This window comes from Chrysoperla carnea, chromosome 1 (assembly GCF_905475395.1).
Source record: "Chrysoperla carnea chromosome 1, inChrCarn1.1, whole genome shotgun sequence".
NCBI classification, from domain to species: Eukaryota; Metazoa; Arthropoda; class Insecta; order Neuroptera; family Chrysopidae; genus Chrysoperla; species Chrysoperla carnea.
This window is the reverse complement of record NC_058337.1, coordinates 10,302,983-10,554,440: the sequence shown is the minus strand read 5'-3', so window position 1 is coordinate 10,554,440 and position 251,458 is coordinate 10,302,983. Positions and strand designations below refer to the sequence as shown.

The 251,458-nt window shown below is 30.2% G+C and overlaps 9 protein-coding genes across 11 annotated transcripts; 6 read left to right on the top strand and 3 right to left on the bottom strand.

The window, feature by feature from the left end:
• Window positions 1-7,087: 7,087 nt before the first annotated feature.
• LOC123290852 (proton-associated sugar transporter A) lies at window positions 7,088-22,842 on the top strand. Its single transcript, XM_044871198.1, has 9 exons — window positions 7,088-7,337; window positions 9,784-10,046; window positions 11,413-11,718; window positions 13,047-13,148; window positions 14,309-14,538; window positions 16,293-16,529; window positions 18,978-19,108; window positions 20,624-20,798; window positions 22,539-22,842. The coding sequence occupies exons 1-9, from the start codon at window positions 7,114-7,116 to the stop codon at window positions 22,767-22,769; spliced, it is 1,899 nt and encodes a 632-aa protein (XP_044727133.1). The 5' UTR covers window positions 7,088-7,113; the 3' UTR covers window positions 22,770-22,842.
• A 10,951-nt stretch (window positions 22,843-33,793) lies between these two features.
• Window positions 33,794-47,482, bottom strand: LOC123290853 (CTP synthase 2). The gene is made up of 8 exons (XM_044871199.1): window positions 47,189-47,482; window positions 44,108-44,278; window positions 42,010-42,769; window positions 40,459-40,760; window positions 39,105-39,212; window positions 38,180-38,392; window positions 37,780-37,913; window positions 33,794-33,966 (listed from the first exon to the last, which is right to left on the bottom strand). Exons 1-7 carry the CDS (start codon window positions 47,361-47,363, stop codon window positions 37,813-37,815), a joined length of 1,830 nt encoding a protein of 609 aa, XP_044727134.1. The 5' UTR covers window positions 47,364-47,482; the 3' UTR covers window positions 33,794-33,966; window positions 37,780-37,812.
• Window positions 47,483-49,239: 1,757 nt separating this feature from the next.
• LOC123290858 (ribulose-phosphate 3-epimerase) lies at window positions 49,240-55,658 on the top strand. Its single transcript, XM_044871207.1, has 4 exons — window positions 49,240-49,779; window positions 49,857-49,964; window positions 51,765-51,986; window positions 54,027-55,658. The coding sequence occupies exons 1-4, from the start codon at window positions 49,468-49,470 to the stop codon at window positions 54,141-54,143; spliced, it is 759 nt and encodes a 252-aa protein (XP_044727142.1). The 5' UTR covers window positions 49,240-49,467; the 3' UTR covers window positions 54,144-55,658.
• A 9,621-nt stretch (window positions 55,659-65,279) lies between these two features.
• LOC123290856 (putative methyltransferase C9orf114) lies at window positions 65,280-69,383 on the bottom strand. The gene is made up of 3 exons (XM_044871204.1): window positions 68,637-69,383; window positions 68,064-68,339; window positions 65,280-65,800 (listed from the first exon to the last, which is right to left on the bottom strand). The coding sequence occupies exons 1-3, from the start codon at window positions 69,185-69,187 to the stop codon at window positions 65,428-65,430; spliced, it is 1,200 nt and encodes a 399-aa protein (XP_044727139.1). The 5' UTR covers window positions 69,188-69,383; the 3' UTR covers window positions 65,280-65,427.
• A 1,492-nt stretch (window positions 69,384-70,875) lies between these two features.
• Window positions 70,876-72,461, top strand: LOC123290716 (zinc finger protein 271-like). Its single transcript, XM_044870994.1, has 2 exons — window positions 70,876-71,257; window positions 71,693-72,461. Exons 1-2 carry the CDS (start codon window positions 70,892-70,894, stop codon window positions 72,317-72,319), a joined length of 993 nt encoding a protein of 330 aa, XP_044726929.1. The 5' UTR covers window positions 70,876-70,891; the 3' UTR covers window positions 72,320-72,461.
• A 1,921-nt stretch (window positions 72,462-74,382) lies between these two features.
• On the top strand, window positions 74,383-78,248 carry LOC123290859 (RWD domain-containing protein 1). The gene is made up of 5 exons (XM_044871208.1): window positions 74,383-74,552; window positions 74,609-74,814; window positions 74,892-75,035; window positions 76,403-76,589; window positions 78,087-78,248. The coding sequence occupies exons 1-5, from the start codon at window positions 74,483-74,485 to the stop codon at window positions 78,212-78,214; spliced, it is 735 nt and encodes a 244-aa protein (XP_044727143.1). The 5' UTR covers window positions 74,383-74,482; the 3' UTR covers window positions 78,215-78,248.
• Window positions 78,249-85,336: 7,088 nt separating this feature from the next.
• Window positions 85,337-146,757, top strand: LOC123290715 (tubby-related protein 4). The gene is given in 8 exon segments (XM_044870993.1): window positions 85,337-85,432; window positions 133,189-133,353; window positions 135,339-135,798; window positions 136,721-137,235; window positions 139,384-139,953; window positions 142,425-144,632; window positions 145,683-145,874; window positions 146,641-146,757. Coding segments are annotated over 8 exon segments (4,323 nt in total).
• An 18,823-nt stretch (window positions 146,758-165,580) lies between these two features.
• On the top strand, window positions 165,581-191,624 carry LOC123290857 (pollen-specific leucine-rich repeat extensin-like protein 2). 2 transcript variants are annotated; one of them, XM_044871205.1, is made up of 6 exons: window positions 165,581-165,675; window positions 170,545-170,709; window positions 178,060-178,151; window positions 188,478-188,560; window positions 188,972-189,305; window positions 190,989-191,624. In XM_044871205.1, the coding sequence occupies exons 2-6, from the start codon at window positions 170,600-170,602 to the stop codon at window positions 191,234-191,236; spliced, it is 867 nt and encodes a 288-aa protein (XP_044727140.1). In that variant the 5' UTR covers window positions 165,581-165,675; window positions 170,545-170,599; the 3' UTR covers window positions 191,237-191,624. The 2 variants fall into 2 exon arrangements, with proteins under 2 accessions (XP_044727140.1, XP_044727141.1); XM_044871206.1 differs by lacking the exons at window positions 165,581-165,675; window positions 170,545-170,709 and adding an exon at window positions 177,846-177,978.
• A 7,306-nt stretch (window positions 191,625-198,930) lies between these two features.
• On the bottom strand, window positions 198,931-211,508 carry LOC123290850 (probable E3 ubiquitin-protein ligase HERC4). 2 transcript variants are annotated; one of them, XM_044871196.1, is made up of 10 exons: window positions 211,030-211,508; window positions 210,726-210,962; window positions 206,918-207,891; window positions 205,436-205,732; window positions 204,204-204,377; window positions 202,854-202,940; window positions 202,602-202,781; window positions 201,416-201,876; window positions 199,680-200,019; window positions 198,931-199,101 (listed from the first exon to the last, which is right to left on the bottom strand). In XM_044871196.1, exons 1-10 carry the CDS (start codon window positions 211,334-211,336, stop codon window positions 198,949-198,951), a joined length of 3,210 nt encoding a protein of 1,069 aa, XP_044727131.1. In that variant the 5' UTR covers window positions 211,337-211,508; the 3' UTR covers window positions 198,931-198,948. The 2 variants fall into 2 exon arrangements, with proteins under 2 accessions (XP_044727131.1, XP_044727132.1); XM_044871197.1 differs by having other exon boundaries at window positions 211,045-211,508.
• Window positions 211,509-251,458: the final 39,950 nt, after the last annotated feature.

Below are 251,458 nucleotides of genomic sequence, written 5' to 3'. Positions count from 1 at the left end.
CCGAAATAGTTAAACGTTAATAAAAGAAATTAACCAAACTTATCGAGTAGGGTATCAAAATAAAGAGGTTCATAGGGGATTACAAAAATATATAAAGTTAAGTTGTTAAAATTTAATTTGGTATAATAAATTGGTTTAAAAACTTCTAATATACTTTAATAAGAGGGATTTTTTTAGTGCCGAGACACTGAATAGTCTAAAATAAAATAACTAATAAAAATATAAAAAATCCGACTGTGTTAAATTAAAATCTAAAAAGAAAGAAGCAAGTCCAATTGTTTACATAACGTCACAGCAGAGGTCCATTAATATCTAGACTGGCTCAAATCTTCGCATTAATGGGCCCCGACTATTAAAGTCGCTATGTAAAAAACTGGACTTTTTTCTTTATTTTCAGATATTATTTAATGAAGTCGGGTTTTCAATTTTTTTTTAATCATTTATTTTTTAGACTTTTGCACTAGGCCAACTAATCGGAAGCTTTTTTTGCGTCGAAAAAAAAATTCCAATAGGTTTTCAAAAAACCCAATTACTTTAAAATTCCAATTCTAAAATAAATTAGATAAGCGCTTTTCAATTTGAAAACATATTTACCTAAAAAAAAAAACATAGAAAGCATATATATATATATATATATATATATATATATATATATATATATATAAAGTTCAAATCGGCAGAAATATTGTAGAGCAAATTGTTGCCCCTTATTATGACCCTGGACCCAAAAAAATACCTACATTTTGTTACTTAGTAAAGAAAAACTATGGCTCCCTTATCTGTATTAAGTAAAAAAATGTAAGCATTTTCTTTCGTCAGGATTAGTACACTTAGTGAAAAAAAATTTGCCACAAGTTTATGGAAACGACATTTGACCCAGTTTTATTCAAAGCACTAAACTAATTATTAAAGTTTGTTCCAATCTCACGCAAAACATCAAAAAGTTGGAAAATCTTGCACACAATTGTTTATTAAATTTTCAGTTCAATTACTCCTTGACGTAAAAAAACACTGAGTGCTTCTATTTCCAATTTTAGGAGTATGCCAAAAATTTATCTAAGTATCAAAAACTGTTAGAAAAAAACTTTAAATACGAAAAATATACAAATATACGAGTATATAAAAATGCGTGTCACCCCCATAGTAATAAGTTAAGCCTTACTTTCGGTTGGATTCCTTCCAGATTTCAAGTCAAACCTAGATTGACTGTCTTTTTTAAATGGACCAATTGAATTGCATTTTGTAAAGGAAAAAATTAGTTGCAAGACCGAACCTGTTTTTAGTGTAATATAATTAAAACAACTCATGTAAAATAATTAAAACAACTGAATTAAGTCGGAAGAGAGATTTTTAGAGATTTGTGGCTAAAGTATAGACTTTAGAGCAAAAAGTTAAATAGCAAACAAAGTTCTTGGTAATAGTCTGTTAATAAACAAATTTATCAATTTTTGATATACCTGTAGAGCCCAAATTAGGACTCAGATCCAAAAGTTGGTAAATAACTTTTTCCTTCGTCTTTATGAGCTTAGTTTATAAGCATTGTTTCAAATTTTTCGTACGAAGATGAAATTTACTTTCAGATTTTTGATTTATAAAGAAACATTCCTAACTACTGTTTGTGAGAAGAATGAATATAATTCTCCTTTTTAAATAGTATGAACCACAAGTTAATAAAATCTTAATGACATGACATTATAGCAAACATTGATCTATTTTTGTCTTTTCATGTGTTTTCCATAGACAACATAGCATCCCCTTTTTAACCCCGTAGAGCATGAATTTCCAAAAATCTCTTCTGAATGCACATTTACGTTATTTATGGAACGTGCGCACAAAATTTCATGCTTCTAGATCCAATGACTTCAGCTGTGCGTTGATCGATCAGCCCAGTTTCTTCTTTTATATACATATATATATAGATTAAATCAATGGAGAAAGCTTTGTCGTCGAAGTTATAGTATGTGTAGTTCGAGGTAAAGTGATAGTTATATATTTTTATAATTATGGTAACTTGGAGGTTGAGGTGATAAGCTTGATCCAATTAAATATTAAATATATTACGTCAAATAAATTTAAAAACAATCGCGAATATTACCTTTCAAGCCCAAATCAATAACTTTTTACCACTCTTTCATTATTCCGTGTATATGAAATATATCAAGGTATCCTTAGTTTAGTCCCGAGCTTGAAACGCTTTAAAATACTGACGCTGTGAACAAAATTTTGGCATAGGTGGTCATTAAATCATCTAATTAGTCCATTTTCGGCTGTCTATCCGTCTGTCTGTCTATCAACACGATAGGTCAAAAACGAAAAAAGATATCAAGCTGAAATTTTTATGACATGCTCAGGACAAAAAAAGTGACGTCGAATTCGTAAATGAGCAGCATAGGTCAATTGGGTCTTGAATCCGTAGCACCCATCTTGTAAACCGTTAGAGATAGAACAAAAGTTTCAATGTAAAAAATGTTGCTTATAAAAGTATAAAGAACTTTTGTTTGAAACATTTTTTGATAAACATCACTGTTTATTCGTGAGAGCGCAAATTATATAGTATGTATTTTATGTTATATTTAATCGCAAATGTCTCAAATGTTATATTTAAGAACTTTAAAATTGCGAAAATCTGTGTAAACATTAACAAGAGAGAAAAAATATTGAAACTATAAATCATAATTAAATTATGTTTTTACTAGCTTGACCCGTGTGTGAGCGGAATTTCGCTCCCGTGCTACCGGTACCCAACAACTTATTGTTTAAATTAGTATTAGGAGAACAGTTGGTGTGAAATATCTGTTAATCCGCCCTAACGATGTCATCTGTATTTGGAAAACATCTTTAAAATCTAACATGTGTGCCTTATAAACTTATTATTTAAATTTATGAGATTAGAACACTAAAATCTAAAATAACCATTGCATATATTAAAAACTTCCAGAAAACTTCACCGGATAATAAATTTTAGAAAAATTAATGAGATTCTTAGTGCAACAAAACAGCAACTAATTCTTATACATTTACTTTTTGGGTTTCTACCGTTTTAACTGGACTCAACACTTTCAATTATGGCGGTTTTCTTCTAAACGGTTTGAACAACAAAATCGGGAATAGAGTCACTAATCAGTACATAGCAAAAAAGCAATGTTTTGCACAATTTGGGTGGATTTATTTTTAGGTATGTATAAGTATTCATGGGTAACCAAATAGCAACTACTTCACTCATATATTCACTTTTTGGACTTGTCCAGTTTTTACAATGGTGGGAAGCTACCTTAACGTTAACCTAGCTCCATCACCTTTAACCTTTGATTCCTACTAAAAAGTTTGAGCAACAAAATTGGGAATAGAAAATTTATTAGCACATATATGTTAAAGAGAGGCTGGCTCAAGTAAGTACATCCCCTCATGGCAAGAGCTGGACACTGACAGAGAAGATGATACATTGTCTCCTCCTCCTCACCACTGTGACAGCTCCTGCAGTAGTCGTGATACACTGCCAGGCCCAGGCGTTCAGCATGCCTGTCGCCCAACCAGTGTCCTGTAATACCTGCAAAAACTTTGCTAACAGAGGCCTTTGGAAGTGATATCTGATCTTCGGAACGCCTACAATTGTACTCAGACCATAGCTGTCTTGTAGTACCACAAGTACGTTCCTCCCTCCATCTAAGATTGACCTCTTTTAAGATATCCTCTTTGAGGAGTAAATTGCAGTTCGCAAATGTAACTCCCGGATATTTATTGATGCTTGTATCCGGCAGCATTGTGTCCTTTCTAGTGCCTTCCATTTACTGGAATGTCTCTGTGTCCCGGTACCCATACCAGGTTTACATTCATTTTCCGCCAGCTCTTTAAAGGACGTACGGCAGTCCTGTGCTATCTTTGAGGTTAGATAGACTGAGCTGAAGGATTTGAATTAAGTATAAAATAGTTAAAGATCTACTCGTTTTGGTTACAGGTAAAAGATAGAAAATTTGAAAGAAAAAATTTACTAAAACTATTAAATTACGGCCACAAATTTAAAATTTGACTCCAAATTATCATTTTGAAACTTTTTTGAAGCACCTATTTATACATTTTCGTAAATTGTGCGGAAACTAGATTATTTTATCACAAAAAGATACTATTAAAAGCTACAATTTGAATTTTTTTTTTTTAATTTGAATTTTGAGACTCGAACGAATTTCCTGAAAAGGCATTTTAGAGCTAGTTATTAATTTTTTTTCGTTTTTTTATAACCCTTTTTTGTAATAAAAGTTGTTTTCTCGTAAAATTTCCATCAGATTTGCCTTGATAGTTTCATTTTTTTTTTCGGTTTTTCAGCCTACAATCGTTGTTTTTTTGTTTTTTTTAATAAGGTTTGTTCGTACTCTTTCTTTTAACTAACTTCCTCCGATTTTTCCAAAGTATATTTTCTTAAAAACCATTATTTTTCAAAACCCTGTTGAGACTAAGATATATTGGAAAAGAGAATACAGATTTTAGTGAAATTATTTGCATGGTTTTTGAATGTAAGAATAATAAACGCAGATTCATTACTTTTGAATAATTCTGTACCTACATAAACAAACATACATAATAGATAAATAACGCTGTAGGTATTACAATATGTAAGAATTATAAACACAGGTTCATTACTTTTGAATAATTTTGTACTTATAATAACAAAGCTAGTGATGGGACGAATATTCGCATTCGCAAAAAACGACTCGAATGTTTTTGACAAAAAATCATCATCATTCTGTATCATAAATTGTAAAATATCACCAAACTTCACTAATATGTACTTTACTCATATTTTAAGATTACTTTATAATCACTGTTAAATTTGAATGTTGGGCAAATGCAATTATAATCAGGTTAGGTTAGGTTAGGTTAGGATATATTGGTTGCCCACGAAGGACACGCTTAGGCTATAGAGCCAATTGTGATACCATATATGTTACCACCTTTTCCGCTAATTTCATTTATCAGCTCCTCAATTTCAGAGGCTAAGTGCACCTCCTTCATGCATATACCATGCACTACACCAGCCCATCGCAACTATTATTTAAATTAATTTTTGTTGCGATGGCGGGAATCGAACCAGGCTTCCCTGGGCATACCGCGGACGGAATTGGTTACGCCTTAACCAGCTGAGCTACCAGGGCGACAATTATAAGACTCTTCTCAAATAAAAAAAATAATAAATTTGGCTTTGAATGGACTTAAGTCCATATAATTATATGGCTTGTTTTTAATGGACTTAAATGACGGACTCTTTTAATGAAGAATTATATGTATTAACTCGCCCCATGAGGAATTCTGTTCCCGTGGCTACCGTAAACCAATGGCTGGCTAATCTATACTCCTGGCTAAAAAACAACAACAAATTTCGTAGAAAATTGCTGGAAAAAATCAAAAGTTATTAAATTAATATTAAGAGAACAGAGAACATGTTTTAAAAATAGTTTCATTTGAAAAGTCTTTACAGTTGCTGATTCAATTCTTAATGATATCTTCAGTATTAGGAAAATATCTATAAAAACTGTTACATTCGTATCATGTTTGCCTGATACACTTATTATCATTTTATTAGATATTTTTCGTGAAAATTATTTATTTATTTATTATTTTATTAGCCTGTTTTTTCCTAAGCGGTACAATTTTAGTTCGTGAGTATATTTTTCATCAGAAGCCAACATGATAAGCTTGAAAATCAGAGGTGAATCATGAAATTTAATACAAAAACAAGTGAAAACAAACAATTGACTGAGTTAATTGTTGAAATACCATGCATAGTCAGTGTTGATTTCTTTATCACATTACACATACAAACATGTGACACATACATAACTAATAAAGTATAGTACATATGTAAATGACTTTATAGGTTTCTGCATTACCGACCGACATTTAGTGTATAGTTTGTACACATATTATAAAATTTCCGCCTAATTGGCGCCCTCACGGGTAAACAGTGATGTTTACGAAAAAATGTTTCAAACAAAAGTTGTTTAATTTTTGATAAGGAACATTTTTTATATTTAAACTTTTGTTCTATCTCTAACGGTTTATAAGATGGGTCCTACGGACCCAAGACCCAATTGACCTATGATGCTCATTTACGAGCTTGACCTCACTTTTTACGTCCTGAGTACGCTGTAAAAATTTCAGCTCGATATCATTTTTCGTTTTTGAGTTATCGTGTCCACAGACGGACGGACGGACGGACAACCGGAAATGGACTAATTAGGTGATTCTATGAACACCTATGACAAAATTTTTTTCCTAGCATCATTATTTTTAAGCGTTACAAACTTGGGACTAAACTTAATATACTATGTATATTTCATATATGCATGGTATAATAAGGAAGATAAGATAAAAGGATTAATTAAGTTAATACATTAGAATTTGTGAGCGCTTCAATTGAAAGTTAACATTCGCATTCGCGAATATAGAAAATTCTACATTCGCCCCATCACTAGTACATACAATAACAAACATACATAATAAACAAATAACATTGTAGGTATTACAATTAGCGTAATCACTTTTATACATTTCGACGCATCTTCTTATCTATATATTACTATGTATCTCTGTATTTTCTATATAAATATCAGATACGATGCTTGGTGACGTTTACAGACGCCCAAACCGATACCGATGCCATGACGTGCTTTATATAACTTCTTGCAGAATACTTACATATATCAACGTAAAAAAATAGTGAAATACTTCGAAACATATTGTTGTCTATGTTATCATTTTTTTTTTAAATAATTCAGTGATAATTAAAATGAAGTGACTAAAAGAAACTAAACTTTAAAAAAAAACTACTTTTTTTTCAAGATATTAAATATTTTTTTATTTGAATGTGTTAAATTTTATTTGAATTTGAACATTAAACAATGCACGATCATCAAAAACTTTTAAGTCATCTTTTTATAACTGAACTGAAGCCGATCAAATGATGATAAAAAAAATTTCTTCACTATCAATGATTCTAACTGCGTCTATTGAATTTTTTTTTTTTAAATAATAAAATAGTTTAATTAAGTAAATCCTAGAAAAATAATTAAAATATGTTTTGTTAATTGTGTTTGTTTGAGAAAATTTTCTATTTTCAATATGGTGGATAAATTACATGAATATCAAGGATGTATTGGACAATTTCATACAATACGAGATCGTATACGTAACCGTTGGTGTGAATGGAAAGAAGCACATCCTCAAGGAGTTGCAGCAACAATACGTGGTTATTTAGATCCATCCAGACCTGGATCAACGCCACCACCGTCGAATCAAGATGATACAAATGCAATAGAATCTGAGGATTATTCACATGTTTATAGGTATGTAAATATAATTTACTAGATTTTAAGGTAGTTTTGGCGCCAAGGCAATTTTTAAATTTAGGCTTGAAATTATTTGTACCATATTTTCAACTCTTATTATGAATTTTATTATAAGTTCATGAATGTAGACGAAAAACAAGAATACATATAATACGATATCTTCCTTGGCTTTCGAAATATCGAAATCTAAACAATAAAACAGAAATTCCAATTTTCAATATTTTGAAAATTACTACGGATATCGAAAAATTTTATTCTTACTTTTCAAAATTGAAAATATATTTTTTTTTTAATCTGTGTCCCCACTACCATGCTCATACATCCTTAATTAGTCGGGCATAACGTGTTTTTTTTTGTTTTCAATAATTTATTAAGGTTTTAACTTTAATTTAAATAGTTTTTTTTTTTTAATTTCCACCAACTAGTTTTAGAGAAATCTATGAAAACTTATCATCCATCTACCGTTTTACCATAAAAACAATGTTAAATATGACTACTTTTGAAGTCATTTATTTATTTAAATAATCGGACAACCTCCCTATAATTTTCAGAAATGATTTGGAATAATTCCAACTTCATATTACAAAAAATCAAGTTTTTTATTTAAAATTGCCTTGGTTAACGCACACATCCTTAATCGGGGCTTTTTGGATTGATGTGATTTTGTGGCAGGTGATAAATCCTCCTTAATTACACAATCGTCAGCCCATTATGAAGTATTATGTCTATGATTCTAAGAAAATGGATGTTTAAGCCTGCCTCGTCTGTCGAATTTATAAAAAAAATTTTTAATATTTTCTTGTTTCGGTTTTCTGTCAGAGAAACTGTTCTGTCAGAGTTGTTTCCTTGACTGACACCGACTATAAAAATAACAATAATTGTAACTACATTTTATCATTGTTATTTTTTTAATTTTTAGGGCATATTAATTTATTGACTATTTAACCGATATATCTTCTAATATTTATTTTTTTAAAAATGGTAGGTAATAACTTAACTTTTAAAACAAATGTTTATGTTGCACTATTGCAACCACCGGGTGCCAGGTTTATAAAAAGAGGTATGCAAAAACGGCGTCTATCCGTTTAAATTTTCTTTACGATAAAAAAAAAAAAAAAACAATTTAACAAGGAAGATAGGAAGTTTAATTATCTACAGTAAAGTTTATTACCATTTTTGGTATAAAGTGCACGGTTATGGAGATATTCGTCGAAACGGTTTTTCTCAAAATGGTAGCACTTCCGCCCTCTATTTTTGCAAGTATTTTTTGCATTTACATTCAGTATGTGATATTGAACCTATTTAAATAAAAAAATAACTCCTGTAATTTAATGCAAGAAAAATTTCTCAATTTTCTGTAGTTAAAATAACAACATTGAACGCGCGCGCAATAACTTCAAAAATATTAATTTTAGAAATAAAAGTTTCTCGTAAAAGTTTTTGGAAATTTGTTGATTTAAAAGTATTATAAACTAAAAAAAATGTTTAAATAATTGGCGTATATTAATATTTTATGAAATATTAGCGGAATTTATTTAATTGTCTATAAATATTGCAATTTTTTAAATGCTAAAAATGCTTCTGGCAAGTTTTTCTGTATTTTTACGACCCTTATCTCTATATTTCAATAATTTGACCTTGTTGACTAGATTATACTTAGTTAATTGTTGAAATACCATGCATAATCAGCGTTGATTTCTTTATCACATAACACATACATGCATGTGACACATAGATACATAACTGATATTCATGTATAGTACATACCATAAAACTTCTACCAAATTGGCGCCCCCACGGGTAAACAATGATGTTTACGAAAAAATGTTTCAAACAAAAGTTGTTTAATTTTTGATAAGGAACATTTTTTACATTTAAACTTTTGTTCTATCTCTAACGGTTTACAAGATGGATCCTACGGACCCAAGACCCAATTGACCTATGATGCTCATTTACGAACTCGACCTCACTTACGTCCTGAGTACGCTGTAAAAATTTCAGCTCGATATCTTTTTTCGTTTTTGTGTTATCGTGTCCACAGACGGACGGACGGACGGACGGACGGACAACCGAAAATGGACTAATTAGGTGATTCTATGAACACCTATAGCAAAATTTTGTGCGTAGCATCAATATTTTTAAGCGTTACAAACTTGGGACGAAACTTAATATACTATGTATATTTCATATATACATGGTATAACTACAGGCATAAACGGAAATTCATCACTGTCCTAGTTTAACCCACACAACAGTTTGAAAATGGGATATGTTATTTTAATTTTTTCTTTAACTTAAAAAAAGTCTTAACAAAAATTTGGGATTATATAAGTTCAAATATTGAAATAAGAACTGCTCTTATTTATTCGGATTTAAGAGCATAATAGTCCGTTTTTCAAAACAAAAATAATGAAGGAAGTTTTTAAATGTTACATTAAATCAGACGTAAAACAAGAAAGGAGCTAATACGAGTATCGGCTGCCGTAATGGGTATAGAATTTTCATATGCAGCAGAAACTGCATTCGTTTCGCCTACGTTATTAAAAATTGGAGTTTCACATCAGCATATGACGCTTGTATGGGCTTTATCACCATTGGTTGGATTTTTTTGTACACCTATACTTGGATCGTTAAGTGATCGATGTCGCCTATTATTGGGACGAAGGCGTCCATTTATTATACTACTATCAATTGGAGTATTTTTAGGTAAGAAAGGTTTTGTATTTTAAAGTATTGTAAATATTCACAGTTAGTCTCAGAAACAAAACACTAAAAACGGCTAAAGTTCGAAAAAATTGAACAGTAAGTCAGATTTGAATGCGCTTTTTGGCATTCGATTCGTTAGAGTGTCCGAAAATTTTGTGACCCAAATTGATTTATTAGAAATTAAAAATCTGAAATTTGCATAAATAATATTTTCAAAAAGTTAGAATTCCGCACCAAAAGTAAAAATCTATTAAAAAGTGAAACAGTCATTTTTGAGTTCCTGTAGCAGTCTATAGGTGAAGACATTTTTTAAATTGGTTAAGTAGTGAACTAAAAAATGACGGTTTGTATATATTTTCATACAAACTTTCATCTCTTTTTTCAACCCTTTTAGGGAATGAATTTCTTAAAATCTTTTCTTAAATATCACCTACAGTATTAAATCAATATTCTCTCGAAATTTTAAACTTCTATCATTAGCGATTTAGGATGCATGTCGATATATCCGCCGGGAGACGGGACACTGCCTTTTCCCCCTTCAGATCATTTTCCCCTCTGATAGGTCTCATTTTCAATAAAATACAGTTAAAAACTATTAGTTGAGCAAACTATAAATTAAACAAGTGAAAACAAACAATTGACTGAGTTAATTGTTGAAATACCATGTATAGGCAGTGTTGATAACTCTATCACATTTCACATACATACATATCTGACATATTTAACTGATATTCTCATATAATGCGCAAGTGTTGAGGCGCAATCGTTTGTTTTTTTGACGTCACGTAAATAACAAAAGATATTCATTTTGATATTCCTATATTAATACATACTATAAAATTTGCACCTAATTAACGCCCTCGTGGGTAAACAGTGATGTTTACAAAAAAATGTTTCAAACAAAAGTTTTTTATTTTTTTATAAGCAACATTTTTTACATTTAAACTTTTGTTCTATCTCTAACGGTTTACAAGATGGGTCCTACGGACCCAAGACCCAATTGACCTATGATGCTCAATTACGAACTTGACCTGACTTTTTACGTCCTGAGTACGCTGTAAAAATTTCAGATCGATATCTTTTTTCGTTTTTGAGTTATCTTGTCCACAGACGGACGGACGGACGGACGGACAACCGAAAATGGATTAATTAGGTGATTCTATGAACACCTATACCAAAATTTTGTTCGTAGCATCAATATTTTTAAGCGTTACAAACTTGAGACGAAACTTAATATACTATGTATATTTCATATATACATGGTATAAAAAGTAATAATATTTGTAAAACAATGTTAAAAATTCGTTTATAAAATGAAAAATAATATTTCGTACTGTATTTAAAGTATATACTTAAAAATTTCTAGGATTAATATTAGTACCAAATGGAGAAGATTTGGGTTATGCAATGGGTGATTCTTATCCAAAATATTTTAATTTTACTCAACCAAAAAAAGTATTACCGCATCGAACCTCAGCATATAGCAGTGAATCTATAAGTGAAACTGTATTGTCCGAGAACACAACGGATATTGTGCCTCATAATCCACACTATGAAAATTCACATCCTTGGGGTGTGTTTTTTACAATTTTGGGTACTGTGTTACTCGATTTTGATGCAGATGCATGCCAAAGTCCTTCAAGAGCATATTTATTGGATGTTTGTATTCCAGGTAAGAATTATTAACACAGGCAATCGAAATAAATTTTGAGTTAAAAAATTACGTAGATGAGAGACCCCACAAGATTAGATAGGAAAATGGCTTCTTGTAAAACTTTTTCTAACCCACCTTAATATGTTCTTTGGATCATTCTGATCAAAAGTTCTCACGGCCACAAATTTTTTTGTGATTTTTCGAACTTAGGGGTATATGGTAGGGGAGCTGGTAACAGTTTTTATGTCATCATTTGAGGAAGGTTGAGAACACATTTTATCGATAGTACTGATCCAATTCATGAATAAGTTATTAGTCTAGGCACACCAAACGCATTGCAGGGCCCTGCCGCAGGGCTTATCGCAAAAAAAATTTTAAGTGTACAATTTGACCAAAGGTAAAATTTATTTTTAACGATTAATTAAAGTCAAAGAAAAGAGAAAATTCAAGTCTCCCATTCGAAATATAATGTAAAATGCGCCTTCCTAGGTGTTAGATATTGCAAAAGAAATTTTAAAATGTACAAATTGACCAAAGTTCAGCTTTTTTCAGTAGATAGTTGGTGTAATAAGTACATGTAAAAGAATCGTCTTGCATTAAATTACAGTTGCAAATATCGTCTTCCCATTTGTTAGACATTGCAAAAATAATTTTAATATGTACAAATTGACCAATGTTGAGCTTTTGTTAGCAGATAGTTGATGTAGTAAGTAAACGGAAAATCATCGTTTTCCATTAAATTACAGTTACAAGCATCGGCTTCCCAGAAAAGACTTCAAGCTCATGGAAGACAATGTTTGAAACTGTAATTCACAATAAATTTCCGTTTATTTATTACGTAAACTATCTACTCAGAAAAGCTCAACCTTGGTCAAATTTTACATTTTAAAATTACTTTTGCAATATCTAACACGTGGGAAGACGATGATCGCAACTTTCATTTAATGGAAGACGATAATATATTCGTAACTTTAACACACACAGAAAGCCATTTTCTTATCTAATAGTGTGGGGTCCTTTGGTTATATTTAGTTTAAAGGATGTAAGATAATAATTTCAATGACTTTGTAAACTCTTAAAATTATTCGAAAACTGATTTTTTTGTGTTAATTTTCAATTTTAGAATTTTTCTGGCACTTTATGATACAGGGCCAATAAATTTTTATATTACATCATATCCTCCTCCTAATTTAATTATAATTTACAAACTATAACCAGACTTTCATCTTATTCAAGTATTTTTGAGTTCAAGCTGAATGTTTGACTCGATTGTCTGCACTATATGAATAATTTTTTGTATATAAGTTACAAAGACATTTTTTTTTAAATTTATAATAAATTTTTAGAGGATCATGCAAAAGGCTTGAGCACATTTACAATAATGGCCGGTTTAGGTGGATTTATGGGCTATGCGCTAGGTGGAATCAATTGGGACGTAACTTTTATAGGTAAAAATACATCAGAATATTATTCTTTTTTGGATTCGTAGATGCTTTACTGACAAATTATTTCAAATTTTGTATGCATACTTGTTAGAAAGATCTCTATGCAACAGTGATCAATAAGAAGGCAGGATTTTCTCCAACAAACTACGCTCAATTTTTTTTAAAAACTAAAAAACACGCATTTGTAACTAGCTTAACTTAAAGGTAAAAAATAATTTATTTAAATTCAAAAAAATCATTTTATCGTAAAAAAGCGTGGGGTGCTAAATTTCAAATACTGAATTGTAAAAATTTTATAGACTGATATTGGTAAAATTAAAGTCATTATAACATATCTTAAAAAGCACCCCACGCTTTTTAACGATTAAATAATTTTTTTGAATTTAAAGAAATTATTTTTTTACGTTTTAGCTCAGCTAGTTACAAAAACGTGTTTTTTAGTTTTTTTAAACTATTATTTATTTTGTGTTTTTTACTTTTTTAAACTATTATTTGTTTATCAAATATTCAGTATAAATATGGTGGGAGCGCAAATAAATGTATATATTTTCAGATATGGAAATCATTAATCCTGTAAATCCTGAGCAGGATAATCAAATAAACTTATAAAATTGTTGTATTGGCATCCGTCATTGATAAGTATGCCAATTTTCCAGTTAATCCGTAGTTTTGAAGGAGGTCAAAATCATGTTCAATGTTTCCGGTACATACTAACATACTAACATACTAACATACTAACATACTAACATACTAACATACTAACATACTAACATACTAACATACTAACATACTAACATACTAACATACTAACATACTAACATACTAACATACTAACATACTAACATACTAACATACTAACATACTAACATACTAACATACTAACATACGTAGAAAGCTTATAAAATTGTGTTAAAATAAATAATATCTAATAATATGTTCAAAATTTTTTAGTAAATATTTTATCATTAAGTATACATCGATGAAGTATACTGCCCCGAAAAATTTTAAATATCGGAATTTTAGGAAATGCAGAGAAATTTTATTTATTTTATTGATATGATCTTTAAAAGCGTACACGGGATGCAAAAATATTTTTACAAGAAATTGAGCATGTTCCATTAACGATATGAATAAATTTTTATTAAAATATTGTTTTTGTTTAGGTGCACTTTTTGGCGGACACGTTCGAGCTGTTTTTACATTAATTACAATTATTTTCGTTGGTTGTGTTTCATACACAGTAACCAGTTTTAATGAAATTCCCTTACCACTATTAGAAAAAGAACAACGAATTCATTTAAAATTAACACGAAAAAAATCATCTTTGTCATCCATTGAAACGGACCGAATAATTGCAAGTACATCAGATTTAAAATATGGAACCAACGAGGAGGTAAAACTATTATTTTAAACTCAGTAACGGAACAACCACAACACTAGTAATGGGATGGGATCAGAAGTTGATGGAATCAGAAGTAAATGTTTATCTAAAAATATTCTCTATTAAAAAAAAAATTTTGAGATTCCCTTAACAAAACATTTTTTAAAAATTGAAGCTATCTTTTAGTAATATTAAAATTCGATAAAAAAATTCCCAGATTTTATTTTATTATTTTCAGTTTGTTTTCTATTTGTTATATTGTTATAACTTTGATGTCAATGGGGAAGTCGATGCCTAGAAAAAACCGTTATCCGCGGAGGGCCCCATTTATTAGAATCAAAGTTTAGATTATTACAGAGACGGAATAATGAATGGCGATAAGCAGCTCACCCGGAAAACGGGTTTTACTGACGACGATTTCACCGACCACGCAGAAAATACCTTTGTTCGAATTTTTATATCGACCTTTCCCGTGGTAAATAATGTTTTTTTTTCTCAACCAGAGCTACTATCAAACATTTGGTAGCAAATCTGAAACGAAAGTATGATAATGTTAGCTTATTAGACTTATATGCAATACTTTGTCCAATAACCTGGATGTTTTCAGCCCCTTGGATAAGAACTGCCCCAACATCTTACATCTTTGACCTTCCCACCTTCCCATATCAGCTTGTTGTATAACTTGATGAGCATAATACTAAAGCCGTTTTTCGCCTACAATGTTACTTTTTTATATCGCAAAAAAATTCGAACGTTCTTTGAACGAAATTTTTCTGATTATTTCATACAAAACTCACAGCATTAGTGCAATAAGTATTGCGTGTATGATACTGTTATAAAATTGAATGACTCAACTCATACACTCGTTTGATATTGAAAACTGAAAAGGATCTTCCGTTTAAATGACTTGACTGAAACACCGCATTTTTTCTCCATAAAAAGTTTTGAAGAGTTACCAGTCCTTCGTTTATAATTTTCAACCGAAATAATAATACACGCAACCCCAATTTTTCACATTAAGCCATCAAATTCTGCATTTCAACAAAAGTGTTTCAAACAAAAGTTGTCCTTTTTTACATTTAAATTCTTGTTCGATCTCTAACGGTTTAACATAAAACTAACTAAAAATTTTAATATTTCTGAAAACCAAGTAAATTTTTCAAGCATCATCTCAAAAACTATTAGACATGTTGAGGAGATGAGTGTTGGTTTAAATTGTTTCAAATTTAATATAATTTCAAAATGATGACTAATGTCAAAAGCTCATAGTTTTTGAATTAAACTACAAAAACTTAAAAGTCCGAAAATTTTTCAGTTTTTAACGGATTACGCAGGCAGTATAACTTTATTTGATGCGCGTTTTCAGTTGTTTATTTTGTAATATTTGACTGGCGTGCATATCCAATATCCTTTAAATTTATGTTTTCAATATCATATATGCAATATTAATTACATCAACGTTGTAAATTTTGTATGAAATGATTAGAAGAAAACCTTTCGTTCAAAAACTGTTCAAAACTTCCAATGCTTACCTTCTTCGTTCGATTTGTAATTGGACGATTTGCAATATTTATAAAAATAGTTATTATCTTTTGAAATCGGGAATAACCCACCTTGTATCTTTACCTCGAACTGCAAGTTTTTTATACATTTGTCCAATTGCTCAAAATTTTATTTTAGGAAGATTATTAAACAATTTACTTGGTTGTTCCGCAACTGATTCTTCATATTCTACTGAAATAAGTAACTAAAATGAATTTCTTAAGGTAAAAACGCCTGGTGAAAATGAAAATGACGTTGAAATCAATGTAGATAATCCATCAATATTACCCCAAAGTGAGGAAGTGGCAAGTTTACGAGAATATTTACAGAGTATTGTCTATATGCCATGGTCATTACGTATGCTATGTTTGACAAACTTATTCTGTTGGATGGCTCATGTCTGTTATTCCTTATATTTTACTGATTTTGTAGGAGAAGCTGTTTTTGGTGGTGATCCAAAAGTATTTATCATTTTGTTTGCATCGATTAAGTTGGTAGTCTCTTGCGATAAATAAAAAAAAATGATAATGGTCTAAGATCCGGCATTCGAAAATTTTCGATGGAAATAACATTAAATAGATTTATATTTCTTAACACAAACTATTTAGGAATGCCATTGCGAGTCCTACTGCTTTTAATATTAATTAATTGATTAATTATCAATTATTTTATAATTTATCTTTTGCATTTTAATAGAATTTCACAAGTATCATACCACAGAATATTGCACTCGAAACCTTATTATAACAGGCAGCGCTCTTTATTACTGCTACGGTTATCTGTAGCCAGGTGTATGCAGGTAACCGCAGTAGCCTCTAATTGAAACTTGACACAATTTAAAATTATGACATCAGCATCCCCATATGCAAATTTTTATAAAATAAAAACGCCGTTCGTTTGATAACGATTTGCCAACGTTTGCACTTGTCCACCCAAACACACAAAATTTCAATACTAAATTTTGAGCAAATTAAAATATAATTCATCATCCCCTAACTCAATAATACAACCTAATATAAATGCTTGGATTAAATAATGTATCCATTTTTGGCAAACGTAAAAAAATGTTAGTACAATATTCTGAAAATAAATTTTTCATCGTGTACTTTTTCATCTATAAAATAAAACGCTAAAAACACACATTCGAGAATATCAAATAAAATAGAAATCAAAAAATAAAATATTGAAGAAGAAAAAAAAATTCAAAAGCTATATACCCGAATAAAAATGGATATAAATATGTAGTGGAAATATTCTCTCACGTTAGTCTTTTTCTACAGTTAAATCATTATTTTGAACTAACTTCGTGGTCACTTCAGATTAATATTTATTTATACCAAATATCTTGTTTCATTTTTAATTAAAATGTCGAAAAGAAAGTGTGAACAGAGTTCTGGTCGTTTTTCCTACATTTGTGGACAGTTTATATTTTCAAAACTAGAGAAGGAAAATTTTAGATTCGTGACAAAGTGCGTATCTTCATTATTTTGGATTTCCTGTTGCCTGCCAAGAATAAAAATGGATGCCTCATGTAATGTGTGAAAATTGGTGAATGGATTATTCTAGTGATTATCAGGAAATTATTACTAGAGTAAATAAATAATTATTTTGTCTATATAAACAATAACACAACTTTCAACTTTTTTAAACAACTAACAAAATTTTTCTTGTTTTGAATTACAATTGCCTAACATGTCTAGAAACTGAATTTATTGAAGCAGGTCTAAATTAACAGATACAGCGATCCTTAAAAAAAATTGAAAAAAGTACAAAAAATATCGTTATAAATTAAAAGATTAATAAATTTTAACATAATGGCATTAATTTTAAAGTGTCCATTATTATAAAATATTTGAGCTAAAAAAAATAGGTCTAATTTGATTAGTGACTTTTCTTTGTCTTTTGTGCGACGTTGAGTCTTCGTTTTTTAGGAACCCACAAAAGTCGGCCATCATAGCAGGACCCCATCGTCCTTGGTATCTTATTCCTATTGTTCGCACATCGTTGTGGAACCTCTCTCCTTACCCATCACTAACCGCACCAAGATTATCAGAAAAAAGTCTAAATGAGAGTGTAGAAAAATAATTATGAGCGACATTATATGGGTCACGATGCTGATGGCAAAACTGGATATTTTATTTTATTTTTATTCTTCTACGGAGTATACGGAGACACTGCTCGTTCAAAATTAGCAATCATTTATGTGCTTGGAAGGCTCTCGCCACAACATAGGAACTGCACAAGGCATTTTCTCTTGTTTACTTTTCATCATGTAACAAGAAATACAACACATTTGAGGTGTCCACGACAATTCAAGATCTCCAATCCTAAATCCAAAATAAGCTGATTTTATCACTTTCGTAATTTTTATTAGATTAGTCACTACTTAATATCCGCATACGTAAACATTTATTTGGTGGATTTTTACAACGTCTTCCTTGATCACTATCTCTATTTTTATGCATAAAACATCTGTATAATTTAATTTGATATAATTCCACAAAAAAACTTTTTGATTCGTAATATTTTGAATAATCTATTGTGAGGACTTGTGCAAAGTAGCCTAATTCTTGCGTACTTGTGAAGCATGAAATAAAACTGATATTAGACCTTTGCTTTCCCAACACTTTGATGACTTGATGTGAAGGTGAGGGTAGTGCAACAAATATATATTATTACTGTTCTGGTTGTCAAACCTCTGTTTCCTAATTAACAACTTTCAACTCGGGTATAAAAAGCCTTGTAAACTAGTGTAAGTAGAAATTACTATAATGAAATGTAACATCTCTTATATCGAATAAATTCGATTAATTTTTCTTCCTAAAATTTCATTTCGTGGAAGAGACCACCAGCTTAATCGATGTTAATTTATTAATAGTTACAATTATAATTGTTCATTATTCGTACAGGCTATGGAAGGTACAGTATCACATGAGTTATATGAGCAAGGTGTACGATTTGGTTGCTGGGGGATGTCCATGTATTCGTTATCGTGTGCATGTTATTCATTCGTAATCGAAAAATTGATAAAACGATTCAGGTAATTTTAAATATATTTTTCTAATTCTATTAGTTTTCTTCCATGTTCTGTCACTCTAGGCATTCAGCTTAAGAACATATTCTTTTTAAGAACAATTTAAGGTGGAAAATGCATTTATCTAAAACTCAATAATAAAGGTTTGGGTAATATTAAATTTAATAGTTTACTAACTGTAATGACAGCTAACCCTAGTGACGCAGTTGGTTAAAGCATAACCAATTCTGAACGCGGTATACCTAAGTTACTTAACATAAAAATTAATTTCGTTAATTGGTGTGATGGACTTGTGTAGTGCATAGTATACGCATAAAGAAGGTAAAATGAAATCATCAGCGAAGAAGGTGGTAAAACATATACATGGTATCACAATAGGCTCTATGCCCTACGTGTATCCCTATAATAACCAGTCAATTCAATCAAACCTAACTATTATAACCGATGTTGCCCAAGTAAATTCCTCAATCTTATTTAACATATTATCCATTACTCATTCGGTGGACTTCTCCAACTTTATAAACATCATCACAAAATATTCCCTCTTGCCTTTATGATCCCCATAAGACCTTCTTGGCCCCCTTACCTTAGACAATAAATACGCACTCAAGCTGATTTCGCTTTTCCGTATGAATGATCATTGCTCTAAGTATGAAAAAGTATATACTTTAGGCTTTCACCCTTAAAATGAGACCAAAGACGCGTAAGTGAAGTCACGAGTTCGCTTTGGATTTCGGTCTCACAGCTCGCAACGCTCACAACATGAGATTTACATCCCTTAAAGAATAATATACATATGCTAGCATACCATGTAGAAAATAACACGTTATTTAAATTTATTTAATAAAAAAGTTCTCTTGCTAAACATTGACTTTAGCTAACCTAGGTGAGCAGTAATTATGGTTAAATTGTAAAAATATTTCACAGATTTGTTGAAAACAAATTGGTTTGAAACCTTTCCCCAAATTTTGAATATTTAAAAAATATTGTTTCGAAAATGACAGCCTGAGGATTGTGGTTTTACGGTTAGAATTTTTAGTAAATATTTTTTCCCGTACGATTTACAATTAAAATTCGAATTATCCCCTAATCCGAAAATTGTTTATACCGTTCAAGTTGTCATCTCTGAAACTATGTAACTTTTAAATAAAATAAAATAAATTTGAGGAAAAATATCCTTTTGGGCAAACTTTTGCTCACTTTAGTGTTGGACAAAATACTACAATGTCGGAGAGTCGAGTAGTAACGCAGCTCTTTGAATCCGTCCGTGCTTAGCGTTGTTAAACTACTTGATTACTTTGCCTGGACAGCTATTGTGCTATAAAAAACCATTCTCGGAAAATGTAAGCTGGTTCTTTTACTATTAACCATATCCGATTGGTATACCTGTACCCCTCGTTATATTTAAAGTGTTTGATTTCTATACAGTCTTCCACAACTCCACTACACCCGGTTTTTAATAATTTCTGTTGCAGTCTCTGATACTACTTAGGATATTTTAATAATCTGTCTTATTTTTAGAGCAAAACCTGTATACATCGGTGGTCTTCTGGTGTATAGTAGTGGAATGTGTTTGATGGCGCTTACAAAACATAAAATTGGAGTGATTTTATTTAGTTGGTCAGCGGGTGTTATGTACTCAACGTTATTTACAATGCCTTATTTATTAATTGCGCATTATCACGCTTATGGCACGGTAAGTGATTTGGTTATTCAATATGAAATTAAAATTGGCTTTAGACCATTTCCTGTTTTCATGAAATTGGTCTAGATACTAATCTGGGCTTAAAACGTTTTTCTTTATCTCTTTCGATAGCTCGTTTTGTAGGTAACCAATCAAAAAATAGCTAAAGCAAATGTGGTAGAGTTTGAAGGGGGGCATCATGTTCTGGCAACAGATTAGACCTAGTTCTTCGGGTTTATACTTAAAACGACTTAAAAATATATCGTTATTGCATTTAATCGAAAGAAAACACGCTTACTAAGAAAAAATACTTTAGCCAAAAGTTGTCAAGGGCAATAGAAGACATTCGCCTGTGTCCATGACTTTGACCTACAATTATCGATATACTATGACCTAACCTGTGTCCATGACTTTAACCTACAATTAGTGTATTTTCTTTCGATTAAATGCAATAATATCTTATTTTTAAGTTGCATAACATCCATAACTAACATTTTTCAAAAAAATGTTTTAAACAAAAATGGTTAGTTTTTTTACGAGGACAAACTTTCTAATTTAAGAGCTAAATTGGCTGTTAAGGAAACCCGAAGAACTAGGTCCAACCTGATGTAAGAACATGGTGTCCGTCATCATACTTTGCAACTTTTCTTTAAGTTATTTTTTGATTGGGTAACTACAAAACGTCATTATAGAATAAAATGGCCCGCCCTGCATAATTGAAACAGACTATGAGACCACATAGCAGAAATAGTGATCTCTAGATCGAGTACTTAGAGAACCCGGGCTCGAGACTTGGCCTCTGTGTAATTTTTTATTTATTCTACTAATAATAAAAATAATAATGGAGTTTAACCTCCGTTTCTCAGATCACATCTATAACAGAGGCCACCCACATTATCATTTTTAATATTTATTTATTTGTTAAACTACTCCGAATATACTATTAATATTATGATGTAGATGGAGTCGGTTACTTCGTTCTTATCCAAGCGACGATAGTGTGATCAATTTACCGCCCCGTTAACTTTTTTGTTCACACTGCTGCTGTCTGCAAGTTAAGATGCCTTAACAGGCTCGGTTACTAGCCAGTTAATTTGTTCAAATGAAAAACGTTATGTGCGTTTCCCATTGAAATGTACAGTCTCACCCTTATATGTTAATTGGTATAATTTGTTGCAATAGCAAAAGCTATTACAAGTGACATGTATGAGGGCATTTGAGTTATAAAAATATTCAATAACAACAAAATTTTAAATAAATATAAAAATTACTTCTATGTAATTTTTTCGTTTCTTTCGTAATGTGGGTTTTTTATCGAAGTGTACAGCCTCAACCTCCTAGGTTCAGTTGAATAATGTGTTGAGATAGAAAAAGCTAAAGTCCCTCAAAGTATCATGCATGAGGGACTTTAACGTGTATAAAGTGCACAAAAATTTGAAACAAATGTAAAAATTCGTAATAAAAATAAGCAATTAGTACAAAAGCTTTTTCTCCACGGCCCTGTTTGTATCGATTTGCCATCAAGTCAAACACCATACATCAAGTCAAACAGTGCCGCAGTTACACCTGTGGTGCAACTTAAGCAAACTTAGCCCGGTTGACACTGTCGGTTTTTTCTTTGTCTTCGTAAATATCCTGGGAGCCTTTTGACAATCAAATTTTATTAATGCCAAAATAAAAAAACTAGCTTTTTTTGGTGAAGACTCCTGCAATGCATTAATTAATAAAAGTGTTTTTTTTTTAATAATATAGTTCGAAATTGATGAAAATGGGCAAGCTAGTATGGGAAGTCAAGTACGTGGTCTTGGTACTGATATTGCAGTTGTAAGTAGTATGGTATTTTTAGCCCAATTTATATTGTCTATGTGTATGGGCACAATTGTTGCATTATCCGGAACAACAACAGCGGTGGTTGTGGTCGCGTGTACATTGAGTTTATTTGGAGCGTTAGCAGCTACTCAAGTTATGTACTTAGACTTGTAATAATTCATTTGTAAATGTTACTTAAATGTATTCTATTTAAGATTGTTAAATAAATAAATGTTTCTTGTTTTTATTTTTTGGCATTATCCTTTGACATATATACACAACTCAATTCATTAACATTTATGAACCAAGCTACCTTAATACAAACTGATAAGTCATGATAAACTTAAATAGTCTAATCAACAAGTTCAAATTGGTGAACTATAAAAATACTGGTGGTAAAAATATGTGTAATAGGTTGTTGGATTCGAAATGATGTCTAGAAAAATGTGCCTGAAGCATTTTTAGCATATAAAAAATTGCAAAATTTATACACAATTAAATATGAAAAAAAGGTATTCGTTTTTCGCCATTTTTTCCTAAAATATTAATATTTAAGAAATTTAAAAAAAAAGATTCTTAAAATTTCCAATAAACAACTCCAACTCCCGGAAGTCTATCTCCATTATTTATAATTTTAATTTAACGCTAATAATAGATCTTTTTACGGAAACCTGATTGGCTCACTGTCAACTTATGAAAAAGTGGCACTACACTAGCTAATTTTTTTAATGTGTACTCACAAGTATAAAACCAACTTTTTAAAAGTCACTAATTCACTTTCAACAAGTGCACTTGTGACTTGTGGTATTATGGAAACGAACCTTTTTGAAGATGTCAGTCGGCGATAAATTTTCAACGATAATAAATTCTTTAGAGTGTCTAGAATACAGCATAATAAAAAAAAGACCCATTTTTAGCTTTCAATTTAAATTTTGGATCGGAACCACCAAATAATCCCAGTTTTCGTGAAAATTTCGGGATTTCTTTTTACTCGTAATGTAATTTCAATTAAATTGATACATTTTTTCGTAATCATATATTGACATCTAACCTCATCATTATCTAACCTCAAAAGTAGCGTTGTAACAAACGAATGTAAACCTGGTGTGGGTACCGGGACACAGGAAATTGAGAAGCCGACGAGCCTACTAATGCTGCCGAACATAAGTATCAATAGGCATCCATGAGTGCCGGTCGCGAACTGCAAACTGCTCCTTAAAGAGAATATATTTAAAGGCGTCAACTTTAGATGGAGGGAGGAACGTACTTGTGACACTACAAGGCAGATATAGCACTACAAGACAGATCTAATATCGCTTCCAAGGGCCTCTATCATTGAAGTTGTTGCGGCTATTACAGGACACTGGCTGGGCGGTAGGCATGCTGTTCTCCTAGACCTAACAGTGTATCTCATCTTCTCTGTCACTGCCTAGCTCTTGCCATGAGGAGATGAACTTAGTTGAGCCGGCCTCTCTTGGACGACCTTTTTTATTCTATATGGTGGTAAAAAATAAATGATCTCAGCTAACAGGACTGAATATATTTTTTTTATTTCCTTTTTCGATGTTAATACAATAAAGTTCGACAATGAATGCTTTACTGACGTACCGCCCTTGTATCAGTTGGTTTTCAGTTGGAATTCAGTGCATGAAGGAGATGTAAACCACCTCTGAAAATAATTGACGAGCTGAAACAATTAGTGGAAGAGATGGGAAAACACATATTTGGTATCACAATGGGACTATGGCCTAAGTGTGTACCTCGTGGGTTGCCAATTCAACCTAACCTAACTAAACCTAAATGAATCACGATGGAAATAGTTTGTTTAAACACTGGTTTAGCAGACATAATGGGAAAAAGTTCTTTGAGTTATCCCCCCTCTTATTTACAAGCAGAAAATTGGCGCAAGCCTCAAAAAACTCTTTTTAGATGCAAATATGAAGAGATTAAAACCTTCTACATCTTGCCCAAATTTACCAGGAAGTTATAAGTCTGGCATCTACAAGTAATATCCACACGGCTTGTTAAATCAAAAGCTTAAGTAGAAAATACCGCATAAAAATCAATTAATTATCAAAACATTATGAATCGATTGTCAATTAAAAATAGATTCAATTGCATTTACACGTGCCAAATTTTAGTACAGATTACAATGTTTGCCTATACGTAATATATTTTATTAATTACTTTTAATTAAGATCTACATACGTATTTAAATTATATACAACAACAGACTGAAACAATTTATTTTTAAAATTAATTTTATTAGTTATAAAGAATCCTGTAGTAGTCCATATAGGTCTAAAAAATATTGCAAGATATTCCATTACTATCCCCATTTTGCATTTTCTTTTTCAAAGAAAATTTTTCTGAGATTTTATTTCATAGTCCAGTCTTAATTTCCTTAGTCCAGGAAACAACCTCCCGCGTACCGGCACGGTGGCTGCGTGGTGGCACGCGACACATTATTTTTGGCCTGACACTGATCAAAAAGTTCACTATAAAGTATTATATTACGAACGAACGCAAATGATCATACGAACGCTCGCTCGTATGTTATTGTAGTCACATCGTGAACTACAATTGCTAATGAGACATAGTTCTTCCGCATAGCATATGGTTCAGAATATGTTCCCTCAAAAATCCATTACCCCTAACTTTCTGCCGCATGGTAACTAAGAGTCGATGTGGAGCATTTTCTCTCATAAGATATGTATACGGCAGAGGGGCTCTTTCTTTTATAGTTTCGGAAGCTTTAGAAACCCTTGGATTTTAAATTTTAAACTTTTTTTTACGTACGGCCCATTGTGATACCATATATGTGTTTTACCACCTTTTCCCGTGATAATTTCAGCTTCTCAATTATTTTGAGAGGCTGAGTGCACCTCCTTCATGCATATACCATGCACTACACCAACCCATCATGACTATTAATTAAATTAATTTTTGTTGTGACGGCGGGAATCGAAAATCTTATGAATATCTCGTACGGAATTAGTGACGCTTTAACCAACTGAGTGTTGAAGAACTCGTGGAAAATACATAAAATTTTCAAAATAAATTTTTAAAATGGTCAATTTGCAGTGAATAATTAAAAAACATCTTAAAATTATAGTACCTACCTAGCCTAAGCTTTACCTACATTACTTCGTCTTATAAATAAAATACATTTAAATATGATAAAAATTGAAATACATCGCTAAAACGAATGAAAAAAATCTTAAAATCTCTATCTCTATAAAAAAAAAAAAAAAAAAAAAAAAAAAAAAAAAAAAAAAAAAAAAAAAAAAAAACACTCAAATCACACAATTAAAGTTGTTTGATAGTTTGCTTAGCTTAAAAAAAAGAAATGTACAGTACAGTCTCACTAATCCGGAACTATTAAAAACCAGAGGGTGCCGGATAATTGGAAGTTCGGAATACTAGATTGTATATTTCACTACTAGGCATTAAATAAAAATCAAGCCTTAATCCTTATGAATCGATAATATTCACGCAGCCTTAAAAACAACTATCAATGCAAAAATTGTTACTAGCATTTAGTCAAGTCCCTTTGTTCAAAAAGAGTTGAGATTAAAATCCGCAAGGGTCATTAAATTCGAAATGATACGAAACACGAAATTAATATATTTACAAGATCACTATTACTAAGACATTAAAATTTATGGCAAATTTTGGTCTCTACTAGAAATTTTACAATAAAATACCCAGCCTATTGAAACTTCAACTCAATTATTTATTGGTGCTCTAAATTTAATGTTGAATAATTAAATAATCTAAATTATTTATAATTTACATGATTACATTAATTCACTTTAAGAGAAATGTTTCTGTTGAGCAACTATCCCGTCATTAAATCAGTCTAATGGTTGTTAAATAATTTGTTGACATTTTTCTATTTTAAAAATCATGATAAAATTATTTAGTTTCGGAAACACTTCGATACTTATATTTTTATTTAATAAGATTAACATTTGAATATTTTTAATCTTTATAACGAATTAATAACTAAAAATTAAATTTAACAAAATTTAGAAATATTACAAAATTTCTATTTTTCAATTATTAAAACGTTTTACTTTTTAATATTATCGAAAATAATTAAAAATAATAATTTTATCGATGGATAAGTAATAAATAGCATTCGTACTATACCAATTAAAATATATCCATTTTTTATTTTTGTTAAAAGCCTTTGTTTCAACTGCTTTTTCAAAGGCTTTGTTAAAGACTTTCGTAAGACAAAAAAAAACAAGATATCTAAAATTTGTTTATTATTGTTTCTTCAATTGTTTCTTAACGCAATTATTTTAGGTATTTAATTAATTAAAATTTATTTAATTTTTAATTTTCAATTGAATTTGGCTAATAGATTATTTTATTGCAAATTTTTTCTTTTCCAAGAATCATTTTTTAAATTTTTCGAACACTTACTTAACACATCAATAACTTGGAAAGTAAGTAAACAAATAAAGCCAAAGTATAGCGAAATAAAAAAAAATTGGAGTTAAATATTAAAGATTTTTACAAATGTTATTTGAAAAAATAAATAATCTACTTTTTGTTTGGAGTTTTTTTCCAAAAACTCGATGTCGAATCCACCGTTTTTATATTTAAATGTAACTACGGCCAAATACGAAACATACAACAGTGAAAGTAGGCAAACATCAAACAGTAGCTAACATTGTAAAGTGACATTCATTGATAGGTAATCGAAAAAAATACAACTGGAAAAAAATAGCCCGAAAAATTTATAAACCCGAAGTATTGTTGTAATTATGAGTTGGTTGGGTTGAGTTTGTCGACTATAGAGAAGTATTTTGAGTTCTGAAGTTTTTAACCATTGCGTTTAAAAATAGGAAACTAGGTATTACGGAAATTTTTTTGGTATATTTTTTCTTGTCTATTCAAATACTCAAATACTGATACTTGCCTATTTTGCCCGTCCGCAGCATTATGCATGCCAAATTTCATTTTACATTGATATTTATTTTTTCAGTTATTCATGTACAAAAATTGCCAAAATTGCCAAGTTCTTTGGGTTTTTAACAAATTTATAGTAATACATATCTCTAAAATTATCGGGTTGGAGGAGAAGCTTAATAACATTTTGTACTATATTTGTTTCGATAGTTTGCATTCTCAGTAATTAACACACTCTGAAAACGGAGTCTAGACTAAATACTAGCAAATAAATATCACGCATTTAACTCACCGCATAATGACGATTGATCCAAACAACACACTAAACTTGAGGCAATATCGGAAACACAAAAACATTTTACTTCTTCACTCACTTCTTGTTTCAAATATACCTTTTCTGTTATTTTTCTGTTATTTTTTTCAGAGGACATTGCTTTAATATTTGCTGCATCGTTGTTCACTAAGTGTAAATAAATGTATTAATAATAACAAAACATGTATTCGATAGGAAAAGCCCAGCAAGGTTATATTAGCTTTGTGCCAAAATATGTTGTCTAATTTTCACTCTTTCAATTTACAAATTCTTTTCTAACTATTCATACGAATGATTCAAAAGTTTATTGAAAGATTGTTATCGATCTAGTGCTAGAAATTTTTATATGATTAAAAAATCAACATTCCTAAAAATTTTATCAAATACGATGCTTTAATTGTCATTGTTTTATATCTTTGAATCGAAGAGTTTTCTATGTAATTTGATTAAAATTAATTTGAATTTCTTCAAATTTTCGAGTTGAAATTCGATATTGCGCTTAAATCATTTAAATTATTTAAAATATAATAATAATGGGGTTTAACCTCCGTTTCTCTGACGTCCTACGCCTATAACAATTACATTTTTGATGTGGACGACGACAATGTGATCAATTTTACCGCCCCCATTAATTATATATTGTTCACACTGCCGCTGCCTGGATTCGAACCCGAAACCTAAGTCTAAGTAGACAAACGATCGGAAGACTAGGGCCTTAGACCGCTCGCCCACTTAGGCTCTTTAAAAAATAAAATTATTTAAAAAATCAACACATCCAGCCGAACTAAATATAAAGTGAAAAGAAAAAATCAAGTTCAGCAGTTTACATAGCGACTTTAACAGTCAGGATCCATTAAAATCTACACCATCTCAAAGCTTTCCAATAATGGTTCCCGACTGTTAAAGTCGCTAAGTAAACTGCTGAACTTGCTTTTTTTCTTTTCAATTTATATTTAACTCAGTCGAGTTTTTGGGTTTTATAAATAATTTTACCCTTTTTAGTTAGGATTTTCAAATAAATATTCAACGATACCCCACTTAATAGTTTGTCGATTTTCATTTTCAGTTTATGTATGTATGTTTGGTCCTTTGAGGTGTATGTTTAGCCTTTGACACCACACGCGTGACCTGATTTTAATGATTATTACGTTAATCGACTTGTCTAGGTATTTAATAGCTAATCAATGATACCCTACGTAACATAGTTGGCCAAAACTTTTTGGTTTTTTACAATATGGCGTCTGGTTGTATATTAAATTTTCATTACTGCCATATCTTCAGTAGCACTCGAAAGGCTCAGACAAATCGATTGACGTCTGAATTATCAAAATCGGTCGAAGCGTTTGGTCTCTAGTGTGCCCTATAGGAACACACACATATAGACTGATAAACACATTACCACTCCTTTGCGTTGCCCAATCGGGTAAAAAAATCCTTTGTTTTCATTATTTATATACGTTAAAATTTATTCGAGTTTCGACCAAAATAGGGATATCAATAACAATCAAGCAATAACGAAATAATGAATTTACTATTTTGCGTTTTTGCACACAATAATTTCAGATTTTTGGGTCCGATTTCTATTTTTGACCAATATAGGTATACGCCAAAATTCGTTTCTTGAATACATACTCCAAAGAGGATGTCGAAATATTTACTTTCTGGCGTTTTTTCGCTATTAGTTTTTTTTTTTTTCATTTTCGAAGTTTACATAGATATTCTTAAATGTAAAACCCCAAAAAATTTTAGTAGCAAATACAACGGACTATGAGTGGCAAATACAACGGTATTAGTAGTCGTTGATGAACGATTCCGTTTCTTTTGGCTAAAAGCTGAAAACAATGAAACCTTCTCAATTGAAATTAAAGGCCAAAAATCTTGTACATCATTACCCTATGTTTTATTTTGATTTAAATGAGTTTTGATGCTAATGAATCGATTCATCGAATCAAATTTTTCTCTACCGGATAATTTTGCAAAATAATGTGCAATCTACTTTTTGTAATGTAGAAGTGGCACTTCGTATTTTATTTATCGATGATATAGTAACTAATTCCAGTTATGAAAGATCATTTTCAAAACTAAAGATTTCAAAGTCGAATCTCATGCTTCTCAGTTTGGAAAGCGACATTCTCCGCGATATGTACTTTGATGATTAAAGTTAATAAAAGATTGCCAGTGTGCAAATATAATACAAGAAAACTTTTTTATATGCTTTACGTAATCAAATTATTTTACTTGAATATACTCCACCATATACGAAAACATTTTAGGGGCCTCCACCAAATTTTGGCCCCAAGGCTCCGAATTCTAAATACGCACTGGCTTCTGCTATCGTTTTCACCAAACACCTGGGTCTAAGTGTGCAAAACACCTAAAGAACGGATTTTTTTTGCAAACTTGAAATTTATTTAGTATAAAGATTCATTCCATATTGCCCTCAATGATTTTTAAACCATATACAAGATCAACCCCCTCAAGTCACATCACAAGAACCATCAACGACCGAATCACATCATCACTGTAATTACAAAATGTCCTATATATCAAGATTTGAAATTTAAAGCTTTTTTCGTTCCTCGAATTATTTATTTTTATTTAATAATCGATAACGAAAACTCACGGGTAACAAAAACTGGAACTTTTGGAATTACAATGACGATATGAGATATGAGCCGTTTCAAAACGTGGTTGCCAAATCATTTCCTTCAATAGTTTTTTTAAACCGATTTCAAGGAAAAGCAAAAGTAAAAAATAATTTTTCAATTAATAACTTTCATCTGTTTGAAGATATACTCTAAGAGACGGTATAAGGTGGACCTTCACCCATCTGATACTCAGATGAGACATATTTTTTACGAAATTTTATTGATTAATAATAATTATATAATTATATATATATGCGCCCTCACGAGTAAACAGTGATGTTTACGAAAAAATGATTCTGACAAAAGTTGTTCATTTTTTTATAAGGGAAATTATTTACATTTAAATCTCCAACGATTTACAAGATGGCTCCTACGAACCCAATACCTTGATCTATGTTGGTCATTTACGAACTCGACCTCACATTTTACGAACCCAAGGCCTTGATCTATGTTGCTCATTTGAGAACTCGACCTCACATTTTACTTCCTAATTACCCTATAAAAATCTCAGTTTGATATATTTTTTCGTTTTTGAGTTATCGTGTTGACAAAAGGACGGGCGGACAGACGGACTGACATCGGAAAAATGACTAATTAAGTGATTTTATAAACACCTATACCAAAATTTATTTAGAGTTCATAATATCACCTAATTAGTTCATTTCCGTTTGTCTGTCTCTGGGCCGAGCTACATATAGGTCAATTGGGCCTTGGGTGTGTAGGACCTATCTAGTAAACCGTTAGGAATAGAACGAAAGTTTAAATGTAAAAAATGTTCCTTAAAAAAAATAAACTACTTTTGTTTGAAACATTTTTTCGGAAGCATCCCTATTTATCCGTGAGTAAACTATAAAAGCTAGGTAGATGAAAATTTGTAGGTAGGCTTCAACTAGTGGTCTTGTGAAGGATTCTTGAAAATTCTTACTGGGAAATACTTTCGAAAATTTTGAGTAATTATACTTTGTATATGTACCAAATTGACCTTTTCCATTGATTCCCGCTATTTCATCGAATGCTGGTACCCTAAAAAGTGAATACATGAAAAAAGTATTTAAAAACACCCTTGTTACTTAAAATACATGTACCTACATCTTTTTTACTTAGCATGCGTCTCTTAAAATTAAATTGATCTGTTTTCGATCATCGATAATGTTTGTTTCGCTATCAATCGGCATTAGGTCATTGCCAATTTTGAATAAATTTTCATTGCTATGCACCTGACATTTAAAAAATATCATCTGCAGTTTTTACTCGTAGCCGCCGCCGGGAATCTACTTACCCAAAATTTTGATTTGGGTAGCATGTGGAAATTTGAATTAAAACAATTATTAATTTTACTTTCTGTCTTTAAAAATATATTTTCAAAATTACTAAAAATGGTTGAATGAGTGATAATGCAATTACTATAATATTTTCCCTCTAAATACATCTGCGATACAAGAGATTATTTCAAATAAGTAAATAATTTAATTTTTGAACTTTGCTTACAATTATTCAACATGCCCCCTCAAAGGTGTAAATTCATTAACAACAAATGAAAACAAACCATTGAATGAGTTAATTGTTGAAATATCATGTATAGACAGTGTTGATTACTCTATCGTTTGTTTTTTTGCGTTATATAAGTAACGAAAGATAGCCAATCTTACGTACAAAGTAATAAGAGCATCTTTATTCTCACTATTCCCATTGGATATAGTATATGATATACTATAAAAAAGCAAACACATACATAATATATGTAACGTATAAATTTAAAATATATACAATACGTGTATATAAATACATACTATATAATGTTTCAAACTTAATTTGCGCCCTCGCGGGTAAACAGTGAAGTTGTTTCCTGTAACATTTCCATTCCAACAAACATATTCAGAAATAAACTTATTTCTCATTTTTTTCAAATAAAAAAATTTTTTTAAAATGGCATGAAAGAAAAAAAATTAGTCGGAAAAAATCAAATTGAAATACTTACAATATTTTTCGATGAATTTTCTCCGAAACATAAGGGCTTAAGGGATAGAAAATTAGAGAAGTCCTTTGGAATGATACCAAGAAACCAAAAAAACACTTACCTCACTTCTTAAGTTTATCGGATGGAGTTTTCATAAATTTAGGCAATACGTCAAACTTATATGAAGCTGAAAAAAAATTACGATCCAAATTGTTGTATTTTGTAAAGAAAAACGAGCACGGCGTACGGCAGAGATAATTTTTTTTGCATTTTTGAAAACAATGTACTCTGAAAGGTAAAATACCAAAAGGAGGGGTATCGATAAAACCTCATTTCCGCCCCAGAATAACGAAAAAAAACAAAGTCATACGATTTGATGTTTTCTTTATATATTATAAAAAGAGACTGTGTGCCCCAATGAAAGAATATTTTTAGAAAAAAAAAATTGTTGCAAGAAGCACGTTCTTTTTTATTTTATTTTAGTTTTCTAATGTTACGTAACTCAACATTTCAACTACTAAGTGAAAATGTAACATTTAGACCTAAAAATACAGTTTAGCAAAGTTTGGCGCTTTAAAATGAATAATTGTAGTTTTTTTTCTAAAAATATATTCTTTCATTAGGTACCCCTTCCTCTTATGAATAGGTGTTAAAAATGTTTTGTCCTGATTCTATTGCATTAATTAGTTTCTTTAGTTTCTACGCTGCTACAAAGTATTAAAGGAGCAAAATTTTTACACAAAATTTTACCTGAATTTCAAATAGCTCTATCCCTGTGAAAACATTCTTTTAAGCTTTCAAATTCGATGATTTTTTTTCAAGAAATCTGAAACATTTTTTTAAAATAAATAATTACAATGAATTTTTAATAAAAAGTCATTATTTTTTAATAAATAATTCTATACTAATACATATTTGATACACAAATAATACCAAAACATTATTAATAATAATCAACTAGTTGAACTGCTGAATCGCAGGACTTACCTACTCATCAATATAATTTTATAGTAAACAGTAAACAGTTTGTACAAAAATTAAAAGATAATCTTTCAACATAAAATAAAATCATAAAAATGCTTTTTAATTCTTTTGTTGTTTCATTTTATAAAATATTTAAATATAAAAAAATAGTAACATTGTTTTATTTTAAATGCCCTGATGGAAATATTTTCTGTCAATGGTCTAAAATGACTAAGTAAGTCTAAAAAATTCTGAAACACTCTGAAAAAGTCTAAAAAGATCTATGGAAAACTTATTAATAAGCAGTTTGAAGACTACATTTTTATAAGTTTTTGGATTCTACTAGATGACTTTTTCAGAATTAATCAGACATTTTATTAAAATAAAGCTAACATAATAGTAAGACTTTTTCAGAATTAATCAGAGTAAAATTTAAAATATTACAGATTTTTGAAAAATTAATTACTTGTAATCTTAAGTTATATATTCTTTCAGGCGCCTTTTTCAATATATCTTGATCAGTATGTAAACCACAAATGATCAAGCTGCCGTGTATATTAAAAAAATCTGTAAATAAAATATAAAAATGTATAAAATATAAATATAAATACTAAATCCATAAACCTCCTCCTGATAAGTTTTTATATGGTATATAATTTTTCGAAAATCTGAAATGTTTTAAATTTTACTTTGATTAATTCTGAAAAGTTTTTCAGAATTGTTATTGATAGAAAATATTCCACCAGGGTGTATATAATTTATAGACTATTCTATAACTAATGTAAATAGGTGCCCTGTATCTACCACATTCGGGGATCATATTATAGAGAATACAATTCGAAGACAGAAGCTAATTTCACAGTTTTTTTCATTTGATGTACCACTAAAGAGGTAAGCATTAGTAAATTATCGTTTTTAAATCAAAAAAAATTTTAATCAGTTTTTTACAAATTACAAAAGAATTCTTAATCAAATTAACTCACTCAATCAAATAAACCGTTAAAGATAGAACAAAAGCTTAAATGTAAAATTTATTTCTTATAAAGAAATTAACAACTTTTGTTTAAATCATTCTTTCGTGAACATCACTGTTTACGCGTGTGGGCACAACTAAAGAAAAACTTTGGTATTCATTTTCTCCAAAACTACAAAAGGTAAGAGAGTTGAAAATTTGCAGGTTACTTCAACTAGCGGTCTTGTGAAACATACTCGAAAAACGAAAAAAAATTCTATTCATATATAAAAAAGGAATTAATAGACAGACTGAGAAGAAGAAAAGAAGAAAACACATAAGAAGAAAAAACACGAGGTCTTTTTGAGCACGAAGTCATGGGCGATCGTAAACCATGCTTGCGCCATTTAAGAAATTTAGCAATACCTATTACATTAATTCGTTCGTTATGGCTAAGTAGATAACCACCAATCATCAGAGCCATTTTAGCTACGCAGAGATTCTGGCGCGGACATCATCGCCAAAATGGCAGACGCAGTACACGACGGCACGTTAATCCCTCAAGTTTCTACGATTACAAACGAAAATCAAATAGAATAAATAGTTAATAAAGTCACAAAAGAACTTAAGCAAGAAATAGTCGCGATAGCTCGATTTGGTAATGCAAGCAATTATTACCGAAACAAGGGGAATTCACAACGAGTCAGATTCAAAAGTAGCGACCGACAAATAGATAAAGCGAAACCAAGAATATGTTTCTACCATTTCCGTTTTGGTAACGCAGCAAAAAAATTGACCAAGCCATGTACTTACCAGGAAAACTCTCGAGGGAGCTTACCAGCTGAAACATTCGCCGCATTTTTTATAGTCGATCGCCTTTCAAAAATATAATTTCTCGTTGACACAGGCGCCGACTTGTGTTTTCCACGAACATTAATTAAAGAAAAAAAGCGCTAAAACGGATTATAATCTTTTCGCCGCTAACGGTTCAAAAATAACCACTTACGGTTTCAAAACTTTGTCAATAGATTTAGGTTTTAAGCGCGTACACACTTGGAACTTCGTAATTGCGGATGTACAAAAACTCATAATAGGTTTAGATTTCCTGTCACATTTCGTGTTGTTGGTGGATGTTCGCAATAAATGTTTAATTGACACCAATCCTATACAAGATTATTATAGACACGATTATAGATCAAGTAGTTGGGCATCACCTCTACACATGGTACCTAAAAAAGGCGAAGATTTTCGCCCGTGTTGAGATTACCGTCGTCTAAACGACCGGACAATCCCTGACCGATACCCAGTTCGTCTCATCGAAGATTTCATTCAGACTCTAAGCAACAACAAAATTTACCTTAGATCGACAATGTCTGCAGATCGGCTAAACCGTTTAGCCTGGCTCAATATACATCGCGATGTAGAAGGCGATGCGCACATAGTTTTGGAAAAGTTTTTTTCTGTACCTCGCAGAATTAACCTAGGGTAGTTTGATAACCCCATTCAATGATTCCTGCGCAAGGGCCTGCCACTGAATGTAAATTTTAAAAACTAAGGAGAATAAATAGTAAGCAAATGAACTATAATATATATATATATAAATAAACTATATTAAGTTTTATTTTCGACAATTTCTTTTCTTAATACTAAAAGCGATAATAATCGCAGCCCTAACTCAATAATCATACATGGAATCGAAAAACTTCTAAAGATTTTTCTGATCAGAATCAGATGTACATACTATATCAGTATATGGTCCTAACGTGATAGTTACGGGGACAACCCGTATTTTATATTAAAGCTGAGTATAAAACATTATATATTTTATTTTTTATACAATGAGTTTGCTCATTTAATTTTTTTAAGAGATAATTAATAATTAAAAATCGAAATATAAATGACGTAAACATGACGTAAAATTGACATCTATATGACCTAATTGACATTAAAATGATCTAACAATGATAGTGACGTCACGTTTATGTCAAATATCTCACTTAAATATGAATTATCCTTACGAAAGGTTTACATAATTCTTACGTTATTATATGTCACGATATTGTAATTAAAATGACCTGAAAATGATGTCATAATTTCATAAGATATAAGTCGCAGATGAGTCAGTTTTAACTCGTTATTTCCCACTTCCTGACGTAAGATTTTTACATAACATATATGACGTAAACATGTCGTAAAATTGACATATATATGACTTAATTATATATGTCACGAGTTTGTAATTCAAATGATGTCATGGTGATGTCAAATACCTTCCTTAGATATAACTTTTCTTTACGTAAGGTTTATCTAATTTTTACGTTGCTCGATGTCACGAGATGAAAATGTCGGCGATATGTAATGAATTGATCTATTCAATTCCTGTTAGACAATAATAAAGTTATTACGTAAATAATACGTAAATTTATTACTTTTATATGACGTCACAATGTGATTAAAATGTGACATCATTTTTACGTAACAGTATGACATGTTTCTGAGGCAAGAATACGATTCACATATTACGTAAATAATACGTAAACTTAGGACTTTGATATGACGTCACAATGTGATTAAAATATTACATCAGTTTTACGTAACATTAAAATCATAATAATGACATCATATCAAAATCAAAATCAAATCATATCAAAATCGAATAATGTCAGCATGATATAATAGTGAGGTAAATCAATATGACATCATATTAACATCATAAATTGAGTCACCATTATGTCATGTTTACGTAAAATATGTCATGTTTTCACTGAGCAGCACCCTATTTCTAGGGCATGTTACAATGGTAAAATTTAATTTATAATTTACAATTATTAGTAATAACACTGGTTCACAACATTTAACTTTATCTTTCGTTAACAGTTATGCAAAATAACATTTCTAATGGATTTTGAGTGGATGAATCCAAATTCAATTTCAAAATTTATCCATCGCGTCAGATTTTCGAAGTATTACACCATAAAAAGGGGAAAATTTGTTTTTTCCGCTAAATATTAATTTGTGTTACATTTTGAGGCAGTGTTTTTCCACAAAGCAAAAAAAAATTTTACGGAACTTGCAAGTAATACTACTTGCTTTCAAAGTATAGTTAAAATTTCCCGACCTTTTTTTTGTTTCCTCATAACAAATTTATTGTTAAGCTATTAAACAAATTGAAAATTATTAAAAAAGACAGCGTGGTATTTTCACGTTAAATATCTTACGAAAAGTATAATCATATTTCTGGTATAAAATTTTATAAACCAACCAGTGAATTGTCAAAGAATTGACATTTGAATTTTGTTTTTATTGTTTCCTGTAAGTGAATTATTTTTATACTCAGCATTAAGTTAAAATAATATATAATTATTATTAAATTGTATTTCCTTTTGTTTAACAAAAATAAAATATAGATAATTATTAAATTTATTTACAATAATAGATCTTCTTTATCTTTGTATGTGATTTCACATACTCGCATTACTGCCGCTGCTTAAACCACCATTATCAGATAAAGATATTCCATGTGTCGATACTGATAATTGATTGATTAAAATATCGTCATCATCTGAAATAAACCGACCTAGTGAAAATTATTTCAATTTAAAATATTATCTTAAAGTAGACTAACTAAAATCATTGAATACATAATAGAATAATTATATTTTATATTCAATTCATTGCGAAAACTTGAAGTTTTCTTTTGGTGTCCTTATGAAACTGAATAGTAAGAGAGTACTTTGATAAGTCTAATCGATTGTCCAATGAAAAACTTAATAAAAATTTATGATTGAATATATATAAAATTTTTGAAGGAAATGACCAAACACGTACCTGTTTCGTAATCGGATAATTCACGTGGTGATAAACGACATCCACGATTCAAATAACTAGCTAATTTCCCAACTGATGCTAAAATTAAACCTAAGAATGGCGGTGATGGAGATAACGGACGTGATAAGTATTCTGGATGGTATTGTGTACCAACATAATAAGGATGATCCGCCAGTTCAATAATTTCCATACGTTCTTTATCAACATCTTGACCTAAAAGTTACAAAATAAAAATTTATTTTAGTATAATTTTATATTTATTCAGATAATACACTAACTTAGAGCTAAATAGAAAAATTGAGACTTCGTTAATTATAAAATAAAATTGAGAATAAAAATTTTAAACTAAAATTCCAAAAATTGACTGTATTAGTCTTGTAACGTGACCAATTACGTTTAATTTACTTCTAAGTATGCTAGAAAGATAGTTTTTAATATTTGACGTATAATAACTTGAAACTTACGGCAAAAATCGAATAACTATAATTTTCCTAACAAATGCTTTTTCGATTGGTTATTGGTATAAATAAGTAGGTCTCGTGGATGAGTTTACACATGTAAGGATTCAAAATATGGTCAAGTATTTATATAGTCAAGTCTGTATACTAGTACGTCTCTAAGCCACGTCTAAAAACTCTGTATACTAGCTTTTAACTGAAATCCAATTGACCTCAATGAATTGAGTTTTTGTCGTGGCTGACTGACTCACTCACTCACTCGCTTTCTGATAAAAATTCTAAGGCACTTGTAGACGTGCTAGAAAGATGCAGATTTCGGCATTCGACGCGTATTTGCTTGACAATAAGCATTTTTATGAAGACTTTTTGACGTAAAATTTAAAAGAAAAAAATTTTTTTATCATCTTGATAACTCAATCAAAGTTATTGCATAAAAGCGATCATTACGAATCACCATATATACTAACCAACAAAATGTAATCCAGCTGCTTCAAATTCTTGTATATATTCAGGATTTACTTCGTACCTATGACGATGCCTTTCTTCGATATAGTCCACGTTATTATATAATTTTTCTAAAATAAAAAAAAAAAAGATATTGTAAGCACTACAAATTGAAATAACTTTTTTTTAAGCATTCGCTTGGAGCATACGCCATTGATATGGTGCCAGAAAAAAGTATTTTTCTAATCCATTTTATAATTACCAACGCAAAAAATATTAGTATACAAGGTGGACTATTTTAATCTATTGTGGCTAATAGCTTATTTTGTAATAAAAAAATAACTTTAACCAAAGTTGCAGAGTTTGATGGGGAACATCATGTTCTGACATCAGATTGGAACTAGTTCTCCGGATTGCATTAATAATCGATTTACATCCTAAAAGGTAGCAGATAGAATAATACTCTTTAAATAAGAAAGTGGATTCTCATATGAAAACTAACATTTTTTATTTGAAACAATTTTTTCGCGACTTAAAAATATGTCCTTATTGCATTTAATCGAACGAAAATACGCAAGCTTAAAAAATTTTTTGTAAGTCACCAAGGACGATAAAGTGCATTCGCCTATGTTAATAATTTTTTAACCCGAGACAAATTTTCAAGATTATTTAAAGATCAAGGTCAAATGACCTTGAAACTAGATTTTCAGGTCAAAGTCAAAGACACAGGCGAATGTCCTCTACTGTTCTTGATAACTTTTGGCTAAAGATTTTTCTTTTTCCGGATACATCCGGGACATAGTACAATAAAATTAAATATCTATAAGAAAAAAAGTGTTACAGCTTTGAAATTTAGCACAGTATAAACTGATGTTTATTAGATTGTAACAGCTTCGTATCAAAAAATCGACTACTTAGGACGGATGGGTGGTTTTTAAAAAATTTGGATTATTTGAAAGGTTTTAAAAAGTTTTTTATAAATTTCAAAAGATCTATGCATCAAATAAAGTTTTTTTTTTTTTTCAATAAAAATTCTAAAATGTAACTGAAATAATTGTGCACATTTTCGTTTTTTATTCGATTTTCTAAATTCAAAATTGACCGAAAAATCCAATTTTAAGATCGTGATCGTTTTTTTGTTCATTTAAGTACGCGCTTTATATTAAAAATAGTATTCGTCATTTTTTTACCGACCAAAAAAAAAAAAATCAAATAAATTTTAAAGGGTGGCGTTTAAACTTTTTAATTAAAAATTTTTAGAGATTGTATTTTAAATTCTGAATCGATCTTTAAATTGAGATAGATTCCGTTTTCGCTTAGCAATAAGAGAGGAAAATGGCCGTAAAACTTATATAGATGCAATTTCGGTTGACTTACTTAGAATAGAGTTTTTATTTGACTTGAATACTGTTCGCCGTTTACCCACACGCATTGTACCGCCCATACCACCTTTATGATGTTCTGGCATATCAATTATGACTGGATGTGGTGTCATTGGATCGATTTCTTTAGAATGTGCTCCTTCTTTTTTCAATACATTTCGTGCATATTCAATAACAGCGGTTTGTAAACCCAGACATATTCCTAAGAATGGTTTCTTTGTTTCGCGACACCAGGTTGAAGCTTCTATTTTACCTTCTATACCACGTTTTCCAAAACCTCCTGGTACAATTACACCACTATAAAAATAAAAAGATAATAGCGATTAAAATTTTAAATTCCTTTTAAATTAAAGTTGATTGACATTATATAAAGAGTGTCCCAGAAATAACGGATCTCCTTGTTGCATCAGATAGAAAATAAAATTCTAAGACGAAAAGTCTTCTTCCATTTTTTTGATCGGATGCACTTACACCCACTCCTTCCTAAACATTAACACACTTGAATACGTATACGCCAGCGTAGCGTTGAAGTTCTCGCGGTCTCATTATCGCAGTTTTTTACTATTCCCCACCCCCACTTGTGTTGTCGCTGTAGCGCGCTTCTGATTGGCTGCCTATTATAATTAATACCTAATTATCCGTGCATCGGATCAAAAAATGCAAAAGGACTTTTCTTCTTACAATTTTATTTTCTACCTGATGCAACAAAGGCGTCCGTAACTCCTGGAATACCCTGTATAATATTTTTGTTCCGTTTACATAAAATATTGTTGCTTAAAAAGATGTAAGGAAAGGAGGGCATTGCAGTGAAACTATAAGTTCTTGTACCTTTAAAAACAAATTATTTATTCAATTTATATAATCTTGATATGATATTAATACTGTAGGAAACGAAACATTTGACAAGGAAAAAACTCCGCGTCAATAGATTTTTATGGGAGATAGTGGAAAATTTTTGTTTGAGTGTCCTCAACAAAATCATGTTCATGCGAATTTGTGCATTTTCGATTTACGCCCTTACGATAGGGCAGAAATTTCCTATTTCGGGACCCTACATTCTCTTTATTTAAAATCTAAAATATTATTGGATTTTATATTTTGACCGACTCTAAGCATTTTTTGACTCCTGACATGTTTTAATTAACCTTAGCGTTTTCAAGATATAAGAATTTGAAAGAATAATATTTGGGATTTTCAACGAAAACTAGTTATTGACGAAAGGAAAGGTTATCTTGTGGTTATGGTCAAAAAATTGATTTTAAAATCATTTGATATTATATTTTGGACAATTCTAAAGAGTTTTTGACCTTTGAGATTTTTTACCTGACTATTTTATCAAATTTAACATTGGGCCTCCATAGATTAATTGGATTATAACTTTTGATATATTTTTTCTGATGTTCAGAAAAGTATTCTCAAAAGTTGCCTATTGATTAACACTAGTTAACATAAAACATTATTGATTCCATTAATTAACATTTTATGTATATGAAACTGAACGTATAAAGTGAATTTACCCTCGGTAAATTGATAAAACGATACTTACTGACTCTTACAAAGTTGTTGCCAAGCTTCGTGATATGCAATAGGATCTTCTAATTTGGTAGCCTTTTCCAAATTAGCTGCCTCAATATATTTTAAATTCAGCTTATATCCAACCGCGATTGCAGCATGTTGCAAAGCTTTCGTGACAGACGTATATGAATCTTCTAGTTTAGTATATTTTCCAACTAAAGAGATATTTACCTCTTTGCGTAAAGTGTCAACACGTTCGGCTAGATCACGCCACTTTTGCATGAACTTTCGTGGTTGTGGTTTAACAATATTTAGTTTTAAACGGTCAATTAAATATTCTAATATTCCTTGTGATTCCATTAAAATCGGTACACGATATATAGACGATAAGTCAGGTATAAAAATTACTTGTTCGGGTTCCACATGACAGAAATTGGAAATTTTCTTTTTAATTTCTATGTCAATGGGTGATTCAGATCGGCATATAATCAGATCTGGTGATAAACCAAGGCCTCTTAGTTCACGTACAGACGATTGTGTTGGTTTAGTTTTTGCTTCACCCGTTGATCTAGGTTGTGGAACTAACGATACATGGGCACAACAAAAATTGTCCCTTTTCACGCGAAATTGAAACTGTCGAAATGCTTCAACAAAAGGCATTCCCTCGATATCACCAATCGTTCCACCAAGTTCAACAATACATACTTGTGGTTCTTCACCACCTGGACTAACTGATTTTTTAGCTACTCGTTCAACCCATTCTTGAATTTGGTCTGTTATATGTGGAATTACTAAAAAAAATTAAAATTTGTTAATGCAAAGCGTATAAATTTTTTGAGTTCTCTAGAATTATGAATCTCCCAATCATTGACAGTTCTAAACTTTTTCGTACAAATCTAATTTATATGAAATATGGAAATCAGGTAAAAAATAGCTCAAGGAACAATTATTCATATAGAATCGATGTGGGAGTGGTGGGGAGAGGGGATGAATGCTATCCCGTCTCGGAAGGTGCAATTAATTTATGAATAATATAATAATTTTTGATAAATAATTTTAAAATGTTACTGTTTAATCCCGTATATACGAGGATAAACCAGCAAAATTAGAACTTGTACATGAAAATTTAAATAATTAATTATGATTTATACACTCACCGACACAGAATTTTGTCAAATAGAATTATCAAAAACATTTATGTAATTTCAGATACCTGTATCTCCGACAAAAATGGTTGGATCTTGAGTGGAAAAGTTAAGATGAGTTATGTTAATGTCTTCAATATAAAAATTAAAAGAATTATAATGAAAAACAAATTGAGTACTGGCTTTTTCCGTGAAAAAATCACAAGGTTCAAGATAACAAGTTCATAAATAACAAGATAATAAGTTCATAATTATATTTTTAACATTACTAATTGTAGTCCTAAGTTTATAAGGCTTAGAAATATTGATGATACGAACAAAATTTTGGTATAGGCCTTCATAAAATCACCTAATTAGTCTATTTCTGGTTGTCTGTCTGTCTGTAATCACGATAACTCAAAATGGATATTTGTATAATATACTCAGGACATTTAAAAGATAAAGAATGTACTATTGTAAAAAAATAAAGAATTTTTGTTTGAAATATTTTTTGTAAACATCACTGTTTACCTGTGAGGGCGCAAATAAAGACAAAAATTTTTTGTCCATTTTCTACGAAACTATAAAAAATAGGGAGTCGAATTTTTGTAGGTAGCTTGAACTAGTGGTCTTGTGAAACATTATAGAAAAACGAAAACAAATTCTTGAAAATACTATAAAAATTCTAGAAAATAGCGGCCAGAATTGGGTTGGTTTTTTAAGCTCTTCTAATTTATAAAAAAAAAAAAAAAAAAAAAATACAAGCACTGACATTCAACACTTCCTATACAGGGTATTTCATTGATTAATTCCATCAATTGTTTGTTTTCATTTTTATGTTTTTCGATCCGTTTTAACTTTTTGAATGAATTTTTTTTCACCCATTAGGCTATTATGGGTGTTTTTAATTTTACTTGGCTATGAATTACCTAACTTTGCATATTAGATTGTGAATGCGTTCGATCCGTAGTATCTACTAAAGATATATAATAATTATATAATTACCTTGTACAGTTTTTCCTAAGTAGTCACCTTGCCTTTCTTTATTAATAACGGTTTGATATATTTTCCCTGTAGTAATATTATTATCCTTGTGTAAGGTTATGTCCAAAAAACGTTCATAATTTCCCAAATCCAAATCAACTTCACCACCGTCATCCAATACGTATACCTCTCCTGAAAACAATATTGAACACATAAATATAGTATTAATCAAAATTGCAATGATATTGGTAAAATGAATATTTTGAAAAAAAAAAAAAAAGTTTGAAAACTTCTTTGAAATGAATATTCAAGGTCATGAGAGTTTCAAAAATAATAATTTAAGTTTCAGCTTCAGCATTTTTTCGAAATTCGTTAGCTTTCGTAAAAAATGCGACTTGAAAATATGTCGTTATTGCATTGAATGGAAAGAAAACACGCTAGCTACATAAAAATGCTTTAGCCAAAAGTTGGCACGGGCAATGGAGAACATTCACCTATGCCCATGACTTTGACCTGAATTTTTTGTCATTTGACAAAAATGTTCTTGTTCTTCAAATAATCTTGAAAATTTATTGTCCTTGACAACTTTTGCCTAAAAGTATTTTCTAAAGCTAGCGGCATATTTTCTTTCGATTTAATGCAATAATCATATTTTTAAGTCACATTTCCTCCGAAAGATAATGATTTTCGAAAAAAATGTTTTAAATAAAAAATGTTAGTTTTCTTATGAGAATCAACTTTTTGTATTTTTCTATTTGTTGCGTTTTAAGTTCTAAATTAACTATTAAATCAACCCGGAGAACTACGTTCAATTTGATGTCAGAACATGGTGCCCCCCCCCTCTCAAACTCGGCAACTTTTTTAAGCTATTTTTTAATTGATTAACGTCAAAACGAACTATAAACCATAATAGATTAAAATAGTCCACCCTGTATATTATTTATTTTGCGAAAATTTTGACAATATAAAAGGGGAAAAATACGATATTTTCGTTAATTAAAGAAAAATTGTTTTTTTTTTCACCATCTCCATCAACGGATTCGTAATATACGTAAAATAAACGCTTTAATTTCGTTTTTTCCTGGCCGACTAGGACCATTTTTTAGAAAAGTCGCTAAAATGCAAATTTACGGATTTCATAATTTGCTACTTTTAATATAATATCTGGATGACCGAGCTTCGCTCGGTTATTCGCCAATAGATGTCAGCAAGAGTCATATTTTTCACTTTAGACTACTCAAACGCCTCCTTTTTGTTATGTAATAATTTGCATTGTATTTCATTAACTACGTTATACACCAATAGATATCTGATGAATTTTTCATGAAAAGACGGATAAAACGACATTTCTGATAAATGAAACCTAGCTAGATCGACTTATCGCCCCAAAAAACCCCTACATAGTCATTTTCATGAAAATCGTTGGAGCCATTTCCAAGATCGTTGATATATATATATATATATATATACTGGGTGTTCCAAACCACCCGTCCAGGCTGATTATTCTGAATAGTTTAAAAAAAAAATTGAAACGAAAAAACACGTATCAAATATTTTTTGAAACTCTATCTAACCATATCAAAAACACCCTCCACCCTCAACCCCTGTTAGGGGTAGGGGGTGTAACTTGAAAAAATCAAATGGAAACCCCTATTTTTTTCTGCAGATTTGGATTCTTCAGAAGAAAAGACAAACATTTTGTCTAAGAAATTTTTCCCGATTTTCGGTAGATCGCGCTACAATCGACAAAAATCGTTCTTTTAGATTTGGCATAAGAATTGCGCCGTTCAATGACAAAAATCAAAACGAAAAAGTAAAAATAAAAATAAAAACACAAACACACAGAACCAAAACAAAAACAAAACAAAAGCAACACAAAAGTTAGAAATTCAACGAAAATAAAAGAGAAGCGAAAATGTCGAATTGCGGTAATTGAGGTAAACCACTAGACAATTGGGAGGATGCTAAATAAAGCTCTTAGAAAGAATTAGATATGAATCATTTTAGATTTAATTTTTTTTCAGACTTTCCAAAATAAAAAAAAAACATTTTTACAAAAATAATTTTTCTAAATCATAATAAAATATGAAAAACAAAAACAGAATAGTCTTTTCTTCAAAAAAACAAAAACAAAATTGAAAATAACTATTCTCGACTCAAAAAACTTTTCTCGCCTTCACTTGAACTGCAATTCTAATGCCAAATCTAAAAGAACGATTTTTGTCGATTGTAGCGTGATCTACCGAAAATCGGGAAAAATTTCTTAGACAAAATGTTTGTCTTTTCTTCTGAAGAATCCAAATCTGCAGAAAAAAATAGGGGTTTCCATTTGATTTTTTCAAGTTACACCCCCTACCCCTAACAGGGGTTGAGGGTGGAGGGTGTTTTTGGTATGGTTAGATAGAGTTAGATAAAGTTAGATACGTGTTTTTTCGTTTCAATTTTTTTTGAAAACTATTCAGAATAATCAGCCTGGACGGGTGGTTTGGAACACCCCGTATATACAAGAATTGCTCGTTTAAATATATAAGATTTTTCATGAAAAGACGGATAAAACGACATTTCTGATAAATGAAACCTAGCTAGATCGACTTATCGCCCCAAAAAACCCCTACATAGTCATTTTCATGAAAATCGTTGGAGCCATTTCCAAGATCGTTGATATATATACAAGAATTGCTCGTTTAAATATATAAGATTTCGTTCAGTTTGTTGATAAAACTATTTACAATGATTGAAGTATGTGCGTATAAATTTAATTACTAATCTCTAATACATCCATTCATTTTAAATTTGAATATGGAAGTACTTACTAAAAGTGGCGCCAATCATTTAGTTTTGACAGTTGTTAGCATTAATAAAAAATTGAAGATCGTCTTAAAAACAATAAATTACTGAACTAAAATTTGATCAAATAAAAAATATAACACAAAATTTATTATTTATTAACAAAATATTTGCAAATCAATGCCTAAATTTCCCTTGATTTGTTGGATGGTTGCCACATGGCACGTTGTGTTTATATATTTTAAAAAGTTGTTCATGTCAGTTGAAGTAATTATCGATTAATAAAAGAAAAATTTCTGTACAAAATTAACATACCATGTTCGTAGGGCGAAAACGTTCCAGCATCGATATTTATGTATGGATCAATTTTAATTGAAGTTACATGTATTCCGCATGATTTTAAAATTGTTCCAAACGAACTCGCAATGACACCTTTGCCAACACCACTTATAACACCACCCGTAACCAAAATATATTTCATGGACGACATTCTGATTCAAAAAAAACTTGTACTTGATATTATTTCGGTGGTGTTTTGTTTAAAAATTATGATTTTGTTTTTGCTTCGTATTATTTTAATACATCTGTATTCACTATACAGTTGCCGGAGACGCAAGCGCAATCTGCATTCGTATGCTCTGCCTGGACTTTAGGATGTAGAAATAGCTGATACTTGTCTCTCTCTCTATACAGCAGTAAAAAAACTTTTTTATAATTTGATACTATTTTAATAGGCTTTTTTCCAATAAGAATCGGTTGAATAAAAGTTTCTAATGATTCATCATGATTTTATTATTTAAAAAAATAAATTCTTAAAATTATCATCAGGTCACGTGACAGCAAACACCAATCAGATGTACTTTGCAGTACTACGTCACCCCATATGAAAAGCATATAAACTTGCAAATACTTGTAAACTTCCATATACACAAATAATTGTATGTCACGGTTTGATGTCATTTAAGACGCCATATGATACTCTACACTGTTTTAGAAGTAAATTTGAATTGGTTTATTAAAATGCAAAATTTTTTAAATAATTCTTTGTTGTTGTAAATCAGATACTTATGTAACGTATAAACCAACAACAGTTCGCACAATTGCATACAGTTGCCGCTTGTCGCTTTCGCTTTGTGTGTGAATTCAGCATTTCAGTGTAATAAGATGGTAATACGACTATCCCTCTCTACTTACAATAGATGGTTTACCTGGTTTACACATCAGGTAACAAAAGAAACATACCTTATAATAATGAAGTAAAGAGGTAAGGCGGGTCTTAAATGGTGATCAAAACGAAAAAGCATTAAATAACAGTTCAAAAAGTACCCAGAATGGCGCTAGTGTTGAAGCCGGGTATGGTGTGAACTTATAGGTGTTGTTTTGTGTAGAATATGATGTTGTGTCAATTAGTGTAGGAATGTGTAATAAATAGTAAGATATAATAGGCCTCTTCATTTCAATTACGATTCATTATTATTTCGAACAGACAGTAATAAGTTGAACAATGGTACAAGATATTTGTTAATCATTTTATCACATTAATTTTTAACAAACTGTCCGAAACAAAAGGTAATCACTTTTTAAAATGGAAAGGAAATTTGAAATTTACTCGTTGCTGCAGTATGCTTTTTTGCAGACATTTGATCAAACATAGACGGTTCTCCTTACCTCTACACTCCATACTTAAATGTACATGTTCCTTATCTACTCCCCTTGTGCTACTGAACTGTGTTCGATGTATTGCGACCACATTGCGACTAATTCTCGAATTGTAAGCTTGTTGGGTCAGGTTGACCTTGACGCCAATTTGACGATACACCTCGAACACTACTTTGGAAATATCGTTACTAAAAGTGAGTCATACATTGAGCTTGATTGGGCTTGTCCAGAATAACAATGTGCATTCGCTTTTGTGCGGTAAAATTGTACCTTTTGTCTTTAAGGAATTTTTTACTTCTCTTCGTTTGGATTTTGCATATAAAAATTAATATACGTTTGACAATGGACTTCTATAAAATAAATAAAAACGTTTACATATTATAAAATAGCGTCCGCATTTTCTCTGAATTTTGTATTTGAATCCTCATGCATTTATTCATTAAATAAGTTATTTTGATAACTACGATAATTCTGCTTTATGTACAATGATTTTAAGCTACTGGTACAAATGTACGATAAGTTCCTCACTTCATGTTGTTAACACTGACTCGCACAAAAGAAGACACGCATTGTTATTTTAAACAAGCCCACAATGTAGGAAAAAATTTGTTTAAGTACCTCTGAGTTTTGAAAACTCAAGGGCGTATATAAAATTTTTAACGATTTCTGATACAAATAAATGCTGGATTAGACTAATAAACTATGTCCTTTATATTAAAAATTAAAATCTGAAGAAGTTGAATGAAACTAGAAGACTTGAGACTAAATGAATGATAAAGTTTAAAATGAAAATATTAGAATTAATTAAATTATTAGCTAAAAATGGTATGAAAACACACGAACTGAATCAGCTGTTTAGAGCTGCTTAAGAGCACGTGGGTCAAACTGATTATGATTGAAAATTGAATTTCAAACATACAAAAAAGTGGCAATACATGCAGCGGCCAAGGTTTTATAATACGTCTTGTTGTTCCGTTTTAAACAGTTTAACTGATTCGTTTAGCATAATGTCGCTTCCAACATTAAAGTGCAAAATAGGTCCATCTATTCTGAATTCAGATCTATCAGAATTATTTAATGAATCAAAAAAATTATTAGACAATGGTGCTGACTATTTGCACTTGGACGTTATGGATGGACATTTTGTTCCAAATCTTACATTCGGTCATCCTGTTGTCAAGTGTTTGCGGTCAAAATTAAAGGATGCGTTTTTTGAAACTCATATGATGGTATCAAATCCAGAGCAGGTAAGTTTATGTACAAATCTATATTTAAGAAAATAAAATTTATAAAATATCTTTGGTAAATAAGTTTTTTAAATTAGTGGATAGAACCTATGGCTGATGCTGGAGTTGATCAATATACATTCCATGTAGAACCAGTTAAAGATATTGTTCCAGTTTGTCGAAAAATCAAAGAAGCAGGTATGAAAGTAAGTACTTTTGCATTTGTTCAGTATTAATTTCCATTTTTTTGCTTAATCATTTCATGTCATACTTTCAATAATATTTAACTGTTTCTATAGTAACTTTCCTACGGGTGCTTGACTTCATCCTTTCAAGATCGATTGATCCACATCGATCTCACGATTTCACTTGTGCTAAACATTTTATTCAAGGTCAAAAAAGGTCATTTATTTTTTTGCACTAGGGAAATCCGTAAGAGTGGTTTTAGTGGGAAAGTTGAAAGTCTATCTTGAAATTTACTACCAAATTAAGTACATACTCTTAACATTTCCATTTTTACGTGAAATATACGGGGTGACCTATAACTATCGCATTTCGAGAACATATTGATATGGAAGATAAATCTCTAAAAGGAAAATACTCGACTATACTTTATTTCGATCCGATGTACCATTACCGAGATAGAGAACTTTTTATAAGAAACAAAGAAAGTTGTAGAAAATAAAATTTTCTTTGGTAATAATGCAGAAGTGGGGCTCCATCAATTTTTTGTTTTAAAATCATCAAAAATTAAAATTTTTTATTTTAAAAAAATTTTCTATTTCTCGGTGGCGGATTCACGAAAAAATTCATTTCGACCTGGAAAAATTATTAATTTTCCGAGTTTTTCCACTTAAAAAAAATTTTTTCTTGGAAACTAGTTTTTACAGTTTAAATTTTATATTCTTTTAAAAATTCATGAAAATTGGAAGACGAAAAACAAACTTTGACATGGGAAAATTATAAAAGTTCTGAGTTTTCCAATTTTCCAAAATTATTTTAATATTCTTTATAGGGTACTGATAAGTTTCGACCTTGAAAACAATCATGTTTTCCAATTTAATCGGGTCAATTTAGTACGGGTGGGCAAATTTTTGGCTTTTTCGCGTTAACCCTAAGAGGCCATGCTTGTAATGAATCTGCGAATCATTAACGTGAACCCTGTGCTTCGCCCAATCAATTAATTTATTCCTACTCATATTTCGAAAAAACGTTTTGAGTTTTTATAAACATCTTTCTAATTTAAAAGGATCTTCTATCTCTTATCAGTAACGAAAACGAATTGATTTTTAATTGACCTTAAAGGTCAAAACCCAAGTCAAGGTGCCTAAAAAAATATCGGCTTGGTGTGTAAATACAGGATTCCTTGAAATTACCAAACGAAACAGAAACTATGAAGTCCTTTTTCGATAAGTCGCAGCGTTAAAGAATAAAGCTTCGTTAATTATCTTTTTTATACCATGTATATATTAAATATATCAAGCAAGTTTAGTCCCAAATTTGTAACATTGATATTGATACTGCGAACAAAATTTTGGTATTGGTGTTTATAAAATCTAGTTACTAAACTAGTTTTTATTTTTTATCAAAGTGTCCTTTCTGTTTTTTTTCGCAACTTTTCGATTTTTCTCTCCTCATGATCCCATAATTCTTTTGCTTGTAGTAAAACTTAATGTATCAGTGAAACTATATACAAAAAATATAAAATTTAAGAGTTGTTTGATTCAAAAGAAGAAATCTGATGGTAATGGAGCTTAAAACTCAATTTACCTAACAGAAAATTTCAAAAATTAAAAAAAATTTAGTTGGAATTTGCCTGGTTTTTATGTCTGTATGCCCAATTACATTATTGCAAATCTTGTAGTCGAATTTTGGCCATCCCTATTTTATACCAAAATCTTTATAGTAATAATTTAGCTGATATTGTTTGGTATTTTTTTAACATCCCCGGGAATTTTTGACAATTTAAAATTTATCATTTTAAAAGATTTATTATTTTTACTTAGGTTGGATTGGCTATAAAACCTGGTACAGGAATTGAAGCAATCAGACAATTTATTGATATGGCTGATTTAATATTAGTAATGACCGTTGAGCCTGGATTTGGTGGACAAAAATTTATGACAGATATGATGCCAAAAGTACAATGGTTGCGCCACAATTATCCATTATTGGACATTGAAGTTGATGGAGGTGTTGGTCCATCAACAATTAGTGCGTGTGCAGAGGTTTGTTAAATTCATTTAAGTATCATCACTACATAGTAGCGAGAGTGTGCATGGTAGTCGAAAATCTAATTTTTGTAATTTTGGCCAAGTAAATATCAGTTTTATCGAATTAATTTGATTTATAATAAAACAGGTGTTTTTATCCTTGGTCTTGTCACATTTTTTACCCTCGGTCTTGTTGGGTTCTACCAGGACTGATTTTAAGGATAAAAAAGTGAACTTGAAGATATGCTATTCTCTAATAAATTCTTCAGACTTGAAGTGTTGTCATGGTAATCGGAAATTCAAGATCAATGTAAAATACTTCTTTTCGATGGTAAAAAGTCACTGACAATTTATCAGATAACTGGGAGTTACAACCACGCCATCTGGCGATAATAATTCGTACTAATTAAAACAGTAACCCAGCCAGCAAAATGAGTTATTCAGTCAGTTCGTATGAGCTCAGATTTCTGATTTGGACGTCAGATCCTACGTTTGAGAAGAAGACGTTTTGAAGACCTCAAAATGTTGATTGAAGGCGCCACGTAGACATTAGGACCGCATCAAAGAGCTCATTTTTTTTAAATTCGCAAAAATGAATACTTAAGAGCTCTCTAATTTGAATCACAAAAAGACTTCATAATGAATTGTTTTTTTTGAGCTCTTAAAAAATAAGTTAAAAGGAATTCATACTTAAGAAATCTTAAATATGATTTCTTTTAGAATTATTTATTCGGATATTAATTAATAGGATAAATATATCGATTATTGACATTTTATTTAAGACTAAACTAGATGATAAATAAATTGGTTCCCAGCTCCAAGTTGGTATCATCGATCTGATACCTGGAAAAAAATTTGCTCGAGGTCAGAGGTCACAAAAGCGGATTTTTCGTGAATGACCATATATTTAATATAACAAGTGAAAACAAACAATTGACTGAGTTAATTGTTGAAATACCATGCATAAATAGTGTTGATTACTCTATCACATTGCACATACATATACAATTTTTATAATACATACTATACAATTTACGCCGCTCTTACGGGTAAACAGTGATCTTTACGAAAAAATGTTTCAAACAAAAGTTGTTTATTTTTTTATAAGGAACATTTTTTACATTTAAACTTTTGTTCTATCTCTAACGGTTTACAAGATGGGTCCTACGGACCCATAGGTCAAGACCCAATGACCTATGTTGCTCATTTACGAACTCGACCTCACTTTTTACGTCCTGATTACGCTGTAAAAATTTCAGCTTGATATCTTTTTTCGTTTTTGAGTTATCGTGCCCACAGACGGACAACCGGAAATGGACTAAATAGGTGATTTTATGGACACCTATACCAAAATTTTGTTGGTAGCATCATATTACATATATGCATGGTATAAAAATGAATTATTCAGTATATTAAGGACCATGTAATGTACTGAATAATTCATTAAGGACCATGTAATGTACTGAATAATTCATTTTTATATTAAATATATGGTTATTCACATAAGAGAAGTGTCGACAACATGTGTGTATTTATATATTGAATATACAATCACTCTGGCTACTCTTCAGAGCTAATAAATAAGTCAGAAAAACTCTAAATAATTTCCTGGACAATTTTTATTTTTCTTAAGAGAAGTATTCAATATGAGAAAAGTAAAACCTACAGTAATTAATTTTTCGAAAATGTGAAATGTTTTAAATTTTACTGATTATTTCTGAAAAACTCTTAGTCTTACTCTTACTTTATTTTGCTAACTAAATTTTCATAAAATCTCTGATTAATTCTGAAAAAGTCTTCTAGGAGAACTCAGAATATTTCTTTCGAAAGAAATATTTCTTCTGAAAGAGTCTCAATCTATTAACATTTTCCGTCATTAAATGATTCATTAATAATTTATTTGATATTATCAGACTTTTTCTGACTTTTTCAGAGGTAGTTTTACTTCACATATTCTTCTGAATTTCAAACTAAATACTCTGAATTCCAGAACAAATTTATTTCCACAAGGGTATAAGTAATTTATATAGTTCCAATTAAATTTATTTCTTCTAGGCTGGAGCAAATGTGATAGTATCAGGAACTGCCATCATTGGAGCTGTCGACCAACGTGCAGTGATTGCACAACTTAGAGAAACTGTGGAGAGTTCTATTCATAAATGTAATGTTTAAAATGCAATAATAAAAGGTGTATTTTGGTTCGCATATGAACTGATATGATCAGTGTAAGTTCAAATTGTTAAAGTTTTCTATGCCACTATATTTATATTGAATAGTTTTGTTAAAAATATTAAGTGATTATAGAAATGAAATATCAGTTCATGTGTGTGTTCAGGTAGCTACACCTATAAAACGAATACCATTGAGCCTGTCCATCAAATTTTACTCATTAGAAATAAGGAAATAAAAGGGGTTAAAATAATTTTTTTAAAACTTATTATTTTACAAAATAATTAAAAAATAAAAGGCAATTTTTTTGCACTATGGTTTTCCACAAGTATACAGAGTGTCTGTGACTCGACGGGCGTAGCTTAACTTATTCTTTGTACAATTTTAAGTCGAAAGTGCCTTTTATACTTGTGTCCAAAACTCAATAGTTAAGGAGTTATGGGTACTATTGAATTTAATCAATAAAGTAAGTACATTGTTGAGTAAAGTAGTTAAATGTTTTATTAATTAAAAACTTTTCTTCGTTCACTATTAGAGCGACTATTTTCGACCATGTTAAGAATGGTTCTTCGTCGGAAAGTTCTTGCTGTACAAGACGTTCTGCATTAGCTTTAAAAAAATTAGCCTTTTCTACCAAATGACGATGAATATTTAAGAATACTTGTTTATTAGAAAATATTAGATCAGGAAACCGCCGCTAATATTCCCGCACTGACGCTCTTGCATTTCCGCCACAATATCCGTAAATGAAGTGAATATTGACATATTTTTAATTTTTAAACCATTAAATTGATATTAAAATTACAATTTAAAAAATAAAAAACACAAACAAACAATCAAATGTTTAAGTTTACTTCTCTTGACTATTAGCTTTGCCGGGACATAATAGTGCACATAACTCCTTAACTATTGGTTTTTGGACAAAAGTATATAAGGCATTGTCGAGTTAAAATTGTCCAAAGAATACGCTCTTAAGCTAAGTCCATCGAGTCACGGGACACTCTGTATATTATGTTTAACTCGTAAAAGAAATTATTTTTGGAAATCAATTTTGACATTTTTTTATAGAAATTATTTGTAACATTCATTCCAATTCATGCAATATATTCATGATTTAATTATTCATGATAAACATCTAGGATACGTTCCTAAATACAACAAAAGGTCAGGCCAATTGGTACGATCAATTTACATTGTATAAATCTAAATTGATGACATCTTAGCGTGCCAGATGGCATGACGGCTTTTATTTAGGAACGTACGTTTTTAATTTAAATGAATTATTGTACTCGTGAAAATACAACCAAAAATAACTATAACACTGCAAATAACGAAAATCGACGAATGTGATATGAAGTGATTAGAGTCGATAAGAAAATAAAAAGCACATTAAATTTTTTTTTTTTTAAAGGCACCAAAAAATTATTGATAATATTTTATATTTGTTTAATATAAATCTTCAATTTTACTACAGATACGTTTATAAATCATAATTATAGAATAAAAATTGTAACAGAAGCTTTTAGTATTATTTTTCAATCATTAATCATTTTTTAATGCATATTCAAAAGGAGACAAAATACCCGATTCAAAAGTACAAATGGATTCATATTTGCATGGCATTTGTTTTTTTAGTTTAGATTTCTTAAGTAATCTTTTTCCAGAAATTCTTCCTCTGGACCACCCGTATAAATTGTCATTTTTCCTTTTTTCCTACCTTTGCCAACTCTAGACTTACCTTTAAATTGTGCTTTGGATAGAGGACGTATATATTTCAAGAACATCTTTACTTGTTACTTGGGTTAAATTTAATAGTGCACATAATTACTTTACTATTGGGTTTTGGACAAAAGTATATAAGGCACTTTCGACTTAAAACTGTCAAAATAATACGTTCTTAAACTATGGCCACTGAGTCTCGGAACACCCTATATATGTCACAGCCAGCTAGCTTAATTAACCGTTCAATTAAGAGCCTAGCCTTTTACTAAACGGCGCGGTTCAACTAGTGTCCTGAATGATATTCAGCTCTAGCGTCTAATACAACATTCAATGAACTGGCTGGCTGATGCTTAGATTATTCATACAAATATCTGACATTAGAAAATGTTTATATAAGTTATATAAAATATAACATATTGTTATTTGGTAATCATGAGATTAAATAGCGTAACTCAATAATAAAGTACACATGTAAGTAATTAAAATATTATTTTTTAACGCAAGTTAAACTTCCGTTGCACTTGGATTTGCAAGGAACTTAGTTTTTAAAACAAGCACATCTGTTCTTGCGACACTGATTCGCAACAGGTTTACAACTACGTTTTTGGAGACGCTGAACACCAAAAGTGCCATACTGGTCCCAAATTTTTGTCACTTTAGTCTTCCATTGTAATATTTTTTTGCGTAAACGCAATCAAGCTGTGAAAAACACCAACAATATTGTTTTTTGCCGACAATATATCTACAATGCGTAGATTTCAGCGCCAGGTGGAAGAAAGTGGAACTAAATTTAAATCACTAGGCTAGGCAAGTAGTTAAACGTTATCGACCCAAGCCATTTATTTGATTGAACAGTTTTTGTCAGTGGAGAAGACCTTTACTTACTGACAAAAACTGTTTAATTCTACTTTAGTCTATTGGCCATATTTTTTTCGACCTCTGTTATTTCGTGGTTCCAAGAATATTTGATGTGTGGTATTTGTGTGCCTAGCTTGGTGTAATGTTCAAAATAAATATTTGCCAACATTTTTCTTGTGTAAAAATTAGTCACATTCGATTATAGGTATCTTAGTGAATACTTAGACATAAAAAAATTGTGATTAAAGTGTTTTTACTGGTTAAATATGTTGAAAATAGAGTGAAAATTATATCTACACAGAAAAGTAAAAATAAAACTACTTCCCCAATTAAAAAGCTTCTGTTTCAAAATTGCACACGTTCACTCATATCCATTGCCCGGATTGTTATTAAAGTTAAAAAAAATAAAATTTTGTAGGCAGGCTCTTTATTGGTTGATTGTCGAGACGTACCTTAAAAAGTTATAAAAAATTGATTGTTGTTTCATAAATAAAATCATTAAAATTGTTTTCATCTCATGCTCATCTCTATTTAGGTGTCTATTGTGGAATTTTAAAATCACAGTGATAGGAAAATAGTAAATTAAGAATATAAATAAATCATATCTTATTATATAATAATATAAATAATATAAGCAATTATACTTAATATATAAACAAATGTTTTATTGAAAACAATTATTATATATTGACTTTGAGTCAAGTAGAATAATAGCAATTTATAGAGCCTTTTATGGTAAGTTCAGTTGTCTTGGAATATGGCATGCGCTAAGACACAGTGCAATTTGAAGCCTTGTTCAAACCGTTTTCCAAATAGAAAAAAGTGGTGTGTGTTTATCAAAATATGTAAATAAATAATATGTGTTCTACCTAGCAAGAGTGATTCACTTACGCGTGGAATTTACTTATATAGTAAGTCATTTTCGTAGGCGTAAGCGAATATCTTCTACCCCATAAATCATTCCTTTGAGCTTAAAGTAATCCAAAAGGGTTGGAGTGATCCGCTTACACCTGCGTAAAATGAATTTATTACCGTAGTGCCATTTACGTAATCGTAAACAGATTCCTTCAATCCCATTTGGCCCACTTCCCAGTGTATCAGAGGCGGATTAAAAAATTTTGCCCCCACAGGCAATTAAAAAAAATTAGTGCTGCTAGTTATAAAAATCTATAAAAATAAACCGTTTTTTTAGTTCTTTAATTTCAAATTCTGTATTTCTTAAAACCTATTGGATATATTCATCAAAAAAGCACTTTTCTAAATTACCAGAATGCATCGTTACTAATATACTTGCTCTATTTTGAACTTTTTCAGTGTTTAAATTGATCAAAACGAAAATTTACTGTAAAAATTGCCGCTTAATTCTCTCCTTTTTGAAGTTTAACCACAAGTCTGTAAGTACTGAACATGCTGCCACTCTGAATGGTTCCCGGCCAGATAATGAAGAAGTAAAATCTTCGGCAAATTCAACTGCTGTGAGCTATTTATTATATAAAAAAATTATATAAATTAGACTGTTATACATTTGAATAACTGTGTAAATCAACGCGCTGTAATTTTTTGCATACTTGCTTACACAATTAATTTTATGTTTGTTTAAAAAAACTTTCCATCGCACATCCTTTTTTAACCTCGCGCCTGAAGCAACATGACAACTTTGCCATATGTATAATCCGCCTCTGATTCTTGATGATCTCCTAAATTTATTAACTGTAATTCCTCTACTATTGTTGTTTTCGATTTAAAAATATTAATAATGAAATTTCGACAAAAATCACTAACACATTTTACTTATTTACTAAGCTCATTAGCATAATATGTAATTTTTTTAATTTACTTAACTACTCAGGTCTGTTCAAGGTTCCGTTCATTTAAAATTTGAAACAGGGTAAAAAACTTCAAATTATACTGAGCAAAATCAACTGAGTCAACTGGCAATTACCAACAAAATGTCTTGTAAAGTACCTTACTAACATCAACAAAGAAACAGCATCTGTATATAGTTAAATGAAATTAGCAAGACAAGGAAATAGCTGGTTAATGTCAATATTGTATAGCGTCTCCCAAATTTATTAGAGCCTGGCACCCATAAGATACGTTTTCGCATTTCATTTTTACATTTTACGCACTTTTAAGGTCTATGTAAAAAAAAAAACTCTTAATCATATTGAATTCTGCGCAAAAAAGATATTCAGGGTGTTTACTTAAGTTGGCTACATATGGAAAACTTTTTTATTTTACGGTTTACGAAAAAAAGTTATTCTCTACAAAAATCTTCCATTTCTGCTAAACTTTTTCAATTTGTGAACACCCTATACATTCGATGTCAACAGCGAATAACTGAATGTTAATATTTTCGAAAGCAGAGATTTTTATAAAGAATAACTTTTTTTGAAATCTTAATAAACAAGTTTTCCATATGTAGCCAAATTAAGTAGAAACCCTATATGTACATTACTTTTTGGGGTTCTATTTCGTTGAAAAATGCCGCAGTTGCACATTTGGATGGTTTTAAGATAATGTCAGATTATAAAAGTGGGAGATGATTTTATTAAATAATATTTTTATCTAATTTCAATGAATTATAATGTTTTGATACACTTGAAAATCTAAATTGATCTAATTTTGAAACATGATTACTTCTTGATGTTAGAATGTTCACGTTTTTATAGATTCTGTACATAGGTGATTTGAGGCGCGTTCTCACGATTCAACTTTAATTGAACGATCGATATAGATAATAAAAAAAATGAAAACCGCTAGCTTGATTCAGTTTTGGTTCACGCATATCAATAGAAACCAATTAAAATTTCAGATCCCCAATCATTTTTTATTTGCAAACCAAAGTAAATTTTCTCATGTGTCAAGTTTCCGGCGCAGGGGAACGTTCAACAAAAATTGTGTCGTGCGAAAACATTTTTAAAAGGAATGATAAATATTTAAAAGGTACAATTGACAAAATTGTCAATTATACCCATTGCGGTAGCGATCGATACAATTGACAATTTTGAGTAAAAGAGGCTCATATCTTAGATCGCTATTCTGCCATAAAGGCCATTTAATATTTCAAGTGATTAATTATATTTATATCATAAATTGTGAATCGTAACTTCTCAAAATATCCTTTTTGGATCATTTTACTGTGCTTAATAAAATATGTAAATAGATTATTTTCTTAACGAACTGTTAATTAACGCACATTTCATACGCCTTTATATTGTAAGGAAAAAGTTTCTAACACAGAATTTTGAGTATTTATGTAAGCTACGAAATTGCGTTCAAATATAATTTTTTTTAGTTAAATCCCTTTTAAACTAGAGTGATAACCAATGTAAATCAGTTCAAATCCTGCTGATGAATCGGATAAAATAAACCTATTTTTTGGTTTCGACTCTTAGGAACTGGAATCTGCCAGCAATGTTGTCCCACATCCACGGCAAATGTCGAAAAAAACATGAAAATAAGTTTATCTCCCAATTATCTTGAAAGTGATTAAATTGTGAAATAGTTCTAAGACTACTAAGCAATATACAGCCTGTGTTAAATATCGTACTCAATACGAATTCAACGTTAAGTGTTATTTCGTGTAAGATTCCGCTATATTCTTAAAAAATAAGTTTTGTGCTATGCGACTAGTTTTAGTAGGAATTTTGCCAAGCATGTAGCATGCACAAACACAAGAAGTTTTATAGATCTTAATACTTAACGTTGAGTTTGTATTGGCCATGATATTTAACACAGGCTGTACATGTATAAAGCTATAACCACAGAAGATGACGAACATAGGCAAGGACCGAATATTATATGGAATTTTAATGCTAAGAAAGGCTATCTAGTGAAAGAAAAAAGTCTTTATTTATTATTATTACTTTTTATTTTTGTTGTTTACTTTTAATCATGCATATGATATTTACTTACATCATGGTCTCTTCGATTATGATTGATGTTTTTAATATGATGCATACAGTGTAAACTAAATACTGACAAATATCTTGTCTAGTAATCTTAATTAACCACGTTCTAATTTTAAGCGTTCATCTAATGTTTTTCTATTATGAATCAGAGTGAGGTTTTAATTGAACCTGAAAAACGTTTTAAAATAAAAACGTCTATGTAACGTTGGTCTAGCAAAAAATTTAATTGATTTTGAATTTCAAGAGATTGAGCTTTGTTATTTGAACACAATTTCGGTGTATTCTCTGATTGGATGTTAATATTGACAGATTATATTTACAATTATATTATTTAATGGTTTTTAAAGTTTGTGATTTTAAAAATTTAGACATTTTTATTTGAGGAGTTAAAATTTTTGATTCAAGTAAAAGCAAAAAAAAAAAAACTAGTATAAAAGACTATATATTTTGTTGATTGAAATACTTGTTAAAATATTATTATATGAAATGTACTGAAATCCAAAAATGGGAAAAAAAATCAATTACTTAAAATAAGAAAATCATCGAAGTTATAAGCAAAGAAAAAGAATTCAACTGCTCCTTCACTGCCAAAATATTGAGTCTGATTGTTTTTTCAACTTCGAAGTTTGTTGACTAAATAAATTAATACTTTTCCTGTTTTTATTATATAAGATTGTTGAAAATATTTCGAGTTCTTTGAAACCAGTTTATAAAAACCCAGTGAAGAGCTTATTTAAAATAAGAGAAATTTAAAAAAATTTAATTTTTATACGATAACATTCCACTATCTTTTACAAAAATGCTAAATTAATTGTACTCATAAAAAAAAATCTAGGTGCTTTTTATGTACTTTAATTGGAATAAAAAATATACTCCTCCTATTTTTGTATTTCGTTTTATAATACATATTATGCTGTATTTAAATAGCTCTTTATTGAATTCTAAAAGTTAATGAAGGTGATAATATTAAAGGTGTTCATTATTTGATCTGGATTTTGTACTATTCTTCCAACGCTTTGAATACCATTAATAATAATAGCCATTTTTATATATCTACGAAAATACATTGCCTTTAAAAAAAATTAACGCAATTAGCAAAATTCAAATTTATGTTACTTTATATAATTTTTGCAGGTTTCAACTACTTTTTTAATTCATTTTCTGAATGATATAAGTTAGGTTAGCTTAGGTTATATGACTCCACGAAGCACACACTTAGGCTATAGATCCCATTTAGTACAATAAATAAGCCGGAAAAGTGGTAGAACAGAGCATTTAAGAAATAGCAGCGGGACAAAAAATAATATCGACCAAAATCATCTTACAAATTATTTTATAAATGTAAGCAGCATCGATCGTCATCAGTTATTAAAAAGTAATTAAGGGCATGTTTCCATATAAATTCTTTGTATTTCTAATTGCTTTTTAACAGATAGCGTTTACGGATTTGATACACGGAGTATAGCTATATAGGGTGTTTCATTTTAAATGAACCAGCTAGGAATTTTTCTACTTTTGTTTAATACATTACGCTTATCAATTTATTCTTTAGTGAAGGTTCCTTTTATTTAAATGGGAATAATTTTATACATTTTCTTAAGCAAAAAATTTGAAAGTTTTATTTGAAGGATTTTTTTCTTAGACTCCTAATAAAATAATTTTTAAATAATTATTTTAACTAATTTTTTCAAAACATAATGGAAAAGCTGATTCGCACGTAATATGGGAGCATTTATACTCACAGAAGATTGGAGAAATGTATTATGCAAATCAATACAAATACCCAGAGGCGGATTAAATGTAAAGCGCCCTCTTAGGTAAACGTTTCATTGATGTCGTTCTAGCGGCATATAAATGCGGCGTTTATAAATTTTAACTAATACTTATATAGTAACTAGCTTCTTTGTTTAAAACTTTCACGCGCACGCCTCTTTGTAACCTTGCACCCTTAGCTACGTGCCTAGTTTGCCTAACGGATATTCCTTCTCTGCAAAAACCGGTCTAATAAACTATTTTCTGTAATTAAAAAACAGTAATAAGAAAAATCATCACTGCCCGTTACATATATGTCCACTGATCGAATTTCTAAAAGGACAAGCGAAAGTTTTTAAAATTTTACGAAAAAAAATTAGTCCATTGAAAAGTTACATTTGGGGTTGCATTTTTCAGAGGACGCAATTTTATTTTTCTAGATATCATGGAGGGGTTAGTGTAATGCTAAATCCAAGTTTGTGGGGTTGCAACCCTTGTCCCAAGGCCGGCATCTTGGAAAAAGGGGTACAAGTGGTTTTTATGTTTTATCTGACAAACTATAGTTCTGAAAAAATTATTCGAACATTTTTTGTTGCAAACAAATTTCTCTATAACTTTGGTCGAGAAATTTTTAGTCGTAGAACCAAAAATAAATAAGTTTTCTTATGATGATTTTCAAGGTTTGTGAAATTTTAATTCGAATTATTATTACCACTTTTTACTTTCTCACTATTCTTAATATGATTTACGCACACGCAGCACAAAAAATATTCCATTTATAGGAAGTTAAGACGTACGAAAACAATGTTGTCTTGAATTATTTAGTCATTGAATGTTGTACACAGTGTTCCTCCTATCTATAAAAAAATATGTACCTACATAAAAAGAACAAACTTATATTTTTTCAAATAAAAAAAAAGAAAATAGACAAAACAGATCAGATGTTAGGTGTTATAAAAGTAAACAAAAAAGGAAATTGTTCTTCCAATGAGTTTCTATTCTCTGTTGTTATTTATCAGAGTAATAAAAAAATTCATTTCTTGTAAATTATTATAAAAAGCAATTACTGTAGCAATAAAAATATATTCATTCATAACATTCATCATCTGTTTTAATATTTGTTCAAACCGAATATAATAGGGCAGTCCAAGAGGGGATTTGGGGAATAACTTGAGCGCGTCAGATTTACATATGGTAGGTTTCTTGGCAAGGGCGTCGCCAGCCGATAGCAAAGCGAGAGGCAAGTTGCTTTATGGAGAATGGGAAAAGTTTGAATTGTATGTACGAGTAAAAATATAGTAGATAAAACGCAAAAATTTATTTTTATTTTAAATTACGACGTATTTTACCAAAAATTTACTTGAAAACTGGCGTGGATCTAGAGTTTAATTTTGGTAAGAACCGTGGACTATTTTTGTACTTTAGGGCCTTACATAAAAATTTCTTTTTTTACTATTCCTTTTTTCCTCTTTCATCGTATGGGCTAGCTTTTTCTAAAAACTTGTTTTCAAAAAGGTTTTATTTAGTTTTTGTACCCTATATACGAAATATATCAGAGTATATTAAGTTTATTCCCAATTTTTAACGCTTAGAAATATTGATGCTACAAACAAAATTTTGATATAGCGACAGATTAACCTAGAATTAGCACATTTCCGCTTGTCTGTCCGTTAACACGATAAATCAAAAACTAAAAGAGATATCAAGCTGAATTTTTTTATATCTTTTTCATGAGCTTGCGTCACCTTCAAATCGTTTTGTTATCTTATTTATTAAAAGAAATTCATTGACAACACCTTTGCGTAGAAATGATTGACATCAAAAATTTGCAATTATCAAAAGAGTTGAAAAATCGTTTCGAAAAATACGAACGTCTATTTTTCAACCTTCACGAAAACTAGGGTTGCCAAATCAAATTTTCAGAAATATCGGAGATCATTCCAATAAATCCGGAGATTATCCAGTCTTCGTAAATCTATTAAGTTTTATCACTGTGTGCGCCTGCCTGTGAGATCGTAGCTCACAGTCCATCGTATTATCCTTCTCAATCATCTTGGAGAAGTGGTTCTCACTCTGTTGCGAATTCCAGTTAGTATATTTTCCAAGGTTATCAAGTTCTATATGTATGTATTTTTGTCCTTTGTGGCACCACACGAGAGACCAAACGTGTGAGCCGATCTTAATGATTCTTACGTGAATCGATTTGCCTTAATCTTGCGAGTGTACTGGATGCTTAGAAATGAAAATTGAATTTGGCGACAACTAGACGCCATATTGTAAAAAATAAAAAATTAAGTGGGGTCTCATTGAATACGTATTAAATAGACAAATTGTTTAACGATTAATTAAAATCAGTCCACAGGTTTGATCTGTAGAACGCCACAAAGGACCAAACATATATCTATAGGCTGAAAATGAAAGTCGACAAACCATGTTAAGTGGGGCATTATTAAATAGGTATTTGAAAATCGCAACTAAAAAGTATAAAATAAAAAAACCCGGCTTTGTTAAATTTAAACTGCAATGAAAAAAACAATTCTAGTAGATTACAGAGCGATCTTAACAGTCGAGATCCAATACAACTTAGATCGGCTCATTTATTCCCAATAATGGGTTCCGACTGTTAAAATCGCCATGTAAACTACTGTACTTGTTTTTTTCGTTGCAGTTTAAATTTAACGCAATCGGGTTTTCTTATTTTTTAAATTTATTTTTTTATTTACCTACACAGACAGTTAAGTTAACACAGGCTAAATGAAATAAAAAACAATAATTGAAGTTTGTGAAAAATAAATATTTATATTTAAATTGCTGCTATAAAACAAACAAAAATTATAAAAATTAACAAAAAATGTTAACTGATTCTTGCCATTAAGACAAATTTTGAGGTGGAGGTTAAAATTTTTATCCTCTATCGTGTTTGCATGATCACTTTTTCAAAAAATGAGAATTTCAGACTAAAACATAATTTAGAAAGTTATCATCGATTTATTCAAAGTAATCGAAGTCACATTTTTTTTCATTTTTCATACGCTTAACATTTAATCAAATCTGCTTAAATCTCCATTTTGTGTTGTTTTGTTATTAGAAGATTCATCACTGTTAACTGCATATTCACTGTAGTTGTTGAAAATTTTCGGTGCGTTTTTAGGGCATAATTTGGTTCGTAACGCGGCTAAACTAACTAAAATAGCTTCTTCAGTTCGTATTGTTCGCGAACCTTGTTGTGGCAACGTATTTAAATAGTAATTGAACAGTAGACTTGGATTATCAGCATTGAGACTGTTATCACTTTCAAGAGCAGCCTCTAGACCTTGCAATCCACCAAAAACTATCAAAAGATGTTTATATTCAAATTTTTCTACTTCATCTACAGATGATCCTTTGTCTGAAGTTCCAATTGTTAAATCATATCTATAAAAAAAACATTTATTAATTTTGTAATACAGGCTATAATAAAAAGATAAAATGGCAAATATTAAAATGGGTCAACCCTAGTAACTCAGTTAGTTGGTTAAGGCGTAACCAATTCCGTACGCGATAAGTCTAGGGTAGCAGGTTCGATTACAAGCCGCCACAACAAAAAATTAATTTAATTAATGGTTATGGCCTCTCAAAATAAATGAAGAACTCATAAATGAAATTATCAGTGGAAAAGGTGGTAGAACACATATATGATATCACAATGGGATCTATGGATTAAATGTGCATCTCGTGGGCAGCCAATACAACCTAACATAACCTATCTTAAAGGGGATGTTTGATATCGCTGAATCCAAACCCGAATACAGAAAAATAACTTGAAATTTTTGCTTCAAAAAGTAAATTTGCTTTTGTCATTTGGATTTCACCTTTTAAACTCAGAAATAGATTCAAGGGTATTGAACACCTTTCTAGTTTCAAACAGTCAACCTAGGTAATCTTTGTGGTTGGATCCTGAATAAGGTTAGGTTAGAGTGGCTTTCCTGAGATGGGACACACTTAAACGAAAAGTTCCATTGTGATAACGAAAAAGGGTTGGTCTATACAAGACCAATACTTTATGAACCATTTACAGTTATTTAAAAACATCAAAGGTGCTGTACTTTGATGTCAACCGACTTAAGGTAAGAGAGGTCGTCAAAGAAAGGCTGGTATAAGTGAGTCCATCTTCTCATGGCAAGAGTTGGACTGGGATACATTATGATAGCTCCGGCAATAATCATGATATACTGCCAGGCAAAATATTAGGAACCAGATGTGTGGACTAATTCATATTCCCGCTCCTTCTCAGGAATCCAAAACACATGTTGCTAGATTGCAAATTTCCGAAATAACCTCCACCAGTGTCAGAACGTGTCACCACCGACTCTCCTTAGCTTCTGAACGAAGTCATCTAAAGTAGTGATGAACACTCAGATGGCCCAAACTTGGCCGGACCATCGACTAAACGTTCCAAACGAACATAATTTGGAATTTTGAAGGCTTTTGAAAAAAGTACTAGTGAAAAAAAATAAAGTTGCATTTTTTCATTGTAAAAGTTATTTCATTTACGTTCGTATAACTTTGTGAGTTTCTGGATCGCTTTCGCCAATTTTAATTTTATCGAGATATTTACTTTCATTTAAAAAAAAAATTGTGAAAAAGGTCTATTGATTGCAAATTCATAAATTTCTCTTTTTCCCAAAAAATTTCGCTTATGTATCAATACTGCTTAGCCATAGGTATAATATGGGCTAGGTGTGCCAGGGTTTAACCTGGTAGAAATATATTTTATAAATTTTAATAACATCCGATTATTTAACTTAAGGGTGGGTACTTTTGAAATGAGCACACTGTATATATTTTTAACTTATATTTTGGATTATAATTAGTGGTTGTTGGTTGCTATATAAAGAATTTGAAAAATGTTTATATAGCAACAAAATAGACACTTGTTGTTAGTTTATAAAATAATTTTTTTTTTCAATGTATGTTGTCTCGAATTAAAAATTTTATTTTTTTCATATTTTTTAATGGTAAGAGTTTCAATAATTTTGTAAAATAACAATTTGTATATGTATAGTCTTTTTGTAGAACCTGAAGAAGGATTAAAAATAATCCGAAACTAGTCGTAAATAAAAGTTTTTTTCTAATTTCAAGAAAATTTGGTGTGACAGCTCTTATCGTGGCAGAAAAGTCTGTTACACCATTTTTTATAGTTCAATTTGGAAACTAATTTTTACAAAACCACTTACAAACTTCTTGGCCATGGGAAAAGGGTTCATCATGTTATCGAAAGTAAAAATCCAAAAAAGTTGCATAAAAATTTGTCCCGAAACGATCTTTTTTAACGATTTTTTTGAAAATATGAAAATTCATAAAAAAATATTTCTGCCAGGTTAAGCAAAAATTATTATATTTTAATCATGATTTTCACTGAAAATTATCAGTAAAAATACGCACTTCTATAAAACACTTGCAATTCAGAACTAGCTGATTGCAAAAGGCACAGATTCCGCTATTTCGAGTTATTATCACATTGTTTTTTGTCGAATGCCCAATATTTACATTTGTTTACATATTTCTTAGCTAGGACACAAAATGGCGGATGATGATACCCATGTTTTTAGCGCTCTAATATAATATTTCAACTAGTATCAGATACATTATTTGATGAAATAGTAACCTTGTGATCTTAATTTTATATTTTACTTACCCTTTTTCATAAGGTGAATCCGTAAAAACTTCACTAAGTGAATTAGCTATTCGCACAGTATAGCCCCAGTAAACGCCTGTTTCAATTCGAGGTATTCTTGGACTTATCACCCGACCATATTGTTTCTTACCATGTGTGGCATTTCTTGGTTCTAATTTTACTGTAACACGTACTCCTGGTGTTAAAACTTTATCAATGATTACATCTTGGTATAAACCTACGTTTACTGCCGATCCACGTCCAGCTTTTACCGGTTTATTTGTAACAACACCTTCTCTAAATTCATAATTGAAATAAAATTAATACTACTCAACCTTCGAAAAAATTACAAACAAGTTGAAAATTATGGGAACATATTTAATGAGTTACAAGAATCCATAAAAAAATTTGCAACTTCTAAACATAGCGTTTTCATAAAAATATTGTAATTTATACACAGAAAAACTTTCAATATCAGAACCCATCACCAAATTTGATGAATTTCTAACTCAGTAGCCGCAATAAAGTCCATTTTTGTTCATCCTAAGTGTAAAAACTACTATTTTGAATACTTATTCAGTCTGTTTTGCTTACCTGAACATAAAGTCGTCGTTTTGTCGTAAATGGCTTGGTGCGTCTAGTGGATTCATTAAACCAGCGAATTGTAAGTCCGAATGTATTGGAAATAAATATTTTCGTAAATATTGTGGACATTCTAAGTATTGTAATAGATTCGCTAACTGTACACAACACTTTCTTGCAATTTTCAAGCCTGACTCATCCTCAATTTTTGACTTTTTACCTACAGCAATATCACACATATCATCAAATATAACAATCTCATCGACTTGAAAAATACATGCAGCTCGTGCAATTTGGCCCGCTAAATACGCGCGCAGCTGTGGAGATTGAGCATTTTCTAAGATCGAACCAGGTAAAGCAATGCTTACGGATGACAAATCCGATAATTTTGTTATATTTTTTTCATCATTCTTTTGATCATTATCCTTTTGTTCTTCAACTTTTTTAAATTGTTTCATTAATTTTTCTTCTTTCCATTTTTTTTTCTGTTCCTTTTTTATCTTATTTATTTCTTTCCAACTTTTATTTACATCTTTTGTTTTGTCTTGAACTATTGGAGCCATGGTTTTCTTAGGTTAAAACTTCCGTCACATATCATTTCTATGAACAACAGAAAACCTTATCTATGGTCATGTCAAAATCCGTTATCCACAGACTTAAATATGTTAAATTCGCTTACAGTAGGTGTGTGGCTGCGGCGATGGTGTCGTCAAATTATCGAATTGGTTTCTACCTTAGACCATTAAGTACATGGTTTTAGCGTCAAACGATTTCAAGCATGCCAACATCTGAGGTAATAGGCACTAAGAATAAATCGGTTGGATAAAAGTTTCTATAAATGATTAATTATAATAAGCAGATAACAAAACACCAATCAGATGGTATGATATGAATGCTTCTTTATAAATCGAAAATCTGAAACTAAATTTTATCAAATTTTTATACGGACGTGACATCATTGTACGGGCTTGTCAAATTTGTTGACATACATACTGTATGATATTAATTACTTACATTTTATATGGTATTTCATTAAATTATACTATTCTACGGCTTTTTATTAAAAAACTTAATAATAACGAGTGTAAATCCTGTGTTGTAAATTCATTTTTTTAAAGTGTAAATTATACATTGAACTGTCACCAATTGACAGATCACGTACTTTTACGCCATCAACAGAGAGCGCCAAAAAACTGCGTTTAAATATCTCAAAATTATAATGTATTTTAAATATTTTTTTACACTTAAATACAGCATTTTTAAGCAGTATTTATATTTTTTTACTCTATTATAACGGTGTAAACAATGAATTAAAAATATAAAAAAAATACATGAATATTCCCTGCTACTCGCCAACTGGCGATAATAATTTATACTAATTAAAACAAGAACTGGACCGCTTTTTCAGTAGTTCCAATTTAGATCACCAGGTTACTTACCATTAGCAAAATTTTGTTTGTAGGATCAATATTTTTAAGCCTATTTTAAGACTAACATTGAGACTTACAAAAAGAATAAAAACTGTAGTGAAAAACTAAACCAATATTGTTAATCAAATAATATGTTATTGCTGTTGAATTTTATTATGTTGGTTTTATGAAGTGTTTGTTATAAAATTAGATTACTTTTGGAGCGTGTGTTTTGTCAAAAAAATGTCATTTGTATCTAATTGATAGATAAGAGCTTTTTCAATAAAATATAGTTTTAAAAAACAAAGTAAACATTCTTACATCCATTTTTTTTCAAAATACACTTAAAAACTTTTAGTTTAGTTTTTGTGAACGCAACCCTCAGATGATTGGAAATAAAATGACAAATAATGAAATAATGCCTTTCAATTACTTGAAGTAAAATAATTATTTTTCAAGGAAGAAAATCATCTATACATTTGAAACAGAATTAATAGACATTAATTAATTGAAGAAATTGGAAAGATGGACTTCTTAAAAATTGAAGCCAAAATATCTGAAGGAACTAGTAATGAAATAGAACATATATCAATTAAAGAAGAAATATTAGAAGAACCTGCTGAAATTAAGCAGGAAGAAATGCATTTCAATGACTCGATCACAGAATATGAAAATATTAAACTTGAACAACATTTAAATACAGAACATATAATTAAAAACGAAATTATTAATGAAAATGTTTTAGAACATCTACTTACTGATACCGAAGAAAAACATTTTTCATGTAAAATTTGTGATGAAACGTTTACTCTAAAACAAAATTTAATTAAGCATGAATTCATTCACACAGGGAAAAAAATGTATTCATGTGAAATTTGTGATAAAACTTTAAGTGATAGAAGTAATTTAATTAGACATAAGCGAATTCATACTGGAGAAAAACCATTTACATGTGAAGTTTGTGAAAAGAAATTCACTCAGAAGAGCGATTTGATTAAACATAAACGAACACATACTGGAGAAAAACCATTTAATTGTGAAGTTTGTAGTAAAAAATTTACTTGGAAAACAGATTTAATAACACATAAGCGAACGCATACTGGAGAAAAACCTTTTAAATGTGAAGTTTGTGATCAAAAATTTTCCCAGACACAATATTTAAACAGACATCTAAGAACACACACTGGGGAAAAACCATTTGTATGTGAAGTTTGTGATAAAAAATTTGCTTGCAAAACAGATTTAATTATACATAAACGAACGCATACTGGAGAAAAACCATTTACATGTAAAGTTTGTCACAAAAAATTTTCCCAGATACAACATTTAAATACACATCTAAGAATACATACTGGAGAAAAACCATTTACATGTGAAGTTTGTGATAAAAAATTTACTGATCATAGCAATTTAGTTGTGCATGAACGAATTCATAAAGGAGAAAAACCTTATTCATGTGAATTTTGTGATAAAAAATTTAGTCAAAAAATTAATTTAACTGAACATAAACGAAGTCATTTTCGAGAACAACATTTGAATTTAAAGTCTGAAACTGTTACATTGGAACATGGAAGAATTAAAGAAGAAATATCAGAGGATATTGTTAAAATTGAACATGTTTTAATTAAAGAAGAAATATCGGAAATAAATAAATTAACTCACGACGGTTTATTTCCTTGTGATATTTGTAATAAGACATTTAATCAGCATTATAGTTTAACTAGACATAAAAAAATTCACACTATAGAAAAACCATTTACATGTGAAGTTTGTGACAAAAAATTTTCCCAGTTACAACATTTGGATACACATAAGCGATTTCATACTGGAGAAAAACCATTTACATGTGAAGTTTGTAATAAAAAATTTATTCAGAAATGTGATTTAAATAGACATAAACGAACGCATACTGGAGAAAAACCATTTACATGTGAAGTTTGTGGTAAGAAATTTACTCAAACAAGCAGTTTAATTAATCATAAACGAATGCACACTGGAGAAAAACCCTTTACATGTGAAGTTTGTGATAAGAAATTTTCTCACAAATGCTATTTAACTACACATAAGCGAACACATACTGGAGAGAAACCATTTATATGTGAAGTTTGTGACAAAACATTTTTCCAGAAACAACATTTAAACTCACATCTAAAAACACATACTGGAGAAAAACCATTTACATGTGAAGTTTGTGATAAGAAATTTACTCATAAAAATAATTTAATTCGACATAAACGCATTCATACTGAAGAAAAAACTGTCTCATCTGAAGTGATCAAATTTTAACATCATTTTGCCGCCAACTTACTCACGGTGCTGAGTTTACTTTGGGCTACGTTAAACAGGAAGGAACGCCTGTTAGGAACGAAATTCCTTACGAAACCTGTACAAAAACAAATGTAAACGTTAAATAAATTTTTATATACAATTTTATTAACTTACTTTTCTAAATCTGTATTATACATATAGTCTGTTTTGGTTGCTCATCTAAATAAAAATATAAACTAATCAGTTATAATTTGTTAAATAACTAGATTACTCGCTCAGCCTGGTTATCCCACAACATTACTCTTATCTATTAACACAACCATTACTCCTATCTCTTGAATAATTAGACCCATCTTCTCTTGAAGCTCGCTGCGCTCGCTTGCAGCGACAATTCATTAATGGCTATACTATCTCTTGGACAATTTAGAAACCTATAATATGCTTTGGTCCCGCTAAACACAAAATTTATCTATATTTAGTGGTCAATTAGGTGAGCTCCCAATTAAGTTTTGCAGTCACCCATACCTAAACAACGTAAGCAAATTATCAATCTAACTAAGAGTATAATTCCAAAATTTTCGATATATCTTGGGAATGGTTGATTTTATCAAAAAACAAGCCGTGGGTAGGGTATGGCGCGATCCTCGAGGTCCACACGAATAACTTCCCAACGTAATAAATAGTTTAAAAAAATAAAAACTACCGAATATTATGAAATTCTTTTGGATCATATTTCTGTTAATACACTTCGATCGACACCTCAACGAAAGTCTTACGTACGTACACAACACATATACACTTCTTCTGAAAATTGGTGTTAAAGATTTGTCCTAATCATTAAAACGCAAAGATATGTTGAAAATTTCGATTTCCAAAATCGGGTCCATTATAATAACTTCATATACTGGGAAGTTAATAAATAAAAATTCATAAATGAATATTTAATGCATAAACCTCAACAAATCACTATAATGAGAGATTTTATTTATTTCCAAGCTGTTCTGTTGAGTTTTCTCTAATATTATGGTTTCTAAACCTTCCTGGTATTATTACAAACATAAATAAAGGAAAGGTGTCACGGGACATCCGGTTGGAACTATGTTACTATCGTATCTTCGTATACTATATCATTTAGTGCTTTTTTCTTCGGTCTATTTTTTAAAATATTCAGTGTGACGTGTACCTGATTTGCTATAAAAAAACACGATTCCAAAAAAAATGCAAAATATACAACAAGATTGAAATTATTTGAAAATACAAATAACTGTATGAGCAATTAATTATTATAAATATTAGTTTTGTGGGACGCTACCTTGCAGGTTTAGTGTAATTAGTTTCCTGTAAATGTTTTTTTTCCCCCTCTCATGATACTGTTTGCGTTTCTTTGCATTGGTAATTTTAGGTTTATTTTTTTTTTAAATTTTTGCTCTCATGATACTTTCTGGATATCTGTGCATTGGTAATTCTGAAAATCTAGAGTATTAATTTTAGAAGTCAAATACTTGTTTTATTGCTTAAAGAATTAAATATTATAGCTACTTTAACTCTATAGTTTATGAATTAATTGTAATATTGGTTTGAAAAAGACATACTTCTGATTTAGTAGTCAACCCAATATATGCGTACATTACCTTCAATTGGCTTGATCAAGATATTATTTATTATGACATAACATCAAATTTCCTTGTTCTTATTCTGATTACTCACAACTCATTTTTTTTTAATGAAAAACATAAACTTTGGACAAAAAATATAAATTGACCGATTGCAAATTATTTTCAAAATTCATGGCAAGCTGAGTCGATTAAAAAAGTTTTAGTTTCTTAGGTAACACATCGTCGTATTTTTGGGTCGTTTAAAATTGTTTCACATTTTTTGGTTTTACCTCCCAACCAGCAAACAAATTATAACGTGCGATAAGGAACGTAGTTCCAACAAATTATTCGAATCGGTCAAACCGTTTTTCAGCCAATAACAAATCTTCCCAAACGATTAAAAAAATTTTGTTTGAAAAATATCTCTTGGCTGCCATGTATATGGAGGACGGAGGTCTTATATTCGCAGATCATGAACATAACCATGCTTATTTTTGGAATTTAAAAATCAGTTGTCAGAATTTTCAAAACACGACTATTAACCTATTACGCTCCATGCTACCGAGTAAAGTTTTTTCAAATAGAAATGGATTATAAAGAGGAGCAAAACGGTGAAATCGAAGCTTTGGAATCGATTTACTATGGAGATGTAGAAAGTAAGTATTTCTTAAAAAATAAATTTCTTTTTCTCAAATAAACTTAATTACTGTAGTAATCGAGACGGAGCCATTCCATAAGTTTAATATTCCGATTAAAACTGAGGAATTTGAAAGTGGAGAGGATAGTGGTATGATGTGTGTTTTACAATTTACATACACAGCAAAATATCCCGAAGAAGCTCCGATAATCGAAATTGATGATGCTGAAAATTTCGAAGAAGATGATCAATTAAAACTTATTGAATATTTAAAAGAGCAGGTAAAAATTGTTATAATTTTTATAATTAAATTTTCATAAGAAATATTCTGTTTAAAAATCTGTATTTTCTATGAAAGGTTGACGAAAATTTGGGTATGGTAATGGTTTTTACTTTAGTATCAGCCGGTCAAGAATGGTTGAATGTAAAATGGGACGGTATTAAAAAAGAACGGGAAGAAAATGCGCTTAAAAAAATTAAAGAAGAGGAAGAAGCTGAAAGGGTAAGCTATTTATTTGAAAATAGTATTATGTAAAATGACTGCTTTGGCACTTATAGTACATGGTTTTTTTAACGTACATTTCTAGTATAATTTCATATTTTTTTGCTCACTGATCAGAACGTTGTGAGTAAAGTTGTGTTCAAAGGTTTGTACTTCCAAAGACAATTTTTTGGAAGTAAAAATTAAAATTTGTACTCCCTTTCTTTTAACCCGTAAGCTCTGCTTGTCTGGATCGATTTTTAATACTTTGCTCGTGATCCAATCGAGCTGAAACTTTACAGGCAGGCTCGTGGCGACGATAAAAATGATCTAACAAGTTTTTGTTTAAAAAATTTTATAGTAACTACGGGAAATGAAATGAGTTTAATGAAAATTTGGTTTTTATGGGTTAGTTTTTTTCGGTTAGTTGTTATTAGAAAGAAACCATGACTTGTGACAACAAACCTTTCTTACAAAAGCTATATTCTCTGTGGAGTATGGATATTCACAATTGAAAAATTATTTTCTAATATAGTTCCGGGCTGGTCAGTCGTGGGCGTAGCTAAAATAATTGGATAAAATTTTGTGTTAACCTTATGTATGATGCCATGGAAAAGTTATCTGATATTTTTTTAAAAATTTAGCTTTTCTGAAATTTTATTTTACAGACAAAATATATTTTCGTAATTTTTAAGTTAAGCCAAGCAAAAAAAGTTCTCAAAGTTAGAAAAAATAATATTTACGATTTTCAAAGTATATTTAGGAATTTGTTCACATGAAAAACGTCATAATTTCACAGTTTTCAAATTTTGAAAATCGTAAATATTGAATTTTTTCAAAGTTTGAGAAATGATTTCTCGAAAATGCTTAGTTTTTGAAAAAATCACAGAAGTATTTTTTCGAGAAAAAAAAATTGCATTTCTGGAATTAAGAGAAAAAAATATTATAAATTATTTCACATAGAGCGTTACATGAAAAACACGATAGGTTAAGTTAGGTTAGAGTGGCTGTCCTGGGGCAGGATATTCTTAGACCAAAGGATCTGTTGTGATACCAAAAGAGCGTTGGCCCATCCGTTTCCACTACTTCATGAACCATTTGAAGCTGTTTAGGAATGGAAGTCGGAGAATTATTTGATTGAACGAGCAAAAAAAATTTAGAAAAAACTTCTTCTTACACTTAAATTTTCGAACTTTTCAAAAGTATTTTCTTGAATTTATTGTAATTTAAATTAAAAAAAATTAAAATTACAATTGTCATCATTGTGATCAGTGTATCTATCCAAAATTATAAAAAAAAAATCATTGGGAACACCGGAAACCAAACCTGTTTTGACTATCATGATTAAGGGCTTAATACTGATATTAAAATAATCTTTTTATTTATAGAAACGTTTTGATGGTACACGTGTTACAGTGGAAACTTTCATGAAATGGAAAACACAATTTGAAATTGATATGGGAATTGCTAAGAAACGTGAAGCAGAGGCTAAAGATGGTAAAAAATTGACGGGGCGAGAATTATTTATGACTGATAAAACACTTAATGAATCTGATTTGAAATTCCTTGATGATGGTAAGTACATAATAATAGCTCAGTTCCGTGAGAACTTAAGATTTTTGTTCAATGAACTTTAATCTGACCTCTAAACATTGAACGCCTTAGTGATTTTGTTACTATTCTCTGTGAAACGGGGTCATTAGACGGCTTTATGCAAATTCCATGCAAGAATAACTTTAGCACTGGTTGTGAAAATCTTATAACCCGATCATCTTAGTTAAAAAAGTGGGAAACCTCGGAATTTGACAGAATATGCTGAATTTTTGTACAAACGTTTATTTTGATAATACAAATGTTGTCTTCACATATACGTGTCAGTTTTTTGAGAATATCTCGTTTCATTTGACTTTAATTAATCGTATTAATATATATTATAAAAGTTGTGCAAGATAAAATTTCCTACAAATTTTGTCTGAAACATTTTTATAAGTTGGATCATTTTTGAAATAGAGGGCGCAGAAGATGGAGGGCTCAGCTATAGGTACCTTAGTGCAGGGTCAATATTTATAAATATAAGGTATTAAATAATTATTTAAATAATATTTAACGAACAATTAAGTAAAACAACCGCATTGTAGTCTGAGATTCCCGATAGATTCTGTCTATTATACGATTCTTTTACTTAATTTTAAATACTACTTAAATAATTATTGAATATCTTATATTTATAAATATTGACCCAGAACTACGTTAAGAGAGCGCTCCATCGTCTGCTCCCCCTATTTCAAAAACGATTCGACGTACGTTGCAAGATAAAGTAACGAAAATAACTATTTTGACTTCCTATTCTAAACACTTTTTGTGTTTTAACAGTTTTTACTAAACCTCACTGTTTTCGAGACGTTTAAAAAAAAGCTCGTAAAAAATCGTTTTTCTATTCTATCTTTGATGATTCTTACGTCAATCGATTTGTCTTAATCTTGCGAGTGTCACTGGTAATCGTACTGATATGGTAGTAATGAAAATATTAATATGGTAGTAATAAAAAAATCAATCACCCAGACGCCATATTGTGAAAAAAAAAACAATGAAGTCGGCGAACTATGTCAAGTGTGGTATTATTGAATAGGTATTAAATAGACAAATCGATTGACGATTCATTTACATGGATCCTCGAGTTTGGTGGACCGAACATCCATCTATATCCTGAAAATGAAAGTCGACAAACTTTGCAGGTCTATGAATTTGTGCTTGTTAATGACTTTTTTGACAAATTATTTTTATACCCTGTATATATGTAATATATATCAAGGAATACTAAGTTTAGTTCCAAGTTTGTAACGCTTAAAAATATTGATGCTACCAACAAAATTTTGGTATAGGTGTTCATAAAATCACCTAAAGAGTCCATTTCTGGATAATTTTGAAAGAAAGAACTTTATTTTAAACTATTTTTTTCTTGAAAATTTTTATCCAATGTAAGTTCTCAGGGACCCGTAAATTTTTTGGCATGTAGGAATTTTTATTAAAGTTGAAGTCAATATTATTTTTCAGTAATATCATTTGTTGCAGGAGCTAATGTCAAAGTTGATGAATCATTATTCCAAGATTTAGATGATTTGGACTTAGATGAAGAAGACGATGAAGATTTTGATCCATACGATGAAGATGGCAGTGAATGCAGTGATGATAGTTCATGAAAATTTATTTTTAAGTTGTATAAAGATTTTTTAATACGCGTTATTTTAAAAATAATAAAACATATTTAAGTCAAAATTGTTGATTATTTATTTTAAATATTCTCACCTATTATTGCAAATTGAAAGTCAGCTTGGTGAGGTGCCGTGCGTTGTGTGGACATGGAGTTCAGTGGTTCTGCAGTGACGTAGATAAGGTGATATGAGTTTCTTTATTAACATCTAAATATTCGATGGACCTATTAGAGAAAACGTATGCAGCTCGATGACGGAATTATTGTCTAGCAAAAACATTTAGATTAAAAACGACGCATAAATAATCATCGTTTCGCAAATGGACTTAAAATAGAATATACTATTTTTCGTTTTTGAAATTATGAGCACAAAAAATTGAATGACACATTTTCCAGTTACAGCCCTTTCAAATTCGGAAATTGTGAAAAAGTTCTATGTACCAACGGCTTTTATTATTTACTTTTATTTTTTTGTACATAAAACAAACTTGTAAATTTAATTCACTCATCTGATCACTACATGGGGTTTCAGTTAATTCTTCAGGATTTTTAAAATTTTTAGTTGAAAATATAAGAACCCCGCACAAATTAAATGTAAATTGGGTCCCGCTAGATTAATGTAAACTGGTTTCGACATAACTTAATGTAAATTGGGTTCGGCTCGATTTGGCTGAAATTGTGAAATGCTATAGCTCTCGACATTCTGATCAAAAGTTGTCATTGTCCCAAAGTGATCCTATGGGTAGTTTGAGGGATATACAGGAGGGAAGTATGTGATATTGGCTTTGGGCTGGAGTTACCGTTTCTGAGTCTCTGGTATTCGTACTCAAAAGGTGAAGAGTTGAATGGGTTTCAATCAAAGGATATATGGGTTTTTGGAGTTGGCTAATCTGGAAGATCACTTATGCTCTGAAGGTATTTAAGGTCAAGTCAAGGTCGTATCAAGGTCAACCTCAAAAGCTTTTAATGATTTCGGAATGAGGTTTTCAAAATACAACACCACCATGTTGAGGTTGCTTGTTTCTACTCGTTCATTTGTTCAATGTCATTTTAAGGTCAAACTAAAGAGAAAGTATGTAACGCCAATTGAGGTTAATTCAAGGTCAAACTGAAGAGAGTGCTTGTAATGCCTTAAAAGACATGGGTTTATAGACTTTTGAAGTCGCTCATTCAGAAACTAAAAAAAATGTTGTGAATGACTGAACCTACTAATGACGGTCTTCAGACTTTGATAAAATTAGATCGAGGAAAAAGAATCGAAGTGCCTAACGTCTACAATGAGTGTCATATAAATGTTTTTCAGGTCATTATCCTAAGAAGGTCAAATAAAGGCTAAGTCGAGTCATTTCATCAAAGTCTAAAAATAATCAAGATTAAACCAGTGGATAGAGTTGATTTTAAGGCCCACCGAAAATGCAATTTTTATCTTTTCAAGATCATCTAAAAAGTGAGTCAAGGTTATCATGGTCAAACTAATGTCGAAACTTCTGATATCTTCAGACCAGTAGGTGAATGAGTTTTCAAGGTCGCTGAATGCTAACTTGGAAAATTTTTTTTAAAAGGAAACGTTTAGAGCTCATTCCAAAGACAATTAAACTGAAAAAATTTTGTAATAGTTCCAACCTGAAAAAATATTGATTTCGATTTGATGATATTTAATTCTTTTTTTAGATTGACCTTGATACGACCTTAATTCCATCAAGACATATGTAATCTTTCAGACTTGGCAACTCCGAAAACTCATATATCCATTGATTGGAACCCATTTAACTCTTTACCTTTTGAGTACGAATACCAGAGACTCAGAAACGGTAACTCATGCCCGTAGCCAATATCATTTACTTCCCCTCTGTATATTTCTGAAATTAACCATAGGATCATTTTGGGCCAATGACAACTTTTGATCAGAATGCCGATGACTGTAATATTTCACAATTTCAGTCAAATCGAGCGGGATTCAATTTACATTAACTCAAGCCCATAGTCAATATCACACACTACCTCCTGCATATCTCTGAAGTTAATAGGATCATTTTGGGCCAATGATAACTTTTGATCAGAATGATGAGAACTGTAATATTTTTCACAATTTTAGTCAAATCGAGCGGGATCCAATTTACATTAACTTAAGCCCATAGCCAATATCACACACTACCCCTGTATATCTATGAAATTAATTGGATCATTTTGGGCCAATGATAACTTTTGAACAGAATGCCGAGAACGTGAATTTGTGCGGGATCCTCTAATAAAGTTTTTTATATTCATAATTTTACTGTCTTAGCATATTATTGCTATACCATGTATATATGAAATATACATAGTATATAGAATACGATAACTCATAAACGAAAAAAGATATCAAGCTGAAATTTGGGTCTTGGACCCGTAGGACCCATCTTGTAAACCGTTAGAGATAGAAGTTTAAATGTAAAAAATGTTTCTTGTAAAAAAATAAACAACTTTTGTTTGAAACATTTTTTATAAACATCACTGTTTACTAACGAGGGCACACATTAAATGAAAATTTTATAGTATGATTAATATGGGATTATCACACACTTATGTATGTATGATATGTGTAATGTGATAGAGTAATCAACACTGTCTATACATGCGGCTAAATCGAGTGCTAAAACACTAAACCTAAATCGCATTTGAAAAAATAATGAAAACAAACAATTGACTGAGTTAATTGTTGAAATACCATGTATAGGCAGTGTTGATAACTCTGTCACATTTCACATACATACATATCTGACATATTTAACTGATATTCTCATATAATGCGCAAGTGTTGATGCGCAATCGTTTGTTTTTTTTGACGTCACGTAAATAACAAAAGATATTCACTTTGATATTCCTATATTAATACATACTATAAAATTTGCACCTAATTAACGCCCTCGTGGGTAAACAGTGATGTTTACAAAAAAATGTTTCAAACAAAAGTTTTTTATTTTTTTATAAGCAACATTTTTTACATTTAAACTTTTGTTCTATCTCTAACGGTTTATAAGATGGGTCCTACGGACCCAAGACCCAATTGCCCTATGATGCTCATTTATGAACTTGAGCTGACTTTTTACGTCCTGAGTACGCTGTAAAAATTTCAGATCGATATGTTTTTTCGTTTTTGAGTTATCGTGTCCACAGACGGACGGACGGACGGACGGACAACCGGAAATGGATTAATTAGGTGATTCTATGAACACCTATACCAAAATTTTGTTCGTAGCATCAATATTTTTAAGCGTTACAAACTTGGGGCGAAACTTAATATACTATGTATATTTCATATATACATGGTATAAAAAAAAAATTTATCGTAAAAAAGCGTTGGGTGCTTTTAAAGATATTTTATAATGACTTTACTTTTACCAATACCTGTCTATAAAATATTTACAATAATTCAAATTTAGCACCCCACGCGTTTTTTTAAGATGTAATTATTTTTTTTGAATTTAAATTATTTTCTACCTTTAAGTGTAACTATTTACAAAAGCGTGTTTCTTAGTTTTTTTAAACTATTATTTATTTTAAAAGTAAATAAACTGTTTTTGACCAACATGGCCGCCATTTTCTATGTGGACCCGAAAAATGTAAGTTAGTCTATTATACAAAATTATTCAACATAATTAAATTACTAATAATTTTTTTAATTTTGAGTAACATATCAATTAATACTTAAAAATAAGAACACAATATAACTAATACCGAAATTCTTACTTGATAACAAAAAATTATTTCATAATTAATTAAGGTAAAGAAAGGTTTTTTCTCTTATGAAGAAATCGCAAAAAACGACATATTTTGAAAGTATTTGATAATTTTTTAATAGAAAGTAAACATATGAGCAATTATATGGAAAAGAAAAAAAAAACCAAGTGTCTCCATTCATATACCTAAGGGATGTGTGAACAGGCTAGATTTAGGGTTGAAATTATTTTTATCTTATTTTCAACTTTGATGATTAATTTTATTATTAACTTCATGAAAGTAGGCGAAAAATATGTATAAAATATTTCGATCCCGGGTAAAAAAAATTATATATAATTATATATAATATCATATATAATTATATATAGAAAATGGCCCTATATAATTATATATAACTTTATATGATTCATATATAATTATATAAGGCCATTTTCTATATAAATTATATATGATATTATATATAATTTTTTTTACCCGGGTTTTTATCTGCTGAGATTTTATATGGAACGGAAATTCGACTTCCATATAATTTCTTTACAAAAGGATTGAAAAACAGTATGTATAATTTTAAAAAAATAAATAAAATTAAAAAAAATTTCTCCCCGGCGGGGAATCGAACCCCGGTCTCCCGCGTGACAAATTAAAAAAAACTTCTCCCCGGCGGGGAATCGAACCCTGGTCTCCGGGGTGACAGGCGCGGATACTAACCACTTTACTACAGAAGACTTGATTATGATACAAAAATTATAAAATAAGTATTAATGTGTTATCAATACTTTACAAATACCTATTTGAAATTTTTTAATCGATTTGAATAACAAAATAAGTTGTTTAATATTTATCAACATTTTGATTAGGAATTTAATTTTGTTTATAAATAAATGCAAATTATGAAGTATTTTTTAGAAATTAAATATAAAACAATTATAGATTTTTGAAGTGCAACAACTATTTAAATCTTAAAACTATTTCAAATTATCAGAGTCTTATTCTTAAAGTACTAATTTTGAATTTTAGATAAATGGAATGTGTACTACATCTGTACATTCCTAGATAAGATTTCTTCAAGATTCAAATTATTATTTTATTATTTTATTAAAAATATCTTCTTCTTAGTATATAAAAGAAAGTCGAGTCAGTTACACACCGTTTAAAACTCAAGAACGGCTGGACCGATTTTAATGATTTCTGAACTATTAAAATAACAAATTCCCCGGGTAAAAAAAATTATATATAAAATCATATATAATTATATAAAATTATATATAGTTTACATATAATTATATATAAATTACATATATGTAATAAGATATACTCATATATAATTATATATAGACGCTCGAGAAATTAATGTATCGTTATATCTAATTATATATAACTATATATAGTTATATATAATTATATATAGACGCTCGAAAAATTTATGTATCGTTATATCTTAATATATAATTATATATATTTCTTGTGTGCGTGTGTACGTGACTGAACTCCTCCTAGACGGCTGGACCGATTTCGATGAATTTTTTTGTGTGAGTTCAAGGGGATTCGAGAATGGTTTAGATTCACAATTTGGTCCAGTACAACTGTTTTTGAGGGCTCCGTACCAAAAAAATGAAATTTCATTAAATGGTGGGAGCGCATATAAATCATATCACATTATGTATACTATGTGTACTATGTATTTTTAATAGTATTCAGGTATTGTCAATAGGCATTTATTAGAGCCATATGCGAGCGCAGCGAGCTCTACTATCAAAGACCAGGAAAAAGGTCGAAGGTCAGGCCACTCCAATAAATAGGAGTTAAATTGGGGTTTAGCGGGATGGGTTTAGCGGACAGGCTAAACGTAGTATAGGTATTCATGAATTGGAGTTACGTTTTTACGGGACAACGTCCGTCGGGGCCGCTAGTCTAATTATATATTACTATATATAGTTATATATACTCATATATAATTATATATAATTAGATATAACGATACATTATTTTCTCGAGCGTCTATATATAATTATATATGAGTATATATAACTATATATAGTTATATATAATTAGATATAACGATACATTAATTTCTCGAGCGTCTATATATAATTATATATGAGTATATATAACTATGTATAATTATATATAACTATATATAGTTATATATAATTAGATATAACGATACATTAATTTCTCGAGCGTCTATATATAATTATATATGAGTATATATAACTATATATAGTTATATATAACTATATATAGTTATATATATGAGTATATCTAATTATATGTAATTTATATATAATTATATATAAACTATATATAATTTTATATAATTATATATGATTATATATAATTTTGTTTACCTCGTCAGATTATTGGAATGTACATTTTTCAGCATGTAACTAACCCACCATAAATTAATCTGACGCTGACGAGTTAATTCACCTATCGCAATTTTGTTTTTACTAATCTGACCGTCTGCCCTACGCGGATCCCCCCATATTTAGGGCTAATATTTGGTGGAGGGGGGTCCAAGGAACCCCCCATATCTTAATCTGACGCGCTCAAGTTACTACTCAAATCCCCTCGTGGGCTCCCCTACTAATAATTTTAGAATTATATTTAGAGCCGCATTTTACTTGATGGATCATGGTAGAAGATCTTTTAAAGATACCCTGTAAAGGCATAAAATATAGGTAGAAACATTAATGACATACATTTTTAATATCCAATTAAATATTGAGTAGTTTTTTTACAATGTTATAATGTACTAAAAATCATAGAAAATACACAAATGCTAAAAATTATATGGATTGAAAAAAAAAAAAACTTTTGTTGATAATAATGTAAGATTGAAGACTATGTACGTTTACGATATGTGATTTATTATAAATAAAAACGCATGCGTAACATACAATACGAGAGAAAACGGCATTATAATGTTATATGTTTCGTATGAAGCGTCGACGTCCGTCGCCGGAAAATGGCAAAAAGAATCAATAATACTATATTATGTTAGTAACAAAACTCGTATATATTTAGATGAAAATAGTGTTAAACGAACACGACTAGTCTTGTATAGCTGTTCAAGTGAAATATAAATTATACATACCCCATCTTAATGTTGTGAACACGCGTTTTTTACTTATATTCACAAACATATTAATAAAATCATGTGAACAGAAAAAAACAGTGTGAGAAAACGAAAATTATGAAAATTTTTATAATATTGACTTGAAATAAACATTTATAAAAACAAAAAATGGATTATTTTTAAAATAAAATTGTTTGTGTAACAAGTGTTATTACAAATTTAAGATCCTTTAAAATGGAATTTTTTACTTTTTGAAAAGATTTTATTTTTTTAAATTTTTAATAATTTCTTCAATTTAAAATTTTGTAAACAATGCATTTACATTTCGAACGAAGTGTTAATGCAAAATGTGATTGTTCAATATTATCGTTGACATGGATGGGTAAAGTGCCTGATGAATTACCAGAGGTAAGTTTTCAAAATAATCTTCATGGATTCAAGTAATATATAGGCTAAGAAAAAGTATTATAGTCTGTTTAAGGATGTATGAGCATGACAACAATATTTGATTTAAAAGCTCAAAATTTTTTTATAGGCAGTCTTTTACTCAAAGAATATGTGGTTAAAATTTTAGCATAGATATTCATGCAAATTTTTAAGAAAAAAATAATAGAAAATCGATATAAAATACAGAGGCTCTTATGGACGAATTTCTAAAAACGACATATTTTGAAAGTTTTTGATAATTTTCACATTTTGAAAAAACTTTTTAATAGAAAGTAAACATATAAGCAATAGTGTAGAAAAAAAAACCAAGTGCCTCCGTCCATATAAGGGATGTAAGAGCAGGGTAGATTTAGGGTTAAAATTATTTTTATCTTATTTTCAACTTTGATGATGAATTTTGTTATAACTTCATGAATGTAGACGAAAAATAAGAATAAAATTTGTCGAAATGTGATATTTGTTTTCGAAATATCGAAAGCTGAATAATTAAAAAAAAATTTCAATTTTCATGTCATCATGCAGAAAAATAAGAAAAACCTCGAAAATTTTGACCCTATTTCAGTTTTGGCCAATTTTGACGCGGAAAGAAATGGTTTTTCATAAAAGCCAGAATTTTATAGGCCCGAAAGTTTCGGAGATAAACCTTTTCAAAATATGTCTTTTTTGTCAAGTTACACGATTTTACGCAAAACATCTTGTAAACCGTTAGAGATGGGACAAAAGTTTAAATGTAAAAAATGTTTCTTATAAAAACAACTTTGGCTTGGAACATTTTAAACATCACTGGTTTTCGAAAAGTCTTTTCCAACTTTTTTTCTTTTATAGTTTTGGAGAAAATGGACACCAATATTTTGTCCTAATTGGCGCCTTCGCGGGTAAACAGTGATGTTTATGAAAAAATGTTTCAAACAAAAGTTGTTTATTTTTTTATAAAGTTTACAAAATGAAATTTTGCAAAAAATCGTATAGCTTGAAAAATAGACAAACTTTGAAAAGCTGTATCTCCAAAACTATCTATCTATTTTTATAATAACCGGTGTGATCTAAAATTTTTTAAAAACTGAACCTTCTTTAAAAATAAATACTACAGATTTTGATGAAAAACTTCCTGGTCAAAATCGGCAAAAACTGAATTAAGTTGATCCGGGAAACGACATGATTCGGTCGTTTCCCATAGTCGAAAACTTGGATTGCCTTTAAATTGCAAACAACATCAAAAAAACCTGAAAAATACCTTATTTGATACTAGCTGTGAACTACCCGCTTTGCTGGGCAACATCCCCACTTTCACCCCTCCCTCCACATTTCCTTGCGTGGGATAACAGTTTTGTAATGTACACGTCATGCTCTTTTATTTGATACCCCACTTAGGTATATTTGTAAATATTCGATAATTCCTTCCCACTTTCTCGCTACACCTTTCTACCCTCCGAAGGTTAAAAGTAGATAAAAACAATAGATCTTTGAAGCTGGTTGAATATCGTGTCAATATTTGAGCTTAATCGATGCACAACTTTTTTAGTTTTTGAAGCATATCCCTTTCAACCCCTATTTCAACCCCTTACTCTACTATAATATGGATGTATTATACATAAAAACCTTCCTCTTGAATCACTTTATCTATTAAAAAAAACCGCATCAAAATCCGTTGCGTAGTTTCAAAGATTTAAGCATACAAAGGGACATAGGGACATAGGGACAGAGAAAGCGACTTTGTTTTATACTATGTATATTGATGATAACTGACATATCAACGCACAGCCGAAACTTCTGGGCTAGGACGATATAAATTTGCATGTGGGTTTTTCTCAAACTGTTGATGAGCGGTGATTCTTAAGGTGATGTAAAAACGGGCGGAGACATGAAACGCTACATGCATTATCAGCGAGTAACATGGACTATATTTTATTCTCAAAAAGGACTCCGCACCAAAAAATTTAAAACCAACGAAATATATTTCATATTTCCAGAATAGATGACCCACCTCTATATAAATACATATATACAAATGTATGTCTATAATATGTATAAACCAATTGCCCTATTTCATATAAATGTATACATACATTTACAATAGGTTACATAAACCGTGTTGTATATGGCCTTTAGGATCCAAATCTGTGACTTTCTTAAATTCAGTAAATTATTTAGACCATGGGACATCACGGCACAGATTTCCGGACAAAAGTCAGAAAACTCAACTCATTTGTTTCGCATTGAAAGTTGTTTTTTGGTGTAGTTAGATAACCACTCCATCACAAATAGGTCAATTGAGTTACCTAACCTCGCCCCCCCCCCTGTTTTGTAAATCGCAATCTACCTGCTCTTACGGATGTATGTTATTATTGTTGTTGATCTGGATTTACCGTGTCATTCAATTCACGTTTACTGTGTTTCTTAGTGCAATTAAGTAAGGTTTTTTTTTATGATATTGAAGACGAAGGTTTATGCTTTATTTATTAGTATTTAATGTTAATATTTCTATTAATATAATTAAATATTTCTGATTCATATTTGCTGTTAAAAAAATCAACTTTTTCATTAAAATCAACTGAAAGCTTTTTGTTTATGTGCTCCTTTTGGCCGGTAAAATTTTTTGTAACAGGGCAAAATTTAAGTATTCTATAACATGTTTATGAAAAAAATCTTGCGCGCACTTGCGTCTTTTCTTTTAAGACTAAGATAAGGATAGAGATTAAGCAGGCTAAAGTCAAAAGGCAAAAAAGTGGAGCAAGCAGTTTTCTAGTGAAAATTTGTAAGTTATAATTCCAAAAACACCCTACGTGGAAACAATAGCAAACAATTATAAGAAAGTGGCTTAGAAAGCAAAAATAATTAAAAAAATTAAAGAAGAAAATCAAATAATTGGATTTGGCGACAAATATGATGAAGACGAATATGGCTAAACAAATTTTTTTTATTATTGCCAAATAAAAAGTACTTTTGCTAACTAAATAGTTTTTTGAATAAATGAGTATAAAAATCCCTTCATTGTATTTTTTCTGGAAATTTGGTATGAATACTTTACTTTGCACGGGTTTTTTAAATGATAAATACATACTTGAAACTTTGTGAATGGCTTCCTTTTGACGAATTAACTAAACTTTCCTATACGATTTTTTCCCAAAAGGCTGCATTTTCAAATGAGCATGATGATGTCATATTTGAGGTATTGTTCTGAAGAAACGCAGCAGAGAATTTGTCGGACACTATGACCACTCGAAACATTAATAATTATTAAACAATAAAACTTGCCTAACACCTCAAACATGCAGAGCTCAAGTATTTTTTGAATACGTATATGATTCACTTTTGATGAATTGTTTAATAATTATTAATTTTATCAAGTGGTAAGAGTTAACCCTAGTAGCTCAGTTGGTTAAGGCGTAACCAATTCCGTTCGCGGTGTGCATAGGGTAGCGGGCTCGATTCCTACCGTCACAACAAAAATTAATTTAATTAATAGTTGTGATAGGCTGGTGTAGTGCATGGTATATGCATGAAGGAGGTGCACTCAGACTCTGAAAATAATTGAGGAGCTGATAAATGAAATCAGCGGAAAAGGTGGTAAAACACATATATCGTACATAATGGGCTCTATAGCCTAAGTGTGCCCTTCGTGGACAGCCAATATAACCAAACCTAACCTAACCTAACCTAAGTGGTCAGAGTGTCCGACAAATATGGCGTCATCATAATCATTTGTCAACGCAGTCTTTTGGAAAAAATCGTAGAGTTTGGTCAAAAGGAAGCCCCTCACGAAGTTTCAAATATGTATTCATCATTAAAAAAAACCGTGTTGTCCCACTTCATTAAATAAAATTTCAAATTGGTCGGGTAATTTGTTTAGGAGTTATCCAAATACAATTGTTTCCCCTTTTTCGAAGTGAAAACAATAACTTTCCGTCAGAAAGTTAATAAATGCTGATATAAAACTTGGCATGTTTTTCATACAATATGACGCCATAATATGAAAATTTTCTCAAAAAAAAAGAGCAATATAAAGAAGAATAAGAAAAAGTAAATAGATATTTTTTAACTGAGAAAAGACCGTGAGTGTATGTATGTACAAACTATAGTTTATTCCAATAAATTACATAAATTCTATGGTTTAAAGAAGTACTAATATAGCGTTTGAGTTATTGGTTATTGGCCAGTGACTTTGATTACTTTTTAATCTTGGGAAAATACCTCATTTCTTCGAGAATTTAAATACAAGGTGTTTTCTAAGTAATTACATAAAATTAAAGAGCATATTCTAGAGCTAATTCTATAAAAACAAGTTCATTGAATATATGTCCGCAATTGCATTCATTCTAGCATACTAGGTGGACATATGTATGCTAACGCCCCTGGTAAAAAGAAAAAATTTTAATAAAAATATGCCTTCAGATGTTAAGCATACCGCTCAAACACCCAACCATCGCCATAGTATAATCGAGGTAAAACTATGTTGCCATGTAAATGCAACAGACACAGCCTTCGCTAATAATGTCATACCATGAAATCAAAATTGTATAGCTTTAAATTGATCACCTATACGTATAAAGTTGTCATTAAACATTTGTTTTTGCCGTTATAGTTCAATGTGTGAACAACTTTACGTTGGCTTAAGTGTTTGAGCTACACCGATTATTTCCCAATTCGTTTTAAATATATATAATATATAGGGTGTCGCGTTACTCGGTGGCTATTCTTTTGACAACTTTAAATCGAAAGTACCTTATATAATTTTGTCCTAAACCCAATAGTTAAGGAATTATGTCCACTATTCTGTTTAACCAATAAAGTAATGATATTGTTGAGTAAAGTAGTTTTATGTTTAATCAATTAAAAATTTTTGTATTGCTAACACAAATGTAATTAAAATTTTGGTTCAAAATGCCCTTCTGCTGCCTCACAACATATTATTGCTCTTCTAGTAATAGAAGTTCTCTGCAGAGTATATGAATTATCTCGCATGAATACAGCTGCAGCCATAATGCACCAGAAATGAGCTAATTCAAAATATAATGGCAGCATTCATACGAGACGATGCAGATACTCTTCAGAGAGCTACGTCTTTAAATACTAGAAGGGCAATAATATGTTGTGAGGGAGCGGAGGTACTTGAAAAATTTTTTAATAAAATATAAAACTATTTTGCACAACAATGTCTTTACTTTACTGACTAAATTTAATAGTGTACATACCTCCTTAACTATTGGGTTTTGGACTAAAGTATACATATGTATATTGGCGCTTTCGAAATTGTTAAAAAAATACTCTCTTAAACAATGACATTCGAGTCAAGGACACCCTGTATATCGTTTATACATAACATATTATCAAATTAAAATTCTATAAACGTTATTCTGCTGATACATATGTTATACAGAAACGTAATGTAGGTAAATATTAAGTACTATATTAGAACGAATTTAGACTAAAACCAGTCAACAGAACAAGTGGGATTTATCTTCCTCATACGACCACCTTCACACTTTGAATAGTCGCAGAAACGAAACACTAAAAACGATCAAAGTACGAAAAATTTGAACAGTAAATTGGACTTGAATTCGGTTTTCGCAATTTGATTCGTTAGAGCAACAGGTCAGGTTTTTGTGACCTAAATAACACATTAAAAATATACAATTTCTATAAATTAAACGTAAATATACAATATTCATTATTCGGTTAATACTGATGAAAATGTTTCCAAACTTGTAACTCGGGAGTTTTAGGGGTTGCTCAACATGAATACCGCCATAATTGGTCTCCGAGGCCCGCTCCTGGAGTTTCGGGAAATTTCTATATAATCGGTTCAAACTCGTTACTCGGGGGTTTTTAGGTCGCTGAACACGAACATCGTGACAGAATCGGGAACCCTTGGGTACCCCCGAGCACCAGGTACCTCGAAGACTAATTCTGCTAGCCGATCTCAAAAACCCCCGAATAATGACTTTGAACCGACTATATAACGAATTTCCCGAAAACTTCAGTAGACAACGGGGATACCGTTCACTCTGGGCATCAGGTACCTCGGAGATCAATTATTTTCTGCGATATTCGTGTTCAGCGACCCCAAAAACCTTCGAGTAACAAATTTGGAATCATATTCATAACTATTAACCGAATTGTGAATTTAGTATATTTACAGTCAATTTAAAATGCAATTATAAATTGTATATTATTTATACAAATTTCCATATTTTTAATTTCTTATAAATCAATTTAGGTCACAAAATTTCTTCTCTCTTAAGAATCGAATGCCAAAACTGTTCAAATTTTTCGAATTTCATTGTTTCGTTTACGCGTCTAGAATCAAGTTATGAAGAAATGCACTGCATAAAATAAAAAAAATTACATTTTGTTTATCGACTTTTACAAAATCGTTGATACTGTGAATCATCTTCTGTTTGGCAGTCCTTAATTTAAAAAATTTCGATCAAAGTTCCACTCAGATAAAGTTGGAAAAATTAGGTCCAGCTTCCCAATATGTAGAGGTTCAAAACAAGGAGATCTGTTGTCCCTTAAATTTTATAACGATGTAATCGAAAACTTTTTTAACATTAGAATCGTTTTGGAATATCGATTAACAGAGTCAAGTATCACATCTACGCTTTGAAGACGATATTGTTTTGTTATCCTCCAACATTAAAGATCTACAGCTCATGTTAAACCAGCTTAGTTTATATGCCAAACAAATTGAGCTGAATAAATTCAGACAAAACGAAACTATTGTCAAATGCGGTCGCAGAAAGTAATGTCACAGTTACTTTGAATGAGAACATCATTGAAAGGATAAAGCCATACAAATACTTGGGACAAATAGTTAGTTTTGACGGAAATTCCAACATTGAAAGGGCATAACGAATATCTAATGCATTGAGGAGATTTTGGTCTGCACTTAAGAACATATTGAAAAGCAAAATTCCAATTTCTCTGAAAAGTTTAGAAAAGTCCATTATGACTGCTGTTGAATTTTACCTAAATAATCACTAAAATAACAAAAAAAACAAACTTATGCCTGAACCCAGCTTAGCGATGCTCAAAGAAATGACCATAGTATAACATAAAAATAAATGTAAAACTGGGCTACGACCAGAAGTAAATGTTAAAACTCCCCCTTTTGTCAATTCTGTACGTGGATTCTCTATATAAACACAAATAAAACAAGTGAAAACAAACAATTGACTGACTTAATTGTTGAAATACCATGTATAGACAGTGTTGATGCGCAATCGTTTGTTTTTTTGACGTCACGTAAATAACAAAAGATATTCACTTTTAAATAGACACACACACAACTGATATTCCTATATTAATACATACTATAAAATTTGCACCTAATTGACGCCCTCGTGGGTAAACAGTGATGTATGAAAATGTTTCATACAAAAGTTGTTTAATTTTTGATAAGGAACATTTTTTACATTTAAACTTTTGTTCTATCTCTAATGGTTTACAAGATGGGTCCTACGGACCCAAGACCCAATTGACCTATGATGCTCATTTACGAACTTGACCTCACTTTTTACGTCCTGAGTACGCTGTGAAAATTTCAGCTCGATATCTTTTTTCGTTTTTGAGTTATCGTGTCCACAGACGGACGGACAACCGGAAATGGATTAATTAGGTGATTCTATGAACACCTTTACCAAAATTTTTTTCGTAGCATCAATATTTTTAAGCGTTACAAACTTGGGACGAAACTTAATATACTATGTATATTTCATATATACATGGTATAAAAGTTTATAAAACCTATGGTATTGAAATGTGGGCAAATTTTTAAAACCATAGAGTTATTAATTTAAAATAGCAGCACGTAATGTAGCGTATTAATTTCTTATAATTAAATTAGTTACTCATAAATTACCAACGTATACTCATAAATTAATAACGTATACCTACTGTAGTCAAAACACGAAGTTTAAATTAATCTTGTGATACATAAAATATTTACTCATTTTGTTTAATTACTAAAATACAACTAAATTTTAATAATTCAAGGTACATGTTTAATTCTACCATGGGTGATATCAATTAACAAGCCAATAAAAATTAACAAGCCAATTAGTAAAAAACTTTCAGGTATTCACGACCAGAGGATTCTCTTGATAAACACTGATAAGAATTCTCCGATAAAAGTTCGATTCTTAACCGGATATTTAAAATTCAATCAATAGAATTCAATTGGACAAAATTTTCGATTCATTCGAATTGAAACCAATTAAAATTTTGAATCGAAATTTAATTGAAAGGAATCGGATTTAATTGGAAAAAAATTTCCAGATCATTCCGCTTGAATTACGATTAAATCCAATTCATGAAAGGAATCGAATTGGAAATTTCATATTGAATTGGACTGTTTTATCAGACGCCTTTGGTTAGAAACGGTTTGTCTTCAATTTAAAATTTTGAGGAATTTAAAATTTACTTCAGCGCCTCAATGGCTTGTCCTCAGTTTGTCTACTCTTCAATTTTAAATTTTGAGGAAATTAAAACTGGCTTCCAAATGCAAATTTTCACAAAATTCAGATGCCATTTGTTTGATAACGGTTTATCTACATTTGTCAAGTCAAAACTTTTGTTTACCCATTCGCGCAAATAAAGTTAATACAAAAATAAAATTTGACTCCAGAATTCCTAAATGTAAATTTTCCTTCACAAGATATGTGATGCATTCAAGCTAAGGTTTTACAGTTAACTCAAAAACCGGACAATTGCGAGCCGGATTCGCCTACGGAGAGTACCATACCATCATACACGATATAACATTATGTATTTTTTAATAAATAATTTTTAATAAAGAAAACAAATGTATGGAACCATTCGTTGGTAAATACCCAGTCTGTGAAAATTCCATCTTTCTAACTATTGCGGTCCGTAAATATATTGTCCATTTTAATGTCTGTTCGTCCGTCTGTCTGTCTGTCTGACTGTGAACACCTCAAAAAAGAAAAGAGATATCCAGCTGAAATTTTTATAGCTTGCTCAGGGCGTAAATGGTTAGGTTAAGTTCGTAAATGACCAACATAGATCAATTGGATCTTGTTATCTTTTAAGACTTATAAATCCATCTTCTAAACCGTTAGAGATAGAACACAAGTTTAAATGTAAAAAAATTTCCTTTAAAAAAAACAACTTTTGTTTAAGGAACAAATTATATAGTATATATTATATGGGAATATCAGCTATGTGTGTGTGTGTGTGACATGTATGTATGTGGCTATCTAAGAATGACTATTATATTCTATACAAACATGACGTAAAAAAACAAACGATAGCGTAACCAACATTGTCTATACATGATATTTCAATAACTAACTCAGTCAATTGTTAGTTTTCACTTGTTTTATATGGAGTTATTTTGTTTTCACAGACAGGCAGTCGGAAATTAAATTTTTTAACCTTCAGTTTGAATACATTTTTAATAAATATCTATTAAGTAAAAAAAATGCAAAGCGACTGCCAAAATTATTGTTTTTTATATTTTTGGCACCAATTATTTTTTTTTAATAAATTCACAATTGAATGAATTTTAGTAAGAAATTTATTTTATTATAAAAATACAAATGAGAAAAATTGTGAAAATTAGAATGAGGGAAGAAAACTAATTTACGAGCGATTAATTGTTTTAAAAAAACAAAAGAGAATACAAAAAAGGAAATAACCTAATATAACAATTGAGCTATTGTTATTACAAAATACGTTTTGGGTACATATAGTTTTACTCAAAGAGTTTAAGATAGAGGAAAAGGTCGCGTATAGAGGCACGAATGCCATCTGGTATTTATGTCTAAAGTATATATACATAAAATTTTATATTTTCCTTTGGATATTGCATAGAATAAACTTTATAAATTTCAAATTTAAATTCAATTTAATGGTTATACCGCACATTTTACATTTTTTAACCGACTTCGAAAAAGGATAAGGTTCTCAATTGGACTGTATTTTTTTTGTAAGTTTGTTACCTCAGAACTTTTGACTGGGTAAACCGATTTTGATGATTCTTTTTAATTTGAAAGCTGGTGCTTCCTGTGTAGTCCCATTTCAATTTGGTCCAGTTCACAATGGCATCCATGAGAAAACCATATAAGTCTTAAATTTGCATTAAGTATATGCGAATATCACGCCAACCGATTTCTATTATTCTTTGTTAGTGACAAATTAGTTAGTGTACTTCAGATTCACTAAAAATCATAAAATAAAAAAAAAAACCGTCTTAAAAATGTAGTTACAACTATTGTTATTTTTTTGGAGTCGATGTCAGCCAAGTTAATGTAGCAAATTGTTCTGTCACAGTTGTTTCTCTTCTATCTTATTCTCTTTGGTTTTACTGGTATTAGTCTGCTGTGAGATTAAAAAATACACCGATCTGATTTGTATATGCAACCGTATTAAAACGATGCTTGACAGAGAGGAAAAATATTTATCATAATCAGGGGGTTTTTCTTTAAATTGAGAAGATTGGTACCGCGTGATTTTGGTTCATGAAAAGTTTTATATACAATTTTTCGTAAACCAAAATAGCAAGAGCAGTTTTTATTTTACCAAGGAATGTGTCCAATTGACCAAGGAATGTGTCCAATAAATTTTATGCTTCTATGTATGCTTTTTAATTCCAATAAAGTCGGCTTAAACCTCTAAATTCTTTCCTATAGTTCCGATTGACTTGAAAATTTGAGATTAAGCTTTGTCCACCCTCTAGATCAAAATTTCTATGATGGGTGAAAAATATCTGCTGAAAATGGCAACGGGAATCTAAAGAGGATGAAATCTAATCAAAAAGTGTCATTTATTGGCAATTGCAATTCGAAGTATTTAACGTTAAATAACTGAAAAATTTAACCTTTTTTGGAAAAAGAATGTCACACAATTTTTAAAGTACTAAGTAAACCTTGACAATGAAAAAAATTTCATTTGTACGAAAATTAACGGTAATTTTTATGTGCAGTTATAGCTTTCAATCTACTTGTTCAAGATATAATAGGTTGCTAGGTCAAATTTGTGGAAAAAGTATGGCAACCTTTGAAAAAACGTTACTTTATCCACAAAGTTAACCGGGCAACCTATTATTTCTTGAAAAGGTACATTGAAAGATTGAAAGCTATAACTTCACGTGAAAATTATCCAGTAACCTTATGGATAAAGTTGGTATTTCAATATGGCGTTACAAATTCCCCCCCCCCCCACTCTTCCCCTGGTCTGGTAAGGTTGTCATTGCCCAGGTTTTTTAGGGGTTTGATGGCCGCTTTATTACAAAGTTTGAGTCATACTTACAAAGTTACAAATTGATTTTGTAGTCCGCTCCCGGACCATATAGTATCTGTCTCTATACCATACCAGCGTTGTAGTAAACGCCACGCATATCTTACCAAATACTATTAATTTTCATTTGTAATTTTTTATTAGTTTGATTTGTCTGATAATATATTAGATATGATCTTGAATCATTAGCGACTGTACTAGCCGAAATCCGAGATAAGCTCTGTGAAGAGGCAATAGAAAAAGTTAAGCCTCTTTGTGAAAAATGTGATATTGATACAACAATACGTGTAAGAAGACGCCGCAAAATGACAGGAGAATTGGCTAGAGATAAATAATTTTGAACTAATTTTAAATTATCATATACATTTCAAAATCTAGTCTTGTTTTCTCAACTACATTTTTTGTCTCAAATTTAAAGCATTGAGCCTATGACTTTATATATTTATTAATTTGCGAGTATATTTTACATATAATATATGGTTTTCGAATGGGGGAAGGGGGGTAAAAAAAGATATCGTACTTCGGGCGCGAGTTAAGCTCGGTACTCCATTTTTTAGAGGTGTAGATAAAGTTTTGATGCGATATATATGATAACGCATTATAAACGTACTTCTGTGATGGCCCAACTCATGCTACGCACTCGTGTAAATTTCGTATGCGTACGTTAATAATAATACTCTTATCACACTAGTATCGTAAATAGTTAATCTTATTCAATTATTTTTAAATAATTTAATGTAATAATTTTATATTTTTAAATGATTTGATTTTTTATCAAATAATTTAATAATTTTATATAAAAGTGGCCAAAAAAGGACCACTGGTAAACTTTTATAATCAGATTGTGGTTGGCTTGATGTAACATAAATAGTAGGTTATAGCAGAAATATCGAATTCATATAAATATATTGTATAACAGCTTTATTTTATTGGGTTATTAGGTTAGAAGTGTATCAAATAACACAATATACCATATTAGAATATAAATAATGTCCTTCTATATTCACATGTATTCTATTTATACAAACAGACTGTTTTAAAAACTATTATCAATTATAGTACATTTAATAAGCCGAAAAATACCATCAAATGTGAAGAAGTGGTGAAACAGCTCCGATTTAAAAAATCATTTGTGTACGTGTTCCTTAGATCTTCAGGAACATTCAGCCGTTTCTCCCCTAAACTCCCCTAATTTTCTCGGTTTATTTGTAATGCCAAGGTTAGTGCGGCTGAATGTTTCTGAAGGTCTAATGAACACGTACACGAAAATTTTTGAAATCGAAGCTATTCCAATACTTTTCCACATTTTCCGGCTTATTGAATGTACTATTAGGGTGTTTAGGTGGGAGATTGACTCTGCATGTTGGATTCAAAAACCTTCAATACAGTGTGTCGTATTTAAGATGAAGACAATCTCATATTTTCATTATTTATTGGAATATCGATTTGAAATTTTGCACAGTCATACAAGGAGATGGGTCACATTTTTCAAGATACTTCTGACCGAATCTGAACTTCAAACTCAGCCAATTACAAGTTGAAACATACACCCAATTCTTAATATTTTGCCTAGCGGTAGAGATGGTTAGAGATATCGAAAAAAATTATTAGAAAAGTTACTTGGAATATTTTTTTTTACTCATATACCGATTTTCATGACAAAAGTCGCATTTTTAATTTTTTCATTATTTTCATCTACACTCTTAATTCTCTTAATTATTACTTGTTTATTGAAATACATATTTGAATACATAGCACTATTAAATGATCAATTTGTCCAGTTTTTACATTCCATAGCACACTAATAAAAAAATATTTTAAGCAACTTTTTCTTATAATTTTTGTCGATATCTTTAACCATCTCTGACGCTAGACAGAAGATATCGGCCCTATTTGTCAATTTGTAGTAGGCTAAATAACGAAAATATGAAATCTTCATCTTAACTTGCAAAAAGAAAACATTTTTGAGGAAGTGTTTTTACAAATGCGTTAGAGGGTAAAGCTTTTATATGCGAAATTTGAGGTGATTATTTTTCGCCATTTAGGAACATATTTCATGTTTTTCAGAAAATGCATCTAATAATAAGAAGCATTTAAGGATGTACAAGCACCAAAGCAATTTTAAATAAAAAGCTTGATTTTTTTATATGAAGTTGAACTAAGTCTAATTCAATTATTATTATCAAATATTTGGGGAAGGGGGGTGGTTATTTAAATAAATATGTGACTTCAAAAGTAGGTATATTTACCATTGGTTTTGTAGTAAAGCGGTAGATGGATGATATATTTTCTCCAAAACTATTCAGTGGAAAATAATAAAAAACTATTAAAATTAATATGTGCCCGGCTAATTAAGGATGTTAGTGAGCACGGTAGTGGGGATCCAAATTTAAAAAATACATATTTACAATTTTGATGGTGAATTATGTTATACCTTGATAATATAAGACGTAAACCATGAATAAAATTTTTCGATGTCTGGATAATTTTCAAAATATCGAAAATTGAAAATTTTATTTAGTTATTTAGCTTTCAATATTTCGAAAACCATGGCATGTATAGAAAAATTGTATTGTTAATTTTCGTCTACATTCATGAAGTTATAACAAAATTCATCATCAAAGTTGAAAATCAGAAACAAATAGTTTCAACCCTAAATCTAAAATTAATTTGGTGCTCGTATTAGCTTAATGAGGAGCAAATATGACCTTAGTGATGGTGCTCTACTGCTTATAGAGATTAAGATTCGTACCCGTAAATTAAAAGTATACGTAGAAAGTTATTTGAGGAATTATTATTTAGTTGAAGTAGTCCGGCCGTCGCGTGATTAGACAACTAGTCAACTAAAAAATTTGTATGACGTAAATATAATTAAATGGTTTAAAAATCAAAGTTTTTTTATGTTTTCTTTTTGGAAAGTGCCGTTAGGTAAAGTTTTTTTTTGCATAAACAGAGTCTGTGATAAATTTTCTTCATGATGAAAACTTTTTTGAAGCTCAATCACCGATTAATTTTATATAGTGAGTTCTTCCATAAGGTACTGTGTTAAAAATCACAACTTTAAAGTGAAATAATTTCAAATTTTGCCCCAAAACTGTGTTTCTTGTAATCAAGGGACTTTGAACTATCATCTAACGCAAAAAGAAGATTCAAGCTTAAACAGTCGAACTACCTTAAACTTTATGATTAAATAAAAAATTTTAGAACTTTTTGGAATCAACCTGTATAAGATATGTATACTGAATATGTTGAAAAGTATCTGTATCCATGAAAAGCACAGATGAACTTTTTGTCTCTACTGGGAATTTTTTTGTGTTCCGTTCATTCTAAACCCATCAAAAGTTTAAACTTTTTATCACACATTTTCAGAAAAACATTAATAAATTTTTTAAATACATAATTTAAATGTATTTCTTTTAGCCAGAATTCTTTTAACAAGGAAAAAATAAAAACATTGTTTAGTAATTAACTCAAAATTTAATGAATGTTAAAATATTTTGTACAATTTTAATTATTACAAAAATAGATGAAAAGAAAGAAGATAGAAATTTTGCGCAGACTTGGTACGTGGTCTAAGTATATAAAACTGAATTTTTTTTAAATGTTCAAAGTAGACTAAGCGTGTTTTGCCCTCTCAATCGCATTTTGCCTATATAGATATTTCTTAAGGACATCGTAAAGAATTATTTTTTATGGGAATGAGTGGACGAACGGAAAAAAATCCGGCCCTTTAGATACACTGTGTAACGCTTTAGAAACCTTAGTTAAAACTACTAGTGGTATCTTCTTAGTTTATTTTTTGTGTAATATCTCTATGACTTTCCATATACGGGGTTGGCCATTTTAATCTTCACACCTAAATATCTCGTTTTGTTGTTAAAAAATCAAAAAATAACTTAAACAAAAGTTGTAGAGTTTGATGGGAGACATTATGTTCTGACACCAGATTGGACCTAATTCTTCGAATTTCTTTAATAGTCAATATAGATCCTAAACAATAAAAGATAGAGTAACACTTTAAATTAGAAAGTTGATTCTCGTAAAAAACTAAACAATTTTTGTATCAAACATTTTTTCGAAAAACGTTAGCTTTTGAGATAATGTGACTTAAAAACATATCATTATTGCATTTAATCGAAAGAAAACACGCTAATTACGGAAAAAATGATAGCCAATAGTTGTCAAGGGCAATAGACGGAAATCAGCTGTGTCCATGACTTGGACCTGCAGTTATCGATAAACTGTAAGCATATTTACTTTCAATTAAATGCAATAATGATGATTTTTCGGAAAAAAGTGTTAGTTTTTTATAAGGATCAATTTTCTAATTTAAAGTGTTAGTCTATCTCTTTCCGTTTAGGATCTAAATTGGCTAATAAAGAGACCCGAAGAACTAAATCCAATCTGATTCTCTTCTCTTTTGACTTTCTGACTCTTCAACTTTTGTTTATATTGTTATTTGATTGGTGAGCTACAAAACTAGGTATTTAGGTGTATAGATTAAAATGACCCACTCTGTATATGATGCTTGTATTGGTGCATATTCAATTTACGTGCTACATTTGTATGCATACGTCATAAAACTTGGCGGAGATTCACATATCTAGACCAAATACTTAGTTCTTAACTAAAATAAACATGTGGTTAAAACTTTTGTGGTTTAGAAGTGCAGAGAGCTGGGTGTTGGTAATGTCTGTAAAGATAACAACGGTAGTTGACAGAGATATTACAAGGACTGTTAACAGTGACATAGCGTAAAGTGGGAAATTCATAGACTTAATATAAGATTTTCTGAATAAATATTTTTTGGTAGGATTAAATAAAACCACCAGCTATTTCAGCATGAAATGAGGTCAGTTAATTTAAAATACTCATTGTCAGATATAATCAAAAAGTTTTAGTGAAAGGCTTAAGAAACTAGAGCTTGTGGCGCAACTGTAAAAGGTGAAAGAGTTGGGATCTCTCATACCGTTGTTTGACATTCTCTAGGGGCTTTTGCTGTTTATGAAGGACTGTCTCAAGATGTGAGAACGGATTACATGTTTGGTTACAAGTTGAGACAAGCTTTGGGCGAGCCGTTATTGAGGCGAAAGAAAAAAGAATACAATTCGGGTTGCAAATCACAATGGGCCTTGTGAGATCAGAGCAACGTTAACGATGACCCCGTAAATTGGTCACCACGTTCCCCTGATTTAAATCTATTGAATTATTCTTATGGGAAATCGGTGGTTTACCGGAGGCCACTAGAAAATGTGGGGAAATTATGGGAACGAATGGAAGACGCTACAAATACTCTAAGAGGCGACGAAGAAATTATGCAGAGATTTCATTATAATTTTATTCGTCATGTAAATCTTTGTATGCGTGTGAATGGTGGGAACCTTGAGCAATTATTATGATAATTTTATTTATAATAAGGGAGCTGGGGTTTTTTCTTGAGAATTTTCCCGATTTTTTTCAGTCGGGAAAAAAAACTCAATGCCTCGAGAACTCGAGAAATAAATTCCGTGCGCTAGACTAAAAAAAAAGGTAACTAAAAAAAACCCACAACACACACAACACGTTACAAGTCTACTATATACACACGACTGTGGTCTGGAGTATTGGGACTATGGGATGTGTCTGCGTTCCGTTTCTTACTGTTAGTTGTCATTAATATACCGATTAAATCCGAAGAATTATATAATAGATGAAATCCGAACTCCAATTCTTGTTTCACCGAAGTTTCCTTCGCAAATGAAGATAAAGAAGAAAATCTGAAACTTGACAATGAAGTATTTGAACTTATTAAAATCCATTGAGATAGCTTAAACTACTGCAAAAACCAATCAATGTCTGCTCTAGTTTAACGCTAGAAAAAATATACAAAGCTGTAGTGACCATTGAGATAACATCGACGGAAAATGGACGTGTTTTCTCGTTATCGGGAACCATTGCCACTAAAATAAGAAACCGCCTATCAGATGATGCTGTTAATGCTCTTGCCTACTTTATCAGAAAAAAGCTATGAATTAACATTGGATATCGTTGTTGTTTATTGAATTAGTTAATTCCTTAATTATGATTTGTTTAATCGAAATACTGCGATTTTATCCAAATAGTTATCCTGAATATTTACTGGTATTTTGTTGATTAAATTTTACCAATTATTTTTTATTTATGATTTGTTTCATGGAAAGACTGTGATGTTTTTAAATACTAACTCGTGCCTCGGGAAATGAGAAACCCTAAGGGGAGCCCAAGAGGAAATTTGTGTAGTAACTCGAGCGTCCTTGGACCTTCCTTAGTATCTCCTCCAAATATTAGCCATAAATATAGGGGGACGCGTGCAGGGCAGATGATCAGATTAGTAATAAAAAATTGCCATAGGTGAATTATCTCGAGCGTGCCAGATTAAGATATGGTGGGTTAATTACATGCAAAAAATGTACATTTAAATAATCTGATGATTTAAATGATACGCAAGGGAATGGGAGGCTTGCAAAGTTGCGTTGCCTGTAGTAACTCGAGCGCGATTAAAATTTTTTCAGATTATTGAAATGTACATTTCTTAGCATGTAACTAACCCACCATATCTTAATCTGACGCGTTCGTGATAATTGATCTAACATGCGTGTTTTGCAGCACCTAAAATCATCTAGCTTCGGTGGAGTATAAGCCAACTGTTTGGAGACGTTCAGTCTTATTAAGGCTTTAGCGTCCCTCGATTTTATACCCTACAGTCCTACGCAAACATATTTCTAGATTAAAGACCGCCGATTTATTATTAACGGGACAAAAAAAATAACACCTTTTTGGTGTTAATCAGATATTAAGATAAAGTATAAATCAATTTTTCAAATTTAGGACAAAAACCTATTATCTGTAATCAACCGATCATCTAATCTGATAGTAAAAATGTCGTGTCATGTGTGCGTGTCCTTAGATATTCAAGTTCAAAGGTCGCAAAAATGGGAATATTTTAATAATTGGGATAAATTTTGAGAATCGTTTCCTTTGTATTCAATCGCATTAACATTTATTATAAAAGTTGTAGAGAATTTTCTACAAATTTGGACTGAAACATTTTTTATACTTTTGATACGTTGAACCATTTTTAAAATAGATAGCGCAGAAGATGGAGCACTCAGCTATACGTACTTTAATGCAGGGTCTATATTTATAATTATAAGATATTCAATTATTTAAGCAATATTTAATGAATAATTAAGTAAAATTAATTATGAGTTCATCGAAGATCCATCATTTGATGAACAGAAACGACTATATTTAGAGTATCGATGAATGAAGAGAGATATCGATATTATCAAATTTATAAGCAGAACTTGCACACAATATATTATATATTTTTTAGGTCGCGTGATATTTTAAAACTAAAAATAACGCATTATTTGACTACAAATTATGTATTTGGTTTATATGTATGTACCGTGCAATAAACCAAAACTTTTTTACAATACTGTAGGGACACAAACATCTTAACATCTAGTATTTATAAATATTGATCGTGCGCCCATTTCAGTCAAAATTTGTAGATAATTTTATCCTCTACAGCTTTATATATTTATTATAAATATAAATACGATTGAAGGAAAAGGAAACGAGATAAAAAACTGACTCTTAAAAAACTGATTTATGTGACATGTGACCTTGAATATCTAAGGACGCGCACACGTATTGATATGTGACTTTTAAAGCTACATTTGTAATATCAAAATAAAGGTTCGTACAAGAATTAAGCTTATTATGTTAGATTACGAGCAGAAACCCTAAGATGATTGGTGTATATAGTTTTGTGCGACATCTCACTGTACAGAAAACTTCACAAAACCCATCAAAAATAAACCAGTATTATCTGCTGACCTAAATCTACATAAAAATCACCTCACCAACTTGCGTCTCAATTTGCATTGTGCTTAAAGTTTGTAAACAAATGAAGGATTAGTTTGTTATTTTGTGTATCATATAACAATGAATAAAAATAATACGTATACTGTCTTATTTTACGTCATTTCAAACGAACGTGAGCGTCATTCTATATGTAGATTAATATCGTTATTTTTATGGTAGGTGTGGTTTTTACACCATATTTCGAAAGATTAATTATAACTGAACGCATAATAGCTAATAGAAACTATAAAAAATTGTACCATAAATCAACTAAACATTATCATTTAATACTGTCTAGTTCATGAAGGTTATAAAGAAGGAGAACGATCGCAATAGAAAATATTGTCCCCAATATTTTGAAAAAATAAGTGAAGCGCTGGGATCGCTAAGTTGTATCATTAAATGCGGGCTGTTGTGCGCTAATATACTACTTACCGACGACAGCGCGGCTGGTGGTTGAAAATGAACTATAAATTCTACAAATTTTCAGGGCCAGGTGCGCTAATGCTTTAGTACATAGCGATCGTTCTCCTTCTTTATAACCTTCATTCAGTTATTTGTGTTTTTTATAAGAAAAACTAGCTGTTATCCTCTTGATTCAGTAACCTTGTCGTCTGAAAGTACGAGGTAGTTTGCTTAAAATAGTTCCGATAAGTCTAAGTTTTTGCAGACTTGTTTTTGATGTTGGCTTAATGAATAATCCAAGTTTGTGACCTCGGGTGCCGAACGCAACTTGGTCAATAATCGAAAAAAACCTTAAAAATTTCGGCTTTTTTCAAATAATTATAACCCTAATGGGCTAGTTTTGGCTTTATCTCAGAAACTATTGGGTCAACAGAGACGGTACTGCAGTTTACGAGCAGTTCAAAAGCTGTTCAGTAACAGACATGTTGAGAAACAGACCGGTTCCATACCTCTTATATGGCAGTGTGAAATTGATAAATTGTATCATGCTCCTGAACTTCTCCGGAATCTGGAAGCTTCGGTATAGCTTTCCCCTTTGCCTACCCGCATCACCAAGTTAATTAGGTTTCCATTTTTTTACGTTTGCTCTTTTTGTGTACCATTATTCCTTTGCGCCAGGTATCCTCCCATACACAGAAACAGTAAAATGTAAATTTTTTTATCCAAGTAAAGCTACCCTAGGTATTGATATTGTGGGTCATTTTACGCGTAAAAAGCTTCTTGAGATTTTTTCGAAATATTAACAGTTTAATGTTTGGAAAAACTCCAAAAGGACATTTTCAAAGCTGAAAAATGATGAACATAAATTTTCGAGCGTTGTCGGTTTAGGCGGTAAAACGTAAGAGATAGACAGACAGACAAAGAAAGTTACTTTCGTATTTATAATATTAGTTAGAACTTGTTAAAACTTACGGTTTTTGTTTAATTAATTACTTCACAAACTTTTTGCAAAAATTTCCATATAATAAAAGGTTTTTTACATTAGATATATTAACATATTATGGGAATTAAATTTGTACATGGTGATTTTTAAAAAAGTTCCCACCCTTATATATAGAAAATAGAATGGAAAATCATAAATTGGCTCCTTCTTACGGAAAATGATACAGTACCTTTTTTTTTTTTTCCCGGGACGCCTTCATGGGCAAACAATCGTCAACTATGCTTTTATAAATAGAAATACATGCTATTCGAATTTGATTCTTGTTCATTGTTGCAATGATTGCTATGATTGCTTATCTGATTGCCAAAATTTGCCAAAAAAATATGAGGAAGCCCTACTAAAAAATAGTAGTTTAGTATCTATTGACGATAAAAAATCTACAAGAGAAGTTGTTGAAGAACTAGGCTTAAGCTACTCAACAGTGGGAAAATTTTGAAACGGAACGAGCTCAAAAGTTTTCAATATGAGAAACATCAAGAGATTTTGGCTGAGGACTTTTATCGCAAAATTGCGAATTTAGATAACTTTATCATAAAAATTTTATTTTTCATCCGTCTTGCGATATTGATCTCAGACATATCAATATCTATATATTACAATTTCACAATCCCAACTCAGTTTCCACAGAAACTGAATGGCTGAACTGGAATATTGGGTGACCATACTATAGTACCATTTTTCATTGACGGATCTTTAGATTCTCAAAATTATTTGAGTTTTTTACAAGTTAATATGTTGCCAGCTGTCAGAGCTCTTTCTAATTTAGACCTGAAATCTGTATGGTTCCAACAAGATGGTTGCCTTGCACGCGGAAGAAACGTAAGCAGTTCTAGGAAGAAACTTTTCAGGAACGTCTTGTGAATGGTTTGGGAACCATAAGTGGTGACCCAGATCTCCAGATTTATCTCCTAACGAGTTTTTTTTTAAACACAGATCTATTCGCGAAATAGGCCTGAAAATTTGCGACAATTAAGGCAAAGAATTGTTAACACAAGTGCGAATATTTCTCCTCAAGTGCTAGAAAATACCCGTACAGATTTTTACAATCGACTCGGATATTGTTTAGCTAGTGATGGAGTAGGTAGATGCAATTTTCTTTTTTTATCATTCAAAACATTATTTCTTTAATTTTAAAATTTTTGACAAACATTTTCTGTAGTTAGAAATATATGGAATAGACTTTTGAATAATAAATTCTTATATACCAATTTCGACAATAAATGGGCTCTATAGCCTAAGTGTGCCCTTCGTGGACAGCCAATATAACCTAACCTAACCTAAACTAAATTCGAGAATAAGTACACCCTAAGATTTAATTCTGCATAAATGAAGTCTTTAGAACTACTTATTCCAATATGACTGATTTATGCAATAATTTCTTAAGTTCATCCTTAAGAATAAAATGTGCTATCATTGTGTGTGTGCCTAATTATGTGCACAGTGCCTGATTAGTCCAATAAGTATTGTTTATTGGACTATTTGGTGTAACGAAAAAGGAGATTATGTTTTCAAGTCATTATATTATGTAAATTATGATATTTTTTCTTTTAAAGTAATTAAATGTTAAAAATCGAGAATAAATAACGTCAACCGATTCTTAGATATTATACTAAAGTTTTTAATTGTTGAAATACGATATTATTTGAAGAATTTTATTCATGCTTACTTTAAGTTATAACAATTTAAATTTTTTTTTCAATTTGTTGATCCTTTACTAGTGCAGTATATACGTAGGAAAATACCTCAGATTTTAAAATAATTCTTCCGTCCGGTTTTTTTAACGGGATTATTAGGGTTAAAATAGTAGTTTTAAGAGACCATACTTTACAAAAATCGGAGTGTAGGAAGTTGCTTAAAAAACATCGAAAAGGTACGAAAAATAGGTTTTTTGCAAAAAAGAAAAAACTGGAAAAAAGATTTTGATAAAAAACCAAAAATAGACCGTTCTAGAACTTAAAAATACGAAAAAAATGAGATTAGCTAAAGTTAAATCTGATCGAAACTTATCTGATAAAACACGGTTTTATCGCGAAATTATCGCGTTTTTTTCCATTTATTTGCTCGGTTTATATGAATCACAGGAAATCCACGCTGGTCCCAAATTCTTGCTTTTAATGGTATATTTTTGTAAAATAATTAAAAGGTTTCCACACAATTAGCGAAAATGCAAAAATATGAGTTTGCCCGAAGACTTCTGCATACTTATTAATCTTGCAGATGCATGATCGAATCGTGAAAACGCAAAGAAAACTCGAGTAATAATTCATTTTTAATAAATTAAAACGTAAATATTATATTCAAATATTTGCAATATATTGTTCCATAATTTTTTTGTCCGCAATACCTTCATCTGATGTATATTATAATCGTGAAAGTTTGGATAGATGGATAAATAGGTGGATGGACGGATGTATTACATTTCAAGCAAAACTACAGAACGGATTTGGATGAAATTTGGAATGCAGGCATTTTATAACCTGGATTAACACTAACACATTAATGCGAAAAAAGGACTATAAAGGATTGAAATAGGTTTTGAAAGGTGCGTGATTCAAAAACTTAAAAAGTTGTGCATTGATTAAGCTCAAGTTTGGACAGAATATACAACCAGCTTAGAAGTAATGTCTTCTGTGAAATTCATCTGCTGTGAGTTTTCTCTTCCATATCCTCTTTGTGTCTTTTTCAAAGTCTTCGACTATTGAGAGTTCCAAGGCTTGCTATATATTTTTATTAAATTTTCTCTTTCTGCAGAAATTATATGAATTAGACTGGCATTTGAATAACATTGTACAAATGTCAATATCAACGGACTGTAATTTTTTGCACACTAATACAATTAATTGTATGTTTGTTTAAAACTATCCTTTATAACCTCGCGCCTGTAGACACGTGCCTACTTTGCCTAATGAATAAATAATCCGCTTCTGGTGTAGTTGATGAAATTTATAACAATAGGCTTAGATCCTATTCTACATAATATATCTCTAACGATGAAAATGATTTGTGGATATTGCCGAGTATAATTACAAAAATATCAGTGTCAGTCGCTTTAATCATAGGTTAGGTAAGGTTATATTGGCTGTCCACGAAGAACACACTTAAGTTATAGAACGCTTTAATCATAATTTTACTATTATTTTCCAATTAGTCATATGGCATATTATTCGAGTATCGGCCTCTTCATGATTACGTGCAAAATCTTGTTCGATAATTTGTATGATAGAATTATTTAACATTTGGTAAGAAAAACATTTATATTTGTATTATAAACCTTTTTATTATGTTGAAATGATAGAAATGATGCCATACTAATGTTACACAAATATTTAATTAGTTAAAAACAAATAAAGCTTCTTTAAAATTCATATTTTTTTTAATGCTTTTTAAAAATCGATGTACCTTTTTTGTGACAATTAGTTATTATATTATTTCTGAGAGTAATATAATAATAAAAAAGTGAGATAATTTTATATTTAAATAAAGATAACAAGTTAAAACAATTAAATCACTTTAGAGTTTTGTGAAAGCCCCTTCCATATCATTAAATGACCCCTACTAGTAAATAATTTTTCCTTAATTTTTATAAGCTAATTCAGGAAGTCAATCGTTCTGCAGTCAATTATAACCGTTCTGCAGCCAATTATTCCATTTTATTGTCAGTCTGTACTTTTTAAAATGTTAAAATAGATGAAAAATTTTGTCGTTGTATAAACGCTTATTGAATAATTATTTATTTTCCCCTGTGTTTCATTTTTAATATTTTACATTAGTAAAAGCATAATCTTGATAAATAGAAAGCTATGTTGTCAGGGTTTGTGTTCAGGCTTAGACTTGGCACCTATTTCTTTTCTAATTGATAACGCTTTATTATTTCATTTGTTAGTGTTACTTGAAAGGGATACACAAGTCTTATTATGTTCAAGTTTACGTTTAAGATGATTGTATGTTAACAAACCAGGGTTGCCAGAAAGTTTTCATTCAAGTCGCCCCATCTGTGATCGAAAGTCGCAAAATATTCTGAACAGTCGCCCAATAAAAGTTTGAAAATACCTTAGACATAACAGACTTGAATTAACCAGGTAATTTGAAATTAATTTTTTCTAAATAAAAATGCTGAGAAGAACTAAAATAAATTTTTGTATACTCTTTTATAATATAATAATTTCAGAGTCAATGGAAAACTCAAGAATATGAATTTGATATATATCTTTATTTAAATAAGTGAAATTTATTACTTTTCACACTAAAAAATACAGAGTACAGCAGATTTTCATGCAGAGGAATTTGAGGAATGAAAAGCGCCTAATTTGCGACTTGTCGCCCAAACTCATAAAAAGGAGCGTATCCATGAAAAAAATCGCCCAATTCGCGATAAATCGCCCCATCTGGCAACCCTGTAACAAACAACTAACAAATTTTGTACAAGTCATATTTTTATTCCTGTTCTGAGTGAATCGGTCGATGCGATATTTTTTGGAGTCTATGCTACTTACATAGATTAATCATACATACCCAATTCTAATAAGAACTATGAATAGATTGATCACTAGATAGAAATCGTAATTTGTGTCTACCCAATGGAAGACACAAAAATAAAGAATTATATACTGAAATTATTTCAGTACAATTATCACTTGAATGTCAAATAAATCTATATTTATGTTCTAAAATATTAAGTTTATTTAGTCTGTTTAAGGTTTCACTATTGTCCAGAAGGTTAAGCACAAATACGTTTGGATGCATTTCTAAACAATACACATTAGTTTTCACTAAGTCGCACTATTTCTTCACGCACTGTAGACACATTTAAACTACGATGTAGGTCATTATTTCGTACGTACCATGGTGAATCACTTATCGTACGCAGCATTTTGGACTGAAAACACTGTAAAATTTCAATGCTACTAACTACTGTATGTCCATATAGGTTTCAAAATGCTTTAATAAACTAATAACATGTTTTCGAGCAATAATTTAGAGTTACGAGCAACCAGAAGTTGAATATTTAATTGTTTTCTTTTGGCCTATATATGTTTTCGCTAAGGTAAACGTTTATCCTGATGCACTTCCAGATATTTGACATCTTCGTTTTGTGGAAGTATCACGCCATTTAAAGTAGCTGGTGGACAGATTTCCTTACGTAAGGTGAAGGTGACTTGGACCAATTTATTTGTATTAGCATGTATCCGCCACTTATTTAGCCATTGCTCAATTTGGTTTAGACTTGATTGAAGTTTTTCCGATGCTACATTTGGATCCGATTCTGATGCTAGAATTACCGTGTCATCTACAAAAGTAGCAGTAATGTTTTCACCTTTCACTGGCAGATGGAGTGCATAGATAAGATATAAAGTTAAAGCAAGAGTAGGATATATATCCGATAGTTGATTTTGAAATCTAGTTGATTTTAAGATGAGATAATATGAATCTGGAATTTTTTTTTTCAATTTATATAATAATGCAGTATACCATACTTCGTCGAAAGCTTGGCTGATATCAAGAAACGCTGCCGTACAATATCGAATGTGCATTAAAATCTCATTTTCTCTAACAAAGTCTATTCCCTGCAGCATACATTTATTTACAATTAGTTAGAAAACTCATTTTCATGAGTTAGATTGTTGCATAGTTAATTTACCCAACACAAAGAGTTAAATTCGTAGATAATAATGCTACAAACATTATGACATTTTAATGACCTTGAGAGGAAAAAATATAATAATAATGATTATAATTACTTTATTATATTATAAATATAATAAAGTATTGTGATCGAAAGAAAATCGATATCGGGGTTTCAACGAAAATACACGTTTTGAGCGTCCCTGATTCCAAAAAAGTGGTTTTTATGTCTGTTACCATAAGATGGAGCCTTCAATTTTCAACCGATTTTTCTCAAACTCGGTACATAGGCTCAACTTGGTCATAATTCCAGATGATTTTTTCATTTTTTCCCTAGGCCTTTTTTTAAGGGTACTTCCCTCTAGGCCAAAACAGGATTTTTGGGCTTTTCTTAAAAACGGCTCTAACGATTTCGATTAAACGTAACACAAGACTAGACCTTAAGGTGTTCCTAGGATTGGTATAAGCCAAATATTCGGGAAAATTCGAGAAGGCACACACCATAGAGAAAACCTTTCCAAATACAGGAAAATGGGATTTTCTAGGGAGAGGCTGAGGGGACAGCAGTGAAACTTCGTATCAGGGTTTATATCAACAAGGTCCTAGGTTTGATATAACTCCCCTCTGAAACCCCTCCCCCTGGAGCCGTGGAGCTGGCGTCAAAAGTGGTCAAATCATCCCTACCCAAAATTGATCAAACATTATTTAAAATAGTTATTGAAATAAATATTAAATTAACGATTTATTTCAATAACTATGTCTCAGCTCGAAGTCAACAAGAATTCATCCTTATTATTTAAAATGTCTTTTTAAGTAACTTTTGTAACTTGGTAATCTTTGCTTAACCTCACCTTTACCAAACTACATCCTTCTAAATATTATATTAAATCCAATAAATACCTAAGCCTTTCCTTGATTTTAAGTAATTCTTAAAATTGGCTGCTTTCAATAAAAATATTACAAGAATAATATATCAATTTTATAAAATAATAAAGTCTTGTCCTATGTTTCGGGCCGTTTATTATTCAGTATATTCCGTTAAGAGAGTAAGAATGGCGTTGGCAAAGCACTCTCATCAACAAATAAAAAAATAAATTTAAAAAATCAAAAAACCCGACTGAGTAAAAAGTAAACCAAACTTCAAAAAAAAAGGTGAACATTGGAGATATTGGAGGAAGAAACAGGTGGATCAGCATTTGCGAGCCACCTTATACAAGAAGGACACATTCCTAACCAAGAAATGGAAATTTTGGATGTTACCCTAAAGGTATAATGGTATTTTTAAAACTGTAAGAAAAGATATCTAACTGCAAGGAAAGGTATAATAAGATTCTATATGAAATTATTATTTTGAGAATAATTTTTCACTTTGTAGTATGACTCAAATAAGGTGCCAAAAATTGAGTACTAAGAACAAAAACTTTCCAGCGCAAGTTCTTTTTTTCTGGTAAAGAACCAGAATCTGTTATAAAAAATATAGTTCCATTTAAAAAAAGACTTCTACCTGATAATAAAGACAACTTTAATTTTAGATAAAAAAACTAAAATTAGAACTGTATTATTTTGATTTCTCTTAAAAGAGATAATACTTGTTTACCATCCCATTTTTAAAATATTAAAGTGGAGGCTTTTTAAAAAATTACCTTGAACGAATAAGTAATAGTAACTTTGTTTACACATGTGTAGCTCTGGATACATAAAATAGCTCTGGGTTAGTTTTTATAGCACATTAGTTTAATATTTAATTTAATAATTACAAAAATATTAATTAAAATAGTATATTATTAGTTGATTATTAATTTATGAAAACGTATAGTACATATGTAACTGGGTGGAAACATATACACAACCCCTTTTACGATAATAAATTGTTTTTACATGCAATCTATTCCCCTTATTTGATTTAGATAATATAGTTTCATCAAATACCTTCTATTACATTTCTGAGTATATTATTCTATATAACAGACGAAGATACTTATATAAGCTGTAGTAAGACAGGAAGTAGGAAAATTGCTCTCTGGATTTCCATACATCTTTTGTTAGAAGTATAAACACACTGTCATGTGCGAGTGCCTTCGACCCTCATTTAGAATCTTGAGTGGGTTCAAATTTCACGGAAATTTGAACTAACAATACAGTCTTGTAAATTCAGCCATTTATAAAAGGCATTTCCAGTGACTAGTTAACTGTTTCAGCTGTTTCGCCATTTGTTGATTTGTGATCTTAAGACTGTTGACCACACATGATATTATTGAAAACGAAAATGTAAGGATGCTGTTAAAGTTAATATTACAAGAATATCATTCATTGAATTTTTGATTTAATATTATTTCGTTTATTGAATTTACGCCCTACCAAAATTTTGTCCATATCCCTTGGGGCATGGGCCTGGCGAGTGCTTACAACCTATTCAATTTTTTTATAACGGGGGTGACATTGATTCTAGTTTTTTCATTCAATTAAAAGATTCAAACGTAATTTGTTAGCAGGTTGTAAGAAATGTGTAAATGTGTAAATTTGAAGCAAATTAGCAAATGTTTTTCTTACAGACAATATTGTGAAGTTCATTAGATACTTTATTATTTATCAGAATTCTGTTACAATATTATCAGCGTATAATATTTAAACGTTTCTTACCCTATAAGAGAATTATGGTCGATCGAAAAAGCATGATATGATGAGTTTTGTGAATGACTATTCGAAATGATTATTAAAAAAAAAATTGTGCCTTGCGTGCTGTGTCTGTCAGGTTATTGCCAATTTCAAACAATAGATGCTTTATATGTTAATTTATATATGTGGTAACCCGAAAAAGTCGAGGTCGTGTGATGCACATTGGCTGAGTAGACATTAGTTATTTTGTATCGGTGGGTAACAATTATAGTGTGTGCTGTGTCCGACAGGTTATTGTCAGTTTCAAACAATAGATGGTTTGCCGACCGCACACAAGTATAAAAGTTATACACACGCATTACTACTATAGAAAAAGTAGATTTAAATATTCATACGCCTTTTATGAAAATTGATTCTTAAGGAGTAAACACCAAAAAAAAAGCATTGTGACGAAAACATCTAGCTTGTTGGACAAACTGACCTTGAAATAGTGTATTTTTCCATATTGGACGTTAGGAAATCTCCTGAGTTTAATATCGGAAACAAAATAAAAAAAAATCTATTATATTTTGGCTCACTCTGTAGCTTCAAAACTTCTGAACCGATTATTCTGACATTTTCATAACTTTTTACTCTTTGATTTTGTTGCAAAACATTTCAAACGCTTATATATTAGTAAAGTTTTTGATTTACAATAAATCAAAAACAAATTTTTGAACTTTGGTTACTAAGTAAAAATAAACAAAAGATTTGGCGGCTGCTTGATATCTTATATTAAAATAATTATTTAGTAACAAAAAGGTACCCTAGTTTTTTCCTGCGTGTTATCAAGTCCCTAATCGGGTTGTTTTTAAAAGATAAATTATCAATATGAAAATCAGTGTTAATGAATTTTTATTATGGATATGTTTTTCCACAGGCTGAATTAATTATAGTAAAAAATTGTTTACCTTCAGAAATATCACGAAATGAGTATCTATACTTTATCATTAAATGGCATGCATACATATTTGATCAAACATTTCACCAAACTCTTGTTATCTTAATGGCATTTGTGATACAGCAGTGTAGCTACTACAACCAACACCCCTTCAAGCCTCAACTAAAGCAACAGATAATAATGAAATATATTCACAATATTGTTAAATAATAATAGTTGATGACGTTGGTATATTATAATGAGTGTATCGGTTTGCAGATAATGTTAAATATAGGGCGTCATAGACCACCTATACTACCCACATGACTTTACAGATTGGGGAAGTGATTATCTCAAACAAATAAAATTTACAAAAAATCATAAATATATATTATAAAGGACTATTAATTGAAAAGTTAGAAATTGGTCCTATCGATGTTTATTTCATGTTAATATAAAGTTTTTGTAGTTAAACAGAAATAAGTAACGATTTTTTATTTTATCTGCGTTATTGTAAGCTTAAACTTAAGATTTTGTTTTACACAAAATTACACATTTGATGAAAAGCAGGGAGAAATCTACAACCAACCGATTTGTTTAAAAGAATCTTTTTTTCTCGTTTACTATTCAGTTAGTTTTCACCACATTTATAAAATTAGGGGAACTAAAACAAAATGGAAAACAGGAAAAAAATTAAAAAAGTTCGTAAGTTTCAAGTAAACCTTTTAGGTCGATGGAATAATTAGAATTTTGATTTTGCTTTTTACCAACTGTTCAAAAAAGAACGGGTTTAGTGAAACGAATAATTTTTATAACTTTATAAATGTTTATGCAAAATAAACGGGCATGTAAGGGTAATAACATCATAATTTTATCATTTGATTGGAAATCAATACTGACATTAGCATATTTTGACCATCAAAATTGATGAAATGGCTCTTAGGCTCAGTTAAAAAGATATAATAATACCCAATAAACTTTTAAGAAATTTTTTGTATAAAATCTCTAGAATCATGATAACAAAGCTGTTTTGAGGTATAAACATAACATATAAAAAAAGAAAAGGCTATAAGGGTATACTAAAGTATGAACACTCGAATGTTGATAACGCCAACACGTACAGTTCTTCTAGACTTTATATATTATATATTGGTATACTATCTTCGGTTTGTATTATATGTAGGTATATTTATTATAACTTTATATTATTCATTGTTAATAATTATCCTGTATTTATTTATAGATTATATTTGCATTATAGAATTACTTTCATTGTACTTAACTTTTACAAAATGGGTAGACTTTTTTTGTAGGGTTCTTCTTTAATATACCAGCTGTTACTCACGATGTTGGCCCAATGATTAATCCAATTTTTGGACCTCAAGCGATGTAAAACTAGACTTGATACCATGACCAAATTTGAAAGTGAAATTAAAATTGGTTAAAAACCGAAGAAGTTATAAGAATTCAAAGATTGTTCCCCATCTCCTTTTAGTAAATCAAGATTTTATATGTATTTTATTTGTATCTCTATGGTGATATCGGACAATGACGTCACTAATCTATATCTCCTCTTTGTTTAATTAAAATTTTTAAACGTGCAGTGGCATTCTTTTCAATCGAATTTAGAGTGGCATATAAAAAATTTATTAAAGCTTTTGTATCCTTTGCAGACGGAAAATTTTTCCCACTTGACGTTTTTTACTTTTACAATTCAAATCACAAATTTTTCACACGCAAATAAAAAGAAATTTTTCGCTCTACTTCAAAAAATATTTTTATCTTGATATTTTATGCAGTGAAATGCTTTAATGTGCAGCCTGTCAAGAACAAGACTTAGTATAAAAGTAAGCAGGAGATCATCCAATTATCGTCTTGTTCATCAGTAGTGCGTTGTTTTTTATCATAATAGTAGCAATTTTTGTTCAAAACATATTTTCAAAAGCCGAATAAAGGACCCCGCACACACTACATTGATTTGTGGTTTTGGTAAAATTTTATTGAAAACTTTGGATTAAGGTAGTTTTGATAATGCTGATCAAAAGTTCTTATAGAACCAGCACTCAAAAACCCTTCCCTTCCGAGCTGCGGCTCTTCAAAGGCTATGCCTACAAGAGATATTAATTTTTGGTTTTGGTTAAAATTTTTAAAAAACTATGGATTTAAATTTTTAAAAACTATGGAAACTACCAAGGGAAGGGTTTCTGAGGGGTGAGTCCATAAGAGCTTTTAACTACCTTAATCTTTTTTTATTAAAATATTTTAACCGAATCCAAAAATCAAATGTCTTGTGAGCATAATCTTTGAAGGATCGTAGTTTGGAAAAGAAGAGTTTTTGAGTGTTGAGTCCAAAAGAACTTTTGATCACCATGATCAGAACTACCTTAATACGTAGTTTTTAAAAAATTTTAACCGAAACCAATAATCAATATATTATATGCGAGATCCTTTGGTAAAAGATTCTTGCAGGTGTAACGAAATACATTATTTCATTCTTTATAATGCTTGAATATTAAATAATCCCTTATATACAAATACTATCAAATACATATAAAACATTTGCATCATTCACCCTTTTCAGACACAATACAACTGTCGCGTCACCACGATATTATTTCTATGTTTACACTCTGGGTTTTATACCAAACCATTAGATTCATTTTTAATAATAATTGCACACAGGTCGCGTAAGTTTCATCCCTAATATTTACCCTCGTTGCACAATACAAAAATCTATATTCTAAACAAACTTACCACTGAATTCACAGGTATATACTGAACTGTGTTTTCTTTGCTTATAACTACTTTATCAGGTTTTTTGCAGGTTTTTAAATCTTGAAGCAAGGTAGTAGGTATCCATGGATTTAGGAAAAAATAGACCAAAAAACTTATACCCGGACAAAATAGACCCAAAAATTTCTGTAATAGTGTAATAGTTTTGAATGCAAGGGCTAAAACTTCAGATTTCAACTAACTCCTCTATAGTCGACAAACTCAAACCAACATCTTCGAAAACGTTACAATAGGTGAAAACTAATTAGGAGGAGACATATCAACAAAATTGTAGGAAAAATTACTGTGATGTCATCTGTTTAAAAGTGTTAATTTTACTTTTTAATCGACTTCAAAAAAAGAGAAGATTCTCAATTTGACTATATTATTTTTTTACTTTATTATATTATAAATATAATAATTTTACTTTATTATATTATAAATATAATAAAGTATTGTGATCGAAAAAAAAAATTCGATATCGGGGTTTCAACGGAAATACACGTTTTGAGGGTCCCTGAATCCAAAAAAGTGGTTTTTAAAAAATGTTGCGTCCGTCGTTATGTCGGTATGTCTGTTCCCAAGCTGGAGCCTTCAATTTTCAAACGATTTTTCTCAAAATCGGTACATAGGTTCAGTTTGGTCATAATTCCAGACGATTTTTTCATTTCTTCCCTTGGCCTTTTTTTAAGGGTACTTCCCTCTAGGCCAACAGGATTTTTGGGGTTTTCTCAAAAACGGCTCTAACGATTTCGATTAAACTGGGCACAAGGCTAGACCTTTAGGTGTTCCTCGGATTGGTATAAACACAGGATTGGCATAACCCACATATCCGGGAAAATTCGAGAAGGCCCACATCCTTGGGAAAACCTTTTTTTTGGGGTTTTCTTAAAAATGGCTCTAACGATTTCGATTAAACTTGACACAAGGCTAAACCATAAGGTGTTCCTAGGATTGGTATAGGCCACATATCCGGGAAAATTCGAGAAGGCCACACCCTAGGGAATACATTTCAAAATACAGGAAAATGGGATTTTCTAGGGAGAGGCTGAGGGGACAGCAGTGAAACTTCGTATCAGGATAATTTCAAATTTGGTCAAATCAACTCTACCCAAAATTGATAAAATATTATTTAAAATGTCTTTTCAAGTAACTTTTGTAACTTGGTAATCTTTGCTTAACCTCATTCTTACCAAACTACATCTTTCTAAATATTATATTCAATCCAAAAAATACCTAAGCCTGTTCCTCATTACCATATGATGCTTTCAATCAAAATATTACAAGAATAATATATCAATTTTATAATATAATCAAGTCTTGTCCGATGTTTCGGACCGTTTTCTCTTTCAACAAAATGCCAATGGTATCGTGGGCAGTTGTCGAAAGAAAAACAATGTAATTAATTCTGACGTGGCCGGCTATGTATAAAAAAAATTGAACATGGAAACGACATACATGATTTAGTTTCATTATGTGTGCTGTGAAAATAACAGTCAGTTGATATGGATAATTGTGTATGAACAAATGATACGAAAAGCTGAGTGCGAAGTGTTGATATGATAGTGAATATATTTCGAAAGTCAATAATAAAAACTGATTTAGTGGAAAACAATCATCAAATTTTTCATGGAATTTACCCGGGGGTTTTTATTGTATCGAATCTACTAGAAACGAATCTACAGAGAATTTTTTTCTGTATTAAATTACAGGTGTTATTTTTTTATTTAAATAGGTTCAGTATCACGTACTGAATGTATATGCACATGCCTCCATTTTAAGGGAAATTTTTTTTGAGCTATATCTTTATAACCGTGCACTTTAGACCAAAGATGATAATGCTATTTATTGTGATAAAATTAAATTTGAAAGCGTGGCCTTGTCAACATATAACCCGTTATTTAGGGATCTTATATCCACAGATGGATAACAGAACTATTTAACTTTTAAATGTCCTCTATCTTTTATTCGAGTCTTTGCACTCAGAAAATCATTTTAGTATTATTGAGTTTCTTGGTGTTATATAGTGATTCAGTCAATATAGACGAAAAAAAGGCCGGACCTGGAAAAAATTACAATGGTGACTCTGAGGTTATAGATCGTTAGGGGGGCATGTAAATAACTTTAAAAAAAATTAAGAGAATTTTTCGTTCCGCTGTTTTTGAGAAAATCCAAAAAAATGGGAAAAAAAATTTGGAATGCGTTTTTCTCGGAATCTATTGGTTTAAGGGAAAAGAATTTCAAATAAAAAATGTAGAAGACATTGTCAGCTACATTTTATGTCATTGAAGCAACGTCATACGAGTTAAATTACAAAAAGTAGGTGGCGTTAAAGTATATAAAAAAGGGTTTTTCACGATTTTCATTAAGAAAAAATGATGTTTTTGTAAAAGTGTAAATGAGAAAGTTGTTTGACTCAAAATTAGCTTCAACTTTTATTTAAACAATTTTTATGAAAAACTTACCGTTTCCGAGCTATAGTAAAACAATGTATGTTTAAAATAAACCAAGAAAATAAAAAGGAAATCAAGTACTCCTTTTCAAAATTTTAAAAAACTTAACTTTCAGATTTTTTAGCAAGCTGTATTTCAAAAACGGTAAGTTTTACAAAAAAATTGTTTAAACAAAAGTTGAAGCTAATTTTGAGTCAAACAACTTTTTTATTTACGCTTTTACAAAAAAATCATTTTTTCTTAATGAAAACCGTGGAAAACCCTTTTTTTGATACTTTAACGCCACCTACTTTTTGTAATTTAACTCGTATGACGTTGCTCCAATGACATAAAATGTAGCTGACAGTGTCTTCTACATTTTTTATTTGAAAAACTTTTCCCTTAAATCAATAGATTCCGAGAAAAACGCATTCCAAATTTTTTTTTCCCATTTTTTTGGATTTTCTCAAAAACAGCGGAACGAAAAATTCTCTTAATTTTTTTTAAAGTTATTTACATGCCCCCCTAACGATCTATAACCTCAGATCCACCATTGTAATTTTTTCCAGTCAAAATGCCAGATTTACTGTATCATAGAGACATATTAAAATGGGACAATAATAATTAACAAGTTTCTACTGAAAATATTCATTTTCATATCTTTTCAGTGATGAAATTGAAATGAATTTTAATTGATCCGATAGATCAAAGACAAATTCTGATTTCCATCGTTTGTCTACCTTCCGACCGAACCACCTTCATTTAGATCATTTTTTCATCTTCTATGGTAAAATGTTGGTTATGATACATTGAGCAACCTGTATATTTTTCATAATTGACGCTTGTCACACGGTAGTAAATAGTAAAAAAAAATTCGATATTATATTACAATTTTAAGGGGTAATATAAGAACCTGCCTGACAAAACATTATTTGACATCTCCGCATATGAAATAACAAAGCTTACATAGCTTTCATTGGTACCAAGTAAAATACTTTTTATATAAAAAGCTCTTGATCTACTATGGCAAATACACATCCCCACATATTATACACATGATCTGGTGCTCTTTTTATCATATACATTTTATCCTTATTTGACAGACAATTTAGTACTTATATTCTGAAAAAGAATATATTGCAAATAGTTTAAAAAACTTTTATACACTATAAGTACATATTAGATTTTTCTAAACATACAAATATCGAATAAACATTTTTTATTCAACTTAAATTCACGTGCTGTGTAATATTTCGACAAACTTCTAATAAAAGTAGAACAATCAATTTTTACCCAAAAATAATAATAATTATAGTAATAACAATAAATTTTATTGCCGAAAAGATGTGTAAATACATATAGGCTCGCCCGAGTTAAGAAGTTAATTCAAAAATTAATTTAATGTGTAAGGGCATTTTTCAAGTAGCAACTTTCTAGACGCTCTTTTAAATTTGTTAAGACTCACAATATTTTTTATGCTTTTGGATAAATTGTTGTGAAGCTTAGACGCATTGTATATGGATCACGTTCAAATAAGGCTAAATTATGCTTAGGAGTTCTAAATTGGGATGCATATCTCGTAAGTAATGATTATAATTATTTCTATATATTGTGCTTAAATTTTGTCTACGAAATTTTGTCTAAAAAATTGTCTACGTGATGTCTCCTGATTAATGTTTGCTATAACTCTGACTATACGTTTTTGTAGAATAATCTGAGCTGCTTGTGTGGAGTTTCCCCAAAGAAGAGCTCCATATTTAAGCCTGCTATAAACGTAAGCAAAGTACAAGTTGCTCATAATTCGTTTGTCGAAGCTATGTGTTAAGTTTCTAAACAAATAAATAATGCTGTTTAGATTTTTAGCTAAACCGTTGCAGTGTTCTCTAAAATTAAGAATTTCATCTATAATTATTACCAAGAATTAAGTATACGGAACATTGTCTATTTTATAATTTGAAAAACATTATATTTTTTATATTTGGCTCACATGTTTTTCTAGTTTCCAAAATTTAAAAAGCTCGTTCAATTCTCTTTAATTAAGATTACTAGACAAGATATTTGTCAATATTTAGTTTACGCCTGTATGTATCGTATTTCATCAAATATAGTCGAATAGACCATGATGAAAATAAATATCGTATGCATGAATATGAGTAAACAAAAAAACTATAAATAGCAACCATAGGAGATAGAGACTTCAATCTCAGTATCATGTTAAATCCAATATTTATCCTGGGGACTTTATCTTGATGCGAAAAAGCTGAATTGGGGGCATCATTTGGATTTATTTTTCAATGAGCTGAGCTTTTTGAGTTTCTTGCTCCGGATATTACCACAAAAGGATTCACTCAAGATCTACTTGCGGTATACCATGCTTTCATTGAGTCCCGGCTGAGATATGGAATCATATTTTGGAGAAACTCTATTAAGGTAAAACAATGCATTAGAGCTGGACTGGGATTGCAGATCAGAAATTCGTGCAGAGAGCACTTGCTTAAGCTTAGATTTGTAACTTTATCAAGTGCATTTATTTACGAAGCCTTGCATACTTTATAAAGTGCAACTATCACTTCTTTGTTCAACGAAAGAGGATGCACGATTATGATACACGCTTCAAAAACAATCTAGTAATACCTGATACACTTTTAACTTTAATATCCAAGAGATAATTTGATACACGTAGGTTTAAATGTGTATAACAAAATTCTAGATGACAGGAGAAAATCAAAATGCTTCAAAGGAAATTTTAATTTATTTCTACTCGAAAAAAACAATATATTCTTTTGACCTTAATTAATATTTGTTTTAAGAAAATTTTAAATGTACCTACACTTTGTTTATTTTATTGTATTTTATTAATTAATTAAATAATTTATACTTATTTGACTTGTTCTACAGCGTTTATATGTTTTTATTGAATAAAAAAAAATTATTATATTATTATTAAAACCAATTTTATGTGTAGATTACGAATCCATTTGCGAAAAACTATTAAAAAATTAATAGTTTTTAATAGTTTTTCCTTAATGTAGGAAAACAATTACAAAATGTCATTTTCAATCATTATTTATTTATTTAAAAATTACTCTATAACTATTTTCGTATGTAGAAATAAATAATTTGTTAAGGATGTACCAGCATGGTATTTGCAGTTTCTATGTTAAAGCAATGGTACAATTTTTTTTTCGACAGAATTTAACGAAAAATTAAATTTAAGAATTTAATAATGCTTACTATTAATTCCCAAAGTTTCAGAAATTTTGACCGTTTAAAATGGGAAATAATTATGCCAACGTCCCAATTTCGGTCAATTTACGTCAAAATTAATATCTCGAAAGTGAAAATTAATTTCTAAATTTTTTTTTTAGAATTGTATTGTATAAACATTTTTTTCTACTTTTTCTTCCATATATAATAATATCATAAAAAATAGTTGGAGAGACCGGACATTTTACATGCTTTAAATGGGACATGACCCTCAAAATCGCGAACTTTGTCTTTAAATATCTCGCGATCTAAACGGTCAAAAATTATGAAATTTTAGGAATTCATAAATAAAGCTATTATAAACCCGAGAAAAAAAATTCGGCCAAATCTGTCGAAAAGTGATTTCATGCTGGTACTACCTTAAATAAATTAAAGATGAGTCATTAAGTATTATTAAAATTTCCAAAATTATATCAAAACAAGTGAACACAAACAAAAATGCGGCTTAATTTCTTAGATTAAAAGAAGTAAAAACGAAATTGACAGAGTTAATTGTTGAAATACCCTGTATAGACAGTATTGAATATCCGTGCTTGCATTATTTTTTTATAAATTAGAAGAGTTTAAAGATCAACACAATTATGGCGGCTTACAGGGTCGCCATTTATTTGGTTTTCGAAAATTTTCGAAAGTATTTACTATAATTTTGTTGTTGTTTTTGGAGAATATTTCACAAGACCAAGACGTTTGTCTGAATTTGCTACCTCGCGGGTAAACAGTGACGTTTACAAAAAATGTTTCAAATAAAAGTTGTAACTTTTTTCTCTAACGGTTTACAAGATTGGTCCTACGGACCCAAGATCAAATTGACTTGTTGCTCATTTACGGACTTTTTTGCCCTGCGCTAGCTATAATAATTTCAGCTTGATATCTCTTTTTGTTTTTGAGTTATTGTGTCCACAAACGGACAGACGGACAGACAGACAACCGGAAATAGGCCAATTAAGTGATTTTATGAACACTTATATCAAAATTTTGTCCGTAGCATCAATATTTTTAAGCGTTACAAACTTTTTAACTAAATTTAGTATACTTTTTTACATATTACACATATAAAACCCCAGACTCGTTCTAAGACGATTCCATTAGAATTATGGTTAACCCGTGTATCAGCCGATGGTTGAACTCATAGGGTGAACACAAGAATCAAGAGATCTGTGCCAAGAAAACCCTATTAGATGAATGACCAACCCATGGATTAGACGGTGGCTACACTCTTAGGATGAACACAAGAGCCTAAAAACTGGTAGACCCATGCTAACATGACCCCATTAAAATTATGACCAAATCGTGGTGAATACAATTACAGAGTAAACAAGGAGGGCAAACATATTGCAGACTGGTGCGTTCACTCTATGATTTCGATCACCCTACGATCAACAGGTAAGCCATACTTTTAAGAGAATCGAGTAAGCACAAGTATACGGGTTTTTTGCTTCTTCTGTTCACCTTGTAATTGCGCCCACTCTACGTCACATACCTTAAATGGTCGACCATACCTTAAATGGGATCATACTTTAAACTGGGTCGTTTTAGCGTGGTTTTTAGGCAAATTCCAACTGGATGAAATCGCAGGTAAGAGCTAATCAAAAATAAAAGTATCCTGACTTATTCTTTATAACATCAGCTATATGCCAGGGAAATTCTCATCAAAATGAGTCTATCCGTTTCGGAGATTAGCCTAAACAAACAGACTGTCTGCAATTTGAAAAATTGGTTTTTTGGTATCCTGTAAACATTCAGATGCATTAAGTAAAAAGCTGTCTGTTTGTATGTATAGATAGATATCTTTTGGTGATTTTGTATTGTTTTCTTTTAATAATTTTTAATTGTTTACTCGATTTAATTAAAAATTGGTATGAAAAACATTATTTAAATTTTATTGTATTGTTAATATGAAAGCAACCTACGCAATAAAATAAAATACAAAAACATTTATGAATAAACACAACAAAATATGGAATATTATAACAAAATATATCCTTTGAATAAATATAATTCCTATTTGGACATTTTTTAATTTATTATATTTAAAAATAGGTCACAGTACCATTTATAATTGCTTTAATTAATTATTTTCTTTGCTCATGTAGGGCAAGTAAATTGGTCGCACACAATTGACAATTAGTTTTTGTCATTGCACAGAAAATCATGCAGAAAGGGAGATTTGCTCATACAGGATAAGTACTTCCACTGTTTTCTGTGTTACAAATAGCTAATTGCCCATTTCACGCGTTGAATTTATTTGTCCCGCTGAAATTACCATTGCGACCAGTAAAAGAGATTAATATCTCAGCGCCGCGGTAGTTAAAAAAGGCACTTCTTATGAGGTCTCCAGATAATCATTTTCATCGAATAAAGAGGCTATAGATCGATTGTAGAATGCGTGAATATATTTATTTATTTTGTAGAAATTTTTTATTATGTTTTCGTTATCACCAACAACTGGTGATAGTTTCGTTGGTGTTTAATCAATTATACCCTAGGACAGTTAACTTTGGGCCACTGAGTTCTCTTAAATAGTATCTACTCTACCCATGAATACTCTTTCATCAACAACATTTTAATGATTACAGCCATTCATATACCTATAACCATCCATACGGTACTATGTGCAAGATATTCCCTATGTCTAATACACATGGTAGGGTAAATGAAGGTACTATCTACATCAAACAATTTTGGTGATATATAGTTAGACATACACCAAAGCTAAATAGCGTTTTCCTGCGTAAACAATAATGTTTACAAAAAAATGTTTCGAACAAAAGTTGTTTATTTTTTTATAAGCAACATTTTTTACATTTAAACATTTGTTCCATCTCTAACGGTTTAAAAGATGGGCCTACGAACCCAAGACCCAAGACCTATGTTGCTCATTTACGAACTTGACCTCACTTTTTACGTCCTAAGCACGCTATAAAAATTTCTGCTTGATATCTCTTTTCGTTTTTGAGTAATCATGATGACAGACGCACAGACGGACAGACGACAGACAGACGGCAGACCGACGACAGACAGACAGACAGACAGACGGATATGGACTAATGAAGTGATTTTATAAACACATATACCAAAATTTTTATTTTTAAGCGTTACAAAGTTGCGACTAAACTTAATATACTTTTTATATATTTCATATATACAGGGTATATAAACTAAATATGTATTAGCAAAAACAAACTTGGTTTATTAGCATGGCGCAACACTAAGCTATTAAATCCAGTATTTGTACAAGCCTTTGCCAAGGCTAGTTAACCAAATCTTGGTCAAGGTTAGTTAAGCAAACCTTGCTTTACTGGACTTGGCCAAGTCTTTGGCAAAAAATAACACGCTTGGTAAACAAACTATTTGTTTGTTTCTGATATTAGCTTGGTCAGGCTTAGGAAAACACTGGCAAATAAACATTTGATTTATTAGCCATGGTCAAGGCATGGGCATGAGGTGGCAAACCAAATCCTATAAGTTCCGCTATGTAAGTACCATTACTCATTGTGCTAATTTTAATGGCTTTCGCTAGGTCAAATCAATAAAAGTAGCATTACTTACTCATACAAGGTCGTCGGTTGTAAACATCTAAGAAATTTAAATGGACGGCGCACAGACCAATACGGAAAAATAAACACGAAAAATTTATTTAATACGTTTTATATTCTTAACAAACACTGCCATCTGTTTAATGTATAAAGAAGAATTCCCCATCGTCTTTATCCAATAAATATTGAAGTCAGTACTTGACAACATATCAAAAATATTGTTATAAATTTTTTATAAAAAAGACCGTACATATTTGAAATTATAAGGTGATTCGTGTGATTTAAATGAATCGCTGTTGTTTTATAATAAACTATAACTTGTTTTGTAATAAAATATAACTTGGTTTTTATATTATTATTTATTATATTATATCATATTTTATATTATATTTTATATTATATTTTATATTATATTTTATATTATATTTTATATTATATTTTATATTATATTTTATATTATATTTTATATTATATTATATTTTATTATTTTATAATAAAGTTGTTAGTTTATTATAAAACAATTTATTGGAAAATACGATTTGGAATTCATCCTTATGCCTATATCTTATATATTTAAACGAGCAATTCTTGTTTATATATATTTACGATCTTGGAAATGGCTCCAACGATTTTCATGAAAATGAGTATGTAGGGGTTTTTTGGGGCGATAAGTCGATCTAACAAGGTTTCATTTTAAAAAAACGTCGTTTTATCCGTCTTTTCATGAAACACTGAAACCGGCAATGCAAATTATAACTCTTCCTGACATCTATTGGTGTATATCGTAGTTAATGAAATACAATGCAAATTATAACTCTTACTGACATCTATTGGTGTATATCGTAGTTAATGAAATAAAATACATTTCCGGGACATTCAAATTGGTATTTGTGTGGAGACATTTAAAACGGTCTTCTATTAGTGATAAAATTTGTGTCTTTTTAAAAATACCGAGCAAAGTTCGGTCATCCAGATATTGTATTATATTAAGTGGGGATTTAGAATTTTATATAGTTATATTTTAGTACGTTGTCACATGAAAACTGGGCTTAAAAATCTTCTTTTCTGATTTTTACAATATTTGGATAACGAAGAATAGAGCTTTGAGTTGGTAAAAATGGGGGAGAATGTATTCAAGTAAATACACACAATGGAATATTTCCCGCGCATAATATCGTGTGCATATAACGAATCATTCTGTTAATACAAAATATATACATTTTAAAATTTATCAGAAAATAACATGCCTATGAAATGTGTTTATTTATGTATGTAGCGTGATACAATGTTATTTGAGTAGGTTTCCGCAATATTCACAATATTTTATACTGCTAAGATACTAACTGTCCTTATAATAATGGTATGAGAGATACGAGTAGCAAGTACATATACCTACCTATACAAATATAGTCTATAGATTATAGAATATTCTATTTGAAATCCTCATGACTAAAATAATGTACGTATTTAAACACTGAATAAATACTGCGAATTTAAAAAGTCTATCATCAGCGATAATAATAATAATAGTAATAATAAGCCTTGATCCCAATAAATGGGCAACAGCCTCTCCTTTCACAAAAGAAAACGTAAAGAAATAAGAATAACTGTAGGGAAATGCGAAGTTGTGCGGGCTAATACACAAATTTTGCGAATGTAATCACAATAAGGGCAGAATATCTAATGCATTTCTCTACGCTTGTTTGGAAATTCTCGACCATGTGTTTCCACAGTAGTTTCTAAACTCATCCAACCATCACTTACGTTGTCTTCCACAATTTCTACTGTTCATTCTTGGTGTCCGGAATATAATTCGCTTTGCCCATCGATCGTTTTTTGTCCTGTCTAAGTCCACTTTAGCTTTTTAGCAATAAACTTTGCTAAGCAAATTTGTTTTTTTAAACGTATCTTCTTATTTCTAATTTTATCTCTCTTTTATATTGAGATTGCAGACTTCCATTCTTCTGGCAGATATCCAGTTTATTACTAATCATGTCTGTAAGAGCCCAAGATTGACATCCATACGTCTGGTGTTGTGCATATATCAATTACCTGAGCATTCACCTTTAAAAAATAATCTCCTCTCAGGACTTCTTTTAGAAGCTAGAATTTCTACCAAGCTTTGGCGATCTTTAAAACTAACAATTTGACCCAAGTACACGTAGTCTTCTACAGAAAAGATACAATTTTATGGTGAAGCCCGCAGGTCTTAGATGGTCGTTTAGTTGATTTAGCATAATTGAAATATTATTGGGTAAATTGGAAATAATTGCCAGATGATCTGCAAATCTCAAGTTTGACAAAATCTTACTATTTATATTTATATCGTAATCAGTCCAGTCAATTTTTTTGAAGACATATTCTAATTGAATTATTATTAACAATTGAATAGATCTGGGCTGAGTGGATCTACTTGTTTAACACCCCGTTTTAACTCGAAAGAAACTTCCGACTTTCCTGTTTCGATATAGGCTTTGCCGCACGAATAAATTGTATGTATAAATCTGATATAATTTGTACCAACACCAGCATGTTTTAGACTTTCAATGATAATATGGTGTTTTAAGCACTTAAAGGCTTTACTAAGGTCTATAAAAGCTATATTAATGGTTAGGTTGTATTCCCAATTTCTTTCTATCACTTGGTGTATGATAAAGATATAATCAACAGTTGAAAAGATTTTTCCAAAACCAGCTTGGTTCGATGATTGTTATTCAGATAATACTATAGAAAGTCCTATAGAAACGCGATACTTGCGTTTAAATATTGGGATTCTAGTCCCTTCGGCAGATGACCATAAAAATTATGTATTTTTATGAGTGATGTGCCGACTCTGACTTTGGCTGATTAGTCAGCCGATTAATGGGCCAAAGCGATCACTGTTTGGGGGGGGGGTATGCAGTAATCTCCGTGGCACTTCGTATCAACTTATCGCAAGCATGTTGCAATTATGTTTTTTTATTTCGCATTGTCCCTTGATTATTACTTTTGCAAGGGTAATAGCACATAGACTACTTTTATCACGGTAAAATGTATGGTTCCCGTGGGATAGATTTGATTTAATTTTTCGTAGAGCAAAAGATACATATTTTTTGCATAGGTAGTGGTATTTTAGGAGAAAATGACATAAGCTAATTTTTATTCTGGAAAAATGCATGGTTCCTATGGGATAGAATACCGTGGTTTTTTTTATGGGAACCGTGTTTTGAAAGGGTTTTTTAAAAGTTCATGAAAAAGATTTTAGCGCATTTTTCTCAAGAAGACTTGAATAATTTACATAGTATCGATAAATTTAGCTGATCGTAACCAAAATCTCATGAGAGATGTTACTTGTTTCTAAATTAATAACTATTTCACGTGAAATAATTTATCAAAATACATGAACCTAGTAAAGGGGATATTTTGATTTAAAATTAATATTAAACAAAATATATATATAGGTAGCTAAAAGACATTTTTAAAGTTCTGGTAAAAATAAACATAAGTTCTCGATTGTATATAGATAAATTTCAATGAGGTTATTTCCTTCATGTAACACGCAAACTAAATTTTATAGAAGGCTTATTAAAATTATGTTGATGATTAACGCGAATCTAACATCAGGTAATATCATTTTTCTTAAGTAAATGTATGCTCATAAATTTCAAATTATCGTACAAGATTTTTCTATTCATCGTCAAAGGATGTCAAATTTTTTAATCATAATGGCTACATTTTACCCTAAAAGTACGTTTTGCAAAATGCAAAAAAAAAAATTTTTTTTTACCTGACTGTCAATTAGTGATTATGTTTTTTTCATGCATATCTTATATGCATTAAATTAGTCTCAAAAACCCAAGTGTTCTTACATAGGTGTAAGAACACTTGGGTTTTGGGATACCTGGCTTTCACCCAGGAGGCTCGGGTTCGATTCCCGGTATCGGAACCAAAATATGAAGTCTTCACTTGAACCTTCTCCTGAAAGACGCGCAAATAATAAATCTGACTTCAAAGTTAAGAATTTATTAATCGAATGAATGTTTATACAAATTATGTCGTTATGGTAAATGCATCGTCACAGCCTTCCTCGTCCATTAATTATTGAATAATTAATAGCCAACGGAAAGATGCGTCCGCTACAAAATAAACAAAATGGCGGATTTTCGGAGCGAAATAGTTATAGGTTAATTAAAAAAAACCTATCGAGTAGGGTATTAAATCAAGGAAATTAAAAGGGGTTAATAAAGTATAATAAGAGGGTTTTTTTAGTGCTAAGACACTAAAAAGTCTAAAATAAAATAAATAATTATAAAAATGAAAACCCCATTGCGTTTAATAAAATCTGAAAAGAAAGAAACAAATCCCGTAGTTTACATAGCGACTTTAACAAGCTAAAACCATTAAAATCTAAAACTTCTCAAATCTTCTCAATAATGAGCCCCGACTGCTAAACTTGTATAAACATGAAATTTGTTTTTTACACATTCCAATGCAAATATATTAATAAAAATATAGTTTTATTTTATCTTATGACTCTTCCTTAAAAAAACGCCTTACGTTAGCTGTGCTGAAAAACCATGTTGTATATAGTGTTTTTGTAAAGAGTGGCGAACATGATTTTTTCCTTCCTTTACACTTACACTATATACAGGGAGGATTTGAATCTATGCATCTGAATATCTCGCCCGAGGCACCTATTGAAAAATGACCTCGACAAAAATTGTAGAGTTTGATGGGGGACATCATATTTGACTTAGTTCTTCGGGTTTCTTTAATAGCCAATTAAGATCCTAAACGGTAACAGATATAGTAAGTACTTTATAATACAATACTCTATATAAATTTTACTGAATTCAAAATTTTATTTTCATTGATCATATCGCATTTCAGGTAAATTAATGGTAAAATAGGTCTAATTTTAAAACACTACCATATGAGTTTTTTATACCATGTATATATGAAATATATCAAGGTACATTAAGTTAAGTCCCGAGTTTGTAACGCTCAAAAATATTGATTCTACCAAACAAATTTTGGTATAGGTGTTTATAAAATCATCTTATTAGTCCATTTTCGGTTGTCTGTTTGTCTGCCTGTCAACACGATAACTCAAAAACGAAAAAATATATCAAGCGGAAATTTTTATAACGTGCTCTGGACATAAAAAGTTCGTAAATGAGCTACATAAGTCGATTGGGTATTGAATCCGTAGGACCCATCTTGTAAACCGTTAGAGATAGAACAAAAGTTCCCAAAGTTTTTTAGTAAATGTTCCTTCAAAAAAAAAAAAACAACTTTTGTTTTAAACATTTTTTCGCAAACATCATTGTTTACCCGTGAGAGCACAAATTATATAGTATGTATTATATGAAAATATCAGTTATGTGTGTATGTGACATGTATGTATGAGTGGCTATCTTTCTTTACTTATATAATGTAAAAAACAAATGATTGCGTAATCAACACTGTCTTCACATGGTATTTCAACAATTAACTCAGTCAATTGTTTGTTTTCATTTGTTTCTCTTCTATTTTTTGACATGAATGACTTGTCCAAATATTAATTAATGAAGCGCTAGTCTGTTTGTTAAACATTGTCCAGCCATTTTTATTGACTGATCATATAAAAAAAAACACGGGTAGGAATATCATAGGAATATACGGCTATTGAGGGTCGTTTTGCATCTAATCTTTCTCAATTATTAGGGTTGTTTTATCTAAATTACAAAGAATCATCAATAATAAATCTGATAAATAAAGTCACATGCGTAAAAAGGGCGCAAAAATTCTGTTTGTTCTTTTTAGAAATGTATAGCAAAACGACTTTGCTCTATTGACTGGCGACGCCCCTGGATAAATATTTATTTAATATGATGGAATGAACAATATTACATTTACTACTATTATCCTAAATTGAGTGAAAACATATTAATATAGTTCTGAAGGTTGTGTTTATGAGTAAACAATTTCATAATTGAAAATAAATTGATTTTTCTCATACGTTATTTTCTTTCTAGGATGAAGGTTGGAAATTAAATCGTACAAATTATTATCAAGAAGGATGGTTAGCAACAGGAAATGTTCGTGGAATTGTTGGTGTTACATTTACAACAAGTCATTGCAAAAAAAATGTGGATTTTCCATTGCGAACAAATTATAATTTACGTGGTCATCGATCTGAGGTAATGTTCTGAAAATTAATTACATATAAAAAATTATTTATATTGAAAGAAATTTTTTGGAATATTTAATTTGGAAAGTTCATCGAAAGATAATTATTATTTTTGGTACTTGAAAATTTGTATGTGAAGACATGGTACGCCAGTAACATCTAAAAACTAAAATCGCAAAACGCGATGAAAAGCTACTTTTTTGGTATGTTATTTGAAAAATTGCAAAAAAACTGCTGGACTTTTTTCAGATTTTGCAGTTTGATTAAAAAACTATGAGCTTTTGACATTAGTTGCTGCTATCATTTTGAAAGTATATTAAATTTGAAACAATTGAAGCCAATCCACAGCTCCATATGTGTAATAGCTTTTAAGATATGATGCTTGAAAAATGTACATGATTTTCAGAAACGTTAAAATTTTTAGTTTTGCTTATGTTAAACTGTTACAGATAGACCAAAAGTTTAAATGTAAAAAATGTTACTTATAAAACTTTTGTTTGAAACAATTTTTCGTAAACATCATTGTTTTCGCGTGAGGGGGCAAATTCGAGCAAAACTTTGGTGTCCATTTTCTCCAATAAAAAAAAACTACTTAATATGCACTAAAACATATTAACTAACTACATTAAGTAACTACATTATATTATCGTTATTTTTTTGCTTTTTAGTGCATATAAATTTGTTTTGAAGTAGTATTTTTTGTTAAGAAATACAGAATTGAGAACTTTCTCCTTTTTTAAGTCGGTTAAAAATGTAAAAGATAGAGAGATGAAAATAAGTAGGTGGCTTCAACGAGTGAGCCTTATGTAAATTTTGGGAAAAGTACAAATGGCGGTATAAAGCTACTTTCGTGGTATGCTTTTTGGACCCCTAAGTTCAAAACTTTTTTTGGTTGCAAAACGTAGTTTCATACTCCTCGAAGAGGTACAAATAACATAACAAAAGAGGATCTTTACATCGTGTTTTCTTGTAAATATTACTGTATTTTCAATGAATCAGTACTTTACACAGAGTAGAGTGGCGCAGTGGAAGCGTGCTGAGCTCCTAACCCAGAGGTTCTGAGATCGAAACTAAGCTATGCTAACAGATTGTTTTTTTAACAAAATTATAGAGGTGAAGAGGGTTTATGGCTGAACGCAACAACTAGAGGCGTTGAAACTGGTATACTCTTATCCTTTATTTTATACTCTTTGCCCCAAAGTATATATATATGAACATCTAGTGAGTGGCGGCCCTGTTTTTCCTTTTTCAGAATTATTTTATATAGACAAGTATAAAATAATAACAACTTAATTAAATTTATTTTGTTCTAAATACGTATTTATATTAAAATCAATTTAATTAAGTTGTTCTTATTTAAAGTAAATTGTTCTTATTATGATTGGTTATATAAAGTAAATTAGAAAACATGACTGCCGTTTACTTATATCCAGACTTCTCTAATAATAATTAACATCAACAACGGTAATGTTTTTTTAACATTTGGGTACTTTGAAATTTATAGAATAGAAAAATTTAAAGCGATTTGAGGGCCAAAATATTAAAGCAGAAAAATAATAAAATTCATTTTAACTAATTTCATCATAAAATTTATGATACATTTTTTATCATACATTTTTTTAGGAACAAAAATTTCCAACAACTTTTGTTAGAAATTTTTATATAGTTGATGGTTTCCGAGATAGTGGCAAAAAATCGTTTATTTATGTATACATAGCGTTTATTAACGCAACCTCAACACTTTTGAAACTGCCCGTTAGTAGAGTCTTAAACTAGATGCCGAAACCTTCAGCGGAACAACCCTCATATTTTCGTTATTTATAGAAATATCGATTTTGGACAGTCATACAGAGTGATAGGTCACATTTTCTAAGATACTTAACCGAAATCATAGTTTTAAACTCAGCCTACTACGAATTTATAAATAGAGCCGATTCTTCATATTTTGTCTAGAGTATTACACAATAGTGTATCAGTGTTTGTATTTCATTACAGGTAATATTAGTCAAATGGAATGAACCTTATCAAAAATTAGCATCATGTGACAGTTCTGGTATAATATTTGTTTGGATTAAATATGAGGGTCGCTGGTCCATTGAATTAATTAATGATCGTAACACTCCTGTTACTCATTTTTCGTGGTCACATGACGGTCGCATGGCACTAATATGCTATCAAGATGGATTCGTTCTTGTGGGCTCTGTCGCTGGACAACGATATTGGTCATCTATGCTTAATTTGGAATCAACAATAACATGTGGTATTTGGACACCAGATGACCAGCAAGTGTATTTTGGTACAACATCTGGTCAAATTGTTGTAATGGATGTTCATGGTGCTATGGTTTCACAAGTCCAGCTCAGCTCTGAAGTTGGCATAAGTTCGATGGCATGGTCTTGTGAAAAATTTAAAATGGAGGAAAATGATGATAATGATAATTCTGCGACTAATTCAAGTAAGTTCAATAAATCAAAAATTATTACCGTGTGGTGAATTCATAGATTAAGTGATGCTTCCACGCCTGGAGCCGCCATAAAAAGTTACTTATGAATATTTGATAATTTTTTTTTATTGTTTCATTAACAATTAATCGCCGAGCTGTATAGACATCAACGATAATTTACACTACCCTTTAAAATTTCTATGGTCGCTTCTGTCCATTTTATGACCTTAACGGCTGGTATCACTAGCTTGTCAAGAATATTGCGCACCAAATAAAATGCAGCACCTACGCCAAATATTTTGAGTACGCCAGAGTACATGCGTTAAACAATGCATCTAAGTAAGAGGTATTATAGGTGTTATATGAAATTGCAAAAGTCTTGTATCTTATCTGTTGTACTTCATCTATTCAACACATGACCATAATACCTCTCACTTAAATTCATTGCTTAACGCATGTGTTCTGTCATATTCGTGATATTTATATGCCCAGATGTAAATCGAACATTCTGTATATATTTCTTTGAAATTTCAAGTATAATCTCCCGTCAAATAAAGTCGACGGAAAAAATACATATTTATTAACAATTTTTTTAATTTCTGAACCAAAAAAGGGGTGTTACCGCTATGTATGTGTGTCTGCTGTGATATTGATTTTTTTGTTTCGTGTTTTGTTTTGTTTTGTTTGAAAGGAAATTTAATGGAGAGTGTTTTTAGTTATGTTTCAATTGTGAATTTAGGGTTCCGTACCTGAATTGTTTTTTTAAATTTTGTAAATTTTACTTGTTTCTAATTGACTTCAATCGTCACAGAATATCTTTTTGTTGTTTTCGTTTACATAAACGAGTATAAATTTCTCCATCGAATTAGTTACAGTACTATTTTGAGGTGAAAAAAATATATGAACAATGTCTTATTATTCTTTTTAATTTCAGGTGAAAAAAAATTTGTATTAGCAGTAAGTTTACAAAATGGTTATATATTTTTATTAAAAACATTTGACGATGTATCACCAATTCAATTGGACACTGGACTACAAGGAACGTCATTATGTATGGAATGGAGTAATTCTCGTGAGCTGTTAGCCGTTGCGGGTACAACAATTTTACCAGAAGGACATAAATCACCACTTACAGTGCAACAACCATTACAATACAATAATTTGTTAAAATTTTATACGGATACAGGAATTTTAGTTTACACCATCACGATACCATTTAACCAGTGTCCGGTGTCTGCTTTAACATGGGGTCATAATGATAAACGGTTATTTATGGCAACAGGAAGCCAAGTACATATTGCTTGGGTTTCACGACGTGTGGCATCATTACAATTAATGTGCCGTTTAATGGTACAAAGTCGTTTACGATCTGAATCTCAATTACATCAATTACCACTGCCAGCTAGAATACGAAATTTGATTGGGAATCTTTTTGCTCAAACAATACGGGTAAGATCCACTTAAATTAATAATAACACAGGAAAAATTTCTTTTCAAACATAAAAAATAGTACCTCTGTCTACATAATTTTGATTATATAGTATTCGCTCCGTGCGTGAGTTTCGTTTCCATGGTAACGATACACTACTTTAATTATAGAACTGTATGGATGCATATATAATTGTATGGATTGCATTTAAGACTTACATTTAAAATTAAATATTCTTGTCTCACAAATTTAAATAAATAATTATGATAATTTACATTTGAAAAATAATATTTGTGCAATTTGATTTCTTATTTTTAATTTTTAATGCATTAAGTTTAATTAATTCGTGTTTTTCATAATAATTTCAATTTGACATTTCTATAACATTAACATGAAAAGAACTGCAAATTAGTCATGACAGCCCCCTTTAACGCCAAAATTTTTCACTGGAAGCGCTGGCATCGACTTTATTGTCCCTACCATGACTACGCACACAACGAATACTAAAACTGAAGGTGTCATACTTAAGGTAGTACTATCGGTAATAGACTTTGCATTCAGAATTTAATGAAACTTGACATAGTTGTCCAATATTATATCATAATTAACCAATTAAATTTTTAGGGGCCTTCAGAGAACTGAAAATCTGAACGTCCAGTTTTGTGAAATAAAATAAAATCTGTGATTTCCCATTAGGATCAATGTTGAAATATCTTTAAAATATTTTTTTTTTCAGTTCTTTGAAGGCCCCTAAAAATTTAAGTGGTTAATTATGATATAATAATGGACAACTATGCCAAGTTTCATTAAATTCTGAATGCAAAGTCTATTACCGATAGTACTACTTTGAGGGAAGCTTCTAAGTGTTTTTCAGATTGATCGTGTTTTTTACGCTCGTCAGAAAATTATGAACATCGTTGTAACCGGTGTCGTTCCAGACAGTTTTATTACAGTGCAACCTTAATATAACGAACCTCAATATAACGAATTCCTAATAACAAATTTTTCGCAATCCCCTTGAATTGTCCATAAGAGTCAATATAAAATATACCTCTACATTACGAATATTTTTTGCGAACAGTCTCTTTATAACGAATTTTCAACTATAATAAAAAATTTAAATACCTCTAAATAACGAAATTCGTCAATTCAAAACCTTTATATAACGTATAAAGTCCCACCAATATATGACAGTTAGTATGCTCCATAATATGTAATTCATGTCGCGAGAGGTTCCGACACTTTTTTCCTCTTTATAACGAATTTTAGACCAGCTTAACCTCAATATTACAAACCTCGGTTTAATGAATTACTTGATATAACGAATATTTACTGGTTCCCTTCAGATTTGTTATATAGAGGTTGCACTGTATTTGTAAATAGTAGACAAGAGAAACAAAACAACTGATTGCGGTGTTCGAAACCTGTCAGCCAATAATATGAATCCGATTGTTTTGTATTGAATTTACGATTTACTTTACCTTTAGTTTGTAATAATTGCAAATCCGGTGTACAACGACTTTTCATGATCACTTGTTTTTTATCATAGAAAAATAGTTTTGTTTTTAAACGTATTATTTTTTATTTTTTCTGTACACACCCCATCTGATCGCTGATCGTTATATGAATTATGGAGATCAACTGATCAATCAAACTAGTGTGGGTATATTTAAACGGGAAACGAAGCTATTTCGGTAAATGTCGTAATTTATCGTGTTGTAAGAAGACACTGTCTCTCTATGCATTCGTATGTGTGGCATTTTATTGTATTTATACGAACGCGCACGCACGTATGACTATGAGTGCTCATATACAAACATTTAAGCAAAATTAGTTTGTGTCTTTCCCGACGCATTGACTGGAGGCACTCAGCAGCGCAATGCGAAGTTACTTAAAATTCAATGAACGAGCTGGGATAATCTGTATGCCATATAGAATAATAGATGATACCCGTTAAGATTTTGAGTTTATTGATTGTACTCGATAAATATGGATTATGTAGGGTAGGCAGTGTCTTTCTGTCTATATTTAATGCACGCCACTGACTATGAACCATAAACAATATTTTGCAGTCGAAGTAATTTTTATGTTTTGGATTTTTTCTAAGTACAATTTTCCTATCCTTATAAAATATTATGAAATCAGGAACAATATTTCATTGATTTCAGTGCTGTGTACCAAGTCCGTTAGCTTTACGTGAGTTTGTATCACGGCCCCCAAATGGTTCCGTCCGATTACATTGTACAATGATCCGTCATGATGACGATTCAAATTTGTCATCTGGCACATGTTATACCCTGTACTTAGAATATCTTGGTGGGCTGGTGCCATTACTGAAGGGAAAACGTACAAGTAAAATTAGACCGGAATTTGTTATATTCGACCCTCAAGTTGAAGGTAAACTATAAAATTTATTTGAAGTTTTCGAATTTGTAGATGATCCATATTTTACTAACGTTTTTTCATTAGAACAATGTTCAGATTATTGTGAATGTGCAAAGAGTTCTGGTAGCAGTCAATCCACAAATGGTAGTGGTGGAAGTGGTGGGGCAATACCATCAGATTCATCTGATTCAGATCGAGAAGAGGGCTGTACAAGTTCACCAAGAATGCAACGTAGGCGGCGACGGGCGACAACTCATAAATCGAGATCGCGAACTGTTTTAGGTGATAGACAGCTCCCGCCTAATGAAACAAATGAATTCGAAGATTTAGCTTACATAGATACTTTACCAGAGGTAAGAACTTGATATATAATAAATTATTAGGTCGTTTCAAAAGTTTTGTCCATTTTTATGAGTCTCCTTTAAACTGTAATATCTCAGTGAATACTTATTCAATTTAATCGAAATAAGCGCCATTTGAAACAGTGAACTTTTGTCAACGTAACACTCGGATGGGTTCGAGGAAGACGACGAAAGCCTTTTTTGCCTGGCCTTGATTGGCGAAGGTCCTGTCAGTGAGAAAGTTATCGAAGTGCCTGGAAAGATGGTAGTCGATTAGTGAGAGGTCTGGAAAATATGATGGGTGAGGCAGAAATCGACGCCCAGATCGATTAATTTTCGGTCGGTAATTTGTGAAACATGCGGACAGGTGTTGCCGTGGATCAGGGTCGAATGGTACATATCGTCGCTTTTCTCACAATAGGACTCTGCTGTGATGGTTTGGCTCAGTTGCAGAAAGTTATAGTGTACCCCATTTTCGAGTTTTTGACCTTTTCAATACAGTTAAACCATCAAAGAGGCAAAAAAGAAAACTTTTTCATAGTTGTTAGTTATGTATTAACATAATATAATAACAAAAATTAATGCTGTTAAATATTTTTAAATAAGGTAGGTATTGGGTACCGTGAAAATTTGTGTAAAAATTCTCTTGTAAATTTTATTTAAACAAAAAATAAAATTTGAAATTTTAATACCCATCTTTTTAGTATTCAATGTAATCCAAACTATAATAATCTAATTATGTAATATAGCTTAAAATTATATAAAAGGCACACTGACATTTGGACAGAGGGTAGGCATTTTTGCTAAGACTCTCTAGTTCTACTGACCACATTTTTTAGTCTTCAGAACACTTCCACCAGTTCTAGATTGAATTGGTTATAGTCTAAGAGACGGTAAAGTCGATCTTCACTCATCTGATAACTAGATGAGACATATTTTTATGAACTTTCATTGATTTTTAAGCACTGCTATCATAGTTTTTCCGTCGAAAAGTGTTCATGGCTATTTTTAATTAAAAAACAACTCGGTGTAGTTACCTATATTGACTTATCTGTTCGTATGGTATGAACAGATCTACACCGATCTGTTAACCAATCAAATTGGTATCAGAAGAAATAATTTAATTACGAAAATAATGGCATAGGCTTGCCTAAAAAACTGTTCATGGAAACAATTGATGAAAATTAATTTAATTACAAATATCCATGAACACTTTCCGACAGAAAAACTATGATAAGAGTGTTTAAAAATCAATAAAATTTCATAAAAACATGTCTCATCTAGCTATCAGATGGGTGAAGATCGACTTATACCGTCTCTTGTACTATTATATTGTATTTTTAGACATTAAAAGTATTCGCACTGTGTATGAGTTTTATTTCAGGTGTTTCAATGGTAATGACACAATACTTTGTTAATACAATTTTATGGATGAACATATAACTCTATTTATTATTTAAGGTTTTTTTGTTCACTAGCTTAAATACAATGTCAAACGTCGAAGCGCCGAACCTGGGTCTCGAGTCTTTATAACAGACATGGGCGAGTTATTGAGTTATTTTAAGTCGAAGTCACCATTGTTATAACTTTATTGTGTGTCATAAACATTATTGTGTGTTTCTTTATCGAAGTTCGCATTGCTCATAGAGGAGGAAGCGAGACGGGTTTACGAATCATCTACCCATTCCAGTGTCTTTCATAGTAATGAGATAGGTAGAAAAAAATGTTGTCTTTCTGTCTAACTCGTATTTTATGTTGTCTCTGGTAAGGTTGTCACTGTCTTACTCGTATGTCAAGTCCGAGGGACTTCTTTAAGTCACGTTGGCCCATGCCTGCTTTATAAGTAATGTATAAAAATAAAGTAATGTATCATAAAATATTATTTATGATACAATGTCGTAAATAAACATTGTATCACAAATAAGCATCAATTACCAAACCGAAAGCCTTTGATGTTTGACATTGTATATAAGCTAGTGAACAAAAAAAGGAACATGAGTCATAAATAGAGTTAATATTGACAAATTACACTGTGACTAGAGCTGGCCCAATTTTATATGACGCTTGGCATGAATCCAAGATATCCGGGTTCGAGTCCTGGTGCGAGTTTTTTTTTCAATTCTCTTTAATAAATATAATCTTAAAGTATGTATATGTGGTTTATATTGAAAATGCAATACTATTTTCTTACAAATTAAAATAAGTTAATAGTTACAATTTTTTTTGACATTTACAATACCAATTACATGTAAACAATTGAAAAATAGTCATATTTTAAATAGAACGTGTCATTTATTGCAAATTTCATAAGAGACCATTCTTTCGATTCAGTTGTCCTTTCCATCTACCTGAACGCAACGAATAGAAGTGTTACACGAATTTTCCTAGTGTCTCAAATACCTATCCTAAAATGTTTAAAAGCAGTAAGACTAATAATAGAATTATTTTGTTAAAAATTATCTAGAAAGTATTTTATTTTACAGCATGTACGTTTAGTGGAAGTAACATCAAATATTTGGGGTACTAAATTTAAAATTCATGGATTAGCAAGTTCAGTTCCGGCAAACTTAGGTCAAGTGACGTATAAAACTTCTCTTCTTCATCTTCAACCACGACAAATGACGTTAGTAATGACTGAACTTAGAGACGATATACCTCCAGGACCCGATCCCAATTTCAACCCAAACTTATTTTCGGAAGATGAGGAAGAGGTTATAACAACAAATGATCGGCCGACATTTAAAACTGCACATACAGATGTTGCACCGCCAATAGCACCTATGTCACCGCGTGGGAGTCGATTAGCACGTCCAAAGTCCCAAATACCTCCTCAATTTTTAAATCCCGAACAACCACCAAATGTGATTCCAGCATTGGCTCGGGCCGAATCGTACGAGGATGAATTCCCTTACGTGGATTTAACAGAAATGGTAAATTTTTGTGAAGCACTACGAACAAATAATTCTACAACTGTCACCACAACTGGTAGTTCAAATAGTTCAGGAATCTCGATGTTGTATTGCCCATCAAATACGAATAACCGAAATGGTTCCACATCATCGGGGCGGCATGCTGTGTCACCATTATGTTGTGAAGGTTCAGTACCAGCTTTACAATCACCGAAAAATGCAGTTGCCCCTAGTGATATTATTTTTGACCGTCCACCTGCGCAAACATTACTTTCATATTCAACAACCGACTTTTCAAATTCTATTCAACAAGTGAAATCGAATTTTGAACATTCTACAGCGCAACGGAATGGTGTTTCATTGACCTTAAATTTAGAAAAAACGACCGCAACGTTTAAAAAGAAATTAGATAGTAATTCAATTTTAGATAGTAAAAAAAATTATGCTGAAATAGAGCCAATTAAAAAGCCAAGAAATTGTGATTTAGCTACGCCGTCGTCATCGACATCCCAACAAAACATTCCATCAACAACAGGAACAAAACATACACGCCGAACCTTTTGTAATAAAAATAGTCCCAGCGGAAATCAAATTGGAATTGCAGCATCCAAATGGTGCACAGGAAAATCAGATGAGTTACGATTTATTGATGAAGATTCAATAATTGAAAATATGGAACCAGTTCGCTTACCTAATGCAGGAACCGGTATGCGTCGAACAATGACTGTTATGGCTTCACCCCCGTGTTCTTGTACACCAAATCCGGGTGATGCTATGGTACGCAGTTGTAGTGTTGGTTATTTAGACTTGGTTGACGCACAATTAGTACCATGTGATATAGCATTAGCTATGTTACGCAAAGATACACCGAAACGCTTAGTATTAGTTAATAGAAAAACACGTATGAAACGTTCGAAACAAAAACAGCAAATTGACAAAAAAGAAAATATGAAAAAATCTCCTAATTTAGGTACTTGTGGAAAATCTAAAAGTCTAGATTCCAGTGATATGGCAACGCCAACATCAATTGATATAGCAAATATTTCTAATTTACCGAAACATAAAGAAGAAGATCCCATAGAAAGGTTTAAAATAGCCCCACCTTCTCCACAAACAATCGAAATAATTAAATCGCCATCAAAACTAAAAGAACCAACAAAATTGAGTTTTTTTACAACTTCCAAAACACCAGTAATGCGTCGAAAGACACAAACAGACGATCGTAAAACCATATTAGAATCACGAACAACTCCGTCAAGTCCGATTATTTCACGAAATCGTAGTCATTCTGAAACCACACGAAATAGTGGAGTTACAACATTAATTGATTCTCGAAATACCACAACTTCTAATGAACCATCATTTATACGTACAAATTCAAATGATATTCCTTTCGCCCAGAAATTAACAGATAGTCCTAACGGTCGTTCAGCTACGTCGTTGCATAGTCAAGCGTTAACCACATTAGAAAATTTATTAAATCGAATTCGTGAACTAGACGATCGTTCAACTGTTCCATCTTCACCAGAATTATCCACACGGTTACCAAGAAGCTCGCCAGCATCACCGGCTCCATCGAAAAAAGGAAAACGGAATCAATCGGCATCACCGATACGTCGACATTTTATGAATTCACCGTTATTAGGTAGACGTAACCGTAAAAATAAAAATATTGAAAGTTCTGACGATGAAGTGAACAATGCATCTGATCGTGATGAAGTATTTAGTGGGAAAAATTATAAAGATTTAGAAACATTTCAAAAAGCACAACTTAGGCAAAAGGTTAGTATGGTATGTAACCCTCAAATAAAAAATTGTACAGGATGCTCAAAACGGTCCAGTAATTCAGAGAGGGAAATAAATACAAACAAAGGGTTTCGTTGGTAAAACTTAAGCTCATATTTTTTTCGTTCATGTCCTTCCTTTTTGGACCAAATTGATCAATTTATGATCAAAAGTTCTCGTAAGCACAAGGTAAGAAAATGAAACGTCGTGAATGAAGGTAAGAGAATACCGCTATGACAATCGAGAATCCTGAAAAAGGCGTCTATTTAATTACAATTTTATTTGTAAGTTCAATATTTACTTTCATCCAAAATACAATATTAATGGAGCTATGGGCAATAATTTACTACTCCAATAATTTTGTTGCGTATATCGAAAGCGCCACATAGGAAAATAAATCTCACAACCCTAAAATTAACACCCCTAAAGCAAATACAACATTGGTAGATTAAAAAAGTAATAACCAAGATATCTAACAGTTTTCTCTTGTGGAAATAAATCTGTTCTGGAACTAAGAATACTTAGTTTGAAATTCAGAAAAAGAATATGTGTAAAACTATCTCTGAAAAAGTTAGAAATGGTTACCATGATTGATTAATAATTTATTTAATATTTTCAGACTTTTTCTGACTTTTTCAGAAATAGTTTTACTTCACATATTATTTTTCTGAATTTCAAACTAAGTATTCTGAATTCCAGAACAGATTTATTTCCACAAGGGTTACTTTGAAAGAATATCGCGTAGTGTGTTGTTAGCAGTATTGACGATCAGTATCTATGCCAGAATAGTTACATTGCTCCCAATAGTGGACTTTGGTGATGAAATTAACAAATTGTACTCAAGTTACACTAGCACACAAAATGAGCCTTGATCTTTAAGCATAATGACAACCAAAAATTTAATGATGGATCTTTCCAGGGACAACAATTATAGTTTTTTACAATGAATTGTTTTATAAGAATTTTGTTTCCTTTTCGAAATAATGAAACCACTTTGAGCATCCTGTAATTATACTTAGTATAATACTTGCTATGATAATTTTGTAGTTAAAACGTGGAAAAATTGAACCAAATGGTATTAATTGTTCAACACAGTCAGTACCCGTACGACGAGAATTTGTTATGCATAACAAAGCTCCAATGTGGAATGAAAATAGTCAAGTATACCAATTAGATTTTGGTGGGCGAGTTACACAAGAATCTGCAAAAAATTTTCAAATTGAATTTCGTGGAAAACAGGTTTGTTTCATTTAGTTACAATAAATAATAATTCATGTTATTATTTCATTTTTTCGAATTGGCGAAAACGAAGAAAAAAAATTTTTTCAGATTAAATTTTTTCGATATTTGAGTTACTATGTCTTTAAGTAATCCAGTAAATCTGTCTTCCCGATATACTAGACCTAAAATTTTCAAACTAAGAAAAAAAATATTCTGAAAATAATAGCTTGATAAAATTATTTAAAAATATAATATAAAATAGGTTTTAAAATTGTTTAAATATAAAATTATTTTGTATTTGAAATACAAGTAACGTATTTCAAATAGTGTAAATGTTACAGTCAAAAGTCTTGGCCGGTTAAATGTATACTTTTAATTGACAGGCAAAAGTAATTTTGACTCCATAGGTAGGTCTATAGTAGTTTTGCCTGAAAATAAATGGTTAATAGTGCTTTTGACTGTAAATTTGCGGTCAAACGTGGTTATGACTGACGCTTCTCGTAAAAACTAGTTTAAATCGATAGAGGGAAACCGTCATTAACAACGGTGCTTTCCTCCTTTGGCTCTGTTCTATCTATCTTTCAGAAAAGTAACACACCCCCAATTTATCAAATTTATTTTTAAAACATCGAATTCTCACAAAATAAAACAAAAAAAATTAAGTGTTGTAAATAAAATATTGAGAATTTAAAAATTAATTTAAAATATTTCTATGAATATCAGACCGAAATTAGCAAAAGTACTAAAAAATCATTTTTAATGTTAAAACGCTTATTTGTTTTAGGTGATGCAATTTGGAAGAATTGATGGAAATGCGTACACCTTAGATTTTCAATATCCATTTTCAGCTTTACAAGCTTTTGCCGTTGCTTTAGCCAACGTCACACAAAGATTAAAATAAATAAAATTTCCATACAAGAACAAAAAATGAGAACATATCAAAGTCCATTTATAAAGTTTAAATTGCAAATATAAAAGACAATTTTTGCGCCTGTTAAAAGATTAAAAAAAAAAAAGGCTTTTTGTACTTTAGTTTAAATAAATATTTAAAAAGTATGGTATTGTTTATTTGAAGGAAACAAAAATGTTCGTACACAGAATATTTAGGCAACGAATTTAACACAATTTTTATTTAATAATTTACATTTAAAAAATGTATAATGTTCGATTTAAAATCGAGATTAAAACACACAAAATAAGCAATTCCATATTTAAAAAGGCTGTGTTAAGGAAAAATAAATGCCAATGATTTAAATAAAAAATTAATTTTAAATCTTACACTCATAATGATCATTCCAATTTGAGAACATTTTTAACAGATTTCTTTTTAACATTTTTTTGAATATATTTTAAGAATAAATGTTTCCGATAAAAAAGTTTGCGATAATAATGCTGAAAACTAGCCATGCATTCCACTTTAATTTAATGGATTTTAAACATTCTTGATAAATTTTTATCTCTTCTTATGCTTAATGCTAAATATTTACTGTTCAATAGCAAACAAATTAATTTTTTACGAAATAAGAATAACTCATTATAGAAGGTGCGTCATTTTAATCGATAAAATTTCCTAAAATACACCAGCTATAAAGATCTAGTTCGGATCAAAATTATTCATTTTGAACAAAGATATTTCTAGCATGTAATTTGACCTAGGTCTTGGGGTTCATTAAACATTCAACTCAAATACCTAACCGATTAAAGATAGCAGAACATTTTGTGTTCTAAGATCCAGCATTATAAAAATAAACCCCCTTAATTGATGAAAATAGCATTTAATAGGTTTATTACAATACTAGCAGTTAACCCACCTGCTTCGCTATAGGGAACTGCAATTTTAAATACAAACACTATTGCGTTATAAAATGTCACTTCATTTACCATTACTTATCCCCGCTAATTTCGTTGGTTTTAATTTTTTGTGCGGAGTCCTAATTTTTTTGGAAATAAAATACAACTTATGTTACTTGCTTTCTTAGGTGAATTCAATGTGTACCTATATTGATTTATCCAAAAATTGTCATCCGCTTTTCCCTAGCTTAAGAGTTAAATTTTCAAAAATCATTCCTTTATGGCTTATATTCTACAGTGTCAAAAAAAACCCACATGCAAATTTACATAATTCTAGGCCCAGGTGTTTTGGCTCTTTTATACAATAACTAGCGGCTACTCGCTCGCTTTGCTGGACGATTTGTTTATCCAAAATTTGAAAGAGAGTGGATCAAGGAATCACGTTGTGCCATACAAACTTTGCCCCAATTTTTCTTCCTCTTAGGTGTAGAATTTCGGAAAACCCTTTCTTATCGATTGTCAACGTCATACAAAGAACACACACTCCCAGTTTCAAATTTCTACGATCAGCGTTTTAGGCTGTGCGTAGCTCCGCCCATCAGTTATTCAAAACTAAGCATAATCTATTTGTTTATATACTATGTGTGTTTGTACCATCTAGGCATATAAATATCTGTAGTATGACAGAATACATCCGTTTAGTAATGCATCTAAGCGAGAGGTATTATATACATGTATTGAACATTAGTTGGAAGACGCTTGGAGAGTGGGAGTTTTTTAGTTACAGATAACTTTTAAGTTCATCAAAACTCCCACTCTCTACATGCATACAACAGAAGATCTGTCGTATCGTATCTGTAGTCTTACAATACATATATATAATACCTCTCGCTTAGATGCATTACTAAACGGATGTATTCTGTCATACTACAGATATGTAAATGACTAAATGCCTAGATGATACAAACACACATGGTATATCTAGTTCTTTTTGCAGTCAAGTTATTTTCTAAAGCAAAAACGTCTTCTAAATATGTTATACATGTTTAATATGAAAATAAATATTAACTTCGAAAACTGATAGCAATTAAAAGAAGCTTTACAGCTTTATGTCGTTGAAAACTTCATATTTGTTAATTTTTCTTGCAAAACTATTTTTAATCGCTATATGTCTTGACAAATATCTTAATAACCGTTTGAAAATGATTATATAAATAAAAAGAAGAACCTATGAAAAGAGAATTATTCTTGCAAATCTGTTACAAAAAAAAAAAATTGAGGTAAACGTACGAAATAAATTTCTTTGCTGTTGAACATTCCTACTGAAAGGTGCTTAAAAATATATTAAAACTCCAGATAAGTGAAATATTCTAAAATTTGAGATGGTAATGATAAAAGCGCGAAAGTCTTACTGCGTAGTTTTTTAGAAGTATACGAAAATTCAATAAAAAAAACGACTTAAGAACAGTTGACGCGAGTGCTAATGGGTTTAAGGCTAATAAAAATATTCAAATTCAAATAAGATAAACTCCGGCAACTGGTGATAAAAATTCGTACTAATTATAACAGGAAGTGGATCCGCATTCAGTAGTTCCAATTTAGACTACCAGGTTAATTACCATTCATCAATAGCCAGTAATAAAAATTAGAATAAAACTTCTGTTATGTAATGCAATAGAATATTTCATTTATCTGGAGTACTTAAGCATACATTTATATACAAAAAACCCAAAATTTACAAACCCTTCAACATTTTCTCGAAATTTTTTTAAATGTAAAACGAGCTTTTTATCGCTCGATAACATTTTATTTGAACCACTACAAAATACGTATTGACAAGAAGTAAAATTTTTTCATCTTATTACTTAAATGTTCTTACTTAAGTTGTTAAATATTAAATTTACTGTGTTTTTTTGGTGAGTCTTATTTTATATTTAATGTTTAATATTTTATTAATATTTATTATTGGATGTTGTATTTACCGTCCATAAAAATTTAAGTAGAATTTAGAAACAAAAATAAAATGAGAAATTCGATTGTAAACATTTCTTTTTATAATAACGGGAATTTTTTTAAGTTTCATTTTTTAAATCGAAATACTTAATGACACATAAGAATAATGTCAATCACCATGATATATTGGTTGGCTTTATTAGGATACTAATTTTATATCATTTTTATTTTATACTAGCTTGATACTTTGCTTCGTTTAAAAGTAAAGATTAGTAAAGGTCACCGCCTTCACCTCCCTTGCTCTCACTTATGCCACTTCCATAACACTCGAAATAATGATAGGGATTGTTTTTAAATGTAAAATAGTCTGAATTCATCATTGAGTATACCATGAAAGATGACCATGAATTGTTTTACATTTACTATTTTTACAAAAATCTTTAATTTATGGTTAATTCATAGATGACGCAGTAAAATGTCAGCTTTTTATTTTATTTTTTTAAATATATCTTTATCAATTATCGCTCATGTATTATTCTGATATATGAGCTATATTGTTGTAAAGTTTCATTTAGTAGTTTCTGCGTAAAAGCGTAACAAACAAACAAACAAACATCCTTACTTTCACATTTAGAATATAAAGAGATAGGAATTAAACCAAAGACAACCACAGCTGTCTCCAAGCGTAATCTTGAAGTTGAATTTCGAACTTTTGATTTTAGGGTGCATAACGGCAATATAACGGCAAATTTCGCAAATTCAGATGGTACGATAGGCTGTTCTACCCCAAGATTCTGCGCTCGGATGCCACACACTCCTTGCACCCCAGGCTAAACACTGTCTTGGACTCTTGGAAAATTATATTCAGACACAAATGGTATAAAATTAAGTACCCAATCAAGCTCATGTGATAGCGATTGAAATTATTTTTATATGTTTCATTTCCAATTAAGAAATATCACTTAAAAAAAATCCCTTTTAGAAGATAATAATAAATTGAGCGGATTTATAGAAATTCTATGGCATATTTTATAACAGCACTGCAAAAATTATTTATTATTTAGCCGAATGAAGCATTATATAGGCTTCTTTAAAAATATTTCCAACTAAATATGCCTAAAATAACGCCTACATTTTAATCTCTAGTAGAAACTATTATGATCCTTAAACCTAATATATGTTATATTCTAGTCAAAGATGTACTTTAAAAAAAAAATTTATGTTACCACTCAATAAGTAAATATTTGTAATAAATTTCGTTAATTAGTACCACTTCTAAAAGAATTAAATTTATAATTTGTACAAATTAGTCACTAAAAAAAATTCGGAAAATTTTCAATTTCGAAAATTGGCTTAAAAATTAAATAGAAAAAAAAATCCAAATAAAAAAAAAAAACGCTTAATAAAATATAAAATTAGATAATTTCATGAAACATTTTTTATGTAAAGAATATAGAATTGATTTTTTATAAAATTGTATACATTTATAATACGCTTATGTCTGTTTCCATACTTGTTTTATCTTATATGTTGTTATATTGCGCTTTTTGTTTTTGTTTTTGTATGTTTGTTATATTATGTTATAATTATATTATAGTGGAAAATACAGTGATGATGTGATGTAAAATTTTATATTCTTTACACATATATTAGATTTTCTCTTTTACCCGATCATCTCAGACCAAATTAGTGGTCAATCTCGGAATCGAACGGTATAAACTGAATTTTTGCACAAACCTTAGTACAAATGTCTCAAAATTCACATAAGATAACGCGTGCGCGTCCTTAGATATTCAAGGTCAAAGGTTTCAAAAATCAGTTTTTTGTGAATATCTCGTTTATTTTGCCTTCAATCGTATTTATATTTATTATAAAAGTTGTAGAAGATTAAATTTTCTAGAAATTTTGTATGAAACTTTTTTTTGTTCGTTGAACCGTTTTTGAAATAGACGGCGCAGAATATGGTGCGCTTAGCTTAACGGACTGCAGTGCTAGGTCACTATTTATAAATATGAGGTATTAAATAATTATTTAAGTTGTATTTAATGAAAATTTTTTGAATTTTTTGTTTTGTACAAAAATTTGTACAAAACTTTATCTTCTACAACTTTTATACTAATGTTATATACGATTACGAATAATGTTAATACGATTGAAGGCAAAATAAACGTGATATTCACAAAAAACTGATTTTTGAGACCTTTGATCTTGAATATATAAGGACACGCACGCGTTACCATATGTGACTTTTGAGACATTATTTGTACTATCAAAATAAAGGTTTGTAAAAATATTCAGCTTATTCCGTTTGATTCCGAGGTGAAACTCTAAGATGATTGGAGTACTTTTATTTTATCCGTTTAATGTATTCATAGTACAGTCATAGATGTAATAGATAAAAGAAAATGAAATATATCGTTAACTTTTTGTTAAAACCTCGTGGAATGTGTTTCTTGAGTGTAAATTATCATTTGTAAATCATAAGTTAGTTGCAGAAATGTTTCTATTTGTTAATAAACAATAAATTGTTAGTTAAATGAAAATATAACGTTGACTTAAAATAAGCAACTTGTATGACGTATATGTTATACATGTATAAGAGTTTTTCGATTATTTCACAGTTAGCCTTGATATGAAATACACTAATTTTATAACATGGATACCAGCGTGGTCCAAAAAATTTGCTTGTTTTCAGTTTGGCCACCCACCGTAAATTTGTGAGACGTATCTATAGAAACAACATTGTAAAATTAAGGGTCACTAGCTTCAGCGAAAGAGGGTGCTCAAGCGAGTGTTATTTTTGAATTACGTAAAAAATGTGAGCCAGAAAAAAGCTAGAATAATGACCTTCGAGTCTTCTTATCCATTTGTAATACATTGGGATGGGAAATTATTACCTGATGTAAACAGGAAATAGCGCCTATCGATTCTTGTTTCTGACAATGGCTGTGAAAATTGTTAGGCGTACCCAAGCTTACTACAGGGACGGGAGATAATATGTCTAATGCTGTTTTTGACACGATAGAATATTGGAAAGTACAAAATCAAATTCGAGCTATGAGTTTTGACACTACTGCCTCTAACACCTGTGTATGTGCTTTCCTAGAAGCAAAGGCAGGTTTTGGTTTATTATGGCCTGCTTGTCGTCATCATATTTTGGAAATAATGCTTTCAAATATATCTGCACTGTGCTTTGGTCCATCAAGCTCACCTGAGATCCCATTGTTCAAAAGATTCGGAGTTTCTTGGGATACATTTTCTCGAGAACACTATCATAGCCTTGATTTCAGTTCTAACATGGAACAGTTTGTTGAAAGTGTTCTTGAGAGTCTTACATCATGCCCGTTTGATGGCGAAACTGTTGTATGCAATGAAGATTTTTCTCTTCAGAAGTAGTTCAAATGTATTTAAGTTTACCAAGAGAGAAAAAACACAAATTATCCAATTTGTTACTTTCGGCACCCTAATTTACACCAAGATTTGGATCGAAGCGCCTTTGGCAGCAGATGCGCCGATTAATGACTGGCGATATTAAAATCATACAAATCGATTGATTCCGAAATTAGTGCAGTAGCAACGGGTGTCTTAGAACGCCACTTGTGGTATTTATCTGAGGAGCTGGTAGCCTTTGCTTTATTTTTCAACAAGGTGTCATATTTCGGGAAAATGGCCATTGCTCAACGGATGGATCCGAATAGAAAATGTTTACTTACAAATAGAAACATTTTCGCAATTAATTTATGGTTTACAAATAATAATTTACACCTAAGAAACACATTCCACTAGATTTACTAAAAAGTGAGCGGTTTATTTCATTTTCCTTAATCTGTTACATCTTTGACTGTACTATCAAGGTCTAAAACAGAGTAAAAAAGATTATAATTTCCAAAAATTTTGTAAAAATAATTTCTTTTTGTGGTTTCAACTAACTCAAACGCCCATGTACAGAATAGAGACAAGTAAAAACACAAATGCAATCATTACTAATTGTAGAACGTTTTTTATCTTTTTTTATGAGACTCCCCACCCCCACAAATAAGTTCTTTAAAGCAAGAAGGGGATCGCTAACAAATCACTTATTTTAAATTCGTCGCAGAACTACTTGATGCTAACGAAAAAGAACATAATACTTGAATTATTATTGGGCAAAAGAAAAGCATTAGCGCAATCGAGTTTTTTTTACGATTATCGAACTTTTCGAATCTCGATAGCTTGAGATTTCTTTCTAAAGTACAAAATAACGGATTTCTATAGAAACTTTCATCCCCTTTTAACCCCCTTAACAGTTAAATTTAAAAAAAAAAACACTTCGTCACTTCCAATTACGGTGTCAGAAAAAGACCCACATGTATGACACGATTCTAAAAAGGCATACAATTACTGGACATTTCACTTTCTTTCAATGGATAACAACGCAAACTCTACTAAATGAACTGAACTTGAGGATTATTCACCCACTTATAGTTCCAGTGCATGCCAGGCTTGTAATTGTACAAAATTTTGAATTTTTCAAAATAAAAAATATTTTTGTATTTTATGATCAGCTTTAAGCAAAAAAGTACTGATGTGATTTTTTCTCTAGACGGTTAGTTTTTGAAATAATAATTCTTGAAAGATTAAAAACGTAATATTAGATTTTTTTAACTTTTCAAGAATATAGTTTATGTGTCTATAGACTTTCTAGCGTCCGAGAGAAATCGCTTAGCTAATGCGCTCACTGCGCTACGAATTGTTTCATTTCGGATTACATTGAAATGTTTTCTATGGAATTGATATTTACGCCTTTTCATGTTTTCATGAAATATTTGCTATTTCTTATTGTTACAAATATTATTCGATCAAGACACCCCTCTAAACGCAGGGTATACACAAATACGTACTCTTTTCCACACAATCGAAGGAGTGTCATCGATAAGCATAAATCTTAAATGAAAGTTTTTCCAATAAATAAAATTATTTCCTTCCAAGATGCTAAAGTTCTTTTCAAGCTATGTTTAGGACACCTAAACGAAGATCTGCACAAAACTTCAGCTTGGTTTCAATTTTTAACAAGAAAAATTTTATGTTTGCTGATTAAACAAAAAGATAAGTTTCTGGAAATTATATTCTTAAAAATATATTTTAGGCAATTATCTAGAAGTGGGGTTCCGTCTCAAAATAGAATCTATTTTGACTAATGGGAGATATTTTAGATCATTCCACTTTTTAAATATAAGATGGCGAGGGTCATTTTTTTAAATGTATTTCTTAAACTGTTTTACATTATTATGGCATCTATTTTACAACACGCATATTTTCTGGAGGAGCTCCAATGAAAAAATTTCATTTTTCCCGCAGGTTTTAAGCAATTCGGAGTCGAATGCACAAAGCCGCATCTTTCTTCAAATTTTAACAGTTTCTCTATCTCACATAATTTACGAACATGACTTAAATTTTCAACTATTCTGAAAGTGTAGCTCAAATCCGAGGGCTTCAATAGTTTTTTCCCTAAATCAAATTTTATTCACTTTGTTGAAGAAAGTTGGGAATATTAAAAGAGAGCTCCCTATTTATTTTCATAAATGTATTCTAAAATAATGTAAATTTCAGTGTTAAATTAAAAATAATGTGGAAAGAAATCATATTTTTTTAAATGAGCGTAGAAATGGTTCTCCCACGTCCCTAATTTATTTATTTAAGTATAATGATTTAAACTCGAAAACAAATTCATTTCTACTTTATACTTGAATTTCACTTCTAGACTATTAGGAAGTTTCCTTTTTTTAAATATACGCTTTAATATAGTCAGAATGTTTATACAGAATGTTCGATTTACATCTAGGCATATGACAGAATACATGCGTTAAGCAATGTATCTAAGTGAGAGGTATTATATACATGTGTTGAAGCTTCGATATGCGTTGAGATAGTTGTGAGACGCTTGGAGAGTGGTAGTTTCTTAGTTGAATAGATGAACTACAACAGCTATAAGCCACGATATTGATTAGCGCATGTATTCTGTCATACTCGTAATATTTATATGCCTAGATGTAAATCGAACATTCTGTATATTTTAAAGAATAGTCAGATTATGGTAATTTAAAATTCGACTTCGACACACTCCTTTAATAAGTTACAAATATCATTGTAATATAGACTCTCATGACAAAGAATTTTTTTTAGATAATAAATAAACAAAATCCAATTTTTTGTCCTTATGTTAATCCAAATTTTTGGTATAAAGTTATTAAAATAACTTGGATGGGAGTCTAAATTTTCTGTTTTATCGTTATAATAATGCAATTTTTTATAATGAAGCAGCCAATGTTTGTAATATACAATCAAAAAAGTTTAAGTAAATTTTACACAGCTGTATCTCTGCGAAAAATCATTGAATTTGGATCCGGAATAGTTCATTCGAAAGCTCGCTCTTTCTTGTTTTGGAATCTTTTCCCCAAAAATTCACTCCTTGCCGCTTTGTTCGGAGGGGTCGAAAAAGTGAGAAATCTAGTCCCTACATTTTATATGAAGTTTAGAAGCGTACCGAAATTTTAAAAATCATTTCACAACAAATTTGTTAATAACACTCGAAAGCTTGTTTATTTTTCTCGAATATGAGCTATAGAAAAGTTTCTCGTACGAACTTCTTGGACCAAGATATTCGATTTCAAAGCAAATTTGGCACTCCTCTATCATGTATCTTCTGAAATATTCATCACAATGAAATTTTTCTCATTTCGTACAAAAACTTAAACTGCCTTCTGTTAAGCCCTGATATATTGTTTTGTAAAAACTTTTATCACTCTTCCACTTGTTATTTTTAGAACATGCCAAAAAACAATCTTTCGAGTGCTATTAATAAATTTGTTGTAAAATAGTTTTTAAAATTTTGATTTATTTCTAAACTTCATTTAAAATATAGAGATAACATTTCTCACTTTTTCAAAGTGAGGAGCCTCCTGTGCAAACGGGAAGGGGTGGTTCGTTTTAGCAAAAGATTAAAAAATAGAAAGAACACGTTTTTAAATAAGCTATTGCGGGTCTAATTTTGATGATTTTCGCTAAGGTACAGCTGTTAGAAATTAAGGGAAAATTTTTGTTCCTTTAATAATTTGGTTGTGTTTATTAGAAACAAGTGTCAATGAGGACAATCCTCATTGATAAACCACCAAACAATATATAAAACTAAACTTGTGGTGTAATTTTAAAAGCATTAACGAGTGAGTCAAGTTTAAAGATATCGAACAAATGTTTATACCATTCAATCATGTATCTCTTTCTTCTATTAAATAACGATATTAAAACTAAAATTTTAGGCAAGTGGAAACTTCCTAATTATCAAAACTCATTACTCTAATTATCAAAGACCGTTATATTATTATTATAAATAGAAATTGAGAGAGAAATTTTAATAAAAGATTAAAATAAAATGATTTTAGCTTTAATTGTAGTGTTATATTTAAATTAATCCAAACAAAAATGTACGTTTTTTAATTTATTGTAGAGGATATGTTCTTAAAACAATTTAGACAAACGAGAAAATGATCTAGTAAAAAAACATAGTTTGTTGATTTAAATAAATTTCGAAGGCCTCTATGACCATCACTTTCATGCACTGGCGTCGCGTCGATTACATAAGATGCAATTAAACTCCCAAAAAAAAATAATGTTTTCTAAAATGTTACAATAAGTAATTTTAAATAAAATGCTCAATAAAAATAGTTCTTATGATGCCAGTTCACAATTTAAAAAAAATATATAATAATAATTAGTAAATTGCAAAAATAAAAATATTTTTGAATAAGAATTTTTTCTCACATTAAACATAAAAAATAATATTGTTTCACTTACCCCACCCCTACCCCCACTAAATAAAAAGAATGTCTCTTGACTGATTAAAATATAATGTGGATTTAAATGTCTAAAAAAGTCAATATTATCTTAGTATAATTAAAATGGTTTGTTTTCTGGATACCACACATATTACATGTCCAAAGCTGATAAATATTTTTAACTACATTCGTATGGTCAAACAAATTGTTTCAAAAAATTTAAAATGATTCGAAGAATTTAAAAAAAAAAATTGGTGTAATTAATTTTTTCGATATAATTTATCGAAAATTTAAATGTCTTTTTGTATAAAGTATTTTATTATTTTGTAAATAAATATAAATAAATCAAATTTTTGAAATTAATAACAATTTATTAATGAAACCAATGATAGATTTCACTCACAAACCAATAACTATTGTTTTCAGCTTAATGGCCATCACAGATACAAAAAAAGGCGTAAGCAAATTCAAAGCAATCAGAGTCAAGTATTTCATCTTCCCACATGTCAAAACGTAAGACACACGTATATGAGACAACTCAGCGAATGGATATGAGATTTGATTATTATATAATTTTCCAGTTTTTTGCAATTTTAAGAATGTTTCCACGAAGAAAATGACCGTCGTAGAAATTGCCTATCGTTAAAAAAATCTTTTTCAGCGACTTTAAAAAGAGGTCTTTTTTACCGAAAATCGTGAATTTCTCAGAAACTACTTAACTAGAAAAAACAAAAAAATACCAGGCCATTAGAAATTCAAATAGATTCAATTGTATCAAGTTACATAACGATTGCATTTTTTTCGCGGAATTGAAAATTAAAAAACCAAAAAAAAGGTTTTTTCGTTTTACTCGAAAATTAAGAGGTTATGTTAAAAAATGATAAGAATAAAAGTTCTAGATTTTTTTACTGTCAAGAAATTACATTTAACTTTTTTGATAGGACGAGTATTTACGCCGCAAATAGCAAAAAACAGTTGAAAGGAATTTTTTTTGTAAAGAAATACGCTTAGGATTACAGGATATTTTCTATGATTTCTTTGTTATATCTTAGTAGATGTACACTCGTACGTCGGTGAAGATATACTTACATCGCAATTGATGTACAGTAGTTCATCTGTGTACATTAGAGTACATCAACTTACATCAGTGTTGGCCTACAATTCTACATTTATGTCAACAGGTGTGTAGTACAGTACATTTCAATCTATAACCTACCTATAATTAATAAAACCATAGTTATTTTCATTTAAAAAATTTTTACGTAACATTTGGATTAATAAAACTAATGGGGATCATCGTAGAAGTTTTCTAACATGATGAAGCCTTAAAAAAGCGGGGACCTTTCAAAACCGAAAGATAAATGAAAGAATGAAATTTTTATGAAAAAGATAAGCTAAAAGAATATTAAGCTACCAACGTTTTCTAACACTGAGAGTGGGGTATGTGCAGAGTTTAAGACCAGAAAGACGAGTTTGCACCGGTTGGCTTCCATTAATTAATAATATGTGCTAAGTGACCACAGACAAGAGTAAGATATTTTTAGAAATTAGAAAAAGAAACATTCAATAAATCCCTTTCATTGCTTCGTTCTTCACTTGATTGTCGTTAAAAAAACCAAGCCAAGTTTGTACTTGGTGATATACTAGGTGTGTTAGCAGCTACACGGCAGCTACAGCTTACGGACGTTCTTATTTCCTCTTTGTTTTATACATAAGAACATCTATAAAAGCTTACTTCATATATTTTATATGTCTTACGAGATAGCTTACAATCGGTATAGTTTACTTTAAGTGTCCTACTCCGAGGGGCTTGTTGAACAACATTTCATGTTCAATAGAGTTGCCTATCTTTTTATGTAATTAACTTATAATCTGTGGTTGATATGTCAAAAAATGAAAGCATACTTTGACCTTCAAGTAAAATAAAAGGCAAACTGTCTGTTAAAATTTTAATAATTAACATACAATTAGATCTTAAAATAATTCTCTTTCATCATATGCGTAGGTATAATAAAATTTACAAGTTCAATGTGCTGCCAAATTTATTCACAATTTAAAAAAAAATTTGAATCACTGTCAAAGTTTATGGTTTTTTCCTCATGAGTGGTGAGTACTTTCCGCTTTCCTCACTGTTTTCCAAACAACAAACAACTAATTGGCTATCGTGTGCACAAATTTACTTACCGCACTCAAATTCATATGCGTTGCAAAAAATTACAAATATCGTAAGTACTCGTACGAAAATCGTGTGAAAATCTTTGCGTATGAATATCAAGCTGAAAGAGAGAAGTAATCACGCTTTCGCCAAACACATGTGAGCATATTGTGCACATGTGACATCTAGTACAGTTAGGTTTGAGATTATTTTTAAGTGCATTAATGTAGCCTTTGTCTCACAATATTCTTCTCCAATGAAATTTTTAGTAAAAGGCGAAGTATTTATTCTCTTTTGAATAGCCTTAACTTTATCTATAATCTGCCATTTTATTAATTATGTATGAGAAATGGAAAATTTTGTATAAAAAACTATTGATATCAAAACATAATCAAAATTGGGTGGATAAATCGTTACTTAGTACGAGTGTACTAAGGTAGTACGAGTGCCAAGGCTTGAAATTATTTGTACTTTATTTTCACCTTTGATTATGAATTTTGTTGTAATTTCATGAATGTAGACGAAAAATAAGAATAACAAGTGAAAACAAACAATTGCCTGAGTTAATTGTTGAAATACCATGCATAGTCAGTGTTGATTTCTTTATCACATTACACATGCAAACATGTGACACATACATAACTGATAATCAAGTATAGTACATATTATAAATTTCCGCCTAACTGGCGCCCTCGCGGGTAAACAGTGATGTTTACGAAAAAATGTTTCAAACAAAAGTTGTTTAATTTTTGATAAGGAACATTTTTTACATTTAAACTTTTGTTCTATCTCTAACGGTCTACAAGATGGGTCCTACGGACCCAAGACCCAATTGACCTATGATGCTCATTTACGAACTTGACCTCACTTTTTACGTCCTGAGTACGCTGTAAAAATTTCAGCTCGATATCTTTTTTCGTTTTTGAGTTATCATGTCCACAGACGGACGGAAGGACGGACGGACGGACGGACGGACGGACGGTCGGACGGACGGACGGACAACCGGAAATGGACTAATTAGGTGATTTTATGAACACCTATGACAAAATTTTTTTTCCTAGCATCATTATTTTTAAGCGTTACAAACTTGGGACTAAACTTAATATACTATGTATATTTCATATATGCATGGTATAAAAATTTCGATTTTCGAAATATCGAAAGCTAAATAATTAAACAAAATTTTCAATATTTTGAAAATTACTTCAGATCAATGTTAAATATGCCTACTTTTGAAGCCATTTATTTATTTAAATAATCGAGCAACCCCCCCCTAAAATTTTCAAATTTGATTTAGACTTAGTCCAATTTCATATAAAAAAAATCAAGTCTTTATTCCAAAATTGTCTTGGTGCTCGTATATACATTCCACTTCTTGGACTATTTTCAAATTTTTGTTATTTTCAGGATGTTTTCTATTTCAACAGCACATCCTGTGTATTATATTTTTTAATAATAAAATAATATGCTAAAAAAATTATAATTTGTGTGATTTGTTACACTACGTATCTCAAATCAAATTTTTCCGACTAAAGGACCATCCTTTGTTATAAATTACCTGTAATATAATCTTTTTTAAGGATTACATCGAATCAATAAATACTCATATCATGAAATCTTCATAAAATGATACTTTAAAGTGAAAGCTGTTTATGTTCAGAATTTCTTTTAAAACGAATAAGTTCTTCTTTTTTTGCCTATTTACGATATTTATAAAAGTTCTTCGAAATTTGATTTTTTACCAGTGACCATACAGTTACAGCCAGTTGTTTAGCCTTTATTTTGTAATTCTTTTTCTACATTGAGTAACGTGCTGTGAAACTTTTAGCCAGTATTCGAAAATATTAGAAAAGGAAAACTGGATTATGTTAAATATTCTTTGATATTTGAAAACATCGCCACACAACAAAATTTTCCGTATGCTTATGTCTAGATGATTCTATGTTGATCTCTCCTTTGAAGTTTATCAACTACGTATGGAACGTTCATTTATGTTAGCAAATATTTTTATGTTTCGAATAACAATAAATTTGATTAACAGCTAGTTTTCGGACTTGGTGCTGCAGTTAGAAATTTATATTTTATTAGTATCAATCTGAATAAAAATTTAAATAAAAAATACTTTTTAATGGCAAGCTTTTAAGGTACCTGAAGACCAGAGTGAATGGTATTCTCGTTGTCCTCGTGAATTTATGTTATTACTAGGTTGATACCCGCCCGCTTCACTGGGCTTAAAAGTAAAAACCACCACTTTGTAGCCTGCACCCTCTCTTGATATACAAAGTTTTCAATTTTCTTAAATGTAAAATAGTCATAATTCATTGAGTATATTAGAATGGTTGGCCAGGATTTGTTTGACATTTACTATTTTAAATTTTTACAGAATTCTATAATTTATGGTTCAAAATGATGATCATAGATCTGCCCTATCTATAATCGTCATTTTGAACCATAAATTAAAGATTTCTGTAAAAATTTAAATAATGGTAAATGTCAAATTAAATTTAAATTTTTTTTTTATTTTTTAATATATTTTTATAAATTATAGTTCAATAGCTGTGAACTACCCGCTTTGCTGAGCAACATCCACACTTGCACCCCTCCCTCCACATTTCCTTGCGTTGGATAATTGTAATGTACACGTCATGCTCTTTTATTTGATACCCCACTTAGGTATATTTGTAAACTAGCTGTGAACTTCCCGCTTTGCTGGGCAACATCCACACTTGCACCCCTCCCTCCACATTTCCTTGCGTCGGATAACAGTTTTGTAATGTACACGTCATGCTCTTTTATTTGATACCCCACTTAGGTATATTTGTAAATATTCGATAATTCCTTCCCACTTTCTCGCTACACCTTTCTACCCTCCGAAGGTTAAAAGTAGATAAAAACAATAGATCTTTGAAGCTGGTTGTATATCGTGTCAATATTTGAGCTTAATCGATGCACAACTTTTTTAGTTTTTGAAGCATATCCCTTTCAACCCCTATTTCAACCCCTTACTCTGCTATAATATGGATGTATTATACATAAAAACCTTCCTCTTGAATCACTCTATCTATTAAAAAATCCGCATCAAAATCCGTTGCGTAGTTTCAAAGATTTAAGCGTACATAGGGACATAGGGACATAGGGACAGAAAAATCGACTTTGTTTTATAATATGTAGTGATTACTTGATTTTTATCGTAATTTTTTATATGTTTCTTAATTATGAATTTGTATATGATAAGAAAGGTGCACATTCAAGCAATATATCTATCGTTTAGTATGTTTCGAAAATTTATTTGTTTTGATGTTTGTACAGTTTATTTTGTCAAAATTTCAAAACAATGTTTAAATTGTAATATTATTCATAATTAGTCTTAGACGCTGAAGTTGTCTTCTTCTTTGCTAGCCTCCTCTGTGCATTCAGATTCAGTAAAAGTTATCACTTTCTCTTTGAAACTTTTTACGTCGAAACAGTTGCAGCTTGCACAATTTTTTCATTCAACGTTACAGATTTTTGTATCAATTTCATTTTTGTTATCTTGAACGTTTCTTATTTTTTATTTTGATATCTTCGTAATGTTTTAATTACGAGTTAGTTGATCTGATACCGTTCACCCCTAAGCACCAGATACCCCTGAGACAAATTCTGTCGCAATGTTCGTGTTCAGCGACCCCAAAATCCCACGAGTAACGAGCTTGGACTGATTATATAACGAATTTCTCGAAAACTACAGGAGGTGACGGGGATACCGTTCATCTCAGGCACCAGATATTTCTGAGACCAATTTTGTCACGATATTAGTGTTCAGCGACCCCAAAATCCCTCGAGTAACGAGTTTGGACTGATTTGGACTGGGCACCAGGTACCTCTGAAACCAATCTGAGACCTCTGTGATATTCGTATTCAATGGCCCCAAAAACTCCAGTGTATTGTAAATTTAATATTTACGGTCAAATTAAAATGCAATTGCATATTTTTAATTTCTTATAAATCAAATTAGGTCACAAAATTTCCTGACGCCCTAACGAATCTGTTCAAATGCTCAAATTTTTTGAACTTCATTGCATCGTTTCTTCGACTAAACTAATGTTGATAAGATACTTATTTAGTTAAATAAGTATCTTACCAACATTCATTAAACGTCAAAGATCCTCTTAGATGTATCCTGATTTAGAACAAAATATTAAATCATTGGAATAATAAATAAACATATTTTGCGAAATTGCATCAACAAATTAATATTATAACATAATTTTATAAATATTTAAACTATAAATAAATTTTTTCACAAAAACAAAAGTGTTTATAATATACCTAATTATCATAATAATTATATTCACGCTTTTTGTAACGTTATTTTCATGTAGGTATCTCACGATTTACTTCAGACTACAGAGAATTTTCTTCTACATTAAACTACAGGAGTTATTTTTTATACCATGTATATATGAAATATACATAGTATATTAAGTTTAGTCCCAAGTTTGTAACGCTTAAAAATAATGATGCTAGGAAAAAAATTTTGTCATAGGTGTTCATAAAATCACCTAATTATTCCATTTCCGGTTGTCCGTCCGTCTGTGGACACGATAACTCAAAAACGAAAATTGATATCGAGCTGAAATTTTTAAAGCGTACTCAGGCCGTAAAAAGTGAGGTCAAGTTTGTAAATGAGCATCATAGGTCAATTGGGTCTTGGGTCCGTAGGACCCATCTTGTAATCCGTTAGAGATAGAACAAAAGTTTAAATATAAAAAATTTTCCTTATTAATTAAAATTAAACAACTTTTGTTTGAAACATTTTTTCGTGAACATCACTGTTTACCCGTGAGGGCGCCAATTAGGCGGAAATTTTATAATATGTACTATACTTGATTATCAGTTATATATGTGTCACATGTTTGTATGTGTAATGTGATAAAGAAATCAACACTGACTATGCATGGTATTTCAACAATTAACTCAGTCAATTGTTTGTTTTCACTTGTTTCTTTAAATAGATTCAGTATCACGTACTAAATGTAAATGCACAAAATCTTTACAAAAGTAGGGGGAATTGCCTCCATTTTAAGGAAAGCCGTTTTGGGATATATCTCCATAAACGCACACTTTAGACCAAAAATAGTAATCTTATTGTAGATAATTAAATTTCCTGTCTTTTTTGTAATAATTTTTTTTTGTATCACTAACCGTTTATGACTTATAGGACAATTACGATTTACTTTTTGAATATTTGACCGATATCTCTTCTAATATTTGTTTAAACAATAAAATGCTCATAACTTAACTTTTAAATCCATAAATTTTCTAAAACTTTTCTTTCTAAAATTAATATTGTGTTCAATATTGCATTATAGCTACAGATAATTGAGAATGTTTTCTTGCACTAATTTACAGGAGTTATTTTTTCGTAAAAATAGGTTTACTATATCACGTACTGAATGTAAATACACATAATCCTTACAAATTTGGTGGGGGGAAGTGTCGCCATTTGGAGAAAAACTGTTACGGCCTATAACCCCATAATTGTTCAGAAAATTTGTAGATTCAAAAGTAAAGTTATTATCATTTTCTTGTTTAAACAAATATTAGAAGACATATCGGTAAAATAACCAATTAGTAAGTCGTATAAGTCATAAACGGTTAGTGATTAAAAAAAAATTGCTTGTGCATAAAAGGTAGGTAATTTAATTATGTACAATAAAGGTTATTACCATTTTTGGTGTAAAGTGCACGGTTATGGAGATATAGCCTAAAACGAAATGGAGTCGCTTCCTCCGCCTATTTTTGTAAGGATTGTATGCATTTACTTTCAGTACGTGATACTATTTAAATAAAAAATAACTCCTGTAATTTAGTGCATTATGGATAAGAGTACCTAACTAGTTTCTATATAACCTGTATTAATTATAGTAAGAATTTTTTTCCCCATACAATTCATATGTTATTATTATGTATGTGGGAGGGGTGCAGTGTGAGAATAACTTCGTAAACGACGAGTGTATAGATATAGGTAAGTAGTTGGAACACGTTAAGACGTTAATTCAGTTACTAAGCGAATCAGTGAAAAGTTTTATTTTAACAATTTTTATTTTTTGTTAATTATAATACACAGGTAGTTAAAAATAAATAAGAAAAATCTAATTTTTTTTAAGAATTTTACTTACTGTTATACTGTCTTTGTTTATTTTAAATAATTGCTTCATTAACGCTTAATTACCTCAAAAAAATTATTTTATTGTATTCGGATTAAAATCTTAAAAAATAATGCTTTTTTAATGGTTGAACAAAGTGTCTCCAATTTAATTAAAAGTTTTTAGACTTTTTTTTAATAAAAATATTGATTTAAAAATAATTAGGTATGCATTTACGTAAAAAATGCATTTAGGTAAATTAAATAGAATATCATGGTAGTAAAGCAAAAATTAATGCATCTTAGAAATTTTCCATAGTTAGGCTGCAAACACTTTGTAAAAAATAGTCGACCTCTCAGGGGCGCATCTAACATTCTTTCTTGGGGAGTAATGGGGGGTTTTAATCAGTTTTTTACAGAAACTATGCATCGACTTAAAAAAAATTCAACTAAAAGTTCTAGCTGAAGTATTTGTGCACATTTATCATTTTATTTTTTGACTTACTAGCTCCAAAATTGAGATATGCCAATTTTAAAATGGAATTTTTTTGCTCATTCAATCAAATGAAAAAGTACGCATCTTGTAAACCGTTATAGATAGAACAAAAGTTTAAATGCAAAAGTTATTCCTTATTAAAAAACTAACAATTTTTACTTGAAGTATTCTTTCGTAAACATCACTGTTTACCTATGAGGGCGCAACTTAGGAAGAAACTTTGGAGTCTATTTTCTCCAAAACTATTAAAAAGTGTGTTTATTCAGGTTAACTCCAACTAGTGGTTTTGTGAAACATTCTAGAAAAGCAAAAAAAAAATCCAGAAAATACTTGCGAAAATTTCGAAATTTTTCTAGAATGGAGACAATGGGCACCAAAGTTTTGCCCAAGTTGCGCCCTAACGGGTAAACAGGGATGTTTACGAAAGAATGTTCTATTTTTTGACAAGTAATTTACGTACAAACAAATTATAGGTCATTTACAAATCATTTTTAAAGTTAAAATTAAATAAAAATATTAATTTTTATAAAATAAAATTTGCCGAGTCATTCGTTATTAGTCATCATACTTAAAATTAAATCAAGTCTTGAACACGTAAATGTTTGGCACCATCACCTATAAAATTACGACCTCTTTTAAATACATACTTTAATAAACTTTCATTGGAATTACTTGATAAATTTTAATTCGGGTGTATTGTATATCGCCATGGATTGCGGTAATTGAGATGCAATTTTTATATGTTACAATGTGTATATGAAATATATCAAGATATACTTAGTTTAGTTCCAAGTTTAAACCCCCTTGTAAACCGCTATAGATAGAACAAAAGTTGAAATGTTCCTTATATAAACAAACAACTTTGGTTTATAACATTTTTTTTTGTAAACATCACTGTTTACCCGTGAGGGCACAAATTGTGCGCAAATTAAATAGTAAGAATTATATGGGAATATCAGTTATGTAGGTATGTGTGACCACACAGTCGTAGAGCCACGGCAGTGGCTCTATCTTTCTTTACTTCCTTGACGTAAAAAAAGCAACGATTGCGTAATCAACACTGTCTATACATAGTATTTCAACAATTATCTCAATCAATTGTATGTTTTCATTTGTTTTTATGTAAGTTGTATAGTATAAGTATTGGACATTGGATCTTTTTAAGTTGCTCTAAAAAATTAATCTTATTTTCTGAATATTTAGGGCTATAGGCATTAACTATTCATCAACTTTGATGATTCAATTATTGAATGAAGTATATAAATTATAAATTAACAATTTAACTTCAAAAATTAAAATCATAGTGCAATCGAATAATAGGCAAAAGCAATACCTATAAGAAAAGCACCCAGGTCTGAGCAAAATTGCACAAAAAATAATAATAAAGCCCTGAAACAAACTTAGTAAACTTCTGGTCGTTATTATTAAAAATTGCAGGCAAATAAGAATATTAAACTTTTATTTTCTCTTAAAAAATAAACGCTTTCGAGTTTCAAAAACAGCATCTGTTTAGCAATTAATTAAAAAAATTTTATAAAAAAATAACAAAATATTTTTGCTTTTTCTTTTAAGTTTTTTAATTTGGCCGTTTCTTTGGATATAGGTATCTATAAAATCACTTCATTAGTCCATTTCTCCTTGTTCAGTTTCCGGACGTTAATCTGTCTGTCAGCTGATCGTCATCACAAAAATCCAAAAACAAAACGCGTTATCGAGCTAAGATATTGATATCGTGTTCACAGCGTAAAAAGTAGCTTTTACTTATTCCCCTTTCATGAAAAAGAACAAAATAGATGAAGAAAAATGTTTTTTATGAACAAATAAACAACTTTGGTTTGAAACATTTTTTTCGTAAATGTCATTGTTTTGCCGTTACTTTTACATTTCCCGTTTACATTTTCTCCAAAACCATAAGAGATAGAGTAAAGAAAACTATATTTGTTTTTGACAAATCGTTAGAGCCGTTCCCAAGATAACAAGATACATACACACACACATATTATGGCTAACGGATCGTTTTGTAGTTAACCAACAAAAAATAACTTAAACAAAAGTTGCAGAGTTTGATGGGGGACATTATATATTCTGACATCAGATTGGACCTAGTTCTTCGGGTTGCTTTAATAGTAAATTTAGATTCTAAAAGGTAAGAGATAGGATAACACTTTAAATTCGAAAGTTGATCCTCATCTATTTATATTCAAAACATTTTTTTCGAAAATCGTTTGCTTTCGGGGGAAAAACAAATTAAAAATATGCCATTATTGCAATTAATCGAAAGAAAATACGCTAAGTTTAGAAACATTTTTTAGGCAAAACTTATCAAGGACAATAAAAGTCATTCGTTCGTGTTAATAACTTTTAAGCCCAGATAAATTTTCAAGATCATTTTTAGAACAATTCAGATGACCTTGAAACTATAATTTCAGGTCAATGTCATGGATACAGGCGAATGTCCTATATAGCTATAGTTACTCTTGACAACTTTTGACTAAGTATTTTTCTGTAGCTAGAAGCGATTCCTGTGTCAAGTAAATTTCTAACAGCCGTTCTTTTTCCTCGTTTGGTATCCTAGCATATGACTACAAATATGGAAAAGTCATTCACTCCGTACACTACTAAAAATATGACCCTTCCGTAAGCGAGTAAAATATTTCGAAAAACATATTTAAATCGAACAAATAAATAACACTACAGTAATTCATAATAAAAAATGAGTTAAATGAAAGAAACTTTAGTTCCACTTAATGTAATATTATCGTATAATCATAAGAGCATGTAAATAGCTTACTGTGTTATGAAAGTCTATTAATAAACCACACATTAACAAAATAACAAAAACTGTTTTATACGAAAGTAACAAGGTAAAAACCATTTTAAATTCCACAAAATATATTTTCGTATATGTATAGTATATTTCATACAGATTGAACAATTTTATTTTGTTTCCAATTATATGAAATTAACCATAAAAATTAATATTTACAAAAAAATGTAATTTGAATATATTAATTTAATACTATAATTAAATAGTTTTATTAACAAATCTCACAAAAATCTATCCGAGGAGATTGGTTCAACAAAAAATGCTTTCACCTTTAAAAGACAGTGATCGAATCCCATATGAATTTCTGTTAAAATATAAAAGTTCTAAAACCGCAAGCGGGGCATTTTCAAGATGAAGTTTTTTTTTCTTTCAAAAATTTATCAAACAATTTTTTTTGTCAATACTTTAAAATTTATGTCTTTTAAAAGAAAAAAAACCCATCTTGAGAATTCTAGAATCTTTTGAGCTTGTTAAGAGGTACTCTAGAAAAAATTAGAGCCAAAAATTAAAGGACGGATGGCGATTTTTAAGATTTTTGAATTTTCAAAATTCTGCAAATTAACTATTTTTTGGAACATATTTTCAAAATATTTTATATTATAGTTCCAAGTATCCTCTTTAAAAAAAGTGCCGGCCATTGGTGTAACTATAATAGTTTTCGAGATATTTAAAAACTAAGATTAAAAAGCTGAAAATGAAAAAACTTTGTTTTATGATAAAAGAAAAGTTCTGATCAAAATTCATTCAAATCAAAAGGGGTCAATTCCAACCACTGATCGATTTGACATGGAATGACCCAACCACTTTAAATCGAAATTTGGTGCCTAAAATTTGTAACCAAGAGAATGCTGATATAGGACATCAAAATAATGCCTTCCAACTTTGTAGAGCGTATACTTTAACTAAGATTTGCAAAATGATTAAGTAATATTGGAAGAAAATACACTGCCCATATGGTAATAGCGCTGCTCAGCGGGGTGTAATCGCCGGATGAATAAAACTCTCCCACTCAACTTTTTACCCCTAATCAAATTACTTTAATTTGGCCATGATTTATCCAGACGTTCTGAAAAGTATATTTTACATAAAGAAAATGGAATCTATATATCCATAAAAAAGATAGAAGAAAAAAAGCAAAACCATATTTCAATAATTTTTTTAATACTTTTGCAGAAACTCAAAAGACGTTTCTCCGATTCATAAAAATCTGTAAGAACGTATCTTCTCATAACTTTAAGCATTTTTTATTTCTTGTGCACTTAACAGCTTAAAATGACTGTAGTATTAAAACATTTTTTCATAAATTCGTTCACCTGAAATTTTTGGACACAACACAAGAAAACTTGTGTATCTATTATATATAAGTTGAAAATAAATACTTCTAGAATACTTGTGGGAGAAAAAAATATAATTAGTTTTCATGGAATATTTTCTTAGTATAAAACATTTTTTATCAATAGTTGGAACATCAAACATTATTTTTTTTTAAATTAGTTCTAAAATTATTTTTTATTTTACACTCTTTCAGACAAATAGTCTACGATAAATTTTTTTGCTGATTATTATTAAACGAGTCGATCAAAATGTCATTAGTGAATAAACAATACAACTCACCGATTAAATTGTATTCGCCGCAAAATGTACAAGCCGTACTCGATCGTGAAAAACAAGTATTGAATAATGGCGCTGTGGGGTAAGTTACATTTTAAATTTTTATTATTATTTATGACTTGCTATTTTACTAAATGCCATCAAGATACATCTGACCCCCAACCAAATTTATTTCAGTTGTACCTTATTGTAAAGCTAACTTCTTTTACCTGCGACAAAAATGAATTGAACATAAATGAGTTAATTTGAATAAAAATTGGTTAATTATTATTAATAAATTATTAATGGAAAGATCATATGTAAAGGACCCCGTGCGATTAGATAGGAACATGGCTTTCTGTGAATTTTTTTCTAACCTCTCCCGAAATGTTCTTTGGATCGTTCTGATCAAAAGCTCTCACGGCTACAAAATTTTTAAGGAGTAGTTTACTACGCGCGTCAAAGTATCACATATGTTATAGTTATAGTATATGACAACTATGTGTAGTTATGTGTCTTGTAAGTTGGTAGGTTGTACGATGTATCATTATTAAGACAGTAGTCATATACTATAACTATAATATTAATATGTGCAGCTTTTATCACCCGTAGCTCGAAAACTATTGGTTAAAAATTATGTGGCTGTGAGAAAACCTCACATAATTATATAAAACTTAGATAAAACTTAAAACTTACGATCGAACAAGTTTCGTTGCTATTTCATGAAACGTATTTTTATGTGCATATTATTAAAATATAGACTGATACTTTTAAAATACAGAAACCTTAAAGTACAAAAATATTATTTATTGGATAATCTACGGACGTTTCAAACCAAGTGCTACGCGCCGACCTTATGCACTATCACTTTTGTTTTAAATTTTAACCGATTTAATAAATTTTAACCGATCTTGATACAACCAATAGAATCTCCCATTCTATTGGTTGTATCAAGACGAATAAAAGAAAGAAATTTTTCTTTTTCCTGTAGAATAAAATGGTACTAAAATTTTCAATAGTTTAAGTTCAATAGGATCTATGGCTGTATAAACAATTAATTTGTTTATAACAAATTTTCCCCCACTCCGAGCGATGATCAAGTTGAAAATTCGGATTCAGTGGGTCAGAACACGTCGAAATACAATCCTTGTTCGGTGGGACCTGTAAGTGCATACGAAACCCACTCAGCGTCTACACTAACTGTTATATTTAATTGTATTAATTTTTTATCTTATCATAATAATAACTTTCGAAAAACCTTTCTTACTTTAAGGGCTACATAAAATATTCTTATCTAAAAACAAGATTTCGATAATTATGTACCTATATATTTAACAAGTTTGTTCAAAATAGAAATTTGATTAAAAATAAATATTTAGATATCGCGTTTTAAAACTTCAAAGAAAACTAAAATTTGAACTAATGAAATAAAAATTAAGTTCAATTGCACTTGATTAATTTAAATCTAAAAATTATTTTTATAATGTAAGTGTTTATTTTCTGTGAACATTGCACTCATAATGATACACTGAGTAGCAGACGCTATTGTGTTACAAAACTCCACTTTTTCTTCAATATTCGATTCAGGACAATATATTGTTCCTGCCATAGTTAAAAAGTTTATTTTTTGAGACACAAAAATCTTTTTAAATGTTTTTAAGCACTTTAACACGGTGTGATATATAATATATGTAATATATACTTTACTAAATAAAAAATTTGCGGTTTTTTTTTTCAATAAAAATAAAAATATAACATCATAAAAAATTTAATGAAACCCCCGACACAAAATAGATTCCGATCGATTCTGTGACGTCTGTGGTGTCGCAGCTCTTAAACGGACGAATCGATTTTGATTTTTGTTTGTTTGAAAGTGATGGTCATCACCTCTTTTCTACTTGTTTTGAGAGTATTTTCTCCATTTTCATGGAGTTGCGACGTAGATCTTGAAGTTTTTTCTAAAATTTTCTAAACATTCTAGCGTTAATGCAAGTGGAAAGGTAGTTTTAGAGATGTCTTTTATAGACAAAAATTAGCGCATTTCCTTTCCCAAAGTCCTATGTACCTCTGTACCAAAATTAATTTTTTTTAAATGTGCATCATGGGCTAAAAATCTTTTTGTCCTCATGCAATACAGTGGACCCGCGGTAATTCGACAAACGTTTTGCAAGGTGGTGTCAAATTATCGAATTTGTCGGAATTTTTGAAAAAGAATACCTTGTAATCTAACAATTTACATATCAAAGTGATAAGATTTCAATCATTTTCTAATTTCATCCACGAAGAATTCATGTATTTATCATAAATCTGCATTGTAATTACCGTTATTGTTATGTCGGATTACAAAGGGTGCTAGAGTAGACAGTGGTCGGATTACCGCGGGTCTACTGTATATTCGTTTTCGGAAAATAGTATCTTTCTAATTACTCAAATTTAATTAATAAAAGTATAAATTCAGTAAGAAAAATTCAAAATTTCTAAAACGGGAAATTCCAATTTTTAAACGGACGTGACATCATAGTACTGACTTGTCAAATTTGTTGACATACTCTATGGCATTAATTACTTACATTTGGTATGATATTACATTAATTTCTACTATTCTACGGCTTTTTATTAGAAAACTTAATGATAACAAGTGTAAATTCTATGTTGTAAATTCATTTTTTTAAAGTGTAAATTATACATTGAACTGTCACCAATTGACAGATCACGTACTTATACGTCATCAACAGAAAGCGCCAAGAAACTGTGTTTAAATATCTCAAAATTATAATGTATTTTAAACATTTTTACACTTAATTATAGCATTTTTAAGCAGTATTTATATTTTTTACTTTGTTATAACGGTGCAAACAATGAATTAAAAATATATAAATAAAAATACATGAATATTCCCTGTTGTTTTTGTACTGATGATGGAATTTTGGAAAAATTTCTTCAAATGTTCACCGATCTTACCTAATAGATGTCAAAAATGACCATCGTCATTGTTCTATAGAATAGTTGTAGTCCAATAAAATGAACTTTTAAACTACTATTCAAACTGGACGCCTGAATTTTTGAATATAAGTTCGTTTTGACATAAATTTAAATATACATAGTTAAAAATATTGAATTCTAAAGAAGTAGAAAAAAGTTAAAAACTACTATCCCCAAAATCACTTTTTTGAAAATATCTAGAAAACATACGAAGATACGGAAAAAAGTTAATAAAAAATGTAGATATCAAAATTTTCTATTAAATTATTTCTGATCACTTTCGACGTATTTGTAATAGCAACGTATGCTAAACGTAGGGATGTTTTCTAGATATTTTCAAAAAAGTTATTTTGGGATTACTTTTTAACTTTTTCTACCCCCTGAATAGAATTCAATATTTTAAACTATGTATACTTCAAATTTATGTCAAGGCGAACTTATATTCAAAAATGCACGCATCCAGGTTGAATGGTAGTTTAAAAGTTCATTTTATGGGACTATTGAGGTGTATAATGCACGAACATTTTAATGTAGCGAGTGTGGAGACATTAGTTTGAATAACATTTGCCTAAAAAATTAGTAGGCATGAAATAGTAGAGATGTTATTTTCATCAACTCTCTGTACACTCTGTATTTCAAGTATACATTTTAAATTTCATCTTATTAAAAATGTGCAAGTTATCTAAGAAATTGAAAGTAATACCCATTAATCACTCAACGGGTAAAATTAACAAAACAAATTTAATTCAATTATATTTATACAGGATGATCATTTTAATTCTTTAAAAATCTTAATTGAAAACTCTTATCTTATTAAAGTATCCAAGTACGCGGTGAATATCTGTTTTTAACACATTACTACAGTAAACGAGGGAAAAAAAGACGGAAATTCTAAATTTTGACCTATAGCACCGATTTTGATGAAAAGAGAATAAGCTTTGTTCGTCCTCTAGAGGTCAAAAGTTAAATCGTGCTGAGTGGAAATATAAAATGCCAACGGAAGTCGATAAAGTCATGATATCTAAGCAAAAAGTGCCATTAAAATCGGTTAAATAGTGAGCTCAAAAATGACGGTTTGTAGATATTTTCATATAAACCTTCAACCCCTATTTCTCCCCTTTAGGGGATGAATTTCGAAAAATCCTTTCTTAAAGGACACCTACGGTTTAAAATAAATATCTTCTCGAAATTTCAAACTTCTATCATTAGCGATTTAGGCTGGGCGTCGATAAATCTTTCGAGACAGTATCTTCTCCCTTTCTAGATTACTTTTAATTTTTTTGGTAAAAGATTGTAATTTTCTGACTTTAAAATTTGGAATAAGAGATCCCAAGAATCCTGCAGAAATGATATCTCTTCAGTTAGATAATTAAATAGACAAATTTGCTCACTAACTAATGTTTACTCCAAATCGATTGTAGACTGCTCTAAAAATCTATTTATAAAAACTTATTCGCATTATATTTCACATCCGTTTTCATTTTATGTCATAATAAAATGATAATAAATCATTAAAAAATATACAAAAAAAAATCACGAAATAAGTTAAACAAACCATGATACTTTAAAAAAAAAGTTTATTTTTAAAGTATTTTAATTATTCTTTCTTGTATAATTATTTATATTAGTCTGGCTCTGGATAGTTAGAGGTTTCACTTTGTATTGTAGCCACGGTGAGGGTCTAAGTGGTGCCCTTCGTTTTCCAAGGTTTACCCCTTGTTAAACAGGAGGGGTGAAAAAGGTATTGACCTTGACCGAAAAAGACTGTACTGGGGTTCTTCACTCCTTTAATCTCAAAAAATTACTTGATAAAGCGTGAGACAGCACATTAGTGCGGGTTATCTGCATAGCGGGGGTAGAAAACCCAAAATCTTATCTTCTTTTTATCGTCCTTTCGTGTATTATTTTCTTCATAATTTTTTCTTGTATTAATGACTACTTAGATTACGATTTTTGGTAAAATAATTTTTTTTTTGTATCACTAACCGTTTACGACTTATACGACTATGACGATTTACTTTTTGACTATTTGACCGATATTTCTTCTAATATTTGTTTAAACAAAAAAAATAATAAGAACTTAACTTTTAAGTCTACAAATTTCCTAAAACATTTAATTTAAACTTTTTTTTCTAAAATTAATATTTATGAAGTTATAACGCGTTTAATGTTGCAACCACCGGGTGCAAGATTAATACAAAAGAAGTATACATAGTGTACTGATAAAAATTCAATAAATATATGAAAAATGTTAACGCTAGTAACATAATTAGCAACAAATAATTTGCCTTCTTACCTGCAAAAGCAGCGACCACCGCTTAAATTTTTTTTTTTTAAAACTTGACTTAAAAGATAGGAAATTTAATTATCTACAAAAATTTTGGCTTTAAGTGCATGATTGCGGGGTTATAGGCCATAACTGTTTTTCTCAAAATGGCGGCACTTCCCCCCTCCAAATTTGTAAGGATTTTGTGTATTTACATTCAGTACGTTATAATAAACCTATTTTTCGAAAAAAATAACTCTTGTAAATTAGTGGAAGAAAAAATTCTCAATTATCTGTATCTGTAATGCAATATTGAACGCGTAATATCTTCAACAATATTAATTTTAGAAAAAAAAGTTTAAAGTAAAAGTGTAAGGAAATTTGTAGATTTAAAAGTTAAGTTATTATCATTTTCTTGTTTAAACAAATATTAGAAAAGATATCGGTCAAATAATCAAAAAGTAAATCGTCATAGTCATATAAGTCATAAACAGTTAGTGATACAAAAAAAATATTATTTTAAAAAAAAGGTAGGTAATTTAATTATCTACAATAAAGGTTATTACCATTTTTGGTTTAAAGTGCGCCGTTATGCAGATATAGCATAAAACGGTTTTCCTTAAAATGGAGGCACTTCCCCCGCCTATTTTTGTAAGGATTTTGTGCATTTACATTCAGAACGTGATACTGAACCTATTTAAATAAAACAATTCCTGTAATTTAATGCAGAAATAAATTCTCTGTAGACTGAGGTATGTCTTTTGTCATGTTTTTAACAAGTTTTTTAATTCTAGAAAAAAAACTAGATTTAAGATACTTTAAAAAAACTAACTGATCATGTATTTGTTCTGGGGTTAAAAAATAACCAAAATTATTGACAGTCTCATTCTTGAGATATAATTACTGAAAGTTATTTAATTTTATTGTTGAACAGAAACAATTATATTTAGAATATAAGTAGTTGAAGAGAGAGTCTAATATTATACAGACTTTAATATGATAAAATAGAAGTTTGGCTATGAGAATACCTTGCGTTTATACATTAGAGTTAAAAATAATACTTTATTTGAATATGTATGTATACTAAGCATGTACGGAACACCTTAAGTACGGAGGCGCTTAATATTTTGGCGCTTTAGCAAAAATACCGTGCAAATGGTAGATACCAAATGACTTCTATCCAGGGCCGGATTAATCCTCAACGGGGCCCTAGGCAATCATCAATTTGGGGGCCCTTTTTTCACGCCCGTTCCCTTCTTTTTTCGATTAAAAAATACAAACTTAATCTGACTCAATGCAAAGTATACCTAACATCTCGAATCGCTCTTGTCGCGTTGTAGCTCTTTCAGCAGCTTTGATTTTTTTTTAATTGCGAGAAGGATCGTTCGGCAGAACAATTTGTGATCATTAATGTTAAAAAAATCCGAAGAGCTATTTCTGTGTTAGGAAATACATCGGCTAATTGATCTTCCATTAGAATCTTATACAAATGACTATAAGTTTTGTCAAAGTAGTCGGAAATGTCCTTTTTAGGAACTTTGTCTAGTTCGTCGGTCGTCGCCTTTTGAATGCGGCCAATTGAGTTTTATTTATTTGAGTAAAATTTATTTTCAGTTCTGATTATATTTCCTTTCACTCTCTAGAATTTTATGTTTGTAAGAAAATTTTAGAAGTCTTTTTCATTTTTTGGGGGCCCCTTAAAATCGGGGGCCCCAGGCAACTGCCTTTTCTGCCTACTTGTTAATCCGGCCCTGCTTCTATCATTTGGTAAAATTTGTTTTTTGTCAAACATGTATATATTTTAGTATCGAGTATGAATCAGGCATTTACTCATTCTTACTCATCAAAAATTATTATTGTCGAAAAATATCAAGGTGGTGTTGGTTGGCTGGCTGCATACTAAAAACAGATTTATCACTATATAAATACATAATATTGCATGCAATAGGTACAACCAGAAATGACTTGCATACTTTCTCAATTACATTTTGGTTAATCAATTTATTTTAAATATAGAAGTTTCTTAATTAAACTTCATCAAATTCAAACTCATAATACCCAGTTTATATACTTAGTTCGCGCGGCACATACTCTCATCAAAATGGTTTTTTTAATTAATTCTCAGTGAGTTTGTTAATAATTGTTTTTGTTTATTAAATTACTTTTGCGAGACTTTTTCTATATTATTGTTTCTTGTGATTGCAGAATCGACTTTCATCATTTAGCAAAACCAGCGAACTTAGCAAATTCAGCTGTATTACGTATGCTCGAAGAGGAAGAACGTTCTGGTGGTAAAAGTAAGTTTTAATTATTTTTTTATTTTTTTATTTAAATATTCAAAATTTACCAAATAATTAAATAAGGAATAATTTTTTTTTAAATAAATTATTTTTGGAAAATTGCATTTATAGTTCTTCTATACTGGTGGAATTGTATTCATTCATCAATTGGTTGGTTTTTTTTTATTAAGGATGTATGAGCATGGCAATAATAATTGATTTAAAGGTCAAAATTTTTTTTCTACCTAAAGGCCAATAAAAGTTACACCACGTAAAATATTTAAACGCCCTGAATGTACGAATACTGAAATGTTATCCGCTGATTTAGGGCATATGGTTGAAAGATCTGCATGCGTTGATCGATTTGCTCGTGAATTTGGTAAAATGCCATTACAAGCTGTAGAATTTCGTGCTGATCCAGTATTATTTAAAGATCCATTCCCAGAGAAACTTAAACGTTTTAATGATATCGGTAGTTTATTAAATATATTATTATTACTATTTAAAACGGATTATTTGTTATTAACTTCCCATAGGGAATTTCTTGTAAAAGGTCCGAAAATTTATACTCAAATTTTCAAAATATCTTTACGTTTCTTAGTCAGGACAATAAAATAACACCACTTTTAGATTAACATCTGTGTGTACACATGCTGCCTTCGCTGTTTGTCCGCATTTTTTGTAATAACATCAAAATATGTTGAAAAGACTGCCAAGGTTGCGTAGAAATTGGTGCGATGAGGGGAGAGAGGGAAAATAAATCTTGAAATGTTTCTTTAAAGTAAACCATTTATATGACTTTTAAAAAGTATGTAAAATATGAAACATACTTTACATTTAATGCACAATGTAATTGTATTATAAAAAACTAATTTGTCGAAGAGGATAACTTACCGCTGCAGTCTTTCCAGTTTTTCACACCAGTATATTAATTGACGGTAAGTTGATCGAAACGACACGAAAACTCCAAATGTAGCCTATGTAGCTATTTCTTTTAAAAAGTAACCATTTAAAGCTCTTTTAAACACCGATTTTAACAATCTCGGACGAATATTTTCGCTGGCTAACAGTGTCATCCACAATAAATTTGGTGAAAGAAATCTACGGCCTTCTTGCAAAATATTTCTTTTAATTCCATAATCAAAATTTTTTATTGATAGCAGCGGAAAATTTTTAATATGTGTAGGCCGCTTTGGCATATAAAATTTTACTGGTCCATTCTTTAGAATAAAACAAGGCAAATTTTTATGGACATCACATATCACTCTTATGACTACACCAGACATATAGCCACCCATTTTTGTTGACAGAATTATGATGTGTTATGTTCTTTTTAATGATGATTTGAAAACTAACTTTCTTTTTATAATTTACCATGAAAAAGGTTTTCATATTTAATTGATTGTTTATGATTTAAAAATAAAAGTTGCTTAATATTGAGTAAATAATAACAATATATTTATTATTGTGTTTTTGAAATTTTAATTAAGCCAATGAAATAAGCAAATATTGTTTTGTTTATAGTTGCCCAATTTGTATCGTGTAGAACCGAATTAGTTGCCACACTGGGCAAAAATTTTTTTAATGAATATTCATTTATTATTGATTTCTTCTGGTACTTTTTCAACATCAAATTTTTCTTGCACGCAGATCTGGGGTACAATGAAAATATGCTTTTTTATTGTCTAAGGGAAAAATTACTCAAAAAACACCAAATTTTTAGCTTTTAGATATCGGTATTTTACTATGCCTGATATTACGAGAACATTTACTGGAAACGAAACAGTTAAAAAATAATTTTAAAAAAATTTTTGTCAAAAATCGTCAGAGTTATTTTTATAAAAGTAGCAGTTATCCTCGTTATAATCTTCACTTATCCCTTATCTCTTATTTTGTGCACAATTTCATGGGTTTTATTGCATTTTTAAATAGGTGTGTATATATGAAATATACATAGTATATTAAGTTTAGTCCCAAGTTTGTAACGCTTAAAAATAATGATGCTAGGAAAAAAATTTTGTCATAGGTGTTCATAAAATCACCTAATTAGTCCATTTCCGGTTGTCCGTCCGTCCGTCTGTGGACACGATAACTCAAAAACGAAAAAAGATATCAAGCTGAAATTTTTACAGCGTACTCAGGGCGTAAAAAGTGAGGTCAAGTTCGTAAACGAGCATCATAGGTCAATTGGGTCTTGGGTCCGTAGGACCCATCTTGTAAACCGTTAGAGATATAACAAAAGTTTAAATGTAAAAAATGTTCCTTATCAAAATTTTATAATATGTACTATACTTGATTATCAGTTATGTATGTGTCACATGTTTGTATGTGTAATGTGATAAAGAAATCAACACTGTCTATACATGGTATTTCAACAATTAACTCAGTCAATTGTTTGTTTTCACTTGTTACTTTAAACATTGGAGTTTTTAAAAATAGAAAAAATTTCTTATTAAAATTAATTATAAATACCTAGTTATTATTCTATATCTTTCACAATCACCTTGAGTGTGTTGATTTTAACACAAAAAGAAAAACATATTCATAAATTAACGGTGGAATGTATGATGTTGCCTGCCTGCATTCATTCTATGTAACGTGTAAGTGTATTGAAAACAATTTTGAAAAATGAAAATTTAACAGATATTTAAATGTAATACAAAGCAGGTGTTTTAATTGGAAATTATAAATATTATGAACACCTCAACAACTGTGACGCACATGAAACAAATAGGTATTAGTAAATATGATAAGCTAGAATATTTTTATTCATTTTGCTCAAACTGACATGAATAATTGTTTCAAATATGAAAATATGTTAGTCCAGGAAAATAAAGGTTTTTCTGCTTAAAAAATCCAAGTGAAATTTCTCCGGGATTATATTTATTCGGCTGCAAGAAATGACCTAAAAAAAGTCCATTGCAAATTTTTTTTCTTTTTTGTATCCTAATACTCTATTATCAGTTCCTAAAGTAACCAATAAATAGGTCTGCTGTATAGACAGAACGCTAACTACCCACTGGTATACACCTAATCGAATTTATAGTATGTAAACTATAATTAAAACGATTTACGTAAATCTAAATCTTAAGTCTAGAACACTTTGTCTATTTAGTCTATTTACTCTTTCACTATTGTCTAAGAAATTGATTACTTCAACGTTTGGGTGCCTTTCAAGGCGAGTCCAGTAACTTTCACTGAACCGCGTAATTTCATCACACATTGTGGGCACTTCGAGACTACGAGACTGTCGTCATTACGCACATACCAGGGAGGTTCACTAATGGCTCGTAACACTTTTTATTGAAACCGTTGAAGAATTTCGATGTTACTGTTTTTAGCAGTTCCCCATAGTTGGATCCTATAATGTAGTTGGATCCTAAGTCCACACAGGTTTTAAAATTGTTTTATACACTAGCACTTTATTGTGTAATGATAACTTTGATTTATGGTCTAACAGACAGTAAAGTTTTGAGAATTTTTAAATTTGAGAATTTTAGAAAGTTTTTTCTCTTAAACCAGATGTGTTTGCTTCAAGTTAGCCTTCTGTCTAAGTGAATTCCTAGGTATTTCACTTTGTTTCCTTGTGGAAAACTGACATTAAAGAAAATGCTACTTGAACTGATTTTTGTTCATTTACTTGAATACGCCACTTTTGTAACGAGTTTTTTATTTTATTTATACTATTTTGTAGCCTTTGAGAAACTACATTGGGGTCCACATCTTTGGATAGTATAGCAGTATCTTCTGCCAAAGTAGCAGTGGTACTTTTGCCGAGGGTTGATAAGTCCGCGGTATATATCAAATAGAGAGTTGGACCCAAAACGCTACCCTGTGGTACGCCAGATTGAATAGGAAACAAGTCAGATAATTCCTCTTGAACTTTGACCTAGAAATGTCCATCTTCTAGATATGATTTCAAAATACAGTAATGTGTACTTGGGATTTTTATTTTAATTTGTAGAGCAAGCCGGGGTGCCATACTTTATCGAACGCCTTGCTGACATCAATATAAAGGATCCTTGACCTTCAAAATTTTGTTTAGGGCCCATGATTTTGCAATGGACTTTTCATGAGTCATTTCTTGCATCCAAATAAATGGATAATCCCGGGAAAGAAACTTCACTCGGATTTTTTAAGCAGATCGGCTGTTCATGCTTATTGACATAAGCAAACAAATCGAACGGTGTTACTTAAATCACACGATTTTGGTTAATAATTATGGTTTAAATTTTCTGATATTTTCTTTTTTTTAAATTTGTTTTTTCACATTTGATGATGATAAATTACTATTCCAAATTAATAGGTATAATAAATAATTTAACAAAGATGACTAATTTAAGTTAGTAAACAGCTAAGTTATAGAAATGTAAACACTAAACAACGAAAGAAAATTTTTTTAATGGTAAAATGAATTTTCGATGATAAATGACAAATTTTACAATGTAATCTTTTATTTACCAATAATTTTATTACGAAATTATTCATAATTAAACATATGCCAAATGAACTTGGCCTTATTTTTAATAAAAAATACTATGTATTAAATTTAATAATAGTTTATTAACACAATTAAAACAATTTTTCACGAAAATAAAAAAAAATTGGCCATGATATCATTCTATAATGTTTATTTTTATCCGAATGTAAAAAATTATTCATATATCATCATGTCTGATGCTAATTCATAAGACCTCGTCGTCCAAACGAACATGATTCATATCATCATACCTACTATGTTAGATGACAAAGATGTAGAGCAAAGATGTCTTGAAATTAATTTCAATTCTAGGTGACAGGTGAACAAAAATAATTTAGTCGAGATTATTATAACACACACAGGTATAACAAACACACTTCTCCTCAAATCACATATCAAATTTATAATACTTGCACTCACCTAATCATCATATTATTGCGCACGTAAATCGCATGCGCATTCATCATTTTAATAACATTTTGAGAATATACGTTTTATTTTATTTAAGTTTATTTGGGTGAAACAAATATATCGGGTGCACTTAATATTTCTTTTTTTTTTTAAATTAGTGTGTTGGAAAATTTTACTTAATAAAATAAGGTAAAAACAAATTTTTAAGGGGTGTGTAAACATTTTTTTTATGAATGGTAATATTTTCTCATGCGTTTTAGTGTTTTAAGATTAAAATTTTACACAGCTATTATTAATATTTACTGACTCATCTGTTGGCTTAAAATTATTTTTTTTTGTAATCCCTGGCAATTTTTCGTTTAACTACAATATTTTTCCATTGTTGAAAATATATATTTTACTAAATAAAACAACATAGTAAATTCTAGTTATGGAATTTCTGTTTTTTTTTATTTAATTTCCCTAATTATTTCAATTTACGTTCTTGATTAATACAGGGAGTTTGCTTTTTCTTGAGCACTACAAAATTTTCTTTGCTTATGAATCAATAACAATATAATTTTATATAATAATTATTATAAATTTTTAATGAAGTCGAAAAACTAAGTATTAATTTGGGAAAAATCGAAACCCTCAACTGCATATACAGGGTTGTTCACGCTATACGACACGGAAGATTATGGCTAAACGGCTTGATTATAACAAAATTTTCTTTCAGAAATAAATGGAGAGTTATTGTAGAATTTTTGTAAGTGAAACATCCTGTGTTTAATTTCATTTTCATCGTTTACGACCAATATAAAGTTGTTTTTCTCATGGTTTACCTAACTTAAACTTCACGGTGTTCGAAATATTCGGTATATTCTGAAAGAAATTATAAAAGCAATTTTAACGTATAATTTCTCAAAGCTTACATCTTTTCAAACCAAGATTAACTTGGAGTCTACTAATCGATTGAGTTTCGATCGTAACTGTGAATAATTGAATAACGTATACAGGTATACGTTAAGTATACTTAGGTATACAACCCGTATACCTAAGTATACGGGTTGTCCCAAAATGATGATTAAAAATTACAAGTTTTAACTTGTTTAACTTAAATACAACACAGTGTTTATGTCAACAGTAAATGTAAATTGTAACTGTTAACTATCAAATAACATCAACTTTCCTGTAAGAAATTATACGTTAAAATTGCTACTATAATTTCAGAAAATACAGAATATTTCGAAAACCGTGAAGCTTAAAGTAGGAAAACCTTTATGAAAAACACCATTATTTTGATCGTGTAACCTGAAAATGAATTAAAAAACAGGGTATTTAATATTTTTAAAATGTACAGCCAATAATCATCCATCTGTTCCTGAAAGAAAATTTTGTTATATTAAACCGTTTCTTCCGCATCGTATAATATGAGGCATAACCTTCCGTGTCGTATAGCGTGAACAGCCCTGTACATTATCGTATTAAGTTCGAACGCACACTGATGCATCCAAATGTTTTTTAGAGACATAATATTTTCATTTTTTATACACATCGTATTACCATTCATTTTAAAACCATTTTATACAAAACCATTCATCCAAAGGCATTTTGTATAAAAACATTTTCAATGTACACTGATGAAACTAAATTATTATCAAACTAAGTTTTGTTGCAATTGAAAGCAATTTATTTAAAAAGACTTAAAACCAAAAGTATACTCAATATCTTAGTTGGATATACACACATCGGTTAGTTGCCCAAATATTTTTGCAAAACATTTTTTTTTCCTTGAACCGTGGGAATAATATATAGCTCCAAATCAACTAATTTGTTTGAATTGTGCCATAATCATCCAACTTTCCCACAATTCATTAAAGAATTTGATAAATATAAATGTATATATTATTATATTACAAAAGTTTTATTCGGTTCTATCACACACACGCTCAACATTTTGTCTTTTACAAAACAATTTGTGTTTTTACATAAAAATTTGTTTTTATGTAAACAATATTTGTGCGAACAGCGTGTGTTAGTTCTGAAGCATGTTTGGGTAAGAACATTTTGTCTAAAATATTCTGAAGTTGGACAACAATAAGAAAATAATCAAATGTGCTTCTCGGCTGAAGATGGGCATATAACTTTTCAAAAATCTCCTTAATTGATGAACTAAACGACATTTCATTTATCAAAGTTTTTTACATGTACTTATTACTTGTGCAATTATGGCAAAACGATTGACATTTCATTGAAATGCAATAAAGTAGGATACAATCGAACACAGAAAGATACACTTACATTCTGGCCATTCATTTTTTATAAAATAAAATACTTATTTTGCAGGTTTTTTGAATTTATTAATTTATTTGCATTCTTTTTAATTCACTACTAGTTTCGATATAAATTGAATCATCTTCAGGTGATCTACGTTAAGACTCATATAATAAAAAAAGATAAGCAAACCTACAAATTAAGTTAATCTTTGTGTAAAATTAATTATGTGATGTCTACATTGAAACTAACAACTATTCATTAAAAACAAATTATCTTGGTACATATATGTGTTTGAATATGATTCATTTCTACTCCAAATTTCGGATCTAAATTTAAATTTTTATTAATTTTCAGTGCTAGTTCAACATCTATATATAATTATAAATATTTTTATTATTCCCTATAACGCTTCTTTTTTTTTTTGTTCTTCAATTAATATTTCAAGATTTTTGATATTATTGTTTTGATGCAAATTATTTTATGTATGAAGACATTTATTATCTACGCTCAAAGTGTATTAGTAAAAAGATAAAACAGTAAACAGTTTTTATATAGCAAGAAATAAAGACAGGTTTTTAGTTTTAAAATTAATTTTAATGGATGTCGGATGGTTGATAGTTTTGTACAGTCAAAGATGTAACAGATTAAGGAAAATTAAATAAACCGCTCACTTTTTGCTAAAGCTTAGTCGAATGTGTTTCTTGGTGTCAAATACCATTTGTAAACACTAGAACTGTTTCTATTTGTTAATAAATAATAAATTGTTAATTAAATGATGCTTTAAGTATATGTAAAAATTAATAAACTTGTATTACGTATACGTTATACATGTATAAGATTAGTGTTTTCATGGCTGACAAATAATCAAAAAACGCTCATACATATGTAACATGTACGTAATACAGGTTGCCTATTTATTAATTATTTTTACAGTGTTAACTTTTACATGAATCGTTTGATTCCTTTTACTATTTATTGTTTACATATTGGATATAATAGAAAAGTTACAAAAACATTTGCGAAACTCATTCATGGTTTACGAATTGCGATATAACTTCATTAATTAAGATATAACTTCATTAATTTTTATAAACGATTTTGTATAGATTATACCATTATTGTAGATCACCTGAAGAAGATTCAATTTGAAATTATATCTGAACTAGTAGTAGGTACTTTAAATTGTATTCATTCTTTATTCAAAATGAATTATTTTGTTAAAAATATCATCATACAATGAAATCTTTTTTATTAGTCGTTGACAACTTACCTAAATATTTAACAAAATTGTGTAGGTGGTGTAATCTCTAATATAATTTTTTATAATATGTATTTAGCATACAAAATTTTCATTATTATCGTTAATTTTCTAAAATTAACATTACGATGGCCTTCTTGATATTTATTTGGATCAACTTTTAGTTATTAATATTATTTTTATGCGGAAAAATACTTAAATTCATTTCACAAAAATTTTATTTAGAAAGTTAAATGCGTCATATGAAATATTTTTACACCTCAAATTTGAAAAAGCTGTTTACTATACGAGCCACCAATGTGATTTTCAATGTTGAATACTTGATTTAAGAAAACACAAAAGAAAAAATTTTTTGCGAGTCAGTAAATGTAATTTGAACACAAATAATGAAATTTTTGGCTACTTTCTTTAAGGATGTATGAGCATGGCAACAATGTTTGATTTAAAGGCTCAAAATTTTTTTAAAGATAGACTTTTACTCAAAGAATATGTGGTTAAAATTTTAGCATAGGTATCCATGTAAATTTTTAAGAAAAAAATCATTGAAAATCGATATAAAATACATTGGCTCTTAAGGAGGAATCTCAAAAAACAACATATTTTAAAAGTTTCTGATAATTTTCACTTGGAATGAATGAAAACAAGCTAAAAAAAAACTTTTTAATAGAAAGTAAACATATAGGCAATGACATAGAAAAGAAAAAAACCAAGTGTCTCCATCCATATAAGGGATGTAAGAGTAGGGTAGATTTAGGGTTGAAATTATTTTTATCTTATTTTCAACTTTGATGATGAATTTTGTTATAACTTCATGAATGTAGATGAAAAATAAGAATAAAATTTTTCGATATGTACCTTGGTTTTCGAAATATCGAAAGCTGAATAATTAAGCAAAATTTTCAATTTTCGGTATTTTGAAAATAACGCCAGATATCTAAAAATTTTATTCTTACTTTTCGTCTTATATCGTCAAGTTATAATATAATTTATCATCAAAATAGAGAATATATATTTTTTAAATTTATGCCCCCACTACCGTGCTCATACATCCTTAAAAAACCCGCCTATATAAAACTAAAAAAAAATTAATGCCTTTAGAATTTGAAAATAAGAGTTCTTTTTTTTTAAAGTAATCCGGCCGTCACGTAACTATTCAACTGGACAATTTGTATGACGTAAATGTAATAAAATGCTCCAAAAATATTGTAAAAGCGTCAAAAACCAAAGTTTTTTATGTTTTCTATTTGGAAAGCGTCGTAAGGCAAACAGAATCTGTGATAAATTTTCTTCATGATGAAACCTTTTTTGAAGCTCAATCACCGATTAATTTTAGTACAGTTAACATTGTTTTGAGTTTTTCCATAAGGTACTATGTTAAAAAACACAATTTTAAAATGAAATAAATCAAAATTTCGTCCCGTAAGAGGCCCCAAAACTGTGTTTATTGTGATCAAGGGACTTTGAACTATCATCTACGGTTATGATGTGAAAAATAAAAGTTTTCTGTTAATTTGACTTTATTTTGAGTAGATTGGTGAAAATTCCATCTTTCAAGCATTTATAGAACAGAAAATCGTTATTTTTGGGTCGTCTTTCGCGCGCTGTTCTTTACAATTAACCATATATCATTATATCAAACAAAAAAGATAAGCAAACCATTATACCACTTAAAAGCATTCATATTGGCGGACAAATATCATTACCAAAGACCACATTCAAACGCGTTCTGGGATTAAACTGATTCTTTGGCAGATTTTTAAGTATGATACATATATATTATACTTTTCATACATTTTGTATTTACACGAAGATCTTATTGTAACTAGAGAAAAATAAATAAACATGAAAACTAAAATAAAACTAAAAATTAAACACTGCAATTTGACGAAATTATCCCACTAGATTAATTATTAACAATTGTATTCTTCTGTTCTAGAATTGAAACGTGTTGCTTGGCCTCCTCCACCTGAAACCGATAATTACACGAACGAAGAAGAACAACAGCCTGTTTACGCCAAGGTGAGCAATCCAAATCATATTATCCAAATATACATTAATAATTAATTGTAGAGAGCTTTACTTTGTGGAACTCCATAATTATGATAAGAAATAAAATTTCCAAATTACTTTGCTTAGTCCACTTTTATTTGTTAATATTTTAATAATTTAAAATATTAAAAAAAGTGGCTAGGGGTCAACCCCTTCGATATCTAAATCGATGTGTTTTCACTCAAAACAATTTTCACATCAGGTCAAGAGTTATTGTAACAAATTCTTTTAATCTGGCTTCTGGGCGCTATGGCAGGAAGTCACTCAATAATTATGTAATTCAACTTATTTAGGAATCGCCATACTCGTAGAAAGTAGCTCAAAATTTTATGATAGTGTCTCCCAGGGTGAAATATTCCTAATTTAAAATCTTTGTTTTAGACAACACCACAATATCAAGCAACGCCCATTTCGCCACCACAGCAATACAATAGTCCTTCACCACAATTAAAATTAAATCTACAACAACCACAAAATAACACGTCATCAAAAGGTTGGTCCCACGTACCATCACCAGTGGCTACATCACCACAACCAAGTTTTCAATCACCACAACCATTTCAAGCACCGGTACAACCACAATATCAATCACCCCCACCACAATTTTATCAACCTGCCCCACATTCTGGTTTACTAACTCTACGAAAAGAGCCTCCAATACATCAAGCTCCATCACCAGTTTTTATATCACAACCAGCGACCACGAATTTCCAAGGTACGGTTTGTATATAAAGCCATTCGAAAAGTAAATAACACTCAAATATTTTTTAACATTTGCCTAGATATAATTGATAATTGGCAACGCTAACACTATACAAGTGAAATGTAAAAAATCCCCGACAAATTTTTCGGGTACGGAACCCTAAACTCGCACTTGAAACATATCTAAGAACACTATCCATTAAATTACCCTTTTCCTTAAAGCCTTTTCCAAGCTGAGCCGATTTTGGTGATAATTCCCAATTTTTATTTTTTTCGCGTACGGGACCCTAAAGTCGCAGTTAAAACATAGCTAAGAACACTCTACATTAAATTACCTTTCAAACGGCACAAAAAAATCAAAATCGGTTCATCCGTTTAGGCGTTACGATGCCACAGACAGATAGACACGCACACATAGCGGTCAAACATATAACACCCCCTTTTTTTAGTTCGGGAGTTAAAAATGTTTATAATCCACTCATCTTAACAAAGAAAAAAAAAGTCTAACCTCGCAATCTAACAGGATAAGCTGAAAATTTGAAAAAATCTTTATTTTGATGGTACAAATGTTTTTGAGAATATGCCGTTTCCCTTGTCATTAATCATATGTAACTCTTATAAAAGTTGTCGAGGATAAATCTTTGTATATTATAATTATAAATAATAATTGCTGCTGAAGCAAAACACCACACCGTTTACTACACCAATTTTTAAGGCCAATATCATCTCCAACAAGAAAGGTTCAACAAGCCGAAAACGTCACAGAAACAATAAAAGAAATTTATAGGTATATAGAAGATTATGAAATATAATCGACTGGGATTCAGAATTGATCCTGCACTAAGTAATGTATAGCTGAGCGTTCCATCTTCTGCGCTCCCTATTTAAAAAAAGATTCAACGAATAAAAAATTTTTTCAGGTGAAATTTGTAGACAATTTTATCCTCTAAAATGTCTATATAATGTAAATACGATTAAAGGTAAAGGAAACAAGATATTCTCAAAAAACTGATTTTTGTGACCTTTGATCTTAAATATCTTAGGACGCTGACACGTGAGCAAATGCCACTTTTGAGTAGACAATTGTATTATCAAAATAAAGTATACAGTTTACTCCATTAGATTCCCAGGTGAAACCCTAAGATGATTGGACTATCATTAAGAAATCGTTATTTTATACTTCTGAATAATTTTCACATTTTTGAGAACAATTTTATTTTTTAATGTCAAAATAAGTAAACGGTAGACACCATTCACCTCCATTTACTCATAATGGATAGAAAAAAGTCAGGTCTACAAAGTAGTTCTAATTATATAAGATATAGGAAAATTACTTGTAACTCTTTGGCTAATATTTCGCGGAATAAAAACTCCTGAAAATAATACTCTACAAATCTTTTGTGTTTAAAGCAAACTGTATAAAATTATATTTATGTGGAACAAGGAAAACATGGAAAATTTAGGCAACCAAATATCTAGCTTACCAATATTTTATTAAGTGTCAATTTCCCAAAAGAAATCGGAAAAGTAATAAAATATTTGAGAGTGCTCTAAGTATGCCATGACTAAAAACTATACGATAATTTTTTTTGTAAATCGCAAGACAAAAAAAGAATTACAGTGTTCCTACTTTTTTGGATAACAATGTATATGTCATTCGTTATTTTGGAAAAATGCAAATTTTTTGTCTTTACAGGAGGAAGCAATATGCGTGGTGATCAAAAATGGCCGCCAGCAAGTGTGAAAGCACAAGCTGAAGCAGAAAATAGAGCTCGAATAGAGTTAGCAAAAGGACCTGCAATGAGACCCCGTCGGATTAATAAAGATTATTCAGGATTCTTTGCTCAACATGCCCTTAATAGCACATATCCTGGTTACAAAGCACCACCAGGCACACAACATTATTATGAAGAACCCCAATACCCTGGACAATCGAATCTTTAACACATAAATAATCCATGTAACTTTCAAAATAACATGAAAATATTTTAAATTTTAGTTACATGTCAATTCTTAATATCTAAAGCTATTTTATTTAAGTGTGATAATAAAATTGCTTGAATTGCAGAAATATTTAGCTTGCTCGGTAGCTATGTATAAGTTAATATAAAAATAAATCTTACGCTTACAAAAATACATTCAGATGGAATATTTATGCTTTATAATTCTGCAATGTCTTTCTATTACTTTCTATTTGTATATATTTTATATTTCGGGTGTTAAATAATAATGCCTTGTCGTCCTTTGTCCCTCACATAAAACTATGCACGAAACGACTATTTACGAATTTTTAAAATGAATCATTATTTCTACTCTTGCAAAAATATTATTATTAAAGTGTCAGCTAAAAAACTTCAATAAAAATATTATCAAAAAAGTGTCTGATTTTTTTTAACATACAAATATTTAACCCTAGAATAACTGCATGGTCCATGACTTCATCATCATAAAAATTCTGCCTATATAAGATGTAAAAAGATACTTGAAAATCAATTATACAGCGTGTCTACTTAAGTTCCGGATGGAAAACTTTTTTTTATAAGGTTACGAAAAAAGTTATTCTATATACAAATCTGCGATTTCGAAAATACTAACATTCAGCTATTCACTTTTGACATCGAATTTACAGGGTGCCACAAAATGAGCGTTTTATTTGATGCATACTTTTTTGTAATTTGTAAAAAACAGATTAACCCCCAACTACTACCGAAAAAAGAGGGTTAAGAAGGTTTCCAAGATGTATCAATTTTTTCTTTATTACCAAGGGGAACGGTTCAAGAAATCACTCCCGAGATATGTAGGAGTGTATTCAAAGAATTTTTTAAAATAACAACTACATGCATGGAACGCGAAGTGGATACGTTGAGGAAAAATCTAACTAAAGATAACTGTTTTTACATGTTACCAAGATATAGGAAGCAAGAAGCTTTTACAAAATTACTAGATAAAGGGTATATATATTAAAAAAACAACTAAATAATGTCTAAAATATAATATCTCTTTATTTTATCTATTTAGCAAAATAGTTTTTATTTTGTTAACAAAAAATAGATGATGTGAGGCAATGTATAAAAAAACAACTACAAAATACAAAAAATTAAGGCCATGTGTTTACTTTTTATGTACATTAAAATGACAACAAAAGCAATTTATTCAAGTGTTAAATGGGATTCGTCTTCGAATATCATCATTCTTACAGTGCGTGAACTAGATAATAAAAGGCGCTCACGATATGATTAAATATATGAGCGTATTTGATTATAAAACAGCCAAAAACTTAACTGTCCAATACCCAAAACGGTCCAAATCTTTGTACAAATACCAAAACGTCAAAATGAAATACGCTTAAAAAATTACCATTATTTCATTCACTTACAAACATTGTTTTATTATAATGTAATTTTTGTTATGAAATTAGCTTGGCAATATATTCACAACTTAGTTGTAGGTTCAGTTAGCACAGGTTTGTCATTTGTCTTTTTGGTCGTTCGCATTCACTGACCTCTACGTATTTACGACTTTTCTACGTATTTACAGCACTATAAATGTTATAAAGTTAATAAAGAAATGCAAATATATTATTTCAAAGATCTCTTTATGTGGAAAAATGTTGAACAAGAAAAATTTCTTGCTTTCTGAACAACCATTTTCAAAATGAGTGGCTATGCCATACAGTAATAATTAATTCATAAAATCATCATTGTTGCTGAGGAAGTCATAAACAAATGACGAAACGTTTATTTAAATTAATTCCTAGTCATATTTCCTACAAATTAATTAGTAATAATTAATATCAAAAGAGAGTGTGTGGGGATTACCAAAAAGCATTCAATTTAAGAGTTAAAACGAAATATCTTTTTGTACGTTCGAAAACTTGTTGCTTTTATAAGATAATTTAAACTTTATAAATTACTTTATACTTTATTTTATTTTAAAATTTGCAGTTCAATGAAATGTTATTTTTCTCTATAAATATTCTAATAAATCTGTCGAGTATTAATTTTATAATGGATCATCTTAAATGTGCCGTTCAACTACTGTATTGTTTGTTTTATTATTTCGACATATGAGCCTATTAATGTGTGTGTTGACAAGATTGATTACTGTGTTTATGATGCTCTAGTGTAGGAAGAGTACAGCGAAGAAGTGTATTTCGACGTATTTTGACATCGCTCAGAGTGGGGGAATCAAAATAGTGACAATGTACAATTTTTATATAATGTAGGCACTTTAATTTCGTTCATTTTTGAATATTCTTTGTGTAAAATCTAATAGATCAAAAGCTCACACCTAAAAAAACTTACTTATTATATCAACCTTGAGACGTGTATATGTGTTCTTTATACTGCTTACATTAGAAATTATCGGCAGCGGGGCATACTCTTTCACACGGAAAATGTTTGGTTGTATCCTCTAGGATTATTTTTCTTTTAGGATACCATAAAAACGAATATCCATCAATTTAATAGTTGGGGGTAGAACACATATAGAACGATGGTGTAATCAGTAAGTTTTTTAAGTATGGGCCAGTGATCTATAAATTTAAAATAAAAGAAAATGTAAGTTTTGGTAATAGGAACTATGTTATAACATTTTTTTTAAATTAATTAACTAAAATTACTTTTTTTAAGTAAACTACACACACTTATGATCATAGATCACTATTTATAATGTAGATGCGCAAATCTAACCTTTTTTATCATATGAGCTATATGAGCTCCAAATTAACGAAATTTTAAATTTTATTTAGAATTTGGCATTGAGTATTTTAAAAAAGGCGGTCAATTGATTGAAGCGCTATGCCATGTCTGGAGTGACAACTAAATATACAAGTTTCCGGGATGATGATAGAGATGCGTATCTGTAGTATAATATAAATATTTATTATCTATGCTTATGACTTTATTGTGTGATGTGAGCAAAATAGTATTTAGGATCTTTTAAAACCATTTATCACAGCCTGTAAACTAAAGAAAATTTAAACCTAAAGAATAAATTCCAAATTATAAGAAATCTGCAGCAAATCAACAGCTAAAAGAATTTGGATTACTCAAAACAGGACACCGCAAATTTAACATTGTATTTGGCTTTTTGTTAAAATTACTTGAAAATCTAGATTCAGAGATTCAAGAACTGTCTCAAGCCATTCATTTAAGTTTTACATAAACGGAGGTAATTTTTTTTAAAGAACTTATCGGTTGATCATATATAAATTAAAACATTTATTATTCAAAATCCGGTCAACTTCACGAATCTCATGTATGAGAATATCTATGTAATGCGTATAATATAAGCAAAAATATTTATATTTAAATAAAATCACTTTTTCGCCAAAAATACACATCACTGAGCAATTGTGAATGTGGGTGGTTGTAGCCTAAACGTTCCCATATGTCACTATGGTGGTTGCATGAAGATGGTTATAGGAGTGTAAAAGATTCGGGGGTGAAAATGTATTTATAGATATGATTTGTTTTCATTATTCTGGACTGATCTACAACGTTCTTGGTCAGTCTGAACATTTCTCGAATAATCTGAAAAATTTCAGATCGATCTATAAATATCAAAGTCGAGAATAAACTGGAAAGCTCTAAAATATATAAAACTGTTTTAAATTAATTGAAAATGTTTTGATCGAGTCTAGAATATTCTAGATAGTTTTAGAAATTTTAAGAATGATCTAGAAAGCTCTAAAGCATATTGTGAAGTAAAAATGATTTTAATCATTTTGGAGTAAAACTGACTGTTTATAAAATTAAAACAATGTTCTGGAAAGCTATAAAATTTATTGTTTTAAATAATTGCGGGTGTTTGCAGCTAGTTAAAAATAAAGTAAAAGCCAATAAGCTTTTGTATGCTAGAATGAGCACTGGGAAACAATCACGTAATTTCTAAAATGGAAATATCTAAATTTGTATTTGTATTCATCAGGTCAAAACCTACTCCTTTAATAAAAAATAATCTCCATTTGTACGAAAATTCATAGAATTTATTTTTAGTTTTTAAGCGTAACGCTTAAATGAATGGCTTGGGATGGTACTAGCCTTTATATACCATAATAATCTATTCTTATGCTTAATTAATCAAAAAATACGAAGCTCGGTTTAAGCTATTTTAAGACTTTAAGCAAAAAACTAAAATTTGTAAATTTATCTAAAAGACTTAGATTTAAATTAGCGGCCAGAATAATCGAATTCAGCATGAATGAAGATAAAACGAAAAACGTGGTAGTCCAGAGTAATCAACAAGATTTACCAAACAAATCAAAATTGGAACGTATATATAGTTACACATCAAAATGTAAAACCAGCAGTGTTCGTCACTTTTTCGCAAAACGAAGTTTTAGATGTAGTTCTATGCGAAGATTCATACAAATGACGTCACTTTATTATACCTCTTTCTTTGCTAATTTGGAATTTTAAACGTTCATATTTTGAGTAATTCTAAAGATTTTCAAAAACTGACCTCATTACCCAGAACAAGAAGAAATTCTTTATCTACATTATCATCTGAAGTTAAACAAATAAGTAGTTATCATCCTTATTCTCGATATATTCTTTAAAAATATGAAATTTTTCATTAAAAATTATTTTTAAATGATGTAGAAGATCCCATATAATATTTACTCACATGAAAATATTAATACATAGGGATTTCTATAAATATCATACAAAAAATAGATATCAAGTTTTAAGATAAAAAAATTTATTAGCCGCGTTCCAGAATTTATTTCACATTCACAATACCGAAAATATTTACAGTTTTTTATAAAAGCATTAAGCTTGATTTTTCTGTGAGGTGATATCAAATAATAGCCATTCTTTGCTACCTCAACTGTTTCTCTCAGACAATCTTATATGACAATATAGTCGCATCAAGGAATACATAAAATAGAAATTCTCCGGAAATCCTCAATAACAGCTTCGATTTTCATGATTTATTTTTTTAAAGCATTTAAAATGCTTTATTTTGTTTTATTTAATTTTTCGTATTTTGGTATTTTATTTTTATTTTTAAGAATTTTAAGTAATACTACTGAAAAGGGTTTCCAAAGCAATCGAAACCGGTCTAGCCAATTAATAATAATTTTATAAATCTAGCTAAATATTTTTATTGTAGGCTCTGAAGGCGATATCTAAACATATAAAATGCTTTGTCCTGAATCACTGACTGACGTATCAATGCACAGCCTAAACCGCTGATAATAGAGGCTTGAAACTTGGAAGTTGTGTTCTTTGTATGATGTAGGCATCCGATAAGAAAGCATTTTTCGAAATTCTACCCCTAAGGAGGTGAAAAACGGGGGCAACTTTTGCATGAGACAACGTAATTCTTCAAATTTTGCATAAAAATTCTTTAACAGAATTGATGGAAGATGTGTTTCGTATTTTATTGAAACTTATCGCCTAACGAGATTAAAAAGGGGTAGAAGTTATTTTGGGGGTGATGTGCATCGAAGTTGATATTCATCATTTTTGAATTAACCGATTGAATACTTGAATCGATTTTAAAAATTATTTTACTTGTAGAGAGTTACATTATCAGCGAGTATCATGGGCTAAATTTTATTTTCAAAAAATTAAGGTTCCTCACCAAAAAATTTAAAATCCGAAAACTTGTGAACAAAAGAGATGATAAATGAGGTCTATGACATGAAGTCTATGAGGACTATGACACGGTAGATTTTTTTTAAAAATAAAATTGCCCACCAAAGCGGGCTGATATCTGCTAGTATTTAAATAAAATGAACAAGTAACATAGCTGTATTTTATTTTCAAAAGAATAAGGGGCTAGCACCAAAAGTTAAAATCGTTTAGCACAGCAAGGTGAAAGTTTTTCATTTATGTCAAAAATGAGCAAATTTCAAGGCTATGTGTGTAGAACAAGGACAATCATCACTTATGAGCACAAATAAAAATAAAATATATTCATATTTTAAGCAAACCGGTCTTATTGGGAAATACTATACAATAATAAAAGTTACTTTTATTGATATCCCTAGCTCGAGATGAAAGGAAAAGAGTTATCCATAAAATATGTCACGAAATATTTCGTCTTTTGAAGTCATTCTAGGCTCTTAAAAAACGAACAAGCAAACAATAATTAAATTGAAATTGGAAACAAACTACGAATATCACGTTTCCTTGACACCCCCTTCACCCGCTTACACTTTTTTTTTATAATGCCCAACACACGTGCTCAGCAAGTGAAACTTCTTTATCCACACTGAGGCATACAGGTCACTCATATCATTTGTCAAAATTTCCGCCTAGAAAATATGGAAAACACAAGCGTTGGGAAATTGACACATCCTAGGTGCCTATAGGATATCTGACTGGAAAGGTATTTTGATCATAATAGACAACTAAGGCAATTTTTCTTCGGTGATCAGCTGTGAAAATTTATATTGCATCAAGTTCATTTTTATTTAAGGTGTTGAAAAAATGGAAAAATATAAAAAATTTGAAAAAATCGAAAAATAACAACCAATGTTGAAAAGCACAAAAGATGTGGTGATACACGCAATTAAAGTCCTTAATTTTTCTTAGGATTCTAATTATGCATACACCACCACATTATTTGCTCTTTATGTATTCGATACTTTTTTTATCTCTTCGATTTTCAGCACATTTAATTAATCTACCATATAACACCTATTATAGTTGTCTGGATTGTGACCTCACTCATATGTTGTCGTGCGACTTTAATTTCAGAATTGGCTAAAGCAGAAATACAGTTATAACTGCTGATGGTTAGGTGAGGCGTCATAATATTCACTATTGTGGTTCATGTAATTTCGGAACGCAGCAATATTAAATTAAACTTCATTCAGAAGTAATTAATTTCTATTTTTATGGTGTTTACTTTTTTATTAATAAAAATGCAATAAATTAAAAAAACAAAAAAAATTGTTGTAACAAAAACGCCTTAAAATAAATGAAACAAATTATTTGCCGTAACACTTTTAACTTTCAAAATTTTTATAAAAATTTGGGTTTGTGTAATGCTGTTTAAGTTTATTAGAACAAAATTTTTTTCATATAAAATAATAAACTGAAACAAATAATACACAAACTATAATTAATTAGGCATCATTGTTGCCAGGTATCTAATACCCGAAGATTTTTTAAATCCTAATTACTTAATACGCTCAAAATACGCTCGTTAATTGCCGATTACAGTATCTGCGGTTGTTGACCTCTTTGAGAGTATTCTATTTAGTATCGCTGATATTGCATATCCTAAAACTGTGAATTGCATATTCTTTTGTACAGTTTTGAGAACGTATTAGTTATTTTATTTAGTGTCGCAGCGGCTGCAGCTAAGTTTACACGTCGTACGTCTATCAAGAACGTGTGGGTAAGTTATACACGGCCACAATGGCCTCATAAATAATTTTTTACTGCAGAAGTATAACGATAAATAATTTGTTTTATTTATTAATATTATGAACTAATTCAAATTAATAACGCTGACGATAATTAAAAAGCCTTCGTTAATTTAATTTTAAATTTAAATGATATAAACAATCCATCAGTATTTTATTCTGAAAGAAAGTACACATTTTGAAATATAAATATTAATATTATTATAAAATTAGAAAATACATAATTTTATTTATAAAAATGCCTACTCACTTTTTATTTTATTTTTTTTTAAACTAGAGAGAATCCTTCAGTTTGTTGAATTGCTTGTAACAATTTATAACGGAGCCTTTCTTTTGTTTGATATCGGGGGAGATCCAACAAATTGAAACACGTATGAGCTACAGGAAGGAAACGATCATCGGCTGTCGGTTGAATTACAATCTATAAAGAAGATTAAAAATTATTTAAACAAATAAAAATAAATAATTGTTTGAGTTAATTGTTGAATATTCCCAGTTGAAATAGACAGTTTTGTTTTAAATAAATTAGATAAGTTTAACAAAACAAAAAAATTTATGTAAAATAGAATGACGGCGCACATGACGAATTTTCAATTATTTTTCTATTTAACCCTATAATATAATCGGATAAGTGGGCCAAATTCGATGTTTTAATAGGATATCTCATAACTATACGAGATAGAAAAAAATGGATAGTATTATCTCGATCTCTTTTTTTGAGACAAGTTCATCAGTGTCAACAAGAACTGGCTTGCATTTTTTGTTTTCGGGTTATAACCAGTTCGATTTTTCGACTTTAAAACTTATGTGAATAACGTCGGTGTTAGAAAAGTTAAGAGAATATAATTTTGGCATCCTAAAGGCACTTTTTTTCTGTAGAATCCATTTGCGTCATTAACATTTAAATACCATAAACCATAAAATGAAAGGTTACAAAGAAAAATGTTTCTTATCGTCTAGATTCTAGACTATTTATTGTAAAATAGAATATATACTAACCTTAATAGCTTTCATTCCTTGAATGGGAATACGATCACATCCCGTTAAAAATAATAAAAACTTTTTCTTTTCCTCCAAAGAAAGCTCTCGTAGAACTTCCCAAAACCATTTAATTGGTTGATCGGACGCCGTATAGCCGTCTTTATACTGTGCATTTTCTTCCAATGCATCCCAATCATAATCTTCGTTTCCAACGACCACTGACATTAATTCATGTGAATGAAATAGTTGAAGAACACGTCCACCGCAAACTTTCATAAAACCTTGATAGAAATGAGTGAAATGTTGATGGCATGATTTATTTAACACAAAATCAACATATAAATCAACAAATTCTTTCCTATAAAATTCAAGCAATGATTGTAAAAAATCTACCGTAAACACTGCACGTTCTTTATATACAGACAAAAAAGCGCAAAAACTACTGAAGTTATCGACATAAGGATTTTAAATTTATTTTTATTAATAATTCAGTGACCATTTGAAAGTTATAAACTTTGGTTTGTTTCATGAAAAATGTTGATTTAAATTTTTTTTTGAATTTTCTTCACTTTTACTAAGTAGATTGTAGGTAGTATTCAACAAACAGATTATAAATATGTATTCAATTTTTGGATGATTTTAAAATCGGAAACTTAATCCTGTCAGAGCGGGATTTAAAAACTATTCAACATTCACAAAGCAAGGGACTTTGGCTCGTAAAGAGTGCCAAAGATGTAGCGTCTTTCTCCAACCATAACCGATTTCGGACCGACTAGAACCGGTTATCAATAGGTAATTCAGAAAACCATTGTAGATGTAAGATAGTGGAAGAGTTTAACTAGTAAGCAGCATGGAGTATTTCATTTCTGCTTCACCAGGAACTGATTTCAGAATGGCTGAAACTTTACTCACATGAAGAATTGTGTGTATTGTATGTTCCTGTAAATACAAGATATGTGGCGAACACATTTCCAATTTTTTTTTAAATGAGTTCCAGATAAACAAGGCATAACAATTTACGTCTTTTTTCCTTATGCAGAGGATGGACGACTATTGTATATATTTCAACATAAGCTGGATACCAAACGGACTCATATGTGATATTTATGAAATGAGTTCAGACTATGTCTGCCTCGATTTCCGCAGAAAAACTGTCAATAATCGATAAAATCAAGATTTGCACACATTTCTTCCTGCATAGCTTGCTGATCGGCAAATAATTCATATCCTAGATTTCTGATATGAGTCATTTTAAATTAAATTCAAAGATTTTTCCGATTGCGAATTGATTGTATTCTCCCAACTACATTCCTGACAAAATGTTTATTTAATTATTAAATCAATTAATTTTCTTGGGTATTTTTCATGAAACTCTTTATTGCATGATTATGACTTCGATTTGACGCCCATTTAACGACGACTCACGTCTTCACGAAAAATAAATCATAACTAATTTGAAAAATATACAATAGATCTTTTTTGTTTGAACACGCTTCGCTTTTATTTCGGACAGAATGTAAAAAAATTGTTATTTTACTAAAACAGTTTTTGATATTCTATCCGAAATAAAAGCGAATCGTACTTGAAATAATAAGGAATATTTAAAATTGTAATTAGGTTTTATTTTGACTAACTCTATCCGAATTAATCGTCAAACCGCCTCGCCATGAATATCATAATCTCAACCAGCTATTACACGGTTTTTGTCTGTATATGAATACGTAAATATTGATAAAATATGAAAGAAACTTTACTTATTCTCTAACGTAAGAGGAATTTGTTCTCCACCAGGTTTCAATTCCACAGTTCGCATTTCACCATAAACATCGCGTGATATTTCAAAATTCAAATTGAAAACATCAGCTAAATCAGATTCTTCGTAATCTAAAATTGATTGTAATGAATTTCCTAAAGTTGGTGACAAAGCTTTTAAATCAGCTAAGCCCACAGGCTCTTGTAATATTTTTTTATACAAAGCTAATGGAAATGGTAAATCAATAATTGTAAAATTATAAATAGCTAGGCCACATAATACACCAATCAAATGATACATAACGTCATCTTCAAATGAGTCTTCTGAGAACCATATTTGACGACTTTCTTCGTATTGTTTGAACATACCATATTTTGGATCTAATATTTCACGTAATAATAGCATGAAAAATTCCTTTCGTACTCCACCTGCATCTAATGCTTCTTCATCATGAAATTTAACCTAAAAAAAGAGAAAATATGTGTTAGGCTACAGTATAGAAAGGGGTATGGTTTCGTGAATATACGAAACTTCGCGAATGGCTTCATTTCAGTGTAACCTACAACGTTTACATTTACAAAAACTTTGGAAATTGGGGAGTTTTCATTGTGGAAAACAAAAAACATGTCAATTAAAAGACCTATTGAAAAAATATGAACAGCCATTTGCTTTTTTCTTGAATGCAAGATAAATGAATATAATAAGAGGAAATAATAATGGCCTACAAAAATATTGGGCCGTTTGGCGTGATCTCCACTCACAACAAGTCTGAAAAACGAGGGAATGAAAATTTACCAACAACCGGCTAATTTTTGAAGAAATGTTTAATAAATATTAGTAAAATTGAATGCTCTTAGTGGTCCTCAAATTTTATAAGCCAGTTTTAGGTTTTTTGCAAATATCCAGCAAATGTATGCGGGAACGCTCCAGGAAATTTTGTTGGCAAATATCAGATACTGATTCAGCACCTCTATAAACTGGATTATAGATTTACTGAGAAATTTTTGGTTTGAAGTATTTCTAACTTCATGCAAAGTTTCTTATATTACTTAACATTATTTTTGCCGCTTTTTCCGATCGTTCCGAAAACTGTCTCCCAATATTTGTTAAAATTTATAAAGAGTAAATAAATAGAAAAAAACTAAAAGATTCAAATAACTTAAGAAAATAAAGTTGAATGTACATACTTTAAGAGGTTTTTTCAAATCATGCGAGTCATATTTTGCAAGTTCATGCAGCGTGTCAGTGACTATATTTTCTCGTGATACATTTAAAATTAAAAATTGAGTAATATTTCCCATATATTGTGGCGCAAATAACATAGTTGTAAATGCTCGTGTCGCAGCTTCATTCATGGCTGATTGCATCTAAAAATAAATAAAATTATTATAAACATTGTGCTTTTTTAAATTGTAAAATATTTTATGTCATCTACTAACTTGCAACGATTGATCAGTTTGAAGTAGTTGAGTTTTTGCTTGGGCATCAAATAAAAACGGATAGTTACATAAATACAAATTCTGATTCTGAAATAAATTAGAAATGATATTTTATCTTTGTTATATAAGTGTATAAATTAAGCAACAAAGGTTTACTTCTTAATTCTCAAGAACAAAGTTTTTTTAAGTAGATTTTGTATACTGTTTGAAATTAGAAACATAGAAAAAGAAGTTTTTTCTGACACTTTGGCATCAAAACTTAAGCTTATTTTGCGGTCTACCTAATCTATCGTAAGCTCCTGCAAAAATCGTGATGCACTGACAGTGCCCTGTCATAGCCGCTAAGATTTTTCTTATAGAGGCCCTTTGAAGTTATATAGTGTCTTTGCAATGCGTTTGATTGTACTCAGATTATATCTGTCTTGTAGCACCACAGGTGCATTCCTCTCTCCATCTAAGATTGGCAATTTTTAAGATATTTTCATTTAGCAGCAACTTGCAGTTTGCAAACGGTACTCCGGGATGTCTATTGATGCTTGTGTCCGGCAGCTTTGGGCCATTGTGCAAAGTCGTAGGCTTCACAATTCCCTGGAATGTCCCTGTATCCCAAGGCTCTTACTTAAAGTTTCATGTTTGTCACATAAATTGAAAAAATAATATATGTTTTTGCAAAGGCATCAAGTGCAAATAATTATTTGAAAATGATTAAATGGTATAATTTTTTAGGTAATAGGAAATAATTTGAAAGGGGAAAAGGCAATGTCCTGACCGGTATATCAACGCCCAGCCTAAATCGCTAATGATAGTTTCGGCCTAGATCGCTAATGAAAGTTTGAAATTTCGAAAGGATATTGAATTAATACTATAGGTGTCATTTAAGAAAGAATTTTTCAAAATTTATCTCCTAAAAGGGTGTAACAGGGGATGAAAGTTTAAATCATTAGCGATTTAGGCTGGGCTTTGATATATCAGTTTTTTAAATCATCAAAATCGGAGCTGCGATTGAGTACTTTCTAGCAAAAACATTCATTAACGCGACTACATATCAAAAAAAGAAGAACGTCCTTTTCGTGTTTAATTTAACTGAATTATTGAGCATACATTAAATTAGTAGAAGTTAACGTTAAAAATTATATTTAACGCGCTTTGGTCCTTAATTCTCTTTTCTTACTGAATTATTCACACTGCTAAAAGTATGAAAACGAATTCTATTGGTAATATTGATAATGTAACATTTCCTTCGGAATTTTGTTTCTAAATCCAACTAATATAAACAAGCTCATAAAAAAATGATGCAAATCAAAAATGTTCTTGAGGATTAAGAAATTTGACATAATGGGTAAAACTTACATGTGTATCAGCTAACCAATTTAAATAATCGACTCGCACATCCACAAAATCAGCGATTTCTGGCAAGTGAAAAATTGTGTATGGAACCTTTAACCCATCTAAACTATGATTTAATTTATTTAAACATGCTAATACATTTAAAACAGCCTGCAGACTCGTGTCGTAATTTATTGTCTAAAAAATTACTAAGTTTATCGAATAATCCACGAAGGATTCATTATTTGTAGGATTGAAAGTCTGTTTGGTGTAAGTCGATTAAGACGTTCATTAATAAAAATGAAATATATTTCTTCAAAGTTTAATTCTGAAAACCTGAAGAGCAGGTTTCAAGGTCTGCAAATACTCCGACAATAGAAACTTGAAATAAAAAGCATCTATTAACGACGATCTTAATAATTAAGGAAATATAACCGAAAAAATGTCTGACCTAGGTAAAAACTCCGCGAAAGTTGATTTTTATGGGAGCCGGTGCAAAATTTTTGCCTGGGTGTACTTGACAAAATCCTATTCATGCCCTATGCAATCCTATTCATACCCTACTTCCGAACACCACGTTCTCTTTATTGAACATTTAAAAAAAAAGGTTTTTTTATTTTGGGAAATTCTAAAGATTTTTGTATCTGAAATTTTTTACTAAACCTCAGCGTTTTCCAAATATAAGCATTTAAAAAAAAAATTGCATGACAATCCATACATTTTATTTGCATCAGTAGAAACCTGAAGAGGGGCAGGTTTAGTATGTTTGGGTCCGAAACCTTGTATTCATCAATCCTGGGAGAAATCCCGCAGGAGAAGCTGTGGACTTCCCCGTGGCGTCTGACCTCGACAGTATCCTATAAGTTCATCTGATTAAAATAGCATCTCGTACTTGGAGACAGCTCCCTTCAGGGGATAGATTGTTCTGAAAGAGAACACGAGGACCCCTTGGCCTAGGTGCTAGATACCCATTTGCGGTTTCCCTCTTATGTAGATCATTGATATTATTATCCTCGTGCTTTCCGATGTGAAAAATTAATAATTAATATTTGCATTATTAGAATTATAAATTGTTTTACGAACAAACATTATTGATTTATAATGAATTGTCTAAAATTCTAAAACTTTTTATTGGGCTGTACGACCTTCTAAATATTTTAGTTCAGATCAATTTTTCTGTCAACATTTTCGCTAAAAATCTTGCCTATTAGAATTACACCACCATGACTTTCAACATTTTATTGAGAAAAACATACTCGATTTTTAGGAATATTTTGATGACGTAAAATATATAAAACCACTCCTTTGAATATTTCAACAAGGCGCTCAAAATAATCATTCGATGTTGAGCTCCACCACAAACCAACAACACGCTTCGCTTGTGGGGTTAATGATAACAATGATTGGGCGAAGCGTCGATGTAAAACATTATGATGCTTTGGATTAATAAATTCATGATATAGAGGTAGAATAAGGTAAACTCGTAACGCTTCCACATCTGGTGGCGAAGGTACCAATGTATCTAATAAATCTCCACTTATACAATTCCATATCTGAAAAAATTAATTAAATCACTTCAATTATCATTGTTTTTGTTATTTTCTAAACTAACTTCAATTTTTAAATAAAAATAACTTCATTATTACATTGTAGTCATTATACAAAAATTTGATCAACATATTGGGACGAATTTAAAATTTTATTTTATTTTTGGGACTCCGTGAAAGAATACTTATTTTCAAGTCGTATACTGAGATTCAAAAGTATGGTAATAATGGACTAAAAGATAGAGACGAGTTTTACTCGTGATGCGGGGTTGGAGGGTGTGAGGGTGAAAGTGAAAATCTGCTCGTGATATGTGATATGTCCGCCCTTTTTCCAATATCATTTACGTCACCTAAGAAGTGAAAGTTAAAGTTGGCGCATGACTAGATCTTGCCTAAGGAGTGAAAAGAAAAATTTAAAAAATTATATTTTGTGTTTTGACATTTCATTGTGTTTTGACAGGATGAAGAAGAAACAATTTATGGACATCTGTTAATAATAATGTATGTAATGTTAAGTTTGGAGTTTGTATTAAATAATGTATTCATTAAGCAATATATTATGTAATAAGCAAATCCTTACTACTTCTTACTAATATCATAAATTCGAAAATAACTCTGTCTGTTTGTTACGCAATCATGCCTATACTAATGAACCGATTTAGATGAAATTTGGTACAGAGATAGTTTAGTCTAAAAAAGAGCATAGGCTACTTTTTAATGCGAAAAAAAGTCTGTAAGATGAACATTTCTGTGGGCTGTATTATGCGTTTTGTTAAAATATATTACATACATTATTATTAACAGATGTCCATAAATTGTATCTTCTTCATCCTGTCAAAACACAATGAAATGTCAAAACACAAAATATAATTTTTAAAATTTTTCTTTTCACTACTTGGGCAAGACCAAGTAATCCGCCCACTTTAATTTTCACTTCTTAGGTGACATCCACACATCCCACATCCTCTTTACATAATTACAACAACATTGGAAGGGCTACAGATCACGACCAAAACTCGTCTCTGTCTCTTCGTCCATAAATAAAAACAAGCTGCAATAAATACCGTGGTCTATTATATGTTATCACAGAGTGCTTAAATATGGATTGACGATAGAGATGGGCTTGATATAAAGTTACAAACTGCATGAACAAAAGAAAAAATAATCAAAACGTACAAAAAGTTTACTTACCAAATCTTTGACACTATTATTTTCTAAACGAGCAATAATAGCAAAACCATCTTCGGCAGCTTTTAGATTAACACCATGACGCTTTGATGTGCAACAATAATGTTCTTCATTCGCCAACATAAACGAAGCATTAATACATGCTAAACTACGAAATGTGATCTCTAGGTAGCTCAATAAATCTTGATCAACAGTAGCTTCAACTGATAAATTTTCACATTGTTTCAGCTTATCAAACGTAATATTTAAAATTTGTGTATGCGGCTCAAACATACGATAATCATTTGGAGCTATGCCGGATTTTGGATGTGTAACCGTTACAAAACAATGATCTCCACCAGCAAAAATACTACGTACAATAAATGCTTCTGATGATTTCACTACGGACATATTACTAGGATTAACCCATGGACCCAATACCAATTGTGGTGTTGCATAGTTTTGATTTTGTCGTGTGCCTAACTGTCCGGCACCTCCAACACCAAAGCTATATATACGCCCTCGCGATGGTACTAACGCTAATGTATGTCGTCTACCCGAACATACTTGAGTAATTGTGCTTCCCATTAACTCTACAACTTTTCGAGGTAATATTTCATTTGAGGTACCCCCATGACCCAACTGTCCAAATTGATTACCGCCACATGTAAACACACCACCATCTAATGTTAAGAACACTGAGAAATCTTCGCCACAGCATATATGGCGCACTTTTATATTACGTAAGGTTTTCAATTGAACTGGATAAGCTTTATCAATCTCATCATTGATACCTAACTGTCCAAATGAATTTCTACCCCAACCAAAAACAGCACCAGATCGTGATACTGCAAAACTGTGATTACCACCACATGCTATGAATGCCATTGGAATTCCTGCTAAACTTTTAATTAATTGTGGTTCTTTTTCAAATGCCGAAGTTCTTCCAATTCCTAATTGACCATAATCGTTGGCTCCCCAAGTGTATAATTCACCACCTTAAAAAATAGAATAGAGTAAATAATATAGACAATTTTTTGTAAACGGCGAGGTTTAGAAAAAAAAGTCAAAGGGCAAAAAATGCTAAGAGTAGTTCAAAATTTTAAATCTAATTTTTTTTCAAATTTTATGATTTTTCAGCACGATTTGCTATTAAATACTTGGAAGCGCGCTCACACGCGTAAAAAAGGCCACACTTTCTGGTCAAACTGACTTTATTCCTCATACGAAGAGTTTGCGTCCGGTTTCGTAAAAATCGAAGGTGTACTTTTAATTTCCGACCTCAAAAGTCTTACTCCCTCAACTAACATTTAAATTTTAAACTAACAATCGATAATTTTAAATAATTTTGTTTATCAATATCTTCAAACTTTAGAGAAATAATTTACGAGGTAGCAATAAACCATAAATCTAGACAAAACTGTTAGATAAAAATTTATCGACAAATTTTGCAAACTATCTAAAAAAAAAAAAATTTGTAAAAAAATTGTATCTTCTACAATTACTGAAAATTTATTAATAAAGTCTCTATCATTTTCAAATTTTTGCGAAAAACTTTATTGCACAACCTTTTATCTCGTAGGGGTATACTGGGTGATTATTTTACTAAGTGAATTAAATATTTATTTCGCCATGTCTTTGATAAAGAAAATGTTTTATACCAACTTCACAACAATTAGTTTGCGAATAGATTCATAGAAGGTCATCCATAAAAACCGAGAAGATTTCAAAAACCAAGGTTAAAGGTGTGGCTTTCAAATTACCCTGATTCCAGTTTACAATGACATTTATAATAAAATAAATGTGATTCGTTAAGGTTCCGCCATCTCATGAAATAAAGAATCCTTAATTGATCTCTCCCGTTTCTATGTCTGCCTGTTCACCTCTATCACAGCCTGTTTTCTCCGAATCTACTTAACGAAAAAAGTTGAATTTCTTTCTTTGTGATGCATTTCTTAAGGACCTTATATTTGGTTAATAGTCGTCTAGTTTTCAATATCAGATTATCTCGGAAATCTCGAAAACTAAGTTAGATATCAGAAAATTTAACTTTTTGTATAGATTCATCAATTTCAATAAAGTTTTGTACTCAAGAAATCTGCGTCCTGTTTCGTGATGTTTCTTCAAAGCGCTTCAAATCATGAGTGGGTAGGTTATATAAGGGTTTGACAAACCACCTACCCCCCCCCCACCTAGATCAAAAATTAGTTTGAATATTTTAAAGTAGGTGTTTAAAATTTTTTGAATTTTTTCCGCTCTCCAAATATCCTTACAAAATCTTAAAAAAATTATAGCGATTTTGTCCGATATTTTTTAAATTCTTATACGTTGAAAATGAATTATTCTATGTTTAAAAATAAAACCAAATTTGAGGTGAAAAATGACAGTTTGGCATTAATAATTCCAAATTATTCAAGCATTCATGCTTGCATAGTATTTTGAGCCCAAGGTGACTTCAATTTTCCCGAAATAATTTATTTGATAGTATCGGAAAGTAAGGAGTTTGTGCTCCCATAATTTTCAATTTGTTTAAATTTCTAGTAAATTTGTTTTAAAAGTAATGGTTGTAGTAAGTAAGAAATATATTTGTAGAAATCCAGTATGAAGTGCTTCTACTGACATGCGATAAATTTCAATTTCAATCGACAGTTTCATTTTCAAAATAAATTAAATTTTAGGAAGTACAGCGGAACTTCAATTACCCGATCCTTAATAATCCAGATCGATTTTTAGTCATTAAAATTAATAAATTTTCCACTTCTACTGCATTACTTAAGTACAAGTTTTTTGCTTTTTTATTTTGGCTGAGGCTATACGTACCCAAGCGATTTTCTAGCGTGAATTGAATATTTTCGTTTTCCCAAAAAATCGGACACTATTACAGAAATCAGAATCTAACCAACTTCTCTATATATATTCGCGATGAAATCATGTTGAAGACACGGTTGTGTAGGAATGGCCTTATCGTTTATTTTTAACAAGTTATCTTTTTAGCATTATCAAATAATTATCCGGATGTGGTCTAGTTCCAACTAAACAAAATAACTGAAGTTCTATTGCACACACAGAACAAAGATTTTGATTAATGAATTAATGATAATTCAATTAATCTACGAAGGCCCAATATTAAATTTGACAAATTACTATCAGAAAACAAAAAACACGTTGTTATAGAAGAAAACAAGCCAAGAAACATAGCGTTTTTTGTTTACGACTAATCAATGGCTAGTTAATCTAAAAAATTCGCAAAAATAAAAAAAAAGCGATTTTCTTGCTATAAAAAAAAAGTTGGCGGCCAACACAAAAAATTAAATGGGAAAGTTATAAATCTCAAAAAACCTATCGATAGACGTCTAGTAAGTCCGATTTGGATGCTTATGTGCCGAGAAAACTTGAAAAAACGAGCGAAAATAGTTGTTTTTAAATTTGTTTATAACTTTTTTTCTTTTTCGATTTTAAAGTTTTAAAATCGAAAAAGAAAAAAGTCATAAATAAATTTAAAAACGACTTTTTTCGCTCATTTTTTAAAGTTTTCTCGACACCAACGCATTCAAATCAGACTTGCTAGACGTTAATCGATATGGTTTTTTCAGAGATATAACATTTTCATTTATTTCTTTTGCGTTGGACGTCAACTTTTTTTTTTTTTATCGCAAGAAAACAGTTTTTTTTATTTTTGCGAATTTTTTAAGTTAACTTAGCCATTGATTAGCCTTAAACAAAAAAACGCTATGTTTCTTAGCTTGTTTTCTTCTATAACAACGTATTGTTTGTTTTCTGGTACATAAAAAGACTGTACATAAAAAGGTTATATGAAAAGTTAACAACTTACTGTTTGTTAAGGCTAAAGAATGTCGTAAACCACATTTAATTTGTACAACATTTAAAGTTGCTAAGGCTCGAATAATTTTTGGTGTTGATTGGATATCAGCGACTTTTCCATGACCTAACTGTCCGTATAAATCAGAACCCCATGAAAATATTTGGCCCCATTCATTAATCGCCATAGAATGAACAGCTCCACATGCTGCAGACTTAATTACATAGGCATCAAGACCTGCTACCAATTCTAACGAATCAAATCCAGCAATAAAAAAAATATTATAGAATATTAAACTAAAAAAAAAAGCACATACTAAACATGGACATACGTGGCCTTTTTCTGGATTGTTCATGACCCAACTGTCCAAAATCATTGTTCCCGCACGAGTATACTTTCCCCGCCACAGTAACTAACAATGAATGTGTTTCTCCACATGCTGCAAACATAACATTCTCCGAATCTGCCCATGGTAATTTTCTAGGAACCAGAATTTGTTCTTCTTCAATTCCCCCAAGTCCTAATTCCCCGTGTATAGTACTACCCCAACAAAACATTTTATCTTCATATGTATCATCTGCATTCATATTTAGTAAATCTTTCATAATTTTAACGTAATTCATCAACAAACTTTTAAAAAATATATTTATACATTTTTATCTCACAATAGTTTAAATATAATAAGCGTATATACATTAAAAGTACTAACTAATTAATAACAGCATTATTCATTTGTATTAAAATACCATAAACTATATTGGAATTAAAGAAAACTTAACTTTTCAAGTAATCACATTCTAGAATGATTAGAAATGTCAAAATACATGGTAACATAACCCTGAATAATAAGAACGATTGCTGTGAAATAAGAAACATGTACATTTATTTAAAGTTTGCTACAAACTACGAAATATGAATTTCAAACCAAAGACATAGAGAATGGACTGCGACTTCCCTATTCAGCTGTATAAAGTAATATAAACAAGTGAAAACAAACAATTGACTGAGTTAGTTGTTGAAATACCATGCATAGTCAGTGTTGATTTCTTTATCATATTACACATACAAACATGTGACACATACATGACTGATAATCAAGTATAGTAGTACATATGTAAATGACTTTATAGGTTTCTGCATTACCGACCGACATTTAGTGTATAGTTTGTACACATATTATAAAATTTCCGCCTAATTGGCGCCCTCACGGGTAAACAGTGATGTTTACGAAAAAATGTTTCAAACAAAAGTTGTTTAATTTTTGATAAGGAACATTTTTTACATTTAAACTTTTGTTCTATCTCTAACGGTTTATAAGATGGGTCCTACGGACCCAAGACCCAATTGACCTATGATGCTCATTTACGAACTTGACCTCACTTTTTACGTCCTGAGTACGCTGTAAAAATTTCAGATCGATATCTTTTTTCGTTTTTGAGTTATCGTGACCACAGACGGACGGACGGACGGACGGACGGACAACCGGAAATGGACTAATTAGTTGATTTTATGAACAGCTATGACAAAATTTTTTTCCTAGCATCATTATTTTTAAGCGTTACAAACTTGGGACTAAACTTAATATACTATGTATATTTCATATCATACCGAAAGTACCCTATTTATTTGCGCACAGTCTTTGTACAAGTACGCATATATGCACTTCGAGAACTAAAAACAACAAGATTTTGATACTCTGGTTGCACCGTTATATATTTAGCAAGAATGTGAATAGCCGTAAGGAAATAAATTTCTTCAAAACTTTATCACGTATTTTATGGCACTCAGAAAAGATAATTGTGAGTGTTTAACAGTTTCCTGAATACTTCTTGTTAAAAGCTCATGAACATTCTGCAGATGCAATAATGATTTTCCATAGATACTGAAAACTTCTTCTGCTTTTTTCAGAAGTTGGTATACTGCTTCACTAGGATGTTTTAAGTGACCACGATTTATTGTATTTGTCCAGTCAGAGCTTGCATTTCATAAAGGTACTGGAGAATTGATTGCCCTTTCACCCATTTCGCAATCAGAGGACAAAACGGCAGAAAGTTTGGGTTCATGGATTTTTTTACGCGCCATATCCTAGAATAAACATTTATCAATCTAATGTTAATTTTTTGTAGTCGTTAATTAATTATTAAAAAATTTATATATTATTATATGAGTTGGTATGAAAGTACTTTAGTTGACAGTCAGTTAGTATACTGAACACACTCGTGGTGGCGCAGCTGCATGAATGATTAAAATACCTGGTCTTTATACATTACCTTACAGCTGTGTAGTAAATACGGGCAAGAAACTACGAGAGAGATAAAGCGAACGTACGGTAGGTAGTTGTCTATAGAATTTCTACAGACTTATAAAATAGTCGCTTCCATGAAGCATATAGGCAGGAGAACGATCGCTATAGAAAATATTGTCCCCGAAATATGGATAAAATAAGTGAGGCGCTGCGATCAATACGTAGTATCAATAAAAGCGGGCTGTTGTGCGCTAATTTCAAATGATATATCAATTTGTACATTATGCTAACAACAATAGCTAACTTCACAGATACTACTACTTGATGACAGCGCGGCTGGTGGCTTAAAAATTAACTATAAATTCTATATATTTTTAGGGACAGGTACGCTAATGCTTTAGTACATAGCGATCTTTCTCCTGTTCTATAACCTTCATGGTCGCTTCAGTCGCTTTGTGCGGGTATTGCTCAGTCAATTCTCTACGTCTTTGTTTCAAACCCTGCCTGCAAACAGAAGTATTTACTCCAATAAACGAGGAGAAAAAAAGACGAAATCTCTAAATTTTGACCTACAACACCGTTTTTGATGAACAATTGGGATTAAGCTTTGTTCACCCTCTAGATCAAAAGTTATATGGTGATGAGTGGTGCTTTTTCCCAAGGGATGGTAAACACCTCTTCTAAGGGAATTGATAGAGTGATGAATTCTAAGCAATAAGAGTCATTCAAGTATATTTCGAAAAGTAAATACTTTCCAGGTTATTGGCGATGAAATTCGGAGTATTAAAAGTCAAATAACTGAAAAAAAATTTACGTTTTTTAAAAAAAGGATGCCGTTATCAGAACTCGACCAAAATGAAATGGGACCACACGGGAAGCACTACCTTTCAAATAGATAAAGAATCATCAAAATCGGTTCACCCAGTCAAAAGTTCTGAGGTAACAAACATAAAAAAAAAATACAGTCGAATTGAGAACCTCTTTTTTTTGGTTTGAAGTCGGTTAAAAATGGAGTTGTTATTGAAGACTCCCTAAGAATGGCTAATTTATGTATTCCTTTATCCGACTATAGTACTGTTTATTTTTGTTTTTCGATATAGGTATCGTTATTCTAACGGAATTATAAATCTTATTTATATATTTTACCCTCTTCCAAAATTTTGTTTGTAAAATAAATATTTCCAAGCATTACATACAAACTTTGGATTAAATTTAATATACCTACTCCTGATTCACTACATAAACACAGGATATAAAAATGATCATTTTAATTGGTTATTAAAAATTGAAATTGATGCATAAAATTAACTTTTCAAATGCCCTAGTATTTAAATTAGTAAACACAATTGTGATTTTATTAAATAAAACATAATTTATTTATTTCACTTTCTTCAAAATAATGTTTATTAAAACTTTTTCCACTCTGTTGTTGAAGCAGTTTGCTTAACTAACAAACAGTGCCTCCTTCAAAAATTTGAAGAGGCTTATATTAAGAATTAACAAAAAAAAAATTGTTTAGTTTTTTGCTGCATGAAAAACTTTTCTCATTCTCATTCTTTTGTGAACAATACTGAGCCCATCATTAAAAATTAAAAGCACATACTTTTTGTATTCCGAAATATATTGAATAGATATAATATGATAACCTCTTCAAAAATAATACTAGGCATATAATATGTATATAATATTGATATTTGAAAATAATGGCCATTGGTAAAAACACTCAAAATTTGTTTATGATTTCAATGCAGATATTTATATAGGTTGTCTCTAAAAGGTTTGTACGACACTCTATACAAGCTAAACATTCCTTAGCGCTGCTGTGCCCTTAAATTACGTTAGACCATCAGCCATTCCTTTAAATTTATTCCTAAAATTCATCTCTATATATTATAAAAGTGAAAGTAAGGATGTTTGTTTGTTTGTTACGCTTTCACGCACAAAACTAATGAATGGATTTAAATGAATATTCATAATAACATAGCTCATACATCAGAATAACACATGAGCTATAATTTATAAAGATATTTAAAAAAAGAATTATATTTATCTTTTTTGACAATTCATAAGATAGGGTGATGGAGAACAATTTATGGACATTTGTATTAAAAAGGGTATCGAACATACTTTTTATATTTAAAAAAAATTGAAAAATGATTATTTGATACATATACTTTTATCTGTGTAAAACAATCGAAGAAGTGCGATTTTTCAAGTTCGAAATGTGTACTAGAAATTTAAATTAATCCTCTTTATTTTAAGAAGATTAATGTCTGTTTTTCAGAAAATATGTGAAATTTGGGGTAAAGTAAACGTTTAGAACTTCTATGAATTTCTTTTGTACACATTTCCAGTATGTATTCATTAGCACGACATTAAAATAAGTAAATGTAAAAAAAAAAAAATTTTAAAATCGTTCGCACTTTGTACGATACATTAAAGAAATAAATTTTTGTCGATAAATTGACTTAATGTTGATATTTCTAAATTATTTATTGTGTTAAAAATATCGAAAAAGTACTGAAAATGAGGCATTAGATAAATTATAATGCCTGGACGGTAAACGGAACTCACCACCATGCGTACTTACTGTACAATTTTTTCACAAATCATTTTATATTATGCCACATACTAGATCTCGTTTTCTTAACCTTCCTATATCATAATCTATTTCACCTACCGAAACATTCACAAAGACAAACATAAATAATGTTTTATCGAAAAGTAATGTCAACTATTTATATCTCCAAAACTAGGCGTTTAAAAAAAAAAATTTTAAGGCAATTTTTTCTCAAAATGATTTATATTGATTCCAGACATCAATTTTTTTTTTAATTTGTCACTCTTAGAAAGAAATGACAACTACCCTCAAGATGTAAAAGTGATATTAAAAGTTCTTAGAAAAATCGAAGCTTCATAGTTGTTAATAAAATTAATAATAAAATGCAATACTAAATCTCGAGAACTTGGACAGTAAAAATAAAAAATTAAATTAAGTTTTCTCAACTATATGTAAGTATATTAATAAAGTTACCATAAGCCAATAATTTTTATGATAGTATAATTATTAATTTTTATATAATTAACAATAATTAAATATTTTTCTTAAAATAAAAATACTAAATGAAATTTTTTTATTTGATTCTCTTAACGTTATTTTCTTTACATTTTTTGCAAATTTCGTAATTAACTTCGTTCGTTTCTGTCGGAGGTCCCACGACCGAAAATTTTCCGATGAGTTGTGATTTAAAATCTCGCAGTAAACGTGAGTATAATAGAAAATATTGGCAAATATATTGAATTTTAAATATTTCCTAATGATTATCTGTCTTAGAACAGTCTCATAATATTCATTGTACATTGATGCTGCAGGCACAGCCAATGGCGTACCGAGCTTAACTCACGCCTGAGGCAAAATACCTTTTCAGGTATTGATTTTCCCATCGCTTCCACCATATTTTATATAAATACATTTTTTTAGTCTTAAATTAAAAATTTTAATAAAAAATACTTTTTAAGGGACAAGCTTTTATTGTACTTAAAAGTAGAAAATAATTTTATCTATAAGTCACTCTTACCCGACTATTTGTAAACGCTTGAGACGCTTAATATCAAGGATGAAAGTAATTAGGCATGTGGAGTAGATGAGGTGTTCCGATTCATTTTTGATATTTTAAATTAACCGCCTCAAGCTTTTTAAAGAGTCGGGTATGAGTGACTTATAGATAAAATTATTTTCTACTTTTTAGTACAATAAAAGCTTGTTCCTTAAAAAGTATTGTTTATTAAAATTGTTATTGTCCTTTTTATTTACGAATTAACAATTATTATATTACACTGGCGCTAAATTTAAAATTTGTTTTTTGCAGAAATCAATTATAAAAAAAATAAAAATTATCCAAAAATTTCTTGTTTTGCGGAACAATTGGCGCGTGTGAGTAGCGCCCGGGCATGATGCACCCCCTTGCCCATCCCTCGCTACGCCACTGGACACAACCACTAAGAAACATATTGGGGAGATCGTTCATCCTTTTATCTTTTATGTGTTTTTTGTTATTGCACATAAAGTGAAACAAATTTTAAAATATTTAAATATCCTAAATAATAAAATAAATATATAGTTTTAATGGTATCAGAATGATTATAGAATGGTTGTATTAACATGGCACATAAAACAAATAGCTACACATATAACGAATATTTTGGCACGAGTAGGTGTAAAAATATTCAATCAGATAAAAACAAAAAACTTATACCACCATTCATGTGCATACGTTCAGTAATGTACATTCGAAATATGTTATGCACATTAAACAAAACAAAATAAAGAACGGTAATAAATTTTAAACAATTTTTTTTGTGTGTGTTTGGTGTTCACTATTTACACTGTACAGGATTTCAGTAAATTATTCGTATAAAGGTTTCAAACCATGTTATTCGTTGTGTGCGTAGTCATGGTAGGGACAATAAAATCGATGCCAGCGCTTCCAGTGCGAACACACGGAGCGAATATAAATGCGGCAATGAATACCAAGCACATAATATTTGACTATTCGCTCCGTGAGTGAGTTTCGTTTCCATGGTAACGATACACTTCTTTAATTATAGAATTGTATGGATGCATATATAATTGTATGGATTGCATTTAAGACTTACATTGAAAATTTAATATTATTGTCTCACAAATTTAAAAAAATAATTATGATAATTTACATTTGAAAAATAATATTTGTGCAATTTGATTTCTTATTTTCACAATTTTTAATGCATTAATTAATCAGCGTTTTTCAATAATTTTAATTTGACATTTTCTATAAGATTAACATGTAAAGAACTGCAAATTAGTCATAACAGCCTCCTTTAACGCCAAAATTTTTCACTGGAAGCGCTGGCATCGATTTTATTGTCCCTACCATGACTACACACACAACGAATAGGTATTTGGCGCTAGTAGGTTATTCAATCTTTGCCGCTCCTACTAACTAACCTCTGCAATTCAATATCCTAGTTCACAATCATATTAATTACATTTTCTCAACAAATTAAATTGAAATTTTAAGATTTGTGCTCCTTCGTCATTATTACATCAGCTTTCCCTCCTTATTATTATACTTTTCAAGTAAGGGGTCGTTTTGTAAAGGGGTAAGGGGGTTTTGTCAAGTGTTCGGGGTAAGGTATGCTCAGGACTCGTTTTAGCTATTTAGCCGCTCCGGACAAAATTAATATTTGCCGCCGGATAATATGCTTTAAAATCTACTTACCCAATATGAACACGGCTTATACAAATTATTATCTTTTTTTAATTCAAGTCGAGACAAATCTTTTTGATCCAAAGTATGATCTTAATGATTAACGATAATATAACGATTATGTTATCAATACAGTAATATTATCAACACCTTGTATTTCATTTCATTCTAAATGAACTAGACATTTTCTCCTCAGAGTTACATTTTGGAAAAAAAAAATGTTTCGTTTATTTGAAGGAGGGAATAAATCACTCTTTTCGGTTTTTGAATGAAATTAAGGTTCACTTAATTTAATCTTTTTTAAATTGAAACCTATATTATTTTATAACAGATTCATTTTCTTTAGTAAAAATAAAAATTTTGCATCAAAGAGAATTTTTTTTAGTTTTTCCTTGCTTTTAACACTTCTAGTACAAAATTTTGTTCGACTAGTTGTTAGTAAAATAAATTCTAGAATATTTTTTGCTTTGACTTTTTTTTAAGTTTTCTTATATTAAGGTTGTTGTCTACCTATGGGCATAATGTCAGAAAATTCTAAATGTTTTTATAATTATTAAGGAAGTTGCTTGAAGTTGATTCTATCTCTAACTTGAGCTAAATTTTATTAAATTTCGGTTAATTAACATTTGTTCGGAGTTTAAAAAACCCAAAATTATTGACCATTTCATTATTGAGATATAATTACTCAAAGTTAATCAATTGTATTGTTAAACTAAAACGACTATAGTTATAGTATTAGTCGTTGGAGAGAGATATGTATATTAACACAGCAATTGAAACACAACCTAATTGAAATTAAATAAAACTTTTAACAGAGAAAAACTGACTTAAAAAAAATTAATATGATGCTATCCCAAAACAAATTAATATTCACTAAAAAGTAAAAAAATAACGATAATAGAATGTTGTTACAATTATTGTTATTTTCGGAGTCGGTGTCAGCCAGGGAAACAACTGGGACAGAACAGTTTGTTACATTAATTTGGCTGACTCCAAAAATAACAATAATTATAACTACATTATATTATCGTTATTTTTTTTACTTTTTAGAACATATTAATTTGTTTTGGAAAAGTTTTTTTTTTGAAGTCGGTTTTTTTGTTAAGAGTTTATTTTAGTTTGTGATTTTTAGTGAATTTGAAGTACACTAACTAATTTGTCCCTAGAAAAAGAACTATCGAAATCGGTTGGCGTTATATTGAGTTATTCGTCCATTTGTCGCGCACATACTTATTGCAAATTTAAGACTTATATGGTTTTCTCATGGATGTCATTGTCAGAACTGGACCAAATTAAAATGAGACCACACGAGAAGCACCAGCTTTCTAATAAAAAAAGAATCAACAAAATCGGCTCACTCAATCGAAAGTTCTGAGGTAACAAACATAAACAAAATAAAAATACAGTCGAATTGAGAACCTTTTCCTTTTTTTGAAGTCGGTTAATAAGACACTGTGTACCAATAGGGTGGTCATAGTGATTAATTTCTCTCTTTTTAAAAAAGTTTGAATATTTATGTTTCCGTTTCATTTATTTGAAAATTGCCTAAACACGCAGTACATATACTAGATTATCTGCTTTCCAAATTACAATATTCTAACTTAATTTAGAGTTGAGTAATATAATAGGCCTTGGAAAAAAGACAGTTACTGTTAACCACTTGACCCTACTTATTCTCTATAATTAACAATATGAGAGGTGTAGTTTAGTATAATTTCACCTTCTTTTCCATATTTAAATATAAATACAATGTATCTGTATAAATAAATATATAAGAATAGGTAATTTGGTTCGCTATATACAGGGTGTTCCGTTATTGACTGCAGATCGTCGGCCTACAGAATAAGCTCATAAAGACGAAGGAAAAAGTCATTTACCAATTTTGGATTTGAGCCCTAGTTTGGGCGCTACAGGTATGGCAAAAATTGATAAATTTGTTCATTCACTGACTATGATTCGATAACCAGCAGCCAATGATAATCAGTAGATATTAGTATATTTCATTCAAGAATATTAAACTAAAGAAGGGATATGAACTGATTTCAATTGGATTATATCATTTTGAAGAAAGATTTAAAAAAAGTATTTGATTGGTTTGGTCAAATACTACTTTTTTTATTTTTATTATATTTTTCCAAGAAAACATTAGATTCTTAATAAAAAAACAAATTACGTCATAAAAGGCGTTGTTTTAATTTATCGTAAACAAACAAAATTATTAAAACTTAAAATGCAATTGGTAAAAAAACAAATTACGTCAGCATAGGCGTTTTTTTGTTTGTATACGTTAAATTAAAACAACGCCTTTTATGACTTAATTTGTTTTTTTACTAAGAATCTAATGTTTTCTTGGAAAAATATAATAAAAATAAAAAAAGTATTATTTGACCAAACCAATCAAATACTTTTTTAAAATCTTTCTTCAAAATGATATAATCCAATTGAAATCAGTTCATATCCCTTCTTTAGTTTAATATTCTTGAATGAAATATACTAATATCTACTGATTATCATTGGCTGCTGGTTATCGAATCATAGTCAGTGAATGAACAAATTTATCAATTTTTGCCATACCTGTAGCGCCCAAACTAGGGCTCAAATCCAAAATTGGTAAATGACTTTTTCCTTCGTCTTTATGAGCTTATTCTGTAGGCCGACGATCTGCCGTCAATAACAGAACACCCTGTATAATACTCGTGATAGGTTCATTTCGAATTTATATTAAGTACCTATATGTATGTAGGTATCATACAATAAAGGCTTATGCGAAAGCTTTATTAACGGTAAACTTATGGTATATCTTCATTCCATTTACACATTAATTATTGCTCTATTAACGACTTAAAAATAAACGCGGCAATATGATTAATTTTTTAATAATTCAAGTCTTAACGTACCTTTTTGGAAAATAAAGATTTTATTCTATCAAATGATTTTCAAAATCTTCAATTTAATGTTTGACAACTGCGTTGGAGCCGATTTGTAGGGTCAATAATTGCATCATATTTAATACACAAGTGTGTCAATCAAGATGCTACATAAAATGCAATTTAAACCATTTTTGCTTCACTGTATTGCACTTTAGGAGTCATAGACTACATGGCAGAATTCAAACTTTCATTATTATTCTGAATGTAGTCTTTTAAACAGCGCTCTAACAAATCAGTATCTGTTTGGACATCTTCATGAATCAGATTTTTATGGTTATGGGATTTCAAAGATCCAGAAGGCTTCGATTTTTTATACGAACACTAGGTGTCTTTGCCGGGCGGACACTTGACATGCAGTGGCTTTTCGTCAGTGAATATTTTATGGTAATAAGTTGCCCATATTGCATTTTTCATTATTTCAACTGATGTATTTATACTCCATCTTATTTCATTCCATGGTAAACTGTTTAGACATCAAAAAGCTTGATGAAACCAATACAAGGATTGCTTTTCTTGGCATATGGATTTGAGCCAACAATTCCTTTATAAATCTTACCATTGCAATCCCATACATGATTACCATATCGTCACGACCGGCCTTAGCCATTTAGGCGTACCGGCCAAGTCAGGGATTTGACACCATTAAACTCTCTGATAAGCTTGGCAAAATCTAGGCTTTCTTCAACTTGATTTTCAATGAACAGCCCAGCTAAACTGGTTAATATTGTCTGGGACTCAAGTACGTCTTTATCTATTTAAGTTTAGAAAAACCGCGTTGGTCACTTGCAACAGTCACTGATATTTTTAACAGAATAGTAGCGATATCTAGCTGTTGGGATATAACTCTTGAAGATTGTGCTTTTAAATAAAGTTTAATGTTTCGATAGGTGTTGCCTGACCGTCTTCGAAATAGTGTTGGTAGTAATCTTTCCTTGGTAGGTATAAGCACGGTGTTTAAAGAAGCATTAAAAAACTGGGTTTCAAACTATAGAAACAGGTATTCAAATTGAGTGGGTTCAATTGAACTGGCACACGCGGAATATCGCACGTTAAAACGTGTTTTAGATCTTTATAACATTTCTACCACACTATTCACTTCCATTTTTCCAGCTGATCCGTCATGATTGGCACAACATTGATTTTTGTATTCGTCTTTCCATTCATCATGCTCTTCCGTACTTTCAAAATATTCCAAAAATTCGAAAGCTTTACAGTATGAGCATTTTACTAGAAGATAATAATATAAGACTACCTATCAACACCTAAAACAGGAGTAACCACGTTGTGAAATAGTGAGTTCTGCTGTGTTCTCGATTGTTTTTGCCTGTCGGACGACATTTTTCATAGAAAATTCACAAATAGTTTTTTTGTAGCACTATGAATCTCATTCACAACTTTATCGTAGCATTCTGCGATAGGAAGATTTGTTTATATAAACGCATGGCCACAGAAAATTTTTCTATTTCTGTTAAGGCAATACACAGAAGTCTTGACGCGTAAACTTCTTCCTCCGATTAGAGGATATGAGTTTATTAGGGTTGTAGCACAGCTCACTTTTATTTTAAAATTAAGACCAGGAAGATAATTTTCGGTAAACTTTGTTTTATCACCGCATTTTTTACACTTGACTAAGAGCAGAAAGAACAGATACAAAATTAACAAATTGTCTCTTCAATTTCTTTTACTGTTGTACTGACTATAGTTAGCCCTAGTAGTTCAGTAGGCTTATGTGTAACCAATTACGTTCGCGGTATGCAAGGGTACCAGTCACAACAAAAATATTAATTTATTAATAGCTGTGATGGGCTAAAAATAATTGAGGAGTTGAAATTATCAAGGGAAAAGGTGGTGAAGATATGCTAACCTAACCTAATGGTGTTAGCTTCTTCACACTCCAGTAAATAGCGATTAAGCGTCCGTCTATTCTTGCTCCGATTAGCAAGTGTACTTGTTTCTCGACTACCTTTTTGATCTTGGTACATTATTTTCAACATTTTAATAATAACTTTTTATTATAAAAATAAGATAAATATTTCTATAATAAACACGTGACGATATGTTCACAACTGTGTCCCTAAATCATCTGTCAGTAAAACCTATATCCAACTGTGCGAATGCTATAATATGGTATGGAATTTTCATATGTAATGGGAACTTATTGTTTATATAGTCACTATTATACCTGTGTGATATCTAAATACTTTTTTTATAGGCGAAGAAGCAAATGAAAGAAACACTTTGTCAACGCTTTATAGTTTCTAAATAGGTTCGACTGTTAAATGCATTTCAGGCTTATTTTTTGAAGCACTTTATTTTGATGACTAAAATTCCGGATATAATTAGAATTTTAAAATGATTCAACCTTAAAATATTCTTAAAAGTATACACAAATTATTAAGCTAAACAAGTGAAAGTTACAAAATTTAAAAAACTCCCGAACAATTTTTCGAGTATGGAACCTTTAACTCGCACTTGAGACATATCCTCAACACTCTCCATTAAATTACCTTTTTTCTTAAAGCCTTTTTCAAACTGCGCCGATTTTGAAGTTCATCGCCAATTTTTAAGATTATAAAGAAAAAAATCAAAATCGGATCATCCACACATACACACACACGTAGCGGTCAAACTTATAACACTCCTTTTTTTTAGTACGGGGGTTAAAAATATCGATTTTTTGAAAAATTCAAAGTGTTGTATCCCCTTCAAGTATTTATTATAATTTTAATTTTCATTTGAAACACTAAATTAAATTTTCCGTTAGTATTTATATGTGATCTACATAGAAAAACCACAAGTGAACTAAACAAAATTTAAAAAAAAACGGGTTTTTTCTTGTTACTCTCTCCAAACTGAACCAATATTCTTAAAACATAGTTAGGAACACTATCCATTAAGTTGCTCAAAACAAAAAAAATTTTAATATCGGTTCATCTGATTACGAGCTTTGATACCATAGACAGTCACAGACAGACATTCACATTTTTCCACTTTCATCACCAAGTACAATGATATTGAGCCTCCCTTTTTTCGAAACACACATATACTATTTTCATTTAGTTTCATCCTGAGTTTTGTGAAAAGACTATTTTTTAGAAAAATGTTTTATGATTAAATCTGAATATAAATTATACATTTTACGATGATCTGAATGTAAATTATAAAGAATTTTATGCTTTGTATTTTGCAGAGGTCTAAGATGAATAATGGCTGTTTTTTCAGACGTGTGAACTTTGCAGTTAGTGGAAGGTGAAGATGCGGTAGGTGAGTACCACAAACTCCACAATCCCTTTTCAAATAAAAATGTAAAATTTTTTCTTTTAAACAAAAATATATAAGTTGCTATTTTATTATCATTTATAATTCTATACAACATACATTGAATTTTAAGTAACTTCGCATTGCGCTGCACTAGCGCTGCCGAGTGCCTCCAGGCAAAGACACGATCTATTCTTGATTAATTGTTTACATGTGTGCACTCATAGTCATACGTGTGTGCGTTCGTATAAATACAATAAAATGCCATATATAAGAACGCATAGAAAGGCAGACTGAAGACAGTGTCTTTTACAACACGACAAAGTACGACATTTACCAAAGTAGCTTCGTTTCTTATTCTTGTAAGTGGATGCGATATGAGGAATGAGAGAGAAGACTGCCAGTTAATTCCTATGTGTCCTTGCCATAGTCATATGTCATAATCATATGATGCATAGTGATTTTGTGTAATGTAAACAATATCTAGCCAATGACATATAGATTAGGCAAGGATACATAGGAACTAACTGACAGTCTTCTCTCTCATTTATCATAACTCAAATTTTGGACCACGGCGGTCTTTATGTATAATATTCTATGATTTAAATACATCCACAATACATGTATTTGATTGATCAGTGGTGAGTTGATCTCCATAATTTATAACGAATAGTGATCTATTTTTTAGTCTTATTGCTTTTATACTGAGTCAAGTCGAATATTGATTACCAGGTGTTTGAATTTACCGTTTATAATAGAGAAAAATAGATAATATTCACAGCCAAATTTGTTCAGATGGTGTGTGTATAAAAAAAAAATTATGCGTTTTCAAAACTATCTTTCGATGACAAAATACAAGTGATTGTGAAAGGTCGTTGAAGATCGGATTTGCAATTAATACAAACTAAAGTTAAAGTCAATAATAAATTCAACACAAAACGATCTGATTCATATTATTGGCTGACAGGTTGCAAACTAGCAATCGGTTGTTTTGTTTCCCTTGTCTACTATTTGTCAACAATAAAATCATCTGGAACAATACTGGTCACAACAATGTCCATAATTCTACGACCGCAAAAAAACACGATCAATCTGTGAAGCACTTAGAAGCTTCCCTTAAGTATCACACCTTTGGAAAAAATCCATATACTCACACCTGCACTATCTTTTAACTGCTAATTCTAATCTTTAAAGATCAGCCAATCCATGGTTACCTACTTGTGGTTACAAATACCTACATCATTATTTTCTCACCATTACGATGAACCAAAACCAATATGCAGTGTTTTTGATTATATAGTAGCTTTTTAAAATTTCTGCCTACTCTGTCTAGAAAACTCTGTGCATGTCACTGCCAGTGAGCTTTCTACGGCTCATAACTTTTTCAGAATCAAAAAGTGATGCTTTTCATCTATCACAAAACGATTGGATGGCTCACATCTGTAATTTGCTCAAAAGCTTATGCTATTATACCATGCATATATGAAATATACATAGTATATTAAGTTTAGTCCCAAGTTTGTAACGCTTAAAAATAATGATGCTAGGAAAAAAATTTTGTCATAGCTGTTCATAAAATCACCTAATTAGTCCATTTCCGGCTGTCCGTCCGTCCGTCTGTGGACACGATAACTCAAAAACGAAAAAAGATATCGAGCTGAAATTTTTACAGCGTACTCAGGACGTAAAAAGTGAGGTCAAGTTCGTAAATGAGCATCATAGGTCAATTGGGTCTTGGATCCGTAGGACCCATCTTGTAAACCGTTAGAGATAGAACAAAAGTTTAAATGTAAAAAATGTTCCTTATAAAAAAATAAAAAACTTTTGTCTGAAACATTTTTTTGTAAACATCACTCTTTACCCACGAGGGCCTTAATTAGGTGCAAATTTTATAGTATGTATTAATATAGGAATATCAGTTGTGTGTGTGTCTATTAAAAAGTGAATATCTTTTGTTATTTACGTGACGTCAAAAAAACAAACGATTGCGCATCAACACTGTCTATACATTTTTGTATGTGTTATGTGATAAAGAAATCAACACTGACTATGCATGGTATTTCAACAATTAACTCAATTGTTTGTTTTCACTTGTTAATATTTAATTTTGATTTCTGAAGAGTGCTAGAAATCAAGAAAATTATTTTTGTGTTACAAAAACAGTTTTTTAGTTTTTAGTATTATGCATATGCAAAACAAATAAGTACAAATAACATATAAATGGATTGTTTAAAAAAGTATAGGCATTAAATATGAGAATATTATAAATATTTAGATTCTAGTATTGAAAATCACAACAGCAAATAATAATACTCTGTTATTCGTAAAAATGGCTACTACTCTACTATACAAATATAATATATGTGATGTAATATCCGGCGCTATATGAATTTTATATTTAGGCTTCCGGCAGCATCCACCAAAATAGTACAAATAGTCTTATCTTTAAATACATATACAAATAATATCCTAGACAGAAATTACTATTATGTTATAACACATAGATAGATATATGAAATATCATATATGTATACATAATTTTGGGTATACGGGAATCTTTTTTTTTCTCATGAAGTATTTATGGAAGCTTATATTTTTGGTACAAACATAATTTTATTCATATTGTACAGTATGTATGCTTTACGAAATTTTTAACTATATACGGGCATAGTTTTAAAACTAGGCTAACTTAAATAAATGGTTTTGTCATTGTCTTCTTCGTGTAAAATCAAAATATTAAATCAAAATCAATATATATTATAAATGTGAAAGTCAAGGGCGCATTTACGGGGGGGGGGGGGGAATAGGGGTAACTACCCCCCCCCAGAAATCAGGAAACAAAAACGAAAATCGGGTCTCAAATAAAATTTGAAGTTTGACAAAAACAATGGAATAGATGAATCTTAAAGAGAAAACAAAATCAAATCTTCGGTAGTAGTTAGTTCCCAGAGTCATAATTCAATTATTGTATCGAAAATCAGATTTAAATATCCTTCCAAGTCTGTTACGAGAATTCCGACTTTCCCATTCCGCGCATTTAATTTTCCAAAATTCAGAGAACTTGGTATACCGGAAGCAAGTTTTTTTGACTCAAAAACATTTTCTCACAAAATTCTTTAGTCATAAAATTTGTCTTAGTTCTCGTTATGAAATATCTGTTTTGGTGCAGGAAATCAAATAAAACAGGTTTATTCTGGACCATTCTAGAGAAAATGGAATTTTAGATTCGTAAATATCGTTGGATCTTGCGGAAAATGTTAGATTTATTTCAATCAATTATTTTTTAACAATAAGAATTATACATTTATTTGAATCTCCGTTTTAAAATGGGAATTTATCACCGAAATTTGAAGAGAACGAACTTTTTGTTTACACTTTTAATTTTTAATTTTAATTTTTTTTCCTTTAACCCTCTCTTACAATTACAAGGCGACTTCTTGAAGTTATTCCCCCCCCCCCCCCCCTAAGAAAATGTCGTAAAGACGCCACTGGTGAAAGTAAGGATGTTTGTTTGATTTTTTGTTTGTTTGTTTGTTTGATACGCTTTCACGTAAAAAATAAAGAATGGATTTTCATGAAACTTTTCAACAATATAGCTCATACATCAGAATAACATATTAGCTGTAATTTATAAAGATATATTTAAAAAAAATTAAATTTAAACTGACATTTTACTCCTCCACCTATGATGATCATTTTGAACCATAAATAAAAGATTTCTGTAAAAATTTAAATAGTAAATGTCAAACAATTCATGGCCATATTTTTTAATATACTCAATGAACTATGACTATTTAACATTTAACAAAATTTAAAACTGTGTATATATTTAAGCTGTGTAAAACAATTCCTGCGAGAGTTATGAAAGGGAGATAAGTAACCGCATAATAGCCTCCAAGAGAGGTGGAGGCTATTATGCGGTGGTTTTTACTTTTAAGCCCAGCAAAGTGGGCGGGTATCAAGCTAGTATGAAATATCGAAAAGTTGATGAAAGTTAAAAGTCCTGTCAGTAGTTTCTATAGAATTGATTCTGGTATATTAATGGTTTACTGAAAAATGTAATTGTGGTACAGTCAATCTGGCATTTTGACTGGAAAAAATTTCAATGGTGAATCTGAGGTTATAGATCGTTAGGGGGGCATGTAAATAACTTTAAAAAAAAATTAAGAGAATTTTTCGTTCCGCTGTTTTTGAGAAAATTCAAAAAAATTTTGGAATGCGGTTTTCTCGGAATCTATTGGTTTAAGGGAAAAGTTTTTCAAATAAAAAATGTAGAGGACATTTTATGTCATTGGAGCAATACGAGTTAAATTACAAAAAGTAGGTGGCGCTAAAGTATCAAAAAAAGGATTTTTCACGATTTTCATTAAGAAAAAATGATTTTTTTGTAAAAATGTAAATAAGAAAGTTGTTTGACTCAAAATTAGCTTCAACTTTTATTTAAACAATTTTTTTGTAAAACTTACCGTTTTTGAAATACAGCTTGCTGAAGAGTAAATCAAAAATTTATAATTATGTAAACATTTGTTTTTGTTTTTATAAACATTCATATTTTATAAACTTCAAAAATTTATAATTATGTTAACGTCTGTTTTTGTTTTCATAAACATTTATATTTTATAAACAAATTCATTGGTTTTTTTTAACTTCTCTAATTTATTAAAAGTAATACAAGTACTGGCATTAAATATTTTCTACATAGGGTTTTTCAACAATTAACTCAGGTATTTGTTTATTTTCACTTGTTTAAATGCTATTTTCGAATTGAGGAAACGAAAACGTAAAATTATCATAAGATTTAAGTTTTTTGGGGGTGAAAAAAATTACACTCACTCTATTAAAATATAAGAATACATGAAATCAATACCAATTATACAATTGAACATTTCAAGATGGATTCCGACTCCCATTATTATTGATCAATATAAATTAATTTTCAAATAATCTGACGTATTCGTAAAAAAAAACAATAGAGTAAAAGTTTTTCGATTTTAGACCGTATAAAAAAGTACCTACAATATTTTTCATTGTCGAAGATATATTATTTTATATAATAAATATAGACCAGTGCCGAAGCCTTCAAAAATGATAAAAAATGAAAAAAAATTACAGTAGGATGAAACCCATTAGAAAAGCAGGGGAATATGATAAAAATGAGAGGAAACATAAATTACGGTCGATCCGAGTTCGGGAAGTGGGAGGGGGTGAGCTTTTAAGGGTAAAAAATGGTTTATCTTGATTTCCAGCAAAACTACAAGTCCTATGGAAAAAAGTTAAATGGCAAAGTTGTAGGCAATAAAAAGATCTACAACTTTTGTATTTGCAATTTTTTCACATAACCTCAAAATTTAGGTGAAAAATTCAAAAAACCAAGTTTTTGGTTTTTTATTTATATCTTTTTCAAAAAAATTTTTTTTTCTACGAAATTTGCTGAAAACTTACCTTATTATGTCCCAAATACACTGTAATTTATTTGATTAAAAATATTTATTTTTTCGCTTCATTTTAACTTAATATCAAAAAAACACCCTAATTTTCAATCGAAAATTCTGACGTCAAAATATCAGCTTTTTTCAAAAAGTTTGGGGGCTTTTTGTTCGTTGAAATATCTACTTTCTGATGGTGTAAAAAAAAATATACATTACTATAGAAAATATTCTTAGAAAATGCAAAAAATTGAAAAAACCTTTTTTAATTACTATGTACAATTTCATCAAAAAAATGTGATTGCTGCAATTTTTTTTAGTTAAAAAGTTTATTTTACTCGACATTCATGTCATATTGGAGCAATTTTCAGAACCATGACAATTAGTGCATAAATTTGTGCATTTTAAACCATGTTTTCGACAGCCACATTTTAAACTGTTACATCCAGTTTCACAGCTGCAGCAAATAGTTTTGAGCAATACTTCCGGAATTAAATCCTTTTCTGTAAATTTGGGCATAATGCCACGCTGATGTTGCTTCCAGCCCCAATCTGCTGCTGTCAATTCGTATTGCGTACAAAATAATTAAAAGTTTAATGAAAAGATTACAGTCACAAGGATTTTCCTGTAAACGAGTTGAAGAAGATGCTGATGCCGATATAATTAAGACCTCGATAGAAGTGGTCAGAGATACTAATAAAACTGTTATAGTTGTGGGTCAAGATATTGATCTTTTGGTTCTTTTAAATCAATTAAATTCAAATAATCATGACATTTATTCTCTCAAACCAGGCTCTGGAAATGGAAAGGATCTATTTTTCACGTCTAATAGTTTCAAACATGAATCCTTCAAAAATGTTGTTGCATTTCTGCATTGTTTTTCTGGTTGCGATACAACATCTGGATTTGCCGGAAAAGGAAAGAAAAGTATCGTTAATTCTATATTAGACGCGAAAAATTTGTCAAATTTGGCCAATGTTTTTTATAAAAAAGATGAAAGTAAAGAAAATATAAAAAAAAAATGGATTACAATTAATCATCTATTTATAAATGTAAAAAAGAAAAAATAACACTGAATCAATTAAGGTTTCAAAAATATCAATTGGCAAAAATTAAATCATCTTTCATTTTGGCAAACCTTCCACCCACAGAAGGAGCAGCAGAACAACATTGTTACAGAGCATTTTATCAGCTTCAAACTTGGTTGGGTAACGAATTGACAGCAACAGATTGGGGCTGGAAGCAACATCAGCGTGGCATTATGCCCAAATTTACAGAAAAGGATTTAATTCCGGAAGTATTGCTCAAAACTATTTGCTGCAGCTGTGAAACTGGATGTAACAGTTTAAAATGTGGCTGCCGAAAACATGGTTTAAAATGCACAAATTTATGCACTAATTGTCATGGTTCTGAAAATTGCTCCAATATGACATGAATGTCGAGTAAAATAAACTTTTTAACTAAAAAAAATTGCAGCAATCACATTTTTTTGATGAAATTGTACATAGTAATTAAAAAAGGTTTTTTCAATTTTTTGCATTTTCTAAGAATATTTTCTATAGTAATGTATATTTTTTTTTACACCATCAGAAAGTAGATATTTCAACGAACAAAAAGCCCCCAAACTTTTTGAAAAAAGCTGATATTTTGACGTCAGAATTTTAGATTGAAAATTAGGGTGTTTTTTTGATATTAAGTTAAAATGAAGCGAAAAAATAAATATTTTTAATCAAATAAATTACAGTGTATTTGGGACATAATAAGGTAAGTTTTCAGCAAATTTCGTAGAAAAAAAAATTTTTTTGAAAAAGATATAAATAAAAAACCAAAAACTTGGTTTTTTGAATTTTTCACCTAAATTTTGAGGTTATGTGAAAAAATTGCAAATACAAAAGTTGTAGATCTTTTTATTGCCTACAACTTTGCCATTTAACTTTTTTCCATAGGACTTGTAGTTTTGCTGGAAATCAAGATAAACCATTTTTTACCCTTAAAAGCTCACCCCCTCCCACTTCCCGAACTCGGATCGACCGTAATTTATGTTTCCTCTCATTTTTATCATATTCCCCTGCTTTTCTAATGGGTTTCATCCTACTGTAATTTTTTTTGGTTTCAAAAATTATCTACTCTGGTCTAATATGGTTTATATAAATTTTTAAATATGACAAAGAAATTTCCGATTCTGTCTTCCGTTAGTATTATTTATCGTACAAACATAACCACTTCGAAATGAAAATAGATAACATCGAAATACTATTATTTATATATTTTATTTTTCAGAGGGTTGATTTTATTTTATTATTATTTATTTATAAAATAATGTTGGGAATAAGAAAATGATCTAATGAATTTTTGGTAAAAAAATATTGCCAACTGGTTCCCAGTGGGTTCCAAAAATCGACGCAAATATATATCAATGGGTATTTGTTGGAAAATTAAAATAAAACTTTTGTAAATCATGTATACGGAAGAGTAAGTGGGCGACTGTCACCCGAAAAAACGTTCTTACTTCGTTGGGTGCTTCAATGGTTCATAATCTTACTAAGCAGGTTTTTTCGCCACGTTGATAATATCCGTGTAATTTCCATCATATACACCTATAAATTATGAAATAAAAAATACCTCGTCGTTGTCGAACAGACGGATGGACGGACATTCAAACGGATAATCGCTAATGCATTTTATGAGCACCTATACCAAATTTTGCTCGAAGGATCAATATTTTTTAGCGTAACAGACTTGGGACTAAACTTAGTAAACCTTATATCACTACATATTATAAAACAAAGTCACTTTTTCTGTCCCTATGTCCCTATGTCCCTATGGCCCAATGTCCCTTTGTACGCTTAAATCTTTGAAACTACGCAACGGATTTTGATGCGGTTTTTTTTAATAGATAGAGTGATTCTTCATCAAAATCCAAAAAATTTAAATTTGCTCTATCACATCCAAATTTTATCTAATTTTGATAAACCAAGTAAGTAATTCTACTAAATTTGGGCCATATTTTTCAATTTTATGATCAAAATTAACCTAGATCTATTAGGTTTCAAGAATGTGGAGGCCTGGCCCCGGAAATAAGCATATAAGTGATAACGAGCGAAAAACTGACATCACAGCTGAAAAGAATGACCCAAAATTAGTGGGTTTCAAAAAAAAATTCCAATAAGATCGGATCAAAATTGTCTGTGTTATTAAAAAAATCGAATTTTTGAACTTGATGACGTCATCAAAATTTAAAATATTTAATTTTGGTCTATTATATCGCAATTTTAACCAATTTTGATAAACCAAGTATGTAATCCTACTAAATTTGGTCCATATTTTTCATATTTATGATCAAAAATAACCTAGCTCTATTAGATTTCAAGAATGTGGAGGCCTGGTCCCGGAATAAAGCACATAAGTGATAACTAGCGAAAAACTGACATCACAGCTGAAAAGAAGGACCCAAAATAAGTGGGTTTCAAAAAAAATTCCAACAAGATCGGATCAAAATTGGCTGTGTTATTTAAAAAAATCGAATTTTTGAACTTGATGACGTCATCAACATCCAAAAAATTTAATTTCGCTCTATCACATCGCAATTTTAACCAATTTTGATAAACCAAGTATGTAATCCTACTAAATTTGGTCCATATTTTTCATATTTATGATCAAAAATAACCTAGCTCTATTAGATTTCAAGAATGTGGAGGTCTGGTTTCGGAATTAAGCACATAAGTGATAACTAGCGTAAAACTGACATCACAGCTGAAAAGAAGGACCCAAAATAAGTGGGTTTCAAAAAAAATTCCAATAAGATCGGATCAAAATTGCCTGTGTTATTAAAAAAATCGAATTTTTGAACTTGATGACGTCATCAAAATTTAAAATATTTAATTTAGCTCTATTACATCGCAATTTTCACCAATTTGGATAAACCAAGTATGTAATCCTACTAAATTTGGGCCATACTTTTCAAATTTATAATCAAAATTAACCTTACTCTATTAGGTTTCAAGAATGTGGAGGCCTTGTCCCGGAATTAAGCACATAAGTGATAACTATCGAAAAACTGACATCACAGCTGCAAAGAATGACCCAAACTTAGTGGGTTTCAAAAAAACTTCCAATAAGATCGGATCAAAATTGCCTGTGTTATTAAAAAAATCGAATTTTTGAACTTGATGACATCATCAAAATTTAAAATATTTAATTTTGCTCCAAAATAACCTAGCTCTATTAGGTTTCAAGAATGTGGAGGTCTGGTTTCGGAATTAAGCACATAAGTGATAACTAGCGAAAAACTGACATCACAGCTGAAAAGAATGACCCAAACTTAGTGGGTTTCAAAAAAACTTCCAATAAGATCGGATCAAAATTGCCTGTGTTATTAAAAAAATCGAATTTTTGAACTTGATGACATCATCAAAATTTAAAATATTTAATTTTGCTCAAAAATAACCTAGCTCTATTAGATTTCAAGAATGTGGAGGTCTGGTTTCGGAATTAAGCACATAAGTGATAACTAGCGAAAAACTGACATCACAGCTGAAAAGAAGGACCCAAAATAAGTGGGTTTCAAAAAAAATTCCAATAAGATCGGATTAAAATTGCCTGTGTTATTTAAAAAAATCGAATTTTTGAACTTGATGACGTCATCAAAATCCAAAATAATTTAATTTCGCTCTATCACATCCAAATTTTATCCAATTTTGATAAACCAAGTATGTAATTCTACTAAATTTGGGCCATATTTTTCAAATTTATGATCAAAATTAACCTAACTCTATTAGGTTTCAAGAATGTGGAGGCCTGGTCCCGGAATTAAGCACATAAGTGATAACTAGCGAAATACTGACATCACAGCTGAAAAGAATGACCCAAAATTAGTGGGTTTCAAAATAAATTCCAATAAGATCGGATCAAAATTGCCTGTGTTATTAAAAAAATCGAATTTTTGAACTTGATGACGTCATCAAAATTCAAAATATTTAATTTTGCTCTATCACACCCAAATTTTATCCAATTTTGATAAACCAAGTATGTAATTCTACTAAATTTGGGCCATATTTTTCAAATTTATGATCAAAATTAACCTAGCACTAATGGGTTTCATGAATGTGGAGGTCTGGCTTCGGAATTAAGCACATCAGTGATAACTAGCGAAAAACTGACATCACAGCTGAAAAGAATGACCCAAAATTAGTGGGTTTCAAAAAAAATTCCAATAAGATCGGATCAAAATTGCCTGTTTTATGTAAAAAAATCGAATTTTTGAACTTGATGACGTCATCAAAATTCAAAATATTTAATTTTGCTCTATCACATCCAAATTTTATCCAATTTTGATAAACCAAGTATGTAATTCTACTAAATTTGGGCCATATTTTTCAAATTTATGATAAAAATTAACCTAACTCTATAAGGTTTCAAGAATGTGGAGGCCTGGTCCCGGAATTAAGCACATAAGTGATAACTAGCGAAAAACTGACATCATAGCTGAAAAGAATGACCCAAAATTAGTGGGTTTCAAAAAAAATTCCAATAAGATCGGATCAAAATTGTCTGTGTTATTAAAAAAATCGAATTTTTGAACTTGATGACGTCATCAAAATTCAAAATATTTAATTTTGCTCTATCACACCCAAATTTTATAGAATTTTGATAAACCAAGTATGTAATTCTACTAAATTTGGGCCATATTTTTCAAATTTATGATCAAAATTAACCTAGCTCTATTAGATTTCAAGAATGTGGGGGTCTGGTTCCGGAATTAAGCACATAAGTGATAACTAGCGTACAACTGACATCACAGCTGAAAAGAATGACCCAAAATTAGTGGGTTTCAAAAAAAATTTCAATAAGATCGGATCAAAATTGCCTGTGTTATTAAAAAAAAATCGATTTTTTGAACTTGATGACGTCATCAAAATTTAAAATATTTAATTTAGCTCTATTACATCGCAATTTTACCCCTTTTTGATAAACCAAGTATGTAATTCTACTATATTTGGGCCATACTTTTCAAATTTAACCTAGCACTAATAGGTTTCAAGAACCACAGAGAGACAATTTCTGAGGTGAAATTCAGAATTTTCAATTTTTTAAATCATTGACACTTCTAGGGGTAGTTTAAATGGGGTTGAAACCATTCTCAATTGCTTTTTGACCTTAAATTAATGAACAGCGAACCTTAAAGCTCCACAAGAGACGATTTCTGAAGCAAAATTTTGAATATAGTAAAGTTATTGTTTATCACTTCTAGGGGTAGTTTTAGTGGGATTGCAACTGTATTGAGTTGCTTTTTAACCTTGAATTCATGATCAGCGACCTCAAAAACCCTCGAGAGACGATTTTCGAGTAGAAATATTGATTTGTTTTCTCTGTTACTATTTGGAATGCTCTGGGGAGGAGAAAACTACCCTAATTACCTCATTTTTTTCTGTTATGCCAAGGTTAGTGCGGCTGAATGTTCCTATAGGTCTAAGGAACACGTACACAAAAAATTTTTAAAATCGGAGCTGTTCCACCACTTTTCCACATTTGATGGTATTTTCCGGCTTATTTACTACACTATTACTCTTATTGTGTATGTTACTTGTTGCTAATTTGGTGCACCTAATAGATGCAGAAAAGTGATATCTCCAAAATTATTTCATGAAATTTGATTTTTTTCGGACCTAGTTTTTTTCGATTGTTGTTTCCGATTTCGTCCTTAATAATTCATATCAAAATTTTATCAAAAAGGACCTATATTGTAATAATAATAATTCACGAAATTTTATTCTTTGTATCGAAGCAAAATTTTATGTTCTACGATATTTTTTAAAGTACCATGAAATCCCGTTATTGATCCCTTTATTTGCCAGCTTTTCATCCACAACTTTTAAAGTATTATTATACTAAAATAATGCTACGCTTTCGTTGCTATTATGACTCTCATTTGGTTCAAATAGTTCATTTGGAGTCTAATGATCACCAAAATAAACTTGATGAGGAAAAATAACTCCGTTAGTTTAGCAAAAAGGATGCAAATTGATAATGTAGCAACTACAGACAGTACAGTAGGGGAAATATAATGACACCCCTAAGAAAAAATGTTATTTGTAACCAAACTATTCGACATATGTACAACGTCGAAATTGAACAAAATTAACTTTTTGTACAGACTTTCTGTATGAAAATGAAGTAATTGTGGAAAAAATGAAACAAGGAAAAGTTTAAATGTACAGGTATTGGCAGAGAAGGCTGCGGTTTGAAAAAATCTCTAAAACACAAACCCATCTGTTTTTCCAAACTTTTTTTTTATTATAAAATACAGGGTAGTTCAAGTTCTTACTACTCATATGGTTAGGTTAGGTAAGGTAAGGTTATATTGACTGTCTACGAGAGACACATTTAAACTATAGGGCCCATTGTGATTCTACATTTGTTTTACCACCCTTTCCGCTGATAATTTCATTTATCAGCTCCTCAATTATTTTTGGACGCTGAGTGCACTTCCTTCATGCATATTTCATGCACTACACAGTGTCCACAGACGGACGGACCGATGGACGGACAAGCGGAAATGGACTAATTAGGTGATTTTATGAACACCTATGACAAAATTTTTTTCCTAGCATCATTATTTTTAAGCGTTACAAACTTGGGACTAAACTTAATATATACTATGTATATTTCATATATACATAATAATAATGAATTTATTGAGAGATTTTCGAAATTTGTAGTATATAATGAAACTCTTCTCATCTCACAATTTGGTCAAAACTTTGAAAGCTTTTTCTAAGCTTTTAAAGTATACAATTCCTTTCTAACATACGCTTATTTACAATGAATCTAGATCAGTGGAATGTCTATTGTAAAAAGCGGGAAAATTTTATGTAGGCACTACGTTGAAAATTAAAAAATATCTACTGTTTATTCATGAATTGCAATAAAATTTTATACAAAATAAATGGATCGTAGAAAGAAATAATTTGGCCAACAATGTTCTATCCTATAATTTTTTCTGAATTCATTATTACACATTTAATACCACTTTTCCTACTCTTAAACATCAAAACACTAATAAACATCATCAAAGTATATAATTTAAAAGTAAATTGTATGTAAGTAATAGTTTTTTTGAAAAAAAACACCTATTTTGTTGCATATTTTTAACAAAAAGAAAAAAGTATACAGAAATTATTATTGAAAAATAATGTGTTAAAAAAAACATAGGAAATTACTATTATTTTCTTCTATATTGATAGCTGTTTGATGGTTAGTTTGAGTCTAGGGTAGGCGTGGTACCTAGACATATTGACGCCAATTTGGTATTTGTATTGTATTTTGTTCAAGAAAATTTTCTATTGTTAATAGTTATCACATATTCAACGTTTTTTTTTTTTCTTTATAAATTGAACGACTGAAAAACAACTTTTTTTTTGTAGTTCAATTTCTTTTTCTATACAAAAAAAAAAAAAAGCTTGTATTTGACCAAAAAAAAAAATTCTTAAATTAGAGTGGCCATATATAACTTTTCATTAAGATTGGATGTTGATTTATTTATGAAAATTTTCTTTTTATATTCGACGAAAAATTCAATTAGAAGGCTATCAATTCGGCTGTATTTTTGTGTATGTTACGTTATATCTTTGCTTTCTACTTCAAAGACTTCAACGCGAATGCATTGCAATTTAGTTATAGTACAATTAAACTAAATATCTTAAAAGAAAAAATTAATGCATTTTTTACCCCGACTATACAATGGCGAGGGTTATGTGTTTGGTACATATGTATGTATGTTCATCTGTTCCCATCTACCCTCTAAACTACTGACCATAATTTTACAAATGAGATATCGTTAGAAGCATTTTGATTGTCCGATGGCTATAGGCTAGGTGGTGTCAAAATTAAATTGAATATGGCGTCCCCTACAAGACATAAATTTATGATCGAAAAACAAATTTCGATTTAAAGATAGTGTGTTTGCTATCAATAAATATATTGTTATACCTAATCACGCATTATAGCCTGAAAATAGTTTTAAGTGTATGTATTTCCGTCTGTTAGTTATATACTTGTAGCTTCACATTAAAATGAATTAATTGAATTTATTAATTATCGTCTGTTCCCGTCGAGCTTCTAAACTACTTACCATTATTTGACAAATTGAGGTATCCTAGTGCATAGTTTTTGTGGTAAGAATTGTGAAAGTGTCCAAATAAATTTGTGTATGACCAGCTCCGTAAGAACGTAGTTCTTAGCCCGAAGTTCCAAAGCAAAGCTTTTGCACTGTAGTTGATTGTAGTTTGTAAATCATGATTTAAACTGAAAACATTTACCAGCAAAACTGAAAAATACTACCTCAATAAAAATTTAGCCAAACTATAATATCGTAGAAATTCGATTTTTTGTAATCATTATCATTTTGTAACTGGGAAATTAGAAATTGGGCTAGAAAATCATCCATTTTTTGTATTTTGTAAAAAAAAACAAAAAAAAAAAACAGATTAATATTGGCCAGTCGTTGGGAAACCATGCGCGCTGATATTGGTTATATCAGATTTGAATTTTAAAAGTGACCCCATTATACACACAAGAGTGGTAAGATTTAATATACTTACATCATGTATATGTGGCTCAAATGGTTTGGTTGTAATAAACATCAGTTGCTCTAAATCATATAAACAGGACAAATCGAAGAATACTTGCCAACAATATTTTATTATAGTCTACAAACCTTTATAAATTTAACTAGATGAAATCTGTTGAAAAATCATCATCGACATGGATTAATTATTATATAGTAAACTTTTATACTTTAAAATATAGATATTTTCCATACGAAGAAACGAAGGAATAAAGTTCGAAAAAATTGAGCAGTAAGTCGGATTTGAATGCGGCCCCAAAAACCTCCGGCTAACGAGTTGGGATTGATTATATGACGAATTTTTACAAAAATCCATGAGGCGACGTGGATACCGTTCTTGCTGTGCACCAGGTACCTCTGAGACCAATTCTGTCACGGTAGTCGTGCTCAGCGACCCCAAAAAACCCCCGTGTAACAAGTTTGAAATCATTTTCATCACTATTGACCGAATTGTGAATTTACTATTTACGGTCAATGTAAAATGCAATTATAAAGTGCATTATTATTAACTTATTACATATTTTTAATTTCTTATAAATCAGATTAGGTCACAAAAAATCCTGACGCTCTAACGAATCGAATGCAGAAAACCGCATTAAAATCTACATCGTTTTAAATGAATTACATAAACACAATAGTAGGAGAGCTCACGATGCTATACGTGTAGTAACTCGAGCGTCGTCGAGATCTACTGAATTTTGTAGCTTCGATGGTTTTAAGAAAAAAGGTCATATAAAGTTTTTCAATTTAGCGGCTGGAAGGAGGATTTATAGGCATTAGAAAATGTAAAAAAACAGATCCATGGACGTTTATATAGTTAGATTAATTACTTTTAGTATAAGCTGAATATGGCGTCATTTTGGCGTTCTAAAAATTGTCTCAAAAATCTCAAATCTATCTCGGTTTTGTGTCGTAAGTTATTCAAGGTCAAACTTCTATTGCTCCCATGATGTTAACATTTGTTTTAAAAATTGTAGAGCATAAAACTTGTGACAAATTTTAATTGAAACATTTTTTCGTGTGCTCAACCGTTTTTGAGATAAGCGCCATAACTAAATCACTGACTCACTGACTGATCTGTACAAATTCTAAGGGCTTCCATATATGAGAGAAAGATACGGTTTTCGGCCTTCGACGCGGAATTGCTTGAAACCTCGGAAGGGAAAAATTGGAAGGCTTCAATAATTTAATTTAATAACTTACGACTCAGGCACGAGTTCTCATGAGATTTTTGAGACCACTTTTAAAACGCTAAAATGCAGCTGTTTACGAAAATCCAGTTTATTATCTCTCATTTCGAGGTTTTCTCTAATTAAACTGACCTAAGTTTCGACCACAAGGAAGAACAATGGGCATCGGACGAAATATGCTTTTATATATAAAGAATATTTAATAGTTATTAGGAACTCTATATTTTATTAAAATTATTTGTGAAAAATACGAGGATACGAGGATATACATTCAAATATGCAATATTTTTATCATTGACGTTAGAGTTATATAGACTGAGTGTCAAACGATTTTAAACGTGCCAACATCTGAGGTAATTGCTTAAGTGATAAAGTGATACGTGATAAGTATTTTTTTTTATTCAAAAAGCGAAAAAGTTCAGTGAAATCACGATGTTTTATGTTAAACATTTGGGATATGAAAATTCAGTTTGAGAAATCTAATTCAACCCCTTTCACTCCCTTAGTATTATTAGATGGTATGAAATTAGACACTAACTCTAAGCTTCATTCTAAATTTCCAAGATCATGAAACCGCTGCTTCTCGAATAATAACACTTATTTATAACATTTTTTTCAAACGCTTAAAACTTCGAAGGAATCATTGAAGAATACTTAAAAAAAACTCTTGAATCCTATTTATTTGAACAAATATCATTTTAGACAAATAATTCACAATGATATCACATCTATTTATGATCTATGACTATGCAATCATGTCCTGGAGCTATGTGTTAGAAAAACTCATTGCATAATAATATTATACACTTATGAAATATAATGCGACACAACCTCAATGTATTGATTATATTGTTTTGTGTATTACTGTATTATTTCGGGGTAATATTCGATGAATGTTGTAATTTGAAATATATTTTACCTCTTGTTGTCTTTCCCTATGTTCCTAAACATCTATTTAAGTTTAAATGACACCTATAGTACAAATCAATATCCTCTCGAAATTGCAAACTTCTATCATTAGTGATTTAGGCGGGGAGTTGATATACTAGCTGTGAAATTCCCCTTTCTCTCTCCTGAAAATTTCCCCCCTCTGAAAGGTTTCTGATTTTAACAATATATAAATGGAAACATTTTTGAAAAAAAATCATCAAAATCGGTGCTGTTATTGAGGACTCCTTAAGAATGGATATTTTATGTATTCCTTTATGCGATTATATTTTTAGAATTATTTTCACGCATATCTCCGGCATGCATGTTGAATAATTTTTTTTTGATATTAGGATAAATTTGCATTATCTAGACACCTATGCGCAAGTAGAAAGAAAACCTTCTCTCGCCGTCCCATACCACAGTTTCATCATGGTCTCCGCATGTAGACATAGTGCAGACGCTGAGTGGGTTTCGTATGCTTTTACAGGTCCTACTGAACAAGGAGTGTATTTCGACGTAATTGGACTCGCTGAATGCAAATTTTCAACTTGCTCATCGACCAGAGTTGGGGGAAAATTGTTATAAACAAATTAATTGTCTATACGGTTATAGTTTCAAAACTATTGAAAATTTTTGTAAGCAAATGTGTACCATTTTATTCTACATGAAATAACAAATATTTCTTATTTATTCGTCTTGATACGACCCATAGAACCAGAGATAATGTTCAAATTGTAGTGGCACTTGGTTAGAAACGTGCCTAGGCCAATATATAATATTTTTGAACTTTAAGGTACTCATTTTAAAGGTATGAATGAGTCTATATTTTAATGTTAATGTTAAAACAAATATTACTAAGCCGAAAAAAGAATGTTGATGTCCAACAAAATATGTACAATGAACACAAAATGGCTATAATGTACCCAAATCCTACACGTAGAGGTAAAAAGAAATTATGGATGCATATAAAATAATTCTGATGAATAAAATACTATATGCCATGAAGAAAATAGGTGGAAAAAGTGGAAAATGAAACAAAACCGATTTTCTTATAAATTTCATTGATTTTATACCATTTTAAATTATATTTCAACTGATGAAATATGTACCTGGAAAGCATGATACGACATTCTGTTTGATTTAAATGCATTTCTACGAGAAGACATATAAATTATATTTGAATATATCTTACACATATTTATATATAGTGTGTTCATTTCAAAATTATCCATCCTTAATAACTTTTTATCTGATATGCTTATTGTTTTGAGTGAAAACACATCGATTTCGATATCGAGGGAGAACTTCAAAAATAGTACCTAGAAAATTTTGGGATTCATACCTTCATCTCTACCCACCCGAACTTTGAAATTTCAAATGGCGCCTCCTGCCTTGAGGTACCTAGTTTAAAAGGGCATTCAATTCTCTTTTAAAGCATGACCAAAATAAAAATAAAATCGATCGATTGGTTCTTAAGATAGACAACACAGAAGATGGAATTCATACCTTCCAACTTCAGTGTAGTATATCTTAAGAACCAATCGATTGATTTCATTTTTTTAATCATGGTTAAAGACATAATTTTAGACCCTTTCAAATGTTGTATCACAAGGTAGGGGGTGCTATTGGAAAGTTGAAGTGGCTGAGGATGCAGGGATGAAATTCTCTTTGTACCATTTTTAAACTTCTCACTTGATATCTAAATCGATGTTTCAATCAAAACAATAAGCACATCAGGTCAAGAGAAATTAAGGGTGGATAATTTTAAAATGAACACACTGTATAGTCGTGTAATAGTACAGGTGCTTATCAACATACATTGTTCGTTAATAAATACACCACTTCACAAGAGCCACATAACTGGAAATTCTTACATGTGGCAAGAAAAATTTCTGATTGTTTCCCTAGCGTTTAATTTAACGGATATATTTTTTTAACTTCTCCGTATAAGAACCTTTTGTAATGGGTCCGATTTTCGAAATCGAAATTTTTAACACATCTTTACGTTTCATGGTCAGGGCAAGGCATTAACATCAATTTGTACGTGCGAACTTGAGAATTACTATTTTCTGTGGTTTTGCCCGACAGCGGACATTCTATTTATGCAGTACCGGGCAAAACGAGATTTAGGATTTTTCATTTAAATATCCTTCTAATAGAATAAAAAAATGAATATTCCTCAAATTGATGCATGCGAGGGCCGAACTTTTCGAGTCGCGTGAAAGAAAATAATTTTCGTACATAAAAAAAACTTGTTAATCTAAGCATATAATTAAACAACACATCAATTTCGCAGGTGCAATGGGCACCGGGACTATAAGAAATTGAACAAGATTCAACTTAATTAAAATGCCAATTAAAGTCGTATGTTTATTCTATCTCTAAATATATTCGTCTAAATGTATTATCCTATACATAAAGATATAGTTTGTTTACAGTATGATAGATTTACAAGGCTTAAGATATAATGGTCGAAAATAAAACCCAAATGTGTATTTGTTTATAATACTATGTATAAAACGTTTTAATAAAATTAACTAACATTTTATTAACAGTCGAAATAAAAAAAAAAAAGAAATAAAAAAAAAAACTGCTTTAAGCAAAAATTATTAGGATGAAAGGCGTACGTCAAAAGCTCACTCGAATTGACTTAGAAATTTCATATAGCAAGTTGCCTTGAATTTTATAGCATTTTTCTAATTCATCAAATCCATTAGACGCCTAAGAATATAATCAAATTGAGTTTTTTACATGCATTTGACAGCAAGTAATTATGGAAATTTGAAGTAGTGCACCTACAAACTTAAATGAAAAGAAAGGGTCAACAAAATTTGTAGAAGTGGATAGCTGACAGATACATGCAGTATATTAATTCACACTAAAATTCAAGCGTGGCAGTAGTTTTTGATTGTTACCCCACAAATGCTGTACAGAAAAATACAAAGAGCTCTGAGCATCTTCGAAGAGCTAAGTCGTACTTATCGCCAGAGATAATCTTTGATGAGTAAACCATGGCAAGTTCCTCAACCGAAATTATTGTCAAATTACAAGTACAAGATTCGTTTCATAAACCTGATAGAATCATCATCACTACAGCTGTAACGGTTGCCTCTACTTATAATGTAATGTAGTGATGATGAGGACATTTTTTACAACATTTGTGAAAGCGGCAAAGCATCAGATGCCATGTTTTCCAGCATCGCCTCTTCAAGATCCTCATTGAAACCAGAGCTTAATCTCTTCATCCATTTCTTCAATGGCTGTGATTCGAAATCTTCGAAAGGAGCTACTTTGGCTCAGGGAAGAAGCAAATAATGTCCATGATTGAAAAAAACCCGGACGTTGAAAAGGAAGCAGCAATTTTTCTCGACACCAACTCTATACCGGACGGTATGTTATTTGGGACCCTACGTTTTGCAAGCAAAAAAAGTTGTGCTACCTGCGTAATCCGTGAAAATATGTTTCACCGTTCAAATAACATACCAAAGCAGGTTTACATCGCCTCCCGGTAGCCATTAGTAATAATTTTCGGAAATTTTTCTAAAAAAGTATTTTCTAAAAAATTTGTTTATATGGCAGTAATGAAAACTAAATATGGCAACCAACAGACGTGATATTGCGAAAAAATTATGTATGATTCTAATGTTAATCGATTTGCGTTAACCTTGCGAGTGCTACTGAAGATATTGCACTCATGAAAATTCCATATGGCAACCAACAGACGCCATATTGGGAAAAGAATGTATGTGTATTTCTATGTGGCACACAAGAGACCAAACGCTTGGGCCATTTTTGACTATTTTGACGTCAATCGATTTGTCTTAACCTTGCGAGTGCTACCAAAGATATGATAGTAATGGAAATCACAATATGGCGACCGACAGACGCCGTATTAGGAAAAAAAATGTATGTGTGTTTCTATGTGGCACACAAGAGACCAAACGCGTGGGTCAATTTCGATGATTTCGACGTCAATCTTTTCAGTCTTTAATTTAAGTTCATTTTTGATTGCAATTTGGTTCACTTTTTACTCAGTTGGGTTTTTTGATTTTTTAAATTTAAGTTTTTATTTATTAGGAACATTTTTTAAGTTTAAACTTTTGTTCTATCTTTAACTGTTTAACATAAGCAAAACTCATAATTTTAACATTTCTGAAAACCATGTAAATTTTTCAAGCATCATATCTCAAAAACTATTAGACATGCGGAGCTGTGGATTGCCTTCAATGATTTTAAATTTAATAAACTTTTAAAATGATAGTGGTCAAAAGCTCATAGTTATTTAATTGAAAAACAAAAACTGAAAATAAGTTTGCAGTTTTTCACCGATTGCGCAGGTAGCACAACTATTTTTTGCTGGCAAAACGTAATTTTACACTTCACAAAGGGGTTCAAATGACATACCAAAAAAACAGCTTTACTTACATCATTTTTTGCGATTTTAATGTAGAATTTGACTGGCGTATCTCTCAAAATTATGATTTTATTGGACCAATATTTTTTATTAACTGATTTAAGGGCATCCAAACTTTATACTATGTGTCAATAAGAGTTCAATAAGTCTAAGAAATGCAATTTGTTTTTAGCAACCTTTTAAAAAGTTTACCCAACTCATAAACATTAATAAAGCTCAAATTATAACTAGTAATATTAATACAGTTAAAGATGTTACAAAAAAAGGAAAATGAAAGAAACCGCTCGCATTTTGCTAAAACGTTTAGTAACGCATGAGTAAGTGTCGCAATTTTGGTTTATTGCACGGTACATACATTTAAACCAAATACATGCTTTGTAGTCAAGTAATCAGTTATTTTTGGCTTTACAATACCACGCACCTACAAAAATATATAATATATTGTGTGCAAGTGCTACTTATAAATTTGAAAATATTGATATCGCTCTTCAATCATCAATACTCTAACTACAATCGTTTCTGTTCATCAAATTATGGATGTTTTTAAATCATCGGCAACCTTATATTTTTATGGTATTATTGTAAACTGCAAGATGAACTAAATATTTTAGATAGGTTTTTATCACACTATCTAGATTTTTTGATATAGAAATATCCAATTGAAAAGGATAACCTATACGATTCATCATTTTTTCAGCCAACTTTGAACGATAAAATAATAAAGATGACCTAGGAATTCTTTGTGATTTTTGGAAACTTTGTTAATAAAAAAATGTATTAATAAAGTTTTATTGAAATCGCTAGTATTATTCAATCTTTGCATATCTCCTTAAAGTTGACGTACAAAATTAATAAATAGGACTCTTGAATTACGTATACGATTAACATTGACAAACACTTAAAATTTACAAAATACAAGCTGCAATTACTAATTTTTAACATTGATCGTTTTATTGAATTAAAAATTTCTTGTTTATTAAGGATGTATGAGCATGGTAGTGGGGGCACAAATTTAAAAATAGATATTTTCAATTTTGATGATAAATTTATATTATTACTTGACGATATAAGACGAAAAGTATGAATAAATTTTTTCGATATTTGGCTTAATTTTCAAAATATCGAAAATTGAAAATTTTGTTTAATTATTTAGCTTTCGATATTTCGAAAACCAAGACACATATCGAAAAATTTTATTCTCATTTTTCGTCTACATTCATGAAGTTATAACAAAATTCATCATCAAAGTTGAAAATAAGATAAAAATAATTTCAACCCTTAATCTACCCTGCTCTTACATCCCTTATATGGACGGTGACACTTAGTTTTTTTATTTTCTAATTCATTGCTAATATGTTTACTTCCTATTAAAAAGTTTTTTTTAAATTTGTTTTCATTCATTCCAAATGAAAATTATCAAAAACTTCCAAAATATGTCGTTTTTTGAGATTCCTCCATAAGAGCCAATGTATTTTATATCGATTTTTAATGACTTTTTCTTAAAAATTTGCACGGATACCTAAGCTGAAATTTTAACCACATATTCTTTGAGTAAAAGACTACCTACAATCAAATTTTGAGCCTTTAAATCAAACATTGTTGTCATGCTCATACATCCCAATTTGACACCCAAGAAATACATTCCATGAAGTTTTAGCAAAATACGAGCAGTTTCTTTCATTTTACTTTATTAACCGACTTTTGTAATATCTTTTACTGTACTAACTATATGTAAATATTTTCAAATGATTATATTTCAATCAAAGTAAATATAAATATAATAAATACGTATAGACAAACTTCATAATACAGCTACCTACCTATCAATATTTTGTGAAATAGTGTAAGTATTAACGATACTTAGCATGTTAGTGAACATTGTGAAAATTTCAATAATAATAGGTACATAGAATTTTCATAACTATTGTGTTTCATTAAATAATGCAAAAAGGATTTTTGTGTAATCCTTCATATAACGTTATATAACCGTTAAAAATTATACAGATTGTTTCTGTTTTAAATTTACTTTTGATAATTACGTCTACGGCTTGTTTTTGAAGTGAAAACTTCTTTAGCGGCGTTGTACACTTTTTTTGTAATGGGTAAAAAATGTTAAACTCGCGTCAGGACACGTGGCCTGATCGAAAAAGCGTCAGACTATGTCACAGTCAGTACACCGGCTCTCGTCCGATCACTGAAGTTAAGCAACATTGGGTACAGTCAGTACTTGGATGGGTGACCGCTTGGGAACACTGTGTGATGTTGCCTTTTAATTAAAAATAAATTTTTTTTTGGTTTTGGATTTTTTTTTAAGTGAAGGCTTCTTCCGCGGCGTTATACACTTTTTTTTGTAATGGGTAAAAAATGTTCATTCATGAAATTGTCATGTTTGTGTACGATAGCGCAATAAATAAATATTGTATTTTTCTAAGAGATAAACTTTTTAATGTAATGTTAATGAATGTTAAAATGTCATGTTTGTGAACGATAGCCCAATAAATAAATATTGTATTCTACCACATAAATGAGAGTACTTTTATACTGATAATTAAAGCAATTCGTGCAAAATTATTCCCTAACCATTCCAAAATATCAAAAATGCACAACGTTAATATTCAAGTTTTCACTTCTGCCGACACTTCCAGAGTGCAACCCGTCGTTTTTTTTGAATATGAATGAAAATGGATAAGCAAATTTCATTCATAAAAAAAAAAAACAAGCTGTTAACGTAGTTATAATTATCATCTGTCTCTCCATTTACTTTCAAGCAATCTTAGCTAATTTTTTTCAAATAGACACAAATTATATAGTAATAAACGAAAAACTTATATAAAAGTTTCACTTTTTCGATAAAACAATTGAACTATTTTTTACACGCATTTTCTTTTCACGTACAGTAATTAATTAACAACCTATTAATGACATTAGATATAAACGAACATATTTGATCGATTTTTTGAGTAATATAACTTGCTATTCAGATAATATTTACAATATATAATCTTAATGTCAGTACCGTGCCATTTCTATTTCTAGAATTTACTTATACATTGTTTTTTGTTTTTTGCCGCAATTAATGATTCAGATTAAATGTCTCACAAATTTTAATGTATATGATTAAGTAAACATTGAATTACGGTTCAGTAACTTTTGAACGATTTTTTTTTTGCTTCCCAGTATGGGAAATTATTAAATAAATTTATTTCAACTTTTATCTGAAACAAATTTTAAAAGTTTTAGGCCAATAAACGGCTTTTGTTACTTTTGAGGGCACGTTATTCCAAGATTAACGACATCTTATTTAGCAAAATCGCTCCAGAAACTCAGAATGTGGTATAAAAAAGAATGAGTCAGAAAAAGAATGTGGTATAATATAAGCATCTTTTACTTATAATATATAAGTAAGATTTTCTGAGGTGATTGAATATTAATTTTTCTTATTTGAAACTTTATTTTAATGTTGAAACTTACAAATGATTACAATCGCAAATTTCATTCTTTGATGAACAATTCTTTACTTTGAATTTATATTTCATCTTAAAGAAATATGCCGGGTTAAACTTGTAAAAACCCTTCAGATTCTACTCAAATGAACTAATATTAACCATTATCTTGATATGATTTTTTAGTCCGACTAAAGCGTGGAGCCATAATAAATTTTTAATTTTTGCAAAATCTCCTGCCCTGCTTTTAATGTATTTACAAGTAAACAGTTTTTAATTTTAGTTTTTTTTAGGCATTTCCAAATTAAGGTAAAGTTGACTAAATAGGATTACTCTGTGATGTGATCCTACTTTCCATTTTATAGCGTTGCCCAAAACCTTTTCGAAACACGCTAAATAATTTGAAAACATTTTTGTTTTGAAATTTTTTTAGAATTTTTGTTTGTCTCCTTCATACAACTCCTTCATATAACTTCTTTGTCGTAATTTTTTCATCACAGCGTTGAAGTACCTAATAATTAAGACTTTCAGCAGAAATAATTGTGTTAAACACAAGAATGTAAGTGACAGAAGCCATGAGTCGAATTACCACCACCGAACCTGCAATATTAACTAAAATCATTACTATCCATTGCACACTAACCAACCCATCTATTGAAATCAAATAAACCTGCGCTATATACTAGGAAAGGAAGCATTTGACCCAGGAATCGACTCCTCGTCAGTAGATTTTTATGGGAGCTGATGGAAAATGTTTGAGTATGCTCAACAAAAGCATACCTACGCCAACTTTTTCGATTAACGCCTATATGGTGGGACAGGAACTTTGTATGCTTAGCATACAAAAATACAAAAAATAAAGTGCTCTGATATTCGAACCGAAACTAAAGTCAAACATGTAATAGTCTTTATAAACAAACTCAAAAGGAAATGGGCAGGACACGTGGCGAGACTCAGAGATAATCGTTGGATTATACGGAGCACGATATAGAAACCCTATAGTTCTAACAGAACAAGAGTTACTAGGTAAAGAAGAGCGTTTGACAGACAAGAATGGTTGTCATTGGAGGAGTGCTTTGCCCAATATTTGGGGTAATATTGCTATTATACGGTGGGGCAGAAGTACCCTTCTACCCCGGACACCACATTCTTTTTGTTTAAATTTTAAAAACCATTGGATTTTATATTTTGCACAATTCTCAGCATTTTTTTATCCTTCGCATTTTTTTACCTTACCTCACCATTTTCGAAATATAAGCATTGGAAAAACAAGTCGCAAAACCGTAACTGACGAAAATAAAGATTATTTTGAGATTATTTTGTGGTTCTGGCCAATTTTCACCAAATTTCATCGTTTTCGATATATAAGCGTTTACAAAAAAAATTAAGTACTGATTTTGGCTGAAAATTAATTATTGACGAAAATAAAGATATTTTTATATTTTGGTTCAGATAAACAAATTTTATATGAAAACAATATGACTTTATATTTTGGATAATTAGCCTAGCCTAGCCTAACATTATGAATAATTTGTGGTTTTGGATAAAAATTTGATTTGAAAACGACATGATATTATTTTTTGGAACATTCCAACACTTTTTGACTCTTGACATTTTTATCTTACCTCACCGTTTGCGATGTTGCGATGTATAAGCGTGATATTTTCCACCGGCTCTCATAAAAATCAACTGATGAGGAGTCGATTCCTGGGTTAGACTGTTTTTTTAGTTTTATTTCATCGATTAACAGGAACAAACAACAAACTGGTTAATTAAACGGAAATCTAATGAAAGTAAATAATAATTAAATAGTTATGCTACTAATAGCTCCAAATTTGTTCTATAATGGATCGCTATTAGTATGTAAATAAAACTCTCATTATAGTTAAAAAAAATTGAGTGTATAATAAAGTAATAGCTTTTGGTTTTTGTTCTTTGAAACATGAAAAATGAAAATCAAAAAACTGTTAATAATGAGTCTATTAATATTTATCCCGACTATACAATGGTGAGGGTTATGTGTTTGACCGATATG

What these genes read in the sequence shown, in the direction of transcription:
- LOC123290852 (XM_044871198.1), top strand. Translation starts at nt 7,114, where the DNA reads ATGGTGGATAAATTACATGAATATCAAGGATGTATTGGACAATTTCAT. An exon ending in AAATTGATAAAACGATTCAG is followed by an intron (nt 19,109 to 20,623) that starts GTAATTTTAAAT and finishes TCTTATTTTTAG; the next exon opens with AGCAAAACCTGTATACATCG. An exon ending in ATTATCACGCTTATGGCACG is followed by an intron (nt 20,799 to 22,538) that starts GTAAGTGATTTG and finishes TTAATAATATAG; the next exon opens with TTCGAAATTGATGAAAATGG.
- LOC123290853 (XM_044871199.1), bottom strand. Translation starts at nt 47,363, where the DNA reads ATGTCGTCCATGAAATATATTTTGGTTACGGGTGGTGTTATAAGTGGT. An exon ending in GTTTTCGCCCTACGAACATG is followed by an intron (nt 44,279 to 47,188) that starts GTATGTTAATTT and finishes TATTGTTTTCAG; the next exon opens with GAGAGGTATACGTATTGGAT. An exon ending in AGCTGGATTACATTTTGTTG is followed by an intron (nt 38,393 to 39,104) that starts GTTAGTATATAT and finishes TGTAACTTTTAG; the next exon opens with GTCAAGATGTTGATAAAGAA.
- LOC123290858 (XM_044871207.1), top strand. Translation starts at nt 49,468, where the DNA reads ATGCAGCGGCCAAGGTTTTATAATACGTCTTGTTGTTCCGTTTTAAAC. An exon ending in TGGTATCAAATCCAGAGCAG is followed by an intron (nt 49,780 to 49,856) that starts GTAAGTTTATGT and finishes TTTTTAAATTAG; the next exon opens with TGGATAGAACCTATGGCTGA. An exon ending in TCAAAGAAGCAGGTATGAAA is followed by an intron (nt 49,965 to 51,764) that starts GTAAGTACTTTT and finishes ATTTTTACTTAG; the next exon opens with GTTGGATTGGCTATAAAACC.
- LOC123290856 (XM_044871204.1), bottom strand. Translation starts at nt 69,187, where the DNA reads ATGGCTCCAATAGTTCAAGACAAAACAAAAGATGTAAATAAAAGTTGG. An exon ending in AACGACGACTTTATGTTCAG is followed by an intron (nt 68,340 to 68,636) that starts GTAAGCAAAACA and finishes TTATGAATTTAG; the next exon opens with AGAAGGTGTTGTTACAAATA. An exon ending in GATTCACCTTATGAAAAAGG is followed by an intron (nt 65,801 to 68,063) that starts GTAAGTAAAATA and finishes TTTTTTTTATAG; the next exon opens with ATATGATTTAACAATTGGAA.
- LOC123290716 (XM_044870994.1), top strand. Translation starts at nt 70,892, where the DNA reads ATGTATTCATGTGAAATTTGTGATAAAACTTTAAGTGATAGAAGTAAT. An exon ending in GTGAAGTTTGTGATAAAAAA is followed by an intron (nt 71,258 to 71,692) that starts TTTGCTTGCAAA and finishes AATAAATTAACT; the next exon opens with CACGACGGTTTATTTCCTTG.
- LOC123290859 (XM_044871208.1), top strand. Translation starts at nt 74,483, where the DNA reads ATGGATTATAAAGAGGAGCAAAACGGTGAAATCGAAGCTTTGGAATCG. An exon ending in TTACTATGGAGATGTAGAAA is followed by an intron (nt 74,553 to 74,608) that starts GTAAGTATTTCT and finishes TAATTACTGTAG; the next exon opens with TAATCGAGACGGAGCCATTC. An exon ending in AAGAGGAAGAAGCTGAAAGG is followed by an intron (nt 75,036 to 76,402) that starts GTAAGCTATTTA and finishes TTTTATTTATAG; the next exon opens with AAACGTTTTGATGGTACACG.
- LOC123290857 (XM_044871205.1), top strand. Translation starts at nt 170,600, where the DNA reads ATGTCATTAGTGAATAAACAATACAACTCACCGATTAAATTGTATTCG. An exon ending in TTGAATAATGGCGCTGTGGG is followed by an intron (nt 170,710 to 178,059) that starts GTAAGTTACATT and finishes TTGTGATTGCAG; the next exon opens with AATCGACTTTCATCATTTAG. An exon ending in AGAACGTTCTGGTGGTAAAA is followed by an intron (nt 178,152 to 188,477) that starts GTAAGTTTTAAT and finishes CTTCTGTTCTAG; the next exon opens with AATTGAAACGTGTTGCTTGG.
- LOC123290850 (XM_044871196.1), bottom strand. Translation starts at nt 211,336, where the DNA reads ATGAATTACGTTAAAATTATGAAAGATTTACTAAATATGAATGCAGAT. An exon ending in TTCTTTAGCCTTAACAAACA is followed by an intron (nt 207,892 to 210,725) that starts GTAAGTTGTTAA and finishes CTATTTTTTAAG; the next exon opens with GTGGTGAATTATACACTTGG. An exon ending in AAAATATTCCTAAAAATCGA is followed by an intron (nt 204,378 to 205,435) that starts GTATGTTTTTCT and finishes GTAATTTTTTAG; the next exon opens with ACAATAAATTACGACACGAG.